The 288,358-nt window shown below is 45.9% G+C and overlaps 3 protein-coding genes across 6 annotated transcripts in view; all 3 read left to right on the plus strand.

Annotated features, from left to right (window-relative positions):
- Positions 1-18,071: 18,071 nt before the first annotated feature.
- On the plus strand, positions 18,072-132,706 carry LOC137530224 (phospholipid-transporting ATPase IC-like). Of its 3 annotated transcripts, none has more exons than XM_068251291.1 (28): positions 18,072-18,140; positions 45,585-45,754; positions 47,423-47,523; positions 51,680-51,793; positions 54,283-54,381; positions 55,683-55,744; positions 56,772-56,844; positions 60,497-60,567; positions 61,610-61,692; positions 62,464-62,622; positions 63,984-64,072; positions 68,677-68,873; positions 76,446-76,654; positions 80,081-80,124; positions 86,392-86,548; positions 87,446-87,637; positions 92,121-92,233; positions 92,861-93,025; positions 97,132-97,243; positions 101,483-101,558; positions 102,951-103,077; positions 107,869-108,157; positions 113,839-114,062; positions 118,287-118,370; positions 123,814-124,059; positions 126,267-126,405; positions 129,210-129,340; positions 132,374-132,706. In XM_068251291.1, exons 2-28 carry the CDS (start codon positions 45,589-45,591, stop codon positions 132,584-132,586), a joined length of 3,735 nt encoding a protein of 1,244 aa, XP_068107392.1. In that variant the 5' UTR covers positions 18,072-18,140; positions 45,585-45,588; the 3' UTR covers positions 132,587-132,706. The 3 variants fall into 3 exon arrangements, with proteins under 3 accessions (XP_068107392.1, XP_068107393.1, XP_068107394.1); XM_068251292.1 differs by having other exon boundaries at positions 18,092-18,140; positions 45,588-45,754; XM_068251293.1 differs by lacking the exon at positions 18,072-18,140 and adding an exon at positions 31,294-31,326 and having other exon boundaries at positions 45,588-45,754.
- A 14,358-nt stretch (positions 132,707-147,064) lies between these two features.
- Positions 147,065-194,681, plus strand: NARS1 (asparaginyl-tRNA synthetase 1). Its single transcript, XM_068271858.1, has 15 exons — positions 147,065-147,250; positions 161,649-161,731; positions 165,026-165,091; positions 173,372-173,464; positions 173,550-173,639; positions 176,950-177,028; positions 179,330-179,400; positions 179,590-179,676; positions 181,530-181,751; positions 183,119-183,318; positions 184,695-184,830; positions 186,282-186,395; positions 187,842-187,973; positions 191,406-191,537; positions 194,311-194,681. Exons 1-15 carry the CDS (start codon positions 147,172-147,174, stop codon positions 194,440-194,442), a joined length of 1,716 nt encoding a protein of 571 aa, XP_068127959.1. The 5' UTR covers positions 147,065-147,171; the 3' UTR covers positions 194,443-194,681.
- A 57,129-nt stretch (positions 194,682-251,810) lies between these two features.
- The window catches only part of FECH (ferrochelatase), a 58,195-nt gene continuing 21,647 nt past the window's right edge, over positions 251,811-288,358 (plus strand). Inside the window, exons 1-7 of one of the 2 annotated variants that reach the window (XM_068271859.1) lie at positions 251,812-252,037; positions 262,224-262,338; positions 263,108-263,227; positions 273,272-273,420; positions 278,748-278,882; positions 281,570-281,676; positions 282,718-282,816. In XM_068271859.1, the coding sequence (XP_068127960.1) occupies positions 251,830-252,037; positions 262,224-262,338; positions 263,108-263,227; positions 273,272-273,420; positions 278,748-278,882; positions 281,570-281,676; positions 282,718-282,816 (933 nt within the window). In that variant the 5' untranslated portion in view covers positions 251,812-251,829. Of the gene's footprint in view, positions 252,038-262,223; positions 262,339-263,107; positions 263,228-273,271; positions 273,421-278,747; positions 278,883-281,569; positions 281,677-282,717; positions 282,817-288,358 lie in introns of both variants that reach the window. The other variant, XM_068271860.1, reaches the window with a different exon arrangement.

A 288,358-nucleotide genomic window follows, 5' to 3' on the forward strand; every position in this document is an offset into this window, starting at 1 on the left:
TTCTTGGGGAAATAAAACCTGCTACCTGATATGTTGCCTGCGGGAAGCCACAAATGTGTTTGGCTACACAACTTTTTATGAAAAGAATGGAAACTGGGATAGCAGCTTTCCCGAACAATGAAAACGTCAGAACTTTCTACACACGTACATTCTCCTTTCACTCAAATGGCTATTGCATGAATTCGTGTTCTCTTTTCTCCTGGGAACCCTGACAAGTCCTGGTAAACCCTCCATATCAGCACATGATAGTTATAGTGCTGTCAGGGCTGTTAAAGCCCAGCTCTTTAGCAAAGCAGGTCAATCCCACACTGAGGGAATACAAATTGTCTTCAATTCATAAAGCATTACTGCATGCGGTAATGCAGAAGACAGCTGATTTTACCGAGCATTTAGTAAAATTCATAAAGGCTGTTACCGCATGGAAAGCTAAAATTACAGACAGTGAGGTAAATTATCGACTTGTGTGGTAAATACCTCAATAAATGTCAGAAAAAGTCAATTCATAAAGATTAGAGCATGCGGTAAAGCCAAGAGGGATGTTCAGTATTTAACCACTTCAGCCTTCAGGGTTGTTTCACCTGAGCAACTTTCACCTCCCACTCATTCGCCAATTACTTTATCACTACTTATCACACTGAAATGATCTACAATGTTTTGCAAAAGTATTCGGCCCCCTTGAAGTTTTTCACATTTTGTCACATTACTGCCACAAACATGCATCAATTTTATTGGAATTCCACATGAAAGACCAATACAAAGTGGTGTACACATGAGAAGTGGAACGGAAATCATACATGATTCCACACATTTTTTACAAATCAATAACTTCAAAGTGGGGTGTGCGTAACTATTCAGCCCCCTGAGGCAATACTTTGTAGAACCACCTTTTGCTGCAATTACAGATGCCAGTCTTTTAGGGTATGTCTCTACCAGCTTTGCACATCTAGAGACTGAAATCCTTGCCCATTCTTCTTTGCAAAACAGCTCCAGCTCAGTCAGATTAGATGGACAGCGTTTGTGAACAGCAGTTTTCAGATCTTGCCACAGATTCTCGATTGGATTTAGATCTGGACTTTGACTGGGCCATTCTAACACATGGATATGTTTTGTTTTAAACCATTCCATTGTTGCCCTGGCTTTAAGTTTAGGGTCATTGTCCTGCTGGAAGGTGAACCTCCACCCTAGTCTCAAGTCTTTTGCAGATTCCAAGAGGTTTTCTTCCAAGTTTGCCCTGTATTTGGCTCTATCCATCTTCCCATCAACTCTGACCAGCTTCCCTGTCCCTGCTGAAGAGAAGCACCCCCAGAGCATGATGCTGCCACCACATTTGACAGTGGGGATGGTGTGTTCTGAATGATGTGCAGTATTAGTTTTCCGCCACACATAGCGTTTTGCATTTTGGCCAAAAAGTTCCATTTTGGTCTCATCTGACCAGAGCACCTTTTTCCACATGGTTGCTGTGTCCCCCACATGGCTTGTGGCAAACTGACTTATGCTTTTCTGTTAACAATGGCTTTCTTCTTGCCACTCTTCCATAAAGGCCAAACTTTGTGCAGTGCACAACTAATAGTTGTCCTATGGACAGAGTCTCTCACCTGAGCTGTAGATCTCTGCAGCTCATCCAGAGTCACCATGGGCCTCTTGACTGCATTTCTGATCAGCGCTCTCCTTGTTCGGCCTGTGAGTTTAGGTGGATGGCCTTGTCTTGGTAGGTTTACAGTTGTGCCATACTCCTTCCATTTCTGAATGATCGCTTGAACAGTGCTCCGTGGGATGTTCAAGGCTTTGCAAATCTTTTTGTAGCCTAAGCCTGCTTTAAATTACACAATAACTTTATCCCTGACCTGTCTGGTGTGTTCTTTGGACCTCATGGTGTTGTTGCTCCCAATATTCTCTTAGACAACCTCTGAGGCCGCCGCAGAGCAGCTGTATTTGTACTGACATTGATTACACACAGGTGCACTCTATTTAGTAATTAGCACTCATCAGGCAATGTCTATGGGCAACTGACTGCACTCATACCAAAGGGGGCTGAATAATTACGCATACCCCACTTTGCAGTTATTTATTTGTAAAAATGTTTGGAATCATGTATGATTTTCGTTCCACTTCTCACGTGTACACCACTTTGTATTGGTCTTTCACATGGAATTCCAATAAAATTGATTCATGCTTGTGGCAGTAATATGACAAAATGTGGAAAACTTCAAGGGGGCCGAATACTTTTGCAAACCACTATATCTTGTTTTTTCCGCCACCATTTAGGCTTTGTTTGGGTGGTACATTTTGCAAAGAATTATTTTATTCTAAATCCATTTTCACAGGAAGATTAAGAAAAAATTGAAAAAAAATCATTATTTCTCAGTTTTCGGTCATTATAGTTTTAAAATAATACATGCTACCATAATAAAAACCCATGTATTTTATGTGCACATTTGTCACGGTTATTACAACATTTAAATTATGTCCCTATCATAATGTATAGCGCCGATATTTTATTTGGAAATAAAGGTGCATTTTTTCAGTTTTGCATCCATCACTTATTACAAGCCCATAATTTAAAACATAACAGTAATATACTTTACTACATACATATTAAAAAAGTTCAGTCCCTAAGGTAACTATTTATGTATTTTTTTTTATTGTATATGTGGTGATATATTGAGGTGCTGATGATATTAGGGAATACAGGAACATATTTCTGTCATTTTTCTGTGTGCTATATCTCACATGTGTATTCTGCTTTGAAGCGATGGTCATCTGGCTGTACTACACTTGCATCTAAAGAGACTTCAGTGAATAGAGCTGGGGTGTTAGCCTACAGCAAAGACATTGGTTAATTAGACAATGGCAGAAGTGAGGGGTTTTGTTCTACTTTATCTGGAGTGGAAGCTTGGAAGTCATTGACAACTGAAACATTTACCACTTCTGTTGATGAAGGCTGTTAAAGCATTGTCAAGAACTCTAGACTAGCCAGGAAGAGCCTCCTGTGTGTTAAACACTATTTCGTTGTGAGGAAATTAAATTATTGGTGGAGGTGCAAACTATATCCTTATCTTTGATCAGCTAGGAAATACGGTCAACAATGGGGTTGTCACCTGTAACTTGGACTAGGAAAGTCTTTTTATGTATGTGGACTATAGTACATTTTTCACATGTGGATGTTAGATCCCTGGAAATCCAATTATGACTGAGGATGTAATTAAATCTAGTTTCCCCCCCCCCCCCCCCCCCCCCCGTCCACACAGGTTTACAGCCTCGAGGCAAATATTCCATTCTAAAAACCAGGGGACAGATGCCTCAAATCAGTCCCCTCCTGACGGTAGCTGCAGCTGGACTCCTGGCCCAAGCTAGTGGACTCCTGGTCTAACCAGAATTGTGTCCGTCCACAAAAGTCCAAGGTTCTTCTATCTGGATCCCTGTATTTGGGTAAGCAAATTGCTTGGTGTGTATTTTTGTAACTTTTATCTTTGTAACTCTTTACTTTGTTTTTGTAATCTTTTGTATATATTCTGGTCTGCATTGTTCCACTTCTTTCCCTGGAATATTAAATTACTAGCTGATTTCCCGGCGTTGCACGGGAATATATTTGGCTGGTGTCGGCTCCACCTACTTTTTCTAACCCTAACAATTAATCAATGACCAAGTTTGTGAGCTTTGTGGTGTTTGGCATCAATAATTTGTATTGAAATGAAAAAATCTGATGGGCTGTTTGTGGCTCCACCCCCTTTTCTGAATTTGAACCCCAGTCACCCAATGACCAACTGTACCAGGTTTGAGGCCTGTGCCATTAACAGTGCAAGAATGGTAGCAATTAAATATTCCACTTGAAAAGCAATAGGTGAAGCTTTATACACTATTGTAGGCTCCACCCACTTTTCTGAATATTAATCCCATTCACTGAGTGAGCAACTGTGCAAAGTTTAAGAACCCTCCAATTAACAGTGTAAGAATGGCTGCAGTTTACATTTTCCCAGTGAAATTTGTATTTGTCTCCACCCACTGATTGCCCGGCGTTGCCCGGGTATGTATTTGACAGGTGTTGGTTCCGCCCACTTCTTCTAACCCTAACGCACACACACTCAATGACCAAGTTTGTGAGCTTTGGGGTCTTTAGCATCAATAATTTGTATATTCCCATAGAAATTAAACAAATCAGATTGGCTGTTTGTGGCTCTGCCCCTCTCCAGCATTTGAACCCCAGTCACCCAATGACCAACTGTAGCAGGTTTAAGGCATCTGCTATTACCAGTGTAAAAATTGCAGCAATTTAAATATTCCCCTTGAAAATCGACAGGTGAATTTTGATTGGCTATTATATGCTCCACCCACTTCCCTGAATATTAATCTCAGTCACCCAGTGACCATCTGGGCAAAGTTTGGGAACCCTGCCATTAACAGTGTAAGAAGGCCTGCAGTCTACATTTTCCCAGTGAAATTTAGTTTTGGCTCTGCCTTCTTTTTGTCACCTGGACATACAGTCACTCAATGACCAAGTTTATGAGCTTTGGGGTCCTTGGCATCAATAATTTGCATTTTCCAAGAAATGAAACTGTTTGTGGCTCTGTCCCCTTTTCTGAATTTGAACCCCAATAACTAACTGTACCAGGTTTGAGGCTTGTGCCATTAACAGTGCAAGAATGGCAGCAATTTTAATATTCCCCTTGAAAATCAACAGGTGATTTTGATTGGCTTTTTTAGGCTCCACCCACTTTTATGAATATTAATCCCAGTCACCCAGTAACCAATTGTGCAAAGTTTGAGAACCCTGCCATTAACAGTGAAGAAGGGCTGCAGTTTACAATTTCCCAGAAAATCTGTTTTTGACTCCACCCACTTTTTGTAACCTTGACACACAGTCACTACTCAATGACCAAGTTTGTGAGCTTTTGGGTTCCTGGCATCAAAATTGTGTGAATGGAAGCAGTTTATCCAAAAAAAGCAAATCTGATTGGATTTTTGTGGCTCCACCCCTTTAGTGAATATGAACCACAGTCACTTGATGATCGATTGTAGCAGGTTTGAGGCCTCTGCCATTAACAGTGTAAGAATGACAGCAGTTTCAATATTCCCCTTGAAAATCAATAGGTGAATTTTGATTGGCTCTTGTAGGCTCCACCTACTTTTCCGTATATTAATCCTAGTCCCCCAGTGACCAACTGTGTAAAGTTTGAGAACCCTGCCATTAACAGTGTAAGAATAGCTGCAATTTATATTTTCCCATGTAAAAAGTTTTTTGGCTCTGCCCACTAACCTTGACATACAGTCACTCACTGACCAAGTTTATGAGCTTTGTGGTCTTTGGCATGAAAAAGTTGCATGTTACCATTGAAATTAAACAAATCTGATTGGCTGTGTTTGGCCCACTCCCTTTTCAGAATTTAAACCCCAGTCTCCCAGTGACTGACTGTACCAGATTTTAGGCCTCTGCCAGTAAGAGTGTATGTATAGCAGCAATGTAAATATTCCCCTTGAAAATCAAAAGGTGAATTTTGATTGGCTGTTGTAGGCTACACCCACTTTCCTGAATATTAGTCCCAGTCACCCAGTGGCCAACTGTGTCAAGTTTGAGAACCCTGCCAATAACAGAATGGCTGAAATCAATTTAAAAAAATCTGATTGGCTGTTTGTGGCTCCACCCACTTTAGTGAATTTGGACCCCAGTCACCCAATAACTGACTGTATCAGGTTTGAGACCTCTGCCATTAAAGGATACCACAGCTGAATAAACAGATAACTCCAGTGTGTGGGGGGTCAAAAGTACATACTGTGACCTCCTCCTGCCCCCTCCGTCTGCCGCTGTTCGTGCTCTATTCATGCCGGTGTCCCGGCGACTTGCTTGACCCTTGACCTGGACATATTTCTTCCCTCTTCACTTCTGGCCGGCGCATAGCTGTCGGCTCAGAAGCACGCTGTCCTCTCCGTCTAATCTGGGCTGCGTGTGCGCTCCATTACACCGTGTCACATGATTAGCATGTGACGCTTGGTGTATTGGAACACACACGCAGCCCAGATTAGACAGAGTAAAATGTAATGTAAATGTTCCCCTTTGAAAATCAATACGTACATTTTGATTGGCTGTTTTTAGGCTCCACCCACATTTCTGAATATTAATCCCAGTCACCCAGTGGCCAATTGTGTCAAGTTTGGGAACCCTGCCATGTAAAAAATTAAGTTGTTGGCGCCGCACAATTTTTCTAACCTTGACATACAGTTACTCTATCAAGTTTATCAGCTTTGGGGTCCTTGGTATCAATACTTTGTATATTCCCCTTGAAAAATAAACAAATCTGATTGGCTGTTTGTGGCTCCGCCCCCTTTCTGATTTTGAGCCCTAATCACCCACTGACTGACTGTACCAGGTTTGAGGCATCTGCTATTAACAGTATAAGAATGGTAGCAGCTTAAATATTCCCTTTGAAAATCGAAAGGTGAATTTCTATTGGCTCTTGTAGGCTCCACCTACCTTCCAAATTCTTAATCTCATTCACCCAGTGACCAACTGTGCAAAGTTTGAGAACCCTGCCATTAACGGTGTAAGAATGCCTACAGTTTATATTTTCCTAGTCAAATTTGTTTTTGGCTCCGCCCACTTTTTGTAACCTGGACACACAGTCACTCAATGACAAAGTTTGTGAGCTTTCAGGTTCCTGGCATCAAAAATGTGTGAATGGAAGCATTTTATCCACCAAGGAAATCTGATTGGCTGTTTGTGGCCCCGCCCCTTTAGTGAATTTGGACCCCAGTTACCTAAAGACACACTGTAGGAAGTTTGAAGCCTCTGCCATTAACAGTGTAAGAATGGCAGCAGTTTAAATATTCCCCTTGAAAATCAATAGGTGAATTTTGATTGGCTTTTTTAGGCTCCACCCACTTTCTTGAATCTTAATCGCATTCACCCAGTGACCAACTGTGGCAAGTTTGAGAACCCTGCGATTAACAGTTTAAGAATGGCTGCAGTTTACATTTTCCCATTGAAAATGAACGGTTGAAATTTGATTGGCTGTTTTATGCTCCGCCCACTTTTCCTAGATTTGTAACCTCGGTCACCAAGTGACCAACTGTGCCAAGTGTGGGGACTCTGGCTTTATTACTGTGAGAATGGCAGCCTTTTACATTTTTTCCATTGACTTGAATGGGTGAAATCTGATTCGCTGTTTGTAGCTCCGCCCACGTGTGCAGGGGGGCCGCGAGACCCCCAGAACATATCATCCCAGGTAGTAAGGGATCTGTATACCAAGTTTCGTTCAAATCGGTCAAACCGGTTTCGCGTGATCGCGGCACATACATACATACAGACACACATACACACATCCGATTTTATATATATAGATTATTTAATAAGCTTGACTTCTGCTGTACTAAACTAACACTCATAGCCTAGAAGAGATTGAAGTGTGTATAAGTCCGTGCCTGATTGTATGATTGAGCGACACTACCGTATAAGATTGTAATTGCATTGTGTGTGGAGCGTTTGTCATACGTTGGCCTAAAGCGCGCAGCTGACCCAACGTACGAAAACGCCAGTGCGAGTAGCTCAACAGCTGAGTGGCTAACAGTATCGTTCGGAACGACTGTTAGTGGTTTTGCTTCACTACAGTGTAAGATTGCAACTGTGTGTGTGTGTGTGTGTGTGTGTGTGTGTGTGTGTGTGTGTGTGTGTGTGTGTGGCGTTCCCGTATTCGGCCTAAGCGCAAAGCTGACCCGAATACGAAAACGCGGATTGCGTGCTGAGGACTCGACAGCAGAGTGGAAGTGTCTAGCGAACCGCTAGTGGTGGCAGTGAGAGGTGTTCTGAGGGGTCCCAGCCTTGTTTTAGCTCGAATAAGGCTGCTCCCCGCTTGATCTGGTCAAACCCGCAGTCGGGAACCGTATACGCAGGCGTGCCGCAGGCCGGTTCTTGACAGTATATAATTTATTTATTTTTTGACAAAAAAAATGTGTAGCTATTGGGCAGTGTGGGAGGTAAGGGACTAATTTGAAAAGTAAAAAAAGTCATGATCTGGAAATTTTTATTTCCAGATGTAATTTTACTATTTGGCCACAAAATGCCATCTCAGCTCACTTCTGTATGCGGAAAGTTCCTCAGCAAAGCGGAAGTAATGAGTGGATGGGACAGAAGGGGATTTGTGAAAGACTGAGCAGTCTAGTTGACGACTTCGGTGTTTCGTATGGGGACTTGGATCAATCAATGGGAACTGTGTTCCCATTCATTGATCTCCGGGCTAACGGAAGGCGGCGGGAGCGCAGCAGTGCAGGCTATCTGGACGGAAAAATTAGTCCAGATAGAATTAAGTGGTTAAGACCTGTTTTGATCTGTTAGAAACTAGCTTCAGCTTGCGATAGCATATGACAGACTGAAGCAGAGAGCCAATAGGAAGTTGTTTTTTTACTCGAACAGCCCTTTATGAATTGAAGCCTCTGTCTCAAAATGTGTCTCAGAAAATGGGGAGAAAAAGTCCCTGGCCCATCTGCAATTTTTTGGCCCGAGTTTTCTCCAAGGTGATATTTTCTTTGCTTGTAAATATGCCTTATCAACCACCAGCAAGGAAGAAAATGCTAAAAATAATTGATAGTTTTCACCTACTTGGTGATACTTTTTCAGTTGTAAAATGCTGAAAATGTATTTTAAAGAGAAGATAAAAAACGATCTCCAAGGATAAAACTCAGGAGAAAAAGTTAATTGCATATGGACCCGGGGCTTATACTGTATGCCAAATACGGGGAGTCCCTGCATCTCTTCCGCTCTTAATTCTCATGCGCGCCCCCCGTGTGTCCTGCTGTCTCTCCCCAACCACCCCTTGTGCCCTGCCACTGTGTATAAGTAGAGTATGGCTAGGTGCACACATAGCAGAAGCGCTAGAGTTGCGGAAAATGCTGCGTTATTGCCGCTAATGAAAGTATGTGGGCCGCAGGAAAAACGCATATAAAAAACGCATATGCATTTTGTACGCGTGCGTTTTTTAAACCGCAGGTTTTGTTGCATAATATTCAAAAACGCATAAAAAAAGTCAAGTCTTTCATGCAATTTCCATTCGTTTTTCTATGCGTTTTTTCCCAAAAATTGTTTTGTTCTGTATTTTTGCTTCCTGTTGTCTTCCTAGTGATTTGCATAAATGTAACTATAAAAACTTATGAAAACGCATACAAAACGCATATGCTTTTTGTATAGGCAAACCGCAAACGCATTAAATTTCACGTAAAACGCTTGAAAATGCATCTGCTGTAAAAAAATAAAAAAAAATAAAAAACGACAAACGCACTAAAAACACAGTAAAAACGCAGCACAAAATGCACACAACCTAAAATGAAAACATGACCTAAAATGCAGCCTTTCATTTGATGTTATGTTTGCACCCAGCCTATAAGTAGAGTATAAGCAGCTTGGTTCACCTAATCAATGGCTCCAGCCGCAAACACAGACCTCTTCTCTCCTGTACGGCTCCCCTAGTGCCGTTTTTTGCTGATGATGCGATCAGCAGGAGTGCAGGACAAATGGGGGACAGTGGAGGAAACACTGGGGACACATGGGAGACAGAAGAGGACACAATAATCGGGGTAGAACGTGTACAAGACGCTCCTGGACGATGGAGGCACCAGGTTTAGCATGTATATTTTTTCCCTCTAAACCTAGGTGCGTAATACAGTAATTATTTCATCTTGACACACCTGGTTATTTCATTATTTTATCTTGAGGCACTTGGCTAAATATAGAGACATGTGAGTACTTAATTATTTTATATGGAGACATGTGACTCATTTATTCTGTTATCAGGAGGCATGTGACTACTTAGTTATTTTATCTGATTTCCTGTGACTAATTGATTCTTTTGTCTGGAGGCATGTGCCTACATAATTCTTTAACTTTGAAGCACACGCCTACCACACAGTTTATACAGCAATGCAAGTCAATGGGCGACGCTGCAAGTATGCACGACCGGAGCGACAAGGCGCGCATGTGTAAAGCGATGGGAATCCCAGTGACATACTTCCTACCCAACATTCACTTTTGAATGGGTGCTTGAGCGCTGGAATCCTGGGGGAGGGGCTTGAGCGTTGGCATCCTGGGTGGAGGGGGCTTGAGCGCTGGCATCCTGGGAGGTGGCTTGAGCGCTGGCATCCTGGGGGGAGGGGCTTGAGTGCTGTCATCCTGGGGGAGGGGCTTCAGCGCTGGCATCCTGTGGGGGGCGGGAGTTGGCACATCCAGAAACAGTAACTGGATAAAAGAGGTGATTATGTGAAGAATTAATCAGTAGATACATGGTTCTATATTCAATTTCCTTTTCTCCTGAGTTTTCTGGGCAGAGCTTTTTCCAAGGAGAATATTTTTAATCTTATCCAAACAATTTTTCAGCACTTGACAATTGAAAAAAGTACTAAAAGGTAGATAAAAAAAAGTAATAAAGTTATTTTTAGTAATTTCTTACTTAGTAGGAGACCAGAGGAGCAGAGACTTTTTCTTTGTACACTATGGCGTCCTGTGCTCAGGGTTGGGTGGCGTTAAAACTGTGACGCATCAGGCTTAGGCAGCCACAAGTCTGGCATAGTTTTAGTCCCAAACTGGTTAAAAAGTATTTTATTGTTGAGTTTTGAAAATATACACAAAGCTGGCCTCAATTCACTAAGCTTTATCAAACACTTTATCAAACGTTTGATAATTACCTTATGGGTAAAATCTCATTTTGAATTCACTTAGGTGTTATAGATTGATTGAACGTTTTATCTATAACACATTCGATAAATATACTGTATAACACCTTAGTGAATTCAAAATGAGATTTTACCCATAAGGTAAATTATCAAACGTTTGATAAAGATTAGTGAATTGAGGCCAAAATTCAGAAGTTAGGCCTGAAACCCACTAGAGCACTTTTTTAGCGTTTAGGCTAGAAACCCACTAGGAGAACTTTTCTGAGCGCTTTGTGATTTGAAAAGCTCTTGCTAATGTAACGCTATGGGTGCGATCCCACTTGAGCGATGTGATTTTATAAAAATCCTCCATAGCATTGCATTAGCAAGAGCTTTTCCAAATCACTAGCGCTTACAAAGCGCTCCCGGTGGGTTTCTGGCCTTAGGGAGCGATTTAAATCACTAGCGATTTCCCTAAACGCTCTGCCAATGTATATAAATGTAACAAATTCCACAGTAGCGATTGCGAATAAGCAAAATCGCAATTGCAGGACATGCAGCATTTTGGGAGCGTTTGCGCTTCAATGTAAAGTATTGACGCGCTGGCAAATCACTCATGAATCGCTACACATATCGATTTGTGTGCGATTTTAAATTACTAATTGCACACTATAAAATATAGATATACCTCTCTCCTACAACTTGTGATTAGTCACAGATGAGGGGGAATTAGACAGGCTAAACTCTCTAAATTCATACAGGGGGCATTTCTCTATGTTCTCCTGCTATCCTGTGCAAGAGTTCAGGTTCCCTTTAGGCCTTGTTCACATTGCATTCCGTTTGCCTGTCCGTCCACGTTGGGCTGTTTTTGAGGCGTCTTTTTTTTCTGATTCCGTAATTTTGTAAGTGGTTTTTCCGAGCGGTTTTGTAATTCACTCACTGACGCAAGTCAGGAAGTGAACTCTTTGACCCGGAAAAGAATAAATGCAATGTATTTTTTCTTAAAAACTGGAATGCAATCGCTACACAAAGCAATTTTGTGAGCGTTTTGCGTTTCTCCTTTACTTTCCACTGAGGCAGAATCACCTAAAAAATGGTCCACGCACCGCTTTGCTGAACGCACAGCGCACAAACCGCGCTGATATGAACCTTCTCATAGACATTCATTGCACAAGCATTTGGTGGGAGATTTTAAAAATCACTCGCATGTAGAAAAAATCCTGAAAACGCCTCCAGTGTGAACAAGCAATTAAGGTGCCCATTAACAGTACAATATTTTCCTCAGATGCAATCATTTGATCAGATTTGCTGGATGGTAAGCAAATGACAGGTAATTATCAATCGTTTGGATAAACAAGTAAATTAAGGCACTCCCTGTCTTCAGATACGAACATAAAATCCGATCAACAAAATTCTGTATTCCAATCAACCACAGAATCGTTTTATGCCGATTTCCTCCACATACCACACGTTTTTTTGTACAAATCAATCGCAAAAATCTGATTAAATAATCACATCTCAGTAAAATATTGTACCATTAATGGGCACCTTAAAGAGAACCTGAGAGGGATATGGAGGCTGACATATTTAATTATTTTTTAACAATGCACCTTGCATGGGAGCCCGGCTAATACTTTTGGCCATAGACCCTGAGCAAGCATGCAGCAAATCAGGGGCTTGATTCACAAAAGGGTGATAATTGAGTTATCACGACTAAAAAGCTTTGCAAGTGCAAACTAGGGTGCTAAGTAGTTTGCACTCTACTTTGCACATGTAAACTATGGTGCAAACTACCTAGCACCCTAGTTTGCACGTGCAAAGCTTTTAGGCGTGATAACTGAGTTTTTAGGCATGATAACTGAGTTATCACACTTTTGTGAATCAAGCCCCAGGTGTTTGGCAAAGTCTGACAAGATTATCTACATGCTTGTTTCAGGTGTGTGATTCAGACACTACAGCAGCCAAATACATCAGCAGGGCTGCCAGGTAACTGGTATTATTGAAAAGGAAATAAATATGGCAACCTCCATATGTCTCTCACATCGGGTTCCTTTTTAAGGTGCCCACTAATGATACAATTTTGATTGTACAATCTCACCAAATATATGTAGTAGATGTAAACTTAGTGAACATACTTATAAAGGATACTTTTATGTAGACTCCTATTACACAGAATTTTTAAAGAGAACCTGAACTGAAAATAAAAAGTCAAAATAAACATACACAGGTCATACTTGCCTCTCATCAATCTCTTTCTCCTTTCCTGTGTCCCATTTGTTCACTGTGATCAATGGAATTCTCTGTCCTCCATTTTAAAAATGGCCATTACCCCATAACAGCTCCCTGGTCAGCACCCTGTTAAAGTGAACCGAGCACCTTTTTAGCACTTTTTAGCACAGGAAGTTAATTGTTTTATTGAGCTAATTACCCAGAAGTAAACAATACCTTTTCATCAACAAAGGGGGTGGGTAATTAGGACTGTTTCTTCAAAGACATTGTGTGTGTCAAACAGTCCTAATTACCCACCCCCTTTGTTGATGAAAAGGTATTGTTTACTTCTGGGTAATTAGCTCAATAAAAAAATTAGCTTCCTGAAATCTCTGCGGCTGGGCAGGCCGCTGAAACAGGCTAATAAAACTACTTTGATTGTAAAATACAAGGTAAAATGAAAGTTTATTTTAACAATGAAACAGATTGTTGGCATGCATTTTTCATGTGCTATAGAAATGTCCTGAGTGCTAAAAAGGTGTTCGGTTCACTTTAAACTGTAATATCGTCCACTTGAGCCATAGGGATACATAGACATTACCTTGCACATTCAGTTGTAACTGACAGCAGCTGATATATAACTGACAGCAACTGGTATATGTCAATTCTGACAAAATCTTGTCAGAACTGGAAGGAATCACTGTAAGAAGAAAATGGTGAGCTTCTGAGAGGAACTGATGGTGAGGTAAGTATGTAATCATTTGCAGCTACATCATGTGTTTAATTTCAATAATTTTACTCAGTAAGGTTCCCTTTAAGATTGTATAATCAGGATTTTATCATTAGTGGACACCATAGGGGTGGCCATAGATCATTACATTTCTTAATTTTTCTTTGAGGGCTTATTCACAATGGTTTCTGTTTCATTCTGCACTGCACAGCTTGTTTCCAGATAAAATCCCCGACTGAGCATTCAGTCTGGCTTTGCTTCAATGACTCAGCTATAATGATTCCTGAGCAGAGCCAGCAGGGGGCAGGCTTGGACTTGAAAAGACATCAGAGAACACAGACTGAGCTATAAATATTCCTAAACAAAGCCAGACTGAATGCTCAGTCGGGGATTTTATCAGGGCTGATTAGAAGCAAGCTGTGCAGTGCAGAATGAAACAGAAAGCAAGGTAGGTGTTTTCTCTAATGTTCCCACTGATATATATGGTAAAATACATGAGGGTGCTTCATGTCTGGTTCCCTGTTTAACGTTGCATTACCATCGCATACAGTAGGTACAGTGAAGCATACATGCAATAAAAATATGCTTTCCTGTACCTGGTAACGTGTGTTTAGAGGTACCGCACTGCAGCAGTGCATTACCATAACGATACAGGTTACAATGCGACGCTTACGTCACACTGTGATTGTCCAATAGGATTAGCATTGCAGTGCGGTAAACTGCGTCTGCAACATCCCACTGTGATTGTCCCATAGGATTAGCATTGCAGTGCGGTAAGCTGCGTCTGCAACATCCCACTGTGATTGTCCCATAGGATTAGCATTGCAGTGCGGTAAGCTGCGTCTGCAACATCCCACTGTGAATGTAGCCCATACGATCTTTATCTATTAGATTATTTTATCAAACCTACCATACACCATTCGATTTTCAAAGCAATCAACCTGATTTTTGCAACACATCCAATCAGATTTTTATTGAAAAAACTGAATAATCGATTATTTTTTTATTGATTGAAAAAAATATTAGTTTCGATTACGTCTCAATTGGATCGTTTTGGTCAAATAAACAAGAAAATCAAACTAGTTGATTATATCCTGTATGGGCACCTTGAGGCCTGGAACCCCCTACAAATCTCAAAACATGATCGCAATCCCTAGCGTTTTTAGTTAGCGTTTTGTAAGAGATTTCATGAGAGTGTAAGCTTTTTACCAGCGATTGTGGTAGCAATTTGCTGTTAGCGATTTTAATTCTGATTGGTCCTTTCAAATTATTATAACAGTGTGCAGTAAATTAAAATCGCACACAATTCGCTATGTGTAGCGATTCATTAGCGATTTGCCAGCACTTCAATACTTTACATTGAAGCACAAACGCTCCCATAATGCTGCATGTCTTCTGTTTTTGTTACATTTATTTACATTGGCAGAGCGTTTAGGGAAATCAATAGCAATTTAAAGCACTCCCTAAACACTCAAAAAAGCGCTCTAGAGGGTTCCAGCTCTTAGGCATTGTTCACATCTAAAATTGAAATCGCTGATGCCGGCGGTTTTCGATTTTTTGCACGTTTTTTTTTCTTCTCCAGGCGCTCCACTGTGCGCTACAATTTTGTAGAAAGCACTTTGTAAGCGCTTTTGCAGAGCAATTCCGTTTTTTCACTTCCTGACGTCAGTCAGGAAGTGAACTCTTTCTCCCGGAAATGAATAAATACAATATATCTATATATATAATAGGCTACGTGCCTCAACCTTCAAGCAAGAAGAAGAAGCAACGCCCTGCCCCCAGGGCCAGTCCAAGCAAGAAGAAGGGGCCGGTCCAAGAAAGAAGAAGAAGTAGCGCCCTGCCCCCAGGGCTGGTCCAAGCAAGAAGAAGGGGCCGGTCCAAGAAAGAAGAAGAAGTAGCGCCCTGCCCCCAGGGCTGGTCCAAGCAGAAGAAGGGGCCAGTCCAAGCAAAAAGAAGGAGCGCCCTGCCCCCAGGGGCGGTCCAAGCAGAAGAAGGGGTCGGTCCAAGCAAGAAGAAGAAGTAGCGCCCCTGCCCCCAGGGGCAGTCCTAGACTTGCCGCCGAGCTGGAGAGGGTCCGCCGAGCTGGAAGGGGTAACGGCCAGGAATGGGGTATTGGTCACAGCGGCAGGGAGGGGGGTCGGACCCCCCCTGCCTCACCTGGGTCCCTCATCTGCGCTCCCCCTCTAGCTGAAGTTTAGCAGCAGCCGCCGCTATTAGTAAGAGGCAGCGGGCGGGGATGACTCAACTCTTTCGCATTCCAGCGTGTGTTCCACTGTCGTCACTTCCTGCAATGCCGTCCACTGTACTTACAGTACAGTGGACGGCATTGCAGGAAGTGACGAGAGTGTAACGCACACTGGAACGTGGAAGAGGTGAGTCATCCCTGCCAGCTGCCTCTTACTAATAGCAGCGGCTGCTGCTGAACTGCAGCTAGAGGGGGAGCACAGATGAGGGACCCAAGTGGGGGAGGGGGGGTCTGACCCCCCTCCCCGCCACTGTGCCCAATACCCCCTTCCTGCCCGCTACCCCCTTATGCGGCACATGCTATGCCGCGGGTCGGCTAGTTTATTCATAAATCGCAATCGCCGGATAAAGTGATTTGTGAGTGTTTAGTGCTCTTTCTATACCTTCCATTATAGCAAAATTCCCCCTGAAAATGGTCCATGCAGTGCTCTGCTGAGTGGAAAGAGCTGATATGAACTATCCCATAAGGATTCATTGCACTAGCGATTTCAGGGCATTTTTACACAAAGGGCGTTTTTTGGCCTTTTTTCAAGCGCAGGCGATTTTCAAAATCGCCGACAAAACGCTTGTGCAATTAATCTCTATGAGAAGGTTCATATCAGCGCGTTTCGTTCACTTTGCCTGGACCATTTTTGCTCTAATGGAAGGTATAGGAAGAAAGCTAAACACCCACAAAATTGCTTTGCGCTGCGATTGCGTTCGCGATTTTAAGAATAAATACATTGTATTTATTATTTTCCGGGTCAAAGAGTTCACTTCCTGACTTAAAGTGGTCTAACACCCAGCATTTCAACTTTGCTTTAAAAGATTGCTTACAGCTTATAAACTATTATGGCAGATTTTTTTTTTAGCAGAAATTCACTGAATGGATTAAACATGACATTTTAGTGCTGCATTTAGCTAGAAATCCTCCTCCGTGCTTGCTTGTTTAGTTACAAATGTATCTATCTACAATGTAACAAACAAACACTGCTTTGAGAGAACAAAGAGGGCTTCCCCGGCAGGCTTTTCAAAGGTCTATTTGTATTCCAAATAAAGATACATTTGTAACTAAAGATAAGAACGGATGCGGATTCCTAGTTGAATCCAACACTAAAATGTAATGTTTAAAGGGAAGGTTCAGGGAGGGTGGGTAAAAAATAAAAATCAAATTCCACTTACCTGGGGCTTCCTCCAGCCCGTGGCAGGCAGGAGGTGCCCTCGCCGCCGCTCCGCAGGCTCCCGGTGGTCTCCGGTGGCGCGCCCGACCTGGCCAGGCCGGCTGCCAGGTCGGGCTCTTCTGCGCTCCAAGGCCCGGAACTTCTGCGTCCCACGCCGGCGCTCTGACGTCATCGGACGTCCTCCGGGCTCTACTGCGCATGCGCAGAACTACTGCGCATGCGCAGTAGAGCACGGAGGACGTCCGATGACGTCAGAGCGCCGGCGTGGGACGCAGAAGTTCCGGGCCTTGGAGCGCAGAAGAGCCCGACCTGGCAGCCGGCCTGGCCAGGTCGGGCGCGCCACCGGAGACCACCGGGAGCCTGCGGAGCGGCGGCGAGGGCACCTCCTGCCTGCCACGGGCTGGAGGAAGCCCCAGGTAAGTGGAATTTGATTTTTATTTTTTGCCCACCCTCCCTGAACCTTTCCTTTAACCCATTCAGTGAATTTCTGCTTAAAAAAAAATCTGGCATAATAGTTTGTAAGCTGTAAGCAATCTTTTAAAGCAAAGTTGTAATGCTGGGTGTTAAACCGCTTTAAGTCAGAGAGTGAATTAAAAAAATTGCTCTGCAAAAGTGCTTTAGAAAACCGCTTGTAAAAAAACACAGTGCGCAGGCAAGCGCCAGGAGCCGCTGAAAAAAATCACGCACAAAATCGCAAAATGCTTGCGTTTGCAATTTAGATTTTAGATGTGAAGAGAGCCTCAAAGTGATAGAAGAAAAGATTGATAAGTTCTCCCAGCCATGGTGGGCTGCACATCCAGAGGGCCATGTGTTTGCCTCATATTTTGGAGCTGAAGGTGGCACCTGTTTGTCATGCCAGAAAACTGTGAGGCATGTTACTGAGCCACGCTGCAGCTTATAGCATTGTCTAATCGGGCTGCTATCAGCTGTGACGTTAGCGGAGGAGCTCGTGGAATGCTCTCTCTCTTACCTGCTGAGAATGACATCTCGCCTTCATCTTCACAGGCTCGCACTGACTGTGTAGAACTTGTTTGTGTAGCTAAAAGCACTTCCTATTATCCAATCACACACACACACTGCAAAGTCACACTCTGGGCAGCCACACCTTCCTGTATAGATATGACTGTATGCTTTTCATACCTGGCGCTCGACACCTGAAGACAGGCAAGGTAAGCGATGCGGGCTCTAGTCTATAGGGATGGGGGGGGGGGGTCATGCGGGGGGCTGGGGGAGGGTGTATATGGGTGTACAGGCAGACCCCTACTTAGGTTCTGTTCTGGGAGATTGTTTGTAAGTTGAATTTGTTTGTAAGTTGAGTCCTGATTTACACAAGGTGAAACATGGATAAATAATTTACTTTCAGACAACTCTGGATTTGGACATGTAGTATACACTATGGTTTATTGGGTTGTTTTCAATGTACTTTTTAAAGTGTTTTAAACTATTTATAACAGTTTATATAGTACTGTAACAACTGCTGGTAATTATATGTAATTAAAAAAACCAGTATTGTACATGAAGACAACTGTGTTTGTGTCTCTGAAATGGAAGCAGGAAATGTGGATGCTCAGCGGCTAATGGGTGATTTGGGTGTCCCACAGTCAGTAATGTAAATATCGGCTATTAGGCTTCCAAAGCTGAAATTAAGGCATGTGATAATTATTATTTTGAAAATGACAATGTTATGGTATTTTACTTTTTTTTGTTTTGTATTTACAAATGATTCATTTTTGAAAATTATTGTTTTGAAATGTATCGTTTTGAACATTATAAGATTAGGAAGTGGGGTTTTAGGGTTCGGTGTCAAGAAGGGGGGTTTAGGGATAGGCTTCAGGAAGGGCCCTTTTCCACCTGCAATCGCTAGCGTTCACGCTGAACGCTAGCGATTGCTGAATCGCAAAACCGGCGATTCCCCCGACGTTTGCGGCCGCGATTTTGCTATGCTATGCACTGCATAGCAAAATCGCGGCAAAAGTCGCTCCGCGGCGCGATCGCGATTAAGTAAAAAACGAATCGCGGTAGTGGAAATGACCTACCGCGATTCCTATGTTAAAAAGCAAACCGTAGCGATTGTAAAATCGCTAGCGGTTTGCGGTTTTGCGATTCAGCTAGCGCAAACGCGCTAGTGGAAAAGGGCCCGAAGGGGGGTTTTAGGGTAAGGCGTCAAGAAGGGGGGTTTTAGGGTTAGGCTTCAGGAAGTGGGGTTTTAGAGTTAGGCGTCAGGAAGGGGGGTTTTAGGGTTAGGTGTCATGAAGTGGGGTTTTAGGGTTAGGCTTAGGCATCAGGAAGGGGGGTTTTAGGGTTAGGTGTCAAGAAGAGGGGTTTTAGGGATAAGCGTCAGGAAGGGAGGTTTTAGGGTTAGTCATCAAGAAGGGGGTTTTCGGATTAGGCGTCAGGAAGGGGGGTTTAAAGTGAAGGTCCAAGCTAAAAAAAGAAAAAACTGCACTTACCTGGGGCTTCCTCCAGCCCCTGGCAGTCATTCTGTACCTTTTTTTTTAGCTTGGATGCTTCCTTTAAGGGTTAGGCATCAGGAAGGGGGGGTTTAGGGATAGTCATCAAGAAGGGGGTTTTCGGGTTAGGCATCAGGAAGGGGGGTTTTAGGGATAGTCATCAAGAAGGGGGTTTAGGGTCAGGCGTCAGGAAGGGGGGTTTTAGGGATAGTCATCAAGAAAGGGGTTTTCGGGTTAGGCATCAGGAAGGGGGTTTTAGGGTTAGGCATCAGGAAGGGGGGTTTTAGGGTTAGGCATCAGGAAGGGGGGTTTTAGGGTTAGGCATCAGGAACGGCTGTTTTAGGGTTAGGCATCCAGAGGGGGGGAGGGTTCTGTGTGAGAGTAATATGTATCAATATTTTATTACGATAATTTACACTGTTTACACTTTAGAAATGAAGAATATTGGTAGATATTAGAGATAATTTTATTAACGAAAAAAGGCATTTTTTCGTCAGGCCCCTATTTCATGCATACTTTGAAACAATGTTAGTCAAGTTGGGGACTGTCTGTATTTAATTAAATGTGGAGTATTTGTTTGTTATTACTTAGTATTTATATAGAACCAACATCTTCTGCAGCGCTGTACAGAGTATACTTTCTTGTCACTGACTGTCCCTCAGAGGGGCTCACAATCGAGTCCCTACTATAGTCATATGTCTATGTATGTATCATGTAGTGTATGTATCCTAGTCTAGGCCAAATTTTAGGGGTAAGCCAATTAACTTGCATGTTTTTGGGATGTGGGAGAAAACTGGAGTGCCCTGAGGAAACCCACACAGACGCAGGGAGTATTATGCACTTCGCCACCATGCTGCCCATAGTTATTAGTGGATTTGAAAATCTCAGATTGCTCCAGGACTAGAAGGATCATTCTACCTGGATCTGATATCTGGGTGGTTACCGATCTTGGGTATCATTCGGGAACTTCCTGCTTGAATTTGTGTATCTCTACTACAGTAACTATTCAATAAATAATACCTCCACTTCGCAATCCCAGTCACTGAGTGATTTATTAAGACAGGTGCTCAGATACTGGAAGGGAATGTGAAATGTGAGTGGCCGAGAACAACCAATCAGGTTTCAGTTGGTAAATGATTTAAGGCTCGTGTTTGGTTGACTGCTTCACGTTTAGGCAGGGTTCATACTTATTCATGAACATTTTCAGCATTATTTCCTCACATTCAATTCTGCATTTTGCGATTTTGGGGGTACTATCCTTTTTTCCCCTCCACAATTTTGCATTTCTGAGTCCGATTGTTCAGATTACAATTTTTCAATGCATCCCGCTGAAATAAATTTGCATGAGAATGTATCTAATTAACTTCAACATCGGGTGTGATTTTCACAAAATAAAGGCAATTTCCATTGACTTACATTACATGCGAATTGCACACAGAAAAAAAAAATCATCATTTCAATCAATTTCAGAATGCAGAAAAATAAGAAAAATGTGACTCGAATGTGATGTTCTAGAAATACGTTAGTTGTGTGTCGAACGCAAAATCGCAATTTTGCACAATGCATGCAAATTCTAGTAAGTGTGACCGGCCCCTAACCCCAGGTTTGTTTGCCCCGCTTCGATGAGTCTGTATGTGATGATAATGACCATAGACTAAATATAGCATCAGGCATATTATATGTTTCAATAATTTTTATTGGGAATTTTCTTAAAGAAAACCTGAACTGAACATTAAAAGTTAAAATAAGCATACACAAGTCATACTTGCCTTCCATGTAGTCTACTCATCAGTGTCTTTCTCCTGTCCCGCGTCTTGTTTGTTCACTGTGATCAAGGGAATTTTCCGTCCTCCATTTTGACAATGGACATTACCCATAACAGCTTTCTGGTCAGCACACAGTTAAACTGTAACATCGCCCACTTGAGCCATAGGGAAACATGGACATTTACCTGGTACATCAGGTTTCCTCTCAGCTATAACTGACAGCAACTGATATTTTACTGACAGCAACAGATATATTTCAGTTCTGACAAAATATTGTCAGGACTGGAAGGGATTATTGTCAGAAGAAAATGGTGAGCTTCTGAGAGGAACTGATGGCAAGGTAACTATGTAATGTTCATTTGAAGTTACCTCATGTGTTTATTTTAAATATTTTTACTCAGTACAGGTTCTCTTTAAGTTTTACAACAAGGCCTAATTGGCCAAACTCAGTAATTTCAATAAAATTGTGCATTATTTATGTACATAACATTATAAACACATGCATATAGATCTTAGTCATTATACACCAGATATAACAAAGATAGCATGAGAATGTAGAATAAAATAACAGTAATATTATTATTGACTATGAAACATAATTGAATGTTAACTTTCCGTTAGAGTAGAACCTCTGGGTAACTGGGGGACTGAACCCGCCTACTAAGTTCCCAGAGGACGCATCCCACTTATCTAACGATCACAGTCAATATTTCAGTACAGACTGATATTAAATTTTCCTTGATGAAAAAAAAACCCTTCATCAAACACTTACTGTACATAAACTACTAGATAACTAAATACTAAACTAGAATAGACTTGAGTAAACTAAACTAACATATATCACACTTTAATGTAACATGTTGTATCATATTCAATGCTGAGAGTCACATAAAAATTAAAGCAATGTCTGTCATATGGCAATCAAGTAGCAGAAAGGATAAGAGAACATATCTCTGTGAGATGTTATATATAATCAAACAGTTTAGTATTTGGTGATACCAAGGACCACAGACTTGCTCCAGCCAAGAATGATTTAACATTTCCTGATTTAATAGCCCATGTTTTTTCTGCTTGTAAATTAAATTTAACAGATTTTAAAAAGTTATCAATTGGTGGTATAGATTTGGATTTCCAGTTTTTAATCAGGCATATTATAGACAGCCAGTATATCACTGTTACACATCCATATATTTAAAAGTTGATATCCGCTTGTTTCCAGTGACTTTAAATTGTGATCCTCCACCATAGACACCCGTAAGCATACAGACTCACCAGATGTATTGGCCACTGCTAGACTGGCCAACCATGCACAGATCCAGGAAGCCTAGGAGCCTCAGGGTCCTGGTACCTTCACAGTAAAACGTCACTGGACTGCCATTTCCTCCACAGAATCTTGCATTGTATTACTGTGAGTATGTGGCTGGCTTCTGCTGTTGGCCCTGCTGGAGGAGCAGGCAGAGGGGAGACAGGCAGCTGTGAGGCTGCAGCCAGTGGCTCCTAGGCTTCCTGGATCTGTGCATGGTTGGCCAGTCTAGCAGTGGCCATTACATCTGGTGAGTCTGTTTGCTTACAGGTGTCTATGGTGGAAGATCACAATTTAAAGTCATTGGAAACAAGAGGATATGAACGTTTAAATATATGGATGTGCCCTTAACAATGATATACTGACTGTGAGAGGGTTTACCAAACCTGGTGACAGCGCACTCTGTGGCTATCTGAACTGTATACACCTCAGCTATAGCGCTTTGATATGTTTTACTATATTATAGACAGCACAATGTTTATTAGCTGAGATGGGGATTTATGCACTCCCAGGTAAGGTTTCGATATATGAGATGTGAACGTCTTATAAATACACAAACCAGTGGAGAATCTCTTTTGAGCAAGTTTCTAATCATTATGGTTATAGTGAACCTCAACCGAGGGAAAATTATTTAAAATAACCGCGACGTACCTGCAAATGAATATTCCATACTTAACTCGACGTCAGTTTCTTCTCAGAAGCTCACCATTTTCATCTAACAACAATTCGTTCCAGTTCTGACCAGATTTGGTCAGAACTGAAATATATTGGTTGCTGTCGGTTATATAGCAGTTGCTGTCAGTTATAACTGAAAGGACAACTGATGAACAAGGTAATGTCCATGTTTCCCTATGGCTCAAGTGGGTGATGTTACAGTTTATCAGTGTGCTGACCTGGAAGCTGTTATGGGGTAACAGCCATTTTCAAAATGGTGGACGGAGAATTCAATTGATCACAGTGGACAAACAGGACACAGGAGAGGAGAAAGAGATTAATGAGAAGACTACATGGGAGGTAAGTATGACTTGTGTATGTTTATTTTGACTTTTAATTTTTAGTTCAGGTTTGCTTTAAGGCTGTTGCTTTTGACGTAGGGATTGAGCCTTTGACCAGGGTTCAAATTACAACTCAAGCCAGTACCTAAAACAGTAAAGAGTCTTTGGCCAAGGCTCCATCATGATCCTGGTCACCCGTAGAGAATGCCCTTAGTGGCGGCAGTCCTGAAGCCTATTGAGCCTGCTAGCAGAAAAGTGCAATAGAAATGTTATGTGTCTTGTATGTTACAGACAGATCCCAACATTGGTCACTTCAGGATCTGGCCAGCTAATGTGAGAAGTGTCTGGCTGATGCAGCCAACGTGTGAAGAAACCTGCGGGTATCTTACGTTTTCAGACTTTGGGCAGCCAGAGCAGGAAATGGCAGACAGGTGCCCACTAATGATACAATTTTCATTCTCCAATCTTACCACTTCTATGACTATGTAATATTAGGGATTGCCTAAAGTACCCAAGCAAAGTACACTCACTAAGTGAATATTAGTGGATGTCTTTAGGAGGCAGCAGAAGAAAGGGTAAAGCATATAATAGCATATAATATTGCTGTTATCCACATCTTCGGTGTGCTAGGCTAATTAAAGGGGCCCATACACTGGGCGATTTTAGCCACCTATCGACGGCCGATTCGACTGTTTTGATAGAATCTGCTAGAAATCGATGCAGCAAAAAGCGTGATCGATCGGTAGATCGATCGATTTCCAGCCGATTTCGATCGATTTGCTCGATCGGTCCGAGCGGAAAATCTGTGTCGATCGGCTGCTGGCACCAGTAGATCGCGATCTAATAGGCACCCCTGTGATAGGCATCTGACAAAAACCATTCTGATGGTCGAATCTACTGCAAGTCTATAAGTGTATGGCCACCTTTATTAGAAGGCACAGCAGACCAGACTCGGATACCTTCCATCTCCTTCTCTTTATCTACTGCTCCAGTCCCTTTGGACAGGTGTAATGGTTAGAAAGTTTGGAAGACAGTCATGTACGGGGTGGGGGCATGGCGGAGCGTATGGAAGGCAGACTGGGGTGGTGGGTGGGGGTTGAGCATGGAGGAGGGGAAGGCATACTGGGGGGGAGGGATGGCAAAGCGGATGGAAGGCAGGGAGGAGGGGCATGGTGGAGGGGATAGAAGGCAGATCTGGGGGGGAACATGGCGGAGCGACTGTAAGGCAGACTGGGGGTGGGGGTTGGGCATGGTGGAGGGGATGGAAGGCATACTGCGGTGGGGGTTGGGCATGGCAGAGCAGATGGAAGTCAGACTGGGGTGAAGGGCATCGTGGAGGGAATGGTAGGTAGACTGAGGGTGAACATGGCGGAGCGGATGGAAGGCAGACTGAGGGAAGGGGGGCATGGTAGAGCGTATGGAAGGAAGACTGGGGGGAGGGGCACGGTACCGCTGATGGAAGGCAGACTAGAGGGAAGGGCATGGTGGAGCGGATGGAAGGCAGACTGGGGGTGAGCATTGGGCATGGAGGAGGAGATGGAAGGCAGACTGGGGGTTAGGGTTGGGCATAGCGGAGCGGATGGAAGGCAGACTGGCACAGCAGTGGGCTGGTATGATCACTGCTGTTCCCTCTTTTCATGATATCTCCATGGCAGCATAGGATCGGGCAGTTCCCCGCCTCCAGTCGTATGCTGCCATGGAGATTAAACATACAAAAATTACAGGATATCAACCAACGTGTTATCAATATATTGCACTAATCCCGGTCTCACCTAACAAGAAACCATAGAGTAATAATAGAGCATAGAGAGCTCCTGGTACTACTGTGCAAAATTCTTTAATTCGTCAAATTGTTCAAAACCATACAGCCCAATAAAAACCCACCTAATGGTAATCTGCCATGGAGATTACCAGGAAAGGTAAAATTTCTTAAGGTAAGTATTCAATTTTCCTGTTATCAATCATTTACCAGATCTACCCAACATCTACAAGTGTGTGCAGTCATTTTTTATTTGCAGTGATTTTTTTCCTACTGTGTGTGGGCAGGTAGGTACCTGTATTTGGGTAGGTAAGTAAAGATTGCTTTTCTTTGTCACCTCGGGAGTCCTTTAAAGCAGCTCATAATTAGTTTGTGGTTTATGCAGCCAGAGCTATTCAGCTGCCCTCGGGGAGTCTGGGTCTATGTCTAGGAGAATGTCTAGGAGAAATGTAGGGAGGTCGCAAAGGCCACCAGTGCAGCTTATCTTCAGGGACAATGACAATACAAGGGATGTGTTGAAAACCTATATAACTGTCTTATGTCTCGCACACACACACGTACGAGTCACGTAGCCTGGTGGGGATCATAATCCGATCCCTTGGGTGGCATTGCAGGGCTGACACTGTACAGACACTTGGCTGGTCTGGGGGCCGGGGAGCTGTCCTCAGAGTGGCACTGGTGTGACATCACACAGGAGCCAGGTGAGCGGGGAGAACAATGCTCTCAGCAATCGGCCAGGCAGAGTGCCCAAGGGGGCCAGATTCTCGGCAGAGGCGGTCGTTATTGAACTTCAGCAAGCCTGTGTACGGTGCTTAGGAAAGGATTGACTTAGAGAGAAACTGAAGCTGATAACTCCTTTCCCATGAGAAATCTTTACCTTTTCTCAAACAGATCATGGGGGGGGGGGGGGGGGGGGAGGGGTCTGTATGGCTGATATTGCCCTCGATTCACTAAGCTTATCTCCTATCTTAAATAACGTTTCTAGAGTTATCACCATGGTAATAGGGCATGTAGTATTCAGGAAACATTTTACCTCAGGCAAACCTAAAGTTAACTCTTCAATCTGACAGAAATCTATCTGATGGTCAAATCTGCTGCAAACCTATAAGTGTATGGCCACCTAAGGGCCCATTCACACTTATAATCGCAGAACTTTTGCGGGAGTGATTTTCCCGTGATTAGCGTGGAAAAATCACTGGACACTGCGGCGGTTTTGGAGAGATTGCGATTAGCGTGCCTTGCACGTTAATCACGATCGCTAATCACGGAACGCTCATCGCCGGCAAACCGCTGCATGCAGCGCGGTTGTGGTTATTGCTAACCGCAACCGCGGCAGTGAGAACACTGCCACTTGCTACATCGTGCAGCGGTTTTTGCAGAACTGCTAGCGGTTTGCCGTGAGCGGGAATGGCGCGATTCCCGCTCAGGTGAGAACGGGCCCTTATGATTGCTTCTATTTGCAGACATACCTACCTAGGTAGAGGGAAGTCACTGGATACTCCAGAGGCTTCCTCCACCCCCCACCACCTCGCCGTTCCAGTGTGTGCCGTGCAACCCCAGACCCTGAAACCTGTTGGAAAGGGCTTGTCAATGGAGCACTGTGCACGCACAGACGGCTTGCTGCTGCGCACTAGCACGGAGCTAAATGGGCGCGGCTTTTTCCTTTGAGCCTGCGTGGCAGAATGGTGAGGGGGAGGGGGACAGAGGTGTCCCTCTTCTTTATCTAACAGGTTGTTTTAAGTACGATGAATGGTCTAAACTCCAACAAACTCCAATTTCTTGGAAATGTCCATTTTGCCCATACGTTGTCCCTGCAAAGGGAACACCATTCCACAGCTTCCCACAATGTTTTTCTTTCAATGCCTTTTTGAATCAGCACAGCAAGTAAGTAGTACCTGGTGGACCCTTCTGAAGACATTCTTCAAACCACCTTCCTTAGGCCTGGTTCACACTTGCGTTGTTTTGCAGACCGCAGCCGGACCGCAATATCCACAAACGGAACGGACGATTAAGGGTCCATTGTTAATCAATGGACCCGTGCGCGCTCGTCCGTTCCTCCGGATCCGGATGCGGTCTGCGGTCCGGAATTTTCCAACATGCTCCAATTTTCCGGACCGGTCCTCCGTCCACCGCCGCCGGACCGGATCCGAACAAGAAATCCAGCACAACAGCAACTGAGGGGAAACGGAAGTGCACAACACACTTCCGGATGAAAGCCGGACGTCCTACCCCACTTCCTGTGGGGTTCTCTATGGTGCAGGCGGCCATGTGGATGTACCCAGCGCCGGACAGCCCCCAGCCTCTCCACAACCACCCCAGAACACAGCGGAGGATGGAAGGACCCGACCATCCAGACGCAGGGCCCCGCGGGACGAGAAGGATGATGTCCGCACAGCAAGCTCTCCCCAAGGAGGACTCCAGCGCTTTTCCAGACCTTCCAGGCCCCTCTTTGAAAACAGAAACGGATCCAGGACGCATGAAGAACGGAAGAAGATTCTGATGAAAACTGAACGTGACCTGACCGGATCCTGATGGCCTCCTGATGGCGAACGTATGTTCTCAGAAAGGACCAGACCGGAACAGACCCGTGCCACCGGTAAGTATTTCATCAAAACGCAAGTGTGAACCGGGCTTTAAGGCTCTGTTCACAATTAACTAAAAAATGGCCCGTTTTCTGCTTTGGACAGCAGCAGATAAACGGACATGTTGACAAATCCTGTGTTACGTATAGGATCTGTTCATACATGTCTGTTTCCTCAGGGTACTATTTACGTTGGGGAGACCTGGGGATCTGGTTCTGGGGTCCTGGGAGACAACCCAATCATATCTGGGTTTTGCCATGACCCTATGGTGGCTACAACCCTGTCTGATGCAGCAGGCAGAAGATCGCACTGGAGAAACTATGAGGGTGGTTCGTGCCATGGACACTGTCCCCGCCCACAACACAAACCCATTATTATTATTTAGTATTTACTGTCTATAGCACCTGCATCTACCGCAGTGCTGCACAGAGTATATAGTCTTGTCCCTAACTGTCCCTCAGAGGAGCTTACAATCTAATTCCTGCCATAGTCATGTGTCCAACATAAAGTAGGGCCTTTTTTTTTCTTTTTAAGGGGAAGCCAATTAACTTAACCAATTGTTTGTGCCAAAGCCAGAAAAGGATTAGGATGAAATGGGTCTCCAGGCAGGATAGCATTTTTTTGTCCACTGCTGATGGTCACCTGGCTTTTTTAGTTAGATTTGGTGGGGGGGTAGCATCCACCCGGCCCCTAGACTCTCTCCAGGCCCTGGGCAACTGCCAAGGTTAGCCTTGTGAATGATCCGGCTCTGGAGGAAACCCGCGCAGATACGGAGAGAACATATAAATTCCGTGCAGATAGTTCCCTGGCTGGGACAGAGCCGTATCCCGAAATCCATGGCAATCTAATGCCTATGAGCTTTCTTGCTGACTTTCGGACAGGGCCGGATTTACCATAAGGCATTGTAGGCACGTGCCTACAGGCGCCTGATGATGTAAAGGCGGCTCACTCCCCTCCCCTAGTGCCTCCCTCCTTCCCTATGCAGAGTCCTGAGCAAAGTGTAAATGAGAGGTTACGCACCCCACTCTCGGCATTCCACTGATGAGATCTCCCTTCAGTCAGGGGGTACCTCGAGCTACCTAATACTTGGGGGCACCTCTAGCTACCTTATACTTAGGGGCACCTCTAGCTACTTAATACTGAGGCTACCTCTGCCTACCTAATACTAAGGTAAAGATAAAAAGAGTGGCACTCACTGACGAGAGGGATAGGGTGCCCAAGCCTCAAAGGTTCCCCGCACCATGGGATCCAGCTGCAGCAAACAAGAAGGTAGATGGAGGCTGGCACTTCCAAAAATAAGCTCTTTTATTGAAAGATTAAAAGCATGTGGCTATACGGCGAGTCTTGAAACAGCGGGCTGTCGCCGTATAGCCACATGCTTTTAATCTTTCAATAAAAGAGCTTATTTTTGGAAGTGCCAGCCTCCATCTACCTTCTTGTTACCTAATACTAAGGGGCACCTGTAGCTACCTATGACAGGCAAGGGAAGTAAGTGAGAACTGGCACCTGGGACAGCCAGCACACTTGAGGTATGGTTCGGTTGGGGTTTGTAGGTTCATGAAGGTGCCAGGTGAAGGTGCCAGGACATCTGTGCCTATAGGCTCCTGTGAGGTAAATCTGGGCCTGCTTTTGGATCTTGAATTATCTTGGCCGTGGAGGAACTAAATACCGTTTCTGCAAGGACTATTGTTTAGTTATGGAATCCTAGTGGTGTAACCAGGTTTTATCAACAATGACAAGTCTGTTCAAGAAATTATCACTAACTTACTCAAAATGCTGCAAAAATACTAAGATGTGTTCCTCTGATTTCATTTTGCATCAGCGTTTAATTGTCCTGGCACCCACTTGGCTGGCAGCTTCTGAATATGCAGCGCTCATGAATTATAAACCCAAAGCATTCCCTGCATATCTGTTCTATCTATTTAAATGTTTTATCTGATATTCACCAATCTGCCAAAACCAGGTCATGAACACAAACAACTTCTTAAGGTAGCCACTAATGATCCAATTTCTAGTGAAAAATCGTTCGAGCAATCAGAAACTCTGATCAGAAGTGAAATATTGTAATACATTGTTCACTACACCATCAACGAACCAATCTTTGCTTTCTATCCATCACAATCAACAAGAAAATCCAAATTTTGGTTCAACGAAAATTCATTCGGACAACATTTTTTTCACTCGTTCATAATCGATTGTGTCCATCAACGGAGGTTATTTACGACCAATCCGAATCTCTGATCGCTCAAACGATTTTTCGCTAGAAATTGGACAGTTAGTGGCCACCTTTATGGAGTGGACTTGGTTAAAGTGAACCTGAACTCTTGCACAGGACCGAAGGAATCCATAGAGAAATGCACCCTGTATGTATGTAATACCGCCTCATCTGTGACTAAGCACAAGTTGTAATTTGATCTCTCGGCTATGTCAGCTGCCTGCCTCAGCAGAGCAGCTAATTTGTAAACATAGGATATTAACCCTGTGTCTTATCCTATGGAAGCAGGAAGTAGACAGATTTTTTGCAGGATTTTCATTAGCTGTAACAAAGAAATGTTTTTCTTTTAGGCCTCTTTTCCACGACCAGTTGATAGGCAGTGAATTGCCTCTCAAACTCTCACATCTGCTTGCTGCTGCCTGATAAGTGCTTGCTGCTGCCCACTAACTGCTCACTTCTGCCCACTAACTGCTCACTGCTGCCTGGTAACTGCTTGCTGAGCACACAGTTCAACTGCCTGTGGAAATGAGCCCTAATGCTGGGAATACATGGTTCGTTTTGTAGCTGAATAGATGGTTCGATAGATAATTTCCGACATGTCCGATCTCCCTTTCCATTCTTTTGCCTCTTGATTTCTGATAGAAGTCAATGGAAAAAGATAAAAAAAACGAGAGGAAGATAAGAAGCTGAATTCGAGAGGCAAAAGTGAACCGTGTATTCCGAGCAGAAGGGCCCTTTTCCATGACAAGTTGAAAACACTGATAACTGCATGCTGCTGCTTGGTAACTGCTCGCTGCTGCCTGGCAACTGCCCACTGAGCACACAGGTCAACTGCCTATGGAAAGGGGTCCTAAGGCCTCTTTTCCATGGACAGTTGAACTGTGTGCTCAGCAAGCAGTTGCCAGGCAGCAGTGAGCAGTGACCAGGCAGCTGATGAAGGTTCCATCCACCTTCCTGAATAAAAAGTCATCCATTGACCAAGTGTGCCAAGCTTGAAAACGCTGACACTAACAGTGTAAAAATGGCTGCAGTTTACATTTTCCCATTGAAAAGGAATTGCTGAAATTTGATTGGCTGTTTTATGCTCCGCGCACTCTCCCCAAATGTTTCACCTTGCTCACCAAGTCAACTGTGCCAAGTTTGGGGACTCTGGCTTTATTACTGTGAGAATGGCAGCCTTTTAAATTTTTTCCATTGACGTGAATAGGTGAAATCTGATTGTCTGTTTGTGGTTCCACCCAGATGTGCAGGGCTTATGTGAAACCCCCAGAACATATCATCACAGGTAGATTTATATATATAGATGTATTTATATAGCGCTGACATCTTCTGCAGCACATCACAGAGTACATAGTCATGTCACTGACTGTCCTCAGAGGAGCTTACAGTCTAATCTCTGCTCTACCGTATAGTCATTGTCTAATGTGCCACCATATTATTAATATTATGTATTTATATATCACTGACATCTGCTGCACACTTTACAGAACACATAGTCATGTCGCTGACTGTCCTCAGAGGAGATCACAATCTAATCTCTACCATAGTCATCGTCTAATGTCCTACCATATTAATATTATGTATCTATATATCACTGACATCGTCTGCAGCACTTTACAGATCACATGGTCATATCACTGACTGTCCTCAGAGGAGATCACAATCTAATCTCTACTATTGTCATAGTCTAATGTCTTTCCATATTACTATTGTGTATTTATTTAGCACTGACATCTTCTGCAGCACATCACAGAGTACATACTGTAGTCATGTCACTGACTGTCCTCAGAGGAGCTTACAGTCTAATCTCTTCTCTACCGTATTGTCATAGTGTAATGTGCCACCATATTATTAATATTATGTATTTATATATCACAGACATCTGCTGCTCACTTTACAGTCCTCAGACGAGCTCACAATCTAATCCCTACCATAGTCATGGTGTAATGTCCTACTATATTATTATTATGTATTTATATAGCACTGACATCTTATGGAGCACTTTAAAGATCACATAGTCATATCACTGAGTGTCCTTAGAGGGGGCTCACAATCTAATCCCTACTATAGTCATAGTTTAATGTCCTACTATATTATTAATATTATGTATTTATATAGCACTGACATCTTCGGCAGCACTTAACAGAGTGCATAGTCATGTCACTGACAGTCCTCAGAGGAGCTCAGAATGTATTCCCTACAACAGTCACATGTCCATTATTGTCTATAACTTATCTGTACATTTCTGGGATATGGAAGGAAACCGGAGTGCCCCAAGGAAATCCACACAGACATGGGGAGAACATACAAACTCTGTACAGGTAGTCCCGTCGGTTTGTACGGGGAGCCCCCGATGTGATATATATATAGTGCTGCTCGGATACCACTTTTCAAAATCTGGATTGGATTCAGATTCGGATACCCAGATATCCGATCCGCTTCGGGTATCCGAGTTCAAAATTTTCTGATCCCGAATCGGATATCCGACCTCAGGATCCAGGGTATCCGGCGGATTCAGATATCTGGATTGAAAAACCGGAAGTGGCCTTTAAATTGCTTTAAAAACGTTTTTTTAGGGTAAATGAGGCATGTAGCATCATCATTGTTTAAAGGGAAACACTAATTGATGATGTGGGGACCTAAAATCCCCCCCAAAAAAGAAAAAAAAAACAGGCTGTCAATTAACATCAGGACTAGGTTCCAGACAGCGGTCGTGCAGCCCACATTGTGTCCAAAGTCCAACTGCACAACTGGAACATGACAGTTTTCATCCCAGACACCTCCAAAAAATTACGCAGGAATTGTGTTTTGGGTTAAATATAGGTGGTATCAGCACAGCAGCAGTGGCCTGTGGCACCCTGGCGGTGGGAGCAGCAAAGGTAGCAGGAGCAGGGCAATACAGCAGCAGCAGGTGTAACGTCTGCCAGGAGCATGCCGGATGTGGCACTTGGCACATGGCACTTTGCACTTGGCACGTGGCACATGGTACTTTGCACGTGGCACTCTGCACGTGACATGTGCCAAGTGGCATGTGCCACCTGCCACGTGCAAAGTGCCACATGCAAAGTGCAAAGTGCCACGTGCAAAGTGCCACCTGCTACGTGCAAAGTGCCACGTGCCACATGCCAAGTGCCAAATGCCACGTGCCAAGGGCCACATGCCAAGTGTCACGTGCCGAATGACAGTCAGACAGCAGAGGAGAAGACACTGTCACACTGGCACTGCTCAACAGAAATCCAGAATCTGAATCCGAATCGGATAGCTGAAAAAGGTCAGATATCCGGGTTACCCGGATATCTGGAATCTGGATGAGCAGCACTGGTGACGTAAAGATCTGGATCTTTAGATGCTGGACCAACCCTCAAAAACATTGTTCTCCTACTCATTCTGCCTGCTTGAATCCTCTACGCTATGTGCCGTGCATTGTCCCTTCTCCCCCCTCCATAGTAACAGAGACGTTGGTAGCTTCTAGGCTACAGACACAACTCTGCCCCAAACTATCGCCTGAGGAATCGAGTTCCAATCCCTGTGGGCAATAGTCCTTGTACATGTGTACAAAGCTTATGGAGCTTGGGCCTCTGGGAAATTACCCAGCTTACACATGTGGAAGCTCCGGCCTGCTCAGGAGGTTGTCAGTCAGGCCCCATAGTCACTGATCTTGTTACCTTCACGCATACATGAATTTCAGGCGCACCGAAAAATCGGGCACAGAAACACTGCCGATAGTAGTACATCAGTAGATTTATGGATACTCTACTATTTAAAGTGTTTATTTTTGATAGTAAAATATCGGCAATTGTTACCAATATTTTACAGCCAGTAAAATATTGTTCATGTTTACCGATATTTTACTGTGGTTAATCCTAACCCTACTCTCACACAGAACCCACCATTACTAATGCCTAACCCTAACCCTAAGACCCCACCTGGTGGTGCCTAACCCTAGTGGTACCCATACACGGTACAATAAAAATGTTCGATGTTCCCGTTTATTTGAGAAAAATGATCGAATCAATTGGAAATTTAAAAGAATCTTTTTTTCAATCAAGAAAAAAAGAATCGATTATCCTGTTTTTTCAATAAAAATCGCATCGGACATGTTGGAAAAATCTTTCTAGTGAAAGATCTTATCGGAAGTGATCTTATCGGAAAAAATTAAACCATGTATGGGCACCATAGGACCTCCCCTGGTGATGCCTAACCTTAAGACCTCCCTGCACAAACCTCCTTTCTGATTCCTAAGCAAAAAAAACCCTTCCTCATACCCAACCCTAACCGCCCCCACTCTCACAAACACCCTTCCTGACGCCTAAGTGTCCAAATTTCCCCTTTGCCACTGGCTTAAAAAAATGAGAAAACACCTGCAAAAACGGTGATTATTGGGTGCTGCCTGGTGCCCGAATTCCCTTTTTGGCACCAGCTTGCCGATATTTTCAATTAAAGTCTATGGCGGCGGTGGATTGGTCCAGAAGTCGTATAGGCCCGATTTGCCTGATACCTGCCTTCACTGCAGTGTCATCTCTCTCACCTCATGCATTGGAAGCAGCACCTCTCCACAACAACAAGAACAACAGTTCTTCCCATCTGTTATTTACTGAATCATGTCTCATTGAACTGTTTTGCTTTTTGAGGTTGTACCTGTTAGCCAGCATTGTTTCCACAGGGCTTGTTTCTTTAATATAACACCATTGAATTAGTTTTGGCATTGGAGCTTATTTGTTTCTTTAATAAAACCCAGTTGCATTGGTTTTGGCATTGGTGTGTCGGTGTACTTTTGAACTCATTCACAGCCCTCATGGGATAGTGACGTAGAGATGGCCCAGCCTTGGAGAACTCATGGAGAAGCACATGATCAGTTTGATCAGCTGACAGATTTGTAATCCTCTGATTTGATGAGATGACTTCCTGGTTTAACACATGATCATGACCAGCAAATCAGAGGCTTACAAATCTATCAGCTGATCAAGCACGGTGGCGTAGTGGTTAGCGCTCTCGCCTTGCAGCGCTGGGTCCCTGGTTCGAATCCCAGCCAGGGCACTATCTGCAAAGAGTTTGTATGTTCTCTCCGTGTCTGCGTGGGTTTCCTCCGGGCACTCCGGTTTCCTCCCACATTCCAAAAACATACGGATAAGTTAATTGGCTCCTCCTAAAAATTGGCCCTAGACTACAGTACTTACACTACATAATATAGACATATGGCAATGGTAGGGATTAGATTGTGAGCTCCTTTGAGGGACAGTTAGTGACAAGATATATATATATATATATACACTGTACAGCGCTGCGTAATATGTCGGCGCTATATAAATACTAATAATAATAATAATAATGTGCTTCTCCATGAGTTCTCCAAGGCTGGGCCATCTCTAAATTAGTGAGTGAGCACTACGCCAGCATCATTCATGGATTAAAGGACACCTGAAGTGATAGGGATATGGAGGTTGCTATGTTTATTTCCTTTTAAAGTGGACCTGAACTCAGAAGTTACTCTCTGCTCTAAAAAATATGCACCAGCATCAAAATATTTCAAGAAAAACATATTTCAGCTGATAATAAATCCTACAATAAATCTGCACTGTTTCTACTTCCTGCTGTCATGGAAACAGACATATTGTTAACATCCTGTGCTTTCAAATAGGGGAGAGATCAAATTACAAAGTGAGATTAGGCACAGATTAGACTGGCTAAACGCTCTAAATACATACAGAGTGCATTTCTCTATATTTTCTTCTGATTTATGATTAGGGCCTGGTCAGTGGGGGATTAGTGACAGGGGGTAATCAGTGGGAGATCAGGAGCTTACAAGGGGGTGATTAGGAGGTTACAAGGGGCTGATCAGCTTACAGGGGGCTGATTAGGGCTTGATTAGTGGGTGATCAGTGACAGATGGAAATCAGTGGGCAATCGGGGGTGATAAAGGGGTGATTAGGAGCCTTACAGAGGGGAGATCAGATGTAAACAATGGCCGGGGGGGGGGGGGGGGGGTTCTGAGGGCTCTCATACTACATGGAGGTGGTAAAATTGATCAGTGAACTAGCCAACTGTAATTGAAAATGTGTACTTATTAATTGTAGATTATTTTGTCATTGTTTGCCCAATGTACAATCTTTCCTCTCCCTGGCTTACATTCTGAAATGTATAACTGGTGGTGAGTGGCGACATCTTTAGTTCTGCTGGGTGATCTGTACGGAATGTTCATTACTGAGAGTTCTAGGCACCGAGGGAGATATCGGTTGCTTGGCAGTTGGAAAAATCCCTTATTTCCCACAATGCAACGAGGTTCACAGACAGTAAACTGTCATGGCATCCCACTGTGGGAGGGGTTTCACCTCAATATTACCAACACAGCTGGACCTGGGGGGGGGGGGGGGGGCAGGCGGGTCTCTTGCCCCAGGCGCAGTTTGTTGAATTCGTAAAAAGGCGGCAAAATTTGGATAGGGAATGGCAGTTTAGGCTTCAAACCTGACCTTTTGGTGCCGAAACTTGACCTTTAGGCGCCAAAACCTGACCTTTAGGCGCCAAAACCTGACCTTGCCCCAGGCGCACCTTGGTCTACATCGGTCCCCCCCCCCCCCATCAACCCCCCATCGATCTATTTCAGAAGAGGTAAAGATTCCTCATGGGATATTCGGTATCAGCTACCGATTGGGATGTAGTTCAATCCTGGGTTAAAGTTCCTCTGTAAGATCAGTGCCCACCCACTTATTTTAAAATATATTCACTATCCTATTTTCCTCAGTGACATCACTGCGAGTCCCGGAACTGATCTGGTCCTCTCCTCATACAGTATGTAGGCGTTGCACAGATTGCAGTCACAGTGACACTATGGACAGATGGGAAAAGTAAGCAAGGAAACGTTGTTTTTCCACAGCCAGAGGGTTGCCTGCAGGTCACCCAACCATCATAAAGGCAAATTTTCCACGGACAAAAGTTTATTGAATTCTGACTTCTCTCCGCACCGTGACGCAGTTTTACAGGACAGCCACGAGAGCCGTATGTCAGTTTTACCAACCAGTATTTCTTGTTTCTCCTGAATGTATGGCGAACAAAGTTCATTTTCTTCATTTCATGTACAGAAATAACCAGTGCGCTGCCTAACAATGCAAACAATGCGATGACAAGGCGGCTGCCTGGACATGGACTCAGCAAATACACGAACAAGTGTTTAACAACGTTCGAGGTGTTACACGCTGGCACAAAGAGGAGTGGAGGCGGGAGGCTGGGCGCTTCATAACTCCTGACTTCACACGCCTTAGGTCACGCGGTGTAAGTGGTAACCACATTCAGCCACTACTAGAGGGTAAAAATGTTCAAATCCAAGATGGATGAAATTGGTTAAAATGAAACTTAAATTTGCGATTGAATTTCATCCCAGTCAGTGGCAGATACCCCCTTTCCCATGAAAAATCTTTACCTTTTCAGGCCTATTTCCACTAGTTCTGCATCCGTTTTTCTGCATCCAGATTTCTGGATGTGTCTATTAGCACCTGTTTCCACAACACGCGGATTCAGGATGCAGAAAAACTGACTCCAATGCAAGCCTGTGGGCCTGTTTCCACTAAATGTATTTCCCATGGTCGAGCGGATCAGTCAAAACCAGCCTTATCAGCCTGCCGACAGACATACGGGGAAGCGGTTGTCAGAACGGCTGCCCTGAGGGCGAGTCTGACAACCCGTCGTTTGAAGAAATCTGGCGTGTGCCTTTAGGCTTCAGACTCTCTTTAAAGCAGTAGGATCAGCCATACTATGCCAGGGAAAAAAAACACATATATAAGTAGATAAATACTTACATAACACATGTATTATACTGTCCACGTTTTGATTTCAGTGAATGTTATATAGTAAATGACGAGAATTCTGTTCCTGGGGGGGGGGGGGGCATGTCTTTTGCCCACAGTTAAGGCTAACTCGTGATGTCATTTCTGCCATTTACTTTTTTTCTTGTCTCCTCCAATCGCTGAGTCGCCTCAGCCTTGCTTGTAAACACAAGTGAGTAGGGGATTAGGTTTCAGATAAGAAGCTGGCTGGGAAATAAAGGAAAGAGGAGGAATACATTATAGATAGAAAGAACCCCTAGCATGCAATTCTTTGGCACGGCTACTAAAGGGCCAGTGCTCCTTAAGTATGTGATAACTCCAAATCATAACAGCAGACAAAGTTTTGAAAGTTTTGAATGCAGGATTAGCATCTTTATCACTTAATACACTCAGACCAGTTGCTGTTGAAATTTGATTTTTATGGTGACGATACCACTTTAAGCTTATCACAGTTTGTAAGTGGGTGTGCTTATAGATAATGGCAGTTGGTCTGTTTTTCTTCATGTCTGTCTGCCAGCAGTAAAGATGATGACCCACAAGCTCAAGGTAGTTAAAAAAAAAAAAAACATGAACGAATTAACAAATAAATTAATCATTTCTTAATCTATCTTCTGTTTTTTAACTTCTCACTTTGCAGTAAACTGATTTATTATTTTCCCCTCACTACATTACTATCTTTCAGTAAAGTTCCTCTTTAATGAATATAGAAAATGTCCCCTATTGGCTATAACTCGGGGCCCATTCATGTGGGCAATAAAAGAGGAGCCCCAGTGCCATGTAGTAGAAGGCAGCAAATCATTCAGGATACCCACTTCTTTGTTACTTTTCCTGGTTTCAGCACCAGAAACACTTCCTGTATCTATATATAGCTGTATATTGATATTTATTGACCCCCAATGTCCCACTGATACTTAGCCTAGGCTGTTTAGCTTTGCGGAATTCCCTTTCCTGAGCATTCTGTTAGACCAGAGCCCATATGCAACTAACTTTTTCTCTCGAGTTATCTCCTAGGAGATAATTTTCATATTCTATTTAACCAGTTGCTGTCCAGAGGATGTGAAAATAAAGGTTTCCATACATCTAGTGATTCTGATTCAATCGACAAAGTGATGATTGACTTCATTAAAGAGACACTGAAGCGAAAAAAAAATGATGATATTATGATTTGTATGTGTAGTACAGCTAAGAAATAAAACATTAAGATCAGATACATCAGTCTAATTGTTTCCAGTACAGGAAGAGTTAAGAAACTCCAGTTGTTATCTCTATGCAAAAAAAGCCATTAAGCTCCACGACTTTCAAAGTCGTGGAGAGGGCTGTTATCTGACTTTTATTATCTCAACTGTAAGTAAACAAATGTCTTTTTCTCTGCCAGAGGAGAGGTCATTAGTGCACAGACTGCTCTGAAAGAATCATTTTGAATGCTGAGTGTTGTGTAATCTGCACATATTAGAGAATGATGCAATGTTAGAAAAACACTATATACCTGAAAATAAATATATGAGAATATTTTCTTTGCAGCTAATCTTCTAGTAATTATTCATAGTACACAACCAATTCATTATATCATATATATTTTTTTCGCTTTAGTGTCTCTTTAAGGAATCGACTTCAGTATAGTTGATCGAGAGTCGATCGACTAGTAGCCCACACACTACAAACAATATCCTATGCGATTCACCTTCGCATTGGATTTGATCGATGTTGTGTCTGCATGCTCTGAATGCAAAAATCGATTTGATCAAATGACATGTGCACTGTAGCCGATTCCTGTACTATTGACCGATATCTTGCCTCCTGCTCGATCGACTAAGCTGGTCGATTCGACATGAAATCAGCCACTTTTCAGCGATTGGGAATTCTGGGACACACTCGATTCCCTTTCGATTCTATAAAATGATCGAATAGTCGATTGTACAGCCAAATTGCTAGATGTATGGCTACCTTAAAGGTGGCCATACACTTATAGATTTGCAGCATATTTGACCATCAGATAGATTTCTATCAGATGCCTGTCAAGTGGAATCTGACAGGAATCTAATGTGTACCACACACTAGGAACAGATTTCCAATAAATTTCAGAATTAAATCTATTGTAAACCGATCTAAATGCATTATTGGACCATTAGATCCAATGCAACTCTATGGCCCATCGATCTGCTGCCAGCAGCAGATCAACCTAGATTTTCCATCCTGTCAGATATATCAAATCCATCGAAATTGATCGAAATCAGCCACAAATCGATCGATAGATTTGAAAGAATCGATTTCTGACCGATCGATTCGATCGCTCAATCGATGGCTGAAATCGACCATTGTATGGGCCCCTTAAGTCTCTGCATTATCCTACCTACAAAAGCTTAGATAACACTGTTTATTTTTCTCTGACCTGTTAACATCACTATGGAGTTCTAAAAGAATGACTGCAAACTCCTCTCCTCCTCCCTGGGAATTCAAAGTCAGAGTTAATTAGTAAACAGCAGACAGTAGCAGATTGTATACATTACTTGTTACATCTAATACATTAGCAAAACAAATGAACTGTTAAAATAAACAGGAGAGATAGACAAATAAAACATGTGGGTTTAACCACTTCAGGATCACAGGTTTTCTTCCCTTAAAACAGGGGTCTGCAACCTTTAAGAATGAAAGAGCCACTTGGACCCGTTTCCGAAAAGAGAAAAAAAACTGGGAGCCGCAAAACCATTATAAAACAGATATGTCCCCAATATGCACAAATCGTTAGCAGATATGTCCCCAATATGCACAAATCGTTAGCAGATATGACCCCAATATGCACAAATCGTTAGCAGATATGTCCCCAATATGCACAAATCGTTAGCAGATATGTCCCCAATATGCACAAATCGTTAGCAGATATGACCCCAATATGCAGATATGACCCCAATATGCACAAATCGTTAGCAGATATGTCCCCAATATGCACAAATCGTTAGCAGATATGACCCCAATATGCAGATATGACCCCAATATGCACAAATCGTTAGCAGATATGTCCCCAATATGCAGATATAACCCCAATAAGCACAAATCGTTAGCAGATATGCCCCCAATATGCACAAATCGTTATCAGATATGTCCCCAATATGCACAAATCGTTAGCAGATATGACCCCAATATGCAGATATGACCCCAATATGCACAAATCGTTAGCAGATATGTCCCCAATATGCAGATATAACCCCAATATGCACAAATCGTTAGCAGATATGTCCCCAATATGCACAAATCGTTAGCAGATATGTCCCCAATATGCAGATATAACCCCAATAAGCACAAATCGTTAGCAGATATGTCCCCAATATGCACAAATTGTTATCAGATATGTCCCCAATATGCACAAATCGTTAGCAGATATGTCCCCAATATGCACAAATCGTTAGCAGATATGTCCCCAATATGCAGATATAACCCCAATAAGCACAAATCGTTAGCAGATATGTCCCCAATATGCACAAATCGTTATCAGATATGTCCCCAATATGCACAAATCGTTAGCAGATATGTCCCCAATATGCAGATATAACCCCAATAAGCACAAATCGTTAGCAGATATGTCCCCAATATGCACAAATCGTTATCAGATATGTCCCCAATATGCACAAATCGTTAGCAGATATGTCCCCAATATGCAGAAATGACCCCCAATATGCACAAATCGTTAGCAGATATGACCCCAATATGCACAAATCATTAGCAAATATGACCCCAATATGCACAAATCCTTCAGCAGAAATGACCCCAATATGCACAAATCCTTCAGCAGAAATGACCCCAATATGCACAAATCCTTCAGCAGAAATGACCCCAATATGCACAAATCCTTCAGCAGAAATGACCCCAATATGCACAAATTCTTCAGCAGATCTGAAAAGAAAACCCCATTTACTCACCTAGTAAGAAGACCTCCTGTCACGATCTCCTCCTGTCCCGACCTCCGGTCCCGACCTCCTTGTGGCGCGCAACTCCGTCGGCTCCTCTTCCTTCCCGACGTCACGTCCTGCCTGCACTACACTGCAGGGCTACGGGAAAATGGCCGCCCGAAGCCCTGCACTGGTCTGGCGGCCTCTCTGATAGGCTGCCGGCCAGCGGCAGCACACGTGACGTCACACGCGCAAACGTCACACGCGCGCCGCAACCACTGACACCCACTACCAGTGTAGTGTCAGAATGGGCAGCCCTGCAGCACTGGAGCCAGGACTGAGCCGCGGCAAAGGGGAAAAAGAGCCGCTTGCGGCTCCGGAGCCGCGGGTTGCCGACCCCTGCCTTAAAACCAAAACAACTTTTACATTTCAGCGCTCCTCCCATTCATTCACTGATAACTTTATTGCTACTCATCACATGTGAATGATCTATAGCTTGTTTTTTTCGCCACAAATTAGGCTTTTCAAGGGTGATATTTTATTTTAGTAATAATGTTATTCTCTATGCATTTTAAAAAGAAAAAAGAGAAAAAAATGAAAAGATACACTATTTCTATATTTCCAACCATAAAAAAAAAAGCAAGGGAGGCTAGGATTAGATCAGGGTTGATCAGGGTTAATCAGGGTTGATCAGGGGTATATAGTCCTGGTATATTTATTTATAAGTCCTGGTTTATTTATAAAATCCACTAGGTGGCAGTCAGAATACAAGTAAAGAAGATCCAGTTACCTTGTAATCCTCTCAGGAGTGATTACAAGGTAACTGTATCTTCTTAAGTGCTGGCAACATTGTTTGTAAACCTCACAAATGAATGAGCACTGCTATTGGCTTATAGCAGTGCTCATTCATGGTTACAGGCATCTGATTGGTGATGGGAGTAATTACTCCCATTCATCAATCCCACCCAGAGATAAATGAAGCTGGTGCACGCGCATGTGCACGCACGGGGGCGCGCACGGGGGCGCGCACCCGCGGGCGGGAGCGCGGGAGCGCGCGGGAGCGCGCGCGTGCACGCGCGCGATCGTGTCCGCACAGCACAATAGCGGCAGGGGCGTTTACCAACGCCCCTGATCCGCTCATTAAGTCAATAGGGGCGTAGTTAAGCGTCTGGGAAATCCGAAAGTGGTTAATGTACAATAGAACTGTTTACTAAAGGGAACCTTAACTGAGAGGGAGATGGATGTTTCCTTTTAAACAATATCAGTTGCTTGGCAGTCCTACTGATTTATTTGGCTGCAGTAGTGGCTGAATCACACACCTGAAAGAAGCATGCAGCTCATCCAGTCTGACTTCAGTCAGAGCACCTGATCTGCATGCTTGTTGAGGAGCTGTGGCTAAAGGCCCGTACACACGCCGGACTGGAGGCAACGATGGGTCCGTCGTCACCTCCCGCTGGGTGGGCGTTCCAACGACAGTCCGGCGTGTGTACGCTCTATCGGTGGACTGATACGGCTGTTTCTGAGCGATCCGCCGGACGGATCGTTTAGAAACAGCCGTATCAGTCCGCCGATAGTGCGTACACACGCCGGACTGTCGTTGGAACGCCCACCCAGCGGGAGGTGACGACGGACCCGTCGTTGCCTCCAGTCCGGCGTGTGTACGGGCCTTGAAAGTATTAGAGACACAGGATCAGCAGGAGAGTCAGGCAACTGGTATTATTTTAAAAGGAAAAATCCATATCCTTCTCAGTTTCGGTTCCCTTTAAAGCTGTATTGTATAAAAGTGGATAAATTGTGTAGTTTTTCACTTTTTCCCTTATTTTCCTTTTAAAATGCATAGAAAATAAGGTGATCACTGTAAACAAATATCATCTACAAAAAGCCGAATTTGTCCTGTAAAAAACAATACATAGATCATTTAGTTGTGATAATTATTGATAAAGTTATAGCCAAAGTAATCAGAGCTGAGCTGAACTGTGAAAATGACCAGGGTAGGCAAGTGGTTAAAATTACTTTTCTGCATTTTGCAACTGAAAAAGTAACAAAAAGTTGGTGAAAAAGTACCATCAAAATTATTTTGAGAATTTTCTTGCTTGCTGGTGGTTTAAAATGCATTTTATTGACACATTTTGAAAATATCTCCTAGGAGAAAAGTAAAAAGAAAAAGTTAATTGCATACGGGACCAGGGTCCATATGCAATTCACTTTTTCACCTGAGTTTTCTCCTAGGTGAACATTTTAAACTTGTCAATAAAATGCATTTTAAGTCACCAGCAAGCAAGAAAATGCTCAAAATAATTTTAATAGTACTTTCTCACTTACTTTTTAGTACTTTTTTAGTTGAAAAGTTCTGGAAAGATATTTTAAATTGAAGATGAAACATTATCTCCTAGGAGAAAACTCTGGTGAAAAAGTGAATTGCATATGGACCCAGGTGTTTTTTCTGCTCACTTTGGAACATGCAGTAAATAAGCAATCCACATAATGGGCACAATTTGTTGGTTTGCTTAGAATTTGCTATTACTATGAAAGGAAATGGTGCCGGTTCTTAATGATCTAAAGGTGTCCATCAATCTCCCTCTTATACTGTATAAGTTGACCTATCAGGTTAGGGGTCACCCATGAATGTGAATGTAAGTGATATACTGTACACTGCTAAAACTGCTGTGTTGGGACAATTTATTTTTCCTCAGTTACGTCTGGAGGCAGAGATGGGTTAGGATGTGTAATGTGGCCCTAGGCAAGGTAGTGGATCTGGCGCTCCCTTGTGGCCTTTTTTATAAGCTGAAAGGGAGAGAGGTCAGAGAAGATGGCAGATGGGCTCTTTGACACCTACAAGCACCTGCCTAGGTTGCCTGGTGGATGATCCTGCTCTGCCTGGAGCAGGGGTGTCAGACTCAAATACAAAGTGGGCTGAAATTGTACACAAGGACCTAGTTGCGGGCCAAACTCAATGGGCTTGATTCACAAAGCGGTGATAACCCAGTTATCACGCCTAAAAGACTTTAGGCGTGATGACCTTTTCACCACTGAGTTATCACCGCTTTTTCCTGCTCTTCGCGCGAAGTTACCGCGCGTACGCGCGTGCGCAAAGTCCCATAGGGTTTAATGGGAGCTTTGCGCGAAGCGTCGGGTGCTGCGCGCGCACTTACGCGCGTACGCGTGTACGCGCGGTAACTTCGCGCGAGTTTCTTCTTATCACGCCTAAAGTGAGTTTAGGCGTGATAAGGGGCTTTTCACTGGCGTGCAAACACTTTGCACCGCTTTGTGAATCAAGCCCAATGTCTACTGGCCACCTCCCTCCCTTATAAGGTTCCTTGGTTACTATTGGCCCTCCTCCAACCCATAAACAGTTCCCTGGTGTCTAGAGGCCCCCACCCTCCCTTATACAGTTCCCTAGTGTTTAGTGTTTTCCCTTTACTTCCCCAATATTGCTTCCCTGGTGTTCTAGGGCTTGACCTCCAATATAGCTTCTCTGGTGGTCTAGAAAGGGCCAAACATAATGCAAAGTGGGGAAACCACTTGAGGGCCAAATGTAATGGCTCTGAGGGCCAGATTTGGCCCGCGGGCCGGAGTTTTACATGTATGGTCTGGAGGGATTTACTTTATTTAGTCAATACTGAAAGAACGTAGTAGATTTTGGAGCAATATAAATTGATATTTTATTGATCCGTATGATAGTTTATGGCAGATTGTTTATCGGTGAGGGCGGTCGTTATCTAGCATGTGTACAGTACGAGCCTTTTCTGCAGGAGTCCGCAAAATGTATAAAATGCCAGTTGCTGCCTCTTTCTCCTGAACTCTAACTGTCAACTGACCATTCCATTTTCCATGTCATTCAGCAGCATGATAAATAATGGCCGGCTCTCAAGCACAGATTCAGACAAGCCTGACGATGAGGAGCTTCCATACTCTGATGATGAGACAGATGACGATCTGGACAGTCCCGACACACCAGGGACAGGTTGCATTGATTTCAGTGGTGCTGCCCAGCAGGGGCAGGCTGCCAAAGGTAGGAGTCAACTCTGGATGAATTCCACATTACCCGTTACCATATAATGACTGAGCTAACGATTAGTGACTATTGGTGTGGACTAAACCTCTTGTGATCATTGCATTAGTTTAGCCCAGTCCACTGTAGCTCGATGATCTGGTGGACTGAATTTAGGTGGACCAGTGATCTTATAAATAGTGTAAGCCAGTAAAGGGAGACTTTTGTGCCATTCGCTAGTACACATCTGCAGAGCAGGTGTTGCTCCTTCTTGCTTACCGAGCCCCTGAGAAGCAAATACAGTTTCCTCTTATTGTTGCTTTTTATAAGAGACAGGGGAGGGACTAAGACAGTCCAGACCACACCCACTGCTGTAAGAAAATGCAGGAATTGAAGAGACATCAGGTCTTTTAATTAGACATCCGGGATCCCTTTAACAGGCATGAAATAATGGAAAAGTGAAAGAGCCCAGTGATGGTCAAGTGCTTCCAAGCTGGCTTAAAATTAAGGTCTTCAGTTCATTCCGCAGTCAATCACGATTTTCTAAGCACGTTGAATAGGGATGTCCAAAATTATGCAAATTTTGTATGCAAATGTATGCAGTTTGAAAATGGACCAATGGAATGAAGCCGGGGTGAGATGTGATAGGTCCAGTTTCAAGCTGCATTACATTTGAATGCAAATTTGTGTAGAAAATTACCTGAGGTGACCACGGGACAACGGAATGGCTGGGAAGGACAGCGGCGGAGCCCACAGACCACATGGGGCTGGTTGAAGCCCCAGGTAAGTATAAATATTGCCGTATGTACCCTCTCAACTTTACTTTAAAGACCAAGAACAGTACAGGAATTCAAATAATTGAAAAACCGGATGAAGCATTCATTTTCTTGTTTCAGTTTTGATATGTAATGCAGTTTCGGAATTGCTGTTGTGGTGAATAGTGTGGTTCTGCATTAAGCAGGGCTTTCGCCTGAGGAAAGAAGCTATTTCTGTGCCTGGAAGTTTTGTTGTGACTGACCGGTGTCTAACCCCTGAAGACAGAAGCTGGAAGATGGAGTAAGCAGGGTGGGAGCGGTTAGAGTCAATCTTGGTCTCTCTCTTTCTGCACATGCTCTTGTAAAGATACTTTAGGGGAGGCAAGCCGCAGCCAATGAATCATTCTGCTGATCACATGATGTGCTGCAGTCTCCCCCTTTCCTGTACAAAGCATGAGCCGAACCAGTTATTGATAATGTGACGGTGGATTCAATGATTGCAAAACTGCACCATCACTTAGGGCCTTTTTACACTACCCTGCGATTTGCGATTTGATTCCGATCGTTAAACGCAAGGTACATTAAACTAATGGAAACAGCAGTAGCAATTTCCATTAGTGCCAATTGGGATGCGATTTTGGTCAAAGCACAATCGTCATCCTGCCGCGTTTTGGATGCGATTTGGCTCTACTATACTGAGTATAGCAGCTCAATCGCAATCGCATGGTGGAAATTGAAACGCGATTGCGATCGCATTTCATAGTGGAAAAGATTCCTTCCTGTGATAGGCCGATCGTTATGAACAGCCGTTGATAACAGATCAGTTTTTACAGGATCAGTTTTTCATCCAGTGTGAACCAGACCTATATCAAAATGCTGAGTATCCCGGTCACTTGTATACGCATATAGCTAATATTCATATTTTCTTTTTTAGCAGCCACCTGGGAGGTGAAAGCCAATGATCCCAATTTCTACAAGCAGCCACAGTTTATGGTGAAGAAGAAGTACTACTTCTTAAGGACCAGCAAATATTCCGTGAGTATTTGTTACATTTCTTGTGGAAGAATCACGCTGTTAGATAAATATGGTACCACTGTCAGCAGTATGCATAGTGCTTTGTATGGAGTGGGAGCTTTGCCTTGTGAAGGACAATTTTTAATTTAAAAAGGGTAAATTGTGAATGTACGTGGTTCAGAGGTGCCAAAGTGAAATAAAATGATTAAAAAAAAGTTTAAGAATAGAGCAGGTATTGCCCCCATGTTCACACCCTTCCCATTGTCTACAGCTGGTGACCATCTTGCTCTCAAGCTAGGGGGGCAGCTTGCAAGAATCATAAAACAAGTGTGGACATCATAATCGTCATACCCTTAACAAGGATTTATTGGATTTATATAGCGCCAACATATTACGCAGTGCTGTACAATAAATAGGATTACAGACAATGATAACAGAGGTGGGTTGTGTATGCCAGAAAACTGGGTGGTTTACAGTTTTTCCAGTAATTTTTTAGAAAGAGGTGCTCTCTTGCTGCTAACATTACTAGATTTCATTTGCAAGCCAAAGGAATTATTAACAGGGACATGAGATGTTGAATCTAGGAAGCATAAACTTGGGTATCTGGGTACTTCAATTCCACAGAATGGTCTAAAGTGCATTTTTCGACCACCCTAAGTGGTAGAAGGTTGCTGTTTTGGTTTTAGCTGGATCGATTACAGGGAACTATTTTTACAGCTGTAGCTAGGCAAACATTGAGGCCGGGTTCACATTGCCCGTACGCTTGCGTTCCTCTCCGTTAGCGGAGCGGGAATGCAAGGTCCCGACATGTCGGGAACGTCCGCTCCGATGAGCGGAACACAGGGAACGTAGCAATGTGAACTTTCCCATAGGGAAAGCATTGCTGCGGCTGCTGCGCTCCGCTCATTGGAGCGGAACGTAGGCTGAAAACAGCCTAATGTGAACTTAGCCTAAGACTTTTGATAACGTTCTGAGTAACTCAAATTTTATTTTTACATTTCCTTAGTTCTTCCTTGAATCCTAGGCATAAGTAAAATTTCTAACTCTTCTTCTCCGCCACCACAAAATCTGTCCTCTGCTCTTCCATCTGTCCTCTGCTCCCCTGCAAGCGATAGACACAAACTTCAGAGGGTCATCACATCATCGGAGAGAATCATCGGAAAACCTCTACCTTCACTCGACCTCTTTTTACAACTCTAGACCTTCTATACAACTCTAGACTGCGCCCTAGAGTGCTGAGGATCTCTCACCCTGGCCACTGCTTCTTCAGTCGCCTCCCTTCAAGTCGGAGGTCTTGGGCCATCTCCACTAGGACCACAAGGCAGGGGAGCTCTTTTTTACCCTCTACCGTCAACCTTCTGAACTCTATCCACATTCCACCCCCCCTTTCCCCTTTTAGGTTCATGGACTAGGCCCTGTCATAGACATTCTTTCTGCAAGGCACTGTAACTGAACTGTACCTCTACTGACAACTCACTAGTGTTAGGTCTCCACAGACTGTCATCGTTAACTTTGTATTGTACTGTATATTGTATTTATGGTGTGCCGAGCTATGTATGTGCTAAGCTTTGCATGTGCCGCCAAGTCCAATTCCGGGCATGACCCAGTCATGGTTGGAGAAATAAATGATTCTGATCCTGAAATTGCTATGTGGGATGTAAAGTGAAAGATGTTAGTGGTGTTACTGGATAGGAAGTCAGCCGTGTGTTTAACTGCTTAATTTTACGACCTTCCTTTTCAGTTTATTCTGTTGGATTATTTCCTAAAATGTTTACACATGCGTCCATGAAAGTCAGTCATAAAACTGTTACAATATGTCTTACATTTAATGCTCGTTTAATCATTGACTCGTCAAAGCTGAACTTAAGATAAAATACAAAAGGGTGTGACCCAAAAGCCAATAGCCTCAAACCTAAAGAAAGGACTCGGGGTCATGAAACATTTTTACTTTCCAGCATAATTGTTTTTTTAACTTTAAAGTGTACCAGAGGCAAAGCAACCTGCTTTAATTAATACTATACACTAGTAGGGACATGAGAACAGACACTTACCCTGCTGTCTGTTTCATTCTGATCTTACCTGTGAGCTTGTAACCCCCCTGTAAAAACCACCGACTAAGCTTTCAGTCATCTGCTTTATTAGCAAGCCCTATAGCAGGGAGAGGAGTCTGCTCAAGCCCGCCCCCTCTCTGCCTGTGATTTACCTATCTGTGAGAGCAGTTTGCTCAAGCCCGCCCCCCTCTCTGCCTCTGTTCTCCCTATCGGTGCAGAGAATGGTATCACAGAGAGCAGTGCCTGTGAAGACAAAAACAGCTCAGTACACATAGATTTATTTATCTACCCGGCTTATTAGTGTCCAGGATTGAGCTACTCACTTATCTCTCCCCATCTCCCCAGGAACATACAGGGAAACTGCTCTAAAATAATAATGATGACTGCACACAGATCACAGGCAGCAGCTGTGCTTGTCTTTGGTTTTACAGGAATAAGTAAAAGTAACTGTGCCTGTGTGTATATGTCTGCAGGTTTTTTTCCTAATATAAATATGTCCCTGCATACATTATTTGATGGAAAACTTTACACACAGTGACACTGACCCGAAAGCAGATGGCGGCCATGCTGGATTTTATACAGGCTAATGAAAAAAATAAGAATGAAATGAGCACAGGAGGGCAACAAAAATTACAGGAATTGCCTGTATTTGGCACACACTTTCAGGGGGTATGTTTATTTTAAAGGTACCAGTTCATCTCAAGTTTCCTTTAATGCATGATGATGAAGCCCTAAAAATAAAAAAAATTCTTCATGATCCTGTTGTCTTTCCATGTGAAGAAGCTATAGACCTCTGGGTGAGCTCACTGAGCCCTCAAACTCTATTTGTGATTTTTTTTTCCTTCCAAAATGTTTGCAATTTTTACCCTGCCAGTTCTATGATTCCAAAGAGGAGGAGAGGCACCCAAGAGAATAAAATACTTAAAATGTTAAGATGAAAAATGAGGTACTGGTAGTTTACCTCAAACGTGACACCACTTACGGTACACGAAAAATGTTTAAAGGTGAACTTCAGCCTAAACAAACATACTGACATCAAGTTACATTAGTTATGTTAATTAGAATAGATAGGTAATATAATCTCTTACCCACCCTGTTTTAAAAGAACAGGCAAATGTTTCTGATTCATGGGGGCTGCCATCTTTGTCATGGGGGCAGCCATCTTTTTGTTTGAAAGGAGGTGACAAGGAGCAGGAGACACAGTTCCAACTATCCTGTGTCCTGATAACCCCTCCCAGCTGCACACGCTAGGCTTCAAATGTCAAGTTCAAAATGTAAAAAAAATAATTGCACCAAAACAGCAGAACGAGAACAACAAAATCAGAAAACCCATCATGCTTTGCACAGCATCAGGGGAAAAAAGCCCGGGCAGTTTTCTTCTGTGCAGCTAAAATTGAGGTTTGTATAAGAGAAACAAAGTTCTGATGCTGTGAAACTGTTAAAGAAACACAAAGCCTTTTCAGTGCTGCTGAGTCGATTTTTAGTCCGGAGGTTCACTTTAAAGTGGACCTGAACTCTTGCACAGGACAGAAGGAAAACATAGAGAAATGCACCCTGTATGTATTTAGAAAGTTTAGCTTGTCTAATTCCCCATCATTTGTGCCTAATCTTAAGTTTTAATTTGATCTCTCCCCTGTGTCACCTGACTGCCCTGGCATATAAAGCAGGAAAGCTAATTTAAAAAGCACAGGATGTTAACAATATGTCTGCTTCCATGAATGAGGAAGTAGAAACAGTGCAGATTTATAGTAGGATTTGTATTGGCGTTCAGGTCCGCTTTAATAGCACAAGGCAATGCATTTCGTGAGCCCATACGTCACACTTCATCAGGCTGTCAATCTGTGGTGAGTGTGTACATATGCAAGCATCACCCTGCTAAAATAATTGACGTGGAACACCAAAATCTGCCAAAAACAGCTTTTATTGAATCTAACAGGAGGAATACAGTTTCATCATATAGTTGCAAAAATTGGAGTAAAGAAATATTGCAAATATTTCTTTACTCCAATTTTTGCAACTCTATGATGAAACTGTATTCCTCCTGTTAGTTTCAATAAAAGCTTTGAAATGTAAAAAAAAAAAATGTGAGTAAAGGCCCGCTTTAACATATCAATCTCTTTACACAGGTCAATGAAATCAAGACCTCCAAGTACAACGTGATCACCTTTCTACCCCTAAACTTGTCAGAGCAGTTCAGGAGAGTGGCCAATGTTTATTTCCTAATCCTGCTCATCATACAGGTAGGTGACAAAAGTTTTTCTCTCTCTTCCTCCCTCCTTCCCACAATGCAGCCGCCAGAATGAAGAACTAAAGGTGCCACTAATGATACAATCTTACCACTTCTATGTAATAGGAGGGGCCATTCTGTACTGGACCCTTTCACCAGCACTGAGGTTTCATCCGTACAAAGGGTCCCTACTCTACCTATACCAGTCAGCAGATAACTAAGCATACATTCTATGCTCTTGAACCTGAGATTTGTGCTGAAACACTGACAGTTTGTACTTTTAAAGGCTAGGAGAGAAGCACAACATAAATGTCCTGTGTCTTGTCTTTAAAGTCCTGTTCCCAAGGCAGGACGAGCGTACCATGTTTCCCTCAAAAATAAGACGGGGTCTTCTATTAATTTTTGCTCCTAAAGATGCGTTAGGACTTATTTTCAGAGGATGTCTCATTTTTCCTTGAACAACAATCTACATTTATTCTTGAACAAAAAATAAATAAATCACCATTTACTCAGATATAGTCAAGTCATCCCATTTGGAAACATCATAAAGGTGGCCATACATCTACAGATAATGGGCAGATTCGACCACGAGACAAATCTCTCTCTATCTGACTAGAGATCTGTAAGCTGCCCATACACCGCAGTCCGATTCCCGATTTTCAAGCTGAAATCGGTCTGTAATCGTCCTTTTGATGCCGCATCCGCTGCCTCGCCGTCTTGATACTATTCCCCCTAATGTTAAATGTGTCCCTCATGGTGCCCAGTGCATTATACATTACCTGACCTGGTCCGCCACTTGCTCCGAGCCACGTCCGCAATCCACATACGTGGTTGCCAAGTAACATGGGCGCATGTGTGACATCACACACGGGCCCACGTTACTCGGCAGTTACGTGGGGCACGTGTATGCGGATTGTCACTGGCGCGCGGAGCGAGCGTGGTAATGTATAGTGGACCGGGCAGTGAGGGGACGCATTTAACGCTAGGGAGACAGCGTCAGGGGTTTTGTTGCTCATCCTGATATCGCTCGCCCTTACCGTTGCGCACCTGATTGACCACGATGGCATGACATCTTGCAGCATGTCTCCGATGGACACATGCGACCAATTTCAGCCGCTAAGTCAATAGATCTATGGCTACCTTGACTCTCCAAACACTGAATCCCATCATGAGTTTATTGTGACTCTTTTTTTCCATGCACAACAATCTATGTTTACCGAAACTCCGGCACTTGCCAAGCTTGGTTTGGGTCTCGTGAGGTCTTCTAAGTGTGATTCTTTTGGGGGTTTCTGTTTTCTTTGGTGATGGGCCTATCTGTCCTGCAGCATTTTATTGCTACCTGATTGCATTTTTTACATGTATACCATAGCTGCCTGGACACCATTTACTAATGACATTTTTATGTAGGGTAACTAGGGCTTATTTTTAAAGAAGGGCTTTATTTTCGAGCATCCTCAAAAATCCTAAAAAAAAAAACCTTAGGGGCTGGACATATTTTCGGGTAGGTCTTGTTTTCAGGGAAACAGGGTAGCTGCCCTTTCTTGTATGTATGTCTGAAATCACACATTAGCTTAGCTATTTATGTATTTTGTGCAAGTTGTGTTGCTGGATGTCTTGGATGTCCAATACTGAACTCGGCTGCTCGTCTCATTCATCTCTCATCTTGCTCCTCGTCTGCTGCTCCTCTCTGTCAAGCTCTTCATTGGCTGCCAATTAACCAGAGGATCCAGTTAAAACTCTTAACCCTAACCTATAAAACTCTCCACAACCTCATCTCCTCACTAGTTTCCAGATACCATTACCAACCCAGTAGCGATCTGAGATCTGCACATGACCGTCGTTTATATTCTAAAATCACCTCATCGCATTCACGTGTACAAGATTTCTCATGTACTTCACCCCTCCTCTGGAATGCCTTTTCACAGCACGTCTGTCACCCCCCTACATTTGATATCTTTAAACGCTCCCTCATAACTCACATTTTCCGACAAGTATACGCTCTACCTTAGGCCACTCCCCCTTTGACCTAAGGCCAAGATGCACTCCTACTAGATAACCTAAAAACACACTTCCTCTAGGTATGTTTATTGTATACTACTCCACCTCTTGTTCCCCCCAATTCCTTTAGATTTTATGCAGGCAAGGGCAGGGCTCTCTCCCCTTTTGTGTCTTGGTATTTGTTTTCCTTTTTTATTTATTTATTCATTTATTATATCTATTCATCATGTTACTTTTGTCACTGTAGTTACCAATTACAGTCTGTGTTTTTACCAATTCTGTATTTGGTGTATACCATTGCCAGTATTATTATGTACTCCATGTTTGTTTCTTACGTTGTACAGCGCCACAGAATATGTTGGCGCTTTAGGAATCAATAATTATAATCATAATACTGTGTTTTGAACTGCGCTAGTGAGTACACTGTACATCGCTACCGAAGATGTTGTCAATGCTATATAAATTAATAAACTCACTCACAGATCTCTTTCTGTCCCCTCCCAGCTTATCCCACAAGTCTCCACAGTATCCTGGTACACCACCTTCATACCCCTGGCCATTGTTCTGGGCATCACAGCAATCAAAGACATGGCTGATGACATAGTAAGTGAAATCACTGAAATGAACCCCCCTCCCAAAAAAAAAACAATTCAGGCTATGAAGGCACTTAGGCCCGGTTCACACTTGCGTTTTGATGAAATACTTACCGGTGGCACGGGTCCGTTCCGGTCCGGTCTGAGAACATCCGTTCGCCATCAGGAGGCCATCAGGATCCGGTCAGGTCACGTTCAGTTTTTATCCGGATCTTCTTCCGTTCTTCATGCGTCCTGGATCCGTTTCCGTTGTCAGAGAGGGGCCTGGAAACGCGCTGGAGTCCTTCTTGGGGAGAGCCTGCTGTGCGGACATCATCCTCCTCGTCCCTCAGGGGCCCTGCGTCTGGATGGTCGGGTCCTTCCGTCCTCCGCTGTGTTCTGGGGCGGCTGTGGAGAGGCTGGGGGCTGTCCGGCGCTGTGTACACCCACATGGCCGCCTGCACCATAGAGAACCCCACAGAAATGGGGTAGGACGTCCGGCTTACATCTGGAAGTGTGTTGTGCACTTCCGTTTCCCCTCAGTTGCTGTTGTGCTGGATTTCTTGTCCGTATCCGGTCCGGCGGCGGTGGACGGAGGACCAGTCCGGAAAATTGGAGCATGTTGGAAAATTCCGGACCACAGGCCGGACCGCAGACCGCATCCGGACCTGGAGGAACGGACGAGTGCGCACGGGTCCATTGATTTACAATGGACCCTTAATCGTCCGTTCCGTTTGCGGACCTTGTGGTCCGGCTGCGGTTCGCAAAACAACGCAAGTGTGCACCGGGCCTTAAATCAAACCTGCAGCGAAAAAAATCTGTACTGTATGTGTAGTACGGATAACGAATAGAACATTAGTTGCAAAGAAAAGAGTCTCATAGTTGTATTTTCAGTTATATATTTTTTTTTATAACATTGCATCATATTTGCAGTTTAAAAATCACACTCCGTCTTTTAAGCTATAAGAGAGCAGAGCTAATGACCCTTAAAACTTCCCGGTAGTAAGACCTTATCTCAAGCTGTCTCTCACTGTTTCTTTGATGTATAAGTGCTCCAGAGAATAGCACTGTATTTCACCCAAATTGGGTCGGAGAGCTCAGAGAAGCTCTTTTGCATAGATAACAAGTGAAGTTTCTTAACCCTTCCTGCACTGGATAACAATATGAGACTCCTTTCTTTGCCACTAATGTTCTATTTCTTAGATGTACTACACATACAATGCATTATCTCATAAGTTTATTTTCGCTTTAAAAAAGGGTTGCTTTAACAATAACTGCTGTTTGAAGTATATAGTATATATTATAATTTAATGCAATCTTTAACCCTTCTAGGCTCGCCACAGAATGGACAATGAGATAAATAACCGATCTTGTGATGTCATAAAAGATGGAATGTAAGAATACACATTAACTTTCTTTTTTACGTTTTACCTGTCTATAAAGCATACAGCAAGCTAAGCTGTATTGTCTCTTTTTCTTGGTAGCTGTCTAGCTGAGTTAAACTATGTTTGTCATGAGAGAAATGGAAGCCACCATTATTATGCTTCAGCTTGTTTTATTGTCATGTACACTGCATCATTTGGTAGCGATACCCGGAACAAAAATTGAACAATTGAAAAGGGCACAAAACTAGTCCTCCTGTTGAAAATGGTGCCTGATAAAGGGGGAACGGATAGGGTTAGGGTTCGGGGGGGTCCTTAGTGTTAGGCATAGGGGGGGTCTTAGGGTTAGGCACCACCAGGGTGTTCTTGGGGTTAGGCACCACCAGGGGGGACTTAGGGTTAGGCACCACCAGGGGAATCTTGGGGTTACGCACCACCAGGGGGGTCTTGGGGTTAGGCATCACCAGGGAGTTCTTGGGGTTAGGCACCACCAGGGGGGACTTAGGGTTAGGCACCACCAGGGGAATCTTGGGGTTAGGCACCACCAGGGGGGTCTTGGGGTTAGGCACCACCAGGGGACTCTTGGGGTTAGGCACCACTAGGGGGGTCTTGGGGTGAGGCACCACCAGGGGGGACTTAGGGTTAGGCACCACCAGGGGGGTCTTGGGGTTAGGCATCAGTAAAGGAAGGGCTCTATGTGAGAGTAGGGTAAATATTACTAATATTTTACTGCTGAGTTACAATGTGGCTGCCAGTCTGTAGGTAGGTGTGGCTTCAGCTGGAAGACCAGTCACTTCCTCCTTATAAGCCTATGTAATTCAAGGGGGTGTGTTTCAGACTGGCTTGGCGTCAGTAGGCAGCCAGTGGTTGGTACTAATCTATGAAATGGTACAGCAGGTGTTTCAGTTTTTTATGCAAAAGTGTACTAAGTTTGTTTTTTTACAAAATTTTCTTTTACGCTACATAAACGTAAAATTGTAAGTGCAAACGTAATCTTTAAAGTCAAACACTGACACTTGTGAATTTTTATTTACCAAAGATTTAAAGTGTGCAAATGGAAGGACATTCATGTTGGAGACATTGTGCGAATTAAAAAAGATGAATTTATTCCGGTAAGTACCAGTGTGAGCGTGAGGGTCCACCTATATATCAGTACCAGCCTCAGAGCCCAGGCATAATGGTTAGATGACCTGATGATTGTGCAGGACCCCTGCTTCTGCATTCACATGTCCCATAAGGGTTCCAGGATTGTAGGGAGGGCATGGAGGGGTCAGTGCATTGAGAGGGCATGGAGGGGTCAGTAGCAAAATCATCTGCCCTAATGATGTCCACTGCTGATGGGTACAGAACTTCAGATATGCCAATGACTGGTGGGAATGTTGCTCCTGCTGAAGTAAGCAGATTCCACCCTGTTCACTTTGAGTAGGTCCAGGGGTCTTTCCGAGACCCCTTACCCATCCAACCAATGCTAATATTAATATAAACAGCCAGACTGAATGTTTTACACTTATAATTAAATTAAATAACAGAAAAAAGTCCAAATTTGTCCTAATTTGCTATGTTGTGTTGATTCTCAAAGTTTAGTCCTCCTATTGTCTATTGTTGTTTCTTGAAGGATATTTCAGATTTGATGACATAAGTGTTATCTAGCCAGGGCAGCCTTCGGGGGGGTGTGGGGGGGGGAGAGACAACTGACACAGCAGTGAGGGGCCCAGGGCTTTTGGGGGCCCTGGGCTGCGGGCCTGTGGCTCACTATCCAGCACACAACATTCCAGCACTGAGAGAAGAGTGACATAGGGCTTGAACATGGGGAGCAGATGAGTGAGCCCGCTCCAGCGGACTTTCTATACTGGGGCACCACCTATACCTGGCTACCTATACTGGGCCACCACCTATACCTGGCTACCTATACTGGGCCACCACCTATACCTGGCTACCTATACTGGGGCACCACCTATACTTGGCTACTTATACTGGAGCGCCTATAGCTTGCTATCTATACTGGGGCACCTGTATCTTGCTGGCCTATACTGGGGCACAGCTATACCAGGCTACCTATACTGGGAGTATCTACACCAGGCTACCTATACTGGGGCACCACCTATAGCTGGCTACTTATACTGGGGGAACCTATACCTGGCTACCTATACTGGGGACACCTATGCCTGGATACCTATACTGGGGGCACCTATACCTGGCTAGGGCAGGGGGAAGAGCTGAGACAGAAGAGGACAAGAGGTAACACAGGGGGGTAAATAAAGCACAGGGGGAATAGAGGTGGACAAAAGAGGCACAGGAAGAAAAGAGATGAGACGGGAACATGAGGTCACACAGAGGGACACAAAAGAGGCACAAACTGAGGTGAGACAGAGGGGGACAAAAGAGGCACAGGAAGAAAAGAGAGAGACAAAAGAATGGATAAAGGATAAGAACGGACCTACAAGTCCCTATCTCATTTGTTAACAAGGGACTACCTGTATTTTGCTAGTATTTAGCTCCACCCACAACATACCATGACCACGCCCACTTTTTGCCGCATCGCGCTGTGCATGCCGCTTTCTTCAGTGTCGGAGCCATGCACATTTTTCGCCGCAGCGCACTTTGCGCACTGACACGGGGGTGGGGTAGCTAGTGGGCGGGCACAGCAACCAGTGGGTGGGCCTGATGATGTGTGAGGGGCCCCAAAATTTCTGGTGGCAGGCCTGCTGCTAGCCCACTGGTTCTTAAACTTTTTAGGGTGAGGGCGCCCTTGATGGCCTTGAAATTTTTTCAAGGCACCCCTTGGCAAAAACATCTACCAAAATGGCGTTATAATCCTTATTAGGCTGCTCCCCCTCCAAGTAGCTAGTGATGCTTATTAAGCAGTTTTCCGCCTCCAAGTAATCAATGACTAAAGCCCCCCTACCCTGCCCCCAAACTCCCCCACACAACCCCAAAACACCCCCTCTAAATAATTAGTGACCCCCGCGTTACCATTACCCCACGTTACAGCATTACCCCTCCAAATGACCAGTGACCCCCATTAGGCAGCATCACTCCAGGACTAACTGGCGGGTAATGCAGCCGCATTGTATATCCATGTGAGGTTGCATTACCTAATGGCAATGCACAAAGAATGGGCATGCATGCTGATGCACCCCTGGGAGGTGTTCGAGGAACACCAGGTGCCGCAGTAATTAGTTTGAGAAACCCTGTGCTAGCCAATGCATGGCACATGGTTCTCCTTTCTTTCCAAATGTTAATGAGTAAGCCTAAAAGTGTAATAAATATTGCTCAAAGGGGAAACTCCCCAACTTAAAAGTGTCATTATTATATATTTATATAGCAATAACATCTTCTACATTGCTTTTACACAGTGTATATAGTCATGTCAGTAAATGTCCGTCAGAGGATGTAACAATGTAATCTCTTCCCTAGTCAGTCATTGTCTTATGTACCAAATCTAGATGCCCATACATGTAGCGATGTATGGCAATGCTAGGTACACACCATACAATTTTCTGTTAGATTTACCTGCCAGATAGATAATTTCCAACATGTTGGAACTTGGAAATGATCTATCTAACCATCTATCTGCCTGGCAATTAAGCATTGTTCTACTCAGCAGGAGATGACCAGAAGACAATGCACCAGAGATAATGACCAGTCTCTACTAGCACTTTACAGAAAATAATCTAATTACAGAAAATCTAACAGAAAAATTGAATAGAAAATTGTATGGTGTGTACTAGGCCCCTCTAATCTAGCGGAGCCCACGCTCTGTAAGTTTACAATTGAATGCGTCACTATAGACTTGCATTACTGCATAATCCGTGCGGGGGGCACCTATCATGCGGTAACGCGATGTTGACTTTGCAACCGTCCTGTAAAGCCAGGCTCTGTCTTACTGATACAGGGCCGGGGGGGGGGGGGGGGGGTTAAGGGTTAAATATTTACCTCATCTGACATACTTACCCAAGCAGGTGATCGCTCCGCCACCCTTGGAATTGCAGCCATAGCAGTTATGTTTAAAATGTTGTGGGAGGCTCTGGCCACCCCTTCTGCGTTGCCCCCAGCTCGGCAGCCGCTGTCTACTTGTTGGCTGCCGAGCTGAGGACAGGCCGAAACACAGGTGGACGTTTTTGAAGAGCTTCAGAAGGCTTTAGAAGCATGATGGCCGCAACTTCGTACCTGGGTGGGGGCAAAGAGTGAGTGCCAGCTGATTCCCAATTATTCTTAACCACTTTAGGACCACGGTAGTTGGACCAGGGCTGCCAGGGCATAGATTTCAACTCACCACCGCTTTGCACATCCTCCATTTTCGCCGCTCCCGCCGCTGAATCTCCTCCGTTTCCCACCGCAGCTCACTCGTTCTGCCTGTCTCTATGACAGCAGAGCCCTGTGAGTGAGTCACTCAGGAGCCGATTTCATTGGCTCCTGGCCCTGTCTATCAATGTAAGCAACTCCCATTGGTTTACATTGAAAGAAAGCGCCAGGAGCCAATTAAAGTGGCTCCTGACTGGCTCACATGAACTCTGCCATCATAGAGGTCCAGGTTCCCAACGTGCGGCAGTGATGGCGGTTGCGGCGGGTATGTGCTGCTATTCGTTGGGATTCTGCCGTTTCTGTACCAGCGGTCTCTGGTCCTTAAGTGGGCAAAGACCGCTGGTACTTAAGTGGTTAAACATTTCCCACAACTTTTTGATTTGTTCGCTTTTTGGAGCTCACAGTTTAAACTAGTTTTAATTAGCCGGTAATTAATGAATGTTATCCTTTCTTTTACAGGCGGATGTTCTGCTGTTGTCCAGCTCGGAACCCAACAGCTTATGCTACGTAGAGACAGCGGAACTTGATGGGTAGAGTTCTTCAGTCCTCTTTTTCTGCATTCATAGAGAAGTCTAGTGGAACTATTAGGGCTGGAACACACTAGAAATTGCAAAATGCAATTGGCAAGCGCTTTTAGAGGGATATTAGCAGCGTTTTTCAGAGCACTTTCTGCTGCTTTTTATAGTGCTTTAGAATTTAAAGCTAGGGATTTGTTCAGCTATGGCGATTTCCTTTTTTTGCGTAGTAAAATCGCTGCAAAATTGTTTTGTACAGAAATTGAAAACCCATCTTGCAACAATCCTTTTCTTTGTATTATAGCGCAGTTTGGGGAAATCGCAATCACTCCTATGGAATCACCTCCATCAACTTTCCATAGCCTACGCCTAGTGCTTTTCCCCATAAAATTGCAAAGCAACGCATTTTGTATGTGAAATCATACATTATGCAATGATGAATTGATACACTGTGCTGAATTCAGGGCCGGATTTTCCATAAGGCACTGAAGGGACGTGCCTACAGGCGCCTTGTGGGAGAGGCAGAACCTCCTCCTCAGATCACTGACCTCAGGAGCTTACAGTCTAATCTCTGCCTCATATCACTGACCTCAGGCACTTGCACCCTAATCCTTGCCTCATAAGATTCTAAGGACAGTTATTGACATAAGGCTAGGATTAGAGTTCAGAATATTTTTACTTGGGGGTGTGGTCTGTGTTCAGGGGCGGAGCTTAAGGCGCATGAACGCCTTTGCTTACAGGCCCCTGAGTTTTAAACTGCAACAATGCTGATAGTGATATTTACCTTACCAGCAGATGCCCCACCTAGTGGTTACACAGCTATACATGAAATATTGAAAAACAAACACAATAATAAGCTAACAAATTGTTTTCAATAAATAAATCTAATAAAATATACTTACTTTTCAATAATTTTTTTTTTCAAAATGTAAAATAAATAAAAACATTAAATGTGTTCTATCAACAGAGCAAATTATTTAAAAATGTATTTTTGTTTGCTTATCCAGGATTTTATTAGTTTATGACTTTTTTTAATTCAGTATTTACGTATTTTTAGAGAAACAAACTTAAAGTTTAAAATGGCCCTTGAAACAACGGACAAGTTTCTCCAAGAAGAGAAAGCGCTGGCTGAATTTGACGGTAAGTTTTCTGAGGGGTTTTATGAATGTAAAAAACTTTTTAAAAGAGTAAACACTTCCACAAGTAGTTTATTCATTATTCCTATAATTGAAAGCTTTTTCACAAATGAAGTTTTTCTTCCGCCCTGGTTTACAATCCTACACTTTTGTTGCATGTTTTCTTTTTTTTTCCTTTAAAGTCATACTCCAATATCCCTAAAAAAACCTTTTGTTGTTCGTCTTAGGCCCTGTTTCTATTAGTGACCCATCACTTGCGCTGTTGTTAGTATAAAGTAATAGGTGGAGGCCCTCAAGGAATTTCACATGGGGTATCTGTTGTATGAAAAATAAAAAAACATGATAAATAAGAGAACGAGGTATCTTACCTCTTACAGATGTAAAACCCTGACAAAAAGGAGGGTTTTAGTTAGGTAAGGTTTTATTCAAGCGTGTTTTTTAAAACACAATGCGTTTCACAGGTCTCTGCCTGCTTCCTCGGGTCAATATAAATGCCTATAATCAAAGACCTGTGAATCTCCCTGTATGCTTGAGACCGCCCAATAAAAAGCTTGCACTGGGATCCATAGATCCTTAACTAGCTAGCAACATAGCCTAGTTGTAACCTCTAGTGGTAAGTTGTTGTTTTGCAATCAGTCCAAAACTAGCAAAAACGGTTTGACTGGAACCACTGTATAATGGGAAAGTTATAATTATACAAATACTGAGGTTTTGAATGGGCCAATGGGCTCTTCTTAGGTTCTGATAGTGTCCCCTTTGACTTATGTCTCTCTAGGACTAATAGAATGTGAGGAGCCCAACAACCGCCTGGATAAGTTTGTGGGTACTCTATATTGGCGAGGATCCAGCGCCAGTCTGGATAATGATAAACTCTTACTTCGAGGCTGCACCATACGCAACACCCTCTATTGCCACGGTTTGGTGATATTTGCAGGTAAATGTCATGCTTATTTATAAATAACACTGAAGTTGACTGTTATGCTTTGTAAAGCACTAGTTCATTTTTAGTGTTAGTAAAGTTGAGTTGGGGACTATATTATTACTTTGATCTGTTCCAGAGATATTCTCTTTGAAAACGTTAGTCATGTGACACAATGTACAAAGCCGCCATGTGAATGGCAATGTCTGTCCCAGCAGAGCCTTCACCTGACCCCGTCCACCTTGTGCAGCATTTTTTGGTGGGATTCTCTCTCTCTCGTGTGTGTGCAGACATTTCATTCAAATAGAAAAGTGTTCTCACTATAGCAATTCGATTTTCCTTGAAGCGCAACATTTTGTAAACAACTGTGATAGTGTCAAAATTACAGGCACACAAAATCGCTGTAAAATTGCTTGCTGAAAAGGTGATTTGTAGAGTGAATTAGCCCCTATGCAGGTGGCTAACATTTCAGGTGGCAGACATTACATGCAATGGTTTTCAACCTCTCAGCTGATCATTACTTGGCAACTGACAAGTAATCCCTTATTTCCCCATAGTTACCCCCCAAAAAAGTGATAGCATTTAAAAAAAATACATAAATAGTTACTTTAGGGACTTTTTCTAATATGCATGTCATGGGGGTACTGTTATTTTTGCAAATAAGGGCTTGTGATCATAGAGTACAAAGAAACACAAAACGGGAAAAATACACCCTTATTTTTTAATAAAATATTGTCACCATACATTTTACTAGGGACAACATTTAAATGGTGTAATAACCGGGACAAATGGGCAAATAATATCTGTGGGTTTAATATACAGTAGCACATTTTATTTTTAAACTATAATAGCTGAAAACTGAGAAATAATTACTTTTTTCCTTCTTATTCCCCTTTAAAATGCATAGGACATAAAATAATTCTTAGGAAAAAGTACCACCTAAAGAAAACCTAATTTATGGCTACTTTCAGAGTGTTAAGTAGTGATAAAGTTATTGGTGAATGAATGGAAGGAGTGAAATGTGAAAATTCCTGTGGTTTTTCAAGGGACATAACCTGTGGTAGGGAAGTGGATAATTCACCAGCAAGCAAGAAAATACTTTGGCAGTACTTTTTTCACCTACTTTTTGGTACTTTTTCAATTGCAGAGTGTTGAAAAGTTATTTTAAACACAAGATGAAAAATGATCTGCTAGGAGAAAACAGGAGGACAAGTGAATTGGTCTGGGCCCAATGTAATGAACATAATAGCATGTATCAACAGACAATAGGATTTCAACTTGGCCATAGTTACTATACGGTGTCAGTGTTTGTGGCTGAAGATACAGTATCGCTGTTCATTGAGTATATTCACGTTTTTTGCATTTTCTAATTGTAGGTGCGGACACCAAAGTAATGAGGAACAGCGGAAAGACTAAATTCAAGAGGACAAACATAGATTTGATGATGAATAACTTGGTGTTCATGGTATGTATGGTCCTGTCTAAATGTAATTTTGCCTTCTTAAAACAGAAGGTATTTGCGATAATACAGCTCTAAGTGAGCAACTGTGGTTTCCCATGATGCATCTTAAGAGGAACTCCAGTGAAAATAATGTAGTAAAAAAAGTGCTTCATTTTTTTACCATAATCTATATATATAATAGAGTAAGTGTATCAACCTTCAAGCAAGAAGAAGAAGTAGCACCCTGCCCCCAGGGCCGGTACAAGCAAGAAGAAGGGGCTGGTCCAAGCAAGAAGAAGAAGTAGTGTCATATCAAACCAAGGGCAAAGAGGGATAATTTGCATATTCAGTAGCAGTGCATTGTGGGTAACCACAAATGTTTACTTATAGCTGAATTATTGCAGATTTGCTTCTGTTTTAAGAAAGAAAATTACACCAAGCTTTGCTTTTTATAGTAGGAGGGCTTTTTGGTCTCTTTTATCCTCCTATACATTCTTAGTAGTTTGGGTCACCCTGAGCTGCTTGGTTACTCTGTTGTACTGGTCCAAGTCCCTTCTCATACAACCATATCAAATTCTGCTATGTACTGATGATGACCAAACGTCTGAAATAGGCTGTCACAAGTGGGTTTGATATGACTGTGTAAAGCTTAAAGCTATAGGCTTGCTTGCCTTATCAAGGGTGAAAAGCAATAATTTGCATATTTAGTAGCGGTGCATTGTGGGTAATCACAAATGTTCACTTACAGCTGAATTTTTGCAGATTTTCTTCTGTTTTAAGAAGGCAAATTACACCAAGCGTTGATTTTTTTAGTAGAAGGTATTTTTGGGCGTACGTTAAAAAAGGGCGCAGGGTTTTAAACGATAAGCATGAATAATGTTTAAAAAAAAATTGTGCTATATTTCATTTAAAAATAATGTTTTATAAAGTTATATATCATTAAATAATGTGTATGAAATCAGCAATTGTAAAAAACGTTAATCTTCCCTGTTTAAAAAGTGAAATTTATAATAAAGTTTTATAAAACATTAATAAGAATGTTACTAAAGCTATACCTAACCCTACTCTCACACAGAACCCTCCCTGTACCTTCCCCTAACCCCTAGACCCCCCTGGTGGTGCCTAAACCTAAGACCCCCCCCTGGTGGTGCCTAACCCCTAGACCCCCCTGGTGGTGCCTAACCCCTAGACCCCCCTGGTGGTGCCTAAACCTAAGACCCCCCTGGTGGTGCCTAAACCTAAGACCCCCCTGGTGGTGCCTAAACCTAAGACCCCCCTGGTGGTGCCTAACCCCTAGACCCCCCTGGTGGTGCCTAAACCTAAGACCCCCCTGGTGGTGCCTAAACCTAAGACCCCCCTGGTGGTGCCTAAACCTAAGACCCCCCTGGTGGTGCCTAAACCTAAGACCCACCTGTGATAAGCATTAATAACGTTTAAAAAAAATATTGTGCGGTTTTTCGTTTAAAAATAATGTTTTAAAAAAATATTGCACTGTTTTTCGTTTAAAAATAATGTTTAAAAAATTATAAATCATTAAATAATGTGTAATCATGAGAAGCAGTTATAAAACATTCAAAGTCTCCGGGCGCCGCTTTTAAAACATTATTTTTCTCCTGCGCCCTTTTTTCCTGTTGGGCGCCCATTAAACGATATGGGAGTGAATGGCGGTGCCCTTTTTGTCCACCTGCCTCATGCGCCCGAATTTCCTGCTTCCCTTTTTTTTGGTCCCTTTTAACCACCTATATATTCCCAGTGGTTTGGGTCACCCTGAGCTGCTTGGTTACTCTGTTGTACTGGTCCAAGCCCTATCTCATACAGCCATATTAATCCCTGCTGTGTACTGATGAGGACTAAAAGTCTGAAACAGGCTGTCACATGTGGGTTTGATATGGCTGTGTAAAATGTAAAGCTATAGGCTTGCTATACACCAGTGGTTCTGGATGCTTGCTTGGCTTACTAAGAGTGAAAAGGAATTATTTGCATATTTAGTAGCAGTGTATTGTGGGTAACCACAAATGTTCACTTATAGCTGAATTATTCCATATTTCCTTCTATTTTAGGAAGGCAAATTACACCAAACTTTGCTTTTTTTAGTAGGAGGTCTTTTTGGTCCGTTTTATCCCCCAAACATTCTGAGTGGTTTGGGTCACCCTGAGCTGCTTGGTTACTCTGTTGTACTGGTCCAAGCCCTATCTCATACAGCCATATCAATCCCTGCCATGTACTGATGAGGACCAAGTATGAAATAGGTGTCTACATGTGGGTTTGATATGACTGCATAAAATTTAAAGCTATATGCTTGCTATATACCAGCGGCTCTGGATGCTTGCTTGGTTTACCAAGGGGGAAAAGGGGTAATTTGCATATTTAGCAGCAGTGCATTGTGGGTAACCACAAATGTTCACTTATAGCTGAATTATTGCAGATTTCCTTCTGTTTAAAAAAGGCAAATTACACCAATACAGTGTGCGGCATTGCAGGAAGTGACGACAGTGGAACGCACGATGGAACGCGGAAGAGGTGAGTCATCCCCGCCCGCTGCCTCTTACAAACAGTGGCGGCTGCTACTGTGCTTAAGCAGGAGGGGGGGGGGTTCCTGCTGAGCTTAAGCTGGAGGTAGAGCACACATGGGGGACCCAGTTGAGGGGGGGTCCAACCCCCCTCCCCGCCGCTGTGCCCAATACCCCCTTCCTGCCCTCTACCCTCTTATGCGGCGTATGCTACGCCGCGGGTCGGCTAGTTATGTATAAATGATTTAGTCAGTGTTTGCTCATTGTAAAATCTTTCCTCTCCCCGATTTACATTCTGACATTTATTACATGGTGACATTTTTACTGTGGGCAGGTTATGTAGCTGCTGCTAGCTGTTTTGGCTGTTAAAGACAGCTGTAAACAGCTAATTCCTGTCTGTGAACCTTGTTACATTGTAACAAACTGCCAAAAGTATCACAGTCCCAGAGCTTCTTGTGGGAGGGGTTTCAACACAAAATCAGTCATACAGCGCCCCCTGATGGTCTGTTTGTGAAAAGCATTATATTTCTCATGTAAAAGGGGGTATCAGCTACTGATTGGAATAAAGTTCAATTCTAGGTTGGAGTTTCTCTTTAAGGACCATGGGGTTTTTTAATGATCGGTGCTGCGCGGACTATCCAGCCCACAGCACCGATCAGGTAAAAGGCAGGGCGATCAGACTTCCCCCCTTTTTTCCCCACTAGGGGGATGTCCTGCAGGGGGGGGGGGTCTGATCGCCGCCGGCTGCCTGTGATTTGCGGGGGGGGGGGGGGCTCCTCAAAGCCCCCCTCCGCAGCGATATTGTGCGCTCCCTCCCCTTACCTCTCTCTGTCTTCCCCTATGTGAGGTGCAGGACGGATATCGGTCCTGCGCCGGATAGGCTTCAGCCTATCAAATGACGGCGATCCCCGGCCAATCAGAGGCCGGGGATCGCTGATCTCCGTCACGGCGCTGCTGCGTAGCAGCGCCGTATTGATGTATACAGCGGGGATTTCTTCCCCGCGTGTTTACATTACGTGTGCGAGCCGCGATCGGCGGCTCGCACACTGTTCACGGAGACACCCTCCGTGAACTGGCATGGAAAGCATGGAGCGGCCGTTTCCATGCAAAACCACAAACGGCCAGGCGCCGCCTATCGGCGTTAGCTGGTCGTTAAGTGGTTAAATATGCAAATTATCTCTTAATACCCCTGAAGCCAGGCTCACTACCAGAACCGCTGGTATATAGTGAATACATAGCTTTTTTAATGTTACAGATCCACATCAACACAATATGCACACAGAGTGTTTTGGACTTTATAGGATACACCGTTGATAGTCATGAAGGACATTTTTAGAGTACATACATACATCCAATTTTGATTGGCCAATCACTGACCAATTTTACCACCTCCATGCAGTATGAGGTCCAACAGATTCTGAATACAATGAACAGATTTTGTACTGTAGGTAAACTGTCAGACTACATGGAAGTGGTAACATTGGCCAATGATTGGCTAATGAAAATTAGATGTGAGTACCAAGTTTTAGAGTCTCTTCTAAAAAATATTAAACCTGGTACACACTTTCAATTATGATTGGCCAATCACTGACCAGTTTTATTACCTCCATGCAGTATGAGGGCTTATCTTCAACATCTGCTCATAGTATTCAATGTTTGTTGACCTTCATACAACATGGAAGCGGAAAAATTGGTGAGTGATTGGCCAACTATAATTGAAAGTGTGTGCTAGGCTGACCGGACACACACTGTGGGGAATTACGAGCGTTTTTTCCAAAATTGCGTTTCGGTTCGTTCACATGTGCATTTTTTTGCATGCCATTTTCCATTCTAGAAAAGCGTTTTTGTGCCTTTTACCAAATTGCGGCAATATACGTTTCAATTTGAAATGCTCTCGGCAAACTGAGAAAAAGCTGAATGCAGACAATATTTTCCCGCAATGCAAATATGAAATTGGACATGCAAACAAATGTAAAAAAAAATCCTGAATCACGAGTGGCACAGAGAGAGCTTTAGAAAAGGGTGTAAACCACTGATTTGATTCTGAGGTAAAATGGAAGTCATTGCACAGAGCTGCATAAGGCCGCCTTAACCCTTGTCCCTCTGTTGTGTCCTCAGATATTCGCGATGCTGCTCCTGGCTGCAGGTGGTCTTGCCATTGGACAGGCAGTTTGGGAAACCAATAAAAACGCTGGAAATGAATCATGGTACCTCTATGATGCGAAGGATTATGTTCCGGTGTGGCGTGGATTTTTAGGCTTTTGGGGGTATATCATTGTTCTGAACACCATGGTGCCAATTTCCCTCTACGTAAGGTAATAACTTCCTGCTTTACTAGCATAACTTTCTGCTTTACTAGCATAACTTCCTGCTTCACTAGGATAACTTTCTGCTTCACTAGCATAACTTCTGGCTTCACTAGGATAACTTCCTGCTTCACTAGCATAACTTCCTGCTTCACTAGCATAACTTCCTGCTTTACTAGCATAACTTCCTGCTTCATTAGGATAACTTCCTGCTTCACTAGCATAACTTCCTGCTTCACTAGGATAACTTCCTGCTTCACTAGCATAACTTCCTGCTTTACTAGCATAACTTCCTGCTTCATTAGGATAACTTCCTGCTTTACTGGCATAACTTCCTGCTTTACTGGCATAACTTCCTGCTTCACTAGGATAACTTCCTGCTTCACTAGCATAACTTCCTGCTTTACTAGTATAACTTCCTGCTTCACTAGGATAACTTCCTGCTTTACTAGCATAACTTCCTGCTTCATTAGGATAACTTCCTGCTTCACTAGCATAACTTCCTGCTTCACTAGGATAACTTCCTGCTTCACTAGCATAACTTCCTGCTTTACTAGCATAACTTCCTGCTTCATTAGGATAACTTCCTGCTTTACTGGCATAACTTCCTGCTTCACTAGGATAACTTCCTGCTTCACTAGCATAACTTCCTGCTTTACTAGTATAACTTCCTGCTTCACTAGGATAACTTCCTGCTTTACTAGCATAACTTCCTGCTTCACTAGAATAACTTCTTGCTTTACTAGCATAACTTCCTGCTTCACTAGGATAACTTCCTGCTTCACTAGCATGACTTCCTGCTTCACTAGCATAACTTCCTGCTTCACTAGCATAACTTCCTGCTTCACTAGGATAACTTCCTGCTTTACTAGCATAACTTCTTGCTTCACTAGGATAACTTCCTGCTTCACTAGCATAACTTCCTGCTTTACTAACATAACTTCCTGATTTACTGACATAACTTCCTGCTTCACTAGCATAACTTCCTGCTTTACTAACATAACTTCCTGCTTTACTAACATAACTTCCTGTTTCACTAGCATAACTTCCTGCTTTACTAACATAACTTCCTGTTTCACTAGCATAACTTCCTGCTGTACTAACATAACTTCCTGCTTTGCTAACATAACTTCCTGTTTCACTAGCATAACTTCCTGCTTTACTAGCATAACTTCCTGCTTTACTAGCATAACTTCCTGCTTTACTAACATAACTTCCTGATTTACTGACATAACTTCCTGCTTCACTAACATAACTTCCTGCTTTACTAACATAACCCCTGATTCACTAGCATAACTTCCTGCTTTACTAACATAACTTCCTGTTTCACTAGCATAACTTCCTGCTTTACTAACATAACTTCTTACATAGCTCCCAACTGTCCCTCTTTCGGAGGGACAGTCCCTCTTTGGGAGCCTTGTCCCTCTGTCCCTCTTTCCTCATTTGTCCCTCTTTCAGGACTTTGTCCCTCTTTCTATGTAAATATATGTATTTCTCTACTGAAAAATGTGTTTAATTGCCTCTAAACTTTATTCCCATTTTTTAAATTGATATATCTCTTATTTTCAAATGTTAATACGAAGGAAAATGCACCAGGATAGAAAGGACCAGTGTGTATTGAATTATTAAACAACATATTTTTCCTATGAAATATTTTTGGTATGCGTGACTAGGGGTGTGCCGGGAGCGTGATCAGGGGTGTGGCAGGGGCGTGGTTTAAGTGTCCCTTTTTCTCATCTCAAAAAGTTGGGAGGTACGCTTCTTGCTTCACTAGCATAATTTCCTGCTTTACTAGTGTACTATTCATGTACAGCAGCCCCCTCCTTTCATGTACAGCTCTCTTGGACAGAAGCAACCCTCTTCTATATGTAGTTCCGTATTTACAGCCTGCTTTTTCAATGTGTTTCCTACTCTTCCATGTACAGCCGCCCCTGTTTCAGCTCTACCTGCCCTCTTGGGCTGCAGCCACCCAAGGCCCGGGCCTTTGTGGTCTTTCCAGATGTCCGGCCCTGACACCGAGAGTACTAACAAGTGAACCTTTCTTTAGAAAAATCGTTTTAGATAATACAGGAGACAGAATACAGAGATTTTTTCTGGAATTCTGAATCATCCATGAGATAAATACATAAAGGGGACGCCGAGAGCTCAATATAGTGTAGTAAGCAGGGCCGGATTTACAACTCCCAGACCCATAGGCACAGGTGTTCTGGCACCCTAAGCTCCGCCCCTGAATACAGGCCATACCCCCAAGTAAAAATATTCTGAACTCTAGTTCCTGCCTTATGTCACTAAATGTTCTTAGAGCCTTACACTCTAACCACTGTCTCATGTCATTCTTAGTGACATGAGACAAGGATTAGAGTATAAGTGTCTAGCTCAGTGATCTGAGGAGGAGGGTCACCTCTCCCGCATAAGGCGCCTGTAGGCACGTGCCTGCCTACAGTGCCTCATGAAAAAAACGGCCCTGGTAGCAAGTTAGATCAACCAGGAGATGTAAAGATAGGAGGAAAAATGGGGTACTCACAAAGCTTGGTTGAAAGCCGTGAGCAAATGGGGTAAAGTCCGGCCCCACCCAGGTGCGTACGTTAAAAAGGGGCGCTGGGAAAAAAGGGCGCGGGGTTTTAAACGATAAACATGGATAACGTTTAAAAATATAATGTACTATATTTCGTTTAAAAATAATGTTTTATAAAGTTATAAATCATTAAGTAATGTGCATGAAATTGGCAATTGTGAAAACGTTAATCTTCCGTTTAAAAAGTGAAACGTATAATAACGTTTAAAAAAAAATAGTAAGTAACCCTCCCTGTACCTACCCCTAACCCCTAGACCCCCGTGTTGGTGCCTAAACCTAAGACCCCCCTGGTGGTGCCTAAACCTAAGACCCCCCTGTTGATGCCTAAACCTAAGACCCCCCTGGTGGTGCCTAAACCTAAGACCCCCCTGTTGGTGCCTAAACCTAAGACCCCCCTGGTGGTGCCTAAACCTAAGACCCCCCTGGTGGTGCCTAAACCTAAGACCCCCCTGGTGGTGCCTAAACCTAAGACCCCCCTGGTGGTGCCTAAACCTAAGACCCCCCTGTGATAAGCATTAATAACGTGTGAAAAAAAATATTGTGCTATTTTTCGTTTAAAAATAATGTTTTAAAAAAGATTGTACTGTTTTTCGTTTAAAAATAATGTTTAAAAAATTATAAATCATAAAATAATGTGTAATCATGAGAAGCAGTTATAAAACAGTAAAAGTCTCCGGGCGCCGCTTATAAAACGTTATTTTTCTCCGGCGCCCTTTTTTCCTGTCGGGCGCCCATTAAACGATATTTATTATGGGAGTGAATGGCGGCGCCCGATTTGTCCACTTCCCTCAGGCGCCCGAATTTACTGTTGTTGGTGGATTTTCCTGCAAGCAAATTTGGAAGCAGCTTATTGATATCAATGGGCTACAATATCGCATCCGAATTGGTGTGCAGGGAAACGGACAGGAATTGCACTAATAGTAACTCAGCCTATGTGTGCGTGTTTTTTTTTTTTTTGCAAGGGACGTGCAATTCCCAAACAAAGCACCGATGGGAATTGCAAATTTTTGCATTGCCAATGCACAAATGTGAATGCAAATGCGAAATTAGTTACATACAATTTCATGTAAATTAGCTTAATTGGTATGTGTGAAAATTGCAATGTGAAAATTCACATCAAACGCCCCCCATAAAAAAAAAAAGAAGAATGCACAACTGCAGCCAGAAATGGCATTGAAAAGCTGCCTATATGTATTCTGTACACAGCACAGATTGCATAAATTCAGTATTAACAGTAACTGAAAGAAGCAGCTGCCTATCAGCTTGCCCTAAACTCCCCATTCTGTCCTGTAATCTCCCCCACCTCTCCCCCTCCCCCCAGTCGTTAAACAGATTCTGAAAGGGGCGTGTCAGAGACTGAGATCCTGTAGGTCGTGGGCTTACAGCAAGTCATATGGCCCGTACTCACGGGCTGCAAAACTCGCCTGTCGCCAGCACACGTGAGCGTGTGGGCGACAGGCCGGCGACAGCTTCTCGCCAGGTCCCTCCGCGTACACATGCGGAAGAGGGACCAGCGGCAAGGCGGAAGCTGTCGCTGACGTTCCTCCTCCCCCCGCCGGAAGCTCACCGGAAGGTCTGTGAACCTCAATGGAGGTTGCTGTCGCTAGTCCGCGTACTCACGCGGACTAGCGACAGTTGCGGCGGGGGGGGCAGCGGCGACTGTCGCCATGCGATTGAAAGTTTCAATCGCATGGCGACATAGCGACGGGCGACAGTTCGGGGGCGCGCGCGCGTGCGACGGCCCATACTCACGGGCGACCTGTCGCCGCAACACGCGCGCGCCGCGTGTTGAGGCGACAAAAGTCCCTCGTGAGTATGGGCCATTAGTCACGCAACTGCTGTGTGCTGCTTTATAGAAAGATCTGTACTGCTTGCTGGCATTTTTAGCAGGTGGGGTAGACATATCTAATTATCATCAATAATTATCCAATTACTGATCCCAGTAGAGTTTGCTAGACTTTCTTTAGATTAAACTTCTCCTTTAAATTGATTTAAAGTGGAGCAAAACTCTTGCACAGGACAGAAGGAAAACAGGGAGACATGCACCCTGTATGTATTTAGAGAGTTTAGTCTGTCTAATTCCCCCTCATCTGTGACTAATCACAAGTGTAATTTGATCTTGCAGCTGTGTCAGCTGACTGCCATGGCAGAGCAGCTAATTGGTAAACACAGGATGTTAAAAATCTGGCTGCTTCCATGAAAGCAGGAAGTAGATACACTGCAGATTTATTGCAGGATTTGTATCAGCTGTAACAAAGAAATGTTTTTCTGTAAAGGTTATTATGCTGTTGCTTATCTTTTAGAGGGGAAGTTCTGAGTTCAGGTCCGCTTTAAGAGTGTCTTTCTTCTGTTATGATCTAAAAAAAATGGTGGTCATTGTACCTGTACCTATATTATAGAATGTATATATGTATATAATTTACATATACATACCTCCCAAGTTTTTGAGATAAGAAAGAGGGACACTTTAAGACATGCCCGTCACACCTCTAACGACGCTCCCGCCACGCCCCTAGTCATGCATATCACACAAAAAAAATCAGAATCAAAAGATGTAGTTCTAACATTTAGGCTAATTTCACACCAGGACGTTGCGTTAGAGGGGGCGTTATGGTCGCATAACGTCCCCCTAACGCAATGCCTGGTGGTGCTGGATCTGGACGTCAGAGTGAGCCGCGTTGTGCAGCTCACTCTGGCGTCAGTGATACCGTGATGCGCACTCTGGTGCGCATGCGGCATCACGTGGTCCCGCCGGCCAATCGCCGCACAGAGCGGCCGCTCCAGGAAGTAAACACTGCACGTCACAACGTGCAGTGCATATTAATTAGCCATGTGCCTTGCCGCTCTCCGCTCCTCCACAACATTACTGAGCATGTGCAAGCAGTCTAACGCGGCTCAGCCGCGTCTAAAGTACTGCATGCAGTACGTTGTCTTGTGACGCAGCGTTACAATGTAACGCAACGTGGGCACTGTGAACAGCCCCATTGATTTTTCATTACTGTGCGATGGGCTGCGTTACAGGCTGCTCTAACGTGCGCCTGTAACGTCCCACTGTGAAACCAGCCTAAACCATTTTAGGATCCTTGGTACGCATATTCACGCCCCTATAAACTTCACGCGCGGATCAGGGGTAGATATACGTACTGTTATCTTACCGACATGTACACGATCACCATGTCGTTTTCTGTCGCTCCCCTGTCGCAGCCCCCTCCATCTGTGATCGGGATATGAGAATCATCCATTTCTCAATCCCATCACCGTTCCTGTATCTTCCGAGAGCTTGATAATGTCACACAAGCTCTCAGACCCCACACTTCCCTGTTCTTCTGTGTTCTATTAATAGAAACACGGTCTCAGTAGCACCATCTTGTGGTCAAAAATAAAAATACACCTAATTATACCACTATACTGTTTTTTACATAGAAAATATATTATTAGTTTTTTATGTTATTACTAGTGGACCTAAGCCAGTTTAAAAATGGGCTCTAGGTCTTTTTTTACCACCGCCGCCGCGTCACTGCGCATGCGTGCGCACACACCCGCTGTGCGCTCCCGCCACGTGCATGCAACAGCCCGCCCACCCACTTCGCTCCCTGGTCCCGTCCAGCTGTTCATTACTGCGCACGTGCGCAGTAACAAAATAACAGGGACACAGGGACAGCTGCTGGACACAGCGACAGTAAGGGATTATTATAGAGGATTTTTATCCCTTTCCAACCCTGCCCCACAGTTAAAGAAATAAAACACTTGTTAAAAAATTGAAAAAAATTACATCATTTAAAAAAAATGTACATTAATAGTTACCCTAGGGGCTTTTCTAATATGTATGTCATGAGAGTATATTACTGTTAATTTTGCAAAAAAAAAATCTTGTAATAAGTGAAATAGTATTAAAAATCCCTAAACAGAAAAAATGCTCCTTTATTTCCAGATAAAATATTATCGTCATACATTGTACTAGGGACACAATTTAAACCAGGACAAATGGGCAAATAAAGTGTGTGGGTTTTATGTATCGAATCACATTTTATTTTAAAACTATAATGGCTGAAAACTGAGAAATAATGATTATTTGTCTTTTTTTTTCTTATTATTCCCTTGTCAATGCATATAAAATAAAATAATTCACAGCAAAAAGTACCACCTAAAGAAAACGATATATAGATCATTTCAGTGTGATAAGTAACAATAACGTTATCGCTGAATGAATGGGAGGAGCGCTGAAATGTTAAAATTGTTTTGATGTTAAGGAAAAAAAACAGTGATCCTGAAGTGGTTAAAGGGTACCAGAGACGAAGCACCCTCATGTATTTTACCATATATATCAGTGGGAACATTAGAGAAAACCCCTACTCTGCTCTCTGTTTCATTCTTCACTGTTCAGCTTGCTTCTAATCAGCCCTGATAAAATCCCCGACTGAGCATTCAGTCTGGCTTTGCTCAGGAATATTTATAGCTCAGTCTGTCTTCTCTGGTGTCCTTTCAAGTCCAAGCCTGCCTCCTGCTGGCTCTGCTCAGGAATCATTATAGCTGAGTCATTGTAGCAAAGCCAGACTGAATGCTCAGTCGGGGATTTGATCAGGGCTGATTAGAAGCAAGCTGAACAGTGAAGAATGAAACAGAGAGCAGAGTTGGGGTTTTCTCTAATGTTCCCACTGATTTATATGGTAAAATACATGAGGGTGCTTCGTCTCTGGTTCACTTTAAACCACACTGGTCCTTTCTATTTTCATTAGTTTTTCTTCATTTTAACATTTAAAAATTAGAAATGTCTCTATTTAATTCATGTGAATAAAGTTTAGAGTTAATTAAACACATTTTTCAGTGGAAAAATAAATACCTTAATACAAATCTGTACATCAGTCTTAAAAGAGGGACACGTGAGGAAGAAAGGGGGACAGGGGGATTTGATTCCCAAAGAGGGACTGTCCCTCCAAAAGGGAGACAGTTGGAAGCTATGAATATGTATATATACTAAAGAGTTGTTTCTGGATTGCTGTTCATAGCGTTGAAATGATCCGCCTGGGTCAGAGTTTCTTTATCGACTGGGATTTACACATGTACTACCCGAAGAAAGACACCCCGGCCAAAGCCAGGACCACAACACTGAACGAACAGCTGGGACAGATCGAGTACATCTTCACCGATAAGACCGGGACGCTGACACAGAACATCATGACATTCAAGAAGTGCTCCATCAGTGGGAATACTTATGGTGAGTATCGTAACTGTTCTGCAGTGTTATTGTTACAGCCCCTTCCCATGCTCTCTCTTCCCTACCTTCCTGCTCCTGCCTTCCCCATCCTCTATGATAAAACTTGTGTCCCTGCATGTGCTGTCTCTGTGTAGCTGGATCCGTGCTTTTTGCTACTGCGCATGTGCGCAGCACGGACCCAGCTACACAGAGACAGGAGGACGGGGCCAGGGAGCCGGGCAGGCGTGTGAGCGGGCAGCCAGACGTGTACGGCAGATGCGCGCTCAGTACATGCGGTGGGCAGTGGTGAGAAACACAGACCCTAGAGCCCATTTTCAAACGGGCTTGGGTCTGCTAGTGTCATAATAAAATCCTAAAGACACAACTCGTGTGTGTGATGTATTAAAACTGCGCCCACATTCCTGTAGCATAACAGTTGGGACTGCTGCTGTTCCTTGTTTTCACTGATGGACTGGTAGGCTCCAGTTTGATGTCTCTGTAAGCCTGCTACCAGAAGCTCCGCCCCTCTGTTGTCCAAACCCTTCCCTTCACCCTAGCCATCCCCTCCCAAAAGACACTTCTCCCCCAGCATCAAACAGGAGCACTTTGGGCAGTACATTATTTTTTCCACCACTTTAAAGTGGACCTGAACTCTTGCACAGGACAACATAGAGAAATGCACCCTGTATGTATTTAGAGAGTTTAGCCCGTCTAATTCCCCCTCATTTGTGTCTAATCACAAGTTGTAATTTGAACTCTGGCCTGTGTCACCTGATGGCCATGGCAAATATGGCAGATTTGCTCATTTGAAAGCACAGGCAGGTTATAACTGCTTCCATGAAAGCAGGAAGTAGAAACACTGGCGATTTATTTTAGGATTTGTATCAGCTGTAACGAAAAAAGTTCTTCTTTAAGGCTGCTTTCACAGTGGGACGTTACAGGCGCACATTAGAGCAGCCTGTAACGCAGCCCACCGCACAGCAATGAAAAATCAATGGGCTGTTCACAGTGCCCACGTTGCGTTACTTAGTAACGCTGCGCCATAAGACAACGTACTGCATGCAGTACTTTATAAGCGGCAGAGCCGCATTAGACTGATTGCACTAGCTCAGTAATTTTGGGGAGGAGCGGAGAGCGGCCAGGTACATGGCTAATTAATATTCACTGCACTCAGTGACGTGCAGTGTTTACTTCCTGGAGCGCCACTCTGTGCGGCGATTGGCTGGTGGGGCCACGTGATGCCACATGCGTCCAAGAGTACGCATCACGGACGCCAGAGTGAGCTGCACAACGCGGCTCACTCTGACGTCCACATCAGAGAGCACCAGGCGTTGCGTTAGGGGCACGTTATGCGACCATAACGTCCCCTAAAACGCAACGTCTTGGTGTGAAACCAGCCTAAAGGTTATTATGCTGTTGCTTATCTTTTAGAGCAGAGAGTAAGTTCTGAGTTCAGGTCCGCTTTAAATAGATGGATAATAAGGAGTGTACAGAGTTAATTACCCCTGAGGAAGCCCCTGGGACAATTTTAAAACACATTATTAAAGCAAAGCTGAGCATGCTGTAGTTGGTTTGTTAAGGTTATAAGTACAGTCCGTGGTACCATGCGTATATCTTAAAATCGTGTTAAAAAATAATTAATGAAATATGGTTGATTAATCAGAACCCCATTTGAATGTTATTTTAAGAGTACATATAAAGGTGTTTATCACTATTACAATCTTTATTGTACAATCTTACCAAATCTGTGTAGCAGAAGGGTAAACTGAGTATTGAGTACTGACATATATACTTTCAATGGACACCGTAGGCCAGACTTTCTCAACCAGGGTTCCCTGAGTACTCTGCAGGGGTTCCTTGGCCTTTTCCCACATCGTGAAGAGGAGGGGGTGTAATAGAGCACATTATAATAGGGGGTACGGTAAAAAAGAAGCACTAAATTGAGGATCAGAATAATAATAAGCACATTAATACAAATCACTAGGATAAGTGGCAGTGTAATAGGGGCTAGAGAAATAAACAGCCACACATACTTTTAAAGACCATGCCTCCTGCAAAATAAATGCAGGGTTCCTCAAAATCAAAAAATTATTTGCAGGGGCTCCCTGACATTCAAAAATTATTTGCAGTGTGGTGACTGATTTGCATCCACTTATCTCGCAATTTGTATTTCTGCTTCCTGAAGGTTTTCAGTATAAATGTCACTTCCTCCCAGAATCCCTTGCTCGTCATAGGTTCTGTTTGGTGAAGATTGACTTTAGAGCCTCAGTCTCTTTGTATCTTATTGCTGAATATCCTAGTGTACTTAATTATTGGGGAGTGCACTTTGCACTCCTACTAGTGCTGTCAGTTTTGTGTATTATTTGTACTGCCTAGTTTTGTCTTGTCCTGTACTTGCGATTGCACTATCTCCAGCGGTGGCTGATAGTGAATCGTTTAGTCTGGAACGAACGCTTGCTGTTTTCTGGTGTTAGGCAACCGATTAGCAAGCGTTCTCACTATTTGTTTGCCTTTGTTTGTTCATTTGTTAGTCAGAGTTGGTACTTTTGTCACTGTTGCGCTTAACGTGCGGTGACCGCGTTTAGTTAGTTAATTTGTTATTTTCCTTGGCGTTCGGATTGTAGTTATTTGCTGTGTATTCCTTTACTCAATTCATGCTCTGTCTTTGCTCAGTCTTGTGTTGCTGATAGAAATCGCCTCTCTTGCGATTGGCTTTTTTACTCTGGTCTGTTCTGATGTAATATGTCTACCGTCGCCGGGTGGCAACTAGATTGGTGGACATTCACATAGTCTGTCTCTGTTCTTGCTCTCTATCGGGTTGCTATTTTGTTTATATCGCCCAGTGCTGCTCCACATCGTGCAATTTCAATCTGGCATCTGTGGTTGTACAGAGGTCTTGTTCCTCTGTACTCCACAGCTCCATCTGCTGGTTGGAATTCCCCTCTACAAATGTATTTACATATACTGGGTACTCTGCTTCTGTGATTGTGGGGCTTCCCATTTGCGTCAGCGCACCTGGCGTGCGATGACGGTGGAAATCTACCCCAGATCATTACACCTTTTCTCAAATAGATCATCGGGGGAGGGGGGGGGGGGGGGTTCTGTATGGCTAATATTGTGGTGAAACTCCTCCCACAGTGTGATGTCACAACCATGGTTCTGACAGTTTGCCGACTACCAAGCAAGCAATATATCCCTCTGTCCATAGAGCTCGCAGTAACAAACATACCCTACAAAGCAACTGGCAGAACTAAAGATGTCACCACCAGTGATAAATGTTAGAATGTAGATCAGGGAGAGGAAAGAATTTACAACGGGGCAAACACTGACTACATATTCTATAAATGAATATTGTAAACAATAAGTAATTTTATTCATTACGCTATTTTCACTACAGATCCTCTTTAAGTGTAATTAAACTACCCATTTAATGTTGTTTTCTTCCAGGTGAACCCAATGAAGCTACGGGAAATAAGCTAAGTGGCAATGTGGTGAGTATAAGACAAGCAAGACTTGTGAGCTGTGATCTAAACCCATCTCATATAATATATCTTCTTAGCCTTGATGTAAAGTATCTAAACTGTTCTCACAAGTTATCGTTTCAGCTTAATTTTCTCATTGTTTGTATGATACCTGTTTCCATACCTCCCAACTTTTTGAGATAAGAAAGAAAGAGGGACACTTTTAGACACACCCCTAACACACCCCTAATCAAGCCCCCGCCACACCCCTCATCACTGAGACCAGAAATGTAACGATAGGTGTCAGCAACCAGAGAGAGAGAATCTGATTCTTGGCGATCTGCAGTATCCCCAAGAATACAGATATACCTGATTATTGAGGATCTGCAGAATCGCCAATAATCAAATATGTCTAACCTCTAGACACCTGAGTGTGTAAATGTTTTGGTGCAACAGTAATCTTTGGACCACCGGGGTAGCAGGTGGTCCAATAAGTAGAGAAGACTCTACTGCAGTCAAGGACACCTGGAGAGGGAGTCCCTAACTGATAAGGAGCAGTGTCCCCTCTGTGGAGCAGGGGACACCTGCGGGAAGGCTGGACACCCTGAGGGGGGTGACAGCCAGAAGGTCAGACAGGCCGGGTCGGCAACAGTGTATCAGATATGCAAGGTACCAATTCAGAGATCAGAAGAGTAGTCAGGAAAGCGTAAGGTCATAACAGATATCAACACAAGGCCTAGTTTGGGGTGTGAGGTCCGTGGTCTCGACACCCTGGAACTATGCTAGAGAATAACACAGATGATATACAGTATTCCTAGTCTGAGGTGTGAGGTCCGTGGTCTCTACACCCTGGAACTATGCTAGAGAATAACACTGATGATATACAGTAACTGGCTAAGTGTGGATTCCCAGGTCCACCTGGTTCCACCACACTGAAGGATCTGACTAAGGTCTGAGTGCTAACACGTAGGCATTCGCAACGCCAGACAACCAGCAACTGAGCAGCAGGAGATATATACAGTAAAGCGCCCCACAGCGCCGCCCAGCTTCCATCAACCAATCACTGGCTGAGCAGGAATCAGCTGACCGCCCTGATCTGCTGATCTTCCTCCTACTGGTATAAAGAGCCTGTCTTGCAGCGCGCGAGCGCGTAGCTCTCCACCTTTGTGCACTACTAGGTGCAGATAACCCAGACGCATGTCAAAAGGTTTTAGTTCCCAAACAGGGACTGTCCTTCTGAAAAAGGGACAGTTGGGGACTATGTGTTCCTGAACATAACAAACAAAAATGTGCTCAACATAAGATTCTCCATTCTCCTGTAAGGTACCTGAATAACTGGGGACTGATATGCTGAGGGCAGTAACTCTTGCAACCAGGGGTATAGCAATAGCCATAGCAGCCATAGCAGCTGCTAATAGGACCCAGGAGAAGAGGGGGCCCAGGTGGTACTTGATGTGTTGTCTGTTAACTTTCCTTTGTTTCTCCACCATCTGAATTTGTCTCAGTGCCCATGGACTATACACAGTGCACATTGCCTGGAAATGTAAACTGCCCGGGCAACTTATATCCAGAGGGTAGGGGCAAGAGGCATTGCTCAAGAGTGTCTAAATCGGATAAAAATTTTGCAAATCGGGCCCCATAGTTTCAAGCTACGCCACTGCTTACAAGTCACCAACTGGGAGCCCTGGAGTGGGTACAGGGACCGCCAGTAAGCACATGGCAGGAGCGCTTGCAGAACTGGTGGTGTGACGCCTGGACGTGTGACTGGATAGGAACTGTAGTGCTCCTACAGGCTGAGTCTGGAACTGCAATGATTCAGACATCAGGTAGACTTGGAAGCAAATAAGGATTCCACAGCAGGACTGGAACGCAGCTGAGCTGGAATTGGCAACAAGACAGGCCTTTGGACAGGCACAGGGTTAGCAACAGTGTGGGTAGTCAGACAAGCAGAAGTCGGCAACAGAGTGGGTAGTCGTACGTAGCAGGGGCCAATAACAAAGCGTGTAGTCAGAGAAGCCAGGATAGGTAACTTAAAGTGACCCATAGATGCAGAAAACGGCCGTTTTTTACTTAACCGGGGCTTCCTCCAGCTCCATAAGTATGGATGCGTCCCTTGCCATCCTCCCGCAGTGCTCCCGAAATCCTCTGTTCAGCCGCAGTCAACTCCCGGCAAGCGCATCGGTCGGACTGAGTGACGTCAGCCGGGGCACTCTGCGCTTGCGCAGAAGGTCCGCCGCTGACGTCACTGAGCCGCTTACCAGGGCTCACCCCTGCTGAACAAGACATCGTAGGAGGACGGCGAGGGACACAGTCATGCTTATGGGGATGGAGCAAGATCCGGGTAAGTAAAAAACGGCTGCTTTCTTCAGCTCTGGGTCACTTTATGAAAAGTAAGGCATTACTGGTCAAGGCGCAGGAGCAAACACTCACAAAACTTGCTGCAATACTACAGCACCAGAGAGTGGCACTCTCAGTGGCGTAGCTAAGGAGCTGTGGGCCCCGATGCAAGTTTTACAATGGGGCCCCCCCAAGAACTCTATACATAGCAATTGATACGGTGCACCAAAACCTGCCAATGGTAACTACAGTGTCAGAGGTGCAAGAAGGGGATGGGAAACCGTTTGTTAATGATTACCACTATTCAAAGTATCTAAAGAAGTGATTATTATGAGCACAGGACCAATAGAGAGCTAATACTGTAGTTGAGGGAGGGCCCTTCGGGGCCCCTCTGGCCCAAGGGCCCCGATGCGGTTGCTACCGCTGCACCCCCTATTGCTACGCCCCTGGGCACTCTCAAAATTTAAATAGGCCGTTTAGGCACAAATTGCGTAATGCACCACACACGTACACATGTAAATGCACATACACACATGCGCAATCATGCACGCCACTGCAACAGGTACACACAGACGCGCTTTACGCCATTGTTTCCGACACACAACGCAATGTGCGTAAGAACACAACGCCAGTCCTCCCAAACACAGGCAGTTGATGAGATGCGCTGGGACGCCTGCCAACATCTGTGCGTACCAGCCGCCTCGTCTGGACAGGCAACTGACCGTGCCAAATCCATACAATTTTATATCACCTTTCTCACCTTATTTTGCAAATTGTTGCTGACTGGATACTGAAAATCTGTTATAAAGTTAGAAAAAGACCCAATAAATAACTTTTAAGAGAAGGTTAGTGGATGGGGCCCCTATTTTAGCTTTATTTTATTTTTTAAACAACTCCTTTTCAGCAACAAGCAGGCACAACATGATACAAACAGTGGCGTAGCTAAGGAGCTGTGGGCCCCGATGCAAGTTTTACAATGGGGCCCCCCCAAGCACTCTATACATAACAATTGATACGGCGCACCAAAACCTGCCAATGGCAACTACAGTGTCTGAGGTACAAGAAGGGGATGGGGAACAGTTTGTTGATGATTGCCAATATTCAAAGTATCTACAGAAGGGATTATTATGAGCGCAGGAACAAAAGAGAGCTAATACTGTAGTTGAGGGAGGGCCCCTCGGGGCCCCTCTGGCCCAAGGGCCCAAATGCAGTTGCTACCTCTGCACCCCCTATTGTTACGCCCCTGGATACAAATTCTTGAAAATAATATCTGACATTTAATACATGAGAAACTAATTTGAGTACTTTTTTTGCTTGCTGTAGTCCCCCCAAAAAAGATATGTTTTCAAAACAGAAATGCTCTGTGTGTTGGGCTCAGTTCTGGTGTGTTTTGGCTCTAGCACAGTAAGTTAAAAACCATGTAATTCTTGACTACCCATTAATGATAATTACCATCTAAAATCCTAAATGATTACAGTGTTGAAGACGTGTGTGTGTCTGCACGCGTGCGTGCGTGTGTGTGTGTGTAGTTGTGAAACCCTTGCAGCTAAAAATCCTGTCACAAAATTCTGATCACATGACCAGAAGCAGATGAGTACATAGTGTGTGTGGCTGCTGTTATGATTCATATTAACAATTATGTATTACTAGTGACCTAAGCCCGTTTAAAAACGGACTTTAGGTCTGTCGCCATCAGTGGCTCAGGAATTAATCTCCCCAGCCCCACATCACTGGATTAGCCCAATAAAAACATATTTGATTTACCGGCAGTAACCAACTCCTCCAGTGGCGTTGCTAAGGAGTTGTGGGCCCCAATGCAAGTTTTACAATGGGGCCCCCCAAGCACTCTATATATAACAATTGATACGGCGCACCAAAACCTGCCAATGGCAACTAAGGTGTCAGAGGTGCAAGAAGGGGAAAGGGAACCGTTTGTTAATGATTACCACTATTCAAAGTATCTATAGATGTGATTATTATGAGCACAGGACCAATAGAAAGCTAATACTGCAGTTGAGGGAGGGCCCTTCCCCGATGCGGTCAAAACCTCTGCACCCCCTATTGCTACGCCCCTGAACTCCTCTACAAACATTACTTGATGTCCAAGGTATCATAGAACTCATAGTATCACTAGCACCATCTAGTGACCAAACAACTAATTTCACCCAAAAATGTCTAAAACTGCCTGCTAGAACACAAGTTGGATAATGTTTCTATTTGCAGGGAAATGTATCTGTAAGGGCTCATTTCCATATAGAAAGTCTTCAGGCGCGCTTATGGAAATGCAATCGCAGGAACATCAGAGTGTGCATAGACTGCACTCTGATGTTTCCATTCATACACTTTTGAATCGCAGCGCATCGTTGCCTGCATTTCAGGGCGCTTCAGTCCATGATCCCATTCAGTATAATGAATGAAATCGCAAGCCCCTCCCCCTGCCGGGAGTGATGCGCAGTGCAGTTGGCTGCATGGAAACGAGCCCTAAGGGTGCATTCACACTGCATCAGTTGCATTGCAGAATAATCCTTACTGCCCATGCAACTCACTGCCCATACAATTCTGTGGGCCTGTTCACACCTCTGCATTGTAACTGATTACATTATTCTCACTCGCTGCATGCAGGCTTTGTATTAAAGGGAACCCCGCTGTGGGAGTTATTCTTTTTGTATTTACATAATGCAAAATCTTCCGTAGCACTGCACATAGTGCAAAACAAATAGTGGGGAGCATAGATACAAGAGTCGTACAAAACTCTGTACAATCAGGACATCCGGCAATACAAATACACACACCTCCCAGCTTTTTGAGCTTAATGTCATGCTGCCTCTACCCTTTGGAATGCCTTACCAAACTTAATCAAGATAGCTCCAACCCTGGACACATTTAGCTCAAAACTGAAAGGCCCCCTGTTTAGTCTAGAATTTATGATCACATAACATTTCCTTCTGTACACATCACTATGTACTGATCTGAGACAAGCTCATGCTTGGGGTCATCAGGGAGAAAATCGCTTTACAAATGTTTCGTTGTTGTTTAAGCTCGCTTCAGGTTTACTTTAAATGTTTTCCCCAAAAAAATTCTTAATGTGGGCAACTGCTCATTTACTAACTACTCACTAACCAGCACTATGGTTTGTTGAGTATGAAGGCTATAGTTTTGAGTAGTAAGGTTATATTAACCCCACTAAAGGTCCATACCCACGACCCAATTTTTGCACTGATTCTACACCATGAACATCTATTTTTGCGATATCCCATAACATTGTTTAAAAAAATGTTTTTAATTGAACGATGTTCATTGATGGCAGACTACCTGCGACGTTAGCTCGTTTTAAACAACCGTCATAACTGATCACATCCAAGACGATTGCGCCGATCCCCATAGACTCCAGCGCTAATTACTGTGATTGCTCAAAGTCTTATTTGCGTTCGTCATTTGTTCCCTCAGTATGCGATTGCAGAAGATGGATTGGGAAATGCTCCTTATCTTCCGTCGCTGCAGATAACCCGATCCATCTTCCCTTGTCCTCCCATGAGTATGTAGCTTAAATGAATCCAAGCAGCTTTAGTTTTTTGCAGTTTGTCCTGTATTCTAATAGTTGTAGGAGCTGACAGTGTCCCCCCTCCCCTTCCCTCTCCTCTTATTTCTCCAGGGAAGGTATAAATGTGATCAAGTTTGACTTTCTAAACTCTTTCAAGTACAGTGTCTAATCTCCCCATACGGCTGATGAAAGCTTTTGTTTGCTCATTGCTACTGCTAATTGCTGCAGTCCTTATCTGCCTGCTCTTTCTGTGGCATGACAGGCTGTGGAACAAAAGCCTTTAACAAACATTTACATGTAAAAACAAGGTAGAATTGATTTTTTTAGTAATGAGCCAAATTTTTAATGTGCATTTTTAAGGTGCTATTGGGATACCCTGGAGGCTAAAAATGATGCTCACCTCTATAACTTTCTTACAGGAGGTAGACTTCAGCTGGAATCCTTTGGCTGACCCCAGCTTTACTTACAATGACAGGAGTTTAATTGACCTCGTCCGATCAGGGATTGACCCCAATGCACGGCAGTTCTTTAAGCTGCTCGCACTTTGCCACACAGTGATGGTGGATCAGTCTGAAGGTAAGCACTTTTTTTTTAGTGCCCAGTGTGTTTAAAATATTTTTTATGTCTTAAATGTCTTTAACTTTTTTTTTAAATGAGGTTTATATGAAATATTCCCTACAACTATTTCACATCTGCTATGTGTAGGCAACAGAGGGCGCTCTCAGCACTCTAGAAGGAAAACACATCTGTTTCTAGTTAACCCTGTAATGCTCTTACTTAACAAAGTAAGGCTGACGACGAGTCATTCCAGCTGATTCCACCTATAGACTGGGTTATGCTGCTTCCTCTGGATGCCACAAAGCACGTAGTCCTTGTTGTTTTGGAGCATCTCAAAACATATGAACATACTAAACACATAGGTCAATCTGAATGATTCATACGTTATACTTCTTATTTACCTATATGCACCACTAATGACACAAATAAAATAAGAAAAATAACTGTATGTTTCCATCAGAGCTTAAAGTGTACCTGAGATGAAAGCTATCTCAGGTTCTATATTTACCTGGGGCTTCCTCCAGCCCCCTTGAGGCCGCTCAGTCTTCAGCTTCCCTGCGTCCATGTATGGGTCCCAGCATGTCATGTGACCCATGTCGAGTCACATGACATGTCAGGACTGACACTGAAAGATGCCAGAAAGCCACTGGGATCCACAGGAAGTGTAGAAGATGGCACCCGGAGGAAGACGTTTGTGCTGCATGGGGGGGGGGGGGGGGGGGGTAGGGTAGTGCTATTTTCGGCCAGTTGTTTGAGCAACCGGCAAGCACACATATGAGGCATCAGGCAATCCCCGCCTATGTCGGATATCGGGGACTTCGCTGTATAACGCTTTTATGGACTGTCTCTGATTAATAATATTTTTCTCCAAAGCAGAAAGTTTGGGACTAAACATCTTCTCTTCTACATCCATAGATGGGAAGTTGTGCTATGAAGCGGCCTCTCCTGATGAAGGGGCTCTGGTAACTGCTGCACGAAACTTTGGGTTTGTGTTCTTATCGAGAACTCAAAGCACCATCACCATCAGTGAGCTGGGGAGAGAAGTCACCTATGAACGTCTCGCCATCCTCGACTTTAACAGCGACAGAAAGCGCATGTCTGTCATAGGTACCGTATGTCTAACATGTCCTTCCATACATCTGTTTCCTGACAAGAGTTGATCATAATCTGATTCAGACCAGCGGCTGAAATGCACTGTGTGTCTATATGTCACTCCGGACCTTGGTAGAGACATGACACTGGTGACTATGACAGAGCTTGAAGCAAACACTTGATTAGCTGAAACAGATCATTATTGCTTCTCCCAGACAAGGCATGAGCCATCAAGGCTGGAGTTTTACTTTTTGTGCCCAGGGCCGGATTTGTACTCTTTACCGCCCTAGGCCACTATCACCAGCCACCCTTCAGTATAGGTAGCCAGATGACCCCTCCCCCTTTCCTCTAATATAGGTAGCCTGATGACTTCTCCCCCTTTCCCTCCAGTATAGGTAGCCTGATGACCCCTCTCCCTTTCCCTCTAGTATAGGTAGCCTGATGACCCCTCCCCCTTAAGCATAGGTAGCTAGATGACTCCCTTAATCCCTTCCTTTCCCCACTCCCACCTTTCAGTATCGGTAGCCAGCTCGCCTCCACACCACAGTAGCCATCAGTGTCACCTCTCTGCTCATCTCTAGCACAGAAGCTTCCACTTCCCCTTTGCTCCATCAGCCGCTGCTGTACATCTGTCCCTCCAACCAGCATCTCTTACTTGTGGCTTGCCAGCATGTTACCAGTGAGAGATGTGAGCGATCTGCAGCTGCTATTTCACATCCTCCGCTTGTAACTCTGAAATACTGCCCAAGTCCATAGCCGCTGGCCACAACGTCAACGTGCAGAGAGAGCAGGGTGGTCGCTGCACAAGCGGCTGGCAGCAGAGTACCGTGGTCAGGCGCTCGCCTGATCTCCCTGCGCTGCAGCAAATTCTGCACCAGTTTAGCCTGCTGCTTTGGTGCCCTTGCTCCTGTGGTGCCCTAGGCCATGGCCTAGGAGGCCTTGGCTTAAATCCGGCCCTGTTTGTGCCCCTGGGCCAAGTATGTTGTGCCTCCCCTTCCTTGTGCCACAGCTCCCCTCCCATTCCACGTGCAGCCCCCTCGTCTATGTGTATCATCCATGTACTGCAGCACCTCTCCCATTTCATGTGCAGCCCCCTCTTCTATGTGTATCATCCATGAGTAGCAGCCTCCCTCCCATTCCATGTGCAGCCCCCTCCCATTCCATGTGCAGCCCCCTCTTCTATGTGTATCATCCATGAGTAGCAGCCTCCCTCCCATTCCATGTACAGACCCCTCTTCCATGTGTATCATCCATGTACTGCAACACCTCTCCCATTCCAAGTGCAGTCCCCTCTTTCATGTGTATCATCCATGTACAGCAGTGCCCCTCCCATTCTATGTACAGCCCCCTCTTCCATGTCTATCATCTATGTACAGCAGTGCCCCTCCCATTCCATGTGCAGCCCCCTCTTCCATGTGTGCCATTCATGTACAGCAGCCCCCTCCCATTCCATGTACAGCCCCCTCTTTCATGTGTATCATCGATGTACAGCAGTGCCCCTCCCATTCCATGTGCAGCCCCCTCTCCCATGTCTATCATCTATGTACTGCAGCCCCTCCCATTCCATGTGCAGCCCCCTCTTCCATGTGTAACATCTATGTACAGCAGCCCCCTCCCATTCCATGTGCAGCCCCCTTTCCATGTGTATCATCCATGTACTGCAGGGCCCCCTCCCATTCCATGTGCAGCCTCCTCTTCCATGTGTATCATCCATGTACAGAAGCCCCCTCCCATTCTATGTGCAGCCCCCTCTTCCATGTGTATCATCCATGTACAGCAAACCCCTCCCAGTCCATGTGCAGCTCCCTCCAATTCCATGTGAAGCCCCCTCTTCCATGTGTAACATCCGTGTACTGCAGCCCCCTCCCATTCCATGTGCAGCCCCCTCTTCCATGTGTAACATCCATGTACTGCAGCCCCCCTCCCATTCCATGTGCAGCCCCCTCTTCCATGTGTATTATCCATGTATTGCAGCCCCTCCCATTCCATGTGCAGCCCCCTCTTCCATGTGTAACATCCATGTACTGCAGCCCCCCTCCCATTCCATGTGCAGCCCCCTCTTCCATGTGTATTATCCATGTATTGCAGCCCCTCCCATTCCATGTGCAGCCCCCTCTTCCATGTGTAACATCCATGTACTGCAGCCCCCTCCCATTCCATGTGCAGCCCCCTCTTCCATGTGTATTATCCATGTATTGCAGCCCCTCCCATTCCATGTGCAGCCCCCTCTTCCATGTGTATTATCCATGTATTGCAGCCCCTCCCATTCCATGTGCAGCCCCCTCTTCCATGTGTTACATCCATGTCCAGCAGCCCCTTTCTACATGAGCAGCTCCCTTGAGCATCAGTTTCACTTCTTTATGTGTTGCTCCCCATTTGCAGCCTTCCCTTTCATATGTAGCAACTCCTCTTTTACGTCCAGGTGCCTCATTGTGCTGCAGCCGGCCAAGACCCGGGCCCTTGTGGCCTTTCTAGAAATCGGCCCTGTGAGCCGCAGTTATCCATCCATAGACAACACTGAATCAGTCATCTCCAGAAAATGTCCTTATTGATTTGATTTTGTAAAGATGCTCATGCTCATGCGTGGCGTCACCCAGCCTCATTCATTTGCATTGAACGGGGGTTTGTCACTTCGTGCTGCTCCTCAGCCAGCAGCTCCACTGCCTGTATGGACTGGTTCACACTTTCAATTATCTGCGTAGTATGAAGCTGGGATGGAGCACGCTAAGCAGTGAACAAGACCATGCATTTTCTGCACTGTGCATTTTTGTTTTTTGCATTGTTTTTGATGCATTTTTGTATGCGTTTGCATTTTACATTTGCGTTTTTAATGATTTTTTTTGTGTGTTTCGCATTTGCCTTTTCACTCATTTACCTAAGCAATGGAATAAATTACAGTAACATACTTTTTTTCTTCTTTTTTTAAAATAAAAACCATCACAAATGATTGTAAAAACGCATACCTCTGTGTCTCCATTGATATATATTATTTTCGAAAGACTTTTATTAGCGGCAAAACCGCCAGCGATTTCCCCAACGCTAGCATATCTGCCTAGTATGTTCCTAGCCTGAGGCTTCACCTACATAATCTGTTCATAGTATTCAATATCCAGGGCCAGGCCGAGGCAGAGGCAGGAAAAGCGCCAGCCTGGGGGTGCAGCAGCGTGAGAGCGCATTCCTCTCCACTTGCCCCCGTCACCCTCTAGTCTGAACTAATCTACTGCAGCATCCCTAACAGTCTAGAGCTACGTGTCGATCATAAGTAACTGTGTGCCCGCCCACAACCTTCACTGCCATCAGAGAGAAGACATTGCACCCACGTGTCGATCATAAGTAACTGTGGGCCCGCCCACAAGCCGTGCTGCCATCAGAGAAAAGACAAGGGCGGCTGTTGCTTGGCCTGCTTCCTACTGTTGCTAAACAACACTGATGCTACAGTGGAGGAAAGCTGTCTCTGTGACCAAGCTGCAATTCTTCCCACATGAAGGTGTGCAAAGGGGGGGGGGGGGGGGGGCGAGGAGGATTCCTGCCTTGGGTGCTGGAGACTCTTGTCCTGGCACTGTCAATATCTGTTGACCCTCATATTACATGGAGGTGTTAAAATTGGTCAGTGATGGGCCAATCATAATTAAAAGTGTGCACCAGGCTTTTGAGTGACAAAGCATCTTGAACAAGCTGATGTCCATTTCCAGCTTTCCTAAGGTATATGTACACACATGTGACTCCTGTTGGTCGCAAACAGCCAATAATGACTATGTCAGCTGATGATTGGTAAGTATATACAGCAGCCGCCAATCACAGTGCATTTTTCAAACCCGAACCCCCCACACGGCTGATAGGAGCTGCTCTGTCTTGTACTGATTGTCATCCCTCCGCCCTCCTCCACATCGCTAGGCCAGGGGCATAGCAATAGCCATAGCAGCCATAGCAACAGCTTTGGGGTCCAAGAGAGGAGTAGTCCCAAGTAGTACTTCATGTGTTCACTTTATTTATAATAATAATCCGAACGTTTGTATAGCGGTTTTCTCCTGTAGGACTTACAGCACTCAAGAGCTGCAGCCACTAGAGGCACAATCAAGGGGCCCCCTGTAGTGTTTAGGGAGTCTTGCCTAAGGACCTCTTACTGATTAGGTACTGACCCTAGCCAGGATTTGAACTCTGGTCTCCTATGTCACACCCTCTGACTTTGTCTCAGTGTCCATGGATTATACACACAGTGTACATTGCACGGGAATGTAAATTGCTCAGTCAACTCATATCTATAGGGTAGGGACAGGTGGCATTGCTCAAGAGTGCCTATATCTGATGGCCCCATAAAAAAATTTGCTATGGAGCACCATAGTCTCTAGCTTACACCGCTGCGCTAGCCTCAAGGCTTTGGATGTGTCTGTACAACATCGTTATCGGATGTGTGTACGTAGCTTTACTTTTTCTTTGGGTACAGCCTGACCTGGATAATGGGGGACAAACACTAATATTTTTATCTGTTTATTCGCAGTGCGAGAACCCGATGGGAAGATAAAACTATACTGTAAAGGCGCTGATGTCGTCATCTACTCTCGCCTGCATCCAATAAACCCAATCCAAGAAACCACTCAGGAGGCATTAGATGTAAGTGCAAATGTTGAAGCATTCCCGATAATACGGTTATGATAGATGATAAATGTAGCATGATGTACTGCTCACAAGTCCAGCTAATGATGGTGTCTGTACAGCGACCATTCTTTAAAGGGGTCCAAATGAATATGAGAAACGGGGGGAGCAGTCATGTATGGTGAGCTGTCATAATACTCACCGCTCCCTCCGTGCTCCATTCTGCCCCCTCCACTGCCTGTAATTGCCCTCCGGCACCCTCTGCTGGTCGGCTGGGTTTGGCATCAGTGCGCTTGCGCTGGCTGGGCTGCATGCGTTCTAAAGTATGCAACCACGGCTGGGAGCGCACTGCGCAAGCGTATGGCGTCATGTGACAGTCCGGCCCTCCCACACATGTGCAGAAGACCCAGACTGGACCTGACGGAGCCTGTTACTGGGGCTGATCACGGCTGAATGGCAGACCGCAGGAGGACGGCAAGGGATTCAGACGAGCTTATGGAGCTGGAGGAAGCCCCGGGTAAGTATCGAATCTTTAGAATTTGACGTCTCTGGTACACTTTAAGCATGAGTAGACTAACTATGTTGCACATACTTGCAAACTTATAACTTCACATTTACCTTACACTCCTTTGTTTGTTCTATAAGAGGTTTGCTGAGGAGACTCTAAGGACGCTGTGCCTCTGCTACAAGGACATCAGCGAGGAAGAGTACGATAAATGGGACAAGAAGTACAAAGCAGCCAGTACGGCGGTCCACAACCGTGATGAAGCACTGGACAAAGTCTATGAGGAGATTGAAACCGGCCTGGTGGTGAGTGAAACTAATAAGCTAGAAAATCATATTACAAACCAAAGAAAAGGGAAAATATCTGCAGCCTGGAACAACCAGCAGCCATTCACATCTGATATACATTCCATCGCACAATACATGTTTCAAGAGGAGGCTGGATGTAGCAAACTGCTGTATGGGATATACTGTGAGAGGTTCTGCATGAAAACATGTCTGTTAAAGAGATGTCACGTCATGGCCGTTGTCACAGCACCAGGGCCGGACTTTGCATTAGACGGCAGGGGCGTTTCTAGCATTTTTGTCACTCCAGGCAAGAAGTCATGTCCCCCCCAGTCGCCTGGAATGCCTAGGCCTAAAAACTCCCCTGGTAGAACAGGGGAGGAGGTTTGCGCCACGGTGAGGCAAACCTCCGGGCAAGTGACCTAACCTAAATTTAAAACCTTGGGAGCAGCTAAGCAAAAAAAAAATGTGTAACTTACATTTGGTAGAACATTTGGTAGAACAGTGGGGAGAACGCCAGCGCATACCACTAAGGCTGCATCTGAAATGACCACCAGCTCAGTGTGTAGCACCTAAATAGATTTTCTGCACACTTCGCATTCAATTCAGATGCAAATCATATGCAAATCTGCTACTACTTATCATGCAAACAGGAGACTCAGAAGGTGGGGCTGGGAGCAGCTAAGGTTAGCTGCTCCCAGCCCCTCCTTCTGAGTTTCCTGTTTGCAGAAGTGTGCAGAAAATCTATTTAGGTGCTACACACTGAGCTATCCTTCTCCTCCTAGACCTCTCATCAGCATTCGACACTGTTGATCACTCCCTGCTACTCCAGTCCTTGCAATCTGTGGGTATCCAAGACCGTGCCCTAGCATTGTTTTCCTCCTACCTCTCAAATCGCTCCTTCAAGACCTCCTTCAATGGTTCCTCCTCAACCTCCTTCCCACTTTCAGTTGGAGTCCCCCAAGGTTCTGTTCTTGGTCCCCTGCTGTTCTCCATTTACACCGCCTCCATCGGAAAACTCATCTCCTCTCTGGGTTTCAACTATCACTTATATGCAGATGACACCCAGATTTACCTCCATACCACTGACCTCTCCACCACCACCATGGAGAAGGTATCCTCTGGTCTCTCAGCTATTTCATCGTGGATGTCTGCCAGGTTCCTAAAATTAAACCTGGATAAGACTGAACTCCTAATCTTCCCGCCCCGTGCTGCTTCACCCCCCACTGACCTCTATGTCACTGTCAATGGCACAATCATTCACCCAACCACACAAGCCCGCTGCCTGGGTGTCACCCTAGACTCGGCCCTCTCCTTCACCTCCCACATCCAAACCGTAGCTAGAGCCTGCTATTTCCACTTACGGAACATCTCCAAGATCCGGCCTTTCCTGACCCCAGACACTACCAAACTCCTTGTCCATGCCCTCATCATCTCCCGCCTGGACTACTGCAACTCCCTCTTGTCAGGCCTTCCTCAAAACTGCATCGCCCCCCTAAAATCCATCATGAACGCAGCAGCCAGACTCATCTACTCCTCCCACCGCTTTGTCTCCACAACTCCCCTACGCAAATCCCTTCATTGGCTTCCAATTCACTTCAGAATCAGCTTCAAGATCCTACGTTTGGCATACAAATCCATACACAAGTCCTGCCCAACCTACATCTCTGACCTGGTCAGCAGATATACACCTGGCCGCCCACTTCGCTCCTCCAACGACCTCCTCTTAACCTCCCCACGCATCTCGCACTCCCATGCCAGACTGCAGGACTTCACTAGAGCTGCCCCTATCCTGTGGAACTCTCTCCCACTGCCCATCAGGCTCGCTCCCACCTCCAACACCTTCAAAAAAGCACTCAAAACTCACTTCTTCAAGGAGGCCTACATCAACTCAACACTACCCTAATCCTTTCTGCCAATAACTTCTTGATGCACCCCCTCCTTTTGTGTCACCAGCCCCTCCCTCTAGATTGTAAGCCTTTGGCAGGGCCCTCTCCCCTTATGTATCATACTTGACTGTGTGCACTTTACCCAGAATTTGGAACTGGTGATTTTTTTATTCATTCCAGTTTATGATCTGGCATTGTCCTATTATCTGCATTGTGTTATGTATCTAATTGCTATTACCTGTATTGTATCTATGGTCTGTTACCTGTATTGTTCTGTCAACCCTGTTATCATTGTCTGTAATCCTATTTATACAGGTGTTTCTGAATGGCATCCATGAACACATCCAACTTTGTAGTTCACAGTATTCTCAAGCATTCTGTAGTGTTGAGCCAAAATTTGCGTAAATTCCTGTTTTCGTAAATACGGACCCAAACTTTGCCACTATGTCGCGAATTCATAATTTCGTAATTGCCAAACAAACAGTAATTCAAAATTCCGTAAACAAAATTTCTGTCACGTAATTTCGCGTTTCGGCACAAATTCTTGTTTAACGTGAAATTTTGTAATTGTGTGTTTCCTATAGAAACAGTGATTTTAATTATAAAAATAGGCGTAATTTCATTTTTAATAGTAATTATGCAAATGTAAGTAATTACTAATCTCAGGAAAGTCACTCATTGATTTCAATTACTGATAATGCAAAGGCCCCTGTACATGCTGTCGCTTTAAATGTATCAGGAGGCTCTTTCTGCAGCCACTTCTAAAGTGGCCCATACACTTAACGATTTTCTCACCGATATACAGCAGATTCGATCACTGTGATCTAATCTGCTGTGAAATCATTGCGCAAACGCTGACCGAACGATCGATTTCCGTCCGAAATTGATCGTTCCCTTTGATCCATCCATGTGGAAGATTTCACTCGATTAGTGGCGGATCGGGAGTGCGTCGATAGCGGCGTTCGAATGTCCGACCCACGCTAGCGGCAATACATTACCTGATCCAGCCGGTGCATATCCCCGCTGTCACCGCTGCTCCTTCTCCGCTGGGCTCCGGCAGGCTTCACTTCTTCCTGTCCCGACAGGAAGTGTAAACAGTAGAGCGCCCTCTACTGTTTAAACTTCCCCGGACAGGAAGTACAGTGAAGCTGCAGCCCTGGAGCCCAGAGCGGAGATGAAAACTGCAGAGACCGGGGGACTCGCTCCGGCCGGAGCAGGGGGGCGATGGCAGCGGCAGCTTCACAGATGGTGAATCGATTTCATGCTGAGATCGATTCACAATCTTTTCGCAGTAAAAAGATAAAAAGTATGGCAGCCATACGATCCCTCTCTGATCAAATTCAATCAGAGAGGGATCTATCTGTTGGTCGATCTGATGGCAAATCAACCAGTGTATGGCCACCTTAAGACAAGTGCTCTTTGTCAAGGTGCACTTAGTGGTCATGCATGCTGAGACACTTGGTTTTGGGCCTTGCAATATCTGATAATGCAAAGGATCTGCACGTGCTGTCGCCTTAAATGTATCAGGAGGCTCTACCTGCAACCACTTCTAAGACAGGTGCTCTTTGTCAAGGTGCACTTAGCGGTCACGCATGCTGAGACACTTGGTTTTGGGCCTTGCAATATCTGATAATGCAAAGGTACCTGCACATGCTGTCGCTTTAAATGTATCAGGAAGCTCTGGACAGGAACACAATTTCAAAAACAGCCGAATTTCCAAAATTACGATTTTGGGAAGCTTCAGGGTACCAATGAGGCTTCCCCCTCCCCTGTAGCTGCAGGCAATCCAGCGCTGGCTCCCCCGAAGTCTCCCGGAATCCTCCCTCGACAAGCGCTGATTTATTTACCTTTCCTGGCTCCAGTGAGGGCGCTGTTGCGGCAATCAGCACGGAGATAGGCGGAAATAGCCGATCTCTGTCGGTCCGCTCTACTGTGCAGGCACAGGAGACTTGCTCCTGCGCAGTAGTGCGGACCGACAGCGATCGGCTATTTCAACCCATCTCCGAAAGGAGAGCCGATGCTGCGCCTGCGCTGGAGCCGGGAAGGTAAATATTTACATCCCCGCTGTTCGGGGAGCTTTATCGCCGTCGCCGTGGGACCGAGGAGGACGGCTTCCCCCACCCCAGGTAAGTACCCCCCAGAGGAGGTTTTTTTTTTGTTACAGGTTTTTTTTAATGAATTGAGAAGTATTTTGTGTTTCTCAAAATAAATGTGCCTTTTTTGTACTGTACTCATCAGTTATTGGGCGCCACGGCGATTGAAGACAAGTTACAGGACGGCGTACCACAGACCATCTTCACTCTGGCAAAGGCAGACATAAAGATCTGGGTTCTAACCGGAGACAAGAAAGGTAATAATAATAATAGTATTTTATAGTACTTTTCTCTCCAAGCGCTGTGACCCTGCGTTCTGCAGTCTCCAAGGCTCGGAAGAAGAGGTGGGTTTCCACTTGCCGACCAAGTGGTTTCCTATTGATCTGTGCTGGGTGGGCTCTTCAGCCCCCAGCACAGATTGTATTGCAGGCAGGACGATCAGACTTCCTCCCTTTTTTCCCCTCTAGGGGGATGTCCTGCTGGGGGGGGGTCTGATCGCCGCCGCTCTGCTGTGCCTTGCGGGGGGGGGCTCCTCAAAGCCCCCCTCCGCAGCGCTATTCCCCCCTCTCTCTCCCTGGCTCTGTAGGCGGTACAGGACGGCGATACGTCCTGTACCACCTCTGATAGGCTTCAGCCTATCAGACTGTGGCGATCCCCGGCCTATCAGAGGCCGGGGATCGCCGATCTCCTTTACGGCGCTGCTGCAGCGCCGTGCAGTGCAAACACCGGGGATTTCTTCCCTGCGTGTTTACATTTCACCTGCGAACCGTGAACGGAGGCTCGCAGGCAGTTCATGGAGACACCCTCCGTGAACTGACATGGAACGGTTTCCATGGAAACCCACAGACAACCAGTTTACGCCAATCGGCGTTAGCAGGTCGTCAAGAGGTTAAAGCAGAGAAGGGGCCTCTCCCATTGATTCTGGAAGGGATTTCCATAAAGTAGGGTAGGGATGGTTGGAAAATTCCAGCAGAATTTTGATTTCTCGAGTTTTAGATAGAAAATGGGTTTACCGCAGCGGAAAACAGCATGCGGAAATTGGAATTCCGTGGAAATGCCGCGTTACCGCAACTCGAAAAATTTACCCAAATCACAGAACTCGGAAGCATTAGACCAACTAGAGAATGCAGACTTTTTCTGCAAGAATCAGATTACCGCAGTAATTTTAGGCCAATAAGAAGACAATTAACTAACTTTATTGACAAAAAGAACAAAAACATTTTGCGGAAAATCTGCAGAATTTGAAAGATCGGATTTCTGTGGAAATCCCAGAATTGGAAAGACACTTATTGGAAAGCGGAAATTTCGTCGGAATCAGAAATTGGCCTCAATTCACTAAACTTATCTCCTGTCTTTAATAACTCTTCTAGAGTTGTTACCATGGTGATAAGGCATGTAGTATTCAGGAAACATTTTACCTCAGGCAAGCCTAAAGTTAACTCTTCTGTCTTTAAATTAACTCTCCAATCCTTAAAATAACTCCAGAGTTAAAGACAGGCTGTTAATTAACTGCGTGTGAAAATAACTACAGAGGAGGTAAATTAACTACAGAGGAGGTAAATTAACTACAGGAGAGGTAACTTAAGGAATGAAGAGGTAAGATAACTCTCTCACGTGTGGAGGTAAATTTTCTCTTGCCTTATTATCTCTAGCATGATCTTAGTGAATTGAGGCCAAACCTTTTCCGACCATACCTAAAGGATGGGCTTCATGGGAAAAGGCCGTGCACCAAATGATTTTATGTGGATCCTGATAACCAGATTCACCAGATTTGCAGAATGGAGGGGCGTATAGTTCCAATAGATCACTAAGCCTGGATGTTACATAGTTATTTGGGTTGAAAAAAGACATACGTCCATCGAGTTCAACCAGAGAACAAAGTACAACACCAGCCCGCCCCCTCACATATCCCTGTTGATCCAGAGTAAGGTGAAAAAACCCTTACAAGGCATGGTCCAATTAGTCCAAATTCCTTCCAGACTCCAGATGGCAACCAGATAAAATCCCTGGATCAACATCACTGGGCATTACCTAGTAATTATAGCCATGGATGTGTACCCCAAATCTACTGGTAACTACTCATACATTTCTAAAGCATGGTACGCACCTTTAATTTTGATTTGCCAATGACAATTTAATTTTGTTTGGCAATTTAAAACCTTCAAGAAGTACGAGGGCCAACAGAGCTTGAATGCTATGAACATGCACTAAGTTGGCAGATATGCAGTCGAGTGAGAACGTGCAAGAAAAATCCTTTTTGTGTTGCCACCAGGAGTGCCACTTTGGCCCAGGCAAACCAAGGGGCCGCTTGGGTCCTCACCCATAGCAGTGGGCTGCCATGCTGCCAGAGCTGCCCTGTCTGTGACTTGTATGGTCACCGCTACTCACACACAGACCTCAAATCAGTGGAAACGTGAACAGAGGAGAGAGCAGGGCAGGGACGATGAACTTGTACAGATGTGGGAGTGACATCATTGCTGATTTCCTGCATTTAAAGGACAACTTAAGTGAGAAGACTATGGAGAATATGGAGGCTGCCATATTTTTTTCCTTTTAAACCATACCAATTTCCTGGCAGCCCTGATCAATTTGGCAGCAATAGGGTCTGAATAACACCAGAAACAAGCAACTAATCTTGTCTGATCTGTCAATAATGTCAGAAACACCTGATCTGCTGCATGCTGCATGCTTGTTCAGGGTCTAGGCCCTAGACTCTAGGGTTAAAAGTATTAGACACAGAGGATCAGCAAGACAGCCAGGCAACTGTTAGGCCCCATTCACACTTGTAAAACGCAAAACGCTTTTGCTAGCGTTTTGCTCTGGCGATTAACGCAAAAAAAAAATTGCCATTCACACTTGGCGATTTTTTGCGATCGTGATTAGCGCTTCTATAGCACTAAACACGATCGCCGGGAAATCGCCTGAAAATGGTGCAGGATACAAATGTGCATTTGGCGATTTGCGCTAATCGCCAGCGATTAACGCTAACGGCCCATAGGGTATTATGGCACTAGCGCTTTAAGAAGCGCTAGCACTTTGAGCGTTTTGCCAAAATCGCCGGCAAAACGCTCAGATGTGAACCAGATGTGGGCCTTAATGCTTAAAAGGAGATAAATATGGCAGCCTCCATTTCGCTCTTGCTCCTGTTGTCCTTTAAAGTGTACCCACGTGGTTACTGCACGCTGCTCTCTCCTCTTTGGGCCGCTGTTGATCTGCAGGTCTGAGTGTTGGGGAGGGGGGGGGGGATGGGGCAGCAGAAAGCTACATACCCCCACTGACACCATTGCCCTATACAGGAGGACACCTTTGGCTACCTATGCTGGCCGGGTGTGGCTATCTAAACTGGGGGAAAAACTTGGCTATCTATATCGGGGGTATTTTCTCAATTGCGCTCCCCTCCTCTCCCACTCCCCTCTGTCCCAGGGCCTGCTGCAACTCAAACACAGATGCTACATGTACATCTTAAAAAATGCAATACACAAACTAGAGTGCGCTACCCCCTCCCACAGTCCAAAACCTGTTAGGACAGTCCTTATAGGCAATTTGTTTTGCTATTCAATGTCCAATGTCCAGACACTCCAGATATTCCACCCGTGGCGAAGAATTCACATGTATGGAAAGAAAGACAAGAAAAAATTCATAGTGCAATCCTGTTTGTATCAGAACACAGGGACCATCACCCTATGGGGCCCGGTTGTGCAGCTTCTATTGTGGATTCACCTCTATGTGAGTGACCATCAGCCAACAATTGGCTGATGGTCACTCACATAGTGAGGTGAGCGTGCCAATTGTTGGCTGATGGTCACTCACATAGAGGTGAATCCACAATAGAAGCTGCACAACCGGGCCCCATAGGGTGATGGTCCCTGTGTTCTGATACAAACAGGATTGCACTATGAATTTTTTCTTGTCTTTCTTTCCATACATGTGAATTCTTCGCCACGGGTGGAATATCTGGAGTGTCTGGACATTGGACATTGAATAGCAAAACAAATTGCCTATAAGGACTGTCCTAACAGGTTTTGGACTTTGGGAGGGGGTAGCGCACTCTAGTTTGTGTATTGTATCGGGGGTAGCTACCTGTATTCGGGGGACACGCCTTGGCTACCTATACTGGGAGAAGCTACCTTTTACTACGGGAGAGGGAGCATCTGACCGGGGGGGGGGGGGGGACAAATGATGTGCTGCTTAAGGCCACAAAAACATTAGCAGCATCCCTGGTTGTCACGAGGCACGGACACAAAACTCTATATAACAAATCAAGCGAGATCAGATGATCATACATTGATAAATACTTTCTGTCGTCACTGAGACAGATGTGGCCTAATCTTATTCTGATTGATTTCATGTGTGTTCTGAAAGTGTCACTATGTTTCCAATTATAGGTAACGTCATAAAAAGAAAATTAGACAATATTTAGAGTATAACTTTGTTTACAGACTTTTGTTCCTTGTAGATGAGGCCTAATGTGAAATCCAAAATGTTATTTATTTCAGAAACGGCACAGAACATCGGATTTGCCTGTAAGCTTCTGACGAACGATTCTGTGATAACCTATGGAGAGGAAGTGAAGTAAGTAGGACCTGGAGTGGCTATAATAGTTTATGTTAGGTGGGATTTATGTTGAGAGAGATGCTGGACATAGAAGGAGAAGAATATTTTAGTCCTGGAGGTGGATTTGCACTGGTGGGAAAACTGTAGTCAACAATTTAATCCCCCGTTTTTAGGCATAAGGAAACCAGGCAGGTGTCTAGGGTGACACCTACAGGACAGGTGCCTTTCTCACTGTGCAGAAGGTAACAATACTACAGAGCTATTCTCAGGGGCAAACCCAGGATTTTCAAGGGGGGGGAGGGATTCCTGAAAGGTCTCCCTCAGCCATGAACAATACATTATAATAATATGTTAGGACATCATGCTGGGGACACATAATGCAATTTCCCATCTGACTGATTGAATCAGACGATTATTTCCTAAATGTCCGATCTGCTCCCGATCAACAACGATATCGATCAGGAGCAGTTTGGATACAGATAATAATGAGGACAGTCGAAATTGGTAATGATGGGGAAAGTGAAGCATTCACACAGCAGGGCACAGGGCTGTGCTCATGCCTGGCTCTGTTGAGTTCCCCAGAGCTCCTCCATACTCTGTACACACGCTGCTGCTCCATGCTCTGTACACACGCTGCTGCTCCATCCAAAATCAACTGTAGCAGGGAAAGAAAGGGGGCGGTGCTGTAAACTGCAGGATACCTGCAGATATTCTGGTGTCTCAACTTGTGCCTGTACCCAGACACTGCACCAGCCCGGTCTGAGGTTGGATTCTGAGCTGTAATCCCCCCCTGCGTTTGCCTATGATTCTTAGCACACTATGCTTTATGGAATACAGTGGGTTGTGGCAATAGGGGTTGCAGAGCTTGTTGCCACATCTGGGCACCTGGACCTAAAGTGCCCAGACGGGTCTCTCCTTTAATCGTTTCTCCATTGGCTCTTTATTGGTGCTATGCTGGTAATGATCACCTCTATATGTGCTTTGAATGGTGGCAATCACTAGCAAACCATTTCTTTTCCTCTGCTCACAGAGTGCTGCTCTTGGAAAGCCGGATTTGATTAGTGATGAGCACAAAATTTTCATAGTCGTGGTCCAAAGTGCATGTGCTGTTCGGCTGTGCACACGGCCCCGTCATGCTCCCATGCCTAGGAGCATTGTGAATGCTCCTGGGCACACAGGAGTGCAACGGGGGCGCGCATGCGGCTGAGCCGCGCATACACAGGAGACGTCTAGTGACTCCGAGGACCTCAGGGGCTGGAGGAAGCCCCAGGTAAGTATTAATTAGGCCACAAAGCTCATCTCAAGTTCACTTTAAGTTTACAGAGTCATTTATTCCAGTTTGTAGATAATAAAATCCTGCTATATCTATGGTGCTTCTCTAATATATCTAATGAATGTTTGTTCCTACAGTGACATCATCAATAATAGACTAGAGCGACAGAACAATGCTGGGAGTCAAGTTGAGCAACGCAAACTGACTGAGATCGAGGCCCAGAATAACAAAAGGAGGACACTGATAATAACAGGATCCTGGCTGGTAAATACAATATCCCCCTAGTATTTCCTCAATTTAGACAAATTAGAGGTACTGTATTTTTCTGCATATAAGATGCTCCTGACCATAAGACGCACCTAGGTTTAGAGGACAAAAACCAGGGGAAAAAATATATATACTAAACCTGGTGCATCCATGGTGAAGGAGCATCTTGTGGATTATGCCTCCTTTGTACCTCATGTCCGCTTGTTCCTCTTGTGTCTCCCTGTTTCCTCCTCTGTCCCTCTTGTGTAATCCTGTGTCCCCCTTGTGTCCTCCTTGTGTCCTTCTCTGTCCTCCTTGTGTCCTCCTCTATGCCCCTTTGTGTCCCCCTTGTGTCCTCCTCTATGCCCCTTTGTGTCCTCCTGTGTCCTCCTCTATGCCCCTTTGTGTCCTCCTGTGTCCTCCTCTATGTCCCTTTGTGTCCCCCTTGTGTCCTCCTCTATGCCCCTATGTGTCCTCCTGTGTCCTCCTCTATGCCCCTATGTGTCCTCCTGTGTCCTCCTCTATGCCCCTTTTGTGTCCCCCTTGTGTCCTCCTCTATGCCCCTTTGTGTCCCCTTTGTGTCCTCCTCTATGCCCCTATGTGTCCTCCTGTGTCCTCCTCTATGCCCCTATGTGTCCTCCTGTGTCCTTCTCTGTCCTCCTTGTGTCCTCCTCTATGCCCCTTTGTGTCCCCCTTGTGTCCTCCTCTATGCCCCTTTGTGTCCTCCTGTGTCCTCCTCTATGCCCCTTTGTGTCCTCCTGTGTCCTCCTCTATGTCCCTTTGTGTCCCCCTTGTGTCCTCCTCTATGCCCCTATGTGTCCTCCTGTGTCCTCCTCTATGCCCCTATGTGTCCTCCTGTGTCCTCCTCTATGCCCCTTTGTGTCCCCCTTGTGTCCTCCTCTATGCCCCTTTGTGTCCCCCTTGTGTCCTCCTCTATGCCCCTATGTGTCCTCCTGTGTCCTCCTCTATGCCCCTATGTGTCCTCCTGTGTCCTCCTCTATGCCCCTATGTGTCGTCCTGTGTCCTCCTCTATGCCCCTATGTGTCCTCCTGTGTCCTCCTCTATGCCCCTTTGTGTCCTCCTGTGTCCTCCTCTATGCCCCTTTGTGTCCCCCTTGTGTCCTCCTCTATGCCCCTATGTGTCCTCCTGTGTCCTCCTCTATGCCCCTATGTGTCCTCCTGTGTCCTCCTCTATGCCACTATGTGTCCTCCTGTTTCCTCCTCTATCCCCCTATGTGTCCTCCTGTGTCCTCCTCTATGCCCCTTTGTGTCCTCCGGTGTCCTCCTCTATGCCCCTTTGTGTCCCCCTTGTGTCCTCCTCTATGCCCCTTTGTGTCCCCCTTGTGTCCTCCTCTATGCCCCTATGTGTCCTCCTGTGTCCTCCTCTATGCCCCTTTGTGTCCTCCTGTGTCCTCCTCTATGCCCCTTTGTTTCCCCCCTGTGTCCTCCTCTATGCCCCTTCGTTTCCCCTTGTGTCCTCCTCTATGCCCCTATGTGTCCTCCTGTGTCCTCCTCTATACCCCTTTGTGTCCTCCTGTGTCCTCCTCTATACCCCTTTGTGTCCTCCTGTGTCCTCCTCTATGCCCCTTTGTGTCCCCCTTGTGTCCTCCTCTATGCCCCTATGTGTCCCCCTTGTGTCCTCCTCTATGCCCCTTTGTGTCTCCCCTGTACACTCCATTTGTCCCCCTGTGTCCTCCTCTGCATGGGCACAGTACAGGCAGGTTGGAGGTTCATCATATTGCCAGGCGTCCACAAGTCAGGAACTCCCTGCATTTGGAGGAGAAAACGTGAATCTTATAGTCCAAAAAATACAGTAATTAAAATCAATGTCATAGCCCAGCATATTACAAAGCTACTGTAATAGCATTAAATGGATATTTTACTTCAATAAAAAAAAAGAATCTATATGATAAAAATATCCTCACTATACAAAACATTTTGTAGCTGACAGGGCTGTTTTTAGGCATAGGCGAACCAGGTAGATGCCTAAGATGACACCTAAAGGAAGGGGCACCACAGAGCTATTTTTTTAGTAGACTGTATTTTTTTGGAATTCAGATACACCACTGCTAATGGCATTAAGGAAGGGAAGGTTAGTACTTGGATCCGAAGCAGGTGGTTCGGCAAAACAAGGCGCCTCCATAGCAGTAATGTTATACTGCGCTGGACGCAGGAGGGTAATTCAGGGTTCAAGATATCGAGGGACCTTGAATTACATCTCTTTCTAAGACTCGGAGCAGGGGCGTAACTAGAAATCACCGGGCCCCCCTGCGGCTACACCCCTGACTCGGAGGGGGAATACTGTTTTATGCTGCTGGGGACTTGAGTGGCATTCGGCTTACCTTGCGCCCAGCTTACTGGCATCCTACATATACATATGCCTTGAATCATGTGTGGTCAGCTTCATTAAATGAACCTAATTGAGTGGAGGCTGAAGCTCAGGACTTCACACGGGGGTCATTCAACGCTATTTTCATGCAATAGGCTAGATTCCAGACACTTTAAAGGACAACCGAGGTGACATGTGGCATGATGAGATAGACATGGGTATGTACAGTGACAAGCACACAAATGACTATGCTGTGTTCCTTTTTTTCTTTCTCTGCCTGAAAGAGTTAAATATCAGGTATGCAAGTGACAGTTTCTGTGACTAGGTCGGACTATAGCATAACCCTCACTGATAAGGAATTACAGCCATAAAACACTTTCCTGTCAGTAAATGGCTTCTGAGAGCAGGAAAGAGATAAAAAGAGTCAATAGTTCATAGATTTGAGCTCTGGCATACGTCAATGCATGTGTCATTGAGCAGAGACAATGGAACAGTCAAAATTTAAAAATAAGATTTAAATATAAAATAAAATAATGGGATATCTTAAAAAGTCATTTTTATGAGAAGGAGAATAGATAAAATGGTTTATCTCATCAGTTTATTTTCACCTCGAATGTCCTTTAAGACAGTGTTTCTCAACATTTTATTGGCATGTACCCCTTTTAAAACCCTGTACTCACTGAATAGTAAACATTATCACAAGTACCCCTTGACAAATATATATTTAATCGTAGTACATGATAATTGGTTTGAAACAATTTTCAAGCACTTACTATTTACATTATGATCCTGATCATCTAGCTGCTAGCCCAGTGTTCTTCTGCATGGTGTATAAACTGAGAACATACGAATTAATACACTAATCCTTTGGGACACTGCTGTTCCACTACTGGAACCTTCACATACATGTATATTTTTCATGTGGATTGAACATCAACGTCTTGAGCTCAGACGGACAAATTCTTTCATTTTGGGACCTGGCAGTGGTGCAGATGCATATGCATCACTGCAATATTGTAGTCTAGGTTAAGCGGAGGATATATTGGGGCAGTGGGATTGGGTCTGTGGGGAGGGGTTTGTCAGGTGGGGTAGGGTGGGTGCTTCAATGGGGAGGTCCGGGAGGCTTACATTTTTAAAGTGTTTTGATACAGTGATTAATAAAGGGTTTTGTAAATATTTTCATATAAGGATTTGAGTAGAATTTTGTTTGGTCTGGTCCATACCTACCCATATACATCTCACAGTGTTTGATTTATATTGCTTTTAATTAACTAAAATACTTATTTGGTGTTGTTTAAATAAGATTTATCGTTTTCTAAAACTCTAAATTGGTTATTCTTGGTTAAGTATATCAAGCCTGAGTACCCCCTGGAACCTTCAGAAGTACCCCCTGGGGTACGCGTACCACACGTTGAGAAACTCTGCTTTAAGACATGCCCCTACCACGCCCTCACCACACCCCTCAGCAGGGCCGGCGCTACCATAGAGGCAAAGGGGGCAATTGCCCCAGGGCCCCAGAGCTTGTAGGGGCCCTCAGTGGCTACAAGAGGAAAAAAAATTCAAATCGACCTTATAGTTTTTGAGAAAATCGATTTTAAAGTTTCAAAGGAAAAAAAAATACACATTTAAAAACCTGCCGACTTTAATGGTTAATAGCAAATCCACCTTAAATGCTAGAAACCCTAAATGTGCAGGATATGTTAAGGAGGTCATTGGGAATAAGAGGAAAAAACAATTTTTCAAAAAGACCTAATAGTTTTTGAGAAAATCGATTTTAAAGTTTCGAAGGAAAAAAGTATACTTTTAAATGCGGTAAATGTCACTTTTAGTAGCAAACCTAACGGTAGTGTAATTTTACATGCATCAAACGAAAGCGCGATAAATTTCCTGACGGGGTTTCCAGGGGGTCTTTACGCAGTCGCAGCGCTTTGGCCAGGGATCGCTATACAGCTGCAATATGTCTGTATGAAGATCCCTAGCATTTTTTCCTATTTTCCCAATTTTATTTTTATGTTTAGAGTGTGGGGATTTTTTTTTTTTAATTATGTGGCGTCCCCCCTCCTGAAACTTTTTAACCCCTTGTCCTTCATGCAGGCTGGGGTAGCCAGAATGTGGAGCTCCGACCGATTGGGGCTTCACACCCTGACTATACCAGCTGCAAGAAAAATATCAATTTAAATGATAGGAATAAAGTTTAGAGTGAGTCATTCACATATTTGGCAGTAGAAAAATACAAACATATTTAGATAGATCTGTACATAAGTCCTGAAAGAGAGACAAATGAGGAAGAAAGAGGGACAGAGGGACAGGACTCCCAAAGAGGGGCTGTCCCTCCGAAAAAAAGGGACAGTTGGAAGCCTTGGTGCCCAGCACTTTTACAGATTTAAAGGTTCAAAGCTAATTTTGAAGGATAACATTTTAAACCAGGTTAACAATTATGAGGTTGCCATAAGCTGACCTCACTTGTGCTTTTATCTATAGAATGAAATTCTCCTTGAAAAGAAAAAAAAGAAGAAAAAACGTCTGAAGCTGCGGCGGTTCCGGACTGCCGAGCAGAAGCAGCAGGACCTGGATCAGAAGAAGAAGGAGGACGCCCTGAAGGAAATCAGGCAGAAGCACTTTGTGGACCTGGCCTGCGAGTGCAGCTCGGTCATCTGCTGCAGAGTGACGCCCAAACAGAAGGCCATGGTGGTAGACCTGGTGAAACTCTACAAGAAGGCAATCACCTTGTCCATCGGAGATGGCGCCAACGACGTCAACATGATCAAGAGTAAGGCAAAAGCATGTGGTTGAAGAGTTAGTGTAATAATACAACTTACTAATTCCTGACTTACGAACAGGGAACAAGTAAAAAAAAATAATCAAACAAGCCTTTTAGTTTTTGAGAAAATCAATTTCTAAAAAAATTCAAAGAAAATTGGTTTTTAAACTCAGTGAAATGACATTTTGTTACGGTACACTATGCTATATAGAGAGTTCCAAGTTCTGTATACACATTTCACACATTTTAAAGCAAACCTAATCTTTGATCCAGCCCTGGACAAAGAGACACAGAAGGGGGCACAAAGGTGGACAGGGCTCAGAGGTGGTACAGAGGGACACAGTGGAGGCACAGAACAATCCGAAGTGGTCCGCACACTTTATTCAATCAATATGACACACATCCATTCGTGCAACGAATGCTTTGGGGCCTGGAGGGGAACTCTTTGTCAAGGTAACAAGAACAAAGTGGTACCATTTTTGTTCTTGTTACCTTGACAAAGGGGACCCCTCTGGTCCCCAAAACGTTTGATGGTTATACAAATGGATGTGTGTCAAGTTGATTGAACAAACAAGGATTTATTCTTTACTGGTGTGTGCGGACCCCTCCGGTGGTTCCATATATGATATTTCTCCTGCGCTTCAGGACTGGTGTGCGACTTTTCTTCTGCTACAGTAGAGGCACAGAGAGGAGATGGCACAAATGGAGACACTGAGGTAACAAGGACAGAGGTGGCACAGAGGGGGAAGGGGAAGGCAGAGAAAACAGAGAAGGTGCAGTGGGCAGATATGGCAAAGTGTTCTGACTTATAGACAGATTCAGGTTAAGAACGAACCTACAGTCCCTATCTCGTTCATTAACCGGGGACTAGCTGTATTTGTGACAGTATCATGCTACCCGCAGTATGAAACATTATTATTATTAGTGTTGGAGTTCGAATTCAGGAGATTGAATTCGGAAACCCAAATTCTCCAGCACACCACACTGCTGCACCTTGAGCAGTGGGCAGGGTCACAGGGAGGTCACTCACTTGCAGTTCACACCATGCTTCTCATGGACAGGGTCGCGGGGGAGCAGTGGACAGGGTCACGGGGAGTTCACTCACTTGCAGTTCACACCATGCTTCTCATGGACAGGGTCGCAGGGAGCAGTGGGCAGGGTCACAGGGAGGTCACTCACTTGCAGTTCACACCATGCTTCTCATGGACAGGGTCGCGGGGAGCAGTGGACAGGGTCACGGGGAGTTCACTCACTTGCAGTTCACACCATGCTTCTCATAGACAGGGTCGCGGGGAGCAGTGGACAGGGTCACGGGGAGTTCACTCACTTGCGGTTCACACCATGCTTCTCATGGACAGGGTCGCGGGGAGCAGTGGACAGGGTCACGGGGAGTTCATTCACTTGCGGTTCACACCATGCTTCTCATGGACAGGGTCGCGGGGAGCAGTGGACAGGGTCACGGGGAGTTCATTCACTTGCGGTTCACACCATGCTTCTCATGGACAGGGTCGCGGGGATCAGTGGACAGGGTCATGGGCAGGGCCGGATTTCTGGCAAGGCCACATAGGCCATGGCCTAGGGCACCAGAAATTTAGGGGCGGCTCAGTGAGGGACAGTAAAGCTGTTCCATGCAGCCATCCTTATCTACAAGGTCAGCTTTAACCTTTGAACTCTCTGTCCTATGTACTTGTGTCATCCCTGCAAGACCTGTAAGCTCTATCCTGCAGGTACACTTCAGCCTAACTCACATGGTGGCACAATGGGTCCATCATTAATGAGATGGCAAACATAACGTAAAAGTTCTTAAGGAAAATATAACATAACTTATACACGTATTACTGAAATAGTTATTGTCTGTGACATCCAATGATGTAAGTAGAATTCTCATTGGGGCACACGGAGATAACAACCATACAGATGGTATAATTGGCCTTGGGCGGTAAAAAGTATAAATCCGGCCCTGGTCACGGGGAGTTCACTCACTTGCGGTTCACACCATGCTTCTCATGAACAGGGTCGCGGGGAGCAGTGGACAGGGTCACGGGGAGTTCACTCACTTGCGGTTCACACCATGCTTCTCATGAACAGGGTCGCGGGGAGCAGTGGACAGGGTCACGGGGAGTTCACTCACTTGCGGTTCACACCATGCTTCTCATGGACAGGGTCGCGGGGAGCAGTGGACAGGGTCACGGGGAGTTCATTCACTTGCGGTTCACACCATGCTTCTCATGAACAGGGTCGCGGGGAGCAGTGGACAGGGTCACGGGGAGTTCACTCACTTGCGGTTCACACCATGCTTCTCATGGACAGGGTCGCGGGGATCAGTGGACAGGGTCACGGGGAGTTCACTCACTTGTGGTTCACACCATGCTTCTCATGAACAGGGTCTCTGGGAGCAGTGGACAGGGTCACAGGGAGTTCACTCACTTGCGGTTCACACCATGCTTCTCATGGACAGGGTCGCGGGGAGCAGTGGACAGGGTCACGGGGAGTTCACTCACTTGCGGTTCACACCATGCATCCCATGGACAGGGTCGCGGGGAGCAGTGGACAGGGTCACGGGGAGTTCATTCACTTGCGGTTCACACCATGCTTCTCATGAACAGGGTCGCGGGGAGCAGTGGGCAGGGTCACGGGGAGTTCATTCACTTGCGGTTCACACCATGCTTCTCATGGACAGGGTCGCGGGGATCAGTGGACAGGGTCACGGGGAGTTCACTCACTTGTGGTTCACACCATGCTTCTCATGAACAGGGTCGCGGGGAGCAGTGGACAGGGTCACGGGGAGTTCACTCACTTGTGGTTCACACCATGCTTCTCATGGACAGGGTCGCGGGGAGCAGTGGGCAGGGTCACAGGGAGGTCACTCACTTGCGGTTCACACCATGCTTCTCATGGACAGGGTCGCGGGGAGCAGTGGACAGGGTCACGGGGAGTTCACTCACTTGCGGTTCACACCATGCATCTCATGGACAGGGTCGCGGGGAGCAGTGGACAGGGTCACGGGGAGTTCATTCACTTGCGGTTCACACCATGCTTCTCATGAACAGGGTCGCGGGGAGCAGTGGGCAGGGTCACGGGGAGTTCATTTACTTGCGGTTCACACCATGCTTCTCATGGACAGGGTCGCGGGGATCAGTGGACAGGGTCACTGGGAGTTCACTCACTTGTGGTTCACACCATGCTTCTCATGAACAGGGTCGCGGGGAGCAGTGGACAGGGTCACGGGGAGTTCACTCACTTGTGGTTCACACCATGCTTCTCATGGACAGGGTCGCGGGGAGCAGTGGACAGGGTCACAGGGAGGTCACTCACTTGCAGTTCACACCATGCTTCTCATGAACAGGGTCGCGGGGAGCAGTGGACAGGGTCACGGGGAGTTCACTCACTTGCAGTTTACACCATGCTTCTCATTGGACAGGGTCACGGGGAGTTCACTCACTTGTGGTTCACACCATGCTTCTCATGAACAGGGTCGCGGGGAGCAGTGGACAGGGTCACGGGGAGTTCACTCACTTGTGGTTCACACCATGCTTCTCATGGACAGGGTCGCAGGGAGCAGTGGGCAGGGTCACAGGGAGGTCACTCACTTGCAGTTCACACCATGCTTCTCATGAACAGGGTCGCGGGGAGCAGTGGACAGGGTCACGGGGAGTTCACTCACTTGCGGTTCACACCATGCTTCTCATGGACAGGGTCGCGGGGAGCAGTGGACAGGGTCACAGGGAGGTCACTCACTTGTGGTTCACACCATGCTTCTCATGAACAGGGTCGCGGGGAGCAGTGGACAGGGTCACGGGGAGTTCACTCACTTGCAGTTCACACCATGCTTCTCATGGACAGGGTCGCAGGGAGCAGTGGGCAGGGTCACAGGGAGGTCACTCACTTGCAGTTCACACCATGCTTCTCATGGACAGGGTCGCAGGGAGCAGTGGGCAGGGTCACAGGGAGGTCACTCAATTGCGGTTCACACCATGCTTCTCATGGACAGGGTCGCGGGGAGCAGTGGACAGGGTCACAGGGAGGTCACTCACTTGCAGTTCACACCATGCTTCTCATGACTCAAATGTTTCCTACTTCCTGAAGTTTAAAGAGGACCTGAACTCAGAACTTCCTCTCTGCTCTAAAAGATCAGCTAATAACCTAGAAAAAAACAAAACATTTCTTTGTTACAGCTGATACAAATCCTGCAATAAATCTGCAGTGTCTACTTCTGGCTTTCATGGAAGAAGCTGTAGGGCTAACATCCCGTGTTTACAAATTAGCTGCTCTGCTGAGGCAGCCAGCTGAAACAACTGTGATATTAAATTACAACTTTTGATTAGTCAGAGATGAGGGGTAATTAGACAGGCTAAACTCTCTGAATACAGGGTGCAATTCTTTCTGTTTTCCTTCTGTCCTGTGTAAGAGTTCAGGTCCACTTTCCGCGCTGGTGTTAAACTTGATGGTGACTGCTGATGATAACAACCACCTCGGTCGAGAAGCTAGGGTGACTGTAGTGTGTCTACAGCGGCCACCTGACGTCCCCATCCCTGACATCCTAGCATCCCCCAAACTCATTGTTCTCCAGTCCCCACTCACCTTGCATTGTCCCTATACCTCCATTCATAGGAACGCTAGCCTACAGCATTGGGCCCCGAACTGTCGTGCGAGAGACTCATTCCGTCTCCTGCTCGATGACCGAGATTGAAAATGTGTACGTAGCTTTAAGGGAACCTGAGGTGAGAGGGATATGGAGGCTGCCATATTTATTTCCTTTTCAACAATACCAGTTGCCTGGCAGTCCTCCTCTAGCCATAGACACTGAGGGCTGGTGCACACCGAGCGGCTTTTTCAGCGTTTCTGCAGCCGCTTGCGGCTGCGGATCCGCTTGGTCAATGTATCTCAATGGGGTGGTGCACACCAGAGCGGGAGGCGTTTTGCAGAAACGAAAAATGCTGAGGTGAGGCATTTTTTGGATTTCGGATGCGTTTCTGCCTCAATGTTAAGTATAGGAAAAACGCAAACCGCTCTGAAAAACGCCTGTTCAGAGCGGTTTTGCAGGCGTTTTTGTTACAGAAGCTGTTCAGTAACAGCTTTACTGTAACATTATATGAAATGTACTATACTGAAATCGGCTGCAGCAATCCGCAAAACGCTAGCAAAACGCCATAGAAAAAGAAGAAAAAGCGTTTCAAAATCTGCTAGCGTTTTGCGGATCTGCTAGCGGTTTTTGGTGTGCACCAGCCCTCAACAAGCATATGCAGATCAGGTACTCTGACTCAGTCAGCTGACATGGGTTTTGATTGGATTAGCCATGTGCTTGTTCCGGGGTTTGACTGAGACACTAGTTATGCCAGAAAATCAAAAGGAGTGCCAGGTAACTGGTATTGTTTACAAGGAAATAAATATGTCAGCCTCCATATCCCTCTCAACTCGGGTTCCCTTTAAAGTGAATCATTCTTTATCCATTATGAAGTTGAATACTATTAAAAATGACCTTTGCATTTCAGTCCGCAGCCAGCTAAGAAATTTCAAAACTGACAGCAAATTCATATGCTCTTCTGTGTAACCATGGCAGCAGTACCGTTTGTGCTGTCTCTGGAGTACAGTTGCCATGAGATTATTTAGAAACCATCTTGGAGGAGCTGGATGTGGACAGTCATTTTTTTCTATAAAATCAGTTAGTTTGTTTTTTGCTCCCGTCTCAGCTGCCCATATAGGTGTTGGTATAAGCGGACAGGAAGGGATGCAAGCCGTCATGTCCAGTGACTACTCCTTCGCTCAGTTCCGCTTCCTGCAGAGGCTGCTGCTCGTCCATGGACGCTGGTCCTACATACGAATGGCCAAGTTCCTCACCTACTTCTTCTACAAGAACTTTGCCTACACCCTGGTGCACTTCTGGTACGCCTTCTTCAATGGATTCTCCGGACAGGTAATGTGGGTGGTTAAAATGACAATGTTTACCGTGCGCTCCTCTAAAGATTGTCTAAACTAAAAGAGTATATATATAAAAATATATGAATATCAAAAAGGGGAAATTCCGCTGGATCGCTATCTACCTTACAGAGTGTATATCTCAGCCAGTACAAATTTAAAACGGGTACAGCGCTCAACAGCCTTCAGATCCAGTTGGCAAAATACATACAACAAACATTCACCATAAAGTTGTATATACTGTATATTAATAAAAATATTAACATTCAAATATGCAAGGAAGTCTCTAATTTAGGGCGGCCGCCCTACTTGGAGATATAAATTAGAGACTTCCTTGCATATTTGAATATTAATATTTTTATTAATATATATACAACTTAATGGTGAATGTTTGTTGTATGTATTTTGCCCACTGGATCTGAAGGCTGTTGAGCGCTGAACCCCTGTTTTAAATGTGGGTGATTAGCAGAGATGGATTAAAGCAGGGGTCCCCAAACGTTTTGGTGGAGGGCCGGGTCAACATACTTCAGACTGCTGGGGGGCCGGGGTATGCATAAGATGATGTAGAAGTCTTTGCGGGCCAGACAGTGAAGCATACCCAGGTGACAACCTGCAGTCCAATTGGACAGCAGTGTCACCTGATGTGGAATTTGATTGGAAACCAGCGAATTACTGCTTTCTGGCTTCCATGTGGATGGGTGGTGCCAGCACTGCTATTCTATATGTGGACCACTAATATTTAAAGATGTAGCTGACCGTATCTATAAGTAATACATTTTGTGTGTGGGGGGCCGGTAAAAAAGCCTCAGGGGGCCACATTCAGCCCGCGGGCCTTAGTTTGAGGACCACTGGATTAAAGGGGAACTTCAGCCTAAAAAAACATACTGTCATCAAGTTACATTAGTTATGTTAATTAGAATAGATAGGTAATATAATCTCTTACACACCCTGTTTTAAAAGTACAGGCAAATGTTTGTGATTCATGGAGGCTGCCATCTTTGTCATGGGGGCAGCCATCTTTTTGGTTGAAAGGAGGTGACAAGGAGCAGGAGACACAGTTTCAACTGTCCTGTGTCCTGATTACCCCTCCCAGCTGCACACGCTAGGCGTCAAATGTCAAATTCAAAATGTAAAAAAAAAAAAATGGCACCAAAACAGCAGAACGAGAACAACAAAATCAGAAATCCCATCATGCTTTGCACAGCATCAGGGGAAAAAAGCCCGGGCAGTTTTCTTCTGTGCAGCTAAAAATGAGGCTTGTATAAGAGAAACAAAGTTCTGATGCTGTGAAACTGTTAAAGAAACACCAGGCCTTTTCAGTGCTGCTGAGTCGATTTTTAGTCCGGAGGTTCACTTTAAAGGGAATCTGAAGTGAAAATAAACTTATGATATAAAGATTCATATGTGTGGTACAGCTAAGAAATAAAACATTAGTAGCACATATTGTTTCCAGTACAGGAAGAGTTAAGAAACTTCACTTGTTACCTATGCAAAAGAGCTTCTCTGAGCTTTCCGACTAATTTAGTCCGGGAGCAATGCTATTTTCTGAAGCACTTATCTCAACCCGTCTCTCACTGTTTCTTGTTTGTTTGAGGTTTTTCTGCCAGGAAGTTCAAAGGGTCATTAACTCTGCTCTGTTTCTTAGTTTAAAATACAGAGTGTATTTTGTAAACTGCAAATATTAGCAAATGATACAATGTTATAGAAATACAACTATATAACTGAAACTAAAATGAGACTGTTTTCTTTGCTACTTATAGTCTATGAATTGTCCGTAGTTCACATACAATTCATTATATCATAAGTGTTTTTTTGCTTCAGTGTCACTTTAAGACAATGTAATAGGGCCCTAGGGAAGGTGGTAGATCTGGGGCCCCCTTGTGGTCGTTTTGGTAAGCTGAAGTGGAGAGAGGTCAGAGAAGGTGGAAGGTAGGCCCCTTGACACGAACTAGGCCCCAGGCACCTGCTTAGGTTACCTGGTAGATGATACTGCTCTGAGGATGATAAATTATTCCTCCATATATGGAGGGAATGGTAAAGCTGCCAATGGGAATGACCATTTTTTGTCTGTTTTTACCGCATTGCAAAACTGACAGCAGGGCCGGTTTAAGCAACAATGGGGCCCCAGGGCAAAATAAACCTGGGGGGCCCCCCCACCATATACCCAGGAACAAAAATCGGCATTAAGGGACCTTTTTGCAGCTGGTATAGTCAGGGTGTGAAGCCCCAATCGGTCGGAGCTCCACATTCTGGCCATCACAGCCTGCATGGGGGACAAGGGGTTGAAAAGTTTCAGGAGGGGGGACCCCACATCATTTTTAAAAAATAAATTCCCGCCCCCCCCCCCCCCCCCAAAAAAAAAAAAAATTGGGAAAATAGGAAAAAATGCCAGGGATCTTCATACAGCCATATTGCGGCTGTATAGCGATCCCTGGCCAAAGCGCTGCGGCTGCGTATGGAACCCCTGGAAACCCGTCAGGAAATTTATTGCTCTTTCTTTTGATACATGTAAAATTACACTACCGTTAGGTTTGCTACTAAAAGTGACATTTACTGCATTTAAAAGTATACTTTTTTCTTTCTAAACTTTAAAATTGATTTTCTCAAAAACTATAATGTCTTTTTGAAAATGTTTTCCTCTTATTCCCAATGATCTTAACATATCCTGCAAATTTAGGGTTTCTAGCATTTAAAGTGGATTTGCTATTAACCTTTAAAGTCAGCGGGTTTATAAATGTGTATTTTTTTTTCTCAAACACTATAAGGTCTATTTGAAATTTTTTTTCCTCTTGAAGCCACTGGGGGCCCCTTCAGGCTCTGGGGCCCTGGGGCAATTGCCTCCTTTGCCTCTATGGTAGCGCCGGCCCTGACTGACAGTGAACAGATCCTATGTTATAAATTTGCTCTGTTCACACTTGTTAGTCTGCAATGATCCATTGGGTCTGTTGCGATAAGCGGACCACACTTTTGGGCTGTCTGCGATCTTCCCTGGCAGGTGAATGCGTTTCCTATTTTGCCCCTGTTGCCAGTATCAACAGGATTATTATCTAAACTGCTGTATAGTAAAACAACCACAAGATGTCACTGTCTGTAAAATGTGGTGGTGATCTCTATGGCATTGTTTTTTTCTTGTATTCACTCTGTGTGCTCCTCTCTGTTCTAAGTAAGTTGTATTTCCTGATGATGGTGCCTATCTGTTTGTACAGACAGCTTTGCTCTATCAGTCGTCCCATACCACCACCCCCCCCCCCCCCACACACACACACACACGCACACACACCAATGACGAGGGTTGTGAATTCTATTGTTATTCCTTGCATGTGCGCACAGCCTTAGAGGTGTTTCCCTTTCATGCAAGAATTTTATGTCTGTAATTAGTTATCAGTGAGAGTCAGTGAGAGACTCAAGTCTGCTCGAGGGTTAACAGCATTATTACCTAAACTGCAGAATAGTAAAGTAGCCACAAGATGTCACTGTCTGTAAAATGTTGCAATGATCTCTATGATGCGGTGATTTCCTCTGTGTTCCTCTCTGTTGTAAGTAAGCTGTATTACCTGATTGGGAAGTACACTGCAGAAAAAGTGTCCTTCACGTTATTCGCAAAAATAATAAAAAATAATAATGTCACTTCGGGGTCTCTTTACAGGGGAACTTCAGCCTAAACAAACATACTGTCATCAAGTTACATTAGTTATGTTAATTAGAATAGATGGGTAATATAATCTCTTACCCACCCTGTTTTAAAAGAACAGGCAAATGTTTGTGAGTGATTCATGGGGGCTGCCTTCTTTGTCATGGAGGCAGCCGTCTTTTTGGTTGAAAGGAGGTGACAAGGAGCCGGAGACACAGTTCCAACTGTCCTGTGTCCTGATTACCCCTCCTAGCTGCACACGCTAGGCTTCAAATGTCAAATTCAAAATGTAAAAAAAAAAAAAATTTGCACCAAAACAGCAGAACGAGAAAAACAAAATCAGAAATCCCATCATGCTTTGCACAGCATCAGGGGAAAAAAGCCCGGGCAGTTTTCTTCTGTGCAGCTAAAAATGAGACTTGTATAAGAGAAACAAAGTTCTGATGCTGTGAAACTGTTAAAGAAACACAAAGCCTTTTCAGTGATGCTGAGTCGATTTTTAGTCCGGAGGTTCACTTTAAGGAGACATTTCTATTTGCCATCATGTTATTACTCTATAAAATGTAACATTCAGTCTTCTTTTTTCTCTAGACTGTGTATGACACAACGTTCCTCACTCTCTACAACCTCCTGTACTCCAGCCTCCCGGTCATTGTTATGGGTCTGCAGGATCAGGTACAGTGTTTGCCTTCATAACTCCCTGTGATGGCATATATTGAGAGGAGGAAAATACCAAAATTATCCTTAGTGGCATTCTACTTCATTTCAGTTAAATACAAGAATATGGACAGACCGAAAAAATATAGTCACCGCCCTTTCTCTGGTCGTCCTGCTACCATCAGGGCTGGTTCGCCCATGAGGCGTGGTTGGGCGGGTTCCTCAGGCAGCAAAGTCCGGGGGGCGGCATCCGCCTGCCCTTGGGTGTGGGGAGCCGCCGAGCTGGAGGGGGTAGCGGGCAGGAAAGGGGTATTGGGAACAGCAGTGAGAAGAGGGGTCAGACCCCCCCCCCCCCCTCACCCGGGTCCCCCGATCTGTGCTCCCCCTCTAGCTTTTAAGTCCAGCAGCAGCAGCAGCAGCGTATTAATACCATCATTGGGCGGGGATGACTCACCTCTTCCACGTTTCAGCGTGAGTTCCACTCTCGTCACTTCCTGCAATGCCGCCCACTGTACTGTAAGTGGACGGCATTGCAGGAAGTGACGAGAGTGGAACTCACGCTGGAACGCAGTAGAGGTGACGTACGTTAAAAAGGGCGTCAGGAAAAAGGGGCGCAGGGTTTTAAACGATAAGCATGAATAACGGTTAAAAAAAATTTGTGCTATATTTCGTTTAAAAATAATGTTTCATAAAGTTATAAATCATTAAATAATGTGTATGAAATCAGCAATTGTAAAAACGTTAATCTTCCCTGTTTATAAAGTTAAATGTATAATGACGTTTTATAAAAGATTAATAAGAATTTTACTAAAACTATACCTAAACCCTACTCTCACACAGAACCCTCCCTGTACCTACCTGTAACCCCTAGACCCACCTGGTGGTGCCTAAACCTAAGACCCCCCCGCTGGTGCCTAAACCTAAGACCCCCCTGGTGGTGCCTAAACCTTAGACCCCCCTGGTGGTGCCTAAACCTTAGACCCCCCTGGTGGTGCCTAAACCTAAGACCCCCCTGGTGGTGCCTAAACCTAAGACCCCCGTGGTGGTGCCTAAACCTAAGACCCCCCTGGGCAGCACGGTGGCGTAGTGGTTAGCTCTCTCGCCTTGCAGCGCTGGGTCCCTGGTTCGAATCCCAGCCAGGGCACTATCTGCAAAGAGTTTCTATGTTCTCTCCGTGTCTGCGTGGGTTTCCTCCGGGCACTCCGGTTTCCTCCCACATTCCAAAAACATACGGATAAGTTAATTGGCTCCCCCTAAAATTGGCCCTAGACTACAATACATACACTACATAATATAGCCATATGGCAATGGTAGGGACTAGATTGTGAGCTCCTTTGAGGGACAGTTAGCGACAAGATATATATATACACTGTGCAGCGCTGCGTAATATGTCGGCGCTATATAAATACTAAATAATAATAATAATAATAATAATAATGATAAGCATTAATAATGTTTTAAAAAAATATTGTGCTGTTTTTCGTTTAAAAATAATGTTTAAAAAATTATAAATCATTAAATAATGTTATAAATCATTAAATAATGTGAAGCAGTTATAAAACATTAAAAGTCTCCGGGCGCCGCTTGTAAAACGTTATTTTTCTCCGGCGCCCTTTTTTCCTGTTGGGTGCCCATTAAACGATATTTATTATGGGAGTGAATGGCGGTGCCCTTTTTGTCCACCTGCCTCATGCACCCAAATTTCCTGCCTCCGTAGAGGTGAGTCATCCCCGCCCGCTACTTTGTAATAATACGCTGCTGCTGGACTTAAAAGCTAGAGGGGGAGCTCAGATAGGGGGACCCAGGTGAGGGAGGGGGGTCCGACCCCTCTTCCCGCCGCTGTGCCCAATACCCCCTTCCTGCCCGCTACCCCCTCCAGCTCGGTGGTCCCCCCACACCCATGGCTGGGGGGCGGTGGTTTCTCACAAGTTTTCCTCAGGCAGCAAAAAGTCGAAAACTGGCCCCGGCTACCATGCAGGATCCTGTCATGGCGATTTAAATGGTGGTGCTACCTGGCTTTGCTTTTGTCCAGATGGGATGTACCCCTTGCTATGTCATCATTATCAGTGTTCACTGTTCAGATGTACAGTACATTGTATTTATAGAGGCCTGAAGAAGGGTCCTCGAGATCCGAGACAAGTCGACATTGTCGCCTTTAAATAAGCTAACAAGATTTATTGCATTTTCTGAATAGGCTGCTTAGGGATGGATTTATTGATTGAGGCCAGTTTCACACTGTATACCGGGGGTAGCAGTGCGATGCGATCAGATCATCGCACCGCAATGCTAATAATAGCTTTTGGGGATTTCCGTGTTAATTCTCATTCTGGTGGAAAGCCAAGCAGGAAGTGAGGCTTTCTTGCGCTCACTTCCTGTGGCGGAAATACGTTGTGCGGAAGTGCATTGAAAAAATATGCTTCCGCATCTGCGCACCGCAACATATGTTTCTGTCTGGTAATGCCCTGACAAAGGGGACCCTACGGCCCTGAAACGATCAGCTGTGACGGTAGAGGTTGTCATGATGTTTTTGCTGGGACAATAAAAGCTTAATATTGATCCCTATGAAGTGCAGGTCCCTCTTTACCAAAGACTTACTTGACTGTCGTTTCGTAAACATGCTTGTAGTGATGGTCATGTCTAGGAGAACTCGTGGAGAAGCATGTGATTGGTTTGATTAGCTGATAGATATGCAAAGTTCTGATTTGCTGTGATCACATCCTGCTTTAGCACATGATCATGACTAGCAAATCAGAGGCTTACAGAGACTTACATATCCATCACCTGACCAAACTGATCACATGCTTCTCCACGAGTTCTCCTATACGTGACCGTCACTCAGAGGCGGAGCTATGGATGGGCAAGGGGGGACATATGTCCGCAGGCGCAGCTCTGTAAGGACGCTCAGCACAGCTGCTGCACCCCCACGCACGTGAGAGGCAGCTTCCTGGCTGTCCGAGGTACCCCTGCAGAGCAGTGCTGAACTGGCTATATAAACAGGAGAAAGGGGCAGATTTGGCTATCTATGGGGGAAGGGGGCCCATGTGGCTATCTTAACAGAATTTGTCCATCTGACTCCACCCATGTCCTAATGCGTATCCATGCTCATTTTGTTCCGGGGGGGGGGGCACAAAAATGGTCTTTGTCCCCGGGCGCTGAAAACCATAGCTACGCCTCCGCCATCACTTAGGGGCATAACTGAAGGGGAGCAACCAACTACTAACCTTCCCTCCCTCCGATACAGGGGACTATACTTCACATCACTGGCGTAACAATAGGGGATGCGACCCCCGCCATCGCGGTGGTGCCTAGGGCCCCCCTAGGGCTCGCTCAGGGACTTTTGGGGGGCAGGAGGGGTCGCAGCATAAGAGGAGAGTGTGGCAGATCGGTGGGGAGGGGGGACATTCCCTCCCTCCCTCTCCTCAGGCTCTCCTCTCAGTGCTCCCCCTCCTGCAATCATTGGTGGCAGCGGGCAGCAGCAGCGGCGGCAGGATAGCACATTACCTCCTTCTCGCCGGAGGTCTTCCGTTCTCTAAGAGCAACTTCCTGTTTACACAGGAAGTTGCATGAAGCACTTAGAGAACGGAAGACCTTCGGCGAGAAGGAGGTAATGTGCTATCCTGCCGCCCCCGCTGCTACCAATTATTGCAGGAGGGGGAGCATTGAGAGGGAGGGTGAGGGAGGAATGTCCCCCCTCCCCACCGATCTGCCACACTCTCCTCTTATGCTGCGACCCCTCCTGCCCCCCAAAAGTCCCTGAGCGGGCCTTGGGGGGGGGGGGGGGTCTGGGCCGGGTTTTTTTTTTGCAGGGGGGCCCGGGGATTTCTAGGTACGCCCCTGCTACACATCAGGTGTTTGTGTGGCCAGGGGAGTAACTGGGGGGGGGGGGGGGAGCAGCCCATGCAATGGCGGGGGGGGGGCTGAGGTGTTTAGTGCCCCAACTACTAACCTTCCCTTTCTCTGATACTCCAGATCAGGTGTTTCTGTGGCTACACTTGTTATGGGTGTGAAGATCCTGATGGCCACTCTTGTTTTATGACCCTTGTGAGATGGGTCCCCAGGCTGAGAGAGTCAGTAAAAATATGGAAAGGGAGGGTTGTGAGCCGGGAACGCATCAAAGTTTAGCTGGGGTGCCCAATGGTTTGTAGTCACTCCCCTGCTTGCAAAGCGCTCTTAATGAGGAACTGTTGCGAAAATCTTAAAATTTAAAACACATACAAATAAAAAGTACATTTCTCCCAGAGTAGAATGAGCCATAAATTACTTTTCTCCTATGTTGCTGTCACTTACAGTAAGTAGTAGAAATGTGACATTACCAGTGGCGTAGCTAAGGAGCTGTGGGCCCCGATGCAAGTTTTACAATGGGGCCCCCCAAGGACTCTATACATAACAATTGATACGGCGCACCAAAACCTGCCAATGACAACTACAGTGTCAGAGGTGCAAGAAGGGGATGGGGAACAGTTTTACTGATTACTACTATTCAAAGTATCTATAAAAGTGATTATTATGAGCACAGGACTAATAGAGAGTTAATACTGTAGTTGAGGGAGGGCCCTTCGGGGCCCCTTTGGCCCAAGGGCCCCGATGCGGTCGCAACCTCTGCAACCCCTATTGCTACGCCCCTGGACATTACCAACAGATTTTGGACTAGCCCATTTATTTAATTTATTTATTTATTGTATTTATAAAGCGCCAACATATTACACAGCGCTGGACATTAGTTACAGACAATATTTAGGGTGACATACAGCAATAAGACAATACAGGAATGCATGCAAACCAGATCACACAGCACAGTATGAGTACAAGGTTATGCTTAGACAGTCACTGGATGGAGCATGGAGATTAGGCAAGTTGAGTTCACTCAGATGCATAGCATGGGTGCACAGTAATGGAGGCGCATGATCAGGTAGGACACAGAAGGAGGATGACCCTGCCCAAAGGCTTACAATCTACAGGGAGAGGTAGGGACACGAAAGGTAGGGGACCAGAGTTCAGCTGTGGGTATAGAGCACTTGTGAGGGGTGGTAGGCCAGAGTGAAAAGGTGAGATTTGAGGGCCTTCTTGAGGGCCATCTTTTCATAAGGGGGGTTCTCAGGGCTTTCTTTATTTTTAAAAGCACTTAGTGAATGGCAGTTGCTCCATCCAAGTGCCAAAAATAGAGTGCAGCGAGGCTGGCCAGCATCTTTGTATAAATCTTTTCAGGGAATGTCTTTATAAAGAATAAAGGACATGCTGAGAATCCCCCATGAAGAGATGGACTAGCCCAAAATCTGTCTGCAATGTCAGATTTCTACTACCTACTGTAAGAGTGAAGTAACTTATGGCTCATTTTACTCAGGAAGAAACGTACTTCTTATTTGTATATGTTTTAAATTAAGATTTTTGCGACAGTTCCTCATTAAACCGACTGTAACTGTATATGACATGTAACAATGTGTATATTATGTGTGTGCCCCAGGATGTCAGTGAGAAGCTGAGCATGCTGTGCCCCAGCCTGTATATCCCGGGGCAGAAGGGGCACCTCTTCAACTACTGGAAGTTCTTCCTGAGTCTCCTCCATGGCACGTTGTCCTCACTCGTCATCTTCTTCATCCCATACGGAGCCTTCTGGCAGATGATTACAAAGGATGGGTTAGTGGACTCGGACTATCAGACCTTCGCCTTCACCGCGGCCACCTCTCTTGTCATCATTGTTAATTTCCAGGTATGTTTGTCTTGTCAGTATAGAGTAGGGCTACAGTATGAATGCAGCAAAGCAGGTCTGCTCCTGCCATCAGGCTACGCGAGATGATTGTCTCAGGCCCCGTTCACACTTGCGTTTTGGCATGCAAACGGACCGGATCGTATCAGGACCTGATCCGGATTGGAACCGTACGGTTCCGATCCGGATCCGATCCGGTCCGTTTGCATCAGGACTGCTTCAGGCTGCCATCCGGATCCGTGGGAAAAAAACAACAACAACAAAAAACCTAAAATTTGTTGGGGTCTGCAGAAGGTGCACCTGGTGCACCTGTAGAATAAGGTCCTCCGCTGTAGGCCTCACCTGTCCTCCACCTCCGACATTCTGCCAACAGCTCCAGCACGTGTGTCACTGCTGCTCCACTCCAGACATGCTGGGCCCATTTGTCCCCATCCGAAATGGCCGCTATAAATACGCATAGGAAGTGGGGTAGAACGTCCGGTGTTGTCTCCAGTGTGTTCTGTGCTTCCGTTTCCCATTGGTTTTCTATTTCCGGATGGTGCAGTCAGGCTCTGGTCCGGGTGCATGGGCCGGATGAGCCGGACCAAAAAATAGCGCATGTTGGAAAAGTGTCCGGAGTCCGGATCCGGTCCGGCTCCGTACTGTACGGAACGGACGCATGTAAACGTCCGCATAGACTTTGCAGTGCTATGCAGAACGTACGTTCCGTTTGTACAGTATACGGTCCGGATCCGATCAGGCGGATCCGGACAGGGAACGCTAATGTGAACCGGGCCTCAGACGGAGCATCAACAATAGGAAAAACATCACACATAGGCCTCAATTCACTAAGCTTTATCAAACACTTTATCAAACGTTTGATAATTTACCTCATGGGTAAAAACTAATTTTGAATTCCCTAAGGTGTTATAGATTTATCAAATGTTTTATCGATAAAACGTTCAATTTTACTCATGAGGTAAATTATCAAACGTTTGATAAAGTGTTTATACACGAGTCGATGCCTTTGCCTGGTTTCAGAGGAAAAAGTGGATACATTGGCTTATACGCGAGTCGGTTTATACACGAGTATATACAGTAAGTTTTTTTTTTTTTCATTTGCTCTAGCTTCCCTTAAAGAGAACCTGTACTGAGTAAAAATATTTAAAATAAACACATGAGGTAACTTCAAATGAACATTACAGAGTTACCTTGCCATCAGTTCCTCTCAGAAGCTCACCATTTTCTTCTGACAATAATCCCTTCCAGTTCTGACAATATTTTGTCAGATCTGAAATATATCAGTTGCTGTCAGTAAAATATCAGTTGCTGTCAGTTATAGCTGAGAGGAAAACGGATGTACCAGGTAATGTCCATGTTTCCCTATGGCTCAAGTGGGCGATGTTACAGTTTAACTGTGTGCTGACCAGAAAGCTGTAATGGGTAATGGCTATTTTCAAAATGGAGGACGGAAAATTCTCTTGATCATAGTGAACAAGCAGGACGCAGGACAGGAGAAAGACACTGAGGAGTAGACTACATGGAAGGTAAGTATGACTTGTGTATGCTTATTTTGACTTTTATTTTCAGTACAGGTTTTCTTTAAAGCAAACCTCAACTGAAAATTAAAAATAAACAAACACACGTCATACTTACCTCCCGTGTAGTCTAATCATCACTGAAAATTAAAAATAAACAAACACACGTCATACTTACCTCCCGTGTAGTCTAATCATCAATCTCTTTCTCCTCTGCTGCATCCTGTTTGTCCACTGTGATCAATGGAATTCTCCATCCTCCATTTTAAAAATGGCTCTTACACGATAACAGCTTCCAGGTCAGCACACTGTTAAACTGTAATAGCGCCCACATGAGTCATAGGGAAACATGGACATTACCTTGCACATCAGTTGTCCTATCGGTTAAAACTGACAGAAATTGATATATTTTAGTTCTGAAAACATTTTGTCAGAACTGGAAGGAATCGACGTTAGAAAAAAATGGAGGGTTTCTGAGAGGAACTGACGAGGCACGTATGTAATATACATTTGCAAGTACATCATGTGTTTATTTTTAAATAAGTTTACTCAATTCAGGTTCTCCATACAGGAGATGTACCATTGTAATTGACGAATAACCGCATTAAAATGTTTTGAAAAGAAAAAAAGCCAGACAGCTTCCCACTAGCTGCCCAAATGTACTAACCTATCACCCATCTCTTCTGTCTGCAGGCTGGGCTCATTATGTCATACTGGACCTTTTTATTTGGCTTCTCAGTGTTTGGGACAATCATGATATACTTTGCACTGATATATGACTTGAACAGCAGTGGCATGCACCTCATCTTTACCGCTTACTTAACGATGACAGGTAAATTCATCTACAGATTATTATTATTATCACTGTTATTCTATATTACTAGTAAAAAGGCCCGCCCCTTAAATACGGGCACTAGGCCATGGCCGCTAGAAGCCCCCGCAATGCGTGCACAGATGCGTCCCGATTGCCCAACCCCCCATCGCTGTCTAAAGTATATGCACATAGTGAGATGTTGCTTGCTTGGCAGTTGGAAAAAAGCTGTTATTTCCCACAATGCAATGAGGCTCACAGACAGCAAACTGTCAGGTCTGGAAACAGGGACACACACACACATAGGGACATGGGATGCAGAGACACAGGGGTTTTATTATATAGGATACATTTATATACTCCTAACACATTTTCTTCACTGGCCAATTCCCATCGCAGACTATCCCTCAGTGGAGCTTACAACCTAACATCACTACCACAAACTGGGGACATTTTTTGGGAAGCATCCAATTAAAGGGAATCTGTAACAAAAAAACATAGAGCCCAAGGGGGTACTTACCGCAGGAGGGGGAAGTCTCTGGATTCTAATGAGACTTCCCCCGTCCTCTCCTGTCTCAGGGATCCAGCGCTGGCAGCCCCCTGAAAAAATGACACCGCGCAGGCACAATAGCACCTGCAGCACACGGCAATATTTATCCTCTGCGTTCCTACGCAGACGCAGTAGCGGCCTTCTGATGGGCTGCGGTGGAAATAGCTGAGCGGGTCCGTTCTACTGCGTAGGCACGAGTCTGCTACGCGATAGAGCGCACCTGATCGGGCTCGGCTGTATCCACTGGAGCCCATTGGAAAGCTGCTACTGCACCTGCGCAGGAACGCAGATGGTAAATATTAACATGTCGGCTGTTTGGGGCTGCCAGCGCTGGATTTCCGAGGATGGTGGAAGCCTCATTAGGATCCAGAGGCTTCCTCCCTCCCGAGGTAAGTACCCCTTAGGGGAAGTTTTCTTTATTACAGATTCCCTTTGAAGGAAATCTATGATAAAGAAAGGGATTAAAGGGAACATAAAATGAGAAGGATATGGATGTTTTCTTTTAAACAATACCAGTTGCCTGGCAGTCCTGCTGACCTCTGTGGCTGCAGTAGTGGCTGAATCACACACCTGAAACAAGCATGCAGTAATCCAGTCTGACTGCAGTCAGAGCACCTGATCTGCATGCTTGTTGAAGGGCTGTGGCTAAAAGTATCAGAGACACAGGATCAGCAGGAGAGTCAGGCAACTGGTATTATTTTAAAAGGAAAAATCCATATCCTTCTCAGTTTAGATTCCCTTTAAGATCTGGGTATTTACCATATATACTCCAATATAAGCCGATATTTTGGGATCAAAAGTGTGTGGCTTATATTCGAGTCAGGTTTGCTGGACCCCATATACAGCGCATGCATTGGAGGCATGTCTTTTTCTATAGTTACCTCTGATCGTTCCTGGCAGCTATCTTCCTGTCTGTGCAGCTCTGTACTCACCACTAGATCAGTACAGAGCTGCAAGGGGGATGTGAAGATGGCTGCCCAGCATTAGAAGACATTGAAGCCTGGACCTCTAGCAGCAAGTACAGAGCTGCAAGGATAGGAAGATGGCTGCTAGGAATTAGGAGAGGTAAGTATAAATACAATGATGCTTCCAGTGGGCACTCTGTATCACATTCACCAGGGTAGGCTAGGGGGAGACATTGTGGATTCAGCTTATAATCGGGTCACAGTTTAAACATTTTTTGGAGGGACAAAATGGTCGTGCTCCTGTCCATGTACGAGGGTAGTACTGCGTGCACATGCTGCTTCAATCTACTGGGCATGTGCAGCCCTTACTCGCACATGCCCAGTGCGGGTGCGATCACCAGGAGTGCGGTCACGAAACACCTATTCATCAAGGTCTTTTCAAATTTATTTATGTATTTGAAAAGACCCTGTTGAATAGGTGTTTTGTGGCTGCAATCCTTGGGCCTGATTCACAAAGCGGTGATAACTCAGTTATCACGCCTAAAAGACTTTAGGCGTGATAACCTTTGCACCGCTGAGTTAGCACCGCTTTGTGCTGGTTATCGCGCGCAAAGTCCCACGCGTAAAGTTTTGCGCGCGCAATTCCGCACGCAGCGCCCATAGGGTTTAATAGGCGCATCGCGCGCACTGCACCGCGCGCAAAACTCTGCACGTGGGAATTTCGCGCGAGTTTAATTTTATCACGCCTAAACTGAGTTCAGGCGTAATAAAGGGCTTTTCACAGGCGTGCAAACACTTTGCGCCGCTTTGTGAATCAGGCCCCTTGTGTTCGCACCTGCACTGGGCATGTGCGAGTAAAGTTGATCACGAGGCATTGCTCATGTAAATTTGCATTTGCTTTCGCGTGCCATAATATGCAGGGTCTAAAACTAATACCGCAAAACGATTGCCCTGCGGGGATAAGTTCGTGCAACATTTAGCACTATCTAGGGATGCTCTACATTGTCCCCATCAACCGGGAGGCCGCAGGGCCCCGATTATTCTCACTGCTTGGGAACCCCACAGCACCCCGGAGGGGGAGGCCGGGGGGTGCAGGCGACCCCCCAAGCGTGGCCAGCGCCGGGAAGGGCCGCTCAGACCCGCCTCCCAAAAAATAGGCACTTACTTTACTGTGTGTATATTACACTCTGCCATATGAGCACAACTTGGGAGCAACACATGAGAGGGGAGTGAAGCATGGGCTACCCCAGGCTTGTAGGAGCCCCAGGGCCCCAACAATCATTTTCTATCAATCGTAAGGAAATAGGAATATGCGCAAATGGTTTGATGTTATGAATAAGTCTTTTTCCTGTTCTTCTAATCCATGCCAGGAGTTATCACAGATTCTTTACGACAACCCTACATCTGGCTAATCATCATCTTAACCTGTGCCATCTGTCTGCTACCTTACGTGGGGCTGAATCTTATACTGCAAATGTTCTGGCCATCTCCAAGTGACAAGGTACATCTACCCAACCACTGAACTGACAAACTTGATATTGGACCAATTGAATGTGGTAGCTGGTGATTTTTGATTAGTCCAGTTCCAAAATGCATAAAATGAGCATGAAAAAAATCGGAGGGCGAACAGAAAAGGCATGACATTGCTAAGAAATATGTAGTCCCCGGCTAGGCACAAAGGAATGCCAAATGGGAATGAACTGTCCCAAGTGCCTTTTTTCAGTAAGGCTTAATAGGGCCTTCTCAGGAGGTAGCAAAAGAAGGTGGGTGTGGTCAGGTGATGGCTCTGTGCTGGGGAAGCAACACCCACGCACCTAGCAACTCTATTCTTTGTGCACAGATCTCTAGGTCATGTGACTAGCGAGGAGATGTACAGGGGAGAGAGACTGAATGTGGAGAGATTGCAGAGAGCTTTGTAGGTTAGAGTTAAGAGCTTGAAATGGATCCTCTGGTTAATTGGCAGCCAATGAAGAGCTTGACAGAGAGGAGTGAGAAGGAAGATGAATGATTTACGTATAGGAGGGGTGCCAGTCTGTTAGTTAGTAGTCCATTAACTACTTGCGGATACTTGCTACGCTTATCTACGTAATTCATCTCTGTTTGTTATGCGCCACGCATGCACACACATGGCTCTGTCCCCTCGGTCCATGATTGGTGTAACGATTGGTGTCAGCAAGCACAGATATTCTGATTATTGGTGATCTGCAGTATCACCAATAATACAGATGCTATACCTGATTATATGGTGATCTGCAGAATCACCAATAATGCAAGTATAACGTGACACGATACAATCGTATGCAAGAGGGTGCTCGGTATAATAGAGTATCTCTATAGGGCACAGAGATACAACCTCCAGCAAGCTGGAACAGCAGACAACAGTAATAATATACAGCGTAAATTCAAGTCTGTGGAAATATCCACCACACTGTAATTCCTCAGAGGTGTGGTTACCTCTGAATGGGAACCCTGTGTGTGAGATCCTCCAAAGGACGGAGTGGAGGAGTCTCGGCCTCTAGCAGCAAGAGTTTGCTAGTGGCGGTCGTCTCAAAGAGGCAAGCCTCTGATAGAACCCTACAGTGGGAGACGTTCCACTGAAGGGAGAAAGGTCAGACAAAATGAGGTTCGGCAACAGATCAGGCGGCAGCAGTACAGAAACGTGAGACAAGAGAATAGTCGGAAACCAAGCCAATATTTGATAACGATACGGGCTGGCGAAGTACAAAATCAGGAAGCAGAAGAGTAGTCAAGACAGGCACAGAATCATACACGATAAATCAAACAGTATAATATGTTTATTTATTGGCGATAAACCAATATATAACACAATACCAGAGACAAGGCTGACTAGGTCTGAGTGCTGACACAGGGTATCGCAAACACAGACGAAGTGTCACTGAAAAGCACTTCCTTATATATATACTGCCTGGGAGAGAAGTTTCCACCCCAGGCAGCAACCAATCAGAGCAGGCTAAAATGTCAGCTGACCTCCAGGTCAGCTGACACGCTTTCTAAGAGTATAAAGGCGTGTCTGGCGTGCGGCTGCACCCCCTAGAGGCAAGATGGCAGAGCCCTGGTGAGCAGCATGCTGGTGAGTTTGAAGCAGAGTGCTCGGACAGGTTTGCACAGTGGATGCGGACGAATTTCCGCATCCCACATTGGAAGGTCCGCTTGCCGGACTGGATGTGACAATTTTTCCGCAATCCATCGGGCGTTGCAGATTTTTCGTTACAATTGGCAAATAAGAACAGCTGTTCCCAAACCCAATCACAGTGCCTGTGATGAATGAAAGATGCCGGCATTTATTAACAAAGTGAGAGTAAAACAGTTACACTACACATGAATTAAGTGTGGCACCATCTTGTGGCCAAGAAGTAAAAATGCACTCACATACACTATTTTATATAAAAATAAATACATTTTTATTCTTTTTAAACCCCTTTCACCTCAGCCTATAGTTACCAAAAATAAAGAATAAAAGAAGACCTCATTTAAAAAAAAATACATAAATAATTATCTTAGGGACTTTTTAATATGTATGTCATGAGGGTATATTACTGTTATTTTTATAAATTAAGGCTTGTAACTATTGATATAGTATTAAAAAAAAACCCACTAAATGCAAAAAATGCACTTTTATTTCAAAATAAAATATTATAGCTATACATTGTACTAGGGACACAATTTAAACATTGTAATAACCGGGACAAATGAGCCAATAAAAAAATGTGTGTTTTATCTATAGTAGCACATTTTATTGTAAAACTTTAATTGCTGAAAACTGAGAAATACCGGTAATCATTTTTTTTCTCCCTATTCCCTTTAAAATGCATATAAAATCAAATAATTCCTAGCAAAAAGTACCACCCAAAGAAAGCCTAATTTGTGGCAACGCCGCCCAGTATATAGATGATTTCGGTGTGATAAGTAAAGATAAAGTTATTGGCGAATAAATGGGATGTGAAAATTGCTCTGTTTTTTTTTAAAGGGGAAAAAACTGTGGTTGGGAAGAGGTTAAGAAGTGTCCTGGGTAAGAAAGGGTAAGATACGAAATATATTTTTGATCTGGAGATGGCAAGAGCTGGTTAGGGAGTGAATGTGAGGAATAAAGGAGAAAGAAGATTTAAATATTACCCCTAAGCACTCTGCTTTGGGAACTGAAGTTATGGTGGTGTTATTAACATTTATTGTTATATCAGGCAGAGAATTAGATGGAGATGGTGGAAAAACGATTTGTTCCGTTTACTCAACTTAGGCCTGGTGCACAAACAGCGCACAACAACATACCCTTACTCCCGGCAGCAAGTACAGCGAGTTACGCTATTAATGCAACCTGTGGGAGTAGCAAGACCCGTTGCTATGGTAACGAGTGTTATCGTGCGTTACCGTTATTAATGCTCCTTACCACAGCTATGGTTACTCTACTCAGGTGCCATGGATCCCGCTAATAGTGTAACTTGCTGCCGGATGTTTGGGTAATATAGCTGTGAAATGTATATGTAATGTCTTATTTGTATATTTTTCTTTGCTTCAGGTCATTAAGAATCCAAACAAGTACATAGTGAAGGAGCCTCCTCCCCAGGAAGCAAGCGGCACACTCCAGCGTGGCACCTCCGTACGCCGTTCTGCGTATGCGTTCTCCCACCAGCGTGGATACGGCGACCTCATCTCCTCTGGGCAGAGCATACGGAGGAAGAAGGCGGAGCAGAACGGAGTGGCAGAAAATGCTGAACAAGCCGTGCCTTAAGATATGGATGGTGGAAATGACTGCAGAGCTAGTTTACCAAATGGGCAGTTTTCACTCTTGCCTGTCTTAATTGCCAGGGGCATCTCAACATAATGACGGCCATAAAGAGAAAGATGGTGATTTGTGGGTATAGAAATCTGTGGGTGTTTTCTGAGGGGCGTGGTTAAACCGCAATGGAATCTGCACCCAGTGCCACTACGTTACTCAGCAGCAGGGTCATCTCTGGTCATTTTGCCCCCAAGGCAGGGCAGCTGTTGCCTGCCCTCGGCCCCCTAAACTTATGATTAGGAAGTCTGTAGCCTACAGACAGCAATGACGAATTGATAGGGTGGATACAAAAAGATTGTTTCTAAAAACAATCTTATAAAGGATATGCATATTTTTACCAGTCCAGATACACTTCACTGACTCAAACTCACTCAACCCACATAACAAATCCTTCCTATAAATCTTAATGCCAGGTACACACCCTACAATTTTCTGTAAAGGTGCGTACACATGCACTACCAAATGCAACGACGGGTCCACCCGACCCTCCCACGGGCAGTCTTTAGCCGACAGTATGCGCGTGTGTCCGTGCAGTCAGCGGCTAAAGACCGCCCAGCGGGAGGCTCCGGCGGACCCGTCGTTGCATTTGGTAGTGCGTGTGTATGCACCTTTAGATGTACCTGCTAGATAGATAATTTCCAACATGTTGGAAATTATCTATCTAACCATCTATCTGCCGGGCAATTAGGCATTGTTCTACTCAGCAGGAGATAACCAGAAGACAATGCACCAGAGATAATGACCAGTCTCTACAGGTGCATACACACGTCGGGTTTGCGCAAACGACCCGTCGTTTGGACGTCAAATCGGGCGTGTGTACTGTCTGTTGTTCAGCTGATAAGACTGGACTTGAGCGATCCGCCAAGCGGTCGTTTGGACGTCCAAACGACGGGTCGTTTGCAAAAATCCGACGTGTGTATGTAGCTAGGGCTGCTCAAATCCGGAACCGTGAGACATCTGGATAGTAGCTATTCGGATATCTCCCAGTAAACCTGTGCGGGGTGGGCGGGGGGTTAATCTTACCTGTCTGACGTCTTCACCGTCCGTCCCTCCCTCCCTCCCACGATGCGCTTCACGTGATTACAAACACTTCCTCCAACCCGGAAGGAGGAAGTGTTTGTAATCATGTGACCACCGCTTGGAGCGCATCGTGGGAGGCACCGAGGGACGGACCAAAGAAGACGTCATACAGGTAAGATTGACCCCTCCCAACCCCCCCTCCCCCGCACAGGTAACTGGGAGATATCCTGATAGAACTATCCGGATGTCTCACGGTTCCGGATTTGAGCAGCCCTGTATGTAGCTTACCAGTACTTTACAGAAAATAATCTATTAACAGAAAATCTAACAGAGAATCTAACAGAAAATTATATGGTGTGTACTAGGCAGAGGTGTGTAGTGACTTTATAAAAAAAAATGATACTGTTAGTGTGAAGCCTGGGTCTTTACAAGTTGAAATATTATCCTGGAATTTCAGAAGAGTTGTGAGTAATGGATGGTCGCAACTACTCAATTGTTAATTCAAGCAAATGTATTCAGCACAGAAGGCAATGCATTTCAAAGGCACTCCAGACTCCACTACTTCACGGTTTTGACCTGATGAAGCAGCCCGAGCTGTGAAACGCACTGTCCATCGTGCTGAATAAATGTGTTTGAATTAACACTTGAGTAGTTTTCATGAAGGTGGGTTGTTTTATTATAACTGAGCACCTACAGTTTTAGTTGTTTCTCAATCTGCTGAAATCAGCGTACTCCAGCTATTGCAATGAACCACAGAAAGGAGATGTGAACTCAAGAATGGTAATATTTTATTGCATTCTACTATATGTCACTACAGTGCCTCTTTAAAGTAAACCAGAGATGTAATAAATGCAAGACTTAAATACTTACCCAGGGTTTCCTCCAGCCCCATAAACACATGTGAGTCCCTTGCCGTTCTCTCACGGTCTGCCGTTCAGCCGTGATCAGCCCCGGTAACTGGCTCAGTCATGTCAGTCGTGATCTTCTGCGAATCAGGGCTGGGCTGAGGCAGAGGCGAGAGAGGCTCCAGCCTCAGGGCGCAGTGTAGGAGGGGGGCACACAACTCACTCAGCTATCATTCCCTTATTGTGTTTGAAGCAGATAGAAATAAGAAAAGGGGATACATGGCAGTGACTGCAAGCCAGATAACTAGAGATTAAGGTATTAGGCCCCGGGGAGCCTCTTAGTCTAATAGCAATCAGTGTGTGACGGCTGGGGTGGGAGGGATGGAGGGGTGCGCTTTGGTGTCTCAGCCTTGGGTGCTGGAGAACCTTGTCCCAGCTCTGCTGCACATGCACAGAAGACCACGACTGACATGACTGAGCCAGTTACCGGGGCTGATCACGGCTGAACGGCAGACCGCGGGAGAACGGCAAGGGACTCACATGTGTTTATGGGGCTGGAGGAAACTCTGGGTAAGTATCGATTCTTGCATTTATTACAGCTCTGGTACACTTTAAAGTGATCTTTAAGCCAAAAAAAAAAAAAGTTTTACTCTCCTGGGGCTTCCAATAGCCCCCTGCAGCTGTCCGGTGCCCTTGCCGTGTGCCTCCGATCCTCCTGTCCCCGCTGTCGGCCACTTCCGGTTTCGCCGTCAGGACCCGACAGGCCTGGAACGCGAGTGATTCTTCGCGTTCCCAGCCACAATAGCTCCCTCTATGCTGCTATATGCTTGCTATATGCTTGCTATAGCAGCATAGAGGGAGCTATTGTGGCTGGGAACGTGAAGAATCACCCGCGTTCCAGGCCTGTCGGGTCCTGACGGCGAAACTGGAAGTGGCCGACAGCGGGGACAGGAGGATCGGAGGGACACGGCGAGGGCACCGGACAGCTGCAGGGGGCTATTGGAAGCCCCAGGTGAGTAAAACTTTTTTTTTTTTGGGCGTAAGAGTCACTTTAAGTATCATAAAGGGGATTGGTTAGGTTCCATTTTAAGGAAGTTAGGTATGAGGAAGGAAGAGTAGTTAGGAGGTTAGGGTTAGGCATCGGTAGTAGTTGTGTAGAAATTAGGATTAGGTGATTAGTCAGGCTTGAGGGTTAATTAAATGAGGGGAAATCAATTAGTGTCAGGCCTGTGAGCGGGAGATGTTAGGATCGGGGAAGTGGTGGAGGATTAGCTCTGACTCCACTAATGAGAACACTGCCACATAGCTGAGGGCCTCCACATAAACAAACTTCATACTGTTTATGAGGCTTAAAGCTAGTCAAGCTCCGCCCACCTCCTCGGCATTGCAGTCACAGCCACGCTTCCAAAGTCTGACAAAGCTCTTTGGAAGCCTCTGCCTGTGTTGCCCCAGCCCACCCCCAGCTTAGAAACCTAGGCGGCGATTTTATAATGACGGGCTCTGTCATTTTTACCAGAGGTAGACTTTAAGATCCATTCTGCTATGAAGAATTCCTAATAAATGTGCAATAGCCATTAAGGGGAGTCTGAAGCCTAAATGAAAACAAACAAACAAAAAAACACACTTACCTAAGGAGAGGGAAGACTCTGGGTCCTGTAGAGCCTTCCCTTTCCTCTCCTCATCCCACTGTTCCTGCGCTGGCTCCCCCATTAGCAGTCTCTGACAAATCTGCTCTCTTAAAGAGACACTGAAGCGAAAAAAAATATATGATATAATGAATTGGTTGTGTACTATGAATAATTACTAGAAGATTAGCAGCAAAGAAAATATTCTCATATTTTTATTTTCAGGTATATAGTGTTTTTTCTAACATTGCATCATTCTATAATATGTGCAGATTACACAACACTCAGCATTCAAAATGAGTCTTTCAGAGCAGTCTGTGAAGTAATGAACTCTCCTCTAGCAGAGGAAAAGTAAACAGTTCAATTACAGTTGAGATAATAAAAGTCAGATAACAGCCCTCTCCACGACTAAGTTAGTCGGAGAGCTTAATAGCTTTTTTGCATAGAGATAACAACTGGAGTTCCTCAACTCTTCCTGTACTGGAAACAATTAGACTGATGTATCTAATCTTAATGTTTTATTTCTTAGCTGTGCTACACATACAAATTATAATATCATCATTTTTTTTTTCGCTTCAGTGTCTCTTTAAGCTGCAGGTGAGCTTCAGGTGTCTTCGGAGCACTCGGGCTCCCAAAGACAGGTCGCTCTGTGTGTGAGCACGCTGTTTTGTGCACTTGGGCATGTGCAGTGAGGAGCCACCTGTCTTCCGAAGCCCCCCGTGGCGGGGGATTTGAATGGAGGAGCCTGCAGGGAAACGAGAGGATGAAGAGAGGAATGTGCAGGCTCTGTAGGACCCAGAGCCTTTCCTCTCCTTAGTTAGGGCCTGTACACACTGCTGCGCTTGCGCTGCGTTTTTAAAATCGCAGTCTTTTGAAAAAGAATGAAAATCGTGATGACTTGTACACACTGGTGCGATGCGTTTTTAGAAAAACGCAATCGCAGTGCCTGCTGCACTTTTTTAAGCGCAGCGCTTGAAAAATACATTAAAAACGCACACGCTTGCGTTTTTGCCTGCGTTTTTCAGAAGTCAGTATCCCAGAAGACTCTGCAATTTCCTGATTCCTGTTGAAATGTAAACTAGAAAAAAAACAAAGGATTCTTTAGCCAATCAGCAATTACAAGAAAAACGCAAACGCATCAAAAACGCAGGCAAAAGCCCTTACGATGCGTTTTTAAAACTACATGCACTTGCGATTTTAAAAACGCATGCTTGCGTTTTTCAGTGTGTACAGGCCCTTATCTAGTTTTTTTTTCATTTAGGCTTCAGATTTACTTTAATAAGTCCACTAAGAACTCATTTTGATGTTTACATTCTTTTTTTGTTGTTGTTGTATAAAACACTTTTTTATATGTAAATTCCACCTAGACTCTATTTATTGATCCAGAGACATATATATGTTTATCTTTCCGTTCACTGATTTTAACATTTGAATATAGGTGCATTTTATTTGGAGCAAACAAATTAACCACTTCAATACTGAAAGATAAAAAAACCCCTCAGGCTTCGTTCACATTACGCTCCGTTCGCGTTGGCGCAATTTTTTTAGCGATTCTCTGCGCTTTCTGTGTGCTGGGCATTTTTGCTTAATCATTTTTGTTAGCGGTTTTTTAATTCCCTCCCTGACGCATGTCGGGAAGTGAACTCTTTGATCCGGAAAATAATAAATACAATGTATTTATTAAAAACGCAATCGCTACACAAAGCAATTTGTGAGCGTTTTGCATTTTACTATACCTTCCATTGAGGCAAATCACCTCAAAAATGGCTTATGCAGCGCAAATAGGAACTGCAAGCGAATGGAACGCCCCAATGAGAGCTATTTCATTGGAAAGCATGGTGTAAGCACTTTCATGGCAATTTTGAAGAATAGCCAGCGCTTAAAAAAGGCAAAAGTGCCTCTAATGTGAACAAGCCCTCAAAGAAATACTAAAGTAAAAAAATGTTTTTAACTCACCTGGGGCATCTTGCAGCCCCCTGGAGTCGTCCTGTGCCTACGCCATCCTCCTGATTCCCCCCAGCCAGCAGCGGTGACCACCTCCCCCCCCCCCCCCAAAGCTGTCCTGTCGCCAGCTACTACGCATGAGCCGTGTGCACCCTGATCACATTCTCGTGGCCAGGGGCATTCTGTGCATGTGCATTACGTGGAAATCGCTATAGGTGCATTTGCAGAGCACTCCCGACGGTGGGAGTGCGATCAGGGTGCGCGCGGCTCATGGCCAATCATGTGCCGTAGCCTGCGACAGACGCCGAAGTGTCAGATTTGCGGGGGTCGCCGCTGCTGAACGGAGGGTCTCATAAGAACGGCGCGGGCACAAGACTACACCAGGGTGTTGCAAGATGCCCCAGGCAAGTTAAAATCTTTTTTTTTTTTTTCTTTACTTAAAGTGGACTTGAACTCTTGTGCAGACAGAAGGAAAGCATAGAGAAATTAACCCTGTATGTATTTATACAGTTTAGTCTGCCTAATTACCCTTCATTTGTGTCTAATCACAATTTGTAATTTGATGTCTCCCCTGTGTCACATGACTGCCTATGGCAGAGAAGCAGATAAGCTCATGTGAAAGCACAGGAGGTTAACAATATGTCTGCTTCCTTGAATCAGGAAGTAGAAACAGTGCAGATTTATTTTAGGATCTGTATCAGCTGCAACAAAGACATTTTTTTTTGTTTAAAGCAGAACTATAAACTGTACAAAAAATAAGAGTTTGGGCCAGACGAGTGCACACCAAAAAGCACTAGCGTAATAGCAAATGTTCAGCGCTTTTTGAAGTGATTTTTCTAGGCGATTCTAGGCATGTGCTTAGCGATTTTCTGATCCTGCCTAGCGATTTTCCACTTTCCTATACTTAACATTGAGGCTGAATCGCCTCAGAAAACAGCAAAAATGTAGCAGGACCCGAGTTTGCGTTTGGGAAAAAAGTTAATCGCTCTGGTGTGCTCCATCCCATTAGCCAAGCACTTTTCAAAGCACAAACGTTTTAAAAAGCAACCAGAAGTGCTCTTGGTGTGCATCAGCCCTTTCACTTACCTGGGGCTTCTGCCAGCCCCCTGCAGCCGACCTGTGCCCTCGCAGTCCTGGACCGATCCACCGCTTCCCCGCCGAATAAACCATTGCACCCTAGCCATGCATATCCTATTACCCCTCTTGTAGCCAGGAGCGCCCTGCGCAGGCGCAGTACGAGAAAATCAATACTGCGTCTGTGCAGTACGCATCAAGCTACAGGAACAAGGGTGAAAGTGAGCGGCGGCGTGGGACCAGAGCATTGGTGAGCTGCGTGGGAACAGGTCAACTGCTGGCGGCTGGCAGAAGCCCCAGGTAAGTGAAGCTCCTATTTTTTGTACAGTTTACAGTTCCACTTTAAAGGTTATTATGCTGTTGCGTATTTTTTAGAGCAGAGAGAACGTTCTGAGTTCAGGTCCACTTTAACTATTCCTTTAAAGGGGTTCTCCCGTACTTATTAAAAAGCTAAGACTGACACTTACCTGGGGCTTCTATCGGCCCCCTGCAGCTGTTATGTCCTGCGCCGTCCTCCTCCAATGCTCCGGTAATCTGCTAATTATTTGTATAACTAGACGAATAGAACTGCGGCTGCTTGGCAGTGGCCACGCGCGTGCTCGCTCCCGCGCTCGCTCCCGCGTGCCTCATCTGGAGCTTACTGCGCAGGCGCAGTACGATGTTTTCTTCGGCCGCGCATCCACAGTTTTATTCGCGGGACATTACAGCTGCAGGGGGCCAATAGTAGCCCCAGGTAAGGGCACATTCACACTTGAACATTTTGCCGACGATTTCGGCAAAACACTCAAACGCTAGTGCTTTTCAAAGCGCTAGGGTAATAAAAGTCTATGGGCCCGTTTGCTAATCACCACAAATTGCCCAAAAACGCTAAACGCAAACGCGTATCCTGCACCATTTTCAGGCGATTTCCAGGCGATCGCGTTTTAGTGCTATAGAAGCGCAAAACGCGATGGCTAAAAAATCGCCAGGTGTGAATGGTGTTTTTTTGGCGTTAATCGCCAAAAAACACCAGAGCAAAACGCTAGCAAAACCGCTAGCGTTTTGCGATCAGCAAGTGTGAATGGGCCCCAAATGTCAGTTTTAGCTTTTTTATAGGTACCAAAGAACCCCTTTAAAATCCAGAGCAGTTTTGACATTTTAGCAATGTCCCTATTCAGTCAGCAATAACGTAATCACTATTTAAGACTACAAAGTGGTATGTGTGTGGTTTTTTTTTGTTTTTCAGCACAAATTTTTAGTATTTTCTCCCATGAATAAATACATTTTTTAGGCCTTTTAAAGCATAAAAGAAGAAAAAAAAAAAAAAAAAAAACTTTTGCTTAAAAGCGCCACCATAGATAAAAAAGCACACATTAGGGGCTGGTGCACACCAAAACCCGCTAGCAGATCCGCAAAACGCTAGCAGATTTTTAAACGCTTTTTTTTATTTTTATGAGGCGTTTTGCTAGCGTTTTGCGGATTGCTGCTGCGGTTTTCAGTATAGTAGATTTCATATATTGTTACAGTAAAGCTGTTACTGGACAGCTTCTGTAACAAAAACGCCTGCAAAACCGCTCTGAAGTGCCGTTTTTCAGAGCGGTTTGCGTTTTTCCTATACTTAACATTGAGGCAGAAACGCATCCGCAATCCAAAAAATGCCTCACCCAGGCATTTTTCGTTTCTGCAAAATGCCTGCCGCTCTGGTGTGCACCACCCCATTGAGATACATTGACCAAGCAGATCCGCAGCCGCAAGCGGATCTGAAAACGCCCAAAAAGCCGCTCGGTGTGCACCAGCCCTTAATTTGGCTATTTCTCCAGTTTATTACAAAACATAAATGATGTTGCTGTTACAATTTAAGGTGTTGATATTTGATTTTGAAATAAAGGTGGATTTCTGCAACAGTGTGTACTTTTTACTTGAACTGAAAAAAAAAAATTATAATAAAAAAAGAAAGGGTTAATAGAGAAGGTTAATTAATAATTTTATTATGTAGAGGGCGTGGTCTTAAAAGTGGGTGTGGTTAAACACTATATTTTATTGTAATAGTTTTCACTGCAACCCATCACTACTAATGCTGCATACACACTTGAGATAAAAGTCTTTGGAAAATGAAAGATCACAGACCAATTTTACCCCCTTCCATGTAGTATGAGAGCCATACTCTACACAGTCTATTCTATGGAGCTGAACTCCACATCAGATAAAAATCTTTGCAAGATGCTGCACACGCAGATGCTGTACACATTCAAAAGATCATTATCTGCAAAAGATCTCTCCCTGCAATAGATCCATTCCTGCAAAATGCATTCATAGTCTATGAGATCTGCAGATCATCATACACACGTTGTTTAACAGGCAATCATCTGCAGATCAGATCCACCAGGATGGATTTTCAGATCTGCAGATGATTGCCAGATATGCAGATGAAGTCTGTTAAACCAAGTGTGTATGAGGATCTGCAGATCTGATAGACTATGAATGCATTTTGCAGGAATGGATCTATTGCAGGGAGAGATCTTTTGCAGATAATGATCTTTTGAATGTGTACGGGCATCTTTGTGTGCAGCATCTTGCAGAGATTTTATCTGATGGGGAGTTCAGCTCCATAGAATAGACCAGCGTTTTCAACCAGTGTTCCGCGGCACACTAGTCTGCCGCGGAACGTTGCCTGGTGTGCCGTCCTCTTATCCCCCCTCCCGCACATCCCCGCGGCCGCCGCTGCTATTACCTTAGCAGCGGCCGCTCTCCCCTCTCCAGCGCATGTGTTTATTCTAGCAGCGTATCTCCGGCTGCTCTGTGTGATGCGGAAGGAGGCAGGGCTCGGTTACCATAGTAACGGCGATACATATCGCCGTTACAGGAAGCCGCTGCCATGCTTACTTCCGCATCACACAGAGCAGCCGGAGATACGCTGCTTGAAATATACAGGCGCCGGAGAAGGGAGGGGCGGCAGCTGTTAAGGTAATACAGCGGCGGGGACGGGCGGGGGGAACTATCCTGGGGCACTATACTGACTATCCTGGGGCACTATACTGGGGCACTATACTGGCTATACTGGGGCACTATACTGGGGCACTATACTGGCTATACTGGGGCACTATACTGGGGCACTATTCTGGGGCACTATACTAGCTATACTGGGGCATTATTCTGGCTATACTGGGGCACTATACTAGCTATACTGGGGGCTATACTGGCTATACTGGGGCACTATACTGGGGCACTATACTGGCTATACTGGGGCACTATTCTGGGGCACTATACTAGCTATACTGGGGCACTATACTGGGGCACTATTCTGGGGCACTGTACTAGCTATACTGGGGCACTATTCTGGCTATACTGGGGCACTATACTAGCTATACTGGGGGGCTATACTGGGGCACTATACTGGGGCACTATACTGGCTATACTGGGGCACTATACTGGGGCACTATTCTGGCTATACTGGGGCACTATTCTGGGGCACTATACTAGCTATACTGGGGCACTATTCTGGCTATACTGGGGCACTATACTGGCTATACTGGGGCACTATACTGGCTATACTGGGGCACTATTCTGGGGCACTATACTAGCTATACTGGGGCACTATTCTGGCTATACTGGGGCACTATACTGGCTATACTGGGGCACTATACTGGGGCACTATACTGGCTATACTGGGGCACTATTCTGGGGCACTATACTAGCTATACTGGGGCACTATACTGGGACACTATTCTGGCTATACTGGGGCACTATTCTGGCTATACAGGGGCACTATACTGGCTATACTGGGGCACTATACTAGCTATACTGGGGGGCTATACTGGGGCACTATACTAGCTATACTGGGGGGCTATACTGGGGCACTATACTGGCTATACTGGGGCACTATACTAGCTATACTGGGGCACTATACTAGCTATACTGGGGCACTATTCTGGCTATACTGGGGCACTATACTGGCTATACTGGGGCACTATACTGGGGCACTATACTAGCTACACTGAGGCAACTAAACTCCCTACACTGGGGCAACTATGCTAGCTATGCAGCCGCACCCCAGGCCCCCCCCCCCATAGCCTGCTGCGCACGGCACTGTCCACTAGGTCGCGCAAACAACCGGGAGCCGCATCCCTCCCCCCCCCCCCACGCCGTTCCCCGGAGAAAAATTTGGTCAGACAGTGTTCCCCGGGCCGGAAAAGGTTGGGAACTCTACACAGTCTATTCAATAGACTGTGTAGAGTATGGCTCTCATACTACATGGAATGGGGTAAAATTGGTCTGTGATCTTACCTTTTCCAAAGACTTTTATCTCAAGTGTGTATGCAGCATTATCCCCCATACAGATCTCACTGGTAGTTTCGTGGTCCCCCATGTTTTTCTAAGAGTCTAGTGGCCCTCAATACACATCCTTGGTAGTCTTGCAGCCCCCCATTTGCTTCCTTGGTGGTCCCCTATAGTTGCCCTAGTGGTTTTCATCCAGATTTAATCCGTTGCTCATCCCTGGTTTTGGGCATGTGGGAGGAACCTGGAGTGCCCAGAGGAAGCCAATGCAGACACGGGGAGAACATACAAACTCCATGCCGATAGAGCTCTGGCTGGTATTCAAAACGGGGACCCAGCGCTGCAAGGCGAGAGTGCTAACCACCAACCCACTGTGCTGCCCTGATGTAATAGCTCCCAACTGTCCCTCTTTTGTAGGGTCAGTGCCTCTTTGGGAGCCCTGTCCCTCTTTCCTCCTTATTTGTCCCTCTATCAGGACTTTGTCCCTCTTTCTATGTAAATATATATATTTCTCTACCAAAAAATGTGTTTGACTCTAAACTTTATTCCCCTCCTTTAACCTCTTGAGGACCACAGTGTGCCTCTGACGGACCTGGATTCAAAGCTCAGCTCTTCCTGTTCAGTAAGTCAGCACCTATTCAGTAAAGAGGCCTTGGGCTAGACTCCCTAATACTGCTATTGCCTACTCAGCTCACCTAAGTGGCTGGAGTTTTACGTCTGCTAGGAGAAAAGCACAATATAAATATTATTTTTCTCGTCTATTGTGATCCATTTGTCGTGTGTTGCAAGTATCCGATCCAACAGGGAGTATGTCACTGAACGGGTGCGGCGGCGGTGCTATGTATATCACCCTATCAGTGCATTCTGCTGCATGCTCATATGATTGTCGTTTCGTGGGATGCAGCAGGAGCATTGCTTCGCACAACAATGCAAAAGTCAACTGTAAAACCAGCCTAAGGGCCCTTTTCCACTAGCGCGTTTGCGTTAGCGGAATCGCAAACCGCTAGCGATTTTACAATCGCTAGGGTTTGCTAAATAAATAGGAATCGCGGTAGGGTATTTCCACTACCGCGATTCGTTTTTGCCTGAAACGCGCGGAGCGATATTTGCCGCGATTTTGCTATGCAGTGCATAGCATAGCAAAATCGCGGCCGCAAACGTCGGGAAATCGCCGGTAATTTATTACCTTTTGCGATTCAGCAGTCGCTAGCGTTCAGCGTGAACGCTAGCGACTGCTAGTGGAAAAGGGCCCTAAAAGATGAGAATAAGGTTTTAAACTAAACCTGAGACAAGTAAAAAAAGAAAGTTGTATACATACCTGGGGCTTTCTCCAACCCCCTTCAGGCTGATCGGTCCCTCGCCATCCTCCTCCGCCTGGATCCTTTGGTAGGCGGCAAGGTAACTTCGCACACTGCGCACGTGTGGCCCGCTCGCACACCCCATCGCGATTACGTCGTCGGGGAAAGTTCTGCACCTGCACAATACGCCTACACCCACTTTACCGGAAATTACTGGCCCACCTAGCGGAGGATCCATGCCGTGTGGGAAGACAGGGAGGGACCGATCAGCCTGAGGCCTGGAACCCACTGAAGTGCATTTTTGAGTGTTTAGGGAGCGCTTTAAATCGCAAGCGATTTCTCTAAACGCTCTGCCAATGTAAATAAATGTAACAAATTCCACAGTAGCGATTGCGATTAGCAAAATCGCAATCGCATGACATGCGGCATTTTGGCAGTGTTTACGCTTCGATGTAAAGTATTGAAGCGCTGGCAAATCGCTCATGAATGCAATTTTAAATTACTGCGAACTGTAAAAAAAATTATAATAAATTTAAAGGACCAATCAGAATTAAAATCACTAATCGCTACACAATCGCTGGCAAAAAGCTTAACTTCTTAAAATCGCTACCAAAATAGCTGGAAAACGCTCATGAAATTGCTTACAAAACACTAATTAAAAACGCTAGCGTTCGCGCTAGCTATTAAGGTTCCAGGCCTGAAAGGGGTGGAGGAAGCCCCGGGTCAGGTATGTGTAAGGCCCCGTTCACATCAAAAAGTGCAAAATGCCAGCGCTTATCGCTAGCGTTTTGCGCAAGTGATTTTACTGCGTCTAGTGCAGTAAAATCACTGGATACTTCCGCGATTCAGAGTGATCGCGGTCAGCGCTTTATTAAGCACTGTACCGTGATCGCTCCAGAATCACGGCAAAATGCGGCAGGGAACATGTTTTGCGATTGGAGCTAACCGCAAAACGCCCGCGATCGGTGCCAATCGTAGCATTGGAAACATTGCCTTCGGGTAATATAGCACTAGCACTTTAAAAAGTGCTAACGCTTCAGCGATTAGCGGGAATCACTCAGGTGTGAATGGGCCCTGAGGCCTGGAACCCACTACAAAAAGCTATCGCTAATCATTAGAGTTTTTAATGAGCGGTTTGTAAGCGATTTCAAAGCGACTGCTGGCGATTTTGGTAGCGTTTTTAAAAAGTGTCAGCTTTTTGCCAGCGGTTGTGTAGCAATTAGCGTTTTTCATTCTGGTCCTGTCAATTAATTTAAATATTTTTTACAGTGTGTATTAATGTAAAAACGCTAGCAAAATCGCTCTGTGTAGGTTTTGACGAGCGATTACGCCAGCGTTTATATACTTTACATTGCAGGAACGCTAAATGCTAAAAATGCTGCATGTCCTGCGTTTGTGATTTTGGTAATTGCTGTCGCTCCAGTAGAATTTGGCCCATCCATTAACATCAGCTAAGCTTTTAGGGAAATGGCTAACGTTTTGAATCGCTCTCCCTAAACGCTCACAAAATCGCTCCTGTGGGTTTGAGCCCTGAAACTGGTTTTTTTTTCCCTTTTTTCCTTGCCTCGGGTACACTTCTAGTCACGCATACCATAAAGATTTCATGAGAAAATATGTTGTTTTATAATTCAAACCACACTGGCCCTTTCTATCCTGGTTCATTTTCCTAAATATTAACATTTAAAAATGAGTAATTTATCAATTTAAAGTATGGTAATAAAGTTTAGAGTTAATCAAACACATTTTTTAGTAGAAAAATATATATTTCCATAGAAAGAGGGACAAACGTCTTGAAGGAGGGACAAAATGAGGAGGAAAGAGGGACAGGGCTCCCAAAGAGGCACTGTCCCTCCAAAATAGGGACAGTTGGGAGCTATGCAATTTTATCAAGTTCCATTTTCTGCCCGGAAGCTCCCTTCCACACTGAGTAGCACGCATGCTCAGTGTGAAGTTAATGATGCTGCTGGAGGTAAAATACTAAATATCTCCGCTCCCACACCTCTTACACTCCCCAAATTTTCAGGGTAGGGAGAGGACCCCCAGAACGACCTCTATACCAAATTGCAGCCCCCGAGCCCCGCTGGTTCAGGAGATAGTTCACAGAAACCTATCTCGGGAACCAGTGGGTCTCGGGGGCTGCAATTTGGCATAGAGGTCGTTCTGGGGGTTCCTGATCCCTATCCTGAAAATTTGAGGTAGTGTAAGAGGTGTGGGAGGGAGCGGAGATATTTAGCATTTTACCACCAGCAGCATCATTCAATAGGAAATGTGGTCGCACAGTCTCCTACTGCGCATGCGGGGCAGCGCAAATCAGCAGGCAGCGTAATCAGACACAACAAACGGCACATCCGGTGGTCGCTAGTACTCTAGTCACAGCGCAGCACTTACCGCAATACAGCAACTGCGGGGAATGGATCAGTGACGTCAGAGGGGCGCGTCCATCCCGCGCCTGCGCACTGGGCTAGAGGAACCATCTGATGCAAGCGGCTGTCAGGCAGGCAGGCTGTGTGGGAGACATGGAGGCGATCAGTGAGGGTGCTGCACAGCTCCGACTGGGTAAGCTGCTCAGGGCAGTCATTTCACCCCCTGGTATTATGGCGCTGTATGGAGAGAGTGGTGTGAGTGTACACTGTATACAGAGCACATTGCTGGAGGGATAATATTAGCTGGAGGGTCACTTCCTTAGCAGCTGTGTAATGGGACGTGGGCCATGTGCTTTCATTGTATTTTACTATAGCCAGTAAGTTATACTAATTTGTATTTGTAAAGTATTTGTAGTCACACTGTAAGGTTGATCTTATTACAGAAGTGATTTCAAAGGGTACAGTAGTGTAATGAATGAAAATAGATATGTAGGGTACAGTAGTGTAATGAACGAAAATAGAAATGTCACCAAGTTTTACATCTTATGATGAGTTAAAGGGAACCTTAACTGTAAAAAAAAATAAAAATGAGTTTTACTTACCTGGGGCATCTACCAGCCCCCTGCAGCCACCCTGTGCCCTCGCAGTCACTCATGGCTCCTCTGGTCCCCCACTGCCAGCTAGTTTTGTTTTTGCCGACTGGGAGGCGGCCGGCTGCCATGCGTAAGTTTTTACGCATCCCTGCTGGTGCAGGAAGCTATTGCAGACATCAACAAGTAAATTTTTACGTGTTACGGGTGCAATGCAAAATATTTTACGCATTACAACCGTAACGCGTAAAAATGTAGTTGTTGATGTCGGCAATAGCTTCCTGCACCAGCAGGGATGCCTAAAAACGTACGCATGGCGGCCGGCCGCCTCCCAGTCCTCAAAACGAAACTAGCTGGCAGCAGGGGACCAGAGGAGCCATGAGTGACTGCGAGGGCACAGGATGGCTGCAGGGGGCTGGTAGATGCCCCAGGTAAGTAAAACTCTTTTTTTTTTTTTTTTACAGTTAAGGTTCCCTTTAAGGTGGCAATACATCTCTTGAATTGGTGCTGATCGACCATCCAATTTAATGATTATCATCAAAACGGTGCTGCATGCTCGATTGACGATGAAACCAATGTCGAGCAGAAATTGCTTCCATCTATCGATTGGACATGCTATGAAATGTCTGGCCGTCATGGTCGATCAGGTGCATGGCGGTAACGTCACACATACACCACGTGCTATATGCCGGCAGCATGTATAGCGCTAATGGAAGAGTGCGGGGTTCCGAAGAAAAGATGGGTCGACACAGGGCAGGTAATGTATAAATGCACACAGGGTATGTTTATACACTAAGGGGTCAGGGATTGAAATGGCGGAAATGGAGAGATTTCATGCTGAAATCAATTGGGGATCATCCTGTGGTGTATGGACAGCCAAAAGATCTTTTTTTTTTCTTTCCCCCAGCCTCCTACAACAGCTTACAACTATAAAACTGGAATGGTTTGGTAGTGCTGTGTTGTTCCTGCTTGTCCATCAAAATCATTGTTCCATCTCTTGTGAGCAGGGATGCGCTTGTAGCTACATACTCAGTTACTCAAATTCGGAGAGTTAAAGGGATCCTTAGCAGTAGTTAGAATCAAAACAATTAACTTACCTGGGGCCTACTCCAGCCCAGCGTAAGTCGCGTTCCCGTCACTACCACGCTACCTCCATCCGGGTTGAAGGAAGAAGCGTGGCAGTAACATGAACGCGACGTGGGACGCATCGTATTAGGTGGTAGCATACGTAAGTTAATCCTCCCTTACCCACCCCACAGGTGCTTAAATTAACTCTCTGATTTCGAGTAGTTTTGAGTATGTAGCTACTCGAAAGCGCATCCCTGCTTGTAAGGTCACATTTAGAGTATTGGATACAGTTTGGGGCACCACACTACAGAGAGGACAGGTACAGTTTGGGGCACCACACTACAGAGAGGACAGGTACAGTTTGGGGCGCCACACTACAGAGAGGACAGGTACAGTTTGGGGCACCACACTACAGAGAGGACAGGTACAGTTTGGGGCACCACACTACAGAGAGGACAGGTACAGTTTGGGGCACCACACTACAGAGAGGACAGGTACAGTGTGGGGCACCACACTACAGAGAGGACAGGTACAGTGTGGGGCACCACACTACAGAGAGGACAGGTACAGTGTGGGGCACCACACTACAGAGAGGACAGGTACAGTGTGGGGCACCACACTACAGAGAGGACAGGTACAGTGTGGGGCACCACACTACAGAGAGGACAGGTACAGTGTGGGGCACCACACTACAGAGAGGACAGGTACAGTGTGGGGCACCACACTACAGAGAGGACAGGTACAGTGTGGGGCACCACACTATAGAATGAACATGGACATTCTTGAACAGGTACAACGATGAGCAACTAAATTAATCAGAGGAATGGAAGATTACTTACCAAGAAAAGGTTGGGAATAAGAGGCGACTGAGAGTTGACCTGATTAACATGTATAAATACATCAGAGGGCAATACAAGAGCTTAGCAGATGGGCTTCTGTCACTTGGGTTGTACAGCAGATAAGGTCACATGATCTATGAAGGAAAAATGTTTTTAGCATCTATTCAGAAAGGGGTCATTCACAGTAAGAGGGTTAAAATCTGGAATATCTTACCTTAGGAAGTATCGTAATTATGGCCAACTCTACAGTACATCTGCATTTAAAGAGGGCTTGGATGCTTTCCTTGCATTGAAGGGCATCCATGGCTATAATTATTAGGTAATTCCTGGGAGGGTTGATCCAGTGATTTATCTGATTGATATCTGGAGTCACGAATTTTTTTCCTTTTTTAGGCTAGTTGGCCCAGGCCTGTAAGTTTTTTTTTTTTTTTTTTTTTTTTTTTTTTTTTTTTTTTTTTTTTTTTTTCCTTCCCACCTTCCCTTGTATCAACTGAGGACGGTGTTTTGTTTTTTTTATCCTTTCTGTTTGAACTTGATGGATTTTCTTTTTTCAATTAAACTAACTTTTCACTATATTGCTCAGACTGGGTGGATGATGACACCCTCTCAAAATTCGTTTTTAGATAGGTTGTAGTAATAGTACGCCACTACGCCCACACTATTGGGCCAATTGGTGCTTCGTTGTAGACATTTCTGTGATTGGAGAGCTGTTCCCTTTCTCCTTGGCTCACTGCATCTATACTAGCTCCTAATGATTTTTGCAGATCAAACACAGCACTACCCAACTATACCGGTTTCATGTCCGTAACACAGCACTACTCAACCGTACCGGTTTCATGCAGGGCTGTGGGGTCGGAGTCGTGGAGTCGGGCAATTTTGAGTGCCTGGAGTCGGGAAAAAATGCACCGACTCCTAATGAATTTGTAACTGTAATTAAAATAGAAAATATGATAAAATGTTCTATTTCTCAGATAATAGTCATGAAAAATAATGTATATATACAGTATATATACAGTAATAGCTGTGCTTAGTCCACAAAAATGAAATAAACCAATCAAAATTAGTTACTTGTGCTGCTTCAATAAAGCAGTCCCCGTATTTTTAAGGTCAGATATACATATCTGATTGTGACTGTATATATGATGTGTATACAGGAATCTCTTATATATACTAAATAACATCTATGCTGTAAGTATAAAGCCTGATGTGTAGCTGTGTCACTAATAGAGATGGTCAATGAGATGGAAATAATTCTGCACTGATGCTGATTTATGCAAATGTATGCACTCCCTTTGCTGATGAAATCAAATAATTTGATATGTTGTTAAGATTTGGTTTGGTGACTACAAATTAAAGGGTAACTGAGACGGATGAAAAGTAAAGTTTTATACATACCTGGGGCTTCCTCCAGCCCCCTTCAGGCTAATCAGTCCCTCGCTGTCCTCCACCACCCGGATCTTCTGCTATGAGTCCTGGTAATTCAGCCAGTCAGCGCTGTCTGGCCGCATGCCGCTCCCACAGCCAGGAACATTCTGCACCTGCGCAATAGTGCTGCACAGGTGTAGTATGCTCCTGGCGGCAGAGTGTGTGCATGCGCACTACGCCCGACTGGCTCAAGTACCTGGACTCATAGCAGAAGATCCAGGTGGTGGTGGAGGACAATGAGGGACTGATTATCCTGAAGGCGGCTGGAGGAAGCCCCAGGTTTGTATAAAACTTTAATTTCATCTGTCTCAGGTTTACTTTGTTACACAGTAGTACTATACTCTACATATGCACTCCCCACAGAGCTGCAGGGAATCCACTGAGAATGCTGTGCACATTGAACACAGAGGTGTTGTCTGTTTACAATCTCCTCATTCCCCTGCAGAGGACCTGCACATCATTCTTACATGTACCCACACTTACATTGCCTAGGGCCTGATATATGTTCTTTGTTCCGGTTGGTACCTTTTACAAGTACTCTTACCAAGGACTAGTTTTAGTCTAAAGGGAATAAATATAGTAGTCTACATATCCTTCTCACTTCAGTTGTCTTGTAAAATTCCTAAGCGTTGGCAGTTAAGAGACGAATTTCATGTTACATACTATTAATCAACAAAATTGTAATATGCAAATTAGAGGAGTCGGAGTCGGTGGAATCCTAAACTGAGTTGGAGTCTGTAGATTTTTGGACCGACTCCACAGCCCTGGTTTCATGTCCGTAACACAGCACTACTCAACCGTACCGGTTTCTGGTCCCTAAGCTGTTGTAGGGGTGTTGGGTGATGTCATTGTCTAGTAAAAAAAAAGTAAAGTCATTACCTTCAAAACAAAAGCAGCATAAATGTGCAGAAACCAGGGCTGTGGAGTCAGAACAATTTTTAAGTACCTGGAATCGGAGTCGGTGGTTTCATAAACTGAGGAGTCGAAGTTGGAGTCAGATGATTTCTGTACAAACTCCACAGCCCTGGCACAAACAGAACACTCACTAAACATGATGACATTGTTTGTTTGTTGGGGCAACACTCTTCATGGGGCACTTGTAAACATTCATTGATTGGGGAGTTCAGTAGAAGGGCAGTGGTGGGATTGAATTCTTATCATATTTCAGTAGAAACTCTAATGCCCAAATGGGGAATCGGTCACTCTCCAAGTGATTGCCTGAGTAGCGATTGATCGTCGAGTTACCCATGGCGCTCTTGTCTTGTGTATGGCTGTCTTTCCCTGGCATATCCGAGGGATGCTTTCTCAAGGCAGATGCAAAGAGAAAATGCAGCAGTTACTCAGTGGTAGTTAACAATAGTTTCATTTAGCCTGCTTGGCTTGCTTTGGGCACTTTTACTCCAGTTTCCTCAGCACCTGTTATGACAAGTTGGCCTTTATGAATAATGGCAGGTGCCATACTGCAGCAGTGAGGAAGCGCTCCAGATTTTGCATTGTATATCCTACAGCCATTTCCTGTAGTCAGCAATTCAGAATGTGGGTGTTAAACTTCCCTAGCGGTATGGATGAGCCTGACTTGTCCTAAAGAAATATGGTGAAAGATCAAAACGCTCAAAACCCCCTACCGATTCGACCAATGGGTGCAGGATCTGGGAAGCCAGGCCAATTCAGGAATATGCACAAAAGGATCCGCAGACCAACAGTGGTGAAAAAATGCTGGTTATTCTTTATTCAGGTAATCCACATGGCAAAGGTAAAAAATCACAAGGTTCAACTGACGCGTATCGGGCTTACAATCTGCCCTTAATCATAGTTAAAAGTGAACCTGCAAGGGGAGGGCTTTATGTAGGTGGGGGGAAGGAGAGAACTCCACCCCATACCTCAACCAGCCCTCGCCTTAAAGGAAACATTACATACTTACAATATCTTAAAAGAGACATGATAAATGTACAAAATTCATAAATATGCTCAATTATAGTTAATAACAACTAACAAGTGTTAAAAGTGATGTAAAACACCAATACTGGAAAAAACTATGGACAAATGTAGAGCCAGATATGAAAGCCTAATTGACGGAAAGGGAAGAGCAAGAAAGAAATAGCTACTATCGGTATGGATGAGTTAGGCTTGTCCAGTTATTACAATTATTCACCTGCGGCGTCGCTGCCGTGCGGGATCCATCACCGGCACCTCGCGGCTCCCCTGCGTGGGTAGTCCCGTTTTCTTTCTCTGCGATCTCCTCTTCTTCCTCTTGTCGCTTCCAGTCTCTTGGCGAACATGTCCCCCGGCGTGTCCCTGTGATGCTGCGTGCGCCCCCTGGTGTTAGACGTACGCAACGTCATCACATCAGGCAGCAAGTAGCTATGGGCAGCAGCACTGATGCCCATCGCAGAAAACAATAAAGTGAAAAAATGGTCACCACAAGTCTAGCTCGAGGTTACCGCTCTGAGCTGTGGATTTCCAACCCTGAGCCTGACTCGGGGTTACCGCCAGGGAGGTTAATATTTATTTATTTTTTAAGTACTTAAAAAAAAAAAAATTTATTGTACGCATGCTTGCGGACAGCTTGCAAGACACAAATTCTACCGCTTTTAGTACAAAAATCACAGGGAAATTAAATGCCGGGGAGGTTAATTACAAGGCTGATTCCTTATATTTGTAGGAGGGGTTGCTGGTAAGTCTTGGTTCTCACCACAGCCTTCAAAAACTGTCAACTGTTACTATGAAAAAAAAAATCCCCTTTCCATGGATTCGGTTACAGGTCTATATCTATATCTTTATTGGTTAATTACAGCTTTTTGCTTTTCGTGCTTGAGCTGCAGATCCTCCCTTTAGAATCCAGTTTGTTCCCAAACTTGAAAGAACATCTCAAAAAGGCAATGTTGAAGATTTCGTTTCGCTTGAATTTTATCCCATAATGGCTATCATTCATGAACAGGCTGTCGGTAAGGGGAACCCGTGCGGGAGAATACCGCCGTCGGTAGTTGTGCCTTCTGGGTGGTAATTCATAAACTTTGTGCCTGGGGCGGTAGCAGTGCGGAGGTTTTCTGGAGAATGGTGTCGGCAGGCGGGCGGTAGGCATGCGGAAACAGAAAAGCTGGTCGAGTCCCTCCATGCGGTGCTCTCTCTGCTGATGTGTGGGAGGTCCGTCCCATTCACTTACATGTACTCCGCAAGCTTCCCGCTACATCCAGGGGATCGGTAATCCCCTTCCGCATACCGCTATGCGGAAATGTTTATGAATGAACCTTTTGCTACTTTTTCTGGATAACTGCGTATCAAAGCCGCACAAGGCGGTACGTTGTCACTCTGCACGGGAATGTCAGCTCCGCATGCGGAAAGAGGCTTTATGAATGCAGAACTTGCTCGGTGGTCGGTAAAGTCAGCGGTATTACGCATTTCCGCATGCGGGAATGCTTTATGAATGATAGCCTTAGAGTTTTATTTTTTGAAGTTTAAGAACAAATAGTACTTTTATATTGGCAAGGAAGTTCACTCCCAGCAGTGGTATGTGGTACCATGTAGGCCTGAACGATAAATCGAATTTAAACTGAAATCGCGATCACCAAGATCAGTTTCGGAATCGTCAAAGCGGCGAGTATCGCATTGATTTAATTTCCGCATAGGGGAAGTTTGAAGAAGCAGCTTCATCCTTTCCCCAAGTCCTGGTGAGTGTGGCCCACAGAATCTGCAGTGTTGGACATACCTTCCGCACAAACCCAACACTGTCCGGCCTCTTGCCGTCTGTCGGCTCTTGTGCACGGCATACTTCCTTATTCCTGTATGTCACATACAGAAATTATGCCATGCATTAGATCATGCAGGAGAAGAAGTGGATAGATGGGCATCGTTGGACTTCGTTGGAAGGTATGTCCAGCACTGCCGCAGCTTGGGGGACAGAGGGTGGGCACAGGGAGAGACCCAGAGCGGGAAAAGAGACACAGAGCGGGCACAGAGTCAGTCCTAGAGGGGACACAGAGACACAGGGGGAACAAAGCTTGATTTGAAGGAAATTCTGAATTGAAATCGTGATTTCTGACAAATTGCTCAATTAAATTTTTTCCTAAAATCGTTCAGGCCTAGTACCATGTCACCCATAGGTTTTAGACAGTCCAGCCTTCAGCCTTGTACACACTTTCACTTATTGGCCAATCACTGACCAATTTTACCACGACCATGTAGTATGAAGGTTTACCTACACAATCTGCTCATAGTATTCAGTGTATGTTGGCCCTCATACTATTGCATAGTGATTTGCCAATCATAATTGAAAGTGTGTACCAGGCTTTATACATTTAGGCTGCATACACACAGGATCTTCCAGAGAGTGCCGGTGTATTGTCTGATCGAGCTGCCCTCCAGACTGAGTAGCATGCATGCTCAGTGTGAAGTGAATTATGCTGCTGGTGGTAAAATACTAAATATCTCCGCTTCCACACATCCTACACTCCTCAAATTTTCAGGGTAGGGAGAGGACCCCCAGAACGATCTCTGTACCAAATTGCAGCCCCCGAGCCCCGCTGGTTCAGGAGATAGTTTACAGAAACCTATCTCGGGAACCAGTGGGACTCAGGGGCTGCAATTTGGCACAGAGGTAGTTTGGGGGGTCCCCTCCCTACCCTTTAAATTTGGGGAGTGTAGGATGTGTAGAAGCGGAGATATTTAGTATTTTGCCACCGGCAGCATAATTAAATAGGAACTGTGGCCGCACAGTCTCCTACTGCGCATGCGGGGCAGCACAAATTCACAGGCAGCGTAATCAGACACAACACCGGCAAAGAGAACACGAAAAGCCTCTACGGGGTTCAGAGGCTTCCCTCTTAGATAAGCATCTGTTTTTTGATCCAAGCCTCATGTTTGGTACACTTTTTAAAGGAGAAGTTGTATGATTTATCACCTACTGAGCTTTTATGGAAGGCAATAAGTAATGTATGTCACAGAGGTGGTGCGTTCTAGTGTAACTATAGATGACTATATCCCAGAGTTCAGTTCCTGATTACACTGCTATTTGCTTTGTGTTACCACAGATCTGCCTGTGTGCCAAAACAAAAATACTGACCAAGGTTACGCTGATGTGGCCCTGGTAATGTGTGTACCTTGCCGCTGCTGTGCAGCAGTCATACAAGCTAGGCATTCATGAAAGGACTTCCGAGGTGAAAATAGACTGATGTGAAAAACAATTGTATTTATCCTCCTCCTAAAAATGACTTTTTTTTAATTTATTTTTTTATATCCCAGTTTTATTTTATATTTAACTACTTCAAGACCGCTCCACGCCAATGGGCATGGCCTCGGCGGCAGCCCCAGCACCGCCTAACGCCAATTGGCGTCAAGTCCTGCGGCTGCAGCTTGCAGGAGATCGCGCGCATCCTGCTTGGGAGGCGGAGCTCCATCCCGGCTTCAGTCTCCAAGCGGCGGTCACCGCTCGGGAGAATTAGATGGCAGTTTCGCCGTCTAATTACATTGTATAGCGCTGCGACCAGCAGCAACTCTGTACTGGGGACAGCCGTGTGACACAGCTGTCCCCCTGAGGCACAAGTGAGCGATCGGCAGTGATAGGCTGGCCGGGGGAGGGAGGGAGGTAGGGAAATGGGGGGAAAAAAAACATTTAAAAAAAAAGACAAATATTTGAAAAAAAATAAACTGGTGGGCGATCAGACCCCACCAACAGAGAGCTCTATTGGTGGGGAGCAAAGGGGGGGATCACTCGTGTGCTGCGTTCTGCGGCCATGCAATTTGGCCTTAAGCCGAATCTATACGCGTAGATGCGGCCGCGATGTTCCTTATCAATTGAGCCGCTGATGTGGCTCGATTGATAATATCCGACAGGACGGATCTCCCCACCGCCGATTCCCTGCTTGCTCCCCGCGAGGGGACAATGGCAGGGAATCGAGCGGAAGATAATCGGCGCCGGCGGGGACGAGCGGGGAATCGAATCCGGCGCACGCGCGGCGAGCGAGGGCCCGGCGGGGACACGGAACAGGCGATCCGGCGGCTAATCGAGCCGCCAGATCGCCGCCTCATCTACACGTATAGATGAGGCTTTAAAGCTGCAGTGGCCAATTAAACATAAAACAGCCTGGTCTTTTGGGGGGTTTAGCACTGTGGTCCTGAAGTGGTTAAATCTAATTTTTAAGTTTTTACTGTTTCTTAGTCTCTGCGCAATGATACCTTCATTGAAGTATGCCAGAGCTAAAATCTATGAGCTAGTGGCCCTTTTTATCCCTTTCCTACTCTCGGAAGACATTTTCTGCTAGGAAAGTGTTTTATAGTTGTAACTCCTAATCAGTGAGGGTCACACTGTAGTCCAACCCAGTCATGACCCAGACGGAAACTGTCACTTACATACATGATGTTTAACGCTTTCAGTCAGGGAAAGAAAAAAAAAAAAAAAAAGCAACACCACATCAATATTAGCATGCTTGGCACTGTATATACACATGTTTATCTCATCGTGTCACATGTCACCTCGGGTATCCTTTAAAGAATACATCCACGGTAAATAAAAAAAAAAATAGAAATCCACTTACCTGGGGCTTCCTCCAGCCCCTGGCAGCCGTCCTGTGCCCTCGCCGCAGCTCCAGTGGCTTCCGGGCTCCTCCGCTGCAGAAGCCGACCTCGCCAGGTCAGCTTCCGGGTCAGCTTCTTGTGCGTTCCACCACACGGGTCTCGTGGCCTAGCCGACATCATTAGGTATGTACTGCACAGTAGTTCTGCGCCTGCGAAGTACAGACCTGATGACGTCAGCCGGACCATGTGACCCGCGCGGTGGAGTGCACAAGAAGCCGACCCGGCAAGGCCGGCTTCTGCAGCGGAGGAGACCGGGAGCTGCAGTGAGGGCACAGGAACGCTGTCAGGGGCTGGAGGAAGCCCCGGGTAAGTGGATTTTGATATTTTTTTTATTTAGCTTGGACCTTCCCTTTAAGCAATTTTTGTAATCTGTTAAAAATTTGACTCTCTGAATCTCATCGAATAAAAACACGTGCCTCTCTTATTAGTTGTGAATGAAATACCAGTTGAAACTCAATCAGGAAAGGTAGTAATGTTTAGTGGTTGGGGGTGGGAGAATGCCAGCCGAACACCTTTGTGTAGCATCAATCTACATAGCTGGTGGTGGCGGTATTTTGATTAAATGGTTTGACTCTATGGTTTAATAGAGATTTTTGCTAAAATCGGAGTGAAATTGAGAGAGGCAAGGATAAGACGAGCGCTGTAAAAAGTGCAGGAGATTTGGGCGCAGACGGTGCTATACTGGTGCTCAGTGAGTGATTTGGGCACCGTCAAAAGACAGAGCATAAATTACTACAATAACACTGCAATTCGGCCTTCGGAAATAGCTGGAAGCCGAATTACGTCTTTCCCTACTGTCCATGGTGACCTGGAGGGGGAATAGTAATTGGCGCCGCCAGGACTTGTACAGGAGAAGGGTATGCCTTTTAATGGCTTTACCCTGCGCCAAAATCTCCCTCGGCGGCCGTTTTATAGGTATGCAGGAAAGAATCGTTACTCCAAGACTGCAGGCAAAACTCAGTAAGCTTAAACCCAAGCCAAAGCCGGATACAAAATAACATAATTACTTAAGGAGAGGGAAGCCTCTGAATCCTAATGAGGCTCCCCTTGCTGTCCTCTGGTCCCCTGTAGGACCCTCCAAAGATTGCTTGTTGGTAGTATGATGGGGGCATCTCATCAAGAACAAGCGTGTCCATTCTGGGTCTGCGCAAGTAGACTGCGCCTGCATAGTAAGCCAGAGCCGCTTGTGCACGACTGCAGCAAGGCCATTCTCATGCCAGTAGAGGAACACGGTCCCAAACAGCTGGAGGGTCCACAAGCGGCCAAGGGGGGCCAGAGGATACCTTCTTGTTTTTTTTTTTTTTTTTTTTTTTTATAATTTGGACTCCGGTTGACTTTAAAGCAGACCTCCGGTGTAAAAATAAAACCCACACTATCATCACAGGCAGTAGTAGTTATAATACATATATCAAAGCGCATAAGCAATTATTTCATACACCGTGCATTAGAGTGCACAACATTTAGGCCTGGCGGGCCTGATCATAGTCTCTATTCCATAATGCAAAGCGCAGATCTACATGAAAAAAAAAGTTTATTTCACAACTTCACCACCTAAATAAAAAGTTCATTCATTTATAGCTTCACCACTTCTGCATGACGATATCCTCCACCATTAGCACCCTTCTGTGAATAGACTCGCCAGATATCTCTGACCACTGTTAGACTGGTCAGATATGCACAATATCCAGGTAGCCTTGGAGCCTCAGGTTCCTGGTGCCTCTGCTGTTTTGAGTATCTTATGTCATGCAGATTTCAACATTCCTTATCTTGTTGTGAAGTTACCTCCAGGGACAAGTCCAGAGAGGAGCCCCGGACAGGCCGCTACGTCCATGAGCAGTAGTTATAATAGTGGCAGAAAAAAAATGTCTAAAAACTGACCACTTGTGGTATAAAATCCAGGTTTTGTTGTTAAGCCACACCCCCTTTCTGGAAAAGCAGTTTGTAAGGGGCTCCGCCCCTTTGAAGAAGAGCGCTATGTCATGCTCTGTACAAGATAGTCACAGAAGCGCCACAGCATTTCTCTACAAGGGGGCTGGGCTACACACCGAAAGCCGGCAGACATGGGGCTCGGGGAGTGAGTTGGAGGAAAAATCCCCGGCAAATAATTAAAACTTAATTTGAGAAGAGGAACCATAAAATGTTTGTTTTAGACTGAATAGCCTCTTTAGAAGACTACGGGCGGCGGAGTGGGAGCGATCCGTGCGCATGGGGCTGGAGGAAGTTTACTCGTCTCTGGTACACTTTAAAATACAGAGTGTAGTTTGTAAATTGTGAATATGACAGAATGATGCAATGTTATTAAAAAAAAGTTATGTAACTGAAAATAAAAATATGCTACTAATGTTCTATCAATTATCCGTACTACACATACAATTCATTATATCGTTTTTGTTTTTTGCTTCAATGTCACTTTAATGAGGTTTAGTGAACGTGCCCCAGTATATGGCTGTGTGTGTTGGTCTTAGTCTGTCCATCTATTTCCTGCACAAATGAAGTAGATTGGCCTTGTACACAATATGATACATCTTTGGCCTCGATTCATAAAAGTGCCTGCGAGCGGGGAAAGTCGAGCGGGGAAACACCGCTGTCGGTATTTCCGCCTTCAGGGAGGTAATTCATAAAAATTTAGCTAGTTGTGACAGGCGTGCGGAGATACTCCGCTGTAGGCAGGCGTTAGGCTGTTCTACGCATGCGGAAACAGGAGAAGCAGGCGGAATCCCTCCGTGCGGTGTTCTCTCTGCAGCTGCTTGGGAGGTCTGTCCCATTTACTGCAACGGATTCCGCACGCTTCTCGCCACATCAGAGGTAGCGGTAATACCCGCTACCTCTAATCTTTATGAATTGACATTTGTTACTTTTGCTGTGATAATCACCGCGCAAGGCGGTGATTGATCACTCTGCTCGTGGATGTCGGCTTTTCATGCGGAAAAAGCCTTTATGAATACATATTTTGCTGTGTGGTCGGTAAAGCGAGCGGCTTTCTGCATTTCCTCATGCGGAAATGCTTTATGAATCGAGGCCTTTGTGTGTTTATTGGTTAATGAGATCCTGTTGCCGAGTAACAATGAAAGCAGGAAGTGAGCTGCTTCGGGGACTAGTTCTGGTTTTCATTTCAGTAATTCTGAGAAATGAGGTTCTGTGCTAATAGAATGTGACTCAGTGTGTGGAGCCTTTCCCTGTGGCTTGTCCACTTGCTGTCACTACTGGTGCAATGCTGGAAACTCTGCTTCCTCTTTGCTTGGAGGAGGCTGACATCATATGGCTTCATTGCTGAGCAGAATCTGCCCTGCACTGAGGAGAGAATGGCTAAATATTCTGCTGGTAGTTCATGTATGTTTGGTAGAGACAAAACCAGCACTCTCAACCAACCAGTACAAATTGCCAGTAGTACTTAGTAGCGAAAGCCAACTTCTTAGGCTGTTTGTGGGTTCTGCTGTGCTTAAAGGAGTCATCAGGGGTATATGAGGACAATAAGTGCTACTTACCCGGGGCTTTGTCCAGCCCCAAGATCCCAGCATGTCCCTCGCTGCAGCTCCGCGGCGAGCCGTTCGCCTGTGAAGCTTCGCGGTCCCCGGCGATGACGTGCGAGCGGCGCTTTCAATCACCGCCACGTGGACCGGTGCGTACTGCGCAGGTGCAGTAGTCCTCATATCCCCCTGAAGACTCCTTTTAAAGACTGGATTTCATGGCTACCCCAAGGTTAATATACTTTCAAATACTGTACTATAGCATGTAATAGAGTTCATGGTATGGACCGGTATACAAAGTGGGGTATAGTACTGTTAGCTAGGCCTATTTTTAACATAGAGTCTCAAGCAACCAGAAAGCCACTTATCCAGCATCCGCCGATCTTCATCTTCTGCAGCACTTTACAGAGTACATAGTCGTGTCACTGACTCTCCTCAGAGGAGCTCACAGTCTAATCCAGACCATAGTGGTCTAATATCCCTACCATTGCCATTTTTTTGTTGAGCAGTGGTTTGAATGTGGGTGCAAAACACAGGAAGAACATACAAACGCCATACAATCAGCGTCCTGTTTCTTAAATTAAAGTTGTCTGTGTTGTAAAGGCTAATGTATATTTTTTTTCTCCTCGCAGAAGAAATGTACGTTTCCGATAAAGAAGGGAATGATGACACTGGAGATGGGACCAAGGAGAAGCCCTTCAAAACTGTTCTCAAGGTAACTTACGCAGCACAGATTTCTCTTGTTTAACCATTTCATGCAAAATGGATATTTCTTATTGTCTTATTTGAGCGCCAACAGTGCAAATAGGACATTTATATAACGAATGCAGGGGCGTGCACACATTTTATAGAATACCCGAAGTGACATGATGAGATAGACATGTGTATGTATGTACAGTGCCTAGCACACAAATAACTATGCTGTGTTCCTTTTTTTCTTTCTCTGCCTGAAAAAGTTAAATATCAGGTATGTAGGGTCACACTGTAGTCACTTCCTGTCTGAGTCAGGACTGAGTCAGCCACATACATACCTGATATTTAACTCTTTCAGGCAGAGAGAAAAAAGAACACAGCATAGTTATTTATGTGCTAGGCACTGTACATACACATGTCTATCTCATCATGTCACATGTCAAATCGGGTGTCCTTTAACCCTTCAGCCTATGGCATGAAGTGGTTAAAGGAATAATCACAGTATTAAACCGATCATTAACTGATAATCTAAGCAGCAGTTTATAGTGTATCATTTTTAAAATCTCAATATATTGAGTACTGTGGGATTAACACATAATTTAATTGCCTGAGCAGCTCCCCTCCATTTCCACCTCACCCCACCCCCACACTCTATGGTTTAAATAATAAAACTTGAAGCAGACTTAAGAACTTGAGGCAGAATTTAATATTTGAGTATATGTACCAGTATATATATATCTTTAAATACATTAGTGCAAAACCGTTCATGAAAACCGGTAACTGTGAAATGCTGTACATCAGTTTTTCTTCTATGTATGCCAAATGCAGCCAGCAGGTTGCTTGCCGGACAGAGTAGACTGAGAACGCAAAGAACCCAAAATTACAATTTTTAAAAGGCAGTTGTAAGAAATGGATACCTAAAGCCATATACATATCGATTTCCACCCAAAGTTCCAAAGTGATCGATTCCTTTCTGAAAAACATTGATTCAGAAGGAATTGATTCCTACCATACACTGCACATCAATTTCCAATAGGGAATCTATTGAAAATCGATTAAACTGCAGAGTTGCACTGTTTGATGCAGTACAAAGCTGTAGACCAGTGATGGCTGACCTTGACACTCCAGCTGTGGTGGAACTACAAGTCCCATGAGGCATTGCAATACTCTGACAGCTCTAAGCATAACTCGGGGAGGCAGAGGCATGATGGGATTTGTAGTTTTGTCACAGCTGGAGTGCCAAGGTTAGTTATCATGCTATAGGCCATCGATCTGCCAATGCTCTTGGCCCGCCCCAAATTGTTTTAAATTTTCCATTCTGTTCGATCGATTCTTTCAATCAATTTTTGTGTAAAATGGATCAAAATTGATCGATCAGACATTTTGGCGAATTGATTTCCAGCAGATTCATTGAATCTGCACGGAATCAAATTGATGTGTATGGGCAACTTAACATGGGAAATTGATCAGTCATAAAGAAATCCCTCAGTTCCCCACCCCTCCCACCTCATGTCAAATAACCAAGTGCAACAAAGCAAGTCCTACTGCAGAACAGTCTAGGGTGGTGCTAGGGTAGTGGGCTCATATGAACAATTTATATAGAATTCTGACTTTGCCTGCATAAAAAATGGTAAAAGAGAGATCTTGCCTTGTTATAAAAGTTGAAGTGCTACACAGTTACATAAGGATGGGGTGTGTGCCACATTAAAAAGAACGCTGTAGTTTGTAGCAGTTTAACCACTTCACATCCAGACCTTTTTTCCCACTTATGGACCAGAGCAGTTTTGATAGTTTAGCTATGTCCCTATTAAATCGGCAATAACTGTATCCCTACTTAGGACACAGAAATGAAATATATATTGTTTTTTTCAATACAAACTAGGCTTTCATTGTAAGCCATTTTTTTTCCCTCGAACAATTTTTTTTTCTATGAATTTTAATGGGAAAACGAAGAAAAAAAATAGAAAAAACATTTATTTCTCAGTTTTTTTTTTTTACCAATTCCAGTTTAAGAATAAAAAGTGCTACTGTTGATAAAAAAAACACAAATGTTGTTTGGCTATTCTTACTGTTTATCACAAAACTTAGATTATGTTCCTGTCACAATTTATGGTGAAGATATTTGATTCTGAAATAATGCTACAGAGTGTATTTTTCACTATGAACTGAGCAAAAAAAAAGATATCAGCAGCACCGCTACAGTGACAATGTTCTCATACCTTCTTAAATATGGCCACACATTTGAATGTGTGGCCATATTTAAGAAGGTATGAGAACATTGTTTGTCATTATGAGCTTGCAACTTGAAGAAGAAGCATGTCGCTTTGAAACAGCGGGCTGTAGTTGCCTCCAGCTCTATCTTTGCCACATGATTTTACTGCACTAATAAAAGAGCTAACTTTTTCACTGTAGCGGTGCTGCTGATATCTCTTTTTTTTGCTATTTTTAAACTTGATGAGCAACAAGTTCTGATCAGCTATAGCACGCTTGTCTCCATTGAGAGTGCTGGGTCAAACCACTTGTTTGCATCACTATGAACTGAGAAAATAAAAGTATTTTTAATAGTAAAAATCAATCTCATTAGCTCAGGAAACATATTCCCGTTCTCCAATTAGTGCTGCATCAGATAGTGCCAGAAATGTGCACAGGAGCAAGCCCAATCCTGCACAGCACTGCTTCTGCTACAAGACGTATATCTACTGACTTGTGGCTTAGATGAAGTCACAGAGGACGTGTATCTACTGACTGGTGGATAAAGTGGTTAATCCTCTCCTGCTTTCTCCCCGTTTGTACATTTGGGTCACATGATGTGTAAAACATAACATGACCTGGCTTACCCATCAGAGTTGAAGCTATTAAAGCTAAAATTAAAGGGGAAACAATTGAGGTAAAAAAAGATTAAGGTGCGTACACACGCACTACGCCCGCCAACGACGGGTCCGTCAGACCCTCCCGCTGGGCGGACTTTCAGGCGACAGTAGTGCGTGTATATGCACGGCCGCAGACTGATAAGCCTTATCAGTCTGCCGACAGCGCGTACACGTGCATACTGTCGGCTAAACACCGCCCAGCTGGGTGGTCTGACGGACCCGTCGTTGCTTCTAGTACGGGGTGTGTACGAGCCTTTACCGTCTGTCCTACTTTGGAGATTCTTACAGACACAGCTCACATGACTTGTTACCACAAATTATATAGGAACTAATACTACATTGAGAGTGTTTCAGTTCATTTTGTGGGCTTTGCAGGTTAGTATTATAAACCACAATGCTTGTGATTACTATGCAAAAACTCAATGACTTTTCTCTCCATTTTTCAGGCGATGCTGACTGTGGGGAAGGAGCCTTTTCCAGTCTTCTATGTGGATTCACAGAAGGAGAATGAGGTGATGCACGATGTGGCGTGTATAGCGCTAGGATGTAGAGTGCTAAGCCAATGCATTGTACAACATCCCACTCATCACCATGGTTACATTTTTACTTTACTTTACTTTTGCTAAAGGCATTTGTTAGAGGGATCTACCATGGCCTTTGCATTGACGTTACAGAGCACAAATTCTATTTTACTTGCAGGAAAATATTTGGTTGCAGTGTAGTAATTGTGGCTTAAAGCAAACCTGAAATGATCAAAATCACTTTAGGGTCGAAACTGGCCTACGTAGAGGGAAGATGGGAGGAGGCCAACCCCCCACCCCCCCCCACCCAATTGTGATACAATGTGTAGTGAGTCGAGGTAAGTACTGTATTTTTTGGACTATAAGACTCCCCTTTTCTCCCTCAAAGGTGGGAAAAAAGTCACTGTCTTATTTTTCAAATGCAGGGAGATCCTGACTTGTGAACACCTGCCAATACTAACCTCAAACCCGCCGCAATGCTGGGAACTCCCTGTACTGTGCCTATGCAGAGGGGGATTGGGGGGACAAAGGGTCATAGAGGAGGGCACAGAGGAACACAAAGAGGCATAGAGGAGAACACAAGGTGGACTCAAAGGGGCTTACAGGAGGACGCAAGGACGACAGAGGCTGGACACATGAGGGACACAGGAGGATGCAAGGAGGACAGAGGCCGGACACAGGAGGACCGAAGAGGTACAAGGGGGCATGAGGTACAAAAGGGGCATAATCCACAAAATGCTCCTTTACCATGGATGCACCAGTTTGCTTTTCCCCCCTGTTTTTTGTCCTTTAAACCTAGGCATGTCTTATGGTCAGGAGCGTCTTATAGTCCAAAAAATATGGTTATAGGAACAGTCTTGCCCCCCCTCCCCCCCCCCCCCCATTTGACGGGACCTGCCTGCTTCCTCGGGTCAGTACGAGACAGTGTCTGAGCTTGTATGTATCTCCGCTTCAGAGTGCTAAATGACCTGAGGAAGCGAGCAGGCCCCTCTAAACTCATTGTCTTTCTATTGGTGTCTTAACAATAAAAATCTTAACCTCTTATCACGAGGTAAGACTATTCCTATTACTTACCTGCACTTACTACATATTGTATCACAATTGGGGCACCTCCTCCCATTTTGCATTGTCTCCTACCCTGTCCCAGGTGGTTACCTCTGCGACTACAGCCAGTGGTCCTTTGTGTTTTTTTTCTGGCGCGCTACCCACGTTGACCCAACCAAGTCATCAAAAGGGAGTAGAGACAGTCTTTCTCTACATGCCCAAAATTGTGGTTGCCTACAGCAACCAACGCTTGCGAGTAGCACTATTGGCGCTCCTGGTGCTCTTTGTCTCCTTTTGTTGCCGCTACCTGCGATTCCAAACCTGAAATTCATCCACCGGACCTCCCAGAATATGTATAAGACTCTGAATAACATAGAGCCTTCCTGGTCCTCACTCCATCCCGTCCTTCCAGCGCCGTTCTTATTGAAGTTATGCACCCGGCTGTGTTTTCAGTACGCCTCGGCCAGCTTTTGGAAGTAGTCCTGTTCCTGAATATTCCAGAAAACTGTGTATCTGTACTGCGCAAGCCCAGACCCACGGATGTGCAGCGCACATGCAATTTTCTTTGTATTTACTCAAATACCTCCAAAGGCTGCTCGAGGAACGCTGTTGAGGTATACGACCCAGAAGATCGAATAACTTCAACGGGGGATGGTGCTGGAACAACGGGACGGACCGAAGGCCGGCAAGGTTCTATAGTATCTATCCTTCCTTGCTCCTCCTCCTGAATTGTGCCTTCCCCAGTGTAAATAGCAGATGTGCCCTGAGTTTCAGGTAGTTTATTGCTCCCCAATACAGGTAGCCTCCCCGCCCAGTACTGACAGCCAGATGTACCTCCAGTATTGGGGGGAGGTCCACCGCCCATTATTAGGTTGGTGTATTCTTATCTCCCATATTATTGATAGCCAATTGTAACCCCGTATTAGGTAGGTCTTCCCCAACCCACCAATACCCCAGTCCCAAGTTAGATGAGTCCTTGGTATTAGGTAGGTTTCCCCCATATGCAGAGTTAGGGGAACAAAGCATGCTGCAGCATTACCCCTTTGCGCTGATCTATACTTGCCCATTGCAGTGGCCCCTCTCTTTGATTTCTCCAGCATTGGCGAAAGAGGCTGTGGTGATATATTGGGGTGCTGATGATGTTAGGAATAAAGGAACATGTTCTTTCATTTTTCTGCCTGTGTTCCGTGTAGGTCTGCCAGAAGGGAGCTGTTACCTTGAGTTGCTTGGGGCAAGGAAATGGGTGATTGTCTTGACCATATGAGGTGCTTTGAGTTTCTGTATGCAGTCCCTCTGAGAGTGCTAATGCGATTATCTGCCTGGATTTTTGAACCCAGGAGACAGCCCACTGTCTCAATACACAAAGCAAGAGGACCAGAGTCTGGAGACTAACACAGGAATGTTGGAAATGTACATGACAGGCTACTGGAAATTAAATTATTAGTGGAGGTGCAAACGATACCCTGTAAATTACATTTATTGGAAGGGGGTTGGAATCTCTGCAGACTTTAAAAACGGAGACAGGAAAAAGCCTTAATCAAGTTTTCACCTGGAGTTGAAAGCCTCACTTCACAATCTTTGATGTATAGACTTTTACCTGGAAATGGAATATGTCTGAGATTTAATTAAAACCTAGTTCCTCCCCTCCCCAAGGAAGTTGCAGCCTCCAGGCGTAGCTAAAAGTATAAAAAGCAGAGGCAGATAACTAGTAAGAATCTTCTCTTGGAGATAGCGCATAGCTAGAGATGATCTCGACTTCTGGTCGAACAAGCGGCATGCTCCTGCCGACAACGTTGAGACCTTCAAGTTGGTAACGTTTTTAATCCCCATTTTTATTTTTACGCAAATATCCGTGTGTGTATCTTTGTAACCTCTTATTTTTGTAACTTTTATCTTTGTAACTTTTTTACTTTTGTTTTTGTACATCTTTTGTATATATTAAGTTCTGCATTGTTCCACATTTTTTTATGGAATATTAAATCGTTATTTAATAAGCTTGACTTCTGCTGTGCTAAACTAACACTCATAGCCTAGAAGAGACTGAAGTGTAACCGTGTATAAGTTCATGTCTAATTGTACGCTTGAGCAACACTACCGTGTGAAATTGTAATTGCGTTGTGTGTATGAGGCACTTCTGCGCTCGACAGCCGAGTGGGAAGTCTAACAGTATCGTTCGGAACGACTGTTAGTGGTTTTGCTTCATTACAGCGTAAGATTGCAACTGTGTGTGTGCGTGGCGTTCTCGTATTCGGCCTAAGCGCAAAGCTGACCCAAATACGAAAACGCGGAGTGCGTGTTGAGCACTCGACAGCTGAGTGAACGTGTCTAGCAACGGCTAGTGGTGGCAGTGGGAAGTGTTTGAGGGGTCCCAGCCTTGTTTTTAGCTTAAATAAGGCTGTTCCCCGCTTGATCAGGTCAAACCCGCAGTCGGGAACCGTATACGTAGGCGTGCCGCGGGCCAGTTCCTGACATAATTGGCTGGCAGTGGTGGGAACGTTTAGTACATTAGTACGCCGTTTAGCTCGCTATTCTGAGTACTAAAGGCTGGAAGCTTGCTAGAAGCAACTAGCCTACAGAAGTCTACTCAGTGCAGAATCTATATACGTTTTTTTTTTTTTTTTTTTTTTTTGTTCAAAGATACACACTTGGTATTTGCTTTCCCTCCCCCCCTTTTTTCTTTTTCTTTTTTGCAACACGGTGGCTCAGAAAGCATCCAGCTATGCAAGGCAAAACAAAGAGATACTACTCAACCTGTGTGAGCACAAAGGCATTGAGACGGTGAGCGGCCAGACTAAGGAGCAGTTAGTTCGTGCGCTCGAGGAGTATGATGAGGCAGAGCGAGCCCGTGCTTCAACGTCAGCGGATGCAGCTCACGACACGCCAGAGGAGGAATCGCTCTCGCCACAGAATGCGAGGGGAGACGATGTACTGGATGATCCACCGAACACGGAGATGCCATCTCTGGAAGCTGATCTACAGCTACTGAACTCGGCTGATCCTGAACTGCGCCTAAAGCTGATCCTACTGCACCGACAGGCAGAGGAGGGAAGAGCTGAACGGCGACACCAAGCCGAGCGGGAACAAGCTGCACAGCGACTCCAGGCCGAGAGGGAAAGAGCTGAACGGCAACACCAGCTGGAGCTGGCTAAACTTCAGCAGCAGAACCGGTCTGCTGGACCCGCAGAACGTGAAGGTGAGCGAGTCCACAGAATCCCCCTGGATAAGTTCCCCGCTATGGACAAGGACTCTGACATAGACACTTTCCTACAGGGGTTTGAAAGGACTTGTCGGCAGTATGGGGTGCCCCGTGAGCAGTGGGCAAGATACCTCACACCAGGGCTGAGAGGCAAGGCCCTGGAGGCGTTTGTGAGTCTCCCCCAGGAGGAAGAAACAGACTTTGAGGCGATTAAGAAAGCCATTATTGCGCGATACCACCTCACGCCAGAGGTGTATCGCAAACGTTTCAGGACAGTGCAGCGAGGTCCTAATGACAGCTACCTGGATCATGCTTGCAACCTGCGCACTGCCTTCCAGCAGTGGTTAAAAGGACTGTCAGTCAAAACCATGGATGCCCTGCAGGAGCTGATGATAAAGGACCAGTTCCTACACACTTGTCCTGTTGAGGTCCGGCTGTTTGTGCTGGATCGAGAACCAAAGACAGTGGATGAGGCTGCGGAAATGGCAGATTCCTACACGGCCCATAGAGCACCCGAGTCCCGGAGGACTACTACGCCCAGCTGGAGAGGAGAACAGATTGCTAAACCTGTTTCACCCAGCACCCAGAGGAGGCAAGCACCGCTGTCTCCTGGATTCAAGCAACCAACCACTGACACTTGGAAATGCTTTGTATGTGACAGGGTGGGTCATATCAGCACGACTTGCCCAGAGAGGAAGAGGGAGGCCCCAAAATCCAGTGAGGCCTCAACCCCCGTGAAGTCCCAACTGCTCTGTGTGCTACCAGGAATGCCACTGGCTATGCAGAGAATCTGCAGCTTGTCACGGTTGGGGGTACAGTTGCCACTGGGCTGAGAGACACTGGAGCAGAAGTGACTCTCATACATCCCCAGCTTGTGAACCCAGAGCAGTACATACCTGGGAAAATGATTGCTGTCAGAGGAATTGGGGGTGTCACCCCAGCAATACCCACCGCCGTGGTCCACCTGGATTGGGGGGCCGGCAGCGGACTGAAAGAAGTTGGGGTAACTGACAAAATCCCCACCAACGTTTTGCTGGGTACTGACCTAGGACGGTTAGTGGCCCGGTATGAGCTTACTCCAAACCCCGGGGAGCCTGCATCCCCAGCAGAAATTCAGGACTCTTGCAAGGTACTGTGTGATAACGCAGTGCAAGTGGGGAGTGCTGGTGAGGCCCCAGGGGCTACGGACTGTATACTAGGAGCCAGCCCTAGTGATTCTCCAGTGCCTAGGCCTGGAGTGGGAGATGTTGATCCGGAGAATGCAGAAACTGATGATGTCCTTTATGACGCACGGACTATCGAGGCGATCGATGCAAGAACTGTTGAGGCTACTTGTGAAGTGCTGGGTAGCACTGGGGATAATGCAGCAGATAATGTTGATGTGGAATGTAATGTTCTAAGTGTCAATATGTGTAAGACGGATAATGCTGATGTCATATGTGTGGTGCTACATAATGCTGTGTGTCAGGTGGACACTCCGCCGGCTGCAGGAGTAACCAGCATTGCTCGCTGGGCTGCAGCAGATGGATTGCCCACTGAAGGGGCAGACGGCACCAGGCCAGGTCTTCCCCCTTCAGACGTTTTTAAGACCAACGGTGATGTGGTTTATGATGTGTGTAATGGGGGCGCTCCCTCAGCTGCTGTGGTAACCCACAGCGCTAGCGGGTCTACAGCACAGGGACTGTCCACCGAAGTGGCAAATGCTGCTGGGTCAGCCACATCCAATTCGGAACCTGGCCCTGAGGGCCCAGGAGCCTCTCCGTCTGCAGCCTTCCTAGAATGTGTGACAGGCAGCACTGAGCTCTCTGGGGCTGTTCGATTTGACAGCAGCCTGGAAGAGCTCAGGGGGCTAGCCAGCAGGTCACCGGCTGGGAGGGGCGGGCTGAGAGGGTTCTGGGAAGTTATTCACTCGGAGCTGTCTGAAGTGGAGGAGGCAGACCGGCAGGTCATCGTTCCCCAAAGGGACAGAGAGATAGCTCCTGCCACTATAGAGAAAGTGCGTGTAGCGACGGTTGGAACCCTTCCCCAGCTGCAGCACTGTCTTTATGGTCGCGAATTCACGGTCGTCACTGACTCACATTCCCTGGGTGGTTACGGCCGGTTGCCAAGGGCAACGACACATTGCAGAAACCTGACCTAGCTTTCCATTCGTATAACTGGGAGCTAACTGACAGGTGGGGAACCCTCCTGAGGATGCTAAAGGGTTTCCCCACCCGGCCAGGCCGTCAATGTAGGCTTTGGCAGGATGATTCGTTAGATTCACCTGCCAGCGCCATCTGGAAGGGTAGCAATCATGGGAATGCTGATGGGCTGTCCCGTCAAGCAGAACCAACAATGTAGGGGCTGGCAGGATAATCTGGGAAGATCATCTGCCTTGCCCCATTCTAAAGAGGGGAGGTGTGGTGATATATTGGGGTGCTGATGATGTTAGGAATAAAGGAACATATTCTTTCATTTTTCTGCCTGTGTTCCGTGTAGGTCTGCCAGAAGGGAGCTGTTACCTTGAGTTGCTTGGGGCAAGGAAATGGGTGATTGTCTTGGCCATATGAGGTGCTTTGAGTTTCTGTATGCAGTTCCTCTGAGAGTGCTAATGCGATTATCTGCCTGGCTTTTTGAACCCAGGAGACCGCCCATTGTCTCAATACACAAAGCAAGAGGACCAGAGTTTGGAGACTAACACAGGAATGTTGGAAATGTACATGACAGGCTACTGGAAATTAAATTATTAGTGGAGGTGCAAACGATACCCTGTAAATTACATTTATTGGAAGGGGGTTGGAATCTCTGCAGACTTTAAAAACGGAGACAGGAAAAAGCCTTAATCAAGTTTTCACCTGGAGTTGAAAGCCTCACTTCACAATCTTTGAAGTATAGACTTTTACCTGGAAATGGAATATGTCTGAGATTTAATTAAAACCTAGTTCCTCCCCTCCCCAAGGAAGTTGCAGCCTCCAGGCGTAGCTCAGAGTATAAAAAGCAGAGGCAGATAACTAGTAAGAATCTTCTCTTGGAGATAGCGCATAGCTAGAGATGATCTCTGGTCGAACAAGCGGCATGCTCCTGCCGACAACGTTGAGACCTTCAAGTTGGTAACGTTTTTAATCCCCATTTTTATTTTTACGCAAATATCCGTGTGTGTATCTTTGTAACCTCTTATTTTTGTAACTTTTATCTTTGTAACTTTACTTTGTTTTTGTACATCTTTTGTATATATTAAGTTCTGCATTGTTCCACGTTTTTTATGGAATATTAAATCGTTATTTAATAAGCTTGACTTCTGCTGTGCTAAACTAACACTCATAGCCTAGAAGAGACTGAAGTGTAACTGTGTATAAGTTCATGTCTAATTGTACGCTTGAGCAACACTACCGTATGAAATTGTAATTGCATTGTGTGTATGCGGCACTTCTGCGCTCGACAGCCGAGTGGGAAGTCTAACAGTATCGTTCAGGACGACTGTTAGTGGTTTTGCTTCATTACAGCGTAAGATTGCAACTGTGTGTGTGTGCGTGGCGTTCTCGTATTCGGCCTAAGCGCAAAGCTGACCCAAATACGAAAACGCGGAGTACGTGTTGAGCACTCGACAGCTGAGTGAACGTGTCTAGCAACGGCTAGTGGTGGCAGTGGGAAGTGTTTGAGGGGTCCCAGCCTTGTTTTTAGCTTAAATAAAGCTGTTCCCCGCTTGATCAGGTCAAACCCGCAGTCGGGAACCGTATACGCAGGCGTGCCGCGGGCCGGTTCCTGACAGAGGCGTCATAGAGAGGAGCCAATGCAACGGCTTAGGACAGATCGGTCCTCAATGGTTAGTAATGCTGCAATTGCCAGTTGGGGAGCCTGCAAGGAAGGGAGGATTCTGCCCAATCGTTGGGCTGGACAAAAATGCAAAACGGACTGGACATGGCTTGTGAGCCATAGTTTACCTATCACTGATCTAACCTTCACTTTGTTTACTTTGTGGTTTTTTTTTGGGGGGGGGGGGGGGGGGGGTGTGGAATTATCCTTGCTAATCCTGGTCCTGCTTCACTTTGCAGAGATGGGACGTCATCTCAAAAACCCAACTGAAGAGCGTCAAGAAGCTCTTCAACCGGGAACTGGCAAAGAATGAGGCTAAGGAGAAGAAAGAGGTGAGAAATGTCTTTACTGGGCTGAACGGTAATCTACAGTTTTGGCTGTAGTCTAAGTTCTGAACTGTTTCCTGGCTTCTTACAGGCTGAGGACAACATGAGACGTGAGAAGAATCTAGAAGAGGCCAAAAAGATTGTTATTGAAAATGACAAAAACCTTCCAGAGCCAAAAACAGTAAGTGCTTTATTTACTCAGGATTTAGATGCCAAGAATAATGATCAAAACCGGTGCCAGGAGAATAGCAGAAAACCAGTCCAAAAGAAGTGGTGGAGCTGCGCAGTGCGACCAATCAAAATCCTTTATTTTGACATGTGCTGTGTTTTTGCACCAGTTCCACCCTTGTTGTCCTTGCACTGGTTTTGATGAATGTGCTTCATGCTGAGTCAGCTAACAAACAATACTCGTTTTAATGAAAAAATGTAATAATGATGCTTCAAAGGGACCCTGAACGCAACAAAAAATTTGCCTTGCTGAACTCGCCTGAGGCTTCCTCTTACCCCCGTAGTTTGCGAGGTCCCTCTGCGTCTTCTGGGCTCCCTACGTGCTCCCGCTGGTTGCTACAGTAGCTGCACGGCTTGGCTGAGAGTCGTGCGCAGCTGCATCACGATGCCGTGAGCGTTCTGCGCATGCGCGGTTCTCGACAGAATGATCCGCCGAACGTGCATAACATTTGCGTCGATGGCCGCGTGAGCAAGATGCGCATTTGTGCACGACCCCCGGCCAAGTCGAGTGGCTAACGGAGCAACCAGGAGGAGAATAGAGGGAGCCCAGAGGACGCCAAGGGAATTCACGGACTACAGGGGTTTCCAGATAAGTTCAGTATGGCATTTTTTTTCATGTGTGTTAAGTGGCCCTTTAAAAGGAACCTTAAAGGGAAGGTCCAAGCAAAAAAAAAAAATGAGATTCACTTACCTGGGGCTTCTACCAGCCCCATGCAGCCATCCTGTGCCCTCGTAGTCACTCACTGCTGCTCCAGTCCCCCGCTGGCAGCTTTCTGACCTCGGAGGTCAGGGCCAAATTGCGTACATTTTTACACATTCCCGCTAGTGCAGGAACATTAACACATACATTTTTACGCGTTAGTGGTGAAACGCGTACATTTTTGTTCCTGCACTAGCTGGAATGCGTAAAAATGTATGCAATGTGGCCCTGACCTCCGAGGTCAGAAAGCTGCCAGCGGGAGACTAGAGCAGCAGTGAGTGACTACAAGGGCACAGGATGGCTACATGGGGCTGGTAGAAGCCCCAGGTAAGTGAATCTCATTTTTTTTTTTTTTTGCTTGAACCTTCCCTTTAAGTGAGAAGTATATGGAAGCAACAGTAGCCAAATATAGTCCCTCAAATCGATTGGGATTTTAATAGTAGATACTGGGGGGCAGCACAACCATGTGGCTTATACACACCAAGCATGTGGCTTGTCCACTGAGATTTTTGTTAAACACCTGATCTGCATGCATGAGAGGCAAAGGATCAGAAGGGTAGCTAGGCAACTGGTGTTAATGAATATGGCAGCCTCCATATCCTTCTCACTTCAGTTTACTTTAAGGCGGTTTTCACTTGTTGAGAAAAATGCAGTCTGTTCAATTCTGTATATTGCAGGTATTGATGTGGTGTTTGCTCTGTTTTTATTGTGTATAAAACAGTTATTCCTCAGTGTTCCTAAAATAAACTTCCAGACAGGAGCATACAAACCTTGCTGCCAGTCAATGGATAAAGGCTCACACATGCGTGATAGTGGTCATCCATAATTAAGATGTTTGGGTTTTGCTCTTCATCCTTATGGGAATCTTATGTTTCTTGTTTTATCCTAAGTGTTTTTATATATTTTGGTATTTTGTATATTTTTTACACAAGTGGATTTGGCATATTCAGGGGTTATCTCCATGTGTCCGCCCATCCTCATGTATTCTACTCCCCCCTCTTAGGGCGGAGCAGTGGGCGGTGGTGACACTTTGAGATTCCTACTTATATGGCTGTTTAGCCAAAGTGTTGTTAGCTATGATTAAGGACAGATAGTCCGAAACATGTAAGCTATCCAATGTTGCCTTGGCTGTCTATGGATAAGTCCATTCAATAAAGGTGGTTCCTTTGAACAAGTGCGGGCCCTTCTTCTATTTAGGGATGATTGCTGTACACACAGACAGTAGCTGAACAGCATGTTTTATTCTATAGACGGAGGACAAGTATTGGACAAGCAGGAGGCACAGAACAGAAGCGGTTGTTTAACGATTCCGCAGTAGTGCCAATCAGAGGGTCATTTTTCCAGCATGCATTCAGAATCTATGCATCTCAGATAGGGCCTATCCAAATCTGCAGCAACAGCTTGGATTGGCCCGATTTTGATGCTGCATGTTGTTTGCATTGAATTTGCATAAAGGTCAATAAACTAGCATCTCTATGGCTATCTATTCAACTGGCTTCTGGATAATTCATTATTTGTATAAAATACTATTTGTTAAAATTTGTTACGGATTACCCAGGAAGCTCATAGTGAACCAGAACTCCTAGGAGTGTGTAAGGTTCTATAAAGGATCAAAAAGCCCTGTTGCCATTGCCAACATGTTAGGCAAAACAGTTTGCCTTCTTAAAACAGAAGGTATTTGTGATTATTCAGATTGAATGTGAGGTGTGTCCCACAATGCATCACTGCTGAATATTCAAATCATCCTTTGTGCATGGTTCACCCTGAGCTTACTGGGTAATCTGTAACTCTGGGTGCTTCAAGTCCTGCCCCAAAGAGCCACATTAATCCATGCTATACACTGATGAGGATTAACCCATCCAAAACGGGCCGTATGCATGTTGGATTATGGTGACTCTGTACAATTAACAAGCTGACACATCATTGCACTCCAGCGGTTCTGGAGAGCATTAGCTTTTGGTTAGTGTACAGGGGCAACAAGGGATGATTTGCATATTTAGCAGTGTTGCATTGTGGGAGACATCAAATGCTCACTCCAACCTGCATTATCACAAATACCTTCTGTTTTAAGAAAGCAAACTTTTTGGTTTTGTTTAATAGAGAACTGCAGTGAGAGGTATATGGAGGCTGCCATATTGATTTCCTTTTAAGCAATACCAGTTGCCTGGCAGCCCTGCTGAGCTATTTGCCTGTAGTGGTGTGTGAATCACACCATAAACAAGCATGCAGCTAATCTTGTCAGATCTGACAATAATGTCAGAAACACCTGATCTGCTGCATGCTTGTTCAGGGTCTATGGTTGAAAGAATTAGAGGCAGAAGATCAGCTGGGCAGCCAGGCAACTGGTATTGCTTAAAAGGAAATAAACATGGCAGCCTCCATATTCTCTCACTACAGTTCTCCTTTAAAATTTGTCAAAATGCTAATGGAGGAAGAGTTCACTTTACTTTAGTCCAGTGACAGATTTATTTGAGACTGCTGAAGTTTGCAACTATTGTTTATCTTGGCAGATTTGAAAAGCGTGATTTAAAAACTACTACTTTATTTTTTTTCCCTTTTCCAGGTGAAGATCCGTGAGTTAGAAGCTCATCGCGGTCAGAGGGTGAAGGTTTTCGGCTGGGTCCACAGACTGCGCAGGCAAGGTAGTGATCTTTCTCGCTGGTTAGGAATGTGCCATTTTCTTCCCTTGCTGAAATGCTGACCTTCTGACTGTAAAATCTCCGTACACACGCTAGACCACGGCCATCAGAAATGAATTGACTGATAATCAGTTTTTTATAAAAATAATGCCCCGATGTCAGTAAAAGACAGTGATTATCGTCCATGTATCGTCTGGTTTCGGTTGATAACCACTGTTAGTCATTCATACTGAACGATAACAGGCAGTCGATCCGTATAAAGTACTTACGTGTGTTGAATTTTGCATGGTATTTTTGGACAATAATTGCTGGCAGTCATTCGTATTGAAGATCACATATAATCAATCCATTCAAAGTTCTCACGTGTGCTGAATTTAGCCCAGCCAGGTCCTCCTTTCCCTGCTTCCACAAACTGATCGGCAGACCATAATTGTGTTGTAACCGAATTCAAATGTGCGCTGACTCTGCTCATCGGGGATCGCTCTTTTTCCTTCGACTGCGGTTTAGTGTGTGTATGAAACTTAAAGGGATACTGTAGGGGGGTCGAAGGAAAATGAGCTGAACTTACCCGGGACTTCTAATGGTCCCCCGCAGGCATCCTGTGCCCGCGCAGCCGCTCACCGATGCTCCGGCCCCGCCTCTGGTTCACTTCTGGAATTTCAGACTTTAACCACCCTGGCGTTCTATTAAGATCGCCAGGGTGGCTGCGGGAGGGTTTTTTTTAAATAAAAAAAAAACTATTTCATGCAGCCAACTGAAAGTTGGCTGCATGAAAGCCCACCAGAGGGCGCTCCGGAAGCGTTCTTCTGATCGCCTCCGGCGGCCAAAAGTAACACGGAAGGCCGCAATGAGCGGCCTTCCGTGTTTTGCTTACTTCGTCGCCATGGCGACGAGCGGAGTGACGTCATGGACGTCAGCCGACGTCCTGACGTCAGTCGCCTCCGATCCAGCCCTTAGCGCTGGCCGGAACTATTTGTTCCGGCTGCGCAGGGCTCAGGTGGCTGGGGGGACCCTCTTTCGCCGCTGCTCGCGGCGGATCGCCGCAGAGCGGCGGCGATCAGGCAGCACACGCGGCTGGCAAAGTGCCGGCTGCATGTGCTGCACTTTATTTCATTAAAATCGGCCCAGCAGGGCCTGAGCGGCACCCTCTGGCAGTGATGGACGAGCTGAGCTTGTCCATACCGCTAAGGTGGTTAAAGTCAGAAAACCACTGCGCCTGCGTTGCCGTGTCCTCGCTCCCGCTGATGTCACCAGGAGTGTACTGCGCAGACACAGACCATACTGGGCCTGCGCTTTGCGCTCTTGATGACATCAGCGGGATCGAGGACATGGCAACGCAGGCGCAGTGGTTTTCTGACTTTAAAGTCAGAAATTCCAGAAGTGAACCGGAGGCGGGGCCAGAGCATCGGTGAGCGGCTGCACGGGCACAGGATGTCTGCGGGGGACCATTAGAAGCCCCGGGTAAGTTCAGCTCATTTTCCCCCGACCCCCCCCCCCCCCCCCTACAGTATCCCTTTAACACTTGGAGAATCAACCACTCCTCCCCCCCCCCCCCCCCCCCCGGGGGCATGGCATGTTACATATTACATTCTGTATGGACAGAGCACTGGGAAATGATGTGCATGCAGAGGAATGAGTGGTGTCAGGGTGGACTGGGCACTGTACATCAGTGGTGGGGAAGGTACAGTATACTACCTTTTATGGTAGCATTTGGGAGGCCGGTGCTTGGAGAGATTTTCACGATAGTTGAAATATCACTTTAAGGGTGCCCATACATTCCCACCGAATGGCCACCTGATTGTTTGTTTCAATTGATTTCTATCCAAAATTGGTTGAAATAATCAATCGGGCATGCTGGAAAATCTTGGTCACAAGTAGGGATTGGTAATGAGAAGCAAATAATTTTGAGTTGCTGCCGGATTATGAAAATTTATGCCGCTTGAAAATGAATCGAATTTCACCTCACCAGGATTTGATTGGTTCGTTCTCAAACTGCACATATCTGCATAATCCTGCATCAGCTCAAATGTCTTTGCATTGTGCCCCAGCTGGTCCAGCCCCCCAATGTCTTTTGTTTTTTAGGGGGAATGGAAGGGGGAGGGGGCTTTGGTAAGGAATAAAACTTTAGTTGTAATACAGTTTTGTTGATCTCGATTCAAATGAAGAAAAAGTACAAATTTAAGTGGCTCATTTTAGTTTTTTCTCACGTGAATTGTGTGGTAATGGCAGATATGGGTCACTCAGTCTTGTTTGGTGTACTCACGGTGAATCAAGGCTTTAGTCTGTATATTTTTCCCCCTCCAGGAAAGACTTTAATGTTCCTGGTCCTGCGTGACGGCACTGGATACCTTCAGTGTGTGCTCAGCGATACACTGGTGAGTCTAGCTAAACAGCCCCTATCTGGCTAACATGCTTATTATTATTCTGACAGTTCATTTTTTTTGTTTGTTTTTTTTTTTTACACTCTTTTTTTTATTTTTTTATTTTTAGTTTTTTTTTTTTTATACAATGTGAAAATCTGCCGTGCGACTGATTTTTGTGTTTTTGTTTTTTTCCTTTAACAGTGCCAGTGTTACAACGGGCTTGTCCTTTCCACAGAGAGCACAGTGGCCGTGTACGGCACCCTGAACCTGGTGCCGGAAGGGAAACAGGTATGCATGATCTGCGCTTCTGTCCCATAGTAGAGTAGAAGTCTGACATCGTCAGTTTATATATTTGTTTTATGAAGTTACGGTAACTTTTGGGTTATGGGTAAAAGCAAGCCAAAGTGAAATCCATAGTTTTTAAGGTGAACCCAAGATGGAAAAGCACAGATCCAGGAGCACCAATATTGGCTTCAAGATAAAGTGTGCCTCGGTCGCACCCCAGTACCAAGGGGCCCCAGCAATAAATGTCCTCAAAGACCGGCAGCACAAAAAAGTATTCTAGCTCAATTACTTTATTCTGTCATCAAATCGCAACGACAGACTGCTGTTTCGGCCATAACGAGGCCTTTGTCAAGTTGCAGACAAAATACAAACATCAAAGTGCACATGTCAATATATAGGAGAGAGAACACACCCATCTCCATCCCATAAGCAATCCCAGCAGCTACACATGATCAGACCTGATGGGGAACATGAAAGTTATCAAATCCACCTATCAGGATAAAGAATTTCAAATGGCAGCTCACCTATGAGGACACAGCGCAAAAACCGCCGCTCCAATAGCCGCATCTGAGGCATCAGGACGCTATAGGTGCTCCTGGCAGTGTGTAACATCTGGCAGCTCAAACTATTGCGGGACAGCGGAATTCCGGATCCAGCATACGGAGATGGGTGTGAGTATGATAGCGGCGTTTTGTTTATTTACATTTATCAATGGTAGCCATAGCTACGTGTATCTAGCCGCGCCACCCACTGTCCTGGCGCTGTAACACCGCTATAGCCGCATTGGTTGGCAGAAGGGAGCGATGATTGGCCCGCACTGTCACATTACCATGACAGCACTTCTGTTTTCACGGAGCGTGTCAGTGGGGATAAGAGCGTCCTGATGCCTCAGATGCGACTATTGGAGCGGCGGTTTTTGCGCTGCGTCCTCATAGGTGAGCTGCTATTTGAAATTCTTTATCCTGATAGGTGGATTTGATAACTTTCATGTTCCCCATCAGGTCCGATCATGTGTAGCTGCTGGGATTGCTTATGGGATGGAGATGGGTGTGTTCTGTCTCCTATATATTGACATGTGCACTTTGATGTTTGTATTTTGTCTGCAACTTGACAAAGGCCTCGTTATGGCCGAAACAGCAGTCTGTCATTGCGATTTGATGACAGAATAAAGTAATTGAGCTATAATACTTTTTTGTGGTGGCGGTCTTTGAGGACATTTATTTTTGGTGAACCCAAGATGAAAATAAACAATTGGAACTGTCTTCTTACTCCTAAAAATGACTTTTTTTTATTTTTTTTATTTTATTTTGGTATCTCAAGGTTTTATTTTATGTATAAACACTAGAGAGGAATCAAATAGATTCAGGTCCGCACGGTCTTCAGATCGTTATCAAAATGTTATCACAAAAATAAAAATATGGTGCTGTAAGATAGTGACAGTCCACTGTTTCGGGCTCCTGCCCTTTCTCAAGCCATCCAGCGTATGAACTTGAGCAGATGGCTTGAGAAAGGGCAGGAGCCCGAAACAGTGCACTGTCGCTATCTTACAGAACCATGCTTTTATTTTTGTGATAATAATATTTTGATAACGATCTGAAGACCGTGCGGACCTGAATCTATTTGTTTTGTGGATCCTGGCGGTACCACGGTGCAAGGCCCTGCACGTCTGACCCTTGGAGAGGGTATGGCCTATTGAGTGCGGTTCCATAAGTTTAAAAATAAACACGAGAGGCACACACTCTAGTTATGCCCCTGTACTAAGGTTCTATGCCTTGCTGCCCTCTGATGGATGGCTAGGTCCTGTTTAACACTTGCTACACACATATTCATAACCTCCTTCTACTGCTTTGCTATAGGCTCCAGGAGGACATGAGCTGGCCTGCGATTACTGGGAGCTGATTGGCCTGGCCCCTGCCGGCGGAGCGGACAACCTCCTAAATGAAGAATCTGACGTGGATGTCCAGCTGAACAACCGTCACATGATGATCCGAGGAGAAAACATGTCCAAAATCTTCAAAGTCCGCTCCACGGTCATCCACTGCTTTAGAAACCACTTCTTTGACCGCGGCTACTATGAGGCAAGTTCACCTGTTATGCCAAAGAGAAGGGGGGGATTTGTGCATGAGAGAAAAAGAAAACTCTGCTGGACCACCTGGGAGAAATGCTGCTAATAAAGTTGGTCCACTTCCAAGCTGCATAAATGTACATGAATTCACATTGACTATCTTTAGCTTGCAGTAAAAAGTATCAAATAGATGTATTTTACTGGCCAATAGCATGGTCACGTGACCCATGTGGTTGGCAGCTGAAACTGGCCCCATTCCAAAGGCCTGGTTGGCGCAGGTGCAGTATGTCCGGTATAACAGACGCACTCCCGCGGGAAGACGTAGCTGGAGCACGTACGTCGTGCACCGTCAACACGTGCCATAGCGGACATATTGCACATGCGCCCGTAGTATATCTGCGTCAGGTGACTCCATGCGTCAGCTACGTCTTCCCCTGGCAGTGTGTGTGCGTACTCCCATGGACAATACTGCACCTGCACCAACCCCGCACCGGATACAGAAGAACGGAAAAAGTCACCGGGCCTTGATTCAATTAAAGGACTTCCAATGCACGGGGAATTAAGCAGATGTTACTCACCTGGGGTTTCTTCCATCCCCCCTAGCAGCTCGCCGCAGCCCCAGTCCCCCTTTTGTCCCGCTGGCGGGTCGGCTCTTCCATGCTTGTGCAGGCTCTCATGCCCGAGCGTCCACATCATCTGGCGCATACTGCACAGTAGTTGCGCGCAGGCACAGTACGCGCCAGATGACGTGGCGCAGAAGAGCCGACCAGCCGCATCAAAAGTCCCTTAAAGTGAACCCGAGGTGAGTTATATGGAGCCTGCTATATTTATTTCCTTTTAAGTAATATCAGTTGCCTGGCTATCCTGCTGATTCTCTGCCTTAAATAATTTCAGCCATAGAACAAGCATGCAGCAGATCAGGTGCAATGTTCTCCCCAGAAATCTTTTCCAACCGGGTGGCATGAAATAGTAGCCGGGCGGCATGAAAAGTAGCCGGGTGGGGCAATATGAGAGAACGCAGGGCCGGCGCAACTCTGCTTACAGCAGAGGAGGAGGTGAGCCGATGACAGCTGGGTGCTCACCAAAACTAGTCAGGTGGAGCACCCAGCTAAAACAAGATTAGCTGCATGCTTGTTTCTGGTATTATTATTAAACAAATATGGCAGCCTCCATATCACTCTCACCTCTGGTTTACTTTAAGGACTAAGGTATCCTTTAAGACTTTATCCAGTACTGTTTTGCATGGTCTTGAGTTTTCGAAGAAGTATCTTACTTTTGCTCTAATGGAATCCTATTTGCCCTCATATGGAGTTTCTTTTGTAAGCAGGTCTTCAGATCTTTTTCGGGAATCATAATAGGTTTGTTATACTTTGTTCACAGATAACGCCGCCCACCCTGGTGCAGACGCAAGTGGAAGGAGGCTCCACCCTCTTCAAGCTGGATTACTTTGGGGAGGAGGCATATCTGACGCAGTCCTCCCAGCTGTATTTAGAGACCTGCATTCCGGCATTGGGTGACACTTTCTGCATCGCACAGTCCTACCGCGCTGAGCAGTCCAGGACGAGGCGCCACCTGGCAGAGTAAGGGTTCTGCCCGGAGGGGGGTTGGGTAGATGAGGAGCTAGTCCAGTTACCATTTCCAAGTCCGTGTCAAAGGACTATTCCATGAAGTCATTGCAGTGGGCAATCAGTAGAGATAGTTGTCAGTTATACTGTTTGAAAGGGGAACCCAGTGAAAAAGTCCTTAGGGAGCAGTTCTCCAATCACAGCAATGTCTACAATGTGAAGCAATCTAATTGGCCGAATAGTGTTACTACAACCTATCTGAAACCTAGAAGCTCTAGAGGGTGCTGACCATCCAATCACAATAGTGGATTGTAGCTCCAATGGACCTACAAGCACTTTTAATTTACTGAGCACTTGTATATCTACAACAATATTCCAGGCACAGGTGGTGGCGGGGGGCAGGCTAATGTTTGTTTGAAAATATTTTGGAATTGTAAAATCTTTCCTCACCCTGATTTACGTTCTGCAATTTATCACAGGTGGTGAGATCATTAGTCCTGTCAGGTGCATTACTGTGGAATGTTTGTTTCTGAGAATTCTGAAGCCAGTGAAAATAATGCCTGGTCTCCCAGAATGCTCTAGGAGAAGAATTCCACATAGCTACATAGTCACTCTAAGCTAAACATCAATGGGAAGGGTAGAGCTGCATATCAATATATAGCTTTAGGTAGATCTAGAAAGTGTTTCTGATGCTAAAACAAGGAAGCTTACTGTAAAAGTAGATATCCTAAATAATTTACTGCATTCTACTATATATATCACTACAGTGCCTATTTGTTGGAGCCTAGTGTTCTATAGACACAGATGGGCATCCAGTATAACAAGTTAGAACTCTTTACTGAAGGAAGACATGCAGTGATAAATCATACATAACCATCGGGAACTGCATCTTGCTTAGAACAGAGAGAATACAGAGTGAATACAGGAAATAATAATCCCATTCAGTTCAGCTGTGCATTTTACACACACTGACATCTTGTGGTTGTTTTACTATACTGCAGTTTAAGGCAATAATACTGTTAATACTTCCAGCACTCTTTAGGAGCCGACTTTAACAAGTCATACAGGAATACGGAAGGTTATTGGGTTTTTCTGGGCAGGATGTAATTTATAGAGAACATAAAGTACTGATCTTCATGGTTGCACAAATTCGCCATTTCACCGTATAGTTCTTTCAGACATTTGTGGCTGGCTAAAAATAGAATTGGATAGATAATTTTTGATAACCGTAAATTACGTATTGACTTGTAGCGTTAATACAGGGAGTAATTTTTAAAAAGAGAAGGTGATATTTCACTTCTTTTAAAAGGATGAGTTCGATGATTGAAATTTGGGGGCATTGCAGCTGCTGACTCTAACGTTGACGATCTGTCTTTGGTTTCTGTCTTTAGATACACTCACATAGAGGCAGAATGTCCTTTCATGAGCTATGAAGATATGCTGAACCGTCTGGAAGATTTGGTGTGTGACGTGGTGGACAGAGTTATGAAGTCACCTGTGGCCCCTCTGGTCGCTGAGCTGCACCCGGTATGTATAGGTTTGTGTCTTAGTGTGAGGTTATTGTGCTCTTCTATAAGAGTTGAGTAACTCAGCCAGGTCCTCAAGCCAAGATTGTCTATTCTGAAGTGAACCTGTCACATACAAAAGCAGAATTTCAGTCTAGGTCACACATGTCAAACTCAGGCCCACAGGCCAAATCTGGCCCTCAAAGGCATTAAATATGGCCTCCAGGTGGTTTGCCCACTTTGTATTATGTTTGGCCCACTCTAGACCACCAGGGAAGCTATATTGGAGGTGAAGCCCTAGAACACCAGGGAAGCCATATTTTTGGAGGTAGGGGGAAGCACTAAACACTAGGGAACTGTATAGGGGAGGGTGGGGGCTATTAGACACCAGGAAATTGTATAGGGGAGGGTGACTTGACACAGGGGAACTGTAAAGGGGTTGGAGGGGGGCCATTAAACACTAGGGAACTTTATAAGGGAGGAAGGTGGCCAGTAGACACTGAAGTTGGCCTGTGACTTTGTCCCAGTGTTCAATTTAAGCCCACTTTGTATTTGAGTTTGACATGCCTGGTCTAGGGTGACCTCTGCCTCTTTCCCTACTTTTTATTGCATGCATAGTTATCCGTCTTTGATCTGTCCCAAAGTATTGTCATATGTGTAAAAATCATAAGTCCCCCCCTGCTCAGAGTACAGCAGTGCTGGGAGCTACCTTTGCATGCATACATTATATCAAGTTAATTTAAAAAGCTCTTAGGGCCGTTCTCACCTGAGCGGGAATCGCACGATTCCCGCTCACGGCAAACCGCTAGCGGTTCTGCAAGAACCGCTACACAATGTAGCGAGTGGCAGTGTTCTCACTGCCGCGGTTGTGGTTAGCGATAACCGCAACCGAGCTGCATGCAGCGGTTTGCCGGCGATGAGCGTTCCACGATTAGCGATCGTGATTAGCGTGCACAGCAATCTAATCGCGATCGCTCCAAAACCGCCGCAGTGTCCAGTGATTTTTCTGCGCTAATAGTTTTTAAGTGTGAACGGGCCCTTACAGAGAAGAAAACACTTCAGTCAGACACATCTGATTTTCATGCTTGTTCAGGGTCTATGGCTAAAGGTATTAGAGGAAGAGGATCAGTTTAAAAGGAAACTAACATGGCAGCCTCCATATCCCTTTCAGTTCAGGTGAATATCCATGCCCCCTTTCAACTCAGGATCCTTTCCATATAGGCAATCCTCCTCTCCAGTGCAGTGCTGGTGTTTGGTTATAGAGTGATGAGGAGTCTTGACAGCTCACTGCAGAGGGGAGGGGAGGTAGGCAAGGCTGAATAGAGGCATTTGTAAGGATTGCTTGAACACAGAGCATTTCAGAACACTGTCCTCTGACATCATCTTACAAGTTGTTACATCTCCTTCCTCCGCTGCAGGTGATTATATTGCGATTGGTTCTTTTCGTGATGTTCTCCATTTTTTTTCCTGCAGGAGTTCAAACCACCCAAGCGTCCCTTCAGAAGAATGGACTATACTGAGGCGATCGTGTGGCTGAAGGAACATGACGTCAAGAAGGATGATGGCACATACTATGAGTTTGGGGAGGTACATACATTATTTTGTCCGTTTATTGCCATGGGACTATTGGACGTAGGGGACAGGGCAGTTTGTGCCACTCACCCCTCCTGACCAGTAGCCCTTGAGGGAATAGGCAATATGACTTATGCTCCATCCAAAATCCCGTCACTAACTATATCACTATTGAAAATAAGGCAGAATCATTTAAATTTAAACTATAGTTTCTTGTTCCAAACAAGACCTATATTTAACCCTCTCCCAACCGTCTAACGCCGATCGGCGTTGGGAGGGTGGCAGCCCCAGGACCGCCTAACACCGAAAGGCGACAAGTCCTGGGGCGGGGTTTTGCAGGAGATTGCACGCGCCAATATGTGTGCATCTGCACTTGAATCACCGCTTGGAGACTGTTACATTGTTACTATTTGCATTGTACAGCGCTGCAATCTATGGCAGCGCTGTACTGAGGACAGCAGTGTCACTCGGCTGTCCCCTAGAGATCAGGAGCGATCGGCTCTCATTGGCTGATGCCTATGACAGCCGATCGCTGTCATTGGCTGGGGGAAGGAGGGAGAGCAGGGAAAAAAAAGACTTACCTTGGGAGAGGGTAGTCCCTGGATTTCTCCTCCTTGTGAGCACTGAGATCCCCACAAGCTCATTGTCAGGGGCTTGTCTGTGGAGCTCGCCCACAACACGCAGGCAGCTTGCGCCTGCACAGTAGCATGGAGCCGAATGGGCTGAGCTTTTTCCAACAAGCATGAGGGGCGGCTCTGTGCTATTGTGCAGGCGTGTGTGTGTCGTACTGCTTTGCTAAGTACCTCTATAAATTATATGTTGGATTTGGTTAGGGCTGGTTTTACATCTCTTTTTTTGTGTGTTGCTGTGGGGACGAGATGCGCCTGCCACACCCCACCGCAACACAAAAAATGACAATATGATGACTGAGTGCGCCGACAGGGTCATATGCATAGCGCCGCCCTCAGTGACATACCTCCTGCTGGGCAGGAAGTACATCACTGGGATTCCAGTTGGTTCCGCGCAAGTGTACCTCACCGCACTCCGTCATTCACTATGGGTGTCGCCCATAGACTTCCATTACCCCAAGCATCGTGCGTTAAAAGTAGCCTAAAAGTTTTGGGGGTTTTTTGTGCACTAAAAATGTATTCCAAATGAAGGTCCTCTAGAATAGATACATTTTATTTTTATTTTTTTTCTCTAAATTTATTATTTTATTGATTGAATACTGATCAGGAGAGCCGTTCTTCTGTGGCATCTTTGTACTGTTTTGAGGAAAGAGTTCGAAGGACAGACAGGAAGCTGTGCTCTCTGCCAAGTAGCATCTGTCTGTGGCACAAGAAAGCTTTGCAAACCCAGCCACTAAACTGTGCACATTGCAACATTTGATATAATCCCAAAAAAGTTAAAAAGACAGAAGCATGAACTTCGGATTTGACAGCCTGTCTCCTTTAATTTTAGGATATCCCAGAAGCCCCGGAGAGACTTATGACCGACGCCATAAATGAGCCAATCCTGCTTTGCCGCTTCCCAGCTGAGATCAAGTCTTTCTACATGCAGCGCTGTGCCGAAGACCGGCGTCTCACCGAATCCGTAAGTCCAGCAGCTGCGTGTTGCTTATCCTTCTCTAACAGCAATAGGAGGCTTAAAGTGAACCCAAGGTGAGAAGAATATGAAGATGGCAATACCAGTTGCCTGCCAGCCCTGCTGATCTATTTGGCTGCAGTAGTGTCTGAAACACACAAGAAACAAGCATGCAGCCAATCTTGTCACATCTGACGACAATGTCGAACACCTGATCTGCTGCATGCTTGTTCAGGGTCTGTGGCTGAAAGTATTAGAGGCAGATGATCAGCAGGACAGACAGACAACTGGTATTGCTTAAGGCCCCGTTCACACTGCATGCGTTTCCAGACGCGTTTTGGAAACGCGTGCAGGTGGCCGACACGCACAACATCAGACAGTGCATAGAGTGCACTGTCTGATGTTCACACTGCATGTGTTCCGGACCTGTGCAGTCCGGGAACGCATGCTGCACGCATTTTTTGCCAAACGCGTGGCTGTCCCATTCACTTTTCAGTGATGGGATCAGCCACGCAACGCATACAAACGCGGATGGCGTGCGTTCGTACGCATTGCGTTCTGCGTGCGTGCCCGTCCGTCCGCGTTTGTAATGTGAACGGGGCCTAAAGGAAATAAATACGGCAGCCTCCATATCACTCTCACCTCGGGTTCACTTTAAAGAAGATCTCTACCCTGTGACGTTTAGCATCGCGTTTTGTGCGTGTGCGAATCATATTTACTGCTAGGGCAGCATTGTGTTGGGAGGTTTTGAGTGGTTTGTGTTATACCTGATTTGTGTCAAAGTTGATATTTCTGCTGCTCGGTAGAACCTCATAAAGTCTGGGTGATGTTTGATAACCACTGTCATGAAGTCTAAAATGATTTAGGACTTGTAAGTTGCAAGCAACTCCTGCCTTCTTTAAACTGATGTTGTAGTGCACCTGTATACATGAATTTACAGTTATATCCTGAAACAATACACATGTGATCTCTTACCTTGAACACTTAAAGGATCACTATCCTGAAAATGTGTAAGATTGTAAACACACATATATATATATATATATATATATATATAAGATCAATTTTTCCCTGAGTAAAATGCACTATAAATTACTGCTTTCCTATATTGCTGTCACTTACAGGAAGCAGTAAAAATGGAAGTGATCTGACAGGTTTTGGACTAGTCCATGTCCTCCTGTGGCGGGGGGGGGGGGGGGGGGGGTCTTAACATTTCCTTTATTCCTTACAAAAGCACTCCCTGTTAAGGATTTTTTCAAAGGACCACTCCAGCGAAATAACTAAGCAGTTAAAATCTGTCAGGTTTTGGACTAGTTCATCTCCTCATGGGGGATTGTCATGGTTTTCTTTGTTTTCAAAAGCATTTCCTGGATGGCAGTTAAACTGCCAAAATGGTAAGATACCAGCCAGCCTCCCTACATGTTTGCACACTTATCTTGGCAGTTGGACTGATAAACTGCTATTCAGTAAAGGCTTTAAAAAAAACAAAACAAATCCTTGAGAATCCCTTATGATGGGATGGACTAGTCCAACACCTGTCGGTTCTTACAGATTTTAACTGCTTACTTTTTTACCTAGAGTGGTCCTTTAACCCTCCTGGCGGTTTAAAAAAATCCGCCAGGGGGCAGCAAAGTAGTGTTTTTTTAAAAAAAAACATTTTTTCATGTAGCGAGACAAAGTCTCGCTACATGATAGCTGCTGCTCAGCGGCATCCCCCCAGCCCCTCCGATCGCCGCCGGCGATCGGAGATCAGGAGATCCCGTTCAAAGAACGCGATCTCCTGGAGGGCTTCCTCCGTCGCCATGGCAATGGGCGGGATGACGTCACCGACGTCGTGACGTCAAAGGGGACTCCCATCCACCCCACAGCGCTGCCTGGCACTGATTGGCCAGGCAGCGCACGGGGTCTGGGGGGGGGGGGGGGGGGGCCGCGGCGCAAGGAATAGCGGCAGATCGGCGGGTAGCGGCGGCGATCGGATGCTACACGCAGCTAGCAAAGTGCTGAAAAACAGAATAGATTGTGAGCTCCTCTGAGGACAGTCAGTGACATGACTATGTACTGTGTATAGTGCTGCAGAAGATGTCCGTGCTCTATAAATACACACTAATAATATGGTAGGACTTTAGACTATGACTATGGTAGGAATTAGATTGTGAGCTCCTCTGCAGACAGTCAGTGACATGACTATGTACTGTGTATAGTGCTGCAGAAGAGGTCAGTGCTATATAAAAACACACTAATAATATGGTAGGACATTAGACTATGACTATGGTTGGATTAGACTAGGGGTCCCTAAATGTTTTGAGTCGAGGGCCGGGTCAACATACTTCAAACTGCTGGGGGGCCGGAGTATACATAAGATGATGTAGAAGTCTTTGCAGGCCAGACAGTGAAGGACACCCAGGTGACAACCTGCAGTGGACAGCAGTGTCACCCGATATGGAATTTGATTGGAAACCAGCAAATTACTGCTTTCTGGCTTCCATGTGGATGGGTGGTGCCAGCACTTCTATTCTATATGCGGACCACCAATATATAAAGATGTAGCTGACCACACCTATAAGTAATATTTTGTGTGTGTGTGTGTGTGTGTGTGTGTGTGTATGTGTGTGTGTATGTGTGTATGTGTGTGTGTGTGTATGTGTGTGTGTGTGTGTGTATATATATGTGTGTGTGTGTGTGTGTGTGTGTGTCTGTGTGTCTGTGTGTGTGTGTGTGTGTGTGTGTGTGTGTGTGTGTGTGTGTGTGTGTGTGTGTGTGTGTGTGTGTGTGTGTATGTGTGTGTGTGTGTATGTGTGTATGTGTGTGTGTGTGTATGTGTGGTGTGTGTGTGTGTGTGTGTGTGTGTGTGTGTGTGTGTGTGAAAAAAAAAGCCTCAGGGGGCCACATTCGGCCCGCGGGGCTTAGATTGAGGACCACTGGATAACACTGTAAACCCTGAGGACAGTCAGCGACATGATTATGTATTCTGTAATGTGCTGCAGAAGAGGTCAGCGCTATATGAATACATAATACAATCCACAATTGTGTACAGTAAGTAATATTCACAATACGGCTCCCGCTGATTGTGCGGTTATACACAATAACAAAACTGATGACTCTCCTTGCTTCATAGGTTTACTATGAATACATAAGAATAGCATACATTTACTTTCCACGCTAATGAGGTTAACTTTCCATGCTAATGAGGTTGGCGTGAGCGGTAGATGTTTGTATAATATTGATGATTTCATGATATACCGATAGCTTTGTATCTATGTTCCTCACTAAATGTTTTGTACAGCGCTATGGAACATGTTGGTGCTATATAAATAAAAAAATAATTTAAGATAAAATTGATCAAACTTTTCCAAAAATGTACACTCTTTAATTTTTTTGGCACGTGTCCAGAGCTAATTTACAATTTTTTTTTTTTTAATCTGTTTTTTCTTTTTTCTTCAGGTGGATGTTCTGATGCCTAACGTGGGTGAGATTGTTGGAGGCTCTATGCGTATCTGGGATAGCGAGGAACTACTGGAAGGGTACAAGAGAGAAGGAATTGACGCGACACCCTATTACTGGTATACAGACCAGGTATGATGGTAGACACTATTGCCTATATAGGGCTTTTCACAGTACCATTAGATGCTGAATACTTGGGTAAACTGTTATTTTAAAAGGTCAACAAATCGACAGTATTGTCTCTGCAAGCACAGCAGGCATCTGATTGCGTCATATGATGGCTGCACTTGTCATGTGATGGCTGCAGGTGTCATGTGATGGCTGCAGGTGTCATGTGATGGCTGCAGGTGCCATGTGGCAGCTGCACGTGCAAGAAAATAGTCAGAATAATTTTGACAGTACTTTTTCACCTAGTTTTCGGTACTTTTATCAGTTGCAGGGTGCTGGAAAAAAAAAAGACGTTAAATTCTCTCATAGGTGAAAAAGTTAATTGCATATGAGCCCCTGTGTTGTAGTGCCCATGTAGCTAGCCTTATCAGATTTTTGTCAGAAACACCTGATCTGCTGCACGCTTGTTCAGGGTCTATGGCTAAACGTATTAGAGGCAGAGAATCCGCAGGGCAGCCAGGCAATTTGCATTGTTTAAAAGGAAAGAAATATAGCATCCTCCATATCCCTCTCACTACAGTTGGTTTTTAAACTTCCAGTACAGCCATGGTTACCAAGATTCAGTTTTGGGTCTGCTATGTAAGTAGTAAGAGTTTATAATTGCAGTCAGGGCCGTGGAGTCGGAGCAAGTTTTGGATATCTGGAGTCTGAGTTGATGATTTCATAAACTGAGGAGTCGAATTTTTTTTTTTATTATTTTTTTTGTACCAGCTCCACAGCCCTGGTAAGTATTAGACTAAGGAGTTTAAAGACACACCGAAGTGAAAAAGATATGATATTATGAATTGTATGTGTAGTACGAATAATTACTAGAATATTAGTAGCAAAGAAAATATTCTCATTTTTATTTTCAGTTATATAGTGTTTTTTATAACATTGCATCATTCTCTAATATTTGCAGTTTACACACTACTCAGCATTCTAAATGATTTTACAGAGCAGGCTAGTGAACTTTTGACCTGTCCTCTGCAGGAAACAAAACAATACATTGACTGACACTTGAGATAACAAGCTTCAGAAGACAGAGCTCTCTGCAACTTTGAAAGTCGTGGAGCTCAATGGCTCTTTTTCATAGATAACTGGAGTTTCTTAACTCTTCCTGTACTGGAAACAATAGTAGACCCATATCTCTGCTGCTAATGTTTTATTTCTTGGCTGTACTACACATACAAATCATTGTATCATAATTTTTTTTTTCCGCTTTAGTGTCTCTTAAAAGAGAATCTGTATTGTTAAAATCCCACAAAAGTAAACATACCAGTGCGTTAGGGGACATCTCCTATTCCCTTCTGTCACAATTTTGCCGCTCCCCGCTGCATTAATTAACAATGGTTAAAGAGAACCCGAGGTGGGTTTGAAGAATATTATCTGCATACAGAGGCTGGATCTGCCTATACAGCGCAGCCTCTGTTGCTATCCCAAACCCCCCTAAGGTCCCCCTGCACTCTGCAATCCCTCATAAATCACAGCCATGCTGCTGACAAACAGCATGTCAGAGCTGGCTGTGTTTATCTCTATAGTGTCAGTCTACTGATCTCCCCGCCTCCTGCATAACTCCAGTCCCCGCCTGCATCCCTTCCCTCCCTGCTGATTGGAGGGAAGGGACGGGGGCAGGGACCGGAGCTATGCAGGAGGCGGGGGAGCAGCTGAGACTGACACTACAGATGTAAACACAGCCTCACAGCATGGCTGTGATTTATGAGGGATTGCAGAGTGCAGGGGGACCTTAGGGGGGTTTGGGATAGCAACAGAGGCTGGGCTGTATAGGCAGATCCAGCCTCTGTATGCAGATAACATTCTTTAAACACACCTCGGGTTCTCTTTAATTTGCATATATTCAGCAGTGGTGCTCTGGGAGACATCTCAAGCTCACTCCAACCTGATTTATCGCAAATTCTTTCTGTTTTAGGAAATCAAACTTTTGTTTTTCGCTGCATTAAAAGTAGTCAAAAACAGTTTTAAAAAGTTTTTTGTTTATAAACAAACAAAATGGCCACCAAAACCGGAAGTAGGTTGATGTACAGTATGTCCACACATAGAAAATACATCCATACACAAGCAGGCTGTATTGAATCTCAAGAGATCATTTGTGTGTTTACCTTCCTCCCCCTGCAGCTCTCATCCACCGAAGAGTGACAGGCTGATTGTTTCTTCCTGCAAACAGTTCTGCGGTGTCTGTAATTCCTCAGCATGTGACAGCCCAGCTCCTTTCACAGCCTAACAGAGGACGATTTATCCAGCTTGTGAAGCGCTCCTCTCTCACTGAGAGAGCAGAGAGGCTGCCTAATCTAAATAACACACACGGGAGTGAGCATAGAGGGGGCCTGGAGGGGGGGGGGGGGGGCTGGCATAACAGATCAACAACACTGAAGAGTTGGCAGCCTTCCAGACACAGGGCGACAAATCCGACAGGGGGAAAGATAAGTTGATTTATTACAGAGACAGTGATAGTAGAAAGTGCTGCAGTAAGCCAGAGCACATTACAATAGGTTTAGGAACTTGTAGGATAGTAGAAAAAAGGATGACATTTTTGTTAGAGTCTCTTTAAGCCGGAGCAGTTTTGAGTACCTGGCATCGGAGGTCTCTTTAACTGAAGAGTCGCATGATTTTTGTACTGACTCCACAGCCCTGTCTGCAGTATTCCTGACCTATTGGGGAGCCATGCAGGTGCAAGCTATAGCTGGATATGTGCATGAAGTACAGCACTGTAGTAATCTCTTCTGTCTCTCTCTTGCAGCGTAAGTTTGGCACATGTCCGCACGGAGGCTATGGTCTGGGGCTGGAGAGATTCCTCACGTGGATCCTGAACAGGCACCACATCCGAGACGTCTGCCTTTACCCACGATTCGTCCAACGCTGTAAACCTTAACCCCTCCCTCCTCTATAGTCCAATCAGACCTCCGTCACCAATCAGTGAGAAGTACAGACGGACGGAGTACCCACCTTGTCTTGTGGAGGACACCACTTGCTGCTGCTTTTATCAGAACATCATGTGATGTAGTATGAAGAGTCGTCATTCACTTCCAATACCTATTTCTTTTTTTTAAATATTCATGTCTCCACAATATTCCAATAAACTGGAGGTGTGCTCCTCTCATAATGGCTTCACACGGTCTTGCATGTTATTCTGTTTCCTGCTTCCCCACTCCTGAGGACCAGATCCCTCCTTTGAAGCCGGTTTCACATCAGAAACCAGCGTTATAGGTGCAGTGGGGTCGGGTGATTGCAGTGGCGTAGCTAAGGAGCTGTGGGCCCGGTGCAAGTTTTACATTGGGGCCCCCCAAGCACTCTATACATAACAATTGATACAGCACATCAAAACCTGCCAATGGCAACTACAGTGTCGCCCCTGGATGATTGCATCACACCACAACGTTAAAAATAGGCTCTGGAGATTACCGTGGCAATGCGCAGTAATCTGACTTCTAGCTGCAAGCCAAACTTTAAAGGACAACTGAAGTGAGAGTTATATGGAGGCTGCCATATCTATTTCCTTTCAAGCAATACCAGTTGCCTGGCTATCCTGCTGATCCTCTGCCTCTAATACTTTCAGCCACAGACCCTGAACAAAGCATGCAGCAGATCAGGTGTTTCTGACATTATTGTCAGATCTGACAAGATTAGCTGCATGCTTGTTTCTGGTGTGGTTCAGACACTACTGTACACACACAGATCAACAGGGCTGCCAGGCAACTGGTATTGTTAAAAATGAAATAAATATGGCAGCCTCCATATCCCTCTCGCTTCAGTTGATCAGGTACTCTGACTCAGGTTTTACTGGATTAGCCATATGCTTGTTCCAGGGTTCTACTTATACCAGTAGATCAAAAGGACTGCCAGGCAACTAGTATTGTTTTCAAGGAAATAAATATGGAAGCCTCCGTATCCCTCTCACCTTGGGTTTTCTTTAACCACTTGCCGACCGCACGCTTATACCGTGCGTCGGCAAAGTGGCAGCTGCAGGACCAGCGACGCAGTACTGCGTCGCCAGCTGCAGGCTGATTAATCAGGAAGCAGCCGCTCGTGCGAGCGGCTGCTTCCTGTCAAATCACGGCGGGGGGCTCCGTGAATAGCCTGCGGGCCGCCGATGGCGGCTCGCAAGCTAAATGTAAACACAAGCGGAAATAATCCGCTTTGTTTACATTTGTACGGCGCTGCTGCGCAGCAGCGCCGTAAGGCAGATCGGCGATCCCCGGCCAATCAGCGGCCGGGGATCGCCGCCATGTGACAGGGGACGTCCTGTCACTGGCTGCACAGGACGGATAGCGTCCTGTGCAGCCCAGATCTCCCGGGGGAGAAGGTAGGAGAGGGAGGGGGGAGAATGTCGCCGCGGAGGGGGGCTTTGAGGTGCCCCCCCAGCAAAATGCCTGCAAGTAGGAGCGATCAGACCCCCCCCTGCACATCATCCCCATAGGGGGGAAAAAAGGGGGGCGATCTGATCGCTCTGTGTGGCCGCGGATCTGTGCTGGGGGCTGCAGAGCCCACCCAGCACAGATCCAAACAAACAGCGCTGGTCCTTAAGGGGGGGTAAAGGGTGGGTCCTCAAGTGGTTAAAGGGAACCAGAGACGAAGCACACTCGTGTATTTTACCATATATATCAGTGGGAACATTAGAGAAACCTTGCTTTCTGTTTCATTCTGCACTGCACAGCTTGCTTCTAATCAGCCCTGATAAAATCCCCAACTGAGCTTTCAGTCTAGCTTTGCTCAGGAATATTTATAGCTCAGTCTGTGTTCTCTCATTTCTTTTCAAGTCCAAGCCTGCCCCCTGCTGGCTCTGCTCAGGAATCATTATAGCTAAGTCATTATAGCAAAGCCAGACTGAATGCTCAGTCAGGGATTTTATCAGGGCTGATTTGAAGCAAGCTGTGCAGTGCAGAATGAAACAGAAAGCATGGTAGGCATTTTCTCTAAAGTTCCCACTGATATATATGGTAAAATACATGAGGGTGCCTCGTCTCTATGTCACTATAAGTGAGGCTCTCTAGTGTTCGCTTCCTGTGGCCAAAAAACAAATCGCTCGGAAGTGTATGGTAAAAATGAACTTGTGCGCACCATGAACGCAATTTTTTTTTAAAATACATGCGTCGCCATTGACTTACATGACTTCCAGTCGCCGTGAATGTAACGCTCAGTTTCTTTTTACACGCTTCCTGGTGCATTGCACTGCGGCAGGTATGGAATTTCCTATAGCTTTTCATTGCTTAGGGCCTGAGCCCAGTAACGCAGTTGAGCGCAGTTGTGTCCGCTTTTAAGCATCTGTAACATTGATGTGTTGCTGAAAAGTGGACACAACTGTGCACAACTGCGTTAATGGGCTCAGGCCCTTAGTGTTACCCTGTGGTAAAAAAAATAATAATAATAATAATGGTAGGGCAACGAAATGAAAATGCCCTATTTTGAAAGGGGGCCTTAAGGGTTTAGCTGCACACACGTCTAGGATAACTTGTTTTGGATGACAATAGCTGTAGAACAGGGGTGTCAAACTCAAATACAAGGTTGTCCAAAATTGAACACTAGGACCTAGCCAAGGGCCAACCTCATTGTCTACTGGCCACCTTATAAAGTTCCCTGGTGTTTAATTGCCCCCCTCCAACTCCTACACAGTTCCATGGTGTCCAATGGTCCTTGGTCCCGATCCCTCCCCTATGCAATTCCCTGGTGTCTAGTGGCCCCCACCCTCCCCTACACAGTTCCCTGGTGTCTAGTGGCCCTCTCCCTCCCCTATACAGTTCCCTGGTGTCTAGTGCCCCTCTCCCTCCCCTATACAGTTCCCTGGTGTCTAGTGGCCCCTCTCCCTCCCCTATTACAGTTCCCTGGTGTCTATTGGCCCCCACCCTCCCCTATACAGTTCCCTGGTGTCTAGTGGCCCCTCTCCCTACCCTATACAGTTCCCTGGTGTCTAGTGCCCCTCTCCCTACCCTATACAGTTCCCTGGTGTCTAGTGGCCCCCACCCACCCTTATACAGTTCCCTGGTGTCTAGTGGCCCCCACCCTTCTCTATACAGTTCCCTGGTGTCTAGTGCCCCTCTCCCTATCCTATGCAGTTCCCTGGTGTCTAGTACCCCCCACCCTCCCCTATACAGTTTCCTGGTGTCTAGTGCCTTCCCACCCTTCCCTATGCAGTTCCCTGGTATCTGGTGGCCCACACCCTCCCCTATACAGTTCCCTGGTGTCTAGTGCCTTCCCACCCTTCCCTATGCAGTTCCCTGGTGGCCCACACCCTCCCCTATACAGTTCCCTAGTATTTAGTGCTTTCCCCCTACCTCCCCCATAACACACAGTCTTCACTGGTGTTCTAGGGCTTCACCTCCAATATAGCTTCCCTGGTGGTCTAGAGTGGGCCAAACATAATTTTAAAGGGGGGGGATCCCCTTGAGGGCCAAATTTAATGGCTCTGAGGGCAAGATTTGGCCTGCGGGCCCGAGTTTAGCATGTGTGCTGTAGAATCAAGCTGCTTGGCTGTCTGCTTAGCAGCCTGTTCTGTACTATAGAGAGGAGAGGGGTTGGGGTGAATGGGATATGCCCTGCTGCATAGACTACAGCTGGACCATACTATTTGAAGAATGGAAGGGTTAAAAGTTGCATTTATGACAAAAATGGTGATAAATATTTTGTTTAAATGTACTGGTCCTTTAGTTAAAGCGGATCCAAGATGAAAAACTAACTATAACAAGTAACTTGTCTATATATCTTATCTAAAGTTAAGATAGTTTACACAGCAAATTAGCAGCAAACTGCTTCAATAGAAGTTGATTATTTCTTCCTGTGATACAATCACACAGCAGCCATGTTCTGCTTGTGATCATTACATACAGGCAAGCTGATCTGTATCTCCAACCCTCAGCCTGTTAAAACTTCACTCCCCTCTCCTCCTCCCCTCTGCCTCTGAAATCTCTGGCTATTAACACCTACTCCTCCTGCCCAGACTGATCTCCCATAAGCCCTTGCTACATGAGTCTGAGTGCCAAGGCGCTGGGGGAGCTGTGGGCGAGGCTTGCTTAGTTTTGTATAGGCAATTAGAGTATTAAAACTAAAGTATTTGGCTTGAGGAATGCCCTATAAACTATATGAAAGGAACCCAATTATGCAATGAGAAAAAATGTATCTCGGATTCACTGAAAGTAATGAATAGGATATAGTTGTGTAAGCCGTTCTCCCAAACATTGAGTGGAACACGACCTCAATCAATGCGTCATCCAAGTTGTCTTCATCTAGGTCAGTCCCCTCTGTACAATCAGATTTTAGTTGTTTAAAAAAAAAAAATCCAATAGCTTTACTTAACATTAGAAGAGCAGTCGGGCAGTACTTTGAAACACAGTGCAATGAAAAGTGCATGGTGCTGTGGCCAGAAGAGCTCGGAAAGGCACAGCCTGTGCCCAATGTTAAAAATATGCCTAATACAGTACTGTACCCCACTCTATATACCTACCATGAACTCTGTAATAAAGAGAATCTGTAATGTAAAAAAGCCCCTCTGGGGATACTTACCTCGGGAGGGGGAAGCCTCTGGATCCTAACAAGGCTTCCCCTGTCCTTCTCCATCCCTCTGTTCAGTCGCCGGGACCCCCCAAAGTGCAGCGAGGTAGATCTTTACCTACTGCAATCCTGCGCAGGTGCACTAGTTGCTCTTAGTTTGAGTAAGGCGGAAATAGCTGAACTCGATCGTATCTGCTCTACTGTGCAGGTGCAAGTCCTTTGTGCCTGCACAGTAGAGTGGATACGATCGGGGTCGGCTATTTCCGCCTGTTATAAACAGGACAATAGTTACCAGGGAATGCCTGAGAGCAAATAAATTATATATTTATATAACGCACAAGGATGCCCAAGTAGATGGAAAAAAGGGGGACATACCTGAAATGGTGGGTGGGAAGGGTGGAAAGGAAAGAGGGATGGAATGGATGGGTGAGGGGAGAACGGGATAGGAGCTGGAAGGGAAAGGAAGAAACCAACATTAAACATAATTTACTCATGAAATCAGAACCATATCCATGGAAAAACTTTTTTTTTGGGGAGTCACGGTTCCAAAAACACATGAAAGGTCAGTGTGATCGTTCATGCTCAATGGACCCATGGCATCAGTTCATCATTAGAGCTTCTTCTCTCTTCAACTCCTTTTCTCCATTGCCCCCATGTCTTGGGGGTGGAATCTGTATCAGTCCAGCAAAGGTCAATTTTGTAGGATCCCCTTGATGAGCCTCTCTCATGTGTTCAATAACTCTGGTGGACCTTTTGCCCGATTCAATTGAATTAAAATGTTCACGGAATCTTCTGTTGAATGACCTGGTGGTCTCCCCTAGTGATGCTCGGATGTGCCTCATCCACGAATTCGGAAATCCGCGTGCTTGCAAAAAAAAATCCGCATTCGGCCCCGCCGCATGCGGATTTTCGTCCACGTCCACGCAACCACGCGGATTTTTTCCCGTGAATGGCGGATTCACGCCCGTAGGCGGATTTTCTTTTAACGTTAATAACAAAGCCCCCATACATGCTACAGTCCCCCAAATAGCATGGATTATCGAGGTGATAAGGGGCAACATAACTTCAACATAAAAAATTCCCCCCCAAAAATTTTTTCTAGAGAAAATGGATTTTAAAGTGAAATCAACACTTTAAATGGGGCTATTAATTGGTAATAAGTGGTTTTAAAAAGGGATATACGCGTTAAGCAGTCAAAGAGGTGAAGGCGAGTTCCAATGGCACTTGGCGGCGAAGGTACCGCTGGAGGAGGATGAGTGGCTGATGGCAAAAAGGCTCCAGAGAGGTTTTTGTAATTTTTTTTTTATTTTTTTTTTGCAGCAATTAGCAATGACATCGCAGCAGAGTTGTCAGTGGACACGGGCAGTGTGAACGCAGAGTGCAGTGGTGGTAGCGACTGAGTCAGGAGAAGGACTATGCGGGCGGTCAGTTCAGCAGCACAGAAGGACCACGGCAACATACTGGTGGTAGTAGTAGCAGCACAGCGTCATAGTGCTGGCCAAAAAATTAAATGCACCCGGTGACCCGGGCAGTGTGAACGCAGAGTGTAGTAGCGACTGAGTCAGGAGGACAAAGCGGGCGGTCAGTTCAGCAGCAGCAGCACAGTAGTAGTAGCACAGCGTCATAGTGCTGGCCAAAAAATTAAATGCACCCGGCGACCCGGGCAGTGTGAACGCAGAGTGTAGTAGCGACTGAGTCAGGAGGACAAAGCGGGCGGTCAGTTCAGCAGCAGCAGCACAGTAGTAGTAGCACAGCGTCATAGTGCTGGCCAAAAAATTAAATGCACCCGGCGACCCGGGCAGTGTGAACGCAGAGTGTAGTAGCGACTGAGTCAGGAGGACAAAGCGGGCGGTCAGTTCAGCAGCAGCAGCACAGTAGTAGTAGCACAGCGTCATAGTGCTGGCCAAAAAATTAAATGCACCCGGCGACCCGGGCAGTGTGAACGCAGAGTGTAGTAGCGACCGAGTCAGGAGGACAAAGCGGGCGGTCAGTTCAGCAGCACAGTAGTAGTAGCACAGCGTCATAGTGCTGGCCAAAAAATTAAATGCACCCGGCGACCCGGGCAGTGTGAACGCAGAGTGTAGTAGCGACTGAGTCAGGAGGACAAAGCTCAGAAGGAGGACCATGGCAACTTACTGGTAGTAGTACCATAACACCAAAAAATTAACCAAGGTAGGCACTAGGCAGGTAGTAAATGTCTTTATAAAGGCAGGCATAGTTAACAACAGCACATGCAGCAGCCACTTCATGTCCCCCTGTGTCCGACAATAGGGGCCAGGAACTCACCTTCCACCCAAGCCTGGTTGATTTTCAGGAAGGTGAGTTTGTCCACAGAGGCGTGGGAGAGCCGAGAGCGCTTCTCTGTGACCACGCCACCGGCCGCACTAAAGCATCTCTCTGAGAGGACACTGCAAGGAGGGCAGGATAGGAGTTCCAGGGCGTACTGGGAAAGCTCGCTCCAGATGTCCAGTCTCTTGACCCAGTACTCCAAGGGGTCCACGGGGCTGTCGGTGTCATTGATCCCACTGGATGACCCCATATAGTCAGACACCATGGTGGTCACACTGGTCAGTCGTTGCTTGTGCTGGTTGGTGGTGGATGCTGTGGCGGGCACCTCTGTTCTGGGCTGCTGCACTGCATACAGGCTCTTGCTTAGGCTCTTCAGGTCTCCGGGGCGCCAGTTGCTGCTGCTGCTGGTGGTTGTTGTTGTGCTGCTAGTGGCAATGGCAGGCACCTCTTGCTGGCTTGGCAGAGCAGTTACAGTGGGGGTGGAAGGCTGGGGGAATGCTTCCAGTAGTCTGCGCACAAGGGCCTCCTTCAACTCCCTTGTGCGTTGCTCGGTGGTGGATGGCGTCATTAAGTCTCCCAGCTTCCCCTTCAGACGGGGATCAAGCATCAAGGTAATCCAGATGTCCTCCCTTGAACGCATCTGGATCACCCGGGGGTCCCTGCGAAGGCAGCGCAACATGTGCACAGCCATGGGAAACAAGTGGGCCCTGCCAGCAAGATCTTCCTCGTCCTCGCCATTGTCCCATAACGCATGCCTGTCCTCTTCCTGTGCCATGTCGTTGTCCTCCTCAAACCGCCATCCACGTACAACGCCTGCTGCACTCTGCTCCTCCTCCTCCTCCTCATTCAGGTTAGGGACCTCCAACTCTTCCACTACCTGGTGTGAGCCCTCCTCTGAGCTGGACTGTGCTGCCATCTGCTCCTGTTCTTCCAACTGCCTCAGGGCTTCATCCCCACGCTCAATTAAATTGTCCATTGCCTGCTCCAGTAGACAAACCAAGGGTACCCACTGGCACACAGAGGCCCGCTCCTCACTGACCATCTTGGTTGCCTCCAGGAAGGGACTCAGCACCAGGCATAGTTGCTGCATCAGTGTCCACTGAGTGGCAGTAATCATTGGGACTTGCTGGTTGCTGGGGACACTTGGGTCTAGCATGTAGGCCCTAAGAGCCAGCCTGTGCTGACACAGCCGCTCCAACATGGCCAGAGTCGAATTCCAGCGAACTGGCATGTCGATGATCAGCCGGTGTTGTGGCCTTCCATACTGCTGCTGTAAGGTGGACAAGAGTGCAGAGGCAGTGGCTGACAGGCGGAAAAAGCGTACCACCGCCCGGGCATCCTGCAGCAGCTCGCTCATCCCCTGGTAGGTGCGCAAGAAGCGCTGCACCACAAGATTAAGCACGTGGGCCAAGCAGGGGATGTGCTGGAGGTTTCCCTGCTGCACTGCTGCCACCAGGTTGGCCCCGTTATCGGCTGCCACATACCCCACTTCCAGGCCTCTGGGGGTCAGCCACCTCCGCTCCTGCTTCCTGAGGGCGGCCAGGACGTTGGTGGCCGTAAGCCTCTCCTTCCCCAGGGTCACCAATTTTAAAAGGGCTTGGCAGTGCCGAGGCTTGGCGCTGCTGCTGCCGAGGCGGGCTTGCTTTCCGGGTGCTGAGGGAGTGTCGTGACAGGACCCTTCTGCATCCCCCCTGATCCCGCGTGGTGGCACCACTAGCTGGGCTGATGCGCTCTTGTCCTCCCTCCCTTCCATCAGTGTCACCCAGTGGGCCGTAAAGGACAGGTAGCGACCTGTCCCAAATCTGCTACTCCATGAGTCCATGGTCACGTGGACCCGCTTGCCCACAGAGTAGTCCAGGGAACGGGCCACGTTTTCCACCGCAAACTTGTGGAGTGCTGGGATCGCGCTCCTGCTGAAATAGTGGCGACTGGGGACTTGCCACTCGGGGATGCCAAATTGGAGCAGCGTCCGCATGGCGCTCCCCTCCTGCACCAGGGAGTAGGGAAGCAGCTGTGATGCCATGGCCCGGGCCAGCAAGCCATTTAGTTTGCGGATCCGCCTGTGGCTTGGAGGCAGAGGCTTGGTCAGACCCTGAAAGGTGTCGCTCAGCAGAGTCTGACGACGCTGGGATGCAGGGGAGACAGAGGAGAGAGACGAACACTGGCTGCCAGCCTCAATGTCTGTGTCCTGAGCAGCCGAGGTGGAAGAGCGCTTGCGTGCTACTACTGCTGCTGCTGTGGGGGATTCACGACCCTGAGGGAGGGAGGATGCTGCTGCGCTGGTGGGCCTTCTGCTCTCAGGAACCCCTGCCAGCAGTGCCTGCTTCCTCTTAAAGTCCGCATACTCGCGGCAGTGGCGGCTTCTCAGGTGGCCCTGGAGGGATGAGGTACCCATCTTGCTCAGACTTTTCCCACGGCTCAATCTTTTGCTGCATAACCTGCACACCGCATACCTTTTGTCATCAGTACATTCCTCAAAGCAATCCCACACTGGTGACTTTAATTTACCGCGGCCCCCACTAGCAGAGGGTGCAGCGGAGCAATGTGTGGTAGTAGTTGCCGGCGGTTGCATGGTGGTGGTGCCGGCTGAAGCAGTGTCCTGTCTACTTCCTTCACGCCCACTGCTGCCGATGCCCCTGCCTGACATATGGCGATATCCTTGCCTAGGCCGAGGTGACTCGTCATCCTGCTCTGACCATTCTTCCACGGACTCAGCAGGCTGCACATAGTTAGGGTCCACAACGTCGTCATAATCAGCAGCATCATCATAATCCAGCTCTTCCTCTGACTCCCCCGCCTCCTCTTCTGTCCCTACATCCCCAGACACAGACCCCTCTTCTTCATCACCAGAACTCAACAACGCTTGTGATTGTGGCCCGATCTCAATCTCTGCCACATCAGTCCCCAGTAAGTCCTGAGCTTCTTGCATCAGCAGGTTCCCAGATGCCGGACTGAGGGACAGAACGCTGTCATCCTGGGAGGGCTGCTGACCAGTGGGTGCTGGGGTGGATGTCACAACAAGCGTGGGATGTTGGCTGCTGCTGCTACTGCTTGGAGTGGTGCTCACAGTAGAGGTCTGGGAGGAAGTCATGATGTCCATGAGTACGTCAGGTTCCATTTGCTCAACCACAACACGGGGACCAGAAACTTTAAAATATTTGGACAATGGCGTCCGCTGACTCGGCCCAGGCATGGCTGCCCCCTTTTCTGCTGCATCATGACCACGTACAGCTGGGCGTCCTCTCCCTGGACGTGGAGCAGTCCCAGAAGTGGCTGAGGCAATTGAACTCCCTTTCCTCTCACCCCGCGAAACCATGCCAGACATGTTGCTAGTAATGAATCACTGGATGCAGTGGGCACAGTACAAGGTCACTGAAGGATGCAGTGGGCACAGTACAAGGTCACTGAAGGATGCAGTGGCCACAGTACAAGGTCACTGAAGGATGCAGTGGGCACAGCAGTGGGCACTGGATATACAACTAGGTCACTGAAGGATGCAGTGGCCACAGTACAAGGTCACTGAAGGATGCAGTGGGCACAGCAGTGGGCACTGGATATACAACTAGGTCACTGAAGGTAGAGTGACCATATTTTTGTGGGTCCAACCTGGGACGGGGGGGGGGGGGGGGCGTGGGGGGGGCGGGCGGCGCGCATAGCGCGCCGCGGCGAAGAGTGGGAAGGAGTGAGGAGCACGCAGCGGTGAAGACTGGGGGAGGGGGGCTGCGGCGCGCGCAGCGCGCCCCGCCGAAAAAATGGGCGTGGCCATGACATTGTATGGGCGGAGCTAACGTAATGATGTAACAGCGAGGCATAAGAAAGCAGTGTTTATGCCATGATGTGGACAAACGAGACTTTGTATCATGGGTGTGCAGAAACTGTGTGATGCTAATAGTATACCGTAACCACAAAGCAGCAAACATAGCCATCTATGACCATTAAATAATAAATGCAGTAACAGTTACCCCGGACACCAGAAAATAAACGCAATAGGCAACATGTCAGTATAAAATAAATGCAATGCGGGCAAACATGTCAGTACAAAATAAACGCAATGCGGGCAACATGTTAGTACAAAATAAACGCAATGCGGGCAAACATTTCACCAGACAATAAACGCAATGCGGGCAAACATGTCAGTACAAAATAAACGCAATGCGGGCAAACATGTCAGTACAAAATAAACGCAATGCGGGCAAACATTTCACCAGAAAAGAAACGCACTGCGGGCAAACATTTCACCAGAAAAGAAACGCACTGCGGCCAAACATTTCACCAGAAAAGAAACGCACTGCGGGCAAACATTTCACCAGAAAAGAAACGCACTGCGGCCAAACATTTCACCAGAAAAGAAACGCACTGCGGCCAAACATTTCACCAGAAAAGAAACGCACTGCGGGCAAACATTTCGCCAGAAAAGAAACGCAATGCGGGCAAACATTTCGCCAGAAAAGAAACGCACTGCGGGCAAACATTTCACCAGAAAAGAAACGCACTGCGGCCAAACATTTCACCAGAAAAGAAACGCAATGCGGCAAACATTTCGCCAGAAAAGAAACGCAATGCGGCAAACATTTCGCCAGAAAAGAAACGCACTGCGGGCAAACATTTCGCCAGAAAAGAAACGCACTGCAGGCAAACATTTCGCCAGAAAAGAAACAATGCGGGCAAACAATAACATTTCACTAGAAAAGAAACAATGCGGGCAAACATTTCACCAGAAAAGAAACAATGCGGGCAAACATTTCACCAGAAAAGAAACAATGCGGGCAAACATTTCACCAGAAAAGAAACAATGCGGGCAAACATTTCACCTGGAAAAGAAACAATGCGGGCAAACATTTCACCTGGAAAAGAAACAATGCGGGCAAACATTTCACCTGGAAAAGAAACAATGCGGGCAAACATTTCACCTGGAAAAGAAACAATGCGGGCAAACATTTCACCTGGAAAAGAAACAATGCGGGCAAACATTTCACCTGGAAAAGAAAGCATTTACTCACCTGGCAGAAGTGTCCGGCCTCTGGCGCGCTGCTCCGTCCCGGGACCGTCTTCCTCCTCCTGCTCTTCTCTCCCGCGCTGACAGGGCTACGGCAAGATGGCGCCTGAAGCCCTGTACTAGTGACACAAATAGGTCTCCAGTACAGGGCTCCGGCAGCCATCTTGCCGTAGCCCTGCTCGCCTGCTGGTGTCGGAAACAGACACCGAAAGAGGAGGCTGGAGCGGGGCTGCGGGCAATGAACTGGCACGGCGTCTATAGACGCCGCTGCCAGTTCATTGATGAGAGAGTGGCCAGAGTCCCGAGGCCGGGACGTCCCGCTGCTGAAAGCGGGACGTTTCCCGGGACCTCATTAAGCCTGGGACAGCGGACCCCGAATCCGGGACGTGTCCCGGGCAATCCGGGACGTCTGGTCACTCTACTGAAGGATACAGTGGGCACACAAGGATGTCACACTGTGTAATGAGATGCTCATATGCCAGCGAGCGAGCGAGCAGTGGGCACTGGGCACGGCACAAGGTCACTGACAGAATGAATGAACAGCGCTGGCAGAGAGTGGCGGCGCCGGCGGTGTGACTGGCTGCCTGCAAATAGTACAAGTGTATAACTGTCACTGGGATATACAAGTGAACACTGCAGTTGCACTAACCTGCCTGCCTGCACTCTACACACAGATAATCCCCACTCCCACTACACTGCAGCACTGAACCTGCCTGCACAGCACTACACACAGTTAAATAATCACTAGACTCCCACACTCCCACTACACTACACTGACTACAACTAACTACAGCAATCACTCACTGACTAGCTAACTGTGTACAGTATAAGAGCAGTGTTAGCAAAAAAAAGGCTTTGTTTTTAACACAATAAATGCACTTGCTCAAACAACAATGGCCTGGAGATAATCCTCTCAGCACCACAGTCTAGCAAGGACAGAGCTTTTCCATCATGGCCGCCGCTTTATATTCAGGAGGGGAGGGCATAGCTCCCCTCCTGTGATTGGTTGGTAGGGCCTGGCTGGGGCACTCTGATTGGCCTGCAATGTGTCACTTCCGCATAGTTTGACGCATTTCCGCAAACCACGACTTCAGCGCCGGGTTTCACGAGCGTGAATGCGGATTTCTGTCCGCATTCACGCGAAGCCGAAGTAGATTTTCGTGGTTGAAAATCTATTCACGGATTTTCGTGTCCGAGGCGGAATGCGTCAAAATGGTCGTGAATCCACGCGTAAGCGTGATCACGACCTGGCGGTGAGCACCACTGGTCTCCCCTATATAAAACCTGCCACAGGGGCCACACCTCTATGCAGATACCCTCCGGCATGTGTTCTTAATATTTATACCTGTATGCACCTTGTAGCAACTTGTTCGTTGGTGGAATAGTGAATAAAGCAACTGAAAGTAGTGCCAGCGCTTTTCTTCTCCTTTTGTGTATAGACTGATCCATTGCCTGAGCACACTCCTATGTTGCTTGACCATCCGGATCTCTGCAAATCTACCACCCCCTCCCCATAGATGTGACCCACTGCAGTGCCAGAGCCTCTGTTTTCCTCCTCTTTTTCTCCTTCACGACAATTGCATGATGTACGCTTGAGCACGCAGTTATGACAACCAGAGATGATGTAGAATTCTTGGACTCTGATAACGAAGATTCGCTTAACGGAGATAAACAGGAGGGGGTGGCAGTAGAAAATGGCAGAAGTGACCTAAAAACGTTCTTTAAAGTGAACCAGAGACGAAGCACCCTCATGTATTTTACCATATATATCAGTGGGAACATTAGAGAAAACACCTACCCTTCTCTCTGTTTCATCCTCACTGCTAAAAGCGTCTGTTATCAGCTGTGATAAGAATCCCAGACTGAGCATTCAGTCTAGCTTTGCCGGGAATGATTATTGCTAAGTCATTATAGCAGAGCCACAAGGGGCTTGAAAAGACACCAGAGAAGACAGACTCAGCTATAATCATTCTGTAGCAAAGCCAGACTGAATGCTCAGTCGGGGTTTCTTATCAGAGGTGATAACAGGCAGATTAAACAGAGAACAATGAAACAAAGAGCAGAATAGGTGTTTACTGTCGTGTTCCCACTGATTTATAAGGTAAAATACATGCGGGTGCTTAGTCTCTGGTTCTCTTTAAGAACCCTGCCGCATCTACATCAGCTAATAAGACGGTGGGTGACAGAAACGAACCTGGAACGGTTAAGTGAAAAGGAGGTGAAGTTATTTTGGACAAAAACATTGCAGCAATATAAAGATGATTAAATAAGAGCAAGGGGTTTCAGGCGATATGTTGAACCCTCAGAATACCAGGATGATGAGGATTTCGTTAAGAAGTGGAAAGGAGCTTATATAGAGCATGCTACCCGTTTACAAGCTATAGTACTTGAACGTACTAAGCAAGAACATCTTAAAGGATACCCGAACTGACATGTGACATGATGAGATAGACCCATCTATGTACAGTGCCTAGCACACAAATAACTGCTGTGTTCCTTTTTTTCTTTCTCTGCCTGAAAGCGTTAAATATCAGGTATGCAAGTGGCTGACTCAGTCCTGACTCAGACAGGAAGTGACTACAGTGTGACCCTCACTGATAAGAAATGCCAACTATAGAACACTTTCCTAGCAGAAAATGGCTTCTGAGAGCAAGAAAGAGGTAAAAAAAAAGGGGAATTTCTTATCAGTGAGGGTCACACTGTAGTCACTTCCTGTCTGAGTCAGGACTGAGTCAGCCACTTGCATACCTGATATTTAACTCTTTAAGGCAGAGAAAGAAAAAAAGGAACACCGCATAGTTATTTGTGTGCTAGGCACTGTACATACACATGTCTATCCCATCATGTCACATGTCAGTTCGGGTATCCTTTAAATTTCTCAAGGAGATTGATACTGTTAAAACACAATACCAAAGTCTGGTTACTCGGGAACCATACATAAAATCACTGAAACGCATTGATCGGAAACTGACAGTCGTACAAGATTCTACTAAGGAACGCAAGTTACGCAAGTTCAAAAGAGATAAAGAGGTTTACGCCTTGAAGCGTTTCTTCTACTAGCAAAGGGCAAAACCATCAAAACCGCCCAAGAAAGGCAAGGTTTATTGGACAACGGAGTCAGTCTAGTGATGAGGACAACGAGAAGGCTGGAATGAAAGGCCAATCCAGTGATACAAACTCGAAGACCCGCCCTTTAGGCGGAGGACAAAAAGGGGGAGAGGCAAGAAAGCGACAAAAAAGGAAATGGAGACGGATCTCCTGGGAAGACGGGAGGAACTCCTCACACTCCAAACGGAGGAGGAATTGATCTTACAAGACGCTGGTACTAAGCAATTGGAGATATTGAATCTAACAGACTGCCAGCTTCTGGAGGGTACTATCCCTCTACTACAGAAGGGCCTTAAAGTGAACCTCCGCACTAAAAATCGACTCGGCAGCACTGAAAAGGCTTGCTGTTTCTTTAACAGTTTCACAGCATCAGAACTTTGTTTCTCTTATACAAGCCTCATTTTTAGCTGCACAGAAGAAAACTGCACGGGCTTTTTTCCGCTGATGCTGTGCAAAGCATGATGGGATTTCTGATGTTGTTGTTCTCTTTCTGCTGTTTTGGTGCAATTTTTTTTTTTTTTTTACATTTTGAATTTGACATTTGAAGCCTAGCGTGTGCAGCTGGGAGGGGTAATCAGGACACAGGACAGTTGGAACTGTGTCTCCTTCTCCTTGTCACCTCCTTTCAACCAAAAAGATGGCTGCCCCCATGACAAAGATGGCAGCCCCCATGAATCACAAACATTTGCCTGTTCTTTTAAAACAGGGTGGGTAAGAGATTATATTACCTATCTATTCTAATTAACATAACTAATGAAACTTGATGACAGTATATTTGTTTAGGCTGAAGTTCCCCTTTAACTTCAGTATCACCACGGGCTTTGACTTTGCTCAATTCAAGATAGATTTATACAAAAATGTGAGATAAAATATACAATCACAAATTGCACAGAGAGATTACATCACTAACAAACGTGAGAATATGGGTCGGGACAACACCTTGGTAAGCCTGCTAGGGTTCAGCCCTGGAATAAAGTGGGACCATCAGGACTTGGTGAACCTGGAAATACTCAAAGAACTAGAAGACGAACAATCCAAACAATTACTATCACAACGTCTGCAAACCAACTTTAAAGCTTGTAAGTCAGTGGCACTATTTCCTATACAACCTGGATCAAGCCTGGATATTTTCCAGAAAATTATGGAAAGGACCTTAAAGCAAAAATGTATCCACAATCTTCTAAAACTTTGACAGTACAAGAAGAAAGAGCTTTAAAATGGTTACAGAGAAGACCTGACCTCCAGATAAAACGTGCAGATAAAGGATGGACAATTGCCATTATGACTGAAGAGCAGTATAAGACAGAGGCCTTGAGACAATTACAGGACTCTAGTATATATAACGCAAGTAGAAACCCCACACTTTCTTTTCAAAACCGCTTGAGATCCCTTCTACGGAAAGGGGCGAAGAGAGGGCTACTAAATCCTAAACTGGTTGGAGATTTGCTACCAGAATACCCTATTAAACCAGCGTGGTACCACATACCCAAGGTGCACAAGTCCCGGACCAATCAGGCTGCCCCATTGTCTCTGGCATGGGGTCAGTTACCGAGAGGTTGTCCAGATATCTGGACCACATCCTTAGACCCCTACTGGATGAAATACCTTCTAGCTGACACATTAGATGTCCTTGTGGGTCTAGAGCATCTCACGTGGATCCAGGGTGATATGCTGGCCACCATCAATGTAGAGAGCCTTTACAGTCATATTCCCTATGATTTGGGGGTGTTAGCAGTAAGGGATTTCTTGGATAGGACCGACAAAAGTGATGAGTTTAAAGAGAACCCGAGGTGTGTTTAAAGAATGTTATCTGCATACAGAGGCTGGATCTGCCTATACAGCCCAGCCTCTGTTGCTATCCCAAACCCCACTAAGGTCCCCCTGCACTCTGCAATCCCTCATAAATCACAGCCATGCTGTGAGGCTGTGTTTACATCTGTAGTGTCAGTCTCAGCTGCTCCCCCGCCTCCTGCATAGCTCTGGTCCCTGCCCCCGTCCCTTCCCTCCAATCAGCAGGGAGGGAAGGGATGCAGGCGGGGACTGGAGTTCTGCAGGAGGCGGGGAGAGCAGCAGACTGACACTATAGAGATAAACACAGCCAGCTCTGACAAGCTGTTTGTCAGCAGCACGGCTGTGATTTATGAGGGATTGCAGAGTGCAGGGGGACCTTAGGGGGGTTTGGGATAGCAACAGAGGCTGGGCTGTATAGGCAGATCCAGCCTCTGTATGCAGATAATATTCTTCAAACCCACCCCGGGTTCTCTTTAAGGACTTCATATGTGAATGCCTCACTTTTGTCTTAACTCATAATGCCTTCCTCTTCGATAGGAACTGGTACTGGCAGGTCTCAGGGACCGCAATGGGTACAGCGGTATCCTGCACCTGTGAAAACATTTTCCTTGCTTGGTGGGAAGAACAATACAGGATATCCATACCGACGCTAATCTGTTTCGCGCACAACTTAGGTATGTGGACGACGTCCTGGTGTTTTGGTCTGGGACTTGTGCAACCTTTAATGACTTTTTAATGTACATAAATAACAACACGATGAACATGGCTTTTACTGACACAATTGATCAAGAAAGGATTGCCTTCCTGGGCCTTGTGTTAGAAATACGAGGTTTTCAGAAACCCACCGCCTCAAATGCTCTCTTGCATAGATCAAGTTTTCACCCCAATCATGTAACCCAATCTCTACCCTACAGCCAATTCCTCAGGTTTCGGAGAAATAATACAGAGGATGATACCTTTGTATTGGTCTGAGTAACTTGGCAAAAGACTAATGGGCAGAGAGGATGAGCAAGATGCTGTACAAAAAGAAGTACAATAGAGCAAATAGAAATACAAGTATAGAGAAATGCTCCTTTCGTATATACGTGGAGAGGAAAATCCTTACATGTACACATCCTTCGTACACTTTAGCAACCTTCCAGCAAGGATAATGATTCTTCTTTTTTTTATGTTTCTATACTTTTGTCCATCAATTTTTTTGGCAGCACTTCAGTCCACTTCCAGCACTAGTGTATCTTTACTTATATAGATGAAATTTTAAATTTTAGATTTATTATTTTTCGCTAAATACACTTTTTTTTTTTTTTTTAGATATGATTAATTATTTTTAGCACTATATTGCACTTTTTTTGCTCTAATGGCCGCAATACCAATTTCCGCCACATGATGGAGACAAATCTCTCCATCCTACGTAGTAAGCCTGCTATGCATAGCATGCTAGGAACACTTAATAAAGTGTGTTCCATGCAGGCTCCTGTAGTTAGGAACAGGGCCGGCCTTAGGTTTCACAGCGCCCTGAGCGAACCAGATTTTGGTGCCCCCCCCCCCATTCATCCTCTTCGCGTGTGAGCGCACCACACACATACACTAATGGGGGGGGCTTAGTAGTGTGTAGGTAGATAGGTAGGTGCCCCCAGTACAGGTTAGATAGGTAGGTACCTGCAACATAGGTTAGATAGGTAGCTGCCCCAGTATAGATTAGATAGGTAGATGCCCCCAGTATAGATTAGATAGGTAGCTGCCCCCAGTATAGGTTAGATAGGTAGGTGCCCCCAGTATAGGTTAGATAAGTAGCTGCCCCCCAGTATAGATTAGATAGGTAGGTGCCCCCCGTATAGATTAGATAGGTAACTGCCCCCCAGTGTAGATTAGATAGGTAGCTGCCCCCCAGTATAGGTTAGATAGGTAGCTGCCCCCCAGTATAGGTAGGTGCCCCCAGTATTGGTTATATAGGTAGCCGCCCCCAGTATAGGTTAGATAGGTAGCTGCCCCCCAGTATAGGTTAGATAGGTAGCTGCCCCCCAGTATAGGTAAGTGCCCGTAGTATTGGCTATATAGGTAGCCACCCCCAGTATAGGTTAGATAGGTAGCTGCCCCCCAGTATAGGTTAGATAGGTAGGTGCCCTCCAGTATAGGTTAGATAGGTAGCTGCCCCCAGTATATATTAGATAGCTGCCTCCAGTATAGGTTAGATAGGTAGCTGCCCCCAGTATAGGTTAGATAGGTAGGTGCCCCCCAGTATAGGTTAGATAGGTAGCTGCCCCCAGTATAGGTTAGATAGGTAGCTGCCCCCCAGGTTAGGTTAGGTAGGTAGGTGCCCCCCAGTATAGGTAGGTGCCCCCAGTATTGGCTATATAGGTAGCCGCCCCCAGTATAGGTTAGATAGGTAGCTGCCCCCCAGCGTAGGTTAGATTAGGTAGGTGCCCCCCAGTATAGGTTAGATAGGTAGCTGCCCCCAGTATAGGTTAGATAGGTAGCTGCCCCCAGTATAAGGTAGGTAGGTGCCCCCCCCGCATAGTGGAGGGGGGAGCCGCGGGGAGGGCAGCCCGACCTCTCCCTCCCTTCCTCTCCGGGCCACCCTCTGTGCTCAGTGCTCCCCCCTCCGATGCAGACTGCAGCAGAAAGAACTCACCTCCCTGGTTCCGATCGCCGGCGCCTCTCACTTGACGCTGGTCTACTCTGGTCTACTCTCTTCTACATAGTTTACCGATACACACTAAACTTCCTGTTAAGCAGGAAGTTTAGTGTGCATCAGTAACTAATGTAGAAGATACCAGCGGCAAGTGAGAGGCGCCGGCGATCGGAACCAGGGAGGTGAGTTCTTTCTGCTGCAGTCTGCATCGGAGGGGGGAGCACTGAGCACAGAGGGTGGCCCGGAGAGGAAGGGAGATAGAGGTCGGGCTGCCCTCCCCGCGGCTCCCCCCTCCATCACGGCGCACGCACATCACCCCCAGCAGCGGCACCAGGGGGCGGAGAGGGAGTACCCAGCCGGGGCCGCAAAAACACGCAGCCAGGGGAGAGGAGCGCCCCCTGGAAGCCGGCGCCCTGAGCGATCGCACCGGTCGCTCAGGTCAAAGGCCGGCCCTGGTTAGGAAGTGCCTGACATGATGTGCCCCTGGCTCTGTACTTGTGATTAGAACAGCCAATGATGGGGGGAGTTTTGATGGCAGGGAGGCGGAGTTTCAAGCAGGGAGACCTCTGGTATGTGTTCTTAATATTTATACCTGTATGCACCTTGTAGCAACTTGTTCTTTGATACACTGTATCAACATATTTGGGGGGGGAGGCACAGGAAAAGCCATTGGCTGTTGCTGTTCCCCTCTACATGGCCAGTGTAATGATGTTTACGCCATGATGTGGACAAACGAGACTTTGCATCATGGGTGTGCAGAAACTGTGTGATGCTAATAGTATACCGTAACCACAAAGTAGCAAACAGCCATCTATGACCATTAAATAATAAATGCAGTAACAGTTACCCCAAAATAAACGCAATGCGGGCAAACATGTCAGTACAAAATAAACGCAATGCGGGCAAACATGTCAGTACAAAATAAACGCAATGTGGGCAAACATGTCAGTACAAAATAGACGCAATGCGGGCAAACATGCCAGTACAAAATAAACGCAATGCGGGCAAACATGTCAGTACAAAATAAACGCAATGCGGGCAAACATGTCAGTACAAAATAAACGCAATGTGGGCAAACATGTCAGTACAAAATAGACGCAATGCGGGCAAACATGTCAGTACAAAATAAACGCAATGCGGGCAAACATGTCAGTACAAAATAAACGCAATGCGGGCAAACATGTCAGTACAAAATAAACGCAATGTGGGCAAACATGTCAGTACAAAATAAACGCAATGCGGGCAACATGTCAGTACAAAATAAACGCAATGTGGGCAAACATGCCAGTACAAAATAAACGCAATGCGGGCAACATGTCAGTACAAAATAAACGCAATGCAGGCAAACATGTCAGTACAAAATAAACGCAATGCGGGCAACATGTCAGTACAAAATAAACGCAATGCGGACAACATGTCAGTACAAAATAAACGCAATGCGGGCAACATGTCAGTACAAAATAAACGCAATGCGGGCAACATGTCAGTACAAAATAAACGCAATGCGGGCAACATGTCAGTACAAAATAAACGCAATGCGGGCAAACATGTCAGTACAAAATAAATGCAATGCGGGCAAACATTTCACCAGAAAATTACTGCAATGCGGGCAAACATTTCACCAGAAAAGAAACGCAATGCGGGCAAACATTTTCCCAGAAAAGAAACGCAATGCGGGCAAACATTTTCCCAGAAAAAAAACGCAATGCGGGCAAACATTTTCCCAGAAAAGAAACGCAATGCGGGCAAATATTTCACCAGAAAATAAACGCAATGCGGGCAAACATTTCACCAGAAAATAAATGCAATGCGGGCAAACATGTCAGTAAAAAATAAACGCAATGCGGGCAAAAATGTCAGTACAAAATAAACGCAATGCGGGCTAACATGTCAGTACAAAATAAACGCAATGCGGGCAACATGTCAGTACAAAATTACCGCAATGCGGGCAAACATGTCAGTACAAAATAAACGCAATGCGGGCAAACATTTCACCAGAAAATTACTGCAATGTGGGCAAACATTTCACCAGAAAATTACTGCAATGCGGGCAAACATTTCACCAGAAAATAAACGCAATGCGGGCAAACATTTCACCAGAAAATTACTGCAATGCGGGCAAACATTTCACCAGAAAATTACTGCAATGCGGGCAAACATTTCACCAGAAAAGAAACGCAATGCGGGCAAACATTTCACCAGAAAAGAAACGCAATGCGGGCAAACATTTCACCAGAAAAGAAACGCAATGCGGGCAAACATTTCACCGGAAAATTACTGCAATGCGGGCAAACATTTTACCAGAAAATTACTGCAATGCGGGCAAACATTTCACCAGAAAATTACTGCAATGCGGGCAAACATTTCACCAGAAAATTACTGCAATGCGGGCAAACATTTCACCAGAAAAGAAACGCAATGCGGGCAAACATTTCACCAGAAAAGAAACGCAATGCGGGCAAACATTTCACCAGAAAAGAAACGCAATGCGGGCAAACATGTCAGTACAAAATAAACGCAACGCGGGCAAACATGTCAGTACAAAATAAATGCAATGCAGGCAAACATTTCACCAGAAAATTACTGCAATGCGGGCAAACATTTCACCAGAAAAGAAACGCAATGCGGGCAAACATTTTCCCAGAAAAGAAACGCAATGCGGGCAAACATTATCCCAGAAAAGAAACGCAATGCCGGCATACATTTTCCCAGAAAAGAAACGCAATGCGGGCAAACATTTCACCAGAAAATAAACGCAATGTGGGCAAACATGTCAGTAAAAAATAAACGCAATGCGGGCTAACATGTCAGTACAAAATAAACGCAATGCGGGCAAACATGTCAGTACAAAATAAACGCAATGCGGGCAAACATGTCAGTACAAAATAAACGCAATACGGGCAAACATTTCACCAGAAAATTACTGCAATGCGGGCAAACATTTCACCAGAAAAGAAAAGCAATGCGGGCAAACATTTCACCAGAAAATTACTGCAATGCGGGCAAACATTTCACCAGAAAATTACTGCAATGCGGGCAAACATTTCACCAGAAAAGAAACGCAATGCGGGCAAACATTTCCCCAGAAAAGAAACGCAATGCGGGCAAACATTTTCCCAGAAAAGAAACGCAATGCGGGCAAACATTTCACCAGAAAAGAAACGCAATGCGGGCAAACATGTCAGTACAAAATAAACGCAATGCGGGCAAACATGTCAGTACAAAATAAACGCAATGCGGGCAAACATGTCAGTACAAAATAAACGCAATGCGGGCAACATGTCAGTACAAAATAAACGCAATGCGGGCAAACATTTCACCAGAAAATTACTGCAATGCGGGCAAACATTTCACCAGAAAATTACTGCAATGCGGGCAAACATTTCACCAGAAAATTACTGCAATGCGGGCAAACATTTCACCAGAAAATTACTGCAATGCGGGCAAACATTTCACCAGAAAAGAAACGCAATGCGGGCAAACATTTCACCAGAAAATTACTGCAATGCGGGCAAACATTTCACCAGAAAATTACTGCAATGTGGGCAAACATTTCACCAGAAAATTACTGCAATGCGGGCAAACATTTCACCAGAAAAGAAACGCAATGCGGGCAAACATTTCACCAGAAAAGAAACGCAATGCGGGCAAACATTTCCCCAGAAAAGAAACGCAATGCGGGCAAACATTTCCCCAGAAAAGAAACACAATGCGGGCAAACATTTCCCCAGAAAACAAAACGCAATGGGGGCAAACATTTCACCAGAAAAAAAACGCAATGCGGGCAAACATTTCACTAGAAAAGAAACGCAATGCGGGCAAACATTTCCCCAGAAAAGAAACGCAATGCGGGCAAACATTTCCCCAGAAAAGAAACACAATGCGGGCAAACATTTCCCCAGAAAACAAAACGCAATGGGGGCAAACATTTCACCAGAAAAAAAACGCAATGCGGGCAAACATTTCACTAGAAAGTAAACGCAATGCGGGCAAACATTTCACTAGAAAGTAAACGCAATGCGGGCAAACATTTCACCAGAAAAGAAACGCAATGCAGGCAAACATTTCACCAGAAAAGAAACTCAATGCGGGCAAACATTTCACCTGGAAAAGAAAGCATTTACTCACCTGGCAGAAGTCTCCGGCCTCTGGCGCGCTGCTCCCGGGACCACTTTCCTCCTGCTCGTCTCCCGCGCTGACAGGGCTATGGCAAGATGGCGCCCGAAGCCCTGTACTGGAGACACAAATAGTACAGGGCTTCGGCAGCCATCTTGCCGTAGCCCTGCTCGCCTGCCGGTGTCGGAACAGACACCGGAAGAGGGAGGCTGGAGCGGGGCTGCGGGCAATGAACTGGCACGGCGTCTATAGACGCCGCTGCCAGTTCATGAGGATAGAGTGGCCAGAGTCCCGAGGCCGGGACGTCCCGCTGCTGAAAGCGGGACGTTTCCCGGGATCTCATGCAGCCTGGGACAGCGGACGGCAATCCGGGACGTCTGGTCACTCTACAGTGTATCTTTGATGGAATTTGTGAATAAAGCAACTGACAGTAGTGCCGGCGCTTTTCTTCTCCTTTTGTGTATAGACTGATCCATTGCCTAAGCACACTCGTGTTGCTTAACCATCCGGATCTCTGCAAATCTACCACCCCCTCCCTATAGATGTGACCCACTGCAGTGCCAACGCCTCTGTTTTCCTCCCCTTGATCTCCTTCACAACAGCTGATAGTCCTACTGATTAGACTGTTAGAATTTGTATTATGGCAAGAAAAAAACAGCTAAGTAAAGAAAAACGAGTGGCCATCATTACTAAGAAATGAAGGTCGGTCAGTCCGAAAAATTGGGAAAACTTTGAAAGTGTCCTCAAGTGCCGTCTCAAAAACCATCAAACGCTACAAAGAAACTGCCTCACATGCGCACCGCCCCAGAAAAGGAAGACCAAGAGTCACCTCTGCTGCGGAGGATATGTTGATCCGAGTCACCAGCCTCATGAATCGCAGGTTAACAGCAGCTCAGATTAGAGACCAGGTCAATGGCACACAGAGTTCTAGCAGCAGACACATCTCTAGAGCAACTGTTAAGAGGAGACTGTGTGAATCAGGCCTTCATGGTAGAATATCTGCTAGGAAACCACTGCTAAGGACAGGCAACAAGCAGAAGAGACTTGTTTGGGCTAAAGCAGGGGCCCCCAACATTTTTAAGTCCAGGGACCGCTATCCAGACCAAACGTCTCTGGGGGGTTGGGGTTAGCAGCCCCCCCCCCCATTTGGAGTGTATAGATAGGTAGGTAGCCACCAGGTATAAGTGCCCCCTGTATAGGGTATCTAGACATAGTTGCCCCAGTATAGTTACCCCAGTATAGCTAGCATAGTTGCCCCTGTATAGCTAGTATAGTTGCCCCTGTATAGCTAGTATAGTTGCCCCTGTATAGCTAGTATAGTTGCCCCTGTATAGCTAGTATAGCTGTCCGTGTGTAGAACCGTTGTCCCTGTATAGCTAGTATAGTTGTGCTTGCATTGTTAGTATAGTTGCCCTTGTATTGCTAGTATAGTTGTCCCTGTATAGCTAGTATAGTTGTCCCTGTGTAGTATAGTTGCCCTTGTATTGCTAGTATAGTTGTCCCTGTGTAGAATAGTTGTCCCTGTATAGTTGTCCCTGTATAGCTAGTATAGTTGTCCCTGTATAGCTAGTATTGTTGCCCCTGTAAAGCTAGTATAGTTGCCCCTGTATTGCTAGTATAGTTGTCCCTGTATAGCTAGTATAGTTGCGCTTGTATAGCCTGTATAGTTGCCCCTGTATAGCTAGTATAGTTGCCCCTGTATAGCTAGTATAGTTGCCCCTCTACAGCCCCTCCCCCCCCCGCGGCCGCCGCTCCTGTTAACTTATGAGCTGGCAGTCGCTGCCTCTTTTACATTCCCCTGTAGCCCCTCTCCTGTTTGCAGCATCTCCGATTACAGCAGCACGTCTTGCTGCTGCTGTAAGGAAGGGAAGAAAGCAAGACAGCGGCTTCCTGTAGCGGCGATATACATTGCTGTTACCAAGGGAACCGCTGTCCTGCTTCCTTCCCTCCTTACAGCAGCCGCGGGACGCGCTGTTGTAATAGGAGATGCTGCAAACAGGAGAGGGGCTACGGGGGAATGTAAAAGAGGCAGCGGCCACCAGCTCATAAGGTAACAGGAGCGGCGGGGTGAGTGGGGGGGCGAGAGGCCAGACCCGTCGCAGCCTGGCTAAAAACTGCCCACGGACCGGCAGTGGGCCGCGGCCCGGTGGTTGGGGACCCCTGGGCTAAAGAACACAAGAAATGGACATTAGACCAGTGGAAATCTGTGCTTTGGTCTGATGAGTCCAAATTTGAGATTTTTGGTTCCAACCACCAGGTCTTTGTGCGATGCAGAAAAGGTGAACGGATGGTCTCTTCATGCCTGGTTCCCACCGTGAAGCATGGAGGAGGAGGTGTGATGGTGTGGGGGTGCTTTGCTGGTGACACTGTTGGGGATATATTCAAAATTGAAGGCATACTGAACCAGCATGGCTACCCCAGCATCTTGCAGCGGCATGCTATTCCATCCGGTTTGCGTTTAGTTGGACCATCATTTATTTTTCAACAGGATAATGACCCCAAACACACCTCCAGGCTGTGTAAGGGCTATTTGACCAGGAAGGAGAGTGATGGGGTGCTGCGCCAGATGACCTGGCCTCCACAGTCACCAGACCTGAACCCAATTGAGATGGTTTGGGGTGAGCTGGACCGCAGAGTGTAGGCAAAAGAGCCAACAAGTGCTAAGCATCTCTGGGAACTCCTTCAAGACTGTTGGAAGACCATTTCAGGTGACTACTTCTAGAAGCTCATCAAGAGAATGCCGAGAGTGTGCAAGGCAGTAATCAAAGCAAAAGGTGGCTACTTTGAAGAACCTAGAATATGACATATTTTCAGTTGTTTCACACTTTTTGGTTATGTACGATACTTCCACATGTGTTCATTCATAGTTTGGATGCCTTCAGTGTGAATCTACAATGTTCATAGTCATGAAAATAAAGAAAACTCTTTGAATGAGAAGGTGTGTGTGTTATGTATGGGGAGCTCTTTTTAGTAGGTGTCATTATTATGCTACATACATGCCATCAGATTTTCTGGCAGACTTACTGTGAGTTCAGTAATTTCCAACTTGTTTGATCTGATTTCCGATAGATTCCTGATTTTTTTCCAATTGATTTTCCATAGAAGTGAGTGGGAAATTAGATGGGGCATGTTGGAAATGATCAATGTGACAGTAAATCTGCCAAAAAATCTCATTGTGTATACCTAGCATTAGTTTCTCCTGCCTCAGTGTGCCCTTCTGGGCTAATATGGAAACACTTGAGGTAAACACTGCAGACTAGGTATATGGAGGCTGCCATATTTATTTCCTTTTAAGCAATACCAGTTGCCTGGCTGCCCTGCTGATCCTCATCCTCTAATACTTTTAGCCATAGACCCTGAACAAGCATGCAGCAGATCAGGTGTTTCTGACATTGTCAGATCTGACAAAATTAGCTGCATGCTTGTTTCTGGTGTTACTCGGGCATTACTACCGCCAAATCAGCAGGACAGCCAGGCAACTGGTATTATTTAAAAGGAAATACATATGGCAGCCTCCTTATTCTTCTCATTTTAGTTATCCTTTAACCACTTGAGGACCACAGTGGTAAACCCCCCTAAAGACCAGCCTGTTTTTTTCATAATTGGCCACTGCAGCTTTAAGGCCAAGCTGTAGTGCCGCACAACACAGCACACGAGTGATTCTCCCCCCCTTTTCTCCCCAACAACAGAGCTCTCTGTTGGTGGCGTCTGATTGCCCCCCCCCCCCCCCCCTTGTGGTTATATTTTTTTATATATATATTTATGTTCATATGATTTTAATATTTTTTACTATATCTGTGTTTTTTGGGTTTTTTTTTTCCCCAATCCCCACCCTCCCCCCAGCCGGCCAATCACGCAATCAGCTGTCATAGGCTTCTGCCTATGAGAGCCGATCGCTCTCTTGTCCCCCAGGGCTGTCCCCAGTACAGCGCTGCTGCTGATCGCAGCGCTGTACTGTGTAAATAGTTGGCGATCACGCCGCATAACAGACTGAAGGCGGGGCGGAGCTCCACCCCCCCTCGAGCAGGAGATGCGCGCGCAATCTTCTGCAAACTGCAGCCCCAGGACTTGACACTGATCGGCGCTAGGCGGTCCTGGGGCTGCGTCCACGCCCGTCGGAGTTAGGCAGTCGGCAGGTAGTTAAACATACCAGTTGCCTGAAAGTTCTGTTCATCTCCTTGGCTGCAGAAGTGTCTGACCTGAAACAAGCATGCAGCTAATCCAGTCAGACTTCAGAGCATCTGATCTGCAGCATGCCTGTTCAGTGTCTATGGCTAAAAGTATTAGAGGCAGAGGATCAGCAGGGCAGCCAGGCAACTGGTATTGCTTAACGTGTTTTGGTTTCTGGACGTAGAAACTACGTCCAGAAACCATGTGCGCTACCGCGCGCCCCCGCGGCCGATCGCGCGCGTGCACGCGCACTCCCGGCCGCGGATTCGGTAGTCAGGGAATCAATGTATCGGACTATGAAGTCCGATCACTGATTCCTCTCCCCCGCTGAAAAAGCGTCAGCTTCTCTCGGAAGCTGCGCCTTTTCTGGCCATTCACTTCCTGATGCGCCACTCTAAGCGTGTGTTACGCTTAGAGTGACGTCATGTAAACAAACTCATGGCCGCCATCTTGTGGCCAAAAAGTAATACTACACCTGAAAATAAAAATGAATTAAAATCAACACACATTTACATTATAAATCTATTGTTTACCCCCCACCCTCCCAAAACTACCCAAATAAAATGTTTACTATAAATAAAAAAAACCATTACAATTAAAAAAAAAAAAACATGTAAATATTTACCTAAGGGTCTAAACTTTTTAAATATCAATGTAAAGATGAAATATTTCTATATTTTTTTTATTTTAAACTTGTTAATAGTGATGGATGCAAAATGGAAAAAATGCACCTTTATTTCCAAATAAAATATTGTCGCCATACATTGTGATAGGGACATAATTTTAATGGTGTAATAACCGGGACATATGGGCATATACAATACGTGAGTTTTAATTATGGAGGCATGTATTATTTTAAAACTATAATGGCTGAAAACTGAGAAATAATGAATTTTTCCATTTTTTTCTTATTCTTCCTGTTAAAATGCGTTTACAGTAAAGTGGCTCTTAGCAAAATGTACCCCCCAAAGAAAGCCTAATTGGTGGCGGAAAAAACAAGATATAGATCAGTTCATTGTGATAAGTAGTGATAAAGTTATAGGCTAATAAATGGGAGGTGAACATTTCTCTCGTGAAAACCACGGAACCTGAATGAGTTAAAATTAAATATGTCAGCCTTCATATCCCTCACTTCAGATTCTCCTTGAGCAATGTCAAGGGGCTCCTGCACACACAATAAATTCTTGTATGAGTCTATGCACAATATGAATTCTACTGCTTTTTCGATTAGATTCTGTTTTTTTTTTTCATTTGCAATTGAATTCTGTGTCAGGGAAATTGACCTGGTTTGCTAAACTACTGACCCCTGTGGCTAGGGTCCAATTCAGTGCACTCCCTCCTTCCCCTGTATGTATTTGTCAGCATGCACACAGCTTATGCTGGTGTATGCGCATGGTGCACGTGGACACATAACGTTAGCTCCCTTGTGCGATTGGTAAGATGCACCGTCTTTCCCAGGAGAGGAAGTTAGGATGTGTGCTCCTAATCCATTGATAGGTTTGATACAATGAATGTGTTTGCATGTCTGCACTATGCATGTTACAGGGCCAGAGTTAGGACACCTATGTTTACCTGGGTACTTCTGCGCAGTATAGGTGACTAAGCATAAGAATGCATTCTTCTGTGAACTAAAACCCTGGCTTTTAATTTAGCTGTAGGGATAACAGTTGTGCCTGGATGAGTGAATCTGTGAATGCATTTGTTTGAACATTTGCATGTGAGTGTGCGAAGGGTTAATGGATTTTTGCTGGTTTGCTAAACTAGTTATATCACTTGACAGCATTCATGCAACATTTTTAAACTTTTCCATTGACTTTAATAGCATGAAAAGTGTTCTATGTAGTGCAGCAAAACTCACCAGAGCTGTATCAACCACAAGGCAAACCTAGGCAGTTGCTTAGGGCCTTGAGACAGTCTAGGGGCCTGGTTGATGCTAGAATCCACCAAATAATAAAATGTCAGGTGGGCAGAAACTGCTATCTTGCCTCGGTTGCAATTTCATCTTAATCCTTTTCTGCAAAACACATGCAATAGTCTTGGATCTTGGACCAACACCTAATAAGTTACTTGTGTAATTTGAGGTCTGAGTTCCCTTGAAATACATCTGAGCAGATATGACAAGAGTGCAGATTGCAATCTCAGTGTGGCTTGCTTGATGCTCTGGGTGTTGCAGGACCTGATAATGCAATCCGCACATTACAGTCCTCTTTCTGCTGAGTGTGCAGCAAACTCTGTAACCAACAGTTGCACTTTCTCTTCTTCAAAACTCATTTGTCGGAGTTTGTAGCATAGCACATATGTGAGGTGATAAAATACATCAAACAACCGAGAGCCACCCTGGGTGTCCCAGTAAAATGGCTTATGGCTGCAGTTTCACCCTTATCACAGAAGATGCACCAATGTGGGAAAGAGATGGTCTTTTATATTGGAACTGCAGTTCCACAGCTGGTTGTAGTAACATGGCTGCTGATTTTTGAAGCTGTAACGTGCACATCAAGATTTAAAAGAAAAAAATAAACTAGCAAGTGGATGTCTGGCTAGAGTTCTTTAGATAATTTGTGTACCTGAAGGGGAAAAAAAGGTCCCCAACCGGGTACTTAAAGAGTAACTGTTAGCCCCCAAAGTGAAATTTAAATCTCTACAGCAATGTTTTATTTAGTATTAAAGTGATCCAAAAAGCCAATGCAGAACTTAAAAATCAATATAATTTTGTTACTATGTAGCCTTTTGCCCAAGCTAAGGACGCAAAGTCGCATATCCGATACTGATGAGCATGCAGAGCATGCCTATGTCTGCCCGACCCCCTCTCCTCCCCAGGACCAGGTGCCGATCTATTCGCACCACAAACAGCTGACCGCTCTGACAGGGAGAGAGAGCGGCAGCACTTCCAGCGCAGCCACGCAGAGCAGCCGCCGCCGCCGAGTCACATGTGAGACATGTGAGAGAGATGCACGGCGGCGGCTGCTCTGCCGTGGCTGCGCTGGAAGTGCTGCCTCTCTCTCTCCCTGTCAGAGCGGTCAGCTGTTTGTGGTGCGAATAGATCGGCACCTGGTCCTGGGGAGGAGAGGGGGGTCGGGCAGACATAAGCATGCTCTGCATGCTCATCAGTATCGGATATGCGACTTTGCGTCCTTAGCTTGGGCAAAAGGCTACATAGTAACAAAATTATATTGATTTTTAAGTTCTGCATTGGCTTTTTGGATCACTTTAATACTAAATAAAACATTGCTGTAGAGATTTAAATTTCACTTTGGGGGCTAACAGTTACTCTTTAAAGGGACCCTGAGCAGAGAATTAAAATGAAAATCTGAATTTACCTGGGGCTTCCTCCAGTCTTCCGTAGCCCATGAGGTCCTTTGGCGTCCTCTGGGTCCCCCTTAAGGTTCCGCTGGCGGCTTCGTTACGTGAGGGACTTTGGCCAAAGTTGTGCGCCACTGCACAGGAGGTTGATTGTGCACCCGCCGCTAAAAGGGTCCTCTGCATACGCGGTACTCAATAGACTTAACTGTGTGGCCAAGTCTCGCTCTTAGTGGACCCACCAGTGGGACCACGGAGGGGACCAAGAGGATACTGAGGGACCTTACGTGCTACGTGGGGCTGGAGGAAGCCCCAGGTAACCAGATTCTGATTTTCATCCTTTGCTCAGGGTCCATTTACCTTGAAAGAGGGAAACATCAGGATAATCTCCCCCCTCACCTCCACCGATCCATCGATGGGAACCTCGTCGACGAGGGCTTTGTCAAGCTCACTGCTTGGGCTCAGCTTTTTTCCATGATCTTCCAGAGGGACCAGCACTGGATTGGTGGTCTCCAGGAGGACGTGGGAAACTTCTGGTAGATCCAGAGTCTTCATTCTACTGAGTTTTCTGGGTTTTTTTCTCCTCTGGATCGCACAGGTTTGTTTTAATCCCATTAAATATGCAGTCTCTGTGGAGCCTGTTTGAGAATACTGAGGAGTTGCATCTCTATTAAAGGGAACCAGAGAAGAAGCACCCTCATGTACTTTACCATATACATCAGTGGGAATATTAGAGAAGACACCTACCCTGCTCTCTGTTTCATTCTGCACTGCACAGCCTGATTCTAATCAGCCCTGATAAAATCCCAGACTGAGCAATCAGTCTGGCTTTGCTCAGGAATATTTATGGCTCAGTCTGTGTTCTCTCATGTCTTTTCAAGTCCAAGCCTGCCCCCTGCTGGCTCTGCTCAGGAATCATTATAGCTGAGTCATTATAGCAGCCTTTCTCAACCTTTTTACACTGGAGGAACCCTGCAAATAACTTTTGGATCACAAGGAAGCAATTTTTTTGATCTTGAGGAACCCCTGCATTTATTTTGCAGGTGGCCTGGTCTTTAAAAGTAGGTGTGGCTGTTTATTTCTCTACCCCCATTACACTGCCACTCATTATACTGTCTCCTTATCCTAGTGCTTTTTATGAATGTGCTCATTATTATTCTGACCCTCAATTTAGTGCTTCTTTGTACAGTACCCCCATTTATAGTGTGCTGTATCATACTTCCCCCACGATGGGGGAAAATGCCAAGGAACCCCTGCAGAGTACTCAAGGAACCCTGAGGTTCTAGGGAACCCTGGTTGAGAAAGCCTGCATTATAGCAAAGCCAGACTGAATGCTCAGTCGGGGATTTTATCAGGTCTGCTAAGAAGCAAGCTGTGCAGTGCAGAATGAAACAGAAAGCATGGTAGGTGTTTTCTCTAATGTTCCCACTGATCTATATGGTAAAATACATGAGGATGCTTCATCTCTGGTTCACATTAATAAAGCTCTGTACACACTAGATAAAACGTATCCACAGCGGCTGATAACTGCTGAGAATTTAGTGTGTGTACAGTGGCCCCGCCTGATGCCTTGGCCAGCTCGATTCATCCAATCACTGGCCTAGAGCATTGGTTTATCCACTCACCACTTCTGCTGTGTGACGTCACTTCCGCACTTCCCCAGCAGCCCTTCACTCGCCCCACATAGCAACAGTCTGTGCTTCCTCTACCCTGCAATGTTGACCAAGGGATTGGGTTCCAATTGCCGCCAGGCAGGCAACATGCCTCGTGTGTACGAAGCTCAATTGTAATACTCATTGAGAAATGGCAAGAAGGCAAAGCTAGGTAGACATTTGGGATTAAACTCAGCTAATTAAAAAGAGTTGCCTGACTTCCGAGAGTATTGTTCTCACATTCACCCTGCCCGTCAGAACCTGCTCTGGCTTGTGCTGTTTGTTGTCCCTGCTCCCTACTAACAAATGCGTTACTAACCTCTTGGCTAGTGACGTATCTGTTCATAAGTTGGTCCCCAAACTGTCACACAAGGAATCGAGTCCTGATCCCTCTGGACAACAGAAATTGAAAGTGTGTATGTAGCTAAAGGACAACTATAGCAAAAATGTGTAAAATTTTAAATACAGTGGGATGCGAAAGTTTGGGCATCCTTGTTAATCGTCATGATTTTCCTGTATAAATCGTTGGTTGTTGCGATAAAAAATGTCAGTTAAATACAGTGGTTTGCAAAAGTATTCGGCCCCCTTGACGTTTTCCACATTTTGTCACATTACTGCCACAAATATGAATCAATTTTATTGGAATTCCACATGAAAGACCAACACAAAGTGGTGTACATGTGAGAAGTGGATCGAAAATCATACAGGATTCCAAACATTTTTTACAAATCAATAACTGCAAAGTGGGGTGTGCGTAATTATTCAGCCCCCTTTGGTCTGAGTGCGGTCAGTTGCCCATAGACATTGCCTGATGAGTGCTAATGACTAAATAGAATGCACCTGTGTGTAATCTAATGTTAGTACAAATACAGCTGCTCTGTGATGGCCTCAGAGGTTGTCTAAGAGAATATTGGGAGCAACAACACCATGAAGTCCAAAGAACACACCAGACAGGTCAGGGATAAAGTTATTGAGACATTTAAAGCAGGCGTAGGCTACAAAAAGATTTCCAAAGCCTTGAACATCCCACGGAGCACTGTTCAAGCGATCATTCAGAAATGGAAGGAGTATGGCACAACTGTAAACCTACCAAGACAAGGCCATCCACCTAAACTCTCAGTCTGAACAAGGAGAGCGCTCATCAGAAATGCAGTCAAAAGGCCCATGGTGACTCTGGACGAGCTGCAGAGATCTACAGCTCAGGTGGGAGAATCTGTCCATAGGACAACTATTAGTCGTGCACTGCACAAAGTTGGTCTTTATGGAAGCGCGGCAAGAAGAAAGCAATTGTTAACAGAAAAGCATAAGAAGTCCCGTTTGCAGTTTGCCACAAGCCATGTGGGGGACACAGCAAACATGTGGAAGAAGGTGCTCTGGTCAGATGAGACCAAAATGGAACTTTTTGGCCAAAATGCAAAACGCTATGTGTGGCGGAAAACTAACACTGAACATCACTCTGAACACACCATCCCCACTGTCAAATATGGTGGTGGCAGCATCATGCTCGGGGGGTGCTTCTCTTCAGCAGGGACAGGGAAGCTGGTCAGAGTTGATGGGAAGATGGATGGAGCCAAATACAGGGCAATCTTGGAAGAAAACCTCTTGGAGTCTGCAAAAGACTTGAGACTGGGGCGGAGGTTCACCTTCCAGCGGGACAACGACCCTAAACATAAAGCCAGGGCAACAATGGAATGGTTTAAAACAAAACATATCCATGTGTTAGAATGGCCCAGCCAAAATCCAGATCTAAATCCAATCGAGAATCTGTGGCAAGATCTGAAAACTGCTGTTCACAAACGCTGTCCAGCTAATCTGACTGAGCTGGAGCTGTTTTGCAAAGAAGAATGGGCAAGGATTTCAGTCTCTAGATGTGCAAAGCTGGTAGAGACATACCCTAAAACACTGGCAGCTGTAATTGCAGCAAAAGGTGGTTCTACAAAGTATTAATTCAGGGGGCTGAATAATAACGCAAACCCCACTTTGCAGTTATTTTTTTTTTTTTTAATGTTTGGAATCAAGTATGATTTTCGTTCCACTTCTCACGTGTACACCACTTTGTATTGGTCTTTCACGTGGAATTCCAATAAAATTGATTCATGTTTGTGGCAGTAATGTGATGAAATGTGGAAAACTTCAAGGGGGCCGAATACTTTTGCAAACCACTGTATATTATATAGGAGACAAAGACAGTGATATTTGAAAAGTGAAATTAAGTTTATTGGATTTACAGAAAGTATGCAATAATTGTATAAACAAAATTAGGCAGGTGCATACATTTGAAAAAAAAGAAATGAAATCAATATTTAGTAGATCCACCTTTTGTAGAAATTACAGCCTCTAAACACTTCCTATAGGTTCCAGTGAGAGTCTGGATTCGGGTTGAAGGTATTTTGGACCATTCCTCTTTACAAAACATCTCTAGTTCATTAACGTTTGATGGCTTCCGAGCATGGACAGCTCTCTTTAACTCACACCACAGATTTTCAATTATATTCAGGTCTGGGGCCTGAGATGGCCATTCCAGAACGTTGTACTTGTTCCTCTGCATGAATGCCTTAGTGGATTTGGAGCAGTGTTTAGGGTCGTTGTCTTGTTGAAATATTCAGCCCCGGTTCAGCTTCAGCTTTGTCATTTCCTGTACATTGGTCTCCAGAATCTGCTGATACTGAGTGGAATCCATGCGTCCCTCAACTTTGACAAGATTCCCAGTCCCTGCACTGGCCACACTGCCCCACAGCATGATGGAACCACCACCATATTTTACTGTAAGTAGCAGGTGTTTTTCTTGGAATGCTGTGTTGTTTTTCCTCCATGCATAACGCCCCTTGCTCAAATAACAATAATTTCAGTTTAATCAGTCCACAGCACCTTATTCCAAAATGAAGCTTGCTTGTCCAAGTGTGCTTTAGCATACCTAAAGCGGCTCTGTTTGTGCTGTGGGCGGAGAAAATGCTTTCTCTGCATCACTCTCACATACAGCATCTCATTGTGTAAAGTGCGCCGAATGGTTGAACGATGCACACTGACTCCATCTGCAGCAAGATGATGTTGTAGGTCTTTGGTGCTGGTCTGTGGGTTGACTGTTCTTACCATTCGTCGCTTCTGTCTATCTGAGATTTTTCTTGGTCTGCCACTTCGAGCCTTAACTTGAACTGAGCCTGTGGTCTTCCATTTCCTCAATATGTTCCTAACTGTGGAAACAGACAGCTGAAATCTCTGAGACAGCTTTCTGTATCCTTCCACTAAACCATGATGGTGAACAATCTTTGTCTTCAGGTCATTTGAGAGTTGTTTTGAGACCCCCATGTTGATACTCTTTAGAGAAGATTAAAAGAGGAGGGAAACTTACAAATTACCCCCTTAAATACTCTTTCTCATAATTGGATTCACCTGTGTATGTAGGTCAGGGGTCACTGAACTTACCAAGTCAATTTGAGTTCCAATAATTGGTTCTAAAGGTTTTGGAATCAATAAAATGACAGTACAATCGTTAGCGTTTTTTAATAAGCGATTTGTAAGCGATTTCATGAGCGTTTTCCGGTGCTTTTGGGATTGATTTTAAAAAGTGTAAGCTTTTTGCCAGCGATTGTGTAGCAATTCGCGATTAGTGATTTTAATTCTGATTGGTCCTTTCAGTGTATCGTAATTTTATTTACAGTTTGCAATCGCTTTCAAATCACTATGTGTAGTGATTCATGAGTGATTTGCCAGCGCTTCAGTACATTACATTGAAGCGCAAACGCTTTTAAAATGCTGCATGTCCTGCGATTGCGATTTTGCTAATCGCAATCGCTACTGTGGAATTTGTTACATTTATTTACATTGGCAGAGCATTTAGGGAAAGCGCTAGCGATTCAAAGCGCTCCCCAAACGCTCAAAAAAATCGCTCTAGTGGGTTCCAGCCCTGAGAATGTTTTTGTAAAGAAAGAAAAAATTCCCCATGTGGAGATGGACTAGTCCAAAATCCTTCAGATCTGTCACTTTTGTACTACCTACTGTAAGTGTCAGCAACATAGGAAAAAGAGTAAATTATACTAGTGCTTTTCACTAGCGTGATGTAGAGTGACTTAATAACAGAATTGCTTATATAAGGAACGCTCAGAGTCGGATGATGTAGTTATCACAGAAGTTAATGTCAAAATGAGTAAAGGAGAACTGAAGTGAGACTGATATGGAGGCTGCCATATTTATTTCCTTTTAAACAATACCAGTTGCCTGGCAGTCCTGCTGATCTATTTGGATGCAGTAATGTCTGAACCACACACCAGAAACAAGCATGCAGCTAATCTTGTCAGATCTGACAATAATGTCAGAAACACCTGATCTGCTGCATGCTTGTTCAGGGTCTATGGCTAAAAGTATTAGAGGCAGAATATCAGCAGGACAGCCAGGCAACTGGTATTGCTTAAAAGAAAATAAATATGGCAGCCTCCATGTCCCTCTCGCTTCAGTTGTCCTTTAAATGACTTTGAACAAGGGATGCATTGGTGCAAATAGAGCTGGTGCTAGCGTCTCTGAAACAATATCTCTTTTAGTATTTTCTTGCCTAACAGTATCTCGGGTGCTTAGAGAGTGGCAGTTGAGAAGAAAAAACAACTTTGAGGCCATGTTCACATTGCGTTCGGCTCGCGTGTCCGTCTGCGGTGGCCTTATTTTGAGGCGTTTTTTCTTTCCGATTCCCGGTGGTTGGGTGGGCGATTCTTTTTTGTGGTTAGCGTTTTGGTAATTCACTCTCTGATGTAAGTCAGGAAGTGAACTCTTTGATCCGGAAAAGAATAAATACAATGTATTTATTCGTAAAAACATGAATGCAATCGCTCCACAAAGCGGTTTTGTGAGCGTTTTGCATTTTTCCTATACCTTCTATTGAGGCGGAATCGCCTCAAAAATGGCTCAAGCATCGCTTATCTAAACGGTAATCGGAAACGAACCGTTTAGATATAAACTATCTCAGAGAATCATTGTGTAAGCACTTGCAGGGCGATTTTGAAAAATCGCCCGTGCTTAATACAATAATACAATAATACAATAACATTTGTAAAGCGCTTTTCTCCCATAGGACTCAAAGCGCATAGAAATAACAAAACGGCTGCAGTGTGAACAAGCCCTGATAGGGACTATTCAGGTCGAAAAAAGCCTGAGGAACGAGAGACGGTGAAAGGCAAGTAGCTTGCATAGGCTGCAGCAACAGAAAAGCAACAAACAACAAATTACAGCTGAATTCAGTGCAGGTGCAGCACAAAGCATCTCCTAACGCACAAGACAGACTGCAAAGGATGGGCTTTAGCAGCAGGAGACCATCAAGAGTGCCTTTGGTATCACAGAAAAATAGGAAAAGACACCTTTTGTAGGCCCTTGCCACTGTGCTCGCTTGGTCTCAGAGGGGTTTGAGTAACACCAATCAGAGTTTAACATGCTTCCATGACCAGCTCAGCGCACCTGACCTCAATACTATTGAGCATTTGTAGGACGAAGCCGAAAGAACGCTTCAAAGCTTGGAAACGCCACCATCCAATCTGACCCAACTTAGAGCTGCCATTATGTCAGCATGGGCCAACATTCCTCAGCAATGATGTATCAGCATCTTGTTGAGTTCATGCCAAGAAGAACATCGGCTGAGATCAGAGCTAAAGGTGGACCAACTCATTATTAGAGTGTTTCAAATTTTTTGACCACTGTGGCCCATATGCAAGTAAATAGAATCTGTAAAAAAAAAAAAAAAAACTGGGGATACTTGCTACAGATGTTGCGATCGGTTCCTGAACCGTTCGCCGGTGAACATCTCAGAATCTCTGTGCCCTGTACTACTTCCGTGACGTCACGCTCATGCGCAGAGAGTGCCCGGCAACAGGCGCGCGATATAGGATGCGCACCGTCAGGCCAGCGCAGGCATACTACTAAGGGTCATAGCGACCCGGAAGTAGTACAGGGCCCAGAGAGAGTCGCCCGGCGAACGGTTCGGGCCATCTCTAATACTTACCTGGGGAGGGGAAAGCCTCTGGATTCTAATGATATCCAAGGAAAAGAGATTGTGCTCCAAATGGATCCAATGAATCACCAGAGGGTTCGCTGTTAAATACAAAGTCACCGTCTCTTTGTTATACCAGTATCAGCCAAACTCACTGCGCTCCTCAATCAAGTGACCCCAACCACAGAGGTTACACTGATCAGCCCTGGAAAGAGTTAAGAATCGTACATAGTGCTCAATATTGCTTAGGTAATAAGACCCTTTCTCCACATTTATGCACTCCACCGGGATGTGCCCTTTAAATGGAAGTTACAATTGTAGACGCCCCTCTGGGTATGCACTCACCATCACAACCCTTGTACTTTTTCTTATCAGTACTCAGAGTACTCCTCTTATCACTGTCTGGTCATCCCTTCACAGAGGTCCAGATCAAAGGTCCAGTAAAAAAGTTGGCAAGAAAAGGGGTACAGGGAGCCCTAGACTGGTTACAAAAATTAGTACAAATTTATTAAAAAAAAGCTACATACAATAACATACATTCAAACCCCCCTTAAAAACAAGCAAGAGATCCTGGCCATGGATCTACTGTAATGTATGGAAACCCCAACAGTCCCATCAGGAGTGCACTCCTATAAACAAAAAAAAAGGACTGACATGTCATCAAAAATTTCTTCGGGCCCATATGTAACATAGCCAGGTGCTGGACAATACCCAAAAGCAGCCTAGATTTCCTGCGCCATATATATTAACCATCTTAGCGGTATGGACGAGCTCAGCTCGTCCATCACCGCCGATGGCTGCCGCTCAGGCCCTGCTGGGCCGATTTTGCTCAAATAAAAAGCAGCACACGCAGCCGGCACTTTGCCAGCCGCGTGTGCTGCCCGATCGCCGCTGCTCTGCGGCGATCCGCCGTGAGCAGCGGCGAAAGAGGGTCCCCCCAGCCGCCTGAGCCCTGCGCAGCCGGAACAAATAGTTCCGGCCAGCGCTAAGGGCTGGATCGGAGGCGGCTGACGTCAGGACGTCGGCTGACGTCCATGACGTCACTCCGCTCATCGCCATGGCGACAGGAGAAGCCAAACACGGAAGGCTGCTCATTGCGGCCTTCCGTGTTACTTCTGGCTGCCGGAGGCGACCGGAAGAACGCCTCCGGAGCGCCATCTAGTGGGCTTTCATGCAGCCAACTTTCAGTTGGCTGCATGAAGTAGTTTTTTTTTTTATTTAAAAAAAAACCTCCCACAGCCGCCCTGGCGATCTTAATAGAACGCCAGGGTGGTTAAATTATGTATATCCACCCATGTGCATATCCAACACCACGCCTCTATGTATCAATACACACACGCCCTCATTACAGACACATATAGCAGTGTCTAACCTCAACTCCTGGTACGCATAGCCCCATCAGATCGGGGTAACAAGAACTCACATGTCCCAGCAGCCGGCGAGCGCCCGCACAAAGAAACACCTCTATTCTTGTGGCGCAGACACAGTGGAAAAGCCGGCCAATCAGCACTTGGAAAAGTGGGCACGCTCGTGTGCGAGACAGGAGGAGGAAGAGAGGCAGAGGCACGGGGGATGTTGGCGTGGCGTGCGCTTCTGGGTAAAGCCTCCTCACGTGACGCGTTTCGTCATTAGACACGTGACTTCCTCAGTAAAAAAGTTGTTTATTATAAATAAAAAAAGGTTAAAACAGAATATAGTCTAAAAAAACCCTCTGAGGATCAGCGTCCAGTATGACAACAAGCAGCAGCGGCTGTACCGCGGTATACAGCCTGCTATTGCCGTGCCTCGCTTCCCCTCTCGCTAGACGTCAGCGTTTCGCCATAAATGACTCATTAGGGGCCTCCTGGCCGCAATAGCAGCATAGGGGGCGATATTGTGGCTGGGAACGCGAAGAATCACTCGCGTTCCCGTGCCTGTCGGGTCCTGACGGCGAAACTGGAAGTGGTCACCGGCGGGGACGGGAGGATCAGAGAGACACGCCGAGGGCACCGATCGGCTGCAGGGGGTGGAGGGAAGCCCCAGGTGAGTAAAACTCTTTTTTTCATGACTTAAATGCCTCTTTAAGTGCCCCTTTCTCTATGCAACTAGACCTGGCTAACCTATACTGCGGATGTTCCAACATTTTAGCATACCCGACAGAATAGCATACAAATGCTACTGAGCATGTGCAAAGTCATGCAGGTCATACATTAAACCGGAAAATTGTATACTTACCTTCCGTAATTTTCCTTTCCTGGAACAGACAATGGCGGCATACTCATGGGTTCAACTCCACCCCTTGAACCCGATAGGACAGATCTCTCTATAAATTAAAAGAATCCCCCCCCCCCCCCCGCCATTCTCGTGAATATCAGTCCTCGAATGGACAAGAGGGAGGGATTCGTATGCCGCCATTGTCTGTTCCAGGAAAGGAAAATTATGGAAGGTAAGTATACAATTTTCCGGTTTCCTGGACAGAAATGGCGGCATACTCATGGGACATAACAAATCAGCCATAGAGGGAGGGTACTGCAATAACACACAATTTATTTAGCAACAACAGACAACACAGCTTTTCCAAATTCAACTGAGGATAAAGATGCTGGATGAACATGATAATGTGCCAGAAAAGTATGAGGTGAAGATCAGCTTGCAGCTTTACAAATTGTCTCTACTGACACTTTTGAGAATGAAGCCCATGATGCTGCCATACCCCTGGTTGAATGGGCTCCAACTTCTTTGGGTATTTCTAGACCTTTGAGCTTCTACCTTAGCTGAATCAATTTCACTAACCAACTTGAGATAGTCCTTGACGTAAGAGGCTGACCTTTCCTGCCACCATTGATATTATAAACAGATGGTCTGAAGCCCTAAACGGAGCTGTCTTCTCCAAGTACACTCTAATACAATTTCCTACATCTAATGGATGTTTCTCCTCCTGCAAAGTAAAAGTAGGCAATGTCAGTTCCTGATTGATATGGAATGATGATGCCACTTTCGGAATATGAGATAGAACAGGCCTTATTACTACTCTGTCTGGGTAAAATTGTAACAAGTTGTCTGAACATCCCAATGCTTGTAGGTCGGAAACTCGTTTTGCTGATGCCATAGTCATAGGCCCCAACCGTCCCGTTTTCATCGGGACGGTCACGATTTGGGGGGCCCCTCCCGCCATCCCGCGCTACCCCCCCCTTGTGTCCCGGCCGCTGGGCAAGGGGGGAAAAAAACCTGATCGAGGCACCAGCCGCGGGGGATCCCGTATGCTTTTTGGTATGGGTGGCCGCTATTTCTCCCTCCCTCCTAACGTGCCCCCCAGTGTTCCCCCTGCAGAGATAAATGCGCAGCAGCAGAATGGGCTGTCATTATTGCCTCTCCGACTACCAGCATCTGGCTCCTATAGGCTTCCTGTGACGTTACAGGAAGCCTGGAAGCCGAGAAGACCAGACGAGATCCCGGTAGTCGGAGAGGCAATGGTAAGATTTATGACAGCCCGCTCCGCTGCTGCGCATTTATCTCTGCACATTAGGAGGGAGGGAGGAAGAAATAGCGGCCACCCATACCAAATAGCATACGGGATCCCCCGCGGCTGGTGCCTCGATCAGGTTTTTCTCTCCCCTCCTCCGCACATACAAACTCAGACCCTTGCCTACTCCTGTCTGCAAAAAATTTAGGACATCCTGTACTTGAGGTGAAATCGCATCGAAATTACTGGCAGAAGCATACACGATAAAACGTTCCCATACCCGGTGATAAGTTGCGTTGGTAGAAACTTTTCTTGACTTTAACAAAGTAGCGACCACCTCCTCTGTACAACCCAGAGCTATATACTTCCGCCTCTCAATTTCCAAGCCATCAAATTGAAATTCTCCACCTCTGGGTATAGAAGGTTCCCCTGTTGCAGCAGATCCGGGACCTTGGGCAGCTTGAGTGGATGTTCCATACTCATTTCCTTGGCTAGAGTAAACCAAGGCCTCCTTGGCCAATGAGGCAAAATAGCAATGATCGTGCAACACTCGTGAGTTAATCTGTTCAGAAACCTCGTTATTAGTGGAAAAGGAGGAAACGCATATCCGATCTCGAACTTCCATGGTTGTGTTAGACAATCTGTTCTTGCCGCTTCCGGATGGGGATACCGGGAGAAAAACTTTTGCAATTTTGCATTCTGTGGGGAAGCGCATAAGTCTATCTGCGGAATCCCCAACTTCTCTGTTATCATCTGGAAAACTCCGCGGTTCAGTGACCATTCGTGGGGGTCCAGGAACTTCCTGCTCAGCTGGTCTGCTAACACATTCTGCACCCCCGGTAGGTATATCGCAGACAGATCCAAGAGGTTCTTCTGTGCCCAATTCATCATGAGGCTGGTCTCGTGCAGTAACTGGCGACTTCTGGTTCCCCCCTGTCGTATTGCAGTCGTATTGTCTATCTGCAACAATACTGACTTTTGGAAAAGTATGTGCTTGAATGCCCTCAGTGCCAGAAAGGCTGCCCTCAACTCTAGAATATTTGACGGAGTCCCCGACTGAAACATCCTCCACTTCTCCTGAACCCACTCTCCCTGACAGTGGGCTCCCCAACCTGTTATACTTGCATCTGAGGTCACTAGTATCGGTTTTACTGGTTGGATCTGATGGCAATTTTGTAGATGTGATTGGATCAACCACCACTGCAGAGATCCTCTGACTTCCGCTGGTATGTAGAACTTTTGAGACATATCCCTCTTGTTCCAATTCCTGAGGAAGAACGCCTGAAATGTCCTTAAGTTCCAATGGGCCCACTTTACTAATGGTATGGTTGATGATAACGTCCCTAGTAGGCTCATGCTCTCCCTGACTGAAACTTTGCTGTGGGAAAGAACTGCTCTCACTTTGTTTTGAATAGAGACCATCTTCTCTTCCGGTAAACAGACTTTGTTTTGGTAAGTGATGAAGCGAGCCCCTAGAAAGATCATGTCTTGGGAGGGTTGTAACTGACTCTTTTGGTAATTGATTAACCATCCTAGAGTTTCCAGTAGCTTTATTAGACTTCCCTGATGTTCCAACAGAGTCAAACGATCCTGATTTATCAACAGTATGTCAGTATGTCATCTAAGTAATGATAGACTTTTAGACCCTCCTCCTTTAGTCGTGCAATTACTGGCAATAGGATCTTGGAAAAGGTCCGTGGTGCCGTGGAAATCCCAAAGGGTAGGCTTTGAAACTGGAACAGTTGCCCATTTACTGCAAACTTCGGGTATTTTTGGAAAGAAGATCTTATCGGGACATGTAGATACGCATCAGACAGATCCACTGTCGTCATCCAAATGTTTACTTGAACCATTTTTATGATTGTTTGAAGGGACTCCATTTTTAAATGCTTGATTTTTATGTGTCTGTTGAGGAACTTCAGATCCAAGACCGGACGCCATCCTCCTGAAACTTTTGGCACTAAGAATAGAGGAGAATAAACACCTATTGACGCTTCCTGCGCCGGCACTGGAATCACCGCCTTTATTTGACATAAAGAATTTACGGACTCTAATAGGACACTGCGTTTTTGAGGGTTGTGAGGAATTTTCGTTTCTGCAAATCTCAATGAGGGTGGCGACCTTTTGAATTTCCACTAGTGATGGGTCATTCGCGAACGAGCCGGCTCTAAGAGCCGGCTCTTTGCTGCGAATGACAAGAACCGGTTCTCAGTTTTGAAAGAGCCGATGCCTCAGCCGCCCCACACAACTCTGATTTGCTGTGTAATAAAGGGCGCTGAGGCATGCTGGGAGATGTAGTTGTCCTCTTGCAGCCTGTAGGAGTGTATGGGGCGGAGCAGAGCAGTAGCAGGAGGGATTGCCCCAGTCAGAGAAGCAGTCTGGAGTTGTCATGGAGACGGGGCGGGGCTTTTACTCCGATTCTGAGTGGTGTCCAGTGATATTTAATGAAGAGCCGATTCAGAGCTGTAAGAGCTGGCTCTTTAATGGGAGCCGGTTCAGAAGACCCGATTCTCCGAGAAGAGCCGGAATTCCCATCACTAACTTCCACGAGCGGCCTTTTTTCAATGTCCTCAATACCCAGGCATCTTCTATCGTTTCCACCCAGACTTTCCAGAAGGAGCGGAGTCTTGCTCCCACTGGAATCATCTGAGTGGGCGTACCTTCAAAAAGGCTTCGTCTTCTGCTGTGATCCTAATGTCGACATCGACTTGTTGTTTTTCAAAAATGACGATCCACCCTCTATTAAATTGTCTGCCCGGTCTGTAGGACTTAGCCTGCTGAAATGTATTAGAGACAACCCTCTTTGGATTCTGTTGCCTGAAGGGGCGTTTCTTATCTTGCGGTAGAAATCCCGACTTTCCACCTGTTACTTTTGCTATGGCTGTATCCATTTGACTTCCAAACAGGTGAGTCCCATCAAAAGGAATGCGGCACCAATTATTTCGAGAAGCCTGGTCTGCCGACCATGGTTCGAGCCACAACGCTCTTTTTGCTGTCACACTATTAAGCATGGATCTAGCCGAAGCTCTAATGATATCAATCGCTGCTTCACCCATGAAGTCACTTGCTAATTTAAAGGGATACTGTAGGGGGTCGGGGGAAAATGAGTTGAACTTACCCGGGGCTTCTAATGGTCCCCCGCAGACATCCTGTGCCCACGCAGCCACTCCCCGATGCTCGACCCCGCCTCCGGTTCACTTCTGGAATTTCAGACTTTAAAGTCTGAAAACCATTGCGCCTGCGTTGCCGTGTCCTCGCTCCCGCTGATGTCACCAGGAGCGTATTGTGCAGACACAGACCATACTGGGCCTGCGCAGTATGCTCCTGGTGACATCAGCGGGATCGAGGACATGGCAACGCAGGTGCAGTGGTTTTCAGACTTTAAAGAGAATCTGTATTGTTAAAATCGCACAAAAGTAAACATACCAGTGTGTTAGGGGACATCTCCTATTACCCTCTGTCACAATTTCGCCGCTCCTCGCCGCATTAAAAGTAGTCAAAAACAGTTTTAAAAAGTTTGTTTATAAACAAACAAAATGGCCACCAAAACAGGAAGTAGATTGATGTACAATATGTCCACACATAGAAAATACATCCATACACAAGCAGGCTGTATACAGCTTTCCTTTTGAATCTCAAAAGATCATTTGTGTGTTTACCTTCTGTCCCCTTCTTCTCTCATGCACTGAACATTACAGGCTTCCTGCAGACAGCTCTGCCTGTGCCTGTATTTGTAATTCCTCAGTATGTGTCAGCCAGCTACTTTCACAGCCTAACAGAGGAGGATTTTTATCCAGCTCTCTTCTATCACTGATAAGATAGCAAAGAAGCTGCTGGCTTATGTAAATAAAACACACACTGGAGTGTGCATAGAGGAACAGACCAGCATGGAAGAGTTGGCAGCCTTCCAGACACAGGCCGACAAGTCTGACAGGAGAAAGATACATTGATTTATTACAGAGACGGTGATAGTACAAAGTGCTGCAGTGAGCCAGAACAGATTAGAATAGGTTTAGGAACTTGTAGGATGGTAGAAAAAACGTTGTAATTTTTGTTACAGAGTCACTTTAAAGTCTGAAATTCCAGAAGTAAACGGGAGGCGGGGCCGGAGCATCGGTGAGTGGCTGCGCAGGCACAGGATTTCTGCGGGGGACCATTAGAAGCCCCGGGTAAGTACAACTCATTTTCTCCTGACCCCCCTACAGTGTCCCTTTAAATTCATCCAAAGCTTGAATTATTTCAGATTTATCCACATCAGCATTAATGGCTGTATCTATGTTATCGACCCATACTTTTACTGCCTTGGCAAGGGAAGTAAGAGCGACTGCAGGCCTACAGGCTGCTCCTGATGAAAGAAATGCCTTCTTGATGTCAGCATCTACTTTACGATCTAATGGGTCGCTGAAGAACACCCCGTCATCCATGGGTAAGGTTACATGCTTAGCTAACCTAATTATTGACGTGTCCACCACTGGAGCTGATTCCATAACTTTTGCATCCTCCATACTCAACGGATACAATTTTGCAAATTTATTTGCTAATGACGTTTTTTTATCTACTTTGCTCCATTCTTTCGCAAATATATCTTTTATTACTGCCATTAAGGGAAAATTATTTGGCTGCTTATTCAAATGTGGATAGTACTTGTCAGGCTGTTGATTCGTCTTCCCATCCTATTGCTGCTTTTATGGCTGCTACAAAGGCAGGAACCAATGCAAACTCGAAACCTAATGCAGGATTAGTTTCCTGTAAAGATGCCTCTTCCGTATTTGATGTCACTGCTGACGCTGTTTGCAATGCTGCCATGTTGGAAAAAGTCTCCTGGACTGCCTGCTGAATAAAATATAGGACTTGTTGATTGTCCATCTCTTTGTCTCTACCCAACTCAGCAAAACAAGATTCGCATACCATCTTATCTGGTAACGCTGGCTGGGCACAAGACCAGCATAAAGCCTTTCCTGGCTGGTCATATCTTCTACTTTCCTCATGTGGGCGACTTGGTCCTGGAGAAGGCTGCCTCTCTGACCTGTATCTTCTATCTAGTGAATAATGCTTGTCATAGGATCTTTCCCTGGAATAATATCTCCTTCCAGGGGATCTGCTTCTAAAGGGTCTAGAGTAATAGTCCCGTTTCTCAGGAGATCTCCTTCTCCTCTCAGGAGAATATCTTCTGGGAGAGTTCTGCTTAGGAGAATGTCTCTTTGACTTTCCCGACTTCTTATGTGCATGTTTTGATGAATCCCTTCTTGATGATCTTGCATCACGTGAAGAGGAACCATCCTTTGACTTGTGTCTTGACCTCGAGCGAGATCTCACAGACTTGCATGAGGCTTTGCGTCCCTTTAGACCCAGCCTTCTCAACTTCTATCTCTTGCGGACTTTGGAGACATAAAGAAACAAATATCTATGTTCCACGAAAAAAATCCGCTCTCATAAAAATAGGAGCGATAGACAGCACTCTTTTAGCCTACTACCCCGTGTATAGAAAGGAAAATTTAAACACCACGTGTGTTCTCACAAGTAATAAAAAGATTGATGTCTTTTAGACATTGTAACGATTGCGGAATAATCTCCGTGGTCAGCGCACAAAGCATGCGCCGACACGGCGGAAATCCTCCACAAGCGTATGAAGGGGGGAACCCAGCTTTGGTGCAAGCACCAGTAGAGGGAAATTCTCACCGGAAGGTGGAGCTGTGGAGCGCAGAGGAGCAAGGTCTCCGCGCTGCCACAGACGCCAGACGAGAAGTGTCCGAATTGCAACCGGGTAGGGCTAGATAGCCCTTATAGAGAAGAGCATAGAGAAAGACTAAATGTGTGTTCCCCAATCTAGCCGCCACCCAGCGACGGTGAACACACATTCGCAGAAACAAAGTATGAACGCGATCACGAGAGAGGCGATCGCCAGAAGTGACACAAGACAGATCAGAACAGAACACAAGAGTAGCAAAGGCACAGCAAACGACAATGAGAAATAACGAATATAACAAACGCTAACTAAACGCGAACACCGCACTCATTTGCAACAGCGAACGCGTTTACAGCGCGATTTCAGCACGTTAAGCGCAACAGAGACAAGCATGCCTAACTAACCACCGACAGACAAACATGAAACAAAGAACGTGAGCGCTTGCTTAACGGTTACCTCACCGAGCCTACAGCAAGCGTTCGTATCAGACAAGACAGACAAACGGAAAACAGGAATACGAGAGGAAAGATCCACTGCTCTTTCCGTCAGAGCGAGTGCGATCCGAGTACAGGGACAAGAAAGCAGATCAGAAGGATCCACAGCCGCTACCGCTAGGGGCTAGTGCGATCCAAGCACGACAGACAGATGAGATAGCAGGGAGCAACCGCTGCTCCAGCTATACTCCAAGAACAAAGATCAGAAGGATCCACAGCCGCTACCGCTAGAGGCTAGTGCGATCCAAACACGACAGATTAACAGAAGGGGCTACCAGTAGCGACCGCTGCTCTGGTTAGCACCCCAGACAGACAGAACGATTTCCTGACAACCACCGTTGGTGACAGGACAATCGCAACAGAGAGGCAATACAGACAAAACAGATAGCAAGCTAACTAGGGAAGCTGCCTAATGCAGTCCCAAGAATTACTCTAAGATAACTTTGACAAGAAATAGCATGGCTGACACTCTAGGAGTGTTTCCACAAACCCTGAAGGATGACCAGCCAAGGACTCTGGGAAACATAGCTCTTTATACTGCCAGCCTACACAGGAATTAGCTGGGCGATTTGCATAACCAATGTATGCAAATTCCTCAGCAGCAGAGCAGATCAGAAACTTGCAAAGGAAAGACAGGTCTCTCTTCCAGAGACCTGCAGCCCACAGACTAAAGGAATGGTCAAACAGCTGTCTGCCTGTGCAGCCAGCTGAGCGGATCATTACAGACATCTTTACCTTTCCTCCACTACCTCTAAATCCTGTGCTGGTTCTGTCATCCTTGAAAAACATATCAAGAGACCCATAATTAATAATCCTTGCCAGCTACCAAAAAGAACAATGCCAATGATGTATGCAGTATTCAATCCATAAAAAAGTAATAACTGCAATTTTTCATACCTTTCCGCTGAAGTAATGCTCGTTTCTCTAGGGGGAATGTCAGCTCCTTTCCGACCAGGTTACCAGGTGCCCCAGGATCAGAATGCCAGAACGCCAGAGCGGTACCGGCAGCGTACTGCTGTCACCGCGCTCTGGCGTGTTGAAAAAGCTGCTTAGGCGGAAATGATGTCAGCGCTGGCTCCGCCGACCCGCCCAATCAGAAGAGTCTCGCTCCGTCTCGCGAGACTTCGGTAGTGGAGAATGGCTTACGGGCGCAGAGGCTGGGGATACCGACAGACCAGGAAGGTAATTCCCCGCATTTATAGCTGCCATTTAGGTAGCGCAATGCCGCGTAGAGCGGGAGAGGCTGAACCCGCTAGGAAAAACTAGGTGCCAACAAGAATAAGAATAAAAAAAAAAAAACAGATCCCCTAAAAAAGGAAAAAATAAAAAGTAAAACAAAAAAGAAAAAGAGACCTTGTCCATCGAGGACAGAAAAGGAGAGAAAGGATGAGAGAGAGATCTGTCCTATCGGGTTCAAGGGGTGGAGTTGAACCCATGAGTATGCTGCCATTTCTGTCCAGGAAAGGGGAACTGAAGTAAGAGGTATACGGAGGCTGCCATATTTATTTCCTTTTAATCAATACCAGTTGCCTGGCAGTCCTGCTGGTCTATTTCTCTGCAGTAGTATCTGAATCACACCAGAAACAAGCATGCAGCTAGTCTTGTCAGATCTGACTTTAAAGTCTGAAACACCTGATCTGCTGCATGCTTGTTTGGGGGCTATGGCTAATAGTATTAGAGGCAGAGGATCAGCAGGGCTGCCAGGCAACTGGTATTGCTTAAAAGGAAATAAACATGGCAGCCTCCATATACCTCCCTCTTCAGTTCCCCTTTAACTACGGTGACCATACGTCCTGCTTTACCCAGGACACGTCCCGCCTTCGGGGGGCGCTGTCCCAGGCTGCATGAGGTCCCGAGAAACGTCCCGCTTTCAGCAGCGGGACGTCCCGGCCTCGGGACTCTGGTCACCGTACATGAACTAGCCGCAGCGTCTCATAGACGCTGTGCTAGTTCATTCCCCGCAGCCCCGCTCCAGCAGCCTGCATTGTCCTCCGGCAGGCACAGGCAGAGCGGGGCTACGGGAAGATGACGTCCGGAGGCGGAGCCCTATACTGGAGACTGTGTCTCCAGTACAGGGCTCCGCCTCCGGACGCCATCTTGCCGTAGCCCCGCTCTGCCTGTGAGAGGAGAGCGGGAGATTGAAGGAGGATCGTCCGGAGGAGCTGCACACACCAGAGGCCGGCTGCGTGAGGGGACCTGTCTTATGTCAGGTGAGTACATGCTTTTTTTTTTCCAGGTGAAATGTGCCCCCATTGCGTATTTGTGCTGACATGTTTGCCCCCATTGCGTATTTGTGCTGACATGTTTGCCCCATTGCGTTTTTGTGCTGACATGTTTGCCCCCATTGCGTATTTGTGCTGACATGTTTGCCCCCATTGCGTATTTGTGCTGACATGTTTGCCCCCATTGCGTATTTGTGCTGACATGTTTGCCCCCATTGCGTTTAATTTGTGCTGGCATGTTTGCCCCCATTGCGTTTAATTTGTGCTGACATGTTTGCCCCCATTGCGTTTTTGTACTGACATGTTTGCCCCCATTGCGTTTTTGTACTGACATGTTTGCCCCCATTGCGTTTAATTTGTGCTGACATGTTTGCCCCCATTGCGTTTTAATTTGTGCTGACATGTTTGCCCCCATTGCATTTAATTTGTGCCAAGATGGCGCCGTAAGAGGTGCCTCGGTCACATGGCTCCTTCGGTTTTCCTGTCTTTTTAGCTTTTTAGCTCTGTTTTTTTAGCCTTTATAGATCTCTTTAGCTCTAGCTTTTCTTTTTTTTGTAGCTCTTTAGTTTTAGTTTAGTTTAGCTTTGTCCAACACCGAGGAAGGTACACTCTCAAGTAGGGCCACTCAGCTGCGGCCCCCGGAGCCACCCGCCTCCCAGCCCAGGACTCCACATCCCCGTCCTCAGACCCTCCGGAACCCATACTGCAGCATCTCTCACCTGCCTCCTCGATCTCCACAGCTGGGGCACCAAGGTCCACAGCAGCGACAACAGCTCAAGGCCGGCTCGTCCTGTCCCCCACCAGCCGCGGACAGCAGCGCACCGCTCCGGCCTCAGACCCGGCTCCCGGACTCCACGCTCCCAGCAGCAGCTCCAGGCCTGCTCGTCCCCCCCCCCCACCAACCGCGGACAGCAGCGCACTGCTCCGGCCCCAGACCCGGCTCCCGGACTCCACGCAACCAGCAGCGGCTCCATCCCCAGACCTGCTTGTCCCCCTCCAGCCGCAGACAGCAGCGCACTGCTCCGGCCCCAGGCCCGCCTCCCGGACTCCACAATCCCAGCAGTGGCTCCATTTCCAGGCCTGCTTGTCCCCCTCCAGACGCGGACAGCAGCACACCGCTCCGGCCCTAGGCCCGCCTCCCGGATCCCTGCAGTGGCCTCATCTCCAGCCTGCTCAATCCCCCTCCAGCCGCCGACAGCAGCGCTCCGCTCCGGCCCCAGGCCCGCCTGCACGATCACAGCAGCGGCACCATCTCCAGGCCTGCTCCCCCCCCACCACCAGACATCAGCGCACCGCTCCGGTCCCAGGATCGCTCATCCAGCACGGGGGCCCTGGGACACTCCCCGCAGAAGCTCCATAGTTCCGAGAGGCACGCCGGGCCCTCCACTGCCCCGGCATCCAGCTGACCCACCATGTGGCTGCCTGACGCCCTGCCTGCAAGCCACTGCCTACCACCACCAAGGGTCCCCACTCCTGCAGCCCTGCCTGCCACTTCAGCCATGAGGATACGGTGAGCCTGCCTAACTTATCACAACTTATCACTTATCACTCTGCTGTCACTGTGATGCATTCCTCTCTGCGCTCCCCCATCTGTGCCTGCTCCCCCATCTGTGCCTGCTCCCACCTGTGCTTGCTTCCACTTGTGCCACTACCAGCCAACCCTGTCTGCTGCTCCCTATGTGCTTTGTCTGCTCCTGGAAACAATGCCTGCTGCCCACTCTGCCTCCCCAGGCTCCACTGCTCCAGCGGCTGCCCTCCCAGGCAGGAGCGCGGGGAAACCACTCTCACGGGGGGCAAAAACTGTACGCTTCCTATCCCGCACTGAACTCCTGGAATGGGAGCCCCTTGCTGGCGGCGACCGACCCTTTGAAGCCACCCTGCGGGAGACAGTCAACTCCCACATTGCGCTCCTAACTAGTAGCACCAGGGGCCCTCCAAAGAATCGTCGCCACAGGGGGAGAAGGGCAGGGGCTCGGGTGAGGCTGAAGAGAAGAGGGCTACTCACTTCCATACCGGCCATACTCCTAGCGAACGTCTGCTCACTCCAAAACAAGGTGGATGAACTGCTCCTACTGCTCGGCCGCAAACCCTCGCTAAGCAAGAACACCCCTGTGCTCTGCTTCACGGAGACCTGGCTCAACGGAAACGTCCCGGACAACGCTGTACAGATGCCAGGCTACTTCCTCTTCCGTGCAGACCGGGATCGAGACCTCTCCGGGAAAACGAGAGGTGGCGGCATATGCTTTTACGTTAACTCCGACTGGTGCACCAACATCTCACTCCTCAGCAAGTTCTGCTCCCCTGATGTCGATCTCCTAGCCATCAACTGTAGGCCCAGGTACTCACCCAGGGAGTTCTCCTCATTCATTCTGATAGGGGTTTACATCCCCCGGGATTCCAACACCAGGAATGCCCTGAGAACACTGAGCGACTATATCTCGGGGTGGGAAACTGCTTTTCCGGAGGCCCTCATCATCACCTTAGGGGACTTCAACAGCGCAAACCTGCGACAGGAGCTGCCCCACTTCCAGCAGCACATCACCTGCCCCACCAGGAACCTTAACACCCTGGACAAATGCTACACAGCCCTCAGGAATGCCTACAAGGCCTCTCGAGGTGCTCCCCTAGGGAACTCAGACCACTGCGTGATCCTCCTGATCCCCACCTACAGAAGGCAGCTCGAGACGTCAAAGCCCATTACTAAAACTGTCAAAAAGTGGACCGAGGATGCAAAACTGAGGCTGCAGGCATGCCTGGAATGCACCGACTGGTCGACACTGGAGGCACCCACCTTGGAGGAATGGTCTGAAAACATCCTCTCCTACATCCGCTTCTGCGAGGATGCATGCATTCCAACCAAAACCTTCAAAGTCTTCCCAAATGATAAGCCCCGGTTCAACAGCAACCTACGACGTCTCCGGAAGATCAAGGAGGAGGCATACAAGTCGGGCACCCCAGAAGAGTACAAGGAAGCCAGGAATACCCTGAATAGAGAACTGAAAGCTGCAAAAAGGACCTACTCTAACAAGGTAGGCCTCAGCCTACAGTCCAACAACTCACGGGAAGTCTGGAAGGGACTCAAGGCGGCAACGAACTTCAAACCTCCCCTGCATCAAGCAGCCTCCAGCTCACAACTGGCGGAGGAACTCAACGAGTTCTACTGTAGATTCGATCTCCAACACAAGCAGCCTGTGGCCCCAGCATCCCAGTCAGCTCCAGATTTCACGGCATCCGCGACGGAAGACACCCAGCGCCCCCCAGGGGCCAGGGGCATCCCCGCTCTGACCGCAGTACAGGAGGAGGATGTGCTACGATGCCTCAGCAGACTCAACCCCAGGAAAGCCTCGGGCCCGGATGGGGTGTCCTCACTCTGCCTGAGAACCTGCGCAATCCAACTAGCTCCCATCCTCACCTCCCTCTACAACAGATCCTTATCAGAAGGAAAGGTCCCCTCCTGCTTCAAAAGGTCCACAATCATCCCAGTCCCCAAAAAACCAGGGAACACGGAACTCAACAACTTCAGACCCGTGGCCCTTACCCCCATCACCATGAAAGTATTTGAGAGGCTAGTGCTTGCCCACCTGAAGCACTCCACCAGCACCCTCCTCGATCCACTCCAGTTTGCCTACAGGGAAAACCAGTCAGTTGACGATGCCATCAATGTCAGCCTGGCACACATCTCAGAACACCTCGACAGTCCAGGAGCCTACGCTAGGGTCCTTTTCCTGGACTTCAGCTCGGCTTTTAACACCATCTGTCCGGACATTCTGATCGACAATCTTGAGCATCTTGGGGCAGATTCCCTCCTCTGCAGGTGGGTAAAGGACTTTCTCTCCAACAGAACTCAACGGGTCAAGCTTGGCAGTCGCATCTCCAGCGAGAGAACCACCAACGTCGGTGCCCCGCAGGGCTGCGTGCTGTCCCCTCTCCTGTTCTCTCTGTACACCAACAATTGCACCTCAGCCTCCGACTCTGTCAAAGTTATCAAATTCGCAGATGATACCACCCTTATCGGCCTCATTGACAGAAATGGGGAGGACGCTTACCGAAACGAAGTTGCGAGGATCTGTAACTGGTGCAAGGACAACAATCTTGTTCTCAATACAGCAAGGACCGTGGAACTTATCGTGGACTTCCGGAAACTTCCTCCGGCCCCACTACCTGTGTTCATCGATGGGTCCGAGGTCTCCCGAGTCCAAAGCGTACGGTTCCTAGGTTCAACCCTAACAAGCGACCTCAAATGGGGGCAGAACACCACCAGAACCCAGAAGAAAGCTCAGCAGCGGCTTTTCTTCTTACGCCAACTGAAAAAATTCGGAATGTCACGGGATCTGCTCACCAGCTTTTACTCTGCGAACATCGAATCCATCCTCTGCTGCTCCATCATCGTCTGGTACGCAGGAGCAACCGCCAAAGACAAATACAAACTCCACAGAGTGATAAAAAGAGCAGAAAAGATCATTGGCGCCCGCCTGCCCTCGCTAGATCTCCTCTACTCCACGAGAATGAAGACAAGGGCCTCCAAGATCTTACTTGACCCCTCCCACCCGGGCAGACGATACTTTGAGACCCTTCCACTGGGACGCCGTCTCAGATCCATCCCCGCCAAGACCACTAGGCGCATGAACACCTTCTTCCCCCAAGCAGTCCTCCTGTTGAACTCACTGAACTCAAAACTCCCCCCCCCACCCCCCTGGCCTACATCCCAGGGACACTCCAGCCCCAGGCATCCCCTCCTCTCAGCTGCAATCTCTAACTGACACGCGGACTATCACAGCAGCAATCACTCCCCCCCCCCCTCCCTGCCCCCCCCCCCCCCCCCCCGAGGACTCTAAGACTGAGATGTTCTAAATGTATTTGTATGTATGTATGCCCTGCTTGCCTTTGTTATGTCTGCCATGTGTCGTTATATGTTATATGCCATGTGTACCACAAGCAATTCCGGGCACACCACTTGGTGTGCTTGGCGATAATAAAGATGATTCTGATTCTGACATGTTTGCCCCCATTGCGTTTTTGTACTGACATGTTTGCCCCCATTGCGTTTTTGTGCTGACATGTTGCCCTTCAATGCGTTTATTTTGTACTGACATGTTTGCCCGCAGTGCATTTATTTTGTACTGACATGTTTGCCCGCATTGCATTTATTTTGTACTGACATGTTTGCCCGCAATGCGTTTATTTTGTACTGACATGATTGCCCGCAATGCGTTTATTTTGTACTGACATGTTTGCCCGCAATGCGTTTATTTTGTACTGACATGTTTGCCCGCAATGCGTTTATTTTGTGCTGACATGTTTGCCTGCAATGCGTATATTTTGTGCTGACATGTTTGCCCCCATTGCGTTTTTGTGCTGACATGTTGCCCTTCAATGCGTTTATTTTGTACTGACATGTTTGCCCGCAGTGCATTTATTTTGTACTGACATGTTTGCCCGCATTGCATTTATTTTGTACTGACATGTTTGCCCGCAATGCGTTTATTTTGTACTGACATGATTGCCCGCAATGCGTTTATTTTGTACTGACATGTTTGCCCGCAATGCGTTTATTTTGTACTGACATGTTTGCCCGCAATGCGTTTATTTTGTGCTGACATGTTTGCCTGCAATGCGTATATTTTGTGCTGACATGTTTGCCCCTATTGCGTTCATTTTGTGCTGAAATGTTGCCCGCAATGCGTTTTTTTTTGTGCTGACATGTTTGCCCCCATTGCGTTCATTTTGTGCTGATATATTGCCCGCAATGCGTTTATTTTGTGCTGACATGTTGCCTGCAATATGTTTATTTTGTGCTGACATGTTGCCCATTGCGTTTATTTTGTGGTGTCCGGGGTAACTGTTACTGCATTTATTATTTAATGGTCATAGTTGGCTATGTTTGCTGCTTTGGGGTTACGGTATACTATTAAATAGCATCACACAGTTTCTGCACACCCATGATGCGAACCCTCGTTTGACCACATCACAGCGTAAACACTGCTTTCTTATGCCTCACTGTTACATCATTAGGTTAGCTCCGCCCATAGAATGTCATGGCCACGCCCATTTTTCGGCTTGCACCACGTTGGTTAGCGCAGCAGTCCCCCATTTTTGCCCCCCAGTCCCAGGTTGAGCCTACAAAAATCTGGTCACTATACTTTAACCCCATAATGCCCATCGGCAGCATTAACCTTGCAACCGGAGTTAGCTGCCTGGGTGCTGATGTGCAATCTCCACTACGGGCACCTACACCCAGCTCCATGGGGGGGGCGCAATTCTTACTCCCTCGCCCTGAGTGCAAGTTAGCCTAGAAAATGCACTTCATATGGGCCTCAGCGTGTAACAGGACATGATATATTAGCTCAGATCTGGAGAAAGAGGGAGACTAGTACTGGAGGAAGTGCTGGGAGCTCTACTTGCACCGGGTGGAATTCCTATACATACATCATGTGTAACAATAGAAGGAAGCGAGAGAACATCACACTGTGTGCAGTCAATGTGCTTCCTTTCCTAATTCTATAGTAAAGCAGCGACGACATGTGAGCTAGTGACACAGATGAGGAGGACAGGCAGACAGTGTGCAGAGAGTGGGAGGGGCCGCCAGCCCTCCCTGTCTGTACATGATAGGAGCTGAGGCCAGTGGAGGGCGGTGCAGTGTGCTGGAGTGGGCGGGGGCGCCAGTCCTCTCTGTACATGATATTCATGGGAGCTGAGGTCAGTGGAGGGCGGGGCTGTGTGCTGGAGTGGGCGGGGGCGCCAGCCCTCTCTGTACATGATATGCATGGGAGCTGGTGACAGTGGAGGGGCGTGGCAGAGTATTGGAAATGGGCGTGGCCGCCAGTCCCCTTTGTACATGATATTCATGGGAGCTGATGCCAGTGGAGGGCGGGGCAGTGCGTTGGAGTGGGCAGGGCCGCCAGCCCCCTCTATACATGATATTCATGGGAGCTGGGGGCCGTGGAGGGGCGTGGCAGAGTGTTGGAAGTGGGCGGGGCCGCCTGGCCCCTCTGTACATGATATGTAATGGTTGTGTAACAGCAGCACGCTTCATCCGGCTCTGCTCTGAGGGAATGCTGCTTGTTCTTCTACCAAACATGGCTGCTGCTGCTTCCAGATCTGCACACCGGCTGCTTCCTCACAGTGAGTTCTTCCATCCCACCCTGCCTGCTGCATGCTCTATTCCTGCCTCCTGCTCACTGGCAGGAAGTGGTGTCAGTGCCTGTACTCTATACACCCCTCCTGTCCTCAGGCTACCTCCTCTGCATTGGTTCTGTATAATCTGCTGACCTGCCTGCCCTCTGCCAGTTGCCTGTGTGCACACTTCCAGTTGCTGGTTGCACTTCTGCATATTTACAGACTACCCAGCAAGCTCATGGTGAACCAGAACTCCTAGGAGTGTGTAAGGGGCTACACTTGTGCATGTGAATTACAGTGTTTACCCTGCACCTGAGTCCTTGCAGTGTTGTCACAGTTATATTTCTGCAGCCTCTCTTCCCATCATCTAAGATCTAACTGTATTATTAAAGCCTTTCCCCATGCAGACAGAAGGAGACCCCTCTCCTGCACAACACTAGTAAAGTTTATGGCCAAAAATCTGACTTGGTCATGTGACCATTCAATGTCCAGAACCAGCAGACTGTATTCTGAATTCATTGACTATTTAGTGACAGAGACTATTGTTGAGTATTTATTGAGCGTTGATATGTTATTTTGTGCTTTTACGAAACACCTAGTCGTGTTACTATTTGCCTGAGGAGCTCACAATCTAATCTACCATATTATTATTAATACAGTAAAATTCTTTTATAGTTAACTTCAAGGGACCTTGCCAAGTACTATCAAAAGTTTACTATATCTGGATTTGTCATACATTGTATAGTCATACGGTTACATGGTAGGGACCTGGGGACCGAGTTTATTATGATGAGTTTCTACTGTATGTATTTACATAACACTGGCATCTTTTGCAACACATTACACAGCACATAGTTATGTTACTGACTGTCCTCAGGGATGCTCACAGTATAATCCCTACCATAGTTTAATGTCCTACTATATTATTATTCTGTATTTATATAGCACTGACATCTTCTGCAACACTTTACAGAGTAAATAGTCATGTCACTGACTGTCCTTAGAGGAGCTCACAATCTAATCCTACTATAGTCATAATCTAATGTCCCACCATATTATATGTATTTATATAGCACTGACATCTTCTGCAATCTATTCTTACCATAGTCCTAGTCTAAAGTCTCATTATTTTATCATTTTTATGTATTTATATAGCACTGCCATATTCTGCAGCACTTTACAGAGTACTTAGTCATGTCACTGACTGTCTTCGGAAGAGCTCACAATCTACCGTTACTCCTACCATAGTCATAGACTAATGTCCTACTATATTATTATCATGTATTTTATATAGCGCTAACCTCTTCTGCAGCACTTTACAGAGTACATAGTCTTGTTGCTGACTGTCCTCAGTGGGAGCTCACAATCTAATCCTACCATAGTCGTAGTCTAATGTCCTCCCATATTATTATTCTGTATTTATATAGCACTGACATCTGTTGCACACTATGGGCCTGATTCACAAAGCGGTGCTAACAGCACCCTGGTGAAAAGCCCTTTATCATGCCCAGTGGCGGCTCCAGCTTCAGATTTTTGGGGGGGCTCAAAGGGGGCACGAGGGCTGGCAGGCCGGGCTTGGGGGGGGGAATTTGCGGCGCGCTTTTGGGCGTGGTCATGATGTCATGTGGGCGGGGCTAACTTTAATGTAGTTGTACCAGCTAACGTAGTTACATGAAAAAAAAAAAATGAAGTAAACGCACATAATGACAGGTAGCCTTTCACCAGTAAATGCACATAAGAATCAGCTTTTCAGCAGTTAATGCACGTAATGACAGACTGCGTTCCTGCAGTAAATGCACATAAAGGGACAGCTTTTCACCAGTTAATGCACGTAATGACAGACAGTTTCCCCATTAAATGCACATAAGAGACAGCTTTTCACCAGTTAATTCACATAATGACAGACTGCGTTTCCGCAGTAAATGCACATAAGGGACAGCTTTTCACCAGTTAATGCACATAATGACAGACTGCGTTTCCGCAGTAAATGCACATAAGGGACAACTTTTCACCAGTTCATGCACATAATGACAGACAGTGTCCCCAGCATAGGTAGCCAGGTGTATAGATGTCCCAAGTATATGTAGCCAGGCGTATAGCTGTCCCCAGTATATGTAGTCAGGCTGGTGGTGGTGGGCTGGGGGCCCCAGGGCACCTCAAGCCTGACTGGTGGTGGGCTGGAGGCCTCATGCCTGCGTGGCTGGTGGGCTGGGGTCCCAGGGAAGCTCAGGCCTGGCTAGTGGTGGTGGTCTGGGGGCCCCAGGGCAGCTCAGGCCGTGCTGGTGGTGGTGGGCTGGGGGCCCCAGGGCAGCTCAGGCCTGGCTGGTGGTGGTGGGCTGGGGGCCCCAGGGCAGCTCAGTGGGTGGGGAGGAGGGTGCCAGTGGGTGGGGAGGAGGGTACCTGTGGGTGGGGAGGAGGGTGCCACTGGGTGGGGAGGAGGGTGCCAGTGGGCAGGAGGAGGGTGTCAGTGGGTAGGAGGAGGGTGCCAGTGGGTGAAGAGGAGGGTACCTGTGGGTGGAAAGGAGGGTGACACTGGGTGGGGGAGAAAGGTGCCAGTGGGTAGCAGGATAGTCTCAGTGGGTAGGAGGAGGGTGCCAGTGGGTAGGGGGGTCGTCAGTGGAGGGGGGAGAATGCCCGTGGGTGGGGAGGAAGGTGCCCCTGTGTGTGAGGAGATTGCCCTGGGGAGAGAAGACAGGAAGAAAATGATCGAGGCGCCAGCCGCGCTAATAAGGGATGCGGGAGCCTGCTTTATTCCTCCCTCCCTCCTCCCTTCCTATGAATGCGCCCCCACCTGCTGTGAATGTCCCCCCCCCCCGTAGGCATTGCGTGCGGAGCAGAGCGGAGCGGTAGGTCCTCTTACCGCAATCCATGCTCACCGGCAACTAGTCTCCTGCTTCCTGTGACGTCATGGTAAACAGGAAGCAGGAGACTAGTTGCCGGTGAGCATGGATTGCGGTAAGAGGACCTACCGCTCCGCTCTGCTCCGCACACACTGCCTACGGGGGGGGGGGGGGGGGGGGGGACATTCACAGCAGGTGGGGGCGCATTCATAGGAAGGGAGGAGGGAGGGAGGAATAAAGCAGGCTCCCGCATCCCTTATTAGCGCGGCTGGCGCCTCGATCATTTTTTGTCATCTGACAAGTGCGGGGGGGCTTTAAGAGGGGCTAACAAGTTGCCAGCTGGGGCTGAAGCCTGGGCAAGCCCCAGTGTAGCGCCGCCACTGATCATGCCTAAACTCAGTTTAGGCATGATAAGTTTAGGTGTGATAAGTTTAGGTGTGATAAGTTTAGGCATGATAAGTTTAAGCTCCAACTGCGTTAGCACCGCAATGCACAGCTGATCAAAAGTTTTGCGCTAGCAAAGTCTGGTGCCCTTCGCATAGAGTTTAATGGCGCTGCTTTGCGTGCGGGACTGTGCACGCTATCTACACTTATCTAAACTTATCACGCCTAAACTTATCACACCTAAACTTATCACACCTAAACTTATCACACCTAAACTTATCACACCTAAACTTATCACACCTAAACTTATCACGCCTAAACTGGCTTTTCACTAGTGTGGTGCAATGGTTATCACTCCTAAAGTCTCTAACTGGGTTAGCACCGCTTTGTGAATCGAGCCCTATATGGCGTACATAGTAATGTCACTGTCCTCAGAGGAGCTCACAATCTAATCCTGTCATAGTCTAATGTCCTCCCATATTATTATTCTGTATTTATATAGCACTGACATTTTCTGCAGCACTTTACATAGCACATAGTCATGTCACTGACTGTCCTCAGAGGAGCTCACAATCTAATCCTACCATAGTCTTAGTCTAATGTACTACCATATTATTATTATTATCATCATTATGTATTTATATAGCACTGACATCTTCTGCAGCACTTTACAGAGTACATAGTCGTGTCACTGACTGTCCTCAGAGGAGCTCACAATCTAAAGGTGGCCACTAATGGTCCAATTTCTAGCGAAAAATCGTTCGAGCGATCAGGAATTCGGATTGGTTGTAAATAATCTCCATTGGTGGACACAATCGATTATAAATGAGTGAAAAAAAGTCGCCCAAATGAATTTCCTTTGAACCAAAATTTGGATTTTCTTGTTGGTTGTGATAGATAGGAAGCAAAGATTGGTTCGTTGATGGTGTAGTGAACTATGTATTACAATATTTCACTTCCGATCAGAATTTCTGATTGCTCGAATGATTTTTTTGCTAGAAATTAGATTGTTAGTGGCCAGCTTAATCCCACCATAGTCATAGTCTAAAGCTGGCCACTAACGGTCCAATTTCTAGCGAAAAATCATTCGAGTGATCAGAAATTCTGATCGGATTGGTTGTAAATAATCTCAGTTGATGGGCACAATCGATAATGAACTGAGTGCGCTCTAGTGACTGCCTCGCAAGCGCTTTGAGTCCGACAGGAGAAAGGCGCTATACAAATACTGCAATTATTATTATAAAAACAATCGTCCGATTGAATTTTCGTGGAACCAAAATTTGGATTTTCTTGTTGGTCATGATAGGAAGCAATGATTGGTGTAGTGAACAATTTTTCCTCCGATCAGAATTTCTGATAGCTCGAACGATTTTTCGCTAGAAATTGGACCATTAGTGGCCACCTTAATGTCCTACCATATTATTATAATTATGTATTTATATAACACTGACACCTTATGCAACATGCAGTATAGCCCAGGTGGAGACTGCGCAGTAGAGCAGAGACAATCGGGCTCAGCTATTGCCGCTGGAGCCAGAGTGGGAAGTCGCTGGTGGCCAGCAAGGAAATCTTCGGGGGTCCCAGTGCTGGAACCCTCTACTGTGGAAGACTGGGAAATCCTGTAAGATCCAGAGGCTTCCCCCCCCCCTCCCGAGATAAATACCCCCCAGGGGCACTTTTTTCCCTTACAGGTGCACTTTAAACAGTTTGAAATTGGGCCAATCACATTGCCTTCATTGCATGGAGTGTTATGGTTCTATGGAACAGGGCTTTGACCTGTACTACAGAATAGCCAGATAACTCATGGTGATGCACAAGCACTGTACAGACACGCTGAGTGCTATAGCTGAGCAGTGTGTACTGAATGGGGAGAAGGGAGGTTTGGGCAGCACATAGGCGAGCAGCATCCAGCAGGACAGGTAAGTATGAGCGCAGTGTGCTTGTTCATTGCTCACCGTTTAAAGGACAACTGAAGTGGGAGGATCATGGAGGCTGCCATATTTATTTCCTGTTAAACAATACCAGTTGTGTGGCTGTCCTGCTGATCTATTTGGCTGCAGTAGTGTCTGAATCACACACCTGAAACAAGCATGCAGCTAATCTTGTCAGATCTGACAGTAATGTCAGAAACGCCTGATCTGCTGCTTGCTTATTCAGGGGCTAGGGCTAAAAGTATTAGAGGCGGAGGATCAGTAGGTCAGCCAGGCAACTGGTATGGTTTAACAGGAAATAAATATGGCCGCCTCCATACAACATTCACTTCAGTTGTCCTTTAACAATTCTGAACATTGGGCAGCTGTAGCCCATGCTAGATACTCAGCTTAGACATTGCTGAATGATCACTTCGGCTGAATGTTATCTAGCCTCTCCCCTTTTTCTGGAACACTCTCTCCCTCAACACATCCGCCACTCACCCACACTTAGAGCTTGTTCACACTATGAGCGCTTTGAGATTTTTTTTTTTAAGCGCTGGCAATTTTAAAAAGCGCTGCAAATCGCCAAACAAAAGGGCTTTCAAAAGCACTTTTATAAAAATTGCAAATCGCTCAAAAAGCACCCACAAAAGTGCTCAGCGCTTGCGATTTATAATGTGAGCAAAGCCTTAAGGTGCCCGTACATCAGGTGACTTTGACGGCCGATTGACCAACCAATTCGATTATTATTATCGAATTGGTTGAAAATTGGTGCCGGCTCGACAAACGATGCAACCAATTTCAGGCTGAAATTGGGCGCGTTAGTCGATTGCGTCTAGTGCAAGATGTCGGGCCGAAGTTGGTTGATTGGGTGTGTGGAGGTACAGCGGCCTATTTTGGAACGAGCGACAAAACCCCTGCCGCTGCCCCCCTAATGTATAAATGTGAAATCAGCCCCCATGCTGTTATCATTTAAGTATTATATGATTGAAGTCGTAGGCCTCAGTTACCTGGACTGAGTTTAGTTGAAAGGCTTGATTCGCAGAGTCTACCTTTAAGCAGAGTTTCTCGCAGAAGAGATGATGCAGTCAGTTACCAGGAACATGTTCCTTGTGGAAGGCCATAGGTCTAAACTGCCCCGACCGTTAGACGACAGAAAGGTAAACAAAGCCGATATTTACAAAACATTGCATTCCTTGTAACTAGGGTATAAAGCAGGGGTAGGGAACCTATGGCTCGGGAGCCATATGTGGCTCTTTTGATGGCTACATCTGGCTCACATACAAATCAGTAGGAATTGATTCACTAAGCTACACTGCTGAAGCAGCGCAGCTTAGTGTGGCAGCGCAAGTAACATTTTCAAAGTATTGCATGCAACTGCTGTAGCATGCACTGCTAACTTACTATTGCTCCCCCCAAAGTGAACAGCTGCTCCAATTGTCCCACTCTGGACCCTGTCAGGTCCAGTGACTTTGTAGAATGAGATCCCCGCACTTAGGCCCAAAAGGCTACCTGTCGTTTGACAGGCAGCCTATTGGGCCAAAGTGCGGGTATCTCGTCCTACAAAGTGAATCAACCCCCAAGTCAGCTAGCTAATTGTACAAGCTGTTAGTCGGTATTTCTCCTGTCTGGCTCTTGGGGAAATTGCTGATGTTGTTGAAACACAAGAGAAGCTGAAGACGTTTCTGACACTCCCGCTAGATCAACTGTATACACATTACCATAGCAACAGGGACATGAGCCCTACTGTCCCAGTTTGAAACATATTGTATGGCTCTCACGGAGTTACATTTTAAAATATGTGGCGTTTATGGCTCTCTCAGCCAAAATGGTTCCTGACCCCTGATATAAAGCAATGGAATATTAATTAATTAGGTGGGTCACATGCCCGTGCCCGCCAATTGTAGGCTTGTGGGTCAGATGATGTCACATTTAACTCTTTCCTGGTCGGTATTAAAACAGCCGCCGGCCTACGGAGAGGCACTCTTTGCTTCCTGTGACGGCTGGCTTCAACCTTTTACTTTTATTTATTTATGTCTTGTCATCTTATCTAACTGTATGCTATATATGAATAGTATAGATGTAACTTAGTATAGATAGACAGAAGACCAAGACTGGTTATCCTTCACCAGGAAGGTGGCCAAGAGCTGTAACGCAAAGGACTTACTACAGAACAATCTGCTTTGCTAAGATGTAACGAAATGTACTGTCTTATCTGTTGACTGAATAAACTCCCTAAACTTTGAGGACGCCTAAGAAGTTCTATCTCCTATGCTGTTGCTGTGATGAGTCGTGTTTGCAGCTCTTATTATTGAGTTGCTGGTGCCGGAAAAAAGGTGTGGTGTTGTTGCCAATAGCAACCAACGTATAGTTTCTTACACATGCATATATTCATTACCTATCCTGTGTTGGCCTCCACGTGGTGTCCGTCCATCACTCCGGGTTCTAACAGCTACATGCACGCATATGGCACATATCGCCTGATGTCAGACAATATGCACCAGCGTGTATACGGCTGATTGAACCCGGCGAGATGGATGGATATGACACAGAGGCTGACACAGGACAGGTAATGTATAAATGCACACACACGGAGAGGGAGAGGCACATACATTAGGGGGCAGCGGCGGGGCATACACGGTGGGCTCATCCGATTCCCTGAAGATTTCATGATGATCGGATGGGAATCGGCCTGCAGTAAATAGGCAGCTTCATAGAGCACTGTTACTTTGTAATGGCAAATGTTCAATCTACTTTTTTGCTATTAGGTTATGCTGGCAAGGAAAACGTGAAGTGGTCAGAACTGCCGGTGTATAATAAAATGGTGTGGGTGCACATGTGATGTAGCAGCTGTTGTCAGGGGACTGTATACACACGTTGCTCCTCTATGACCTTCAGCTGGAGAGAGGCCCGCATTGTGTGTGCAGGAGGCCAGTGTCTTCCCCCAGAGTCCTGGCCTTGGCAGCTGACACGGGATTAGTAGCTGGTTATGGGTACAGGTTGTTATATCATTCACAGGCTACATGCATAACACTTCTACAGTGTGTTGCATCATGCTGGGGTGGTGAACTCGCTGCTGTCACTGCAGGTAGCTGATAAGTACATTTGGCACGGAAGCTGGGTCTTGCTTAATGCATACCTGAAGTGAAAGAGATCTGGAGGTTGTCCTATTTATTTCCTTCTAAACAATACCAGTTGCCTGGCTGTCCTGCTGATTCACTGCCTGTAATACTTTAAGCCATAGAACCTAAACAAGCAAGCAGATCAGATGTTTCTGACTGAAGTTAGCTGCATGCTTGTTTCAGGTGTGGGATTCAGACACTACTGCAGCCATTTATTTTTTTTCTATAGAGCCGACATATAACGCAGCGCTGTACAGAATATATATATATATATATATATATATATATATATATATATATATATATATATATATATATATATATATATATATATATATATATATATATATATATATATATATATATATATATATATATATATATATATATATATATATATATATATGGAACGATTGGTGTAGCAACACAGACGTCTGATTATGTGTGATCTGCAGAATCACCAATAATACAGACGCTATACCTGATTATGTGGTGATCTGCAGTATCGCCAATAATACAAGTATTGCTGGCAGAATACAAAGTATGTAGTGCTTGGTGCAACAGTAACAGAATAGTTTAGCTAGACCTCACCAGAGGAGCTGGTGGGCACTATTGGTACACAGCAACTGAATAGTTTGACAAAACCTCACCAGAGGAGCTGGTGGGTACTATTAGAACACAGTAACTGATTAGTTTGGCTTAACCTCACCAGAGGAGCTGGTGGGTACTATTAGAAGAGCACCTCACCAGTGACAAGGGCTCACTGGTGAGTAGAAAGGTCAGACAAAACCAATTCTGGGTGCAATCCACCGTTGTACTTGGCGAAACAAATTCTGATTCTGACATGCTAGGATCAGTAACAGGCGGGCAGGTACAGTACAGAATCGGCAGGCAAGAGAGTAGTAAGATATCAGGCAGAGTTCAGCAACAGAGCCAGATGAGCAGAAGAACAGAAATGATAAGCAAGAGCAGAGTCAGAAGGTAGCCAGAGTCATACACAGAATATCAATATACAGTAATACAACAATCCTAGTCTTGTGTGAAATCCCTGGTTTCCTCCCAGATCAAAGCACATCGGATACTATCTAAGGTCTGAGCCCTAACACCTGAGTATTTGCAACAGCAGACAAGCTGCGAGTGAACCCTGAAGGCTTTTGAAGCAGAGGAGACCCCACAGCCGCTCCCACAACAATCAGCCAATCCAGAGCGCCGTGAGTCTCCTCTGACGTCAGCCGACCGGCCGGTCAGCTGACACGCCTCCTCCCCGCGTAAAGGTCCTGTCTCCGCCCGCGCAATACGGCAACCCTATGGGCAATAGACAAACCCGTCCTCTGCGTTCAAGACGCCAGAGGCACGGGCGAAATCCCTGAGCAGAAAGGCAAGGCGGCTGCGGAGACAGCCTGCGTGCCCGCAGCCGCCATATCTGCGGATGTTAAAATATATATATTTGCGGGGAGAAGATACAAACTCCTTGCAGATGTTGACCTGGCTGGGATTCGAACCAAGGACCCAGCGCTGCAAGACGCGTGTGAACCACTACGCCACCGTGCTGCCCAGCCATAAAGTTCAGGACTGCCAGGCAACTGGTATTGTTTAAAAGGAAATTAATATGGCAGCTTCATATTTTTCTCAGTAACGCCGATATGGAGACTGTCACATTGCATGGGTGTCCTGCTGATCCTCTGCCTCTAGTAAAGTGTGATAAAACTCCGACATAACATTCAATAAAAATGTTTTATCCTACTTTTTATTACCCATACAGTTATCGTATTTGCTTTTGTGCACAAGTGATATTGTTTATCTGCTCTGAAAGCTGCCGTTGCATTTTATTGCGTAGCTGCTGTATGTATATATCAAGTTATTGACCAGAGCCTCACTTTAAAACATGTTAGCCACGCTAAACACACTGCTACTTTTCTTTAAATTTGTGCAGTTCTGAAGACAGAGCTGACGGCTTCCATGGCGACGCCTCGCTTGAACTCCACCGTGGCGGCAGCTGCCACAGCAACAAAGAGTGATGCAAAGACTCGTGTCCAGCCTGATAAAAGGTAATAATCCACCTGTGTTTCCTGTGTGTGGGGAAACTAACTAAGGCTACAAGGTTTCCTGGGTTTGTTGTGGGGTGGGGAGACTGGGGATGCTAGGTTTCCTGTGTGTGTGCGTGCGTGCGTGCGTGCGTGCGTGCACGCCTAGGGATGCCTGATTTCGTGTGTGGGGGGGGGGGGGGGGGGGGGGGGATTTCCTGTGTGGGGAAATTAGGGATGCCAGAGTAACGATGTACTATGGAAAGTGCTTGCAGAAGAAGTGCTATATAAGTAATAATATGGTGGGACATTAGACCTGTGATAGGATTAGACTGTGAGCTCCTCTGTGGACAGTCAGTGACATGACAGTGTACTCTATAAAGTGCTGCAGGAGATGTCGGTGCTATTTCTGTGGCATGTCCATTTCTACGTTAAAAGCACTAGTGAGAACGGATGTCGGCTTTCACCGTTTCCAGCAGGACACATGGGGTATGTGGCATCTTGAAAAGTCGTGCAGATCAGGTCTTTGCGTTCCTCTACTGCAACGGAGACGACAGATGCCTCAGAAATTGATGTATCTGAATGAGTCCTATAAATAACATTGGATCCGTTGACGTTCCCGTTGATTTCCATTACAAATAACGGTACAATTTTGTGTAGCGTAAACCTAGCCTGAGACTTCAGTGGTGATGAAGGTTTATAGGGTGATTGGGCTCGTCCATGTTTGTTCTCTTGCATGGGCTGCTTGGTAAGGTTTCCTCCCTCTAATTGTTCCTCTCGTCCCACCGTTCAGGAAGCCCAAGACTGGGATCCTCATGTTGAACATGGGCGGCCCCGAGACGATGGATGATGTCCACGATTTCCTCCTCAGGTTGTTTTTAGACAAAGATCTCATGACGCTTCCAGCCCAAAGGTAGGTGACGACTGCATCAGACTCTGCATTAAAGAGAACCTGTAACAAACAAAAGTTCCCCTGGGGGGGTACTCACCTCGGGAGGTGGAAGCCTCAGGGTCCCAATGAGGCTTCCCCTCCGCTGTAACTGCAGGCTGTCCAGGGCTGGCTCCCCCGAAGTCTCCCGGAATCCTCCCCTGATAAGCGCTTATTTATTTACCTTTCCCGGCTCCAGCGGGTGGCGCTGTTGCGGCTCTCAGCACGGAGATAGGCGGAAATAGCCGATCTCTGTCAGGTCCGCTCTACTGCGCAGGAGATTGCACCTGCACAGTAGAGCGGACTGACAGTGATCGGCTCTTTCCGCCTATCTCCGAGCGGAGAGCAGATACTGCGCCTGCGATGGAGCCGAGAAGGTAAATATTTACATCCCTGCCGTTCGGGGAGTTTTATCTCCACTGCCGGGGGACCGAGGTGGACAGGGAAGCCTCAATAGGATCCGGAGGCTTCCCCCACCGCAGGTGAGTACCCTCCGGGTGGTGGTCTGTAGGAATGGTCAACTAGAGGCTGAGGCCCCTTTCACAGTGGGATGTTTTCATTGCGTTGCATTACCGCAGGGTGACACTCAAGCAGTGAAAACCTACGGTGAATTTCAGGTAGGATTCGGTGCGATGCGCTGAGCCAGAAGCATCCCATCTGACACGACGGCAACAGCGCGTTATCAGCGAACCCCTGTGACGAACAGAACTCGTGTAAGTCTATGCCACCGCAGATATTTTTAACCCGCGTATGTTGTCAATACAGTACACTTCCATGCAATTCTTATTTTGGCCACAGGAAGTAAGCGCTAGAGAGACTCACTTCCTGCTTGGCCTGCAGCCAGAAGTGAGATTACCGCGCATTGTTGCGTTAATCTCTGAAGCCTATTTTTCACGTTGCGGTGTGATGCTGTATTAACTTATCACCAAGATAACACTCACTGAGTCTGTTCAGGGTCCCAATTAGGTAGACAGATCTATTTAGTTCTCAGGTTTTGATTTATTTAAAATATTATTGGTAATATATACTTCCAAGTAAATTGTGAATCATCAATGGAAATAGAGAACAGATAGAATCAATATACATCCTTGTAAGCTTGGAGCACGACTTCCAGTTTCCTGATCACGTGTTTATATCTACAAGACATGGCCTCAATTCTGGTAGGGTTATCAAACAAATTACCTAATGTGAGGTAATTTACCTCATGAGGTAATGACATTTAGCAATTCTGGTAGGTTTTGGTCATGTTTTACCTCATGAGGCAAATTATGAGGTGATTTATCGAAAATGGCTATTCTCATGGAAATTAGGGGCATGTTAGCACATAATTTACCGATCAGTTTAAGGCCTGCCTGTACCTGGAGGTAAAGTCAATTTGTATGCATTTTGAACTTTTTAGTGGAGTCAGACTGTATAATAGAAAAGAATAATAGAAATAAAAATCCAAATATTTACTGAATTTTTTTTTTTTATAAGGGATGCCTATAAATATACTTCTCATAGGTTTGCTACATAATCAAATACACCTTCCCACCTCAAAAAAAAAAAAAATCTTCCAAAGACTATCCTAACATATAGAAGACAATTAAAGACAACTATTTATGCATGCTTACCGCTGAAATACCTCATGTTTTACCTCACTTTATGCATTTACCTCATGTTTTACCTCATGTTCGGAAATGGAGAAAAATCTTTCAGAATTCCTAAAAATAGAGGAAAATACCTCATGAGGTATTTTACCTACAAAAAAATATTTACCTCACATAGCTACCAGAATTGAGGCCAATGCCTGGCAGCAATGCTCAATCAAAGAATCGACAGGAAGAACGTTTGAATGGCCTATTCCAAGCTGGATACATGGACTTATTTTGACTTGTGTATTAAATGAAGTTGATTTTTTTTCCAGTTTAAAGCAAACCAGAGGTCCTGCAAGTAAAAAGTTTTATACATACCTGGGGCTTCCTCCAGCCCAATAAGCTTGGAGCGCTCCCACTCCTCTGTTTTCCGCTGTCTGCAGCTCCGGTACTGGGTCCCGTCACTTCTGCCAGTCGCGGCCAGTCTGACGTAAGAAATGCATTGTTTGCATATCTCTCCAGCAGCCGCTTGAGAGATACGTAGAGGGCACACTTCTCCTGCATAGACTGGCCCCAACTGGCTGAAGTGATGGGACCTGGTACCAGAGCTGCAGACAGCGGAGGATGGCGGCGTGGGAGCCATTTGAGCTTATGGGGCTGGAGTAAGCCACAGGTATGGATAAAACTTTTTACTTGCAGGAGCTCTGGTACACTTTAAAAGGAAGAAACAAAACGTCAGAGGATAGTAACAGATTACAGAACATGCAGCTAGTGACTGGAGGCACCCAATAAAAAGTATAAAGAAACTAAAAACTGCTTAAAGGGAACCTTAACTGAACGGGGGGTAAAGAGTTTCACTTACCTGGGGCTATTACCAGCCCCCTGCAGCAGTCCTGTGCCCTCGGCGCCACTCTGGAATCCTCTGGTCCCCCGCTGTCACTTAGTTTTGTTTTTGACGACTCACCAGTCGCCGGCCGCCATGCGTATTATTGGACGCATTCACCAATGCAATTAGCGCTATTGCGGACCGCAACGCGTACAAAAATACGCGTTGCCGCATATCTACGCATGCGGAATGTGGAAACGAGTCCTAACTCGGAGCTGTGTCTAACTTTCACCTATAAGGAAGTGACTCCAGGCCTTGAAATGCATTGTTGTTGTTTTTTTGTCCTTGTTAATAAAACTGTCTAAACTTTGAATGTTTTCATCATTGAAGGTAAACTTATAGTCACCTACCTTTTTAAGCAGTTTTTTTTATACTTATGTCTCCAGTCATTGTTTCCACCACGTGAAATTTTCTTTTTTTAGGGGGGGGGGAGGGAAGAGTGACTACACAATTTTATCTGAAAGGCCAAGTGATGACCGCACTCCCTCACATGCGATTACACTGGTTGCAGGTTGGGCAACCAAAAGAGTGTGAGTAGCCATTTCTTTGATTACTTACACTAACCGAAATGCTACACTAGACCTAATGAGGCTTCCCTGTCCTCTTCACCCTCTGAGGTCCAGCACTGGCAGCCCTGGACAGCGGCAATATAAATATTTACCTTCTGCACTCCGGCGCAGTAGTGGCTTTCCAATGGGCTCCGGGATGGAGGGAGTTGCCCAAAGTGTAGCCCAAGGCAAGCATCTCTGGCCCCACAAAGCACGTGTCCCTGCAGCCAAAATCGGATTTGTTGATCCTCATCAGTGCAAGGCATGGATACATGTGGCTCTATGGGGCAGGACTTGAACCACCCAGAGTTAGATTAGCCAGCAAGCTCATGGGAAACCAGAACTCATTGGAATGTATAAGGGGCTCAAAGGGATCAACAAGCCCTCTTACTTTAAATGCTATGTAAAACTGAATTTTGCCTTCTTAAAACAGAAGGTATTTGCATTTATTCAGGTTAGAGTGAGCTGTGAGGTGTCCCACAATGCATCACTGCTGAATATGCAAATAATCCCTTTGTTGTCCCTGATGGCTAAACACACCTCCAGAACCTCTGGAATGCAATGATGTGTTAGCTTGTTAAAGGGGAACTTCAGCCTAAACAAACATACTCTCATCAAGTTACATTAGTTATGTTAACCACTTGAGGACCTAGGGCTTTCTACCCCTTAAGGACCGGCCACTTTTTTTCCATTCAGACCACTGCAGCTTTCACGGTTTATTGCTCGCTCATACAACCTACCACCTAAATGAATTTTGGCTCCTTTTCTTGTCACTAATACAGCTTTCTTTTGGTGCTATTTGATTGCTCCTGCGATTTTTACTTTTTATTATATTCATCAAAAAAGACATGAATTTTGGCAAAAAAATTATTTTTTTAACTTTCTGTGCTGACATTTTTCAAATAAAGTAAAATTTCTGTATACATGCAGCGCGAAAAATGTGGACAAACATGTTTTTGATAAAAAAAAAACCCATTCAGTGTATATTTATTGGTTTGGGTAAAAGTTATAGCGTTTACAAACTATGGTGCAAAAAGTGAATTTTCCCATTTTCAAGCATCTCTGACTTTTCTGACCCCCTGTCATGTTTCATGAGGGGCTAGAATTCCAGGATAGTATAAATACCCCCCAAATGACCCCATTTTGGAAAGAAGACATCCCAAAGTATTCACTGAGAGGCATAGTGAGTTCATAGAAGATATTATTTTTTGTCACAAGTAAGCGGAAAATGACACTTTGTGAGGAAAAAAAAAAAAAGTTTCCATTTCTTCTAACTTGCGACAAAAAAAAAATGAAATCTGCCACGGACTCACCATGCCCCTCTCTGAATACCTTGAAGGGTCTACTTTCCAAAATGGGATCATTTGTGGGGTGTGTTTACTGTCCTGACATTTTGGGGGGTGCTAAATTGTAAGCACCCCTGTAAAGCCTAAAGGTGCTCATTGGACTTTGGACCCCTTAGTGCAGTTAGGCTGCAAAAAAGTGCCACACATGTGGTATTGCCGTACTCAGAAGAAGTAGTATAATGTGTTTTGGGGTGTATTTTTACACATACCCATGCTGGGTGGGAGAAATATCTCTGTAAATGACAATTTGTTAATTTTTTTTACACACAATTGTCCATTTACAGAGATATTTCTCCCACTCAGCATGGGTATGTGTAAAAATACACCACAAAACACATTATACTACTTCTCCTGAGTACGGCGATACCACATGTGTGGCATTTTTTTGCACCCTAACTGCGCTAAAGGGCCCAAAGTCCAATGAGTACCTTTAGGATTTCACAGGTCATTTTGAGAAATTTCGTTTCAAGACTACTCCTCACGGTTTAGGGCCCCTAAAATGCCTGGGCAGTATAGGAACCCCACAAATGACCCCATTTTAGAAAGAAGACACCCCAAGGTATTCCGTTAGTAGTATGGCGAGTTCATAGAAGATTTTATTTTTTGTCACAAGTTAGCGGAAAATGACACTTTGTGAAAAAACACAAAATCAATTTCCGCTAACTTTTGACAAAAAATAAAATCTTCTATGAACTCACCATACTCCTAACGGAATACCTTGGGGTGTCTTCTTTCTAAAATGGGGTCATTTGTGGGGTTCCTATACTGCCCTGGCATTTTAGGGGCCCTAAACCGTGAGGAGTAGTCTTGAAACGAAATTTCTCAAAATGACCTGTGCAATCCTAAAGGTACTCATTGGACTTTGGGCCCTTTAGCGCAGTTAGGGTGCAAAAAAGTGCCACACGTGGTATCGCCATACTCGGGAGAAGTAGTACAATGTGTTTTGAGGTGTATTTTTACACATACCCATGCTGGGTGGGAGAAATACCTCTGTAAATGGACAATTGTGTGTAAAAAAAAAAAATCAAAAGATTGTCATTTACAGAGGTATTTCTCCCACCCAGCATGGGTATGTGTAAAAATACACCCCAAAACACATTGTACTACTTCTCCCGAGTACGGCGATACCACATGTGTGGCACTTTTTTGCACCCTAACTGCACTAAGGGGCATAAAGTCCAATGAGTACCTTTAGGATTTCACAGGTCATTTTTGTTTCAAGACTACTCCTCACGGTTTAGGGCCCCTAAAATGCCAGGGCAGTATAGGAACCCCACTAATGACCCCATTTTAGAAAGAAGACACCCCAAGGTATTCCGTTAGGAGTATGGTGAGTTCATAGAAGTTTTTATTTTTTTGTCACAAGTTAGCGGAAATTGATTTTAATAGTTTTTTTTCACAAAGTGTCATTTTCCGCTAACTTGTGACAAAAAATAAAAACTTCTATGAACTCACCATACTCCTAACGGAATACCTTGGGGTGTCTTCTTTCTAAAATGGGGTCATTTGTGGGGTTCCTATACTGCCCTGGCATTTTAGGGGCCCTAAACCGTGAGGAGTAGTCTTGAAACAAAAATGACCTGTGAAATCCTAAAGGTACTCATTGGACTTTGGGCCCCTTAGCGTACTTAGGGTGTAAAAAAGTGCCACACATGTGGTACCGCTGTACTCAGGAGAAGTAGTATAATGCGTTTTGGGGTGTATTTTTACACATACCCATGCTAAGTGGGAGAAATATCTCTGTAAATGACAATTGTTTGATTTTTTTTTACACACAATTGTCCATTTACATAGAAATTTCTCCCACCCAGCATGGGTATGTGTAAAAATACACCCCAAAACACATTATACTACTTTTCCTGAGTACGGCGGTACCACATGTGTGACACTTTTTTGCAGCCTAGGTGCGCTAAGGGGCCCAACGTCCTATTCACAGGTCATTTTTGAAGCATTTGTTTTCTAGACTACTCCTCGCGGTTTAGGGCCCCTAAAATGCCAGGGCAGTATAGGAACCCCACAAGTGACCCCATTTTAGAAAGAAGACACCCCAAGGTATTCCGTTAGGTGTATGGCGAGTTCATAGAAGATTTTATTTTTTGTCACAAGTTAGTGAAAAATGACACTTTGTGAAAAAAAACCAATAAAAATTAATTTCCGCTAACTTTTGACAAAAAAAAAAAATCTTCTATGAACTCGTCATACACCTAACAGAATACCTTATACCTTGGGGTGTCTTTTTTTTCTAAAATGGGGTCACTTGTGGGGTTCCTATACCGCCCTGGCATTTTACAGGCCCAAAACCGTGAGTAGTCTGGAAACCAAATGTCTCAAAATGACTGTTCAGGGGTATAAGCATCTGCAAATTTGATGACAGGTGGTCTATGAGGGGGCGAATTTGTGGAACCGGTCATAAGCAGGGTGGCCTTTTAGATGACAGGTTGTATTGGGCCTGATCTGATGGATAGGAGTGCTAGGGGGGTGACAGGAGGCGATTGATGGGTGTCTCAGGGGGTGGTTAGAGGGGAAATAGATGCAATCAATGCACTGGGGAGGTGATCGGAAGGGGGTCTGAGGGTTTGGCCGAGTGATCAGGAGCCCACACGGGGCAAATTGGGGCCTGATCTGATGGGTAGGTGTGCTAGGGGGTGACAGGAGGTGATTGATGGGTGTCTCAAGGTGTGATTAGAGGGGGGAATAGATGCAAGCAATGCACTGGCGAGGTGATCAGGGCTGGGGTCTGAGGCATTCTGAGGGTTGTGGGCGGTGATTGAGTGCCCTAGGGGCAGATAAGGTCTAATCTGATAGGTAGCAGTGACAGGGGGTGATTGATGGGTAATTAGTGGGTGTTTAGGGTAGAGAATAGATGGAAACACTGCGCTTGGGTGGTGATCTGATGTCGGATCTGCGGGCGATCTATTGGTGTGGGTGGGTGATCAGTTTGCCCGCAAGGGGCAGGTTAGGGGCTGATTGATGGGTGGCAGTGACAGCGGGTGATTGATGGGTGGCAGTGACAGGGGGTGATTGATGGGTGGCAGTGACAGGGGGTGATTGATGGGTGATTGATAGGTGATTGACAGGTAATCAGTGGGTTATTACAGGGGAGAACAGATGTAAATATTGCACTGGCGAATTGATAAGGGGGGGTCTGAGGCAATCTGAGCGTGTAGGCGGGCGATTGGGTGCCCGCAAGGGCAGATTAGGGTCTGATCTGATGGGTAACAGTGGACAGGTGGTGATAGGGGGTGATTGATGGGTAATTAGTGGGTGTTTAGAGGAGAGAATAGATGGAAACACTGCGCTTGGGTGGTGATCTGATGTCGGATCTGCGGGCGATCTATTGGTGTGGGTGGGTGATCAGTTTGCCCGCAAGGGGCAGGTTAGGGGCTGATTGTTGGGTGGCAGTGACAGGGGGTGATTGATGGGTGATAGGTGATTGGCAGGTGATTGACAGGTGATCAGTGGGTTATTACAGGGAAGGACAGATGTAAATATTGCACTGGCGAATTGATAAGGGGGGGTCTGAGGGCAATCTGAGCGTGTAGGCGGGCGATTGGGTGCCCGCAAGGGGCAGATTAGGGTCTGATCTGATGGGTAACAGTGACAGGTGGTGATAGGGGGTGATTGATGGGTGATTGATGGGTAATTAGTGGGTGTTTAGAGAAGATAACAGATGTAAACTATACATTTTTGGGAGGTAATCTGACGGCGGGTTTGCGGGCGATCTAATGGTGTGGGTGGGTGATCAGATTGCCAGCAAGGGGCAGGTTAGGGGCTGATTGATGGGTGGCAGTGACAGGGGGTGACAGGGGGTGATTGATGGTGATTGGTGATTGGCAGGTGATTGACAGGTGATCAGTGGGTTATTACAGGGAAGAACAGATGTAATTAATGCACTGGCGAATTGATAAGGGGGGGTCTGAGGGCAATCTGAGCGTGTAGGCGGGTGATTGGGTGCCCGCAAGGGGCAGATTAGGGTCTGATCTGATAGGTAACAGTGACAGGTGGTGATAGGGGGTGATTGATGGGTGATTGATGGGTAATTAGTGGGTGTTTAGAGGAGAGAATAGATGTAAACAATGGATTTGGGAGGTGATCTGATGTCGGATCTGTGGGCGATCTATTGGTGTGGGGGGGTGATCAGATTGCCCGCAAGGGGCAGGTTAGGGGCTGATTGATGGGTGGCAGTGACAGGGGGTGATTGATGGGTGATTGACGGGTGATTGACAGGTGATCAGGGGGATAGATGCATACAGTAAACAGGGGGGGTGGTCTGGGGGGGGGGTCTGGGAGAATCTGAGGGGTGGGGGGTGATCAGGAGGGGGCAGGGAGCAGGGGGGGGGGTAAAAAAAAAAATAGCGTTGACAGATAGTGACAGGGAGTGATTGATGGGTGATTAGGGGGGTGATTGGGTGCAAACAGGGGTCTGGGGGGTGGGCAGGGGGGGGTCTGATGGGTGCTGTGGGCGATCTGGGGCAGGGGGGGGAGAAATCAGTGTGCTTGGGTGCAGACTAGGGTGGCAGCAGCCTGCCCTGGTGGTCCCTCGGACACTGGGATCACCAGGGCAGGAGGCAGCCTGTATAATATACTTTGTAAACATTACAAAGTGTATTATACACTTTGTATGCGGCGATCGCGGGGTTAACATCCCGCCGGCGCTTCCGTATAGCCGGCGGGATGTTGCGGCGAGCGAGCGGTGACAGGCGCCGGCGGAGGATCGCGTCACGGATGACGCGATCGCTCCGCCCATGCCCTTAAATGGACCGCCGCCTCTGTGGGTGAGCCGGTCCTTAAGGGCTCCACTTCCCAGGCCGCCTCTGTGCGTTAGGCGGTCGGGAAGTGGTTAATTAGAATATATAGGTAATATAATATCTTACCCACCCTGTTTTAAAAGAACAGGCAAATGTTTGTGATTCATGGGGGCTGCCATCTTTTTGGTTGAAAGGTGGTGACAAGGAGCAGGAGACACAGTTCCAACTGTCCTGTGTCCTGATTGCCCCTCCCAGCTGCACACGCTAGGCTTCAAATTTCAACTTCAAAATGTAAAAAAAAGAAATTTGCACCAAAACAGCAGAACGAGAACAACAAAATCAGAAATCCCATCATGTTTTGCACAGCATTAGGGGAAAAAAGCCCGGGCAGTTTTCTTCTGTGCAGCTAAAAATGAGGCTTATATAAGACAAACAAAGTTCTGATGCTGTGAAACTGTTAAAGAAACACAAAGCCTTTTCAGTGCTGCTGAGTCGATTTTTAGTCCGGAGGTTCACTTTAATATTACAGAGCTAATAATATTATAGGGCAGACTTTCTCAACCTTTTTACCCTGGAGGAACCCTGCAAATAGCTTTTGGATCTCGAGGAACCCCTGCAAACAATTTTTTTGATCTCAAGGAACCCCTGCATTTATTTTGCAGGAGGCAAAAGTAAAAAGTATGTTTAGCTGTTTATTTCACTACCCCCATTACACTGCCCCTCATTATATTGTCTCCTGAGCCCCCAATTTAGTGCTTCTTGTTACAGTACTACCTATTATAGTATGCTCTATTATACTTCCCCCACGATGGGGGAAAATGCCAAGGAACCCCTGCAGAGTCCTCAAGGAACCCTGGGGTTCCAGGGAACCCTGGTTGAGAAAGCCTGTTATAGAGGATAAAGGCCTACCTTGTTTTTTTCTTTCAGTAAACTTGGGCCTTTTATTGCCAAACGCCGCACGCCAAAAATTCAGGAACAATACAGAAAAATTGGAGGAGGGTCTCCGATCAAGAAATGGACAGCTCAGCAGGGAGAGGGCATGGTCAAGCTGCTGGACGAGCTGTCTCCAGCCACAGGTACTGTGCATCTGTTAGAATGTGCAACAGCTTTCATGCTTAGACTCTGTGGATGGTAATTGAGCACAAAATAGCACTGTGCATGTTGTTTAGGTCTCTGTTGAATAATATGCAGCAAATTTCCTTGAATCTAAAAAGATTCTTGAATTGTGTACATAAAAATTGTCTGATGCGCGTAAGAATAGTAGTTATTCTAAGTCTAAATACTATTCTTACACGGATCACACAATTCTTATGTACAGAATTTGGAAGAATCTAGAGATTCGAGAATCTTTTTGGATTCGAGGAAATTTCGGATTCGTCCCATCTCTAGTTTCTAGTTGTTTCTTTCACTGTGCACTGTTAACTGTCGCGCTGTGAACGTCCCATAGGATTAGTATTGTATTGCGCTAACCTGCGCTGTAACTGTGAATGTAGCCTCAAGATTATTCCTGTCCTTTTAAGAAAACCTGTAACTATAAAAAAAAGTTCCCTCTGGGGGGGTACTCACCTCGGGTGGGCGAAGCCTCCGGATCCTATCGAGGCTTCCCCTTCCTCCTGTGTCCCACGGCGGTCTCGCTGTGCCCCTCCAAATAGCGGGGATGTAAATATTTACCTTCCCGGCTCCAGCGCAGGCGGAGTATTGGCTCTCCGCTCGGAGATAGGCGGAAATGTGCAGCACGGTGGTATAGGGTTAGCGCTCTCGCCTTGCAAGCACTGGGTCACCGGCTCGAATCCCAGCCAGGTCAACCTCTGCAAGGAGTTTGTATGTTCTCCCCGTGTCTGTGTGGGTTTCCTCCGGGCATTCCGGGTTTCCTCCCACATTCCAAAAATATTCAGATAAGTTAATTGGCTTCCCCCTAAAAAATTGGCCTTAAAACTATGATACATGCACTACACGAGACCTTATGACTATGGTAGGGACTAGATTGTGAGCTCCTCTGAGGGACAGTTAGTGACAAGACAATGGTCTTGCTTAAGATGTTGGCGCTATATAAATACAAACATAAATAAAAAAAATAACCGATCGCTGTCGGCCCGCTATACTGTGAAGGTGCAAGTCGCCCTGCGCAGTAGAGCGGTCCCGAAAGAGATCGGCTATTTCGCCTATCTCCGTGCGGAGAGCCGCAACAGCGCCCCCGCTGGAGCCAGGGAAAGTAAATACAGTAAATCGGCGCTTATCAGTGATTGTCAGGCTTGTCGGGGGAGGATTCCGGGACGCTTTGGGGGAGCCAGTGCTGGCACATTGGGACCCTAAAGGCTCATACACACATCAGACCATAGTCTTTGGAAAATGAAAGATCACAGACCAATCTTACCACCCTTCATGTAGTATGAGAGCCATACCTTCACAGTCTTTTCTATGAAGCTGAACTCCCCATCAGAAAAAAATCTTTGCAAGATGCTGCACACACAGATGCTGTACAGACAGAAAAGATCAGTATCTGCAAAAGATCTGTTCCTGCCAAAAATCCATTCCTGCAAATTGCAATGATAGTCTATGAGATCTGCAGATCATCATACACACATGATTTAACTGACATTCATCTGCAGATCAGAATCACCAGGATGGATTTTCAGATCTGCGGATGATTGCTTGATCTGCAGATGAATGTCAGTTAAATCATGTGTGTATGATGATCTGCAGATCTCATAGACTAGATTGGTCTGTGATCTTTCATTTTCCATGTTTTTTTTTTTTTTTTTTGTTACAGAGCCTGTTTAAATTGATGACGTATTTTCAAATGTTAATATAAAGTAAAATAAACCAGGATAGAGAGGACCAGTGTGATTTAAATTGTAAGGGAAAAAACATATATTCAGCCTCTAGTTAGGACATTAAATAAGTTATTAAGAAAGGGAGTTGCTGAAGGGGGTGTGGCTAGAAAATTAGCAAAAATCAAGGAGTTGGTTACTTGGTTTAAATTATAAAACTGCATATTTTTCTTACTTCTTTATGCAAGACTAGGGGTTTGCTGGGGGCGTGGTTAGGGGTGTGGCTTAAGTGTCTCTTTTTTCTTATCTCAAAAAACTTGGGAGTTATAGTCCACGCCGTGCATATTACAATGGTCTTTTAGTATATAAGGTAATTCACTTAGTTTGGAAGCACACCAATATGGTTGCATCCATTGATTTTTACACGTAGACATGTGAGAGTGCAGGATGGATGGCAATGTGCTGAGCTGTGAGTAGAGATATGGGAGGTCAGGGTGGTTTTGGTGGCTTCCTTGTGTGTGGTAACAGGGAGTGACCCTCCTCCCCATACTCTCTGTCATGATTAGATAGCGGGTCACAAACTGACACTTTCTAGTAATTGCCTTCTTTTCTTCAGAGGACAGCTATTGGCTTTGTCAAGAACTTTGCAACTTAAAATGATAACTGAAGTGAAAGGGATACGGAGGATGCCATATCTATTTTCTTGCCTGCCTATCCTTCTGCCTCTAATGCTTTTAGCCATAGACCCTAAGGCCCCTTTTACACTTCGGCCTTGTTCACATCATCACACGCAGATGGCCATGCGATCAGAATGCAACGCGTACGGTTGCACAGCATCTGCGTTTCCATGCGTTTCGTACAGGGGCGTAACTAGAAGTCCCCGTGCCCCCCCCCCCCCCCTGGGGCCTGCTCACAGCCGTTTTAGGGGGGCAGGAGGGGTCGCAGCATGAGGGGAGAGCTTGGTAGCATGTCAGTGTCAGCCTCTCCCCCCCCCCCCCCCCCCCCCCCCCCCCCCCCCCCCCCCCCTCACCTCAGGCTCTCCCCTCTGCGCTCCCCCTCCTGCATCTATGTAAGTGTCAGCGGCGGCGGGTGGCGGGCTATAACTACCTCCATTCATCACGGAGGTTGCTGATCTGCAAGGGCTTCACATTACTTTCACATTACTTCCTGTTTTAACAGGAAGTAATGTGAAGCCCTTGCAGATTGGCAACCTCCGTGATGAATGGAGGTAATTATAGCTGCTGCCGCTGCTAACACTTACATAGATGCAGGAGGGGAGAGACCCGAGGTAAGGGAGGGGGGGGGGTCAGGGAACGTCCCCCCGTCCCCCCCTCCCCACCGACGTGCCACCAAGCTCTCCCCTCATGCTGCGACCCCTCCTGCCCCCCCAAAACGACCATGAGCGGGCCCCAGGGGGCTGCTTCCCCTATTGTTACGCCAGTGGTTGCGTAGCTGATCCCATTCACTGTAGTGTATGGGTCAGCCGTGCGTTTTGCCAAAAAAATGCGTGCAGCATGTGTTCCCGGACCGCACTGGTATGAAACGCATGGAATGTGAACATCAGACAGTGCAGTCTATGCACCTCTGATGTTCGTGCATGTCTGCCTCGCGCATGCGTTGCCAAATAAGGACAGTGTAATGTGAATGAGGCCTTAATCGGTTGCTCTGTTAAAACAGAAATCTGATTTTCAAAGTAATGTTCATAGTTTCCTATGGCACAGTTCCCACTATACGCGTTTTAACTTTTTCCCAATGCACTGCTTTGGAAAAAAAAACCATACCAACGCACACTAATGCATACCAGCGCGTACTAACACATTAAGTGTAAAAGGGCCCAAAACAAGGCAAATCAAATGTTTCTGATATTATTGTCAGACTTGACAATATTAGCTGCATGCTTGTTTCTGGTGTTATTTAGACACTTCTGCAGCCAAATAGATCTGCAGGGCTGCCAGGCAACTGGTATTGTTTAAAAGGAAATAGGTTTTCTTCTGATTAAAAACACTCAGGTGATCAAGAAAGCTTCAAGTAAACCTGAAATGTTTTTTTCTTTGTAAAGTCCTTTTGGCAAGCTTCCTAACCATTTCACCTCCCCCAGCATGAGTATCTACTTCCTTGTATTTACACAAATATAAACAAATATAAACATTTGGTTCTGTTTCTATTTTTAGAACACACTAACTCTGTATCTCCATCTTGTGGCCAAAAAGTAAAACCACATCCAAATACCCTATAATACACCTTCCCATAGAAAAATTAAATACATTTTCATTATTTTTAAAAACCCTTGGAGGTAAAATTAAAGGTTAAGTTCACTAACCCAGCTATACCCAAAACTGAGCAAAACAAATTCTCTAAGGGATAAAAAAAAAGCATTTAGCATTCCTGCTTGCCTACAGCTGTGCACCTTTCCTCGGGCCTGATGCACATAACTGCGGTAATATTGCCGTGTACAGACAGTGCACACCAGTATTGCCCTTAATTCCGGCAGCAGTACTGCAAGTTACATTATTAGAGTAAGTAGCATGACAGTTGCTATGGTAATGAGCATTACTAATGGCAACAGTCATTAGTAACGCATGTTACCATAGCAATGTTGCACTACTCAAGTACAAATACAAAAAAGTGACCTTTTTAACCACTAGAGGGCCAAGGGAGTACAAAGGAGGCAGTCAACTGTGGACAAGGGGCTCTCATTCTTCCTGCCTCCTCTAGTGGCAGATTCAGATAATGCCTTTTCCTTTTGCCCAGCATAGAGGGTGTAATGTAGGAGGGGAGCATGGCTACAGTATGGCATAGCTGGTTAAATCAGGATTAGTGTACTGTATTATTTGAGGGGCACCTGAACTGAAAGTGATATGGAGGCTGCTACATTTATTTCCTTTAAAGTCCTGCTGATCTCTTTGGCTGCAGTAGTGTCTGAATCACATACCTGAAATAAGCATGCAGCTAATCTTGTCAGATTTCTTGTCAGAAACATCTGATCTACATGCTTGTTCAGGGTCTGTGGCTAAAAGTATTATGCTGGGCATACACTATTCGTTTTTCACTTATCAATTGAGCCGCTGATGGCTCGATTGATAATATCCGACAGGTCCGATGACCTGCCGGATAGATTCCCCGCTCGATCCCCGCGGGCGGACAATAGCGGGGGAATCGAGCGGAAGATGAGAAGCGCCCGTGGGGACGAGCGGGAATCGATCCGGCCGCCCGCGGGGGAAGCGGCGGGAGTCGATCCGGTGGCTAATCGAGCCGCCGGGTCGACTCGTCTATGCCCGGCATTAGAGGCAGAAGCTCAGCAGGACAGCCAAGCAATCTGCGTTGTTAAACTGAAAGGGATATGGAGGCTGCCATATTTATTTCCTTTTACTGTGCTTCCATTATGCTAAACATGCTTTTCCTCCAGTAGAACTTTTTTTTTTAATTTATTTTTTTAGCTTTTAATTCTCTCCATGCGCCACCTGCTGGGCTCATTGGCAATAAGTCCTGGCAGCGCTCTGTGGAATGGCTGTGTTTTTATATGTACAAAAAACAAACTAGGCAAGTTGAAAGTATAATTGCTGTGAATTGTTGCCCTGTAGAGAGAGAGAGCTGAACAGAATTCATCTTCGTTGTTCTTCTTCCTCTAACAGCACCTCATAAGTTCTACATTGGCTTCCGTTATGTCCATCCGCTCACTGAGGCCGCCATAGGAGAGATGGAAAGTGATGGAGTAGAGAGAGCGATCGCCTTCACACAGTATCCTCAGTACAGCTGCTCCACCACCGGTGAGTGTCACACGCCTGGCCATAGGTCAGGCTAACGGGGGATTCTACTGCGCGTAGTCTCTGATCTGAGCCCTAAACCACAACCTATTACCTAAAGAGATTATTACATGTGAGCGGGAGGGCAGCCATGTTTGTTGATTTGTTTAAAAGATACCTGTAGCCCCCCCTAAGAAGATAGGAGGCACTGGATCTCTTAGAGCAGAGGTGTCAAACTCAGATACACAGTGGGCCGAAGTTGAATACTGGAACCAATTCACAGGCCAATTCTCTAGTTGTCCTCCCTCCTTTTCCCCTATACAGTTTCCTGGTGTCTAGTGGCCACCCTCCCCTATACAGTTCCCTGGTGTCTAGTTGTCCTCTCTCCCTCCTCTTTACAGTTCCCTGGTGTCTAGTGGCCCCCTCCCTCTCCTATACAGTTACCTTATGTCTAAAAGCCCTCTGCCCTCCCTTGTACAGTGCACTGGTGTCTAGTGCCCTACTCCCTACCCTGTACTGTTCCCTGGTGTCTAGTAGCCCCCTCCCTCCCCTATACTGGGCCTTGGTGTCTTATTCCCCCGCCCCCCCCCCCCCTCCACCATACTGTTCCCTGATGTCTAGTGGCCATAGTATTCGGGTCTCCGAGTACTTCAGAGGAGACCCGAAGACGCAGTCGGTGGGAAATATGAAAGGGGGACAGAGTGGGAACAAGGAGACTGGTAGAGGACCAGGAAGGCTCTAGGATCCAGAGCCTTCCCTCTTCTTAGGAAAATGTGTAGCTTTTGTTTAGGCAGTTACAGATATATTTTAACATAGCTGCCATAGTGACTAAATCCAATAAGAAATTACTTACCATATTTAGGTTGCTTATTCTGTTGGTTTTAGTGTCCACTGTCTGATATCGGAGAAATGTGATATCAAAAACCCTAACTAAATAAAAATAATACTTCTGCTGGTTTCCATCTTTACGGTTTCTCTTTGATACCAGAAGTGACATCACTTATGCCCTTTTTTTTTTTCCCCAACCCAATTTAGTGTTAATTTGCTCTCCCTATTACCATAGCTTTCTGTACTTCTCACAGCAAACCTCACCTAGACAACAGGGGAGGCCCCCCTCCGTTCCTCCAACGACCTTCGCCTCACCACCCCGCGCATTTCACACTCCCATGCCCGCCTGCAGGATTTCTCAAGAGCTGCCTCCACCCTCTGGAATGCCCTTCCACCACCCATCAGACTTGCTCCCTCTTTCAACACATTCAAGCAAGCCCTCAAAACCCACCTCTTTATGATGGCCTACCCACCTCCTACCACACAGTAACTCTCTAAGGAATATTTAACAGCCCCCCCTAGTGTTTCCACCCCTCCCTTTAGATTGTAAGCCTCTGGCAGGGTCCTCCACTCCCTAGTGTAATCTACAGGATCATGTGCTCCTGTCCTATGACAGCCTGTACTTTTATTACTGGGCCTACCTAACCAGCCCATATTGCATGATCATGTATTTTGTACAATTTGTATGTATAACTTTGTTCTATGTGTATAACCCTATGTATGTCATCCTTGTATCATTGTATATATTTATTGTCCAGCGCTGCATAATATGTTGGCGCTTTATAAATACAATTAATAATAATAATAATATCACTGTGTAAACTCTTCAAAGGGAGGGAAGGATGCAATTACACTCTTCTAGTCCTAGTGTCCTTATCATGAATGGGAAGCTTCCTGTTATTTGCATGTTGAGGTAAGCTTGTTACTGTAGCTAAAAAAATGACAACCTCGCTGCACAGTTCCTGTAGTTAAGATAGCCATACATCTAGCGATGATGGCCACATTCGACCAAGAGACAGATGTCTCTCTGATCTTATCTGATTAGAACGAGATCTGTCGGCTGCCCATACACTGCAAACAGTTTCCCGATCGATTTTAGCATGAAATCCCTTGGGAATCAGCCATGTCCGCCATCGTCACACGCACCACGTGCTGTACACCGGCGGCGTGTATAGCGCTAATGGAGGAGCGGGATTCCGAAGATGGATGGGCACCACGCGGTGATTGACATAGGACAGGTAATGTATAAATGCACACATGGGGGGAACATTTATACACTAGGGGGAACAGCTCTGGGGGGTTTGTCGCTCGTCCCGATATCACTTGCCGTTACTGCTGCGCATCCGATCGACCATGGCAGCCCGACGTCTTGCAGCACGCCTGGCCGATACATGTGACCAATTTTGGCCCGAATTGGTCGCATCGTCAATCGGGCATACTCTTGACGGTACCAATTTTTATACGATTCTATAATTGTTATTGAATAGGATGGTTGAGCAACCACCAAGTTAAGAGATTTATGGCCATCTTTAGGCAAAGGCAACCAGAGAAGGTGAATAGAAGAAAAAATTGGGGGACATATAGAGACATATTTTTGGAGGAAAAGGGGGTTTACATATATTTTGGGGGCACTAATTTTTGTTAAAAAAAATTATTTTTGAAAGTTCCAACCCCCTTTAAAATGGGCAGCCTGATACATCTGAGACTGTTCAGTCCTACTATCCCCACCGCCACTCGTCTGCACAGCACTAGTCAGTAATACAACGCGCTTCTTTACTTAAATTTGGAGGTTGTTTGTTTTCATGCGTATCTCAGCAAAGTATTTTGCAGCCTTGCGTGCTGAACTTGGGATTCTAATCACGTATTTTCCGTTCTTCGGACAGGAAGCAGTTTAAACGCCATTTATCGGTACTATAAAGCCAAAGGTGTTCAACCCACAATGAAATGGAGCGTAATTGACCGATGGCCAACGCATCCTCTCCTCATACAGGTAAGCAGAGGTTAAATTTCGGCCTACTTCAAGTCTTCAGTCTTCTTCTATTCTCTACAGTGAGGCCAGCTACAATTCCCTGAAATCCCAGTATCAGTAGTCATGGGGGGGAGGGACTGGACATCTCCACATTATCTCATCTCAGTAGCCTAGACTGTCAAGTCAGTGATGGTGCTGCTTGTATGTAGCAGAAGCATGTGATTGGGCGACTGAATGTAAAGGTGCCCATACATCAGACTATGTATGAGCAGATCGACCATGAGACAGATGTCTCTCCGATCAGAGAGGAATGTTCTCCGCCCATACACTGGAGACTGATAGCACCCGCCGCCTCTGCCACCTACCTGGCCACCCTCAAAGTAAAAACAAAACAGGAAAAAAAAATCCCAGCAGTGCTCGTGCTCTGTAAAATCTCACCTGTCTGCCAGCTCGATTCCTGGCCTCTTCCATCACCACCACTGTGTCCTCTTTTACCACTATCTTCTATGCATACCGTATGTATCATTTGGTGCAGCCGGACATATGTTTATAGTCAGATGTCCGTATTTGCATTTTTGTACGCTCCCAACAAAAAACTGTTCAGGTGTGAGTTCCAGACACTACCGATACTTTGAAGATCAGCTGGGCTGTTTGACAACTGGTATCGTTTTTAAAAGGGAATAAATATGGCAGCTTCCATATCCATTTAAGTTTAGGTGTGCTTTAAGAATTGCTGTAAATGACGATACTTCGTAACTGAAATACAGATTAGGGAAATGGATGGTATTTTGCCATTATAGTGCAATGCATAGACCGTCTTGGCAGGATGAAACTTGTGTGCTTGTTTTATAATGGCGGGAATGGTACAAAGGGATATTGTGCACTTTGAATGCATGAGTAAAATGAGTACTTCAGTCCACCAATGATGCGCCCCCTGCCCCCCATAACTTTATCATCAGTCGTAGGTGGAGCATTCCTTTATTTACATTCATGGTGTTACATTTGGACAATCTACTGTTATCAGTGCATTGATGCCCAGTGTGATGTTCTTTTGGGTTTCAGTGTTTTGCTGATCACATCCAGAAGGAGCTGAAGATGTTTCCGGAGGACAAGAGGTCAGACGTGGTCATTCTCTTCTCCGCACACTCTTTGCCAATGAAAGTAAGTTCTACCATGACTCAAGCACCACATACACATCTAGCTACAGGTAGTCCCAGGTTAATGAATGAGATCGGGGCTGTTGGTTCATTCTTAACCTGAATCGGTTCTCAATTCGGAACACTGTGCCGTCTCTGTCCGATGTGCCTTCTCTGTCCCCCTCGTGTCACCTCTGCTCCCCTGTGCCTCTGCTGTGTCCCTCTGTGCCACCTCTGCCCCATGTGCATCTATTGTATCCCTTTGTGCCACCTCTGCCCCACGTGCCTCTACTGTGTCCCTCTGTGCTACCTCTTCCCCATGTGACTCTATTGTATCCCTCTGTGCCAACTCTGCCCCGTGTGCCTCTACTGTGTCCCTCTGTGCCACCTCTGCCCCATGTGCCTCTACTGTGTCCCTCTGTGTCACCTCTGCCCCATGTACCTCTACTGTGTCCCCCTGTGCCACCTCTGCCCCATGTGCCACCTCTGCCCCGTGTGCCTCTACTGTGTCCCTCTGTGTCACCTCTGCCCCACGTGACTCTACAGTATACATCTGTGTCACCTCTGCCCCATGGCCTCTACTGTGTCCCTCTGTGCCACCTCTGCCCCACGTGCCTCTACTGTGTCCCTCTGTGCTACCTCTTCCCCATGTGACTCTATTGTATCCCTCTGTGCCAACTCTGCCCCGTGTGCCTCTACTGTGTCCCTCTGTGCCACCTCTGCCCCATGTGCCTCTACTGTGTCCCTCTGTGTCACCTCTGCCCCATGTACCTCTACTGTGTCCCCCTGTGCCACCTCTGCCCCATGTGCCACCTCTGCCCCGTGTGCCTCTACTGTGTCCCTCTGTGTCACCTCTGCCCCACGTGACTCTACAGTATACATCTGTGTCACCTCTGCCCCATGGCCTCTACTGTGTCCCTCTGTGCCACCTCTGCCCCATGTGCCTCTACTGTGTTTTTCTGTGCCACCTCTGCCCCATGTGCCTCTACTGTGTCCCTTTGTGCCACCTCTGCCCCATGTGCCTCTACTGTGTCCCTGTGTGCCACCTCTGCCCCATGTGTCTCTACTGTATACATCTGTGCCACTTCTGCCCCGTGTGCCTCCACTGTGTCCCTCTGTGCCACTTCTGCCCCATGTGCCTCCACTGTGTCCCTCTGTGCCACCTCTGCCCCGTGTGCCTCTACTGTGGCCCTCTGTGCCACCTCTGCCCCGTGTGCCTCTACTGTGGCCCTCTGTGCCACCTCTGCCCCGTGTGCCTCTACTGTGTCCCTCTGTGCCACCTCTGCCCCGTGTGCCTCTACTGCGTCCCTCTGTGCCACCTCTGCACCGTGTGCCTCTATGGTTTCCCTCTGTGCCACCTCTGCCCCGTGTGCCTCCACTGTGTCCCTCTGTGCCACCTCTGCCCCATGTGCCTCTATTGTATCGCTCTGTGCCACCTCTGCCCCGTGTGCCTCTACTGTGTCCCTGTGTGCCTCTACTGTGCCACATCTGCCCTATATACATCCACTGTGTCCCTCTGTGCCACTTCTGCCCCATGTGCCTCTATTGTATCCCTCTGTGCCACCTCTGCCCCATATTCCTCCACTGTGTCCCTCTGTCCTTATATGCCTATTTCTATCCCCTGTGCTCTCGGTATCCCCCTTTGTGCCACCTATGCCCCCGTGCCTATTTCCATCCCCCTGTGTGACACCTCTACCCCCCTTGTGCTTCTTCTGTGTCCCGCTGTGGTTCCTGCGCTCCCCAGCCCAGTGCCTCCTACAATGAGTGACCTCTTTTCACTCTTGCTGTTCCCTTTTAAATGCGACATACAGAAGCCAGAGGGAGCAGTGAGAGTGAGAAGAGGTCACTCAGGGATGAGGCGCCTCAGGAGTAGGTGTGACAAGCATTGCTGCTTCCAACTGGGCTGGGGGAGTGCAGGACAGGGAATCCCCAACATTGGAACTGGTCGTTTGTACATTTTTAACCTAATAATTTAGCTTTCCTACTTCCCCCAAAAATATACTTATGCAGAATTTGAAACAGGCTTGAAGGGATGTTATAAAGATAATTATTTTTTGTTTGAAAGTGGGTAGGAGTTAGCCAGCAGGATTGTCCTGCCATTCGCATCCTTTCCTGGTGACATCACAAGGTCATAGTGACAGGAAGCAAGGGAAAATTCCAATATAAGCAGACAGTAAAAACTTAGGAGGGGATCCAACTTGTCTCCCGTTTCTGAATTAAAAAAAAAAAAAAAAAAAAAAAAAAAAGTCCTTGTTTATGGAATTGCGCTGATTGAGGAACTGAACAGAGAGCGGTAAGTGGGCGTGTCTACCGATAATCTGTATATTTTTCTAGATATGGACTAGTATTGAAAAACCATAATGCAATCTTGTAGTACAAAAAAAATATTGAAAACTTTTATTGACACATATTGCAAAAAAAACCCCTTTAAAAATGGTTCTTCAACATTCGAAAAAGTCAGTCTTCATACAAACAACCATTAAATAGAAGCTGGTGTCAAGAACTGACAGATGTTGTAATTTTGGCTTCACTTGATGAATGGTTATAACCTTTACAGGCATATGTTTTAGAGGCAACGACATGTTTTGTTTTGGGCTTTTTAGTTTAAACGCCCTTCATCAGGCCGAGTTACAGAGTTCTGTACGGTTCAACCAGTAGCAAAGAGCCAAATAAGATATAACAGCATAGAGCGATATGGGGCATCTGAGCCAACCAGACGCACACAGATTGCTTTCCCAATGGCCTCCAGGAAAAGATGGGCTGCTATTCCCACGATAGAAGCCCGTCTTTTCCTGGAGGCCATTGGGAAAGCAATCTGTGTGCTTCTACTTTATGGTTGTTTGTATATGAAGACTGACTTTTTTTCAAATGTTGCAGAACCGGGGTTTTTTTTTGGGGGGTGGGGGGGGGGGGTTGCAATATGTGTCAATAAAGTTTTCAATATTTTTTTGTACTACAAGATTGCATTATGGTTTTGCAATACTAGTCCATATCTAGAAAAATATATGTTCAACTGGGCGAGGTGGATTGCCCAATAAAAGGACTGTGTTTTGGCCCTTCACTGTCAAAAGCACTCTACCCGATTTATATATCTACCGATAATCTGCTCAAATGAAGGCCCTTTTACACGGAAGGATGAAGAAGATGAACTCCCTGCCTGTCAGCTGCTCTCATGCATCGGCTGGACACTCCCTTTTACTTGACACGAGCATTTGAAAGGTGTATGGTATGGGCATGTTCTCTGGTATAATGGACTACATTATCCAAACACTTTCTACTGTGTGTGATAGTGAGCAGGTTACATTGCAATTTTATATGCTGTGAAAATATTGAGCAGTTTGTGTGTTACATTACAGAATGCGTGAAATGTTTTTGATTTTTTTTTTTTTTTTTTTTTTTTTCTGAGCTAGTCTGGCTGATGGCTCCTAAGCAAACTGCCATATCAGATTAGCACAGATTGCTTGTATTATACTGACACCTAGTGGTTATTTCTTAGTATCGCTCTACTAATCAAAGACACAAGCTGCAGCGTCCATGAAGCCTGATTTATTTGGCTTGCATATCCTATTTAGCCAGCTGTACGGAGTCTGCATGTGGGTATACCAGGTACAGGAAGTGTGGGCCTAATATCAGAAGTATGCTACAAGCACTGCCATTTAGGATTAATGCACATTAACCTATAATCAGGGGCGTAACAATAGACCCTGCAAGGGATGCAGCTGCAGGGGGGCCCAGAAGCCACAGGGGCCCAGTCCTGAGAGACTGACAACTAAAAGCAAGGAGAGAAGAAAAAAAACGTACTGCTCTCTGCACAATTGTTCTAATGACTGCATCTGCTCGGCCACTGATAAAAAAAAAAAATACAAAGTTTTGCAGACAAATATTTGTAGACCGTACCTATTCAGTGTTCAGCAGGGTCTTGTGTACAGCGCTGTTCTGCTGGCAGGAGGGGGTCCCATCCAAAGTTTTGCAGGGGGGCCCAGTGATTTCTAGTTACGCCCCTGCCTATAATTATTTATTATGCATATTGTATAGTTCTGACCTTTTTTCACGGTGCTTAACAAGGTGCACTGAATCATTCCTGCCACTTACTGTTCACCAGGAGGGCTCCCAATCTAATGTCAGGCCAGGAAGGGGAGCGGGGCGGGCAATTAAATTCATTGATGTTTCTAGGATGTAGGAGGTTCCATGGGATGTAGGAGGAAACCAGATGGTGTCCTGGTCAGGAACTGAACAGGTGAGACCACACTGGTCTAAATCAAATGTGTTTTCATGTGAAGGTCGCACACCATAGATAAATGCAGAGGAAGGTAAAGGACCCACAACCCACAGAAGTCCAAATATGCTTAAAGAGAACCCGAGGTGGGTTTGAAGAATATTATCTGCATACAGAGGCTGGATCTGCCTATACAGCCCAGCCTCTGTTGCTATCCCAAACCCCCCTAAGGTTCCCCTGCACTCTGCAATCCCTCATAAATCACAGCCATGCTGCTGACAAACAGCTTGTCAGAGCTGGCTGTGTTTATCTCTATAGTGTCAGTCTGCTGCTCTCCCCGCCTCCTGCAGAAATCCAGTCCCCGCCTGCATCCCTTTCCTCCCTGCTGATTGGAGGGAAGGGACGAGGCAGGGACCGGAGCTATGCAGGAGGCAGGGGAGCAGCTGAGACTGACACTACAGATGTAAACACAGCCTCACAGCACTGCTGTGATTTATGAGGGATTGCAGAGTGCAGGGGGACCTTAGTGGGGTTTGGGATAGCAAGAGAGGCTGGGCTGTATAGGCAGATCCAGCCTCTGTATGCAGATAATATTCTTTAAACACACCTCGGGTTCTCTTTAAAGGGAACCTAAACTGAGAAGGATATGGATTTTTCCTTGTAAAATAATACCAGTTGCCTGACTCTCCTGCTGATCCTGTGTCTCTAATACTTTCAGCCACAGCCCCTCAACAAGTATGCAGATCAGGTGCTCTGACTGAAGTCAGACTGGATTAGCTGCATGCTTATTTCAGGTGTGTGATTCAGCCACTACTGCAGCCAAAGAGATCAGCAGGACTGCCGGGCAACTGGTATTGTTTAAAAGGAAACATCCATATCCCTCTCAGTTTAGGTTCCCTTTAAAGTGGGCCTGTATGTATTGAGAGAATTTAGCCTGTCTAATTCTACCTCCTCTGTGATTGTATTTTGATCTCTCAGCTGTATGGGCTCAGGCATTTCCTGCGCCACCGCAGAGCAGCTAATTTGTAAACACAGGATGTTAATAGGTCTGCTTCCATGATAGCAGGAAATAGACACACTGCAGATTTATTGCAGGATTTGTATCAGCTGTAACAAAAATGTTTTTCTTTAACCATTTCTGCCGCCCGGACGTGAAGCTCACGTCCGGGCGGCTGCTCTGCAGCGGTGCTGCGCTTCGGCCCGCGCGCGATCGCAGGCATGCCCCCGTGGTGTCCCTGGGATCAGTGAACAGGAACATGGTTCCCAATCACCGATCCATGTCCCCAGCAAAAAACCGAAGCACTCATACAAGAGACTTCAGTCTTTCTGCACGTAAAAATGTACGCATCCC

This window comes from Hyperolius riggenbachi, chromosome 1 (genome assembly GCF_040937935.1).
Source record: "Hyperolius riggenbachi isolate aHypRig1 chromosome 1, aHypRig1.pri, whole genome shotgun sequence".
Classification (NCBI taxonomy): Eukaryota; Metazoa; Chordata; class Amphibia; order Anura; family Hyperoliidae; genus Hyperolius; species Hyperolius riggenbachi.

Bases quoted from the DNA above. Each gene is read 5' to 3' on its own strand.
- LOC137530224 (XM_068251291.1), top strand. From the start codon at position 45,589: ATGATAAATAATGGCCGGCTCTCAAGCACAGATTCAGACAAGCCTGAC. The intron at 54,382-55,682 runs GTAAGTGAAATC...TAACCCTTCTAG, and splicing joins AAGACATGGCTGATGACATA to GCTCGCCACAGAATGGACAA. The intron at 92,234-92,860 runs GTAAGTGCAAAT...TTGTTCTATAAG, and splicing joins CCACTCAGGAGGCATTAGAT to AGGTTTGCTGAGGAGACTCT.
- NARS1 (XM_068271858.1), top strand. From the start codon at position 147,172: ATGCAAGCGGCTGTCAGGCAGGCAGGCTGTGTGGGAGACATGGAGGCG. The intron at 161,732-165,025 runs GTAACTTACGCA...TCCATTTTTCAG, and splicing joins CCTTCAAAACTGTTCTCAAG to GCGATGCTGACTGTGGGGAA. The intron at 186,396-187,841 runs GTACATACATTA...CTTTAATTTTAG, and splicing joins CATACTATGAGTTTGGGGAG to GATATCCCAGAAGCCCCGGA.